This window comes from Vitis vinifera, chromosome 15 (assembly GCF_030704535.1).
Source record: "Vitis vinifera cultivar Pinot Noir 40024 chromosome 15, ASM3070453v1".
Taxonomy (NCBI): domain Eukaryota; kingdom Viridiplantae; phylum Streptophyta; class Magnoliopsida; order Vitales; family Vitaceae; genus Vitis; species Vitis vinifera.
This window is the reverse complement of record NC_081819.1, coordinates 21706093-21961529: the sequence shown is the minus strand read 5'-3', so window position 1 is coordinate 21961529 and position 255437 is coordinate 21706093. Positions and strand designations below refer to the sequence as shown.

General features: G+C 33.9%; 35 protein-coding genes, 1 long non-coding RNA gene, 5 other non-coding genes and 3 pseudogenes across 75 annotated transcripts; 29 read left to right on the top strand and 15 right to left on the bottom strand.

Moving 5' to 3' along the window:
• The first annotated feature begins 8410 nt into the window (after positions 1–8410).
• Positions 8411–10123, top strand: LOC100244721 (brassinosteroid-responsive RING protein 1). Its single transcript, XM_002278317.5, has one exon. It carries the CDS (start codon positions 8796–8798, stop codon positions 9297–9299), a length of 504 nt encoding a protein of 167 aa, XP_002278353.1. The 5' UTR covers positions 8411–8795; the 3' UTR covers positions 9300–10123.
• A 3328-nt stretch (positions 10124–13451) lies between these two features.
• On the bottom strand, positions 13452–17709 carry LOC100267039 (uncharacterized). The gene is made up of 8 exons (XM_002278347.4): positions 17449–17709; positions 16164–16185; positions 14955–15011; positions 14787–14868; positions 14572–14667; positions 14326–14450; positions 14194–14212; positions 13452–14110 (listed from the first exon to the last, which is right to left on the bottom strand). Exons 1-8 carry the CDS (start codon positions 17546–17548, stop codon positions 13709–13711), a joined length of 903 nt encoding a protein of 300 aa, XP_002278383.1. The 5' UTR covers positions 17549–17709; the 3' UTR covers positions 13452–13708.
• Positions 17710–27319: 9610 nt separating this feature from the next.
• Positions 27320–29111, top strand: LOC100241428 (uncharacterized). The gene is made up of 3 exons (XM_002278410.5): positions 27320–27675; positions 27945–28009; positions 28190–29111. Exons 1-3 carry the CDS (start codon positions 27505–27507, stop codon positions 28827–28829), a joined length of 876 nt encoding a protein of 291 aa, XP_002278446.1. The 5' UTR covers positions 27320–27504; the 3' UTR covers positions 28830–29111.
• A 2308-nt stretch (positions 29112–31419) lies between these two features.
• Positions 31420–35419, bottom strand: LOC100853404 (syntaxin-71). 11 transcript variants are annotated; one of them, XM_059743181.1, is made up of 7 exons: positions 35034–35416; positions 34445–34570; positions 33654–33819; positions 33469–33554; positions 32587–32655; positions 32168–32249; positions 31420–31703 (listed from the first exon to the last, which is right to left on the bottom strand). In XM_059743181.1, the coding sequence occupies exons 1-5, from the start codon at positions 35166–35168 to the stop codon at positions 32650–32652; spliced, it is 519 nt and encodes a 172-aa protein (XP_059599164.1). In that variant the 5' UTR covers positions 35169–35416; the 3' UTR covers positions 31420–31703; positions 32168–32249; positions 32587–32649. The 11 variants fall into 11 exon arrangements, with proteins under 11 accessions (XP_059599164.1, XP_059599166.1, XP_059599165.1 ...); XM_059743183.1 differs by having other exon boundaries at positions 32176–32249; XM_059743182.1 differs by having other exon boundaries at positions 32168–32244.
• Positions 35420–38388: 2969 nt separating this feature from the next.
• On the top strand, positions 38389–46737 carry LOC100258534 (uncharacterized). 2 transcript variants are annotated; one of them, XM_059742977.1, is made up of 14 exons: positions 38389–38817; positions 39900–39958; positions 40240–40348; positions 40790–40915; positions 41166–41224; positions 41764–42369; positions 42919–43457; positions 43656–43720; positions 44482–44561; positions 45064–45168; positions 45520–45659; positions 45737–45865; positions 46002–46154; positions 46305–46737. In XM_059742977.1, exons 1-14 carry the CDS (start codon positions 38643–38645, stop codon positions 46441–46443), a joined length of 2484 nt encoding a protein of 827 aa, XP_059598960.1. In that variant the 5' UTR covers positions 38389–38642; the 3' UTR covers positions 46444–46737. The 2 variants fall into 2 exon arrangements, with proteins under 2 accessions (XP_059598960.1, XP_010661845.1); XM_010663543.3 differs by having other exon boundaries at positions 38390–38817; positions 40790–40899; positions 41156–41224.
• Positions 46717–50409, bottom strand: LOC100261848 (calmodulin-binding receptor-like cytoplasmic kinase 2). Its single transcript, XM_002278485.5, has 6 exons — positions 50062–50409; positions 48564–48814; positions 48286–48454; positions 48109–48198; positions 47708–48009; positions 46717–47492 (listed from the first exon to the last, which is right to left on the bottom strand). The coding sequence occupies exons 1-6, from the start codon at positions 50312–50314 to the stop codon at positions 47229–47231; spliced, it is 1329 nt and encodes a 442-aa protein (XP_002278521.1). The 5' UTR covers positions 50315–50409; the 3' UTR covers positions 46717–47228.
• A 3132-nt stretch (positions 50410–53541) lies between these two features.
• LOC100253398 (pentatricopeptide repeat-containing protein At2g46050, mitochondrial) lies at positions 53542–55563 on the bottom strand. Its single transcript, XM_002276037.3, has one exon. It carries the CDS (start codon positions 55561–55563, stop codon positions 53542–53544), a length of 2022 nt encoding a protein of 673 aa, XP_002276073.1.
• A 1912-nt stretch (positions 55564–57475) lies between these two features.
• Positions 57476–62101, top strand: LOC100256755 (probable E3 ubiquitin-protein ligase RHB1A). 9 transcript variants are annotated; one of them, XM_002278553.5, is made up of 5 exons: positions 57566–57645; positions 58742–58866; positions 60447–60795; positions 60961–61070; positions 61448–62101. In XM_002278553.5, the coding sequence occupies exons 2-5, from the start codon at positions 58804–58806 to the stop codon at positions 61478–61480; spliced, it is 555 nt and encodes a 184-aa protein (XP_002278589.1). In that variant the 5' UTR covers positions 57566–57645; positions 58742–58803; the 3' UTR covers positions 61481–62101. The 9 variants fall into 9 exon arrangements, with proteins under 9 accessions (XP_019081067.1, XP_002278589.1, XP_010661846.1 ...); XM_010663544.3 differs by having other exon boundaries at positions 57590–57645; positions 58739–58866; XM_019225524.2 differs by having other exon boundaries at positions 57624–57730.
• On the top strand, positions 61494–68539 carry LOC100248272 (G-type lectin S-receptor-like serine/threonine-protein kinase SD2-2). Its single transcript, XM_002276059.5, has 3 exons — positions 61494–61580; positions 62229–62287; positions 65321–68539. The coding sequence occupies exon 3, from the start codon at positions 65635–65637 to the stop codon at positions 68047–68049; it is 2415 nt and encodes an 804-aa protein (XP_002276095.2). The 5' UTR covers positions 61494–61580; positions 62229–62287; positions 65321–65634; the 3' UTR covers positions 68050–68539.
• A 675-nt stretch (positions 68540–69214) lies between these two features.
• LOC100243148 (protein DETOXIFICATION 34) lies at positions 69215–73727 on the top strand. The gene is made up of 8 exons (XM_010663547.3): positions 69215–70077; positions 70838–71463; positions 71815–71871; positions 72115–72353; positions 72431–72549; positions 73094–73180; positions 73307–73343; positions 73636–73727. Exons 1-8 carry the CDS (start codon positions 69769–69771, stop codon positions 73725–73727), a joined length of 1566 nt encoding a protein of 521 aa, XP_010661849.2. The 5' UTR covers positions 69215–69768.
• Positions 73728–84135: 10408 nt separating this feature from the next.
• LOC100265458 (AT-rich interactive domain-containing protein 1) lies at positions 84136–90408 on the top strand. Of its 3 annotated transcripts, none has more exons than XM_010663549.3 (3): positions 84136–84259; positions 84637–85662; positions 88922–90408. In XM_010663549.3, exons 2-3 carry the CDS (start codon positions 84655–84657, stop codon positions 89792–89794), a joined length of 1881 nt encoding a protein of 626 aa, XP_010661851.1. In that variant the 5' UTR covers positions 84136–84259; positions 84637–84654; the 3' UTR covers positions 89795–90408. The 3 variants fall into 3 exon arrangements, with proteins under 3 accessions (XP_010661851.1, XP_010661853.1, XP_010661850.1); XM_010663551.3 differs by having other exon boundaries at positions 84604–85662; XM_010663548.3 differs by having other exon boundaries at positions 84245–84492; positions 84662–85662.
• A 3596-nt stretch (positions 90409–94004) lies between these two features.
• LOC100251632 (large ribosomal subunit protein uL5c) lies at positions 94005–98287 on the top strand. Its single transcript, XM_002278784.5, has 3 exons — positions 94005–95750; positions 96615–96815; positions 97806–98287. The coding sequence occupies exons 1-3, from the start codon at positions 95496–95498 to the stop codon at positions 98145–98147; spliced, it is 798 nt and encodes a 265-aa protein (XP_002278820.1). The 5' UTR covers positions 94005–95495; the 3' UTR covers positions 98148–98287.
• A 721-nt stretch (positions 98288–99008) lies between these two features.
• LOC100246487 (sphingoid long-chain bases kinase 2, mitochondrial) lies at positions 99009–104231 on the top strand. The gene is made up of 12 exons (XM_002278818.5): positions 99009–99409; positions 99979–100055; positions 100358–100411; positions 100533–100592; positions 101200–101277; positions 101437–101483; positions 101583–101623; positions 101736–101820; positions 101935–102049; positions 102207–102329; positions 102448–102548; positions 103674–104231. Exons 1-12 carry the CDS (start codon positions 99247–99249, stop codon positions 103801–103803), a joined length of 1074 nt encoding a protein of 357 aa, XP_002278854.1. The 5' UTR covers positions 99009–99246; the 3' UTR covers positions 103804–104231.
• A 473-nt stretch (positions 104232–104704) lies between these two features.
• Positions 104705–108277, top strand: LOC100241363 (reticulon-like protein B1). Of its 2 annotated transcripts, none has more exons than XM_059743234.1 (6): positions 104705–105491; positions 106184–106364; positions 106443–106584; positions 106871–106940; positions 107034–107213; positions 107614–108277. In XM_059743234.1, exons 1-5 carry the CDS (start codon positions 105287–105289, stop codon positions 107201–107203), a joined length of 768 nt encoding a protein of 255 aa, XP_059599217.1. In that variant the 5' UTR covers positions 104705–105286; the 3' UTR covers positions 107204–107213; positions 107614–108277. The 2 variants fall into 2 exon arrangements, with proteins under 2 accessions (XP_059599217.1, XP_003633965.1); XM_003633917.3 differs by having other exon boundaries at positions 105024–105491; positions 108080–108277.
• Positions 108278–108527: 250 nt separating this feature from the next.
• Positions 108528–120403, bottom strand: LOC100263623 (golgin candidate 3). Its single transcript, XM_010663555.3, has 15 exons — positions 120041–120403; positions 118717–118815; positions 118409–118537; positions 115800–115994; positions 115274–115412; positions 115121–115185; positions 114155–114322; positions 113839–113952; positions 113482–113625; positions 112022–112318; positions 111853–111918; positions 110602–110804; positions 109555–109609; positions 109067–109252; positions 108528–108975 (listed from the first exon to the last, which is right to left on the bottom strand). The coding sequence occupies exons 1-15, from the start codon at positions 120227–120229 to the stop codon at positions 108655–108657; spliced, it is 2370 nt and encodes a 789-aa protein (XP_010661857.1). The 5' UTR covers positions 120230–120403; the 3' UTR covers positions 108528–108654.
• Positions 120404–121854: 1451 nt separating this feature from the next.
• On the top strand, positions 121855–122015 carry LOC132255260 (small nucleolar RNA snoR145). The gene has a single exon (XR_009467923.1). It is a non-coding gene; the product is annotated as a small nucleolar RNA snoR145 (small nucleolar RNA).
• A 133-nt stretch (positions 122016–122148) lies between these two features.
• LOC100258473 (U11/U12 small nuclear ribonucleoprotein 59 kDa protein) lies at positions 122149–128730 on the bottom strand. 2 transcript variants are annotated; one of them, XM_002279040.4, is made up of 9 exons: positions 128284–128730; positions 127729–127882; positions 126970–127312; positions 126773–126856; positions 123781–123846; positions 123475–123547; positions 122743–123107; positions 122567–122607; positions 122149–122439 (listed from the first exon to the last, which is right to left on the bottom strand). In XM_002279040.4, the coding sequence occupies exons 2-9, from the start codon at positions 127878–127880 to the stop codon at positions 122361–122363; spliced, it is 1203 nt and encodes a 400-aa protein (XP_002279076.1). In that variant the 5' UTR covers positions 127881–127882; positions 128284–128730; the 3' UTR covers positions 122149–122360. The 2 variants fall into 2 exon arrangements, with proteins under 2 accessions (XP_002279076.1, XP_019081066.1); XM_019225521.2 differs by having other exon boundaries at positions 122256–122439; positions 122567–122639.
• On the top strand, positions 128669–128752 carry TRNAL-CAA (transfer RNA leucine (anticodon CAA)). The gene has a single exon. It is a non-coding gene; the product is annotated as a tRNA-Leu (tRNA).
• Positions 128753–131292: 2540 nt separating this feature from the next.
• Positions 131293–135039, bottom strand: LOC104881922 (probable membrane-associated kinase regulator 6). 2 transcript variants are annotated; one of them, XM_010663556.3, is made up of 4 exons: positions 134921–135039; positions 134316–134377; positions 131694–132349; positions 131293–131603 (listed from the first exon to the last, which is right to left on the bottom strand). In XM_010663556.3, the coding sequence occupies exons 3-4, from the start codon at positions 132334–132336 to the stop codon at positions 131596–131598; spliced, it is 651 nt and encodes a 216-aa protein (XP_010661858.1). In that variant the 5' UTR covers positions 132337–132349; positions 134316–134377; positions 134921–135039; the 3' UTR covers positions 131293–131595. The 2 variants fall into 2 exon arrangements, with proteins under 2 accessions (XP_010661858.1, XP_059599228.1); XM_059743245.1 differs by lacking the exon at positions 134921–135039 and having other exon boundaries at positions 134316–134839.
• Positions 135040–135546: 507 nt separating this feature from the next.
• LOC100255156 (hevamine-A-like) lies at positions 135547–136520 on the top strand (annotated as a pseudogene).
• A 1007-nt stretch (positions 136521–137527) lies between these two features.
• On the top strand, positions 137528–138472 carry LOC109121441 (hevamine-A-like). Its single transcript, XM_019225597.2, has one exon. It carries the CDS (start codon positions 137528–137530, stop codon positions 138422–138424), a length of 897 nt encoding a protein of 298 aa, XP_019081142.1. The 3' UTR covers positions 138425–138472.
• A 978-nt stretch (positions 138473–139450) lies between these two features.
• LOC100248205 (acidic endochitinase) lies at positions 139451–140365 on the top strand. Its single transcript, XM_002279146.4, has one exon. The coding sequence runs from the start codon at positions 139469–139471 to the stop codon at positions 140363–140365; it is 897 nt and encodes a 298-aa protein (XP_002279182.1). The 5' UTR covers positions 139451–139468.
• A 1383-nt stretch (positions 140366–141748) lies between these two features.
• On the top strand, positions 141749–142842 carry LOC100243088 (acidic endochitinase). The gene has a single exon (XM_002279169.4). It carries the CDS (start codon positions 141794–141796, stop codon positions 142688–142690), a length of 897 nt encoding a protein of 298 aa, XP_002279205.1. The 5' UTR covers positions 141749–141793; the 3' UTR covers positions 142691–142842.
• A 6042-nt stretch (positions 142843–148884) lies between these two features.
• On the top strand, positions 148885–150909 carry LOC100265385 (delta(8)-fatty-acid desaturase). Its single transcript, XM_002279191.4, has one exon. It carries the CDS (start codon positions 149271–149273, stop codon positions 150612–150614), a length of 1344 nt encoding a protein of 447 aa, XP_002279227.1. The 5' UTR covers positions 148885–149270; the 3' UTR covers positions 150615–150909.
• Positions 150910–151675: 766 nt separating this feature from the next.
• On the bottom strand, positions 151676–152730 carry LOC132255200 (hevamine-A-like; annotated as a pseudogene).
• A 4068-nt stretch (positions 152731–156798) lies between these two features.
• Positions 156799–159034, top strand: LOC100260179 (uncharacterized). Its single transcript, XM_002279266.4, has 2 exons — positions 156799–157401; positions 158166–159034. Exons 1-2 carry the CDS (start codon positions 157013–157015, stop codon positions 158671–158673), a joined length of 897 nt encoding a protein of 298 aa, XP_002279302.1. The 5' UTR covers positions 156799–157012; the 3' UTR covers positions 158674–159034.
• Positions 159035–159368: 334 nt separating this feature from the next.
• LOC100255085 (uncharacterized) lies at positions 159369–162371 on the top strand. The gene is made up of 2 exons (XR_787810.3): positions 159369–160057; positions 161520–162371. It is a non-coding gene; the product is annotated as an uncharacterized LOC100255085 (long non-coding RNA).
• Positions 162372–164677: 2306 nt separating this feature from the next.
• LOC100249941 (protein ABIL1) lies at positions 164678–170460 on the top strand. Its single transcript, XM_002279383.5, has 9 exons — positions 164678–165015; positions 165790–165872; positions 166320–166470; positions 166556–166655; positions 166776–166868; positions 166970–167054; positions 167167–167219; positions 167357–167460; positions 169957–170460. The coding sequence occupies exons 1-9, from the start codon at positions 164923–164925 to the stop codon at positions 170101–170103; spliced, it is 909 nt and encodes a 302-aa protein (XP_002279419.1). The 5' UTR covers positions 164678–164922; the 3' UTR covers positions 170104–170460.
• Positions 170461–171313: 853 nt separating this feature from the next.
• LOC100244803 (UDP-D-xylose:L-fucose alpha-1,3-D-xylosyltransferase MGP4) lies at positions 171314–175697 on the top strand. Its single transcript, XM_002279433.5, has 4 exons — positions 171314–172211; positions 172821–172982; positions 173786–174001; positions 175138–175697. The coding sequence occupies exons 1-4, from the start codon at positions 171714–171716 to the stop codon at positions 175345–175347; spliced, it is 1086 nt and encodes a 361-aa protein (XP_002279469.1). The 5' UTR covers positions 171314–171713; the 3' UTR covers positions 175348–175697.
• Positions 175698–175938: 241 nt separating this feature from the next.
• On the bottom strand, positions 175939–176010 carry TRNAG-UCC (transfer RNA glycine (anticodon UCC)). Its single transcript has one exon. It is a non-coding gene; the product is annotated as a tRNA-Gly (tRNA).
• Positions 176011–176149: 139 nt separating this feature from the next.
• LOC100262009 (uncharacterized) lies at positions 176150–187453 on the top strand. Of its 2 annotated transcripts, XM_019225708.2 has the most exons (15): positions 176150–176217; positions 177181–177914; positions 178093–178179; positions 180038–180147; positions 180708–180758; positions 182007–182178; positions 182328–182645; positions 182732–182938; positions 183588–184070; positions 184421–184630; positions 184816–185004; positions 185533–185696; positions 185795–185947; positions 186040–186118; positions 186791–187453. In XM_019225708.2, the coding sequence occupies exons 2-15, from the start codon at positions 177492–177494 to the stop codon at positions 187223–187225; spliced, it is 3081 nt and encodes a 1026-aa protein (XP_019081253.1). In that variant the 5' UTR covers positions 176150–176217; positions 177181–177491; the 3' UTR covers positions 187226–187453. The 2 variants fall into 2 exon arrangements, with proteins under 2 accessions (XP_019081253.1, XP_002276292.2); XM_002276256.5 differs by lacking the exon at positions 176150–176217 and having other exon boundaries at positions 177025–177914.
• A 1115-nt stretch (positions 187454–188568) lies between these two features.
• On the bottom strand, positions 188569–189796 carry LOC100267119 (acidic endochitinase-like; annotated as a pseudogene).
• A 1364-nt stretch (positions 189797–191160) lies between these two features.
• On the top strand, positions 191161–191694 carry LOC109124048 (uncharacterized). The gene has a single exon (XM_019225568.1). The coding sequence runs from the start codon at positions 191161–191163 to the stop codon at positions 191692–191694; it is 534 nt and encodes a 177-aa protein (XP_019081113.1).
• A 2988-nt stretch (positions 191695–194682) lies between these two features.
• LOC100261940 (acidic endochitinase) lies at positions 194683–196118 on the bottom strand. Its single transcript, XM_002279522.4, has 2 exons — positions 195633–196118; positions 194683–195499 (listed from the first exon to the last, which is right to left on the bottom strand). The coding sequence occupies exons 1-2, from the start codon at positions 195992–195994 to the stop codon at positions 194923–194925; spliced, it is 939 nt and encodes a 312-aa protein (XP_002279558.1). The 5' UTR covers positions 195995–196118; the 3' UTR covers positions 194683–194922.
• Positions 196119–202296: 6178 nt separating this feature from the next.
• LOC109124100 (uncharacterized) lies at positions 202297–205976 on the bottom strand. The gene is made up of 10 exons (XM_019225779.2): positions 205803–205976; positions 205557–205688; positions 205383–205448; positions 205178–205283; positions 204022–204064; positions 203692–203764; positions 203341–203428; positions 202816–202872; positions 202624–202702; positions 202297–202517 (listed from the first exon to the last, which is right to left on the bottom strand). The coding sequence occupies exons 2-10, from the start codon at positions 205625–205627 to the stop codon at positions 202504–202506; spliced, it is 597 nt and encodes a 198-aa protein (XP_019081324.1). The 5' UTR covers positions 205628–205688; positions 205803–205976; the 3' UTR covers positions 202297–202503.
• Positions 205977–207076: 1100 nt separating this feature from the next.
• Positions 207077–208185, bottom strand: LOC109124075 (basic endochitinase). The gene has a single exon (XM_019225665.2). It carries the CDS (start codon positions 208183–208185, stop codon positions 207235–207237), a length of 951 nt encoding a protein of 316 aa, XP_019081210.1. The 3' UTR covers positions 207077–207234.
• A 93-nt stretch (positions 208186–208278) lies between these two features.
• Positions 208279–209267, bottom strand: LOC104881923 (acidic endochitinase). The gene is made up of 2 exons (XM_010663557.3): positions 208928–209267; positions 208279–208850 (listed from the first exon to the last, which is right to left on the bottom strand). Exons 1-2 carry the CDS (start codon positions 209077–209079, stop codon positions 208304–208306), a joined length of 699 nt encoding a protein of 232 aa, XP_010661859.3. The 5' UTR covers positions 209080–209267; the 3' UTR covers positions 208279–208303.
• An 83-nt stretch (positions 209268–209350) lies between these two features.
• LOC100251711 (acidic endochitinase) lies at positions 209351–210773 on the bottom strand. Its single transcript, XM_002279625.5, has 2 exons — positions 210193–210773; positions 209351–209992 (listed from the first exon to the last, which is right to left on the bottom strand). The coding sequence occupies exons 1-2, from the start codon at positions 210537–210539 to the stop codon at positions 209470–209472; spliced, it is 870 nt and encodes a 289-aa protein (XP_002279661.1). The 5' UTR covers positions 210540–210773; the 3' UTR covers positions 209351–209469.
• Positions 210774–211353: 580 nt separating this feature from the next.
• LOC100256846 (BAG family molecular chaperone regulator 6) lies at positions 211354–216624 on the top strand. 2 transcript variants are annotated; one of them, XM_002279548.4, is made up of 3 exons: positions 211354–211551; positions 212261–214309; positions 214750–216624. In XM_002279548.4, the coding sequence occupies exons 2-3, from the start codon at positions 212336–212338 to the stop codon at positions 216439–216441; spliced, it is 3666 nt and encodes a 1221-aa protein (XP_002279584.1). In that variant the 5' UTR covers positions 211354–211551; positions 212261–212335; the 3' UTR covers positions 216442–216624. The 2 variants fall into 2 exon arrangements, with proteins under 2 accessions (XP_002279584.1, XP_010661861.1); XM_010663559.3 differs by having other exon boundaries at positions 214747–216624.
• A 388-nt stretch (positions 216625–217012) lies between these two features.
• LOC100258448 (uncharacterized) lies at positions 217013–218344 on the top strand. Its single transcript, XM_002276391.4, has one exon. It carries the CDS (start codon positions 217293–217295, stop codon positions 218088–218090), a length of 798 nt encoding a protein of 265 aa, XP_002276427.1. The 5' UTR covers positions 217013–217292; the 3' UTR covers positions 218091–218344.
• Positions 218345–221584: 3240 nt separating this feature from the next.
• On the top strand, positions 221585–224616 carry LOC100253311 (F-box/kelch-repeat protein At3g61590). 7 transcript variants are annotated; one of them, XM_010663562.3, is made up of 3 exons: positions 221586–222024; positions 223006–223067; positions 223178–224616. In XM_010663562.3, the coding sequence occupies exon 3, from the start codon at positions 223199–223201 to the stop codon at positions 224438–224440; it is 1242 nt and encodes a 413-aa protein (XP_010661864.1). In that variant the 5' UTR covers positions 221586–222024; positions 223006–223067; positions 223178–223198; the 3' UTR covers positions 224441–224616. The 7 variants fall into 7 exon arrangements, with proteins under 7 accessions (XP_019081336.1, XP_019081335.1, XP_010661864.1 ...); XM_010663561.3 differs by having other exon boundaries at positions 221586–222028; XM_019225789.2 differs by lacking the exon at positions 221586–222024 and adding an exon at positions 222036–222497.
• A 1626-nt stretch (positions 224617–226242) lies between these two features.
• LOC100248176 (uncharacterized protein At5g41620) lies at positions 226243–233408 on the top strand. Of its 3 annotated transcripts, none has more exons than XM_059743135.1 (4): positions 226243–226389; positions 227262–227813; positions 230845–230970; positions 231629–233408. In XM_059743135.1, the coding sequence occupies exons 3-4, from the start codon at positions 230890–230892 to the stop codon at positions 233177–233179; spliced, it is 1632 nt and encodes a 543-aa protein (XP_059599118.1). In that variant the 5' UTR covers positions 226243–226389; positions 227262–227813; positions 230845–230889; the 3' UTR covers positions 233180–233408. The 3 variants fall into 3 exon arrangements, with proteins under 3 accessions (XP_059599118.1, XP_010661867.1, XP_010661866.1); XM_010663565.3 differs by lacking the exon at positions 226243–226389 and adding an exon at positions 226572–227025; XM_010663564.3 differs by lacking the exons at positions 226243–226389; positions 227262–227813 and adding an exon at positions 228690–229607.
• A 7191-nt stretch (positions 233409–240599) lies between these two features.
• On the top strand, positions 240600–240784 carry MIR159B (microRNA MIR159b). Its single transcript, NR_127741.1, has one exon. It is a non-coding gene; the product is annotated as a microRNA MIR159b (primary transcript).
• Positions 240785–243292: 2508 nt separating this feature from the next.
• Positions 243293–243486, top strand: MIR159A (microRNA MIR159a). The gene has a single exon (NR_127740.1). It is a non-coding gene; the product is annotated as a microRNA MIR159a (primary transcript).
• The last annotated feature ends 11951 nt before the right edge of the window (positions 243487–255437 follow it).

Here is a 255437-nt window from a genome sequence, read left to right as displayed (position 1 = left end):
CACAATTTAGATTAAAAAACAATCAATTCAAAGAACTCAACACAAATCCAATCCAACTTCTCTTTCCTAATTTAGTGTTGAGTTCGGATATGTCCGATTAGTTGGATTAGATTCATATGAATAGGTTGGTGGAGGGTTGTACGGTAATAACCACAAAAATATATAAATTAATATATCTTTCTAAAAAAATAAAATAAATAAAACTATAGCATATAATGCAATTATAAGTTGATTTTTTTATTTCTTAAAAATCTAAAAGGATAACAAATATTGTTACATGAATAATATTCATTACAAAATTTATAAAATTATTAAATGCGATTCAAGCTAAGCTCGAGTGATTTAAAACCAACCCAAATTGAGCTTAAGGTGAAAAAACTCAACCTAAATTCAATTGAATATTGAAACTGGATGTTCAAATTCATCCAAATGTCATATGGGTTCAAAAATATTAACTAGTGTATATGGTAGAACTCAAAAAATTACGGAATTAAATATTTATTTTTGTTGTTAGAACTTAGAACTAATAAATAAATAAACAATCAAAACGGGTATTAACGTTTATCCATTGGATAGCTAGGGGATGATCACAAAACTGTCAAGTTTGGAGGCATAATAATTATGGCAAGAATTTACCATTTTATGTCAATCTCATTCCCTATAACTCCATGAGTCGACGGTTTTTATTCTTTAAAAAAAAAAAAAAAGTTAGATTCATAAGTCAATTCTCATGATTGGCAGATGAATCACAATAACTTTTCACTCCACCATTGATATGGACTAATTCTAATGGTATACTCGTATACCTGCCATACTAGATCATCAACCAATAATCGTTTTAAAGTTCTCATAGAATCAATCCCAATGAGAAAACTTGTAAAGGTAAAACATTTAGAATAAAATGTCTATATTAGAATCAAGGAAATCAAAATATAAAAAATTATTCGATATATGAGTAAATATGTACATGAAAATTGATAATATTTACGTAAGAAAAATATATCTATTTAAAAAATATAAAATTGTGGATTCTTCATTCACCCCTTAATAAGCCTGAATAAAACTTAAATATAAAAACAATTATATCAACTTATTCTCGGTATGGGTAATGAATACTTATTTGCAATATTTTATTCATCAAATATTTTTTATTTTTTCAATTACTACGCAATATTATAAAATAACAATTAAAAACACTTCCAAATTCTTTTTAAAAAATAACTTATTCTCAAAAATTATTATTGTTCAAAGTTCGTCAAATGTATATTTTGAGCTAAAATACTATTTTTTTTATTTTAAATAGAAAAAAGTCCAATTTTGAAAATACTTTTTAAACATGACAGAAATTTTCCACTAACGATCTTCCTTCTTATTTTTTCCAACCTAACTTAACATAGAACCAAATTTTCAAAGTACAAGTTGTGAGGGATCTAACTAGATTACCCATGTCATCATTTTTAAAACTTTAATACTTATATTGACAATCAACCCATTCATAGTACAAAATCAAATATTAATTTAAGCGTTTATCTACAATAAAAAAAATGCATTTTTTTATAATAATAAACAAGACGTCATCATTTTACCTTAATTTCATTTATTTGTATAAAAATCTATGAGACATATTGAATGATTCGAATTTGAAATTTTGTAAAGACCACTAGGTTGCTTGGCATTTTCCTTGATATTAGAAAAAGTTTGACAACAAAGCACCAAGTAAAAATGATGGAAAAACCAATGTCCATGACCAAAACAATGTTAAAATAATGGGAATGACAAGAGATGGAATAGGAAGAGGGCCAAGTCTAATGGATATTCCCTGCAATAGGAGTGATAGAAAAAGCAATGGAAAAAATGAGAACATCCCATATGGGTTGATGACCCACAAAACAGTGGGGTGGGGGGCTAATGTCTAGTGATTATCATCACAGTTTGACATACAAATCTCACCCACTTAGCTTTTCTCAAGTGGGGGTCTGCTCTGCCCAAAAGCACAGACAGCTGCTCTTCCCCCTTGTGCCTCTTTTCCTCCACAAGATTCAAAACCTCCAAATCTTTAAAGGGATATGTTGAATCAACCAATTCTTGGTGGGATTTATTTATTGGCTGAAATTGATGGGCATTTAATATTTTAATATATATTTCTTTTTTTCATGGGAATGGAGCTGATTTTTGTAATGGGGTTTTGTTTTTTTGTTTTTAAATTAAACCATACGTACAAGATGTGAACCATGGGCTGAAAATAGTGGAGAGTACAAGACCATATTATTTATCAAGAATACAATTGAATCAGAAAGTGTTGGATAAAAAAAAATAAAAAATAAAAATCAAAAGTGGGTGAGGAGGTGAAATTATCTTGGTTTGTTTCTTATCAAAATTATTTAAATTTATGTATTTTTAAATTCTTATTTTGGTACACATAAAAAATAAATTTCAGGAATAATCCTATATAAAAAATCAAACATTAAAATTATTTTTTACTATTTTTTCTTTCATTATTCTCTTCCTTCAATTTCCTTTTAAGTTATATTTTATTCATAAAATATTAAGAAAAAAATGTTAAAGAATATTATTTTCTTCTATTTGATTGTATTATAAAAAATCTCAAATATAATTAAAATTAGTTATAAACTTATATATTTTAAAATTATTTAAATTTTATATTTAAAAATTAAAATAAATAAAATAAGTTGAAATAACATGTAAAATGATTTTTTAACTTTAAATCTATTTTTTATTTTTTTTTACTTTTTTTTTTCTTTCTAGTTTTTCTCTTTCTAGTTTTTCTCTTTATTTTCTTTATATTGCATTTTCCCTCAAATTTTCTGAAACCAAACATAACCTTAAAATTTTCAAGATTCAAATGGAAACCAAAACTTTTAGATTTGAAATTAAATATTTTTTTTCTCTTTATTTTCTTTCCATTACATTTTTCTTCAAAATTTTTAAGAATCAAACATAACTTTAAAATTTTCAAAATTGAAATGGAATTCAAAACTCTTAAATTTGAAAGGAAAAAAAAAAAAAAAGAGAGAGATGGAAAATACTTTAACAAAAAAAATAAACATAAAGATGAGATTTTAGTAATTTTTTTTTTCTTGAAAATGAACAAAAGACATATCCACAGTGTCTTTAATTTTTTGGATAAATAGAAATTAAAAAAAAAACCTTCGTTCAAAAATGAGTTACATTAATCTCCAAATCCAATAATGGTTATCAAATTTCAATAAATAAATAAATAAATAATATGGTATTTGAGAAGTAAAAATATTAATAAAATTGAATGGATGGAAAAGAGAAACATGTTACGTCCAAAATCACAAAAAATAACATTAAATTAAAGAAAAAGGAAACATTGATGGAAAGGGGTTGATGAAGACCCCAAAAGCACCCATTACAAAATCCAAACAAGGAGTCAAAGAGCATAAGCCCACATTCTATCCAAGATAAGATTTGTGTTCATCAAGCTCTGTGGGTGTGCATGCATGAGACATTGTGAGGAAGGAGACCAAGATCAAACATGGGTTTATGCCTTGGGACCCTTGTCAACCACATTCAAACAACACTAACAAATTTTCTTTTCTTTTCTTTTCTTTTCTTTAATTTTCCTAATCACCATTTTTTTAATATTTTTTTCCTTTTGATTTCTTTTCATAAAGGGTGTCTATGAATGTGTACTCATCACCAAACTTATCTGATCCCATTGGTGGGTCTAAGTACAAAGTTTTTGTACCCAATCAATAATGGAGTTTAGTCTATGAGTGCCATTGTGTTTTTGAAAGGTAATAATTTGAATGCATGTGAACCACTATATTATCATTGATTCATTATTATTATTATTATATGGGATTCCAATAGATCTATTCCAAAGTGCCTTGTTAGAATATTAAAGTTTAATAATATTAATATTAACCAATTATTCATAGTGTAGATTGATAACTTTTACATCGATCACATCATACTCTTTTTAACTATATTATCGTATTCTTTTTCACATCAGTGACACTACTTATATGTTTATCTAATGATTTAAATTTTATCATATACTTTCAATGACTGAATTTGCATGTTGGTTAGATACTAATTTAGTGTGCTAAAAATTTTCATTACTTTAAACTATTTTTAACTTTAAAAAGTTTTATTAAACTATATTTTAAATATACTTAAATATGAAGTCCATTAGATATATAACAATATGGCTCTTTCGACCGATATCGACTTACAATACGACCCTCAGTATATGTATAAATTCGTAGTATAAACCTCGAAATAAAAAATCAAAGATCAATAAATGATATTAGAATCAAATTATAAATCAATTAGTGATATTAAAGTTGAATTATAAATTCATAATCTTAGCATGTTTATAAATTTTTACTATAAACCTCATAATGATAAATAAAAAAAATAAAAACCCTAAAATCAACCAGTAATATTAGAGTTGGATTAATTATAGATAAACGATTGATATTAAAGTCGAATTATAAATTGAAGTCTTGAAAGCATCTTAGTGAAGGAGGGATTCTCAAGAAAACAATAATATTGCTCTTGGAAAGTAAGAAATTAATAAATTAACATTGGGATGGGAGTTTAATCCTCGACATTATTATTCCTTATTCTAATCCTTGGAATGAAGAGGCTTTATATAATTTCTTTTGATAAGATGGGTAATGTTTGTAGTTAATGAACCAAATCATTAAATTATATGAAGTTGTTCATAGAGTCTACAATCATTGAAAGTAGAATATGCCCCACCATTTTCAAAAATACAGTAAGGGGGGGGGAAGAGGCTAGCAAGCTGCAAGGATGAATGGTGGAGAGTGAGGAAGAGAGAGGAGGGTAGGAGTACAGTGGGAGTACAGTGATGTGGGGTGGGAAGCAGTTGGGGCCAAGGGTGTTGAGAGGTGGGCAGGCAGAAGAAAAGGAAGTGGGCATAGGGTGTTGAGCCCTATGGGCGATGGGTGCACCACTTCCCACCACCTACATGAGCCAAAAGCCCACCACCACTGACCACCCCTCCCCCATTATTCTTTGTTGGTTGGCTGGGGTTCTCACCACCGACTATATATACTATATATCAATATGTGCTTCCCCTCTTCTCCTCTTCAGTAGTCTTCAAATTTCAATCCTCCTCTTCCATGGAGAATCTCTCCTTGTCCTTCACTCACTCTCTCCCTGGTCCCACCCTCCTTTGGGTCCCCCTTTCTATTACATGGTTTTTGGGTGCTACTTTTCAGCCTAACATCATACCTTTTTCTTTATTCCTCTATTTTGAAATTTGTGTCAACTTTTCCTTTGTTTAATGGTATATGGGAGTCTGGGACATGTATGAAATTTAATAATTTAATAATTAAATATTTTTAATATTTTAAATTTACCTTCTTGTACCACATGGGGGAGGAGTTTTATTGTTGGGCTAATTTCAAAATTTTGGTGTAAATACATGTAATTTGATTTGAAATTTTATTGGTTGGTATCCTTATCATTTTATTTCATTTATAAAATTTATTTTTAAAAACTTAGGCTAAAAATATTTTAAATCAACGTGTTTCACAAATTATCTAAAAATTAAATTTTATTCTTTAAAAAATAAATTTTGTACATGAACTACTAATGACTTAATATATTTATACTAAATTCTAAATGTGTGAATGAAATTAATCTTTTATTATTATCAGGTGTAGATCCATTATATACTTAAATCAGACATTATTTAAGTCTAAAAAGAAAACTTTTTTATTGAGTAGCATTAATTTTTATTTTTGATTGATTTCTAAAATTTTAATAAAGAAAGTTATAAGTATACTAATTAAGGATTAAGAATCAAATCGGCTAATGAATTAATTTATATTTTTATCAATTTATTAGAATGAACAAAATGATGGTTTTAAGTGCTAAAGTAATTCTTATTATATATATATAAATATAGTTTTTACCTTTTTTTTCATAGTACATTATTAGAATTAAAATTTTTATTAAAAATTAAATTAATGATGATGTTGATGGTGATCTTAATGAAGATGATGCATGTGATGGAAGCTCAACTCACTTGGATTGACATCAAATGTACAAATGAAATGTGAAGCAAAGTGGGTGATTAGGTGGATGTTAATGTTTTCATACTTTTTAGCTTGAATGACTAAGAATAATTACTAACTACCATGGTTTGAATATAGAATATAGTGACAAGTGACCGACAAAATAAATAATAGCTACAATGTTAGTTATAGTACAAATTATTACTTTCTTTCATTTTCATACCCATCATAGGTTAAACATGAAACTTTATGACCTAATACATTGTATCAAACTATAAAAAGCATATTTCATCGAACAAAAATATCGTCACTATGATTAGTGTTTTTATTTTTTGTTCCATTGATGTTTATCCTTCATCATGATCATCATGAATTAGGACTTCTTTTTTTTTTTTGTTTCTATAAATCCCGGCCCTTTCTAAAATGTAATATGATATAATATAACCATATGATTGATGTTTTTATTTCGTGTTTCATTGATATTTATTCTTCATCATGATCATAATGAGTTAGGGTTTTTTTTTAAATATATATATATATATATATATATATATATATATATATATATTTCTAAAATGACAATGTAAATATTATCATAATAATTAGGGTTTTTATGTTGTCTACAAATATTTATTATTTATCTTGTAATAACTAGAATCACGCCTTAAAATGAATATCTTAATATTTTTTAGATGGATCTGATGTTAAAAGTCTTCAATAATATTATATCAAATTTAAGTTTTTATTTTGAATTTGGAATGACTTAGATTATTCTTTTTTTGTTTAAATCATCAAGAAATAAATCTTCTAAGGTAGACCTCAATTAAGAAATGCTTCGAATATGATGTCATAAATCTTAGTAAAAGAACTTCATAAAATAAGACTATTACAATTACAACTAAAATTTTCATCTATTTTTTAATAATTTTATAATCACCCACTCCAATGATTGTGAGTTAGAACTTATTTAATTGACATTATCTTACAAATGCTTCAAATATCATACATCAAATTAGTTAAACTCTGATGTTTATTTGTCGGTCCAATCATTTTTATCACTCATTCTACATAAAATTCCAAAAGAAAGTCATTTCTCTAACTAAAATTTTCATCTATTTTCCTATTATTTCAACCATTCCTTCTAATCAACAAGTTAGGACTTGTTTGATTGTTATTGTCTTATAAATGCTTCAAATACAACGCAACAAACTTCTTGTACATATGTAACTGTGGAACAAAAAGTATCGAGACTATACATTGAGTTGTATTTGTCGGTTCAATAATTTTTATAGTTCTATTCATTTCACGTCGAGTGAGGACCATGAATAGATCTTCCTAAATGGCTACTTTAAAATCACATACAAAATGCCCATAAAATTCCAAAAGGAAGTCATTTCACATCCATCAATCTAACCCAACCCCATAGACAATCCACACAAGATAGTAAGAAGTATAGTAAGGTCACTTGCACTTGATCAAGTGAGATGGAACATAGCTATCCTGATGTGGTGTGTGCCAACTAATTTTTAGTTTGATTTTTGTTGGAGTAGGGTGGGGGGTGTGTTTGATTTCTCATAAGAGAAGATTGGTGGGACTTGTGAGGTTGAATTTTAGGGCTAAAAACTCAGGAGAAAGGGATGGAGACAAGGCACAAGGGGGAGTGGCACACTCTCTTTGTCTATCTCTCAAATGGGGTGGAACATTGGTACCATGCTGTGTTATCTGCCAACTAATATCAACCCGACAGCCCCTGATGAGCCCCCTTGGCTTTTCAATCAATTCTATTTCATATGTGTGTGAGGGTCTTTTGTGATGGGTTCCTTTCCTATATGAGATGATTGGTGGGACTTTTGATTGCCCTTCTTTCAATGCTTTTGGGACATGATAACCCTAGATTTTAAAGTAAGAAAAAAAAAAAAAAAGTTTTCCTAATTCCAAATTTTAAATTAAAAAAAAAAACCCAATTTTGAATGATTAAAAAAATTATCTGAATTTATAATAAATTATGAGTCATTAGTTAGGATAAATTATTAGGTATTATTATAGTTATGATTGATTGAATATGATAAAAGTGATGGGTATTGATTAAATGTAAAAAGTTTTCAAATATTTAATCATTACTAATTATCTAACAATAAAGTGATAAAAATGGTAGAAATTGTGCTTAAAATGAATTTTTAATTGGTTAAATTGATTCCCCAAAAAAAAAAAGAAAGGATTGAATTGATATTATAATATTAAGAAAAATGGAAGATATGAATGGGGTTGGGAAAAATTATTAATAAAAAATAAAAAATAATATATTTTATTTTAAAAAAAAAAAGTCTAATGTGATAGATGACAAAAAGATGATTAGTGAATAAAGCGGCCACTTGCTCATCCATCTCCATTTAAACCACGTGACACGTGTCTAAATATATTTCCAATTTTCAATTTGTGTAGTAATCTTCTATATAGAAACGAAATTAATAAATTACCTATGCAGTATTTCTCACCCCCAAGTCACCACTTACCAAGTGTCGCCATAATGAAAACTGTCACTTATCTCCGAAACTTTAAGGTCACAGCTGGTGACGGTAGTAGTCACTGCACTTGTACTATATATTAATGGCTTCACGGCTGAAGGAGAAGCTTCCCCTTCTCTCTCTCTCAGAAGCTGTGCGATTCTCTCTCTCTCTCTAAAAATCTTCATCGTCTCTCTTTAGAACTGTTCAATTTTTCTCTCTAGAGCTCTTCACTCTCTCTCTCTAAGTTTCCATGGGGTTTCCTGTGGGATACACAGAGGTTTTCCTCCCAAAGCTTTTCCTCCACACACTCTCCTTTCTGGGTTTCATCAGGAAACTCATTTTCTCGCTCTTTCACTTTCTGGGTCTCTCCGATTTCCTGGAAACCGACGTTTCGTGGTCCGAAACGCAGGCGCAAGTGCCGGAATACCCTCCGGTATCGGCTGTTCTGATCCGTGAAATCCTGCCGGTGATGAAGTTCGGGGAGGCGGTTTGCGGCGGCGACGCGCCGGAGAGTTGCGCCGTATGTCTGTACGACTTCGAGGTCGGAGAAGAGATCAGGCGGTTGACCAATTGTAAACACATTTTCCACCGGAGCTGTCTGGACCGTTGGATGGACCACGATCAGAAGACCTGTCCGCTTTGTAGGACCCCATTTGTGCCTGATGAGATGCAAGATGAGTTCAATCAACGGCTCTGGGCTGCCTCTGGGATCACTGATTTTTACAGTGAATACGGTACCGTTTCGGGCTTGTAGGTCGGAGATTTTTCATGGGTTTTATTTTATTTTTTAAATTTTGGTTTGGTGAGGGTGAGAGGGTTGAACTGTATATACATGAAGAAAAAAAAAAAAAAAATTTCCCACGTACCCATTAAAAAAGGGTAGGTTTTCAATAGTTATTGAACGATGGGCTCCCACAAAATGCGTTCTTCTATATATGAATCCTCTGATTTCCACCCCCCCAAAAAAAAAGGTTCTACTTTTGTGAAAATTCTCAGGTGTGTTTGGATGAAATGGTTCCATATGGGGATTGAGATGGGAAGAACCGCCCTTTTTTTCCCCCTTTTTTTTCCTTTTTCCTTTTCCGTGTTTGAGGAATGGCTAGATGTGAAGACCTTGACTTTGAAGAAGTCAAGAAATGGGTTCATATGAAATCCTTATGGTCCTATTTTTATGAAAATTTTCAGGTGGGTTGGAATAAAATGGTTTGAAATGAAGTGGGTTTCTGCATAATATAGACTTAGAGGCGGTGGTGGGTGGTGGGTGGTGGTGGGTGATGGTGGGAATCAGTGGAGGCAGCCATAAAATTCAGAAGCTGTAGTTAAATTTTTTTTTCTGGGGATTTTTATACTTGAAAAAACAATGCTAAACATTGGACTGTGGAAGTTTGTTAGCTTTGTTTGGTGGGCAGGTAGCCAGCCGATTTGATCGGATCTTGTCACTGAATATTAGATTGGATCTGGTCTAGGTTTTCATCATATTTATTATTTCTTTTTTTGTTTTTTTTTTAACATATTAAAAAGAATAATAGTGCAAATTTATATAATTTGTATAATATTATTTCTTTCTTTTTTTTTTCTTTTTTTAACCTCTCTGATTTTTTCGCGCAGCCATTTCATAAAAAGTAAGAAATCCATAATTTTTTTTTGAATTATTTAAGATTCTTTACATGACAGCTCACATGTCAGTTCAATTTTTTTGTACAGCCCAATCAGGGTCTCTGAAGAACGCAGTGATTTTAAACGAAAAAAATTGAATGTACGTCTCAGTAAAAAGGCATAAATAATTATAATAATAATCTGCAGGGTTTGTCCTCTCAGACTTATCTGCTAAGTGGGTAGAGACAGAGAGATAAAGAAACTTTAATATTAATGGTGGTGCATTGAAATATATATATATATATATATATAGATTCATGGTTTCATGATCTTGAGCTTGGACTTTGTGCTTGATCCATCTCTATCCCAGGAGGCTGTCTGCCATGTGAGCTTGTCAACAAACCCTTATCCAAAATCCCTCTTCCTTCTTTCTTTTTTCATTTTCCATGTTTTAAACAAGAGCCCTAAATTTTGGCCCAAGCAAATTATGATATATGCTTTAATTTTTGAAGAATAAAAACAAAAATAATTTGAGACTAATGAATTAACTCGGAAATATATATGATTTTTCAAAAATAATTTTTGAAGAAAGATTAATACATATATATGTATGTTTCGAGTAAATATATCTAACATCCACAAATTATTAATTGTTTTGAAGAATTACTTAAAAAAATACTTTTTCAAAAACGTTCCTACACCCATAAAGGTCACTCTCGTTGTATAATAGAACATTTTAACTTAAATCATTTTTTTAACCTAATGGAATATCTTTTAGCATCTTACCAAAATATATGTACGGACAGAAAGGAAGAAAAGCAAAAATATAATAATAATAAAATATGTGTGTGTGTTTTTTTAATGCAATTGAGACGGGTGAAATCAAAAGCATTTTCGAACCTTTTCATATGAGTAATGTGGTCTTAACAAAAAGAACACGCAATCATTTTCCTTGAGCATGAAGCTCGTTTTTTCAACGGATAAGACCTCTTTTATATCTTTAAAAACCATAATCATTTTTCTTCAACGAGAAGCTCGTTTTTCTCATGGATAAGCAAATAGTCGTCCTCAGTGGAGGAGCCACTCGAGGGAACAAGTGACCCACTTGAAAATTCTTTTCTAATATTTGGTTTAATTATAAAAAATAAAAAAGATTAAATAAAATAAAATTTGTTGAAAACTTATATATTTCAATTTTATTTAACGATGAAAGGAGTAGAAAAGATGTTAGTCTGAAGAGAACTCAGGGCTTGTGGCAACATCCTATGGTCAGCATGAAAGGTGTCCAAATTTGGTTGCAAATATCAATTTGGAAACATATTTCTTACCCAATCCTACTCAACGAAAACACAAAAACGAGAAAGGAAACATTCAATGTGGAAAAATGGATTTAGAACATACCTTCACTTTCTTTTCATTCAAAACTCTAGGCCTTTGGAAGATAAGTTCCAAGCTGAAAATAAGTGATTTGAAGTTAAAAAGTTTATTACTAACATTTTCTGTTATGTTTGGTTTCCAAAAAATATAAGGGAAAATGCAAAGGAAAAAACATACAAATAAAAAATAAAAAGAAACAAAAAGTGAAAAAAAAATAAAAAAATAGATTAAAAATTGATAAATTATTTTTATTTGTTACTTCAAACTCATTTTATTTATTTTAATTCATTGAGATAAAAATTAAATAATTTAAATATACATAAAATTTTAATTATAATTTATTTTCTTTCATATTTTTCATAATACAATCAAACATAAAAAAAAATTATTTTTCTTTATATTTTTTTTATTTTCTTATTATTTTTCGGAACCAAACACAACTAGGGTAAGACAGGTGGGAAAATAAAGGTAACTTTAGCAGGTAGGGAAAGGCATATAATTCCCTTTAGCCAATTATTATTAAACTACTAGTATTCCCAAAATTGAATCCCAAGTTCTCGCAGAGATAGGCCGGCCTGGTCCATAGAGCCCAAAGACAGTTTGTATCTGCTCTTGGATATGGGCTTAACTGATTTGATGGAAGCATCCTTAACACTATGTTCTAAATTTTTTAATTATATTTGATTTTTTTTTTCTTCAAACTCATTTCACTTTTTTTTCTATATTCTATATAAAAAGTATAATTTAAAATATATAAAAATTTTAATTATACATATATTACTATTTTTCATAGAAAACCAAACATTAAAAAATTATATTCTTTAATTTTTATTTTTATTTTTTTATCTTTACTACTTTCCCAAAACAAAACATAACCTAAAATTTTTTAGGAATTTCGCTTTAGCACTGTTCAAGTACTAAAGGAAATAGAAGTAATGTCAAGGCCATTAAACTACTACCATTAATCTGTAGAATTCGGACTCAATGATATTAAATGAACTCCCTTTCATTCCAAGCATTAAACAACACAAATACTAAAAAAATCGTTAGCAATCACAAACCTTTAATCTTGAGTTGACCCCAGGTTCTTCGGATTTCTCAGTTGCCAAACAACTTTAATTTCTTTTCCATCCTCTTATCCTGCATTTTTTTAGCAACCAACCGAAAAGAGATTAAGAGCAGAGAAAGAAGGGATTCGGCGGATTTGGGTGCCAAAAATGTAAAAGATTTCACACAAGCAGGTGCCAAGAGAGAAGCGAAGCACGGAAGAATGGAGATTAGAGACATGTTGATATTTCATATATTGAATCATTGATACAAACCTGGTGGCATGTCAGGCCACAGCTGCACAACAGCAGTACAGTGATGCTCCCAGTGATGGTTACATAAAGCAGATTTCACTTCTGATCTAGATACAAAAGAAAGAAAAGTTATAGTACAAGTACAAGAGGTACAGGATATAAAGCCGGAAAAGGCTTGGCTTCCCATACTTTTTCTTTGTAGCTTCACTCGTTTGGAGAAGAGCATGGACAAGAAATTCTCAAAACCAAGATGTAGCTTTTCAGAGACCAAAGGGGTTGTTCAACATGGGACAGCTACTTTTGAAGAATACTTCCAGCCAAGTATATTAGCACTTAGAAAAAAAAAAGCCTAAAAAGGATATATCATGCACACAGAGAAAAGGAAGGAGCTGACCTTAATCACCGATTTTTCATAAATCCCCATGGTGAGAAACAAGCCAGCAGCTGTGTTTGGTTCTTGAGAAACCAGTGGAAAGAAAAGGAGAATTGCAAACTAAATCAGATCAAATAGCTTGTATGATTATTTGGATGAACCAGGGTAAATGTAAACATTCAAATCTCGTACCTTTTTCTTCTTTTCTCAGGAGACAATAGAAAGGAATAAAGAATTTAGATTGGTAAAGAGATGGAAGTGTATAATGTAGGACAACTTAAAGAACATAACAAGTTCAACTTATTAACAATTCTTATGATGAATTATGATAGTCACAATGATAAAAGCAGCACAAAAATATGGAATAGTTTTACTTTACAAACTAAAAATATTAATCATTAATACCAAATCCATTCCTGATATTTGTAAGACAGAAACTCCAAGGAGACCGCTGGATTAACAGATCAAGATTTTGGAGCGGTTCTACTCGCACATCATCATGAATCATGGTCCAATTCACCTGTCAGCATGAGGTTGTGCGGGTGGTGGGTAAGCCTGTGGAGGGTAAGCCTGAGGAGGATAAGCCCGTGGAGGGTGAGCCTGAGGAGGATAAGCCTGTGGAGGGTGAGCCTGAGGAGGATAAGCCTGTGGAGGGTAAGCCTGTGGAGGGTAAGCCTGAGGAGGGTAAGCATGTGGAGGGTAAGCCTGTGGAGGAGGATAACCAGCAGCAGGATAATCTTGAACTTGACCAGGAGGGGGGTAGCCATGCGGTTGCCCATATGAAGGTTCAGAAGGATGGCCAACTAGTGGAGGAATTGGCTGATCTACACGTGACATCTGTTGAGTGGGAGGCACTGCCATTGCTGGTTGAGACCCAAATTTACCATCTCTTTTATCCATTTCAATCTTGTGTTGTGTCTGCATTACTCAACAGTACAATTCATTGGTAAAAATGAAAAACAAGATATAAATGCACTATGTTTTATCTATCTATTGCATACCTGCATACAAGCACAAACCCTGCAAAGCAACAAAAGGTGCAGAATCAATATGCAATTTCAAAATCATTGGAAACAACATATGACATACAATCAATATGAAAATAGGCAATCTCTTGGCTCAAAAGGCCTTACGAGCAATAAACAATGTCAGAAAGACATGACAATATCCGTGAGGCCTCTTCAATTTCATTACTTCCAACTATCATAGCAACTATAGAGAATATGCATGCCACTTGCTGGAGGCAGAACATAAATCCCTACAAAATGAGGCCAATGTGTCTAAGTGAGGTGTGTAGAAAAATAGAGAGAATCAATTATGCTCACAAATATACAAAGATATGATGCGTCAGTGTGTTTTTGAGAGAAAAAGAGAAGTACAATAATGCAGTTATCGCATTTTGTTGTCTGAATATTGAACTCATCTTGCAACATAAAACGTGTGCTGGCAACTGAATTTGCAAAGCAAAGGAAAACCTGAACAGAATTACTAGAGTGTGAAGAGATTAAAAAAAAAACTCCAATGATATAATTAATAGAAGTGAATGGAAATTCAGAGATGAAGCATCAAGGGCAAAATTGAATCCACAGCTGACCTCAGTGCAGAGACAAAATTCAGGGCACCTACTTTCTCCACATCTACCACTGCATGGCATATATCCACCACAGCACACATACCTATAACAAAGAAGACCATAAGAATACTTTTGATTCTTCTCAGATCAGAATTCTCTGGAAAAACACAACTATCCCACAACAGTTACCTTGACATGTCATTGTAAAGAGCTCGTCTCCGCAACATGTATGATGCACAGGGAGCACTATAACAAACCAGACATAAATTAGATATGTTATAAGATCCAATTTAGAACATTGTCTTCCACAAGATAATTCCCAAATTAAATGTGCTAAATCCAGAACGATCAACAGTGTAACCTTTCACTTCAACAGAAATAAAAGAAAATATCAAATGCTAAAAAGAGCAGAATATAATATGGTGTATGAGATGATAAAAGACGGAAAAACTACTGCATCATCTTAGTACATTTTGGAAGAAATTTAACTTAGCACTCCCAAACCTTGTGCATTTTCCTATCACACCCATATTTGTTTATAGCATTATAGGAAAGAAGCATCAATAAGAAAGTCCTTGACGTCTAAAGGTTTTTGGACAGCTATCTCTGTATCATCTCAATTCTTAGTAAAACTTTCTTCAGTGCCTTCACCCATGGCATAGGCTTTCAGCAGAACATGGTAAACAAAAACAGAAGGAGAAAAGGAAAGAAAACAGGAAACAATTTTTTTTTTTTCCTTTTGAAAAATTGAAATCAATCATGATATTGCCCACTACTCCTAACTTTATTCACTTTTTTAAATATAGAATGCAATGTTACAGGGTATCTAATTTTTTAATGCTTTTCATTACATTTTATTCCATTTTCATTTTCTGAAGCAACCAAATGAGAGAAATTGAGAATCCTTATATTTAATTAAAAAATTTTAATTAGAAAGAAAACTAGAACCTAAAATCTTTTGCCATGTCATTTAGGAAACCTAACATCTGAATCTTTAAAAGTGACTCATCCAACTACATTTGCTAATTAGCACAACACAGAAAAGGAACAGTCAGTTCAGTTCAAATTAAACCAAGCCAGCTGCCTTGATTTTGCACAATTGAACCACGAAATAGAAAAAAAGTGGATTCCTACCAAACCATGAAAATCAATATATTTCTTCACCACATTCACTAATTAGCCTATTACAGAGAAGTAAAAGACAGTCTGGTCCAAATCAAATCCAAGTAAGCTGCCCCAATTTTACACAGTTGAACCAAAAAACAAGCCATATGGATCAAAACAACCCAAAACCAAAAAATAATACTGAATTAATTCATACATGGAAACAAAACCAAAACATCTGATCTTACCAAGCAAAGAAAATAAATGATGCTTTAATGGACCAAAAAAACTTACCAGAACGTTGCAAAGCAACAATCTGCACAGAAAACCAAACATAAGAAGGTTCAATCAGTTAATTGCTTTTATTTTAGATTATTGATAAGCAAAATTGCTTTTATTTTAGATTATTGATAAGCAAACAATTGTATTAACTTCAAACTACAGTTTTAAGATTCAGAATTTTTGGCTGTGTTTGGAGGTGTTTTTTAAAACAGTCCAAAAAATAATTTTTGAGAAGAGTTTAAAATAGTTATCCTACTATGTTTTGTAAACAAAAGCTTATTTGAGAATCTCAAATGTTCTTTAACCTGCTCTATGTTTTTAAATATTTTAAAAATAATTTTTATCCATAGTACTTTATTTCTAATCCTTTTTCGTATTTATATAATTATTTTTAAAAACAATGGTAGAAACTAAGGAAACAACTAGAAGATATTCTTTGAAAATAATGGCTGTTTTCTGGATTTGGAGAGCAGAAAAATGTTTTAAAAAATAGTTATCAATCAGGGACTTAATTTCTTTTTTTGCTGCGTTTCCAAAGGAACCCAGCAGTTTATATATAGTTTTTGAGAACAGTGAAAAGAGGTGGAATAAAATAAAATAAAACCAAAAAGGAAAACTCAAATATATAAAGAGATTCCATGAGTTCATAGAAAAAACTAAATAAAATAAAAGCTAACCCTGTTTAGCATCCCAGAAAAAGGAAAAGAAGCCAAAAAACAATCTGAATAGTGTGTTAAGTGCATCATTGCAGGCTCAAAAAATAATAATTATCCGATTTTCCTTCCATTTCCCAATGTCGTTATTAGGCAAAAGATTGTATTAGGTTCAGTCAACTACAGCTTTGAAATTCAAAATTCCATTCTTCTGTCCTTTCCTACATTTTTCTAGGGAACCAAACGTACGAACAAAAGGAAATTTGACAGCCATAAATTTAAGTTGATTATAGCAAAAACAGACCAAGAAGAAAAAACGAAACGGAAAAGAGAAATCGAAGACATTCTGAGATCAGACAATATTCTAAAAGCAAAAACAACAAAAAATTTTATAAAAAAAAAACAAAACAAAACAAAAAGTGGTTCTGCTTGGAAGAAAAAAAGGAAAAGACAAAATTATGAACTCATTTTCCATCCTTAACACACCCCGTTTAAGACTTCAAAACCTCACATTTCCTTCTGTTCCTTTCATCCTCTGGGAAACCAAACAAAAGCATAAGGTAAAAGCAAAATACATAGATTTCCTTTCATTTTATCTGTAACCAAACACAAAAACACCAAAAATTGAGAGCAGTTGTTCTTACAGGGACAATCAGCCGAGATGGCATGCATGAGATCTGTGTGCCAGAGATTACGGTAGTACTGCCGTGCCGACATCTTCTCCAATTGCTGCTTCGTCGCCATTGCCGTCACCGATCTCAGATCACACTATTCACTGAATCCAAACAAACAAACCCTAACCAAAGATAGCGTAGAGAATAGAATTATAGAAGCGAAAGCAAAACGAAAACGCGTTTGTGAGTTCTGCGCCTTTTGGCGATCCCATAGCGGAATTTATAAGCTTCCACCGGAAGGCGTGAACTGTTAAAATAATCAGGTGGGCCATATGCCACAGCAGTTTATAGTGCGGACGAAGCAATTTTTAAGAATTTTACATTATTTTAAAATTGTTATCCTTTTAAGGAAAGTACCTTATTATTATTTTATATATATCAGGTACAATACTACGTCAAAAAAATTAAATTTTTTAAATAAAATTATACTTCGTTGTATCGACTCACGTCCAAAGGCTCCGATGAGATCAAATCCGATACCATCTGTAATGGTTCACATCTAACTATGTTTCGAGTTTAAAGAAACATTCACGATGTTAAAACACGTATATAAGATCAAAAAGAGTTCACACATATATAATATCAAAAACTTTTTTTCTTACCAGATAAACGATATCACATCCATCTTTCCTATGTTTAATGACCATTTCTTATTTTTAATATTCATTAATATAATCTTTTATTTTTTAGAAATTATATGTTTTCCAAAATAAGTTTTGTGAATATTTCCACCTTGAATTCTTATATTTTCTTTATAAAGGCCTTCTAATATTACATAATTTTTTAAATAATTTAATTTTAATAATGGATGACAAAATTCTGTTAATACAATAATAAAATATAAATGAAAACTATATTTTTTAAAATTATTTAAATTTTTAAAGGACCGTATTGTATAAGATATGTTTGATGTGACTGCGTGGCACTTATTTATAGTATCAAATGTGTTTTTTTAGATATGTGCTTAAATGTCATGTATATATCTTCTACTTATTTATGCTTTCATTTAATGAAGTAGCATAAATTCAACTAAATATTGAGTGTTTATTTATTAATTGTTAATAAATAAGTTTGAATATTGTGATTTTATGTAGTGTGAATTTGATTTTTTATATTTATAAGTTATAACAAAAACTACAATTTTAACTTTTTATATGCAGATAAAATATTTAAAAATATTTAAAAGTTAAAATCCAATAATACTTTACAAAATTTAAGATCTTAGAATTGCCTGGAGGTATAAATATGTAAGTCTCTTTAATTTAACCAAATGTTTATTAAATTTTATTTTTATGAATTTTTTTACTAGGATAAAAATTTATTAATTGAGCCAAAAATAAACAAAAACACAAATGATTTATATGAAAAATCACTTGCAAAAACCAGCCAAATACCATAATAAGTATGAAGAATAAGTATATAGATTTATATTATGACCTCATAATGCATACCTAATCTCATATCCATGGCTCATGGAATGGTGTCATGGTTTATGCTAAAACACGTGACTCATGTCATCGTCCGTGTCATGACGTGTGCCACCGTCCATGCTATGACGCGTGCCACGATCTTGCCATGACGTGTGCCACCGTCTACTCATATCATCGTCCGTGCCATAACACATATCACTGCTCTATCATGGTGTCATGACCCGTGCCAAGACATGTGATGTGTATCACTACTCGTGTCATGACGTATGTCACTGCCCTTGACATGATATCACAACCCGTGTCAAGACAAGTGATGCATGTCACCGCCCGTGCAACATCATTTATGTAATGATCTCATAATGCATACTTAATCTCATATTCACGATGCAACATTATTGTGTTTTTAAGTGGACTTCTCAACAAATTAGAGGAGTGCAAATTTATTTCACAAATCAATTTTGAAAGTTTTAGGTGAAATGCAACAAATAATAAATGAAAACTTAAGCAAATGACTTTTTAAAATAAAAAATAAAAATAATTTAGGAAACCTAGAGAATTTTGGAAATATTTGAAAAAAAATGGATATTTTTGAAGTTAGAAAATATTTGAAAACATTTTCCATTTAAAATTAATTTTATTTTTAACCTACATGTAAATCCACTTTGTACCTTTTAGAGTTATTATTCTTGATTAACTCACCTAGATCTACGAGTGTAGCTTTGAGTTGATTCTACACCAACCCTAACCCTTCATAAATAGTGTAAATCACGCAAGTCCCAAACCATGAAAATAACAAAATATTTATATCTTCAAATATAACCATTTTAGGATGTAAAATATATCACTTCTCAAAACCTCCTATTGTATGACAAAAATGTATATATCTTGATTAAGGTTGTATTATAGGGCTACAATCAGACCATATCTATTTTTATCATTACCTTAAAAATTGATTTTACGGTATATACACTTATAACCTCTCCCCTTCATACTTTATCGTAATTAGAGGTAATAAAGTTTGATACAAATCGTTAATACAACTTAAACTTAACACGTTTTGTTTTATTTTATTTTATTTTTTTATTTTTGGTTAATTTGCATCATTCAAATTTAATCCAAATCAACTCATTTAATAATCATATTCATTAATCTTGTTATTGTCATAACTTATTCAACCTACATTTAACTTATTTAAAATTTGATTTTGAATAAATCTGAAGTCACAAATATGTTAAGTTGGAAGATTAATCTTATTAACAACACGACTTAATTGTTTGTTGGGTTATATCACCTATTGTTGGATGGTGAAATTTGAATCAATTTTGTTACGTTTCGCTTGAGATGTCAAAGATGGAACTACCCAATTAGCTAGTAGGATTCAAGGGTGCACACCCCTTAATTTTTTTTTTATGAGATGATTGACAAATTTACCCCTATTATATATTTAACCTTTTATGTTTAGGATTTTTTTTTTTTTTTTTCCTTTTATAAGTAGGGTCGCAATTGAGAGAGTTTTTTGAGAGTTTTATCATTATAACTCTTTTACTTCATTTTGATTAATGGATCGTTGAATGTTGGTACGTTTTATGTCCATAGAATTCACATTAATCGTTGAATCACGTATATTTTTTGTCTTTTTACTATGTTTTATGAATGTGTGTCACTTAATACGTAACATGTAATGATTAGGTAGTGTGATTGATATTTGAGTGAATATATATATAATTTTAAAAAATAATAAAAAGAAAATCAACAAAATGTGTCATCCATGGTCCACTAATTTATACCTTTTTTTTTACAATGAGTGTTACTTTTGGAATTTACCACCCTTGGGAAAGGTGAAACATACCCTTAATTTCAAGTGGAAGCACAAATACCAATAAATATAAAATATTTATGTGAATATTTATTCCTCTTAATTATATAACAATTAGTAAAGTTTATACATTATAGAGGCACTCATGACATGAAATAATTTATTATGTTCCACAGAGAAAAGTCACATCATTACAGGCATTTTCAATAATGGCTGTGTTGAAAAATAATATTTGAAAAGATGGTTGCCCAAAAAAAATATATATATATATATTAAAGAAAATTTGGTTCCCAATCCAATACACACTTTTTCACACCCCCAAGTTTCAACATGAATAATGACGATGAAAAAGCTTCATTGGAGAGAAAAATAACCATAAAATGCAGCTAATTTTCAATAATATTAATGAAAATTTAAGTTTATAACATGCTACAGTCACTTATGGCAATTGGACCATCAAAGGAAATTATGGGAAATAATCCTTGATTGCTTAGATTTCCTTTTACACCAATAAAATATGTTGTGCAAAAATAAATAAATAAATAAATAAATAATAAATAAAAAGAAAGAGAGAGAATTGTAAAACTTGCAGAAAAAAATTGAATTTATTTTTAATATATTTAAATATATTATAAAAGTAAATGTATATTTAATGTTTATTTTTAAATAATTTTATATATTCGTATAATTATTTTAAAACAAATTTTATAAAATAAGTGAAAATGATTGAAATTAAGATGTTATCTAAACCATCTTGACTATGTTTTTAAAAATAAAAAATAAAAAATAGCTTTTTAGTTGTCAAATATGTTTTTTTATTTAAAAAAATGTAAAAATATTTTAAAAAAAATTATCAAACAAACTCTTAATATCTTATTTGAAAACTATTTTTAAAAATAAATTTATAATTTAGAAAACATCATCCAATAAACCTTTTCCAGAAAAGTTAAGGACCAATGTCTTTCTTTATAACATAAAATATGTTTGACAAATTTTGGACAAAAAATGATTTTTTTTATAATTTATTTTGAAAACATATTATTTTTTAGAATAAAACATTAAGTGTTTTCAATCATTTTAATAATGTATTCTAAGTAATAATTGAAAATATAAGAAATATTTTAAAAAGTTTTATATCATATGCAACTACTCGGTATGCTCTTGAAAAATAAATTAAAAACAGTTTTCAATTAGAATTTTATTCATAAAAATAATTAAAAATTATTTCTAAAAAGTGTTTTTTCACAATTATTTTCGAAAATATTTCTAAAACATTGTGGGGCAACTTTTAAAAAACAACTCTTAATTATTTGCATGAATAAAACTGTATATAAAAAATAAAATATGAAAATCAGTTTTTTTTTTCTCTTTACTTATTATTCATATAGAAATAATAATTCGACTAATACATGTTAAACTAATTGTTTGCTTGTGTTTTTTTTTTATTATTATTAATCAAGCTAATGGTTTTAACATGGTCTTTCCGTAGGAAGTACTCAAATTATGAATTTGGATAAAAGGTTAAAAGTTCGTTTGGTAGTGGTTTTAGAAAGTGTTTTAATATTTATAATACCTGAAATTTTTTATCATTCAAATGTTAAAAATGCTAAAAAAATACCTTATAACATCACTTTTAAACACACTTTAAAAGCTCATTTAATAATGATTTTATGAAATATTTTTAATATTTTTAATACTTAAAAATTTTTATCATTCAAATGTTAAAAATACTAAAAATGCTTTCTTAAATCACTCACAAATGCACTCTAAGACTATGTTTAGGAAGTGTTTTTAAAAATTGTTTTAAAAAACTATTTTTGAAAATTGCTCACTATTATTTATTAAAACAAAAATTTATTTAGGAATTTAAAAGGTTTCAAACTTATTTTTTATGTTTTAAAAATAATTTTTATATATAGCGATTTATTTTTAATAATTTCTTATATTTTAATTATTTTTTAAAATAATTTAAAGTCAAGTTAAAATAATTAAATGATATTTTCTAAAAATATTTTATTTTTCATTTTTAAAAGAAAATAATTATTTTATGTTTTCTAGTTAACAAACAATTTTTTTTCTATTTATTTATAATGGAAAATTGTTTTAAGAAACAATGATATAGTAATTTGAATTTGATGAAAAAGACATTTAATTGGAACAAATTTAGTCAAAATATGTGATACAATTATTTTACTAATTGATAAATAAGGTTACGTTTGGTTTAAAACATTTAGAAACACTTTTATAATATTTTAAAACAAAAAACTAATCTAAAAATTAGCTTTTGTTTAATAATTGTTTTTCAGAATAGTTTTTTATTTTCAAAAAAAAAAAAAAACATATTTGATGATAAAAGAAAAATGTTTTATATTTTTAACATAAAATAAGATATTTTTAAATAATAGTTTTTAGTAGTTTTTAATTGTTTTTTTTTTTTACAAATGTTTTGAAATTAATTACACAAACAAAAAAAAATGATTAAAAATAAAGAAAATTAGATATAAAAATATTTTTAAAATATTAAAATAAGTTATAAATATTTGAAAATTTTAAACAAATTTCTGTTTTTATACAAGATTTGTTTTTTTAGAATGGTTTTTAAAAGTAATTACCAATCATGACCTTAAAATTTCTTTAATTTATTTTATGTGTTTTCAAATATTTTTTAAAACTACCTTCTATTACAAATAATTTTTATCTAATATATATAAAGAAAAAAAATATCAAACACGAAAAACAGCTTTCCGTTAAAAACAGTTTTCCGTTAGAAAACGGTCTTTGGTTTAAAAAACGGTTTTAGAAAATAAACGGTTAATTGCAAAAACAGAAAAGTTAGAAAACAGTTTCCAACGGCACTGCTAAGCCGCTGAACGACAAAATTGATACATCCACGGCAATTGAAAACAGTTCTTTTCCCATTCACCATTGAGCTGTCACTATTGCCAAGGTTAACCAGCCCGAACTAAACCTAGGAACATATGTTAAATTTGATAAATGAAAAATAATTGATTCTGGCCCCAACAATCTTCATGGTTCGAGACATGTACAATTTATTTATATATTATTAATATCCGTATAAAGCTTTCACTTTTTTTTATAAAAAAAATTGAAATACCCACTAAGTACACGTCGGCTCTGTACTTTCATCCATCTGATATAATCTTTGAGAGGGTAAAGACGTAAATTAACCCAAACCTAAGGCGGAAAGGCTCATTGATCTTACTTAAAGAGTCAAGCCCATAGTTCTATTTGGGTTACGTATGTTTGGTCGTGGGAAAGTACATCAATAAAAATTACTTAAAATTTATGTGTTTGTATATAAAAGAAGAAAATGAAATAAAATAAGTTGGAAAAATAATTTATTAAATTTAGATTTTTTTTTTTATTTTTTATTTCTTCTTTCTGTTGTTTTTTCTTTATTTTTTATTTATATTTTTCTTTAATTTTTTAAGAATCAAAGGTAGAGTTAATTTTTATATATATATTATTTTTGAATATTATGAAAAAATTAAGGAAAAAATACTAAAAAAAATGACGAAAAATGTTAAAGAATTTTACTCTTCATTTTCCTTAGAAAGATGTGAGAAAAGCATGGGGAAAACACATTTCTTGGTATAAATTTTTGTTTTTTATTTTTAGAAATAGAAACCAACACTAACTTTCATATAAATTATAAAAACTAGATTTAAAGTCTATTTAGCCGTATGATTTAAAAGCGGATTTCTGTTTTGAAAAATAGAAAATCATTTTAAAAAATTTATAACACTGTTTAATTATTGTTATTTGAAAATAATTTTTTAAAAATAAAGTGAAATAGAAAACAATTTTTAGAGAACAAGTATAAGTTGTTTTCACTGGTTTTTTAAAATAAAAATAAAAATAAAAATGAACCTGTTTAGCCATATTTGATAAAACTTACTTTTAAAAATTATTTTTAAGTTAAATAATAAAATATAATGTTTAAAAATAAGTTTTAAAAAATATATGGTCAAATGGCCCTTATCTTAAAAAGATAGTGATTTAATAAATAAAAAATTGAAATATTAAAATTGTTTTATCACCTCGAATTTTAAAAATTATAGCGATTTTATTTAATATATATATATATATATATATTAAAAAATACTACCTCAAATTAAAGTAAATCTATACCATTTATAAAAGTTAAACTAGTATCATTAAAAAAAAATTTGAAAATACACCATGTATCCAACCATTAATCACTTAATAAATTAATTTCCTTTCTCTTTAATTTTCCATAAACAACCAAATAACAAGAATTATTTCAAAGACAATACAAATCTTATAAATCTTTCTCACATTCTCTCAAAATTCCCGGGACCAAACACAAAAATATATCTTGATCTACTTTAATAGTAAACTTTAAATACATACCCAGTAACCTCTGAAAGGATTAAGTAGTTTAAACTATGTAGAAACTTAAGATTACTTAATCTGACTGATTGCTAGGAAAGAAGATATTTTTCATAGTAGGATAAATTACCAGTAATTAATTTAAGAGAAAATATTCAATTAATTATTTTTCCTACCTTGTAACTTAATATCATTATATGCATGTCCATAGATGTATGTATAAGTTTCTAGGGCCTTGATTAAGGACAAAGTTGACATATCCACTTACCTAGAAAAATGGTTGGCCACTGAAGTATGTGACCTCTGAGAGGGTCAACTAACCCAAACCAGACCTGTTTATGAACAAACTGTACTGTGGTCTGTGGGATCAGCTAACTTATCAAACCCATACCCATTCTTCTAATTTCAAAAAAAAAAAAAAAGGGAAGATATCAGTCTGTCAATATTGATCACCTACAAAAAAAAATTGGAAAATTCTTAGATATGCAGCTGACTGAACTGGGTTTTTTTTTTTTTTTTTTGCTTCTTCTTGTTGTGAGTCCCAGCTTTCTCTCCCACCAAACACTCCCTTTATCTTCCCAAAATGGCCTCCTTATGTTGTTCAGGGTCTCTGCAGCATTCTTGTGATGAAATGTTTCCCATTAATCAGCCAAACACCATGGTTTCTTTATGCATTTAAGTCTCTGGGGCTTAGGGTTTTACGCTTGTGGTTGTATTTATTGTGCGTATAAACCCTAAAACTATGCTCTTCTGATCATTCCCTTAAATCCTTACCTATCAAATTCAAAAGGGTCTCTCTTAAAATCTCTCTGGGTGTTTGGTGTAAACTGATGTTTGGAGGAAGCCAGAAAAATGGAAGAAGTGCCGGGAACTGCAGTGTATATATATTCATGAAAATTTTAGGGTTTTGGATGGAGAAGCAGGTGGGGGATTTCAAACAGGAATCGACGTTTGGCTGCCCAGAAAAGAAAACCACACGTAGGAAATCAAACAAATTTCGATAAAAGAGACTCGGGTGAAAAGAATAGTTAACAAGCCGCTAAATTCTCATGCAGTTTCCCGGAAAAGTATACTGAATGCCAAAACCAAGAAAAGTAGAATGCGAGGAAGATGATTGGGGGATCGACTTTGATCTAAAGTAGAATTCAGCAAAAATTATTCGTGGGTCAGCTGCAGTTTCTCTGTAGTTTCGATCCGATCGAAATCTATGGCCTTTTTCATTCTCCTGCAGAGCAGTTCGATCAGTCGCTCGATATACAGTGGCCAATGAGGCTCGTCTCCAGACTCTATTTTCTAGGATTTAATAACCTTGGGTTTGATCGTATATATAGTGTACATTGCGGTGTCTTCCTGCTGTTTTCTCATCCATTTTTCTTGGGAAAATGTGGCAGAAGGATTTTCCTTCATGGAAAGGCGATAACGCGAAAGCATTTACAAGGTTGTACCAAGAATCTGAATCAAGATAAAAGATGGATTGGACTCCAGAATCTGGAAATGGACCATCTCACAAAACTTTACCCACACCAATGAAAATGAAAAGATGGCTGTGCTGCTTTTGAGTTACTGCAACACAGAAATATTCTCCCGGAAACTGATTTTCTGCCCATACAAACAGAGCCCTTCACTTCACATCAGAAAAATAAAAAGAATTGCCACCTTATATTGACGTCTCCTCTCGTTTACACAGACCCAATGTCTCCGGTAATGACAAATGTGGATTTTATTATTATAAACATAATATATACAAATATTTTTAAAATCATTTATTTTTTTTCTAATATTTGGAAAATAATCGGGCTGTTGGCTTCGGGTTCAACATCAAGACTGAGACACGTACACAAAACTCACAGTGCAGACCATCAAGAACTCATCTTTGGAGTGGGCCATGACGTGTTGGCCACTTCGGCGCGTAGGGAGGAGAGCGCGTGGGGCAGGGCCTAAGTCTATGTTTCATCTCTTCTCATTGTTCTAGGAAGACAGGGGAAAACACTGTAACTTTCATGTATTTAATAATTTATTATTTATAAAAGAAAAAAATATGAAAATGGCGAAAAAACAGATGTAAAGTGGAATTACGAAAAGACCCCGCACCAAAGCCGAAACCTAAATTAAAAAAAAAAAAAGAGTATTGCTTTTGGACAAGCTTGATGACGTGTGACAGCAACAGCTTTCTTCAACAGAGCGATATTTGTGTAAATAAAGGGAGAAGTGGAGGCGAAAAGTGTCCAGAAAAAGATAAATGGAAATATATGAAGGGCCGAGAAAGCTACAGAAAGTTAAGAAAAACCCTCTCTTTCTCTCTCTCTGATTATCGAGGAGTGTGTGAGATCTGCAAAAACAATAAGAGTGGAAGGGAGGAGAGAAAGGAAAAGAAAGCGCGAGAAACTGAGAGAAAATCAGTTGAGGATGAGGATCCGGGGGAATGCGAGGATCGCAGATATCATGGACCTGGACGGTATAGCTCCTGCATACCCACCTGAGATGCTCCAGACACACGTGTGCCAGCTGAACCAGTCGCCGTGGGATGTGGTGACCTTCCCAGCCGATTCCACCTTCACATTTCCGCCGGAAAATCGGGTGAGTTTCGGCTTTCTCAAACCCTACTCTTTATATTTCTGCAGATCTATGAAAACCCTCTTACGAAACAACCTCTTTTTACCTGCATTTTTCGCTTCCCTTTGGACTAGGGTTTTTTCTCATTTTCGGCCATTAGGGTTTCGGGAAAAAAAACCCTAAAATCCCACCTGTCTCGGTCGTGTTTTGCGTCGATTAGGTTTATGGGTCTCCTTCCTTTCTCTCTATTATCGTGTTTTTTTCTTTTCCCTTGTTTTCGATGGTTTATGCAGTTCGATGGAGATGATAGCTTTACTGCGAATGGGAGCATTGGCGATTCTATTGGAGCTGTTGAGAGGTAACAGCACTGAAACTATTGTTCGATTCTGTTTGTTTCTCCAATTTCTTCCCTCCTTTTCTCTTCTCCATCTATTAGGGTTTTTCCTCCAAACCCCAATATATCGTTCTAATTATTCACAATTTCTACTTCGGATCCCTTCGTCTTTGTCCACTGCCTTTCCTGCTGTGAATCCCACAGTCGCAGCCTCGTTCCAGTGGTCGAAGATGACGACGCAACCAACCCCAACGACCGTAATCCGCTGTCACCCGATACGAGAGTCGTCGAAGAAGACAAGCCAGCTGCGAAGACGAAACCAGACGAAATTGCTTCCACCAAAAACAAAACCATACTATTCTGCAACAAAAGCGACGGAAAAGGTTGGCAATGCCGAAAAGCCGCCAAAGAAGGCCACGCTTTATGCGAGCACCACCTCGCTCAGCTGAGGTCATACAATAGCTCCAATCAATCCTCCTCCCGAAAGCTCGACAAGCCCGCCGACAGACCCTCCGTCCGCCGCCGTGGCCGCGGCCTCAAGAAGCCGCCCTCCAACCCCAACGAATACTACTACTACTCCGGCTTCGGCCCGCTCTGGGGGAAGAAGCGAGGCGGCAGCAAGCCCGAATCCAATCGAAACGAGCTCAAAACCGAATCCCCGCCATCCTACTCCTCCCAAATCGACTCTCCCGACGACCCAGATCAAAAAATTGAAGAAGAACACCACCATGATGACGACGATGAAGACGACGACGATATGGTCGATGAAGAAGAAAACGGCGAGAGCGCCAAGAAGAGGAACCGCAAGCCCGTCAAAGCTCGATCATTGAAGTCTCTAATGTGAGAAAGAATCGAAAAATCTTAGGATCGATGTGAAGAGTTTGTTCGTAATGTCGAATGTGTGCTTTGTGTTTTTTGTTGTGATTATCGTATGGAGAATGTGTTACTGGTTTAGGGTTAATTTTATAGTTTGGTTTCACAGTTAGGTGGGTTTTACCGTGGGTGATGTTAGTTTTCCTGGGACAGGTAGAGAGAGAGAGAGAGTCGGGTGTAAATCAACTAGAGCAAAGAACTATGCGTTAGTCAATGTCAGTCTTTGCAATGAAAGGGTGATTTCGTAATTTAACTTTTTGACGTTTCTCCAATGGATTGCGTCCTCATTTTCATGTGATGTGGTGCGGCGTAGAGGATTTTGTTGGGTGGGTTGTCTTTCTTGCCCTAAAGAGGTATTATTAATTTAGTGAGGGCGTGTTATTATTTTTAAACGTTGATAAATGATCCCACATTGTTCATTAATATGTGACATAATTTGTACATCACTTTCAAAGTATACGTATGTTTTTCTTTATGCCCGCAATTAAAACAAACCTAAACATGCACCATTTTAATATCAAGCGAACTCAAATTCAAACTCAAAATTTTTTCAATGCTTTAATTTTGAAAAAACTTAAACCCGAGATCTAAACATTTACTTAATGCATTCTTTAAAAGACATTAATGATCATACAGACACGACACATAAAATCTCAAAAAAAAAAAATCTAAACACTTTCATAATTTAATTGATATTATAATATTTGCAATATATAATCAATTTAAAAATAAATCTATCTTTAATAAATGACCCAACATTGTTGATTAGTATGTGACCTAATTTGAGTAGGCCCAAGATTATAGAGGCTTCTTTTACTCTCTCTCCTTCTTTGAAACTATTGAATTTTTTTGGAAGAAAGAAATTGACAAAATTGTGGATTCCTCTTTTACATTTATGTGAGTAATTTCTACTTATTATATTTTGGGTGAATTAAGAAAGAAGTTAGCAATCATTTGGTGGATGATGTCACATTGGCTTATAAAATTTCCTTTATATGCTCTCTCGTTAACATGCACGTTACTTAACATGCACACTTTGTTGTATCTTTTCTAATCTATCTTTGTGAAGGGTTTTTTTCTCTCTCTTTATTTACTCCCATTAATTTCAAAATTAAAATTACTCGTATTAATTTGGCACTTTTGAATCCTTCTTATCATTAATGGGCTTTGCATGCTAATAAATTAGTAGAATTTTGATTTTTTATTTATTTATTTATTTTATCTTAGTGAGTTTAGCTAATTATATTTCAAGTAAATTCTCTTCTTCTTAACTTCAAAAAAGCAAAATAAAGTAATATATATTTTTGTAAAATTAAAAATATTTAAATATATAAAGAGCAAATAAAATTTATGTAGTGACAAAATTTCTTTATCATTATCAATAGTGAAAATTGTATAGAGTCATATGACATTATTTATATATTCTTTAAAAAATATAAAAATTTATGTTTTTTTTTATATTTAAAAAAAATTGTATTTAATTAAAAGTTTTAAAATATTACATTTATTTTAAAACATAATATTTATCAATAATATATTAATAATAATGAGTTAATTAGATAAACACGTTTTAGAATCAATAATAAGGTGTCATAATATAATTGATAATACTAACACGAAAGGAGATAAAATGTTATAAATGATATTAAATTCGATTTTTTGTGAAATTTTTTACAAATACTCTAAGTATGATCTCTTAGAATTACGAGACATAATGATCACATAAAGTTTATTATAATTATGCTAAAAAAAATTAAAGTAACGAGAATCATTGAATCAAGAGGTAATGGAATTTACATGACAATATAATGACATAAAATACGCGACACAAAGGTAACATCCGAAGTACAAGGTAAAGAAACCTCAGGGTAGAAGTGGCATCGGATAATTGGTGGTGGGTTTTAATCCCAAATTTTATCCAAAGAAGACACTCAAAATTTACTAAGTTCCGAAGAATTTATACAACTTTGACTGCTCATAAGTTATACCATCGAATTCGACAATTCCGTATGATGCCAGAAGTCAACTCACGTCACGCGCGATACGATATTACTATCTTCTTTTAAGTTGCTTAAACTGCCCTTTTCAATTTTGCATACTTAGCCCACGTGGCGTGTGCTACGAGTACAAAGTTAAATAAATAGAAAAGGTTCCCGATGGTACACGCATTTTGTTAGTACAATTCACACTCCTTTAAAAGCATATATATAATTCCTTTTTTTAAAGAAAATATTTAATCCTAAGAAATCTAACATCAAAATTTTCCCCTCAGCCTTCTCTCTCTATTTTTGCCCTTGAATATTATTTGATTAAAAATCATAAAAACCCCACATTGGTCTTTTTTAAACTATTATTTAAATAACCCATTTTATTTATTTTAAAATACAATTTTTTTCTTTTTTTTTATAAAAATTAAAAATCATAATTTCAAAATATGAATTTTGAAATATACACTAAAACCATAATTTCAATATACAGCTTCTAAATTTGTATCAACTTACAAAATTTATTTGCAATAATTAATTCATTGTGTTTTTTTTTTTTTCATTAGAGATAGAAAATACGAGAATTACTTTGGCTTTTCATAATATATGATTTCAAAATTTCAACCGGAGTAAGATATTTTGATACACAAAGTTTGGACTTTCCACTGCTCCATTTGCTAGCCAAAGAGAAACACAGCAGAAAAGAGAAAATAAAACCAGCTGCAGAACTTTGAGTATCAGAACTGCAGAAAGAAGGTGCAATCACATGCACAAAGTGATTCCTCAACCTGCAGAAACTATACCAGAAGTGTTGGCAAATCTGATGTTGTAGCTTGAAACTGATCTCACTACTTCATACACTGCAAAAGAGAAGCTCTGAATATGTTAGAAATTCATCTCCATTTTTGTTTACTTAGCAGGTGGTGTGTACACAAGAGGGCAGGCCTAAAGGGGATAACAAGAACAGGAAAAACACGACTTTGATTTGTAATTTCGAAAATATGTCAAAATTTTCAGAATCAAGAAATAACGTTGTTGTGATTTTTGATGGTTCCCAAGACTCTGTTCTAAAGGATGATTGAACCTTCCTATGATGTGGAAAACGAATGGAATAATTCTCGTCTAAGAAAACAGGATCAAATCAAGGGAAATTGATCTCAAGGAAGAACATTGTCTGGGAACATGCTCATGCTAAACAAGAAGTCTTTCGATTTTTTATGTTCCCAGCGAGAAAGACCATCAAATTCTTTTCAAACAAATTTGCATTGGTATGGAGTAAGCAATAGGAGTTGTTGACGAAAAGTTAATATGGTTAGAAAAGGACCTTACTACCATACATAGGAAGCGACTCCGAGAATCATACATCATGGGATGATATCAATGAAGAAGTTGCGACTGGACCTATGCTGCAGAGCAAATCCAATACATCCATGCAAAATACATTTAGTTGAAGGCAAAAATATTGTGGTGCGTGTGTGGGTGGCGGGTTTGGTGAGGTAGGAAATACTATTAAGCTCTCCTGAAAAATCAACTTTACTTCGGTTACAATGTTCTCATGTCTCACTTTGGCATTTTTGAAGGTTAGAATTCACTCCATAATTTTAATTTCTTTTATTTAATTTTTTTTATTGGAAAGGCAACTTAATAACAAACTAATGCCAGCATCCCAGCTGGTAAAGCAGCAGCAGCATGATTTTGTTACATTTGATATCACAGAAGATCAGAGGACAGAATTGAGCATACCTCATTCACATCAAGAGCCATGTTTTTCGATGTGTCCAAATCTCCTGCTATCACATCCAAACCTTAATCCTGCAGAATATTAAATCAAATCATTGTCAGAATTTTTAGGTCAGTCACAACCCATGCATTATGAACATTCAGAGATGACAGAGAATATTGAACATTACTACTTCTTCCACACCACTAAACCTATACATGCATCAAAATTGAGGTACTGTTAAAAAATGTTAAGTTCTATATACAGCTTGAGTACAAACCTTTATCACTATTGTATCTAAAGATTTTCGCCCACATGCAGTTTACCAAATAAAAGCCAATTTTTTCAGTTAATAATTCAATTGCAATGTGCTAAACAATAAGAACCGATACAACACAATAGTAAAGCCCTAAACTTTTGACACTGAATAAAATAAATTAATTTTACTAATTAAAAAGAAGCATTCTCTTGTTGAAATGCCACTTGGATTTACTTGGATTGGCAATCAGCATAACTCAAAAGGCCATTTAAAATGACTTTTACCTCTAAGCTTATGCAGGAAGGGGAACCTTTTTTGTCTCTTCCCTGTAGGAAACTTCACATGGTAGAATAAACAAATTAAAAACCACCCCCAAACACAAACTTCTGTAAATGGTTTCTGTTGTCCTTAAGGCATTGCTAGTTCTGAAAATAGTTCTCAATGCCCACTTAACTTGAACAGAGAAGTGCTTTTCATTTCAATTAATTGAGCAGCTAGTCAGCTTATTAAAGGCTAGCTAATATAAAAGAAAGCATGAAAGGAAACACAGTGGCAGCAAAAGCTTCCCCACACAATATGTTCTAACGTCTTGAAGATAAAATGACATACGCACAAAAAACAAGATCAAAAGAAAGAATACGCTTGCCTGTTTCATTTTCTGCATTTCATTTCCCTGCCTAAATCGGATAGACTCTTCAGTTTGCTGACAGTAATTACTGCCAAATCTCTTATCTGTTATAATTTGAGAACACAATTGTACAGTCACCAAATCTTTTTTCTATAAGAACTTTGAGTGACTATGCATGGATTGGTAGACTCGTGATTGATCACCTGAAGTTGAGCCAATTTTAATTCCTTCATGCGATGCTGAAGTTGCCCAACCACCAGTTTGTTTAGCCCCCCTTGCAATCCCATCTGAAATTGCTTCAATCCTCTCTTTTAGCATAGATATTAAATCATTTTGAGCCACAAACTCTTCTTTTGAAAGCACATTGACCTACAAATGATGGTCAACATCAGCAAAATCATTACCAATCAATAGAAGTCAGCTAAAATTAGTATGCATCTCACATGCATCAGTAAGCAAAAAGTGAAAAACAAAAGATTATGATAAGAATCTTCCAATTGCAAGAATTCCTGTAGATACTTCAGAATAGACTTACTATAACTAGTAATTTTTTTTAATAAAAAAAGGTCTAGTAAAAATGGACATGATGCACAGAAGATTCTATAAACTAAACATAAAAGCTCAATGAACCTTATATTCCTATGCTGAGAAAATGGTTTAAAGGAAAACTCACTCTATTGTTTTGAGAAAACGAAAAGCTTGGCCCATCTAAGCATTTGATTCAGCCCATTGCAGTGAATCTTTGCTTCCCAAATTCCTAAGCATAAAGTTCTATGGCATGTTTGATTAACTGACGGAAATGGAATATCCCTTTGCAATCTGAATATAATCTAGTAAATTATCCATCATCATGAATTGAGTAGTTACATTAAAATAGGAGTCTTGATGACAACAAAATTTGAAATCACAAACTCCCATACTTCAATTTTCCATCATGGTCCCATTCAAGATCACGAATTTGTAGCATTAAATGTTGGGCAAACACAAAATTCACCCTTTCAAGAGTAAGTTTCTGCAATTCGGAAACCTCCTCCAGCAAATAGGCCTTAGTTTGTTGAACGTCGGCCTTCATTGCGACATCAAAAGCCCTGTCTTCCTCTGTTGTTGCAGCCTCCAATTTCTGCGGAATTCCGAAACTAAAAACAAATATTAGAAAGGAAAATGCAGGGTTTGCTACCTGAGAAAATACAGGCAAACAACGCAACCAAAAAAAAGTGAAAGTTTTTTAATCATACGTTATTCATTATTTAAACAGCGAGCTTCATGCAACTGAACCCTAATACAAGTATTCCCCTTTAATTGGTTGATTTAGAAGGAAAATGTTCCGGCTGTTTGCGTAGAAAATGCATGAAAATTAATCGTGAATGCTTTTGATTTTTCAATCATGCATTAATTAAACAACAACCTCCATCGAACTGAAGCCTAATAGAACTATTTCGTGTAATTGGGTGATGTTCCTTTCTTTTCTTTTCCTTTTTCTCGACAACCAAACAGAGGGAATTCGATACCTCAAAAAAAAACACACACACACACAACTGGCCATTCAACACAGAACTCTTCGACATACAAATACGGAGAGAGACCTGGAGAGAGGCTTCAATGCCGGCCTCGACGACGTCGTATTGAGATCCCAGAGCTTCATTGTGGTTGTCGAGATCGTACTTCTCGTATCTTCTGCAGATCGCATCGACGCGCTCGATCAAATCGATCACACTCATCTCTCTCTAAACACTCTCCTCTGGCTTTCTCTCTCTAAAACTGGACCCTGTTGAAAGGGTGAAGTTTAGGCGCATTGAAGTGTACGTTTGACTTTGCATTCTGATCGTTGTTCGCCGATGAGATCATCATGATCGCATGATAAAATTCCAAGGCGCTGTTTGGTTCAGAGGAAAAATTTGTTGAGGGCGACTTTCTTCCCTAACAATTTTCAATTTCAATGTTTTCTTTCCCCCTTTTCCCCTATTTCTTCTTACTACCAAACACGTCCTAAGCTGTCCATGGATTTTAGATGTGAAATTAAATTTATATATATTATAAAAAAATATTTGAAATGTTTATATATTTTCATATTGTTTATATTTTATTTTTTAATAAATTAAAATTAAATAACAAATATTTGAAATCATTTTCACATCCATCCAAGTAAAATGAAAAATAAATAAATAAAATATTTCAAATTTTAATAATAGTAATAAAACATATAATAATAATAATGTTTTTTAAACCTTATTTAACAATTTTATGATTCCTTTTCTTTGTTTAAAATACTGAATTATTTGTATATTTTATTTGTATTTAGAGATAATCTTTTCATTAATTTAGCATTTAAAAGGGATTATTAATTTCAAATTTTAATTATTTGAACGCTTTTTTGTTTTACAAATTTCAAATTTTTTTCTTGTTATATCAATACGGTCAATTAACAAGTAAATATTAGATGCTTAATTGTAAATAATCGATTTCCTTTTTAGTTTTATTTTTTTTTCTTTAATCGTCATACTTGATTTATTTATTTTTCTTCATAAATGAACATCCTTAGGAATATTGAATAGCAATAAAATAATAAAATTTAAAAAAATTACAATACAATTAATGAAAATATTAATAATCACAAATACATTTGTCATTATGTTTTATAAAAATATTAGGAAATATCAATGGATATTAAGAAAAAAAAAAATCAAACTCATAAATATACTTGAGAAAAAAATCTAAGAAATGATAAAAAAAATAATAGAAAATTTGAAATTATTTTGTTGAAAAAAATTTATATATATATATATATATATTGATTTGTCATATTTAATAATAATAATATTGTGTGTTAATAATAAATATGAATTTTATAAGTATATATTTACTACTAAGTTACATTAAATATCATTCAATAACAATATTGTGAATTTTAAAATGTATTTAATATTGAAATTTTGAGCTATTTAATATATTAAATTATATGAAATAAATGATGATATATATTGTTTTTTAATATTTATATTTTTTATATTTATTTATCATATAAAATGATAATAAAAAAATGTCACTTAAAAAAAAAAAGGTGATATTTCCCAAATACACTATTTTCCCAAAAAGGAAAGGTCATTTTCCCTAAAAATAACTGGTATTTCCCAAAAAAAAAATCAAGGATATTTTTCAGTGGAGACTTTCATTTTGGGCATCATTGAAATATCATAATATTTCCCGAAATTTCAAACATGAGTTAAAACTAAAATACTTAAAAATTAAATATAATTAAAAAAAAAACTTGAAATTTTCTAAAAAAATATCAACTTTCATTGTATTTCTAATTATTTATCAATATCTATATTTTCAACTACCATACTTTACAAATAAAGTGAAAGTCAATATTTTATTTTTATATTTTTAGCTTTTAAGTTTTTAAAATTTTAAATTTTTTTAATTTCTTATCTTATTATTGATGTCAACTAACAAAACTTTTATTCAAAATAATAAGAAGATGAGAGGATTTATATAATATAAAATATAAAATCATTATTAATTAGAGGATTATAAATGATTTATTTACCATTTAAGGATGTGAGATAATTTTTCCACAATGATGAGAGAATTATCTAAACACATTATTTACAAAATACGAATAAATAGAGAATCTAAAAAAGTTATTTTTGTTGTAAAATAAAGTGAGAAGAAGAAAGCAATAAAGATAAATTAGAATATGAGAAGATGATATAATAGATTTTCATTAGAGGTATTTCCCTTTTATAGGGAGTTACAAAGAGATATACATCAATATGGATGATCATCCATAAGTTTTCATAATCTGATAAATTCTCATATTTTCTAATAAATTTCACAGGAAGTCAATTTTTTGGTAAAATAATTCACATATCATGCATTAAAATATTATTTATCTCACATTACCCGAAAACATCCTTACGTATGTTGAGTTGTCATGCATACCAACATAATTCACATGAAAATGGTACATCATTGAATCAACAAGTGTATCTTAAGTCCAAAATAGTGTTACATTCCGATAAAAATAGTGTTACTTTAAGACCAAAATACATATAAAGGTATTTTCGGGTAATGTGAGATAGACACTATTCTGGAACATGAAATGTGAATTATTTTTCAAAAAACACACTCTCCATGAAAATAACTTTTTCAAATTATCTTTTCATTCACATTTTGCAAGGTTATATTTGATTCCCATAAAATTGAAGGGAAAATACAAAGAAAATAAAATACAAATGAAAAATAAAAGAAAATAAAATTAATGAAAAATAAAAAAATAAATTAAAAATCAATAAATTATTTTTATTTGTTACTTTAAATTCATTTTACTTATTTTTAACTCATCAATAAATAAATTAAAAATATATAATTTTATAAATAATTTTATTTATATTTGATTTTATTCTATATTTTTTCTATAAGACAATCAAACATGAAAATAATTTTTCTTTACATTTATTTATTTTTTAAAATATTTATTGGAACAAAATATAACCTAAATATTGCATGTTTACATAATTTCCCCTATAAAATTTGACATTTTTTTTCCATATATTTTCAAATTAACTAGTCAAATCCCACTTTTCTCATTTTTTTTTTTCTTAATTTTTCTATAGCTATTGTAATTATTTTTTTACTCTAATTTTTTAAAACTATTTTTCCTAAATTAAATGCAACTTTATAAAAATATAAATGGGCAATTGTTACATCAAATAACCAATTTCACAAATATTAGCCTCTCATCCAAAACTAAATCCCAATTATGGATTAAACAACTAAATAACTACCCATTTCCCAACGCCCCTCCACACCCCCCAAAAAGAAAAAAGAAAAAAAAAAGAAAAAAAACAAAGATTCATCATAGTATAATAAATATTAGTAGTAGTTAATTTCTAAAGTTGAACCAAACACACCGAAGTCTTGAATGTTGTTCACTCATCAAGCAAGTGGCGACACGCTCCAATCTCTCCTTTCTCAATAACTGAGCCGTGAAGCCTACGCTCGCGCACTCCTTCCCTCTTCGTTTCTCTCGGCGTCAAGCTTGAGGAGCAGGAGTCAACATTTAGATTTTTCTCAATTTGTTTAATTTTATATATGGAAATATATAAGCAATGTGGGATGATGTTTTTTAATCCCTTTTAACAAAAAAAAAAAAACCCATGTTTATTCTGTGCTGAGAATCATCCTCAATCATGTTCAGGAATTCGATTCTGTGTAGTTGTTATATGAATCTTTTTCTTTTCATTACATGTTTTCTTTGCTTCTGTTTTTCGTACGAAGAGTACGGTTCCTACAATTCGTTCTCTGTTTCCAGCATCAGTTACTCTAAAACCAAGCTTAAACCCTACGAATGGCGCTATATCAGAGGTGGGTTAGTTTATTAGCAGCAGCCCTTTTGAGAATTTGCTTGATCAATTAATTTTATTTGATGGGTGTTGGTCAGGGTATATACTTTCTTGGAGGAATTAATTCTTGGAATTCGTACTAGTGATTGGGTAATTAATGAGTTGATTTTTTTTAATTATTTGTTTTTATTTTTGGAAGGGATTTGGGTTGTTGTGTTTGCTAGGTCATGGGAAAATTCGAACTCGTTGAAGGAATTTATGTAATTTATCGAAGTGATCGAGTGTTTCTTTATTAATTTTATTTATTTATTTTTTTGTGTGGTTTTTGAAGGATGTTGGGGTCTTATGATCAATGGATTTATTTGAAGGAATTTATGGAATTAGTTTAATTCCTGATTGAGTGATGCTACTGAATTTCATTTTTCGGGTTGTTTATGTATTGCTTGAAGTATTCATCCATGATGTATAGGTTGTTTTTAGTGTTTAAAATTCATAATGATTATATAAGAGGAGTAAAAAAATGTTCATGGAAACATACTTTGTTTCTGGAGTTGACTTAAGGATTTGAGGTGTTCTGGTTATTGGGTCCTGGTTGAATCCATCTCTTTCTCAACAAAAATTTTGGATTTATCATGTGATCGGAAGTGATATTAACTTCTGTTTTCATTTTGTTTTACTTTGTTGTTATGGTCAAACTTGATTAGTACTGTTGATTGATTAAGAACCAGTTGTACATATGCCTTTTTACGACTAATTTCATCTTGATTAGTGCTGTAGACTGATTGAGAGTGAGTTGTATCACATACCTTTTTGTGAGAAAAATACATGAATGGTATGTTTAAATTTCCTTTGGATCCATCTTCATGTAAAAGAACTAGACTAGTATCCCGTAGTAATGGAAATGAAGTTGTGCTATCTTCATTCCTTTTGATGCTTTAAATACAATATTTCAAATGTGGGAGTTTTAGTGACCATGTTGCAGTTTTGTGATGAACTTCATTGTATCTCATCTATCTAGCTTTGGTAGTTCTCTGCGTTGTGGAAATCTTAAGGAGTCATTGTGTTTGATCATACATTATCTTACTTTTCTTTGCCTTGTTGCAGTTGAGTTGCCGCTGTGGTTCTCTTCAATGTCAATTGCATTAGAGTCAGATGTGGACATTGTAAGTATGCTTATTGAACTCTTTGAAATGTGTGGTATTTAAGAATGTCATGCTCTTTGTTGGTGCCGGTTAAAGGGTTCTTTTATAAATGGAATTTAAGATTTGATGTTGATGAATTGGAAGTTCTTTGCATTACCTTTATTTTTGAAAACCTGATAATAAGCTCACGTCAGGCACTGTGGTTTGCCTCTAAAATGGGAATTGCATCTCCTTTTACTGCCGTTGATTGATCTTGATTTTTTTTGCTTCCCCTTTCTTCTCATGGTTCAATTTGTCTGCAGGGTACTGAAAGCACAGGAAAGATTCCTAAAAGCACATTGCCAATGATATGCTTCCGAAATGGTAGCCCCCCACTGCCGGATGTCTCAAACACTACAGTAAAAGATTTAGGTAGAAATTGCCAGATAACCTCAACTTAACTCAGCTTTGTCCAAATTATTTCAGGCATTACTGGAATTGTGTTTTGCAATTCTGCTACATATAGGGTTATGTTTTCTGAAAATCATACTTGTAATCATTGCTTGCTCAGAAAAGAATTTGGTAAGTGATGGGCTTGATAACATCCCAACTTCTTAAAATTGATTTTCTTTTCTCATAAAAAGTGCATCAAAACCCTCAACAAATTCTTCTTATTGTGTTGAAATTTTCATAAACTTACTTGTGCTTTGATCAATCTTAAACATGCTCTGGTTACAATGTTCCATAATGCCTGCTTCTGCTTTTGGTTTTGCATTTGTTTCAAATTTTGGTTCAATTGTTATCCTTATTCTTGTTCCAGTGCAATGAAATTATGATTGCAAGCAGTTCACAAAGGTTCTTCTGCTGTTCTAGTGTTAGGTACTCTCTCTAATGGATCTTTTGGAGTGACGGGAGGTCTTCAAAATACAGAGCAGTGCTATCCTATGCAGAAAAATATAACGACAAGATTGACAAATGAGCAGGTTTTTGAGAATTACTGTAAATGCGTCTCTAATTTTACGCAAATGTCATTCTTCATCTTCCCTTTTTCTTTCTTATGCAAGTGTTTCAGAATATCAGTATTTCTTTCTTGACATAATCTGTTGCCACGACTGTTATCAAAGTCTTTTACATTTTGGCTCATAGGATATTTCATTACCGTTTTCCTTATCTTTATTTCTATCTTAGTTGTCTGGTTGATAACAGTTATTAGAGTCCAACTTACAAAAAATTATTCAGATTTCTCCAGGGGTCTGGTATTTTGGGGTTTTCAATGGCATTGGACCTATGAGGACACAATCAAAGATGGTATGCACCGTTACCTCTAGTACTTGAATTTTTTTTGTAATTTGGGAATATATTTCCTTGCTTTCAATGGAATTGGATCCGTGTGTTTAAAACAGAAGGCTGACATTTTATTAGGATTAAACTCTATTGTTGTCTAAAATGGAGGATGTCTTGATTGCTTGTCGTTATTTTAGAAATCAGCAAGGCATGCACTACTAGCTAATCTTGATTTTTTTGCCATTTCATTGAACAGCAGGATATCATTCTAACCATCATAACAGCACACATTTTGGTTAACAAAAATGGTGTAAATTTCTTTCCCGATTTTTTCCCACTCATCAACAGTATTTCTTCACTTTTGCTAACATTTTTTTCTGCCAAAAGTCACTGTACCTATTATACTGAAAATCTAAATCTCTAAATCAGCCCTTCTCTGGATGGCTCTTTGCATTTTATTTTATTTTTTCTCCTTTTCAATTAGTGTCCTTGGTGTTTGGATTTGAGACACATGAGTTTTACCTTCTGAACATTTTAGATCCATTTCTGATCTGGCATTGCAGATTAGTCGAGGATCATCGTACACCTTCAGCGCCAATGTAAGTGTGGAAGGATGTACAACTTCAACAATGTCAGGCCAATACTGCAACCAAACAGTTAATCCACTTTCATGTGTTCTATCTGACAGCTCCAATTTTACAGAAAGTCTTTCAATTGACAACCAAACCACAGAAAATTTCATTTCGTGCAGAAGTTCTTTTGAGAATTCTTGCCATGTGGATGGTGAACCCAAAATCTACTTCTTGGATGTAATGGGACTACCAGAACAGTTATCTGTTACAGTGATGAATGTCAGGTTCAATGGAACATCCTCAAATTTCACTGGGAATGTCAGTGAAATTAATGTAATGTGTCTTGCTCGGCATGGAACAATTCCTCTGCCGAATTTGCATGATTATTCCACTAATATAAATAAGGCTCCTTTGGTCATCCGCTCACCAAAGGTTGGTCGCTGGTATTTTACTATTTTACCTGTTAATCTGTCAAAAGAGATTGGAGGGATCCAGGATCCAACAATAAAAGTTTGCTATTCCATGGAATGGAAAGTACTCGAATGTCCGTTGGGAAAAGCTGGGCTAAACTGTACACAGGAAAGATACATGCTTCAGGTGGGATGTTGTCTTATGTGTTTATTACTACAGTTTTTCATGTTTGAACCACTGTCTATTGATTAACTGCTGTTTTTATCAAACAAATCTGCAGCAATGTGGAATCCATTGATTGATTGGTTTGTATTCATCATGTTTATTAATTATGAAGATATGAGCTCTTGGATGAAGGGAATATTATTTAACTTAAACTCTTGTGTTCATGGGGAACAAAGTAAGTAAAAATCTTAGAATGAAAAGGTGGACATTTAACACACACGGGTGAATTTTGGGTGTGTGACATAGGCAGCTCTCGAGTCCTATCTTGAGCTCTTGCTAGAAGAGCAAGAAGGTGCACTTTTTAGAGTTTTGGTTTAAGTTACAAGATTCCTAAAGCAGAAGCAAATAAATTTTTTTATTGCAGATTCCACTGTTTTTTGGTCATTTGTTATCTGTACATGAAGTTAATCATTGCCCTGTTTTTTACTGGTAACTTTTCTTTCTGTTGATGCTTCAAGAAAATTATTCGCAGGAATTATTTATTGATAAGCTGAGAATGGTTCTCTGCAGACAGTTCTCAGGAGAAATCCAACTGCCTTTTTTGAATCTTATTATTTGCCAGTCAGTGAAAAAGTTTCTCCAGATTCTGCCAATTTTCCTCTGGAACCTCTTTTAAGCAACTACTCAAATGGGGGAGAGCTTGGTGATGCTTGGACTTATTTTCTTATGGACGTTCCTCATGGTGCAGCTGCGGGAAATATCCACATCCGACTAACATCAGATGTGAAAATAAATTATGAAATATATGCCAGATTTGGTGCATTGCCAACCCATGATACTTGGGATTACTTCTATGCAAATAAAACAAGCAGCAGTGATGGCTCGATGTTTTTCATGCTGTATAATTCAAGTGAAGAATCTGTTAATTTTTATATCTTGTATGTTAGAGAAGGATCATGGAATTTTGGATTGAGGTATCTAAATTCTTCAAGCAGCACTTCCACAGCTCAAACTACTATGTCTATTTCACTGGAAAGATGCCCAAAAAGATGCTCATCTCATGGGCAGTGCCAATCTGCTGTTGATGCAAGTGGATTAACATTTTACAGGTTTTGTTATCACCCCACCACTTTTTAAACTTCATCATTTGCACATCTTTCATGCTTTATAGTTTCTTTACTTGCTAGGCTAAATATATCACACTGTTCTTATTCTGGTCAACATTATTCAGATGTCTCTGCATAGAAATTCCAAATAATTTTTTTAACTTTCTCGACTTTTTCTTTTTCCGTGTTTTCTTCCTGTAGTTACTGTGCATGTGATCGGAACCATGGGGGCTTTGATTGTAGTGTCGAAATCGTATCACATCAAGGTAAAATTTCAATTTTGAAATGTATGCCAAAGTCCTCCAATTGGTCTCTGGTGAACTTTACTACCAATAATTTCAACTTCACTGTCATGTTTTGGTTTACTTTTTCTATCTCTTTCTTGTTTATATAAGCTGAAAATTTTCTCTATCAGTTGTTCACACGTGTAATTGCTTTTAGAGAGGAAGTTCAGGGGATGCTTTGGAAACTGCAAAATTGAAGCTGAATGGTTACAAAACAGCATATTTTCAATCCGTCCAACTTGTGGGTCACTAAACTGTCTTGATTTCTCTATAAAAATATATTTTAAGAAAAATTTCAATCTCCACTTGTTTTCCCACATGTACTATTCCCAGCAAGGTTGTGATCAATGCCTCAATTTTGTAGTTTCCTAGACAGTCTACTTTAGTAGTAAGGATAGGCTACTTTGGTAGAAGGATCGGAGAGATTCTAATCCATGATAAGAGCTGCAAACCCTGAATTAAAAGGGAAGCAAACACAAAACCTGAAGCCAAATGGAACCCAAGGATAATCCTTGAACAGAAAGGGTCCAGCTATTTCAAGGGTCCATAGCTCTTATCACACTCTTGAATATGTGGGTTCAAAGCATTTGCAGAAGGCATGTGGTTTTGGGATTTGCTTTGTGGCAGTTCATCTTCTTTTTTGGGCTATTGTTTCATTCAATCAAATTTGAAGCCTGGTATGAGGACCTTGTGCAATGCTTTTCAATGTACGTTACCTAATCCACTTGTTGCACACTATGTAGGGCACATATGGCAATCAATTTCTCTTATTGCATCAAATGCTGCAGCTGTACTTCCTGCTTATTGGGCTCTTCGCCAGAAGGTAATATTCATAATCCACTTGGATTGGACTGAGAATCATTTGCAACCATTCACTGCAAATGATGATAAATAACGAGAATATGATGAGTTTTGGAAGTTTGACATCTCCTGATTTTATTTTTGTCAGCATCAATTCCCTATCCTCTAAGAAAAAGTGGGCCAATAAAGTGCCACTCAAAGACCTTTTTGGCCCCGGTTTGGATATACTCTTATTTTAAAATGTGAAATGGATAATGAGCATAAACCAGTGATATTATTTTTTTATTTGTGGTAGTGAAGCTGACAGGAGATGTCAATGATATTACAGAAACTTTATGGGAGATCAATAAAATTGTTGGTAACCTGAGAGATGACTAGGAAATTTCTCATAGTTACAAATTTAGTTGTGAACAGATTAACAAATATACAGTAATGGACTTGAGCTACCCCAGTGGGTCAACTTGAATCTAGTGGTCCATTATTTTGTCTCTAATGTCAACAAGGCATTTATTTGATTTGTGCAGGCATTTGCTGAGTGGGTTCTCTTCACGTCAAGTGGGATTTCTAGTGGACTATATCATGCATGTGATGTGGGCACCTGGTGTGCATTATCCTTTCATGTCTTACAGGTATGAGTTGTTGTTCATGGTTTTTAATGTGAGACTATTTGTTCTCAGTGGCATTACAGATGAAAAAAGCCCGTGAAATGTTTATTACCATTGTTGTGAACTTGAGCAAAATTTTGAGAAATTGAGTTTGGCATTGGATAATTGGACTTATGCATTTTAATGTGATATCCTGGAAGCCATTTGAAGCTCGAGAGGAGCATCAATGGGATTGGTTGTCTTATCAGAAAATGTGATAAAATCTTTATAAACATTAGCATTTGTTGCTCTATGTTGAACAAATACACATCCTCTTATGTGCTTTTCTTTAAGATATTATTCATTACTCATTAGTTAAATGGGGGATGTTTTCAGTTCATGGACTTCTGGCTCTCATTTATGGCTGTGGTGAGCACGTTTGTGTACCTAGCTGCTATTGATGAAGGTTCGAAGAGGACGATTCACACAGCTGTTTCAATTCTTACAGCCCTCATGGCTGCAACTGAGGCAACCAGGTACAAAGAACTGACACCTATGGTTTGAGTATGCTCGGATATTGTGATGGCCTTTTAAACATTGCCAAAATCTGCAGGTCTGCTAATATCATTCTTGTAATAGCAATTGGGGCTCTGGGTCTCCTTGTTGGATGGCTGATAGAATTCTCAACCAAATTTAGGTCATTTTCATTTACAACAGGATTCCACGTAAATGTGCTTCACAGGTAAGTTTATTCTTTTAGTTTTTTTTTTGGGTATCAAAATCTTGAATCTTGTTTGGTCATGATCCTTAACTCATGATAGAAGATATTGGTTCCCCAATTCTTGTCTAAGATATCCGAGTGTGTGTGTCAACTGCAGATGGCAAACTATTAGAGACTCGCTACGAAGTCTTATCAAGACACTTTTAAAACGTTTCCGATGGGGTTTTGTGCTTGCTGGCTTCGTTGCACTAGCCATGGCTGCCATAAGCTGGAAACTGGAAACCAGTGAAAGCTACTGGATTTGGCATAGGTATGATGAAATTGGAAGTCTGGGTTTTCTCATGTTTGATGCATAAAATGGTTGCAGCATATGACATGTCAAATAAATTTCTTTTGTTCCTTCGTCTGTTTTGTTGGTATCCCTCACATGTTTTCATGTTTGTTGCATTTAATGGTGCAGCATGTGGCATGTCAGCATATACACGTCTTCTTTCCTTTTCCTGTGCTCAAAAGCAGACTACATAAATAACGAGGATGAAGGACCCCCAGATGGAAATTATGAGTTAACTCGCCAGGATTCATTCCCAAGAGGGCCATAGGGGGAGATGGAGGAATGTTTACAAACTCTGACCCCCCAAGTTCGTTGTAAATTCATGTGTATGTTATAAGTTATTTATCTATTAGGACAAAAGGAATCAAGCCAGGGCGGAAATGCTACTGAGAGTTATATATAGGGAGAATAGAATGTAGAACATCAGGATGAAGATTAGAGTTTTGATCATGTAAATTTGTAGTGCATCTCATCAACGTTTATGCTCAAACAGATTGTTGATTTGCTGCACAGATTGTTGATTGGTCAATAAACCCGAAAAAGGACAGTAGATGATGGTCCATATGTTTTTTTTTTTTCTTCATGTGTAAACAATAAGATATTTTCACTGAGACACAGTGAAAAATGGTAGAAAGAATACATTATCCCAATGTTTCGAATAGATAAAAATAAAATCTTCTGAAAAAATATCTAAAGCTCACACAAGAGGGAAAAATGAAAAGGAAAAACTCACACAAGGATCTAGAGGAAGCAAAGCAATAAACCATTTCAAAACTGAATTTCCTATACATAAAAAAGCTAACTCCATGTAGAGACTCTAATTTTTATAGCAAAAAAAAGCTTCTTGGAGTGAAATTTTAGGCTGTTTACCAAGATCATTGGCATGCTTCTTCCATGGCTCCTTTCAAATACTGGAACTGTTTTGATCCATGGCAATCCATGTGGGATATCTATGGTAATCCATGCGGGATTCCTCTCTGTATGTTGTGATCTCTGATACAAATTCAACTTCAGCGATATGGCAACTCTTGCTGACACCGTTCACCTACCTGCTTATCCTTCTCTGAGTTGAATACTCTTCTGGGAATGAGACGAGAGTGACCGAGTGTCTGAGGCTGATAGCTCCCTGTGGTCCTTCCGGATACTCCAAAGGATCTCTGCACACCTCCTCATGCTTGGTCGGTTCTGTTTCTGTGGAGCCAAACATTGTAATGCTAGTTCAAGAATCTTTTCCAGTGCTAGGTTATTTGCAGCATTCCTTTCCAGTCTAGGATCCAAGGTAAAAATTGCATCTCCGTCGGTGAATTTCTTCATGGCCTGCATGTATTACAATCCAAGTCTTAATTGAGAGAAAAGAAGATTTCTTTCCCCAATTAAGAGAAAAGAACATTTCTTTCCCCGGAAGATAAAGGTAGCTATATTTGGGTACCAAATGGTTGGTGATAAGAAATGGAAGCAAAATAACTTCGTTTCATCATATGGAGACGCATCTAGATTTAATTGGAAAAGAAGATAGGGAACAGAAAGCATACCCATTTGGCAGTTATTCGCTCCGGGAGTTCCCGTTTAGCTTCAATGGGGCACCTACCTGTGACTAGTTCCACAAGTAATACACCAAATGAGTAGACATCACTCTTCTCAGTGAGTTGATAGGTTCTCAGATATTCTGGGTCTAGGTAGCCAGCCGTTCCTTTCACTTGGGTGGATACATGGGTGGCACCTGATTCGGTATCAGCTGCCAATCTAGCAAAACCAAAGTCGGCAACCTTGGCTCGAAGATTTTCGGTGAGAAGAATATTGGAAGACTTAATGTCTCTATGGATGATAGGGTGATCTGCAATATCATTCAGTTAGATATATCAGAGGAACAAATAGCAAGTTAGGATTACCCATTCTAATGAAACTAATACTTGGGTCACCAGCAAAGGCTCACCTGTGTACATGTGAAGATAGGTGATGGCATGGGCCACATCAATTGCAACATCCAGCCGTGCAGCAAAATCAAGAATGTTGCCTTGTACACCTGCATTAGTCTTCAAACCATATAACTATTGAAGTTCACAAGCCTTATCTAGACAATAAGACCAAGAGTAAGGTACCGAGAACTCACAATCCAAGTGTTCTCTGAGGGTTCCATTGGGGACATACTCCACAACAACAATTCTTTCATCTCCATGCTCCAAATACCCATAAAACCTCACCAAATTCAAATGCTCGACCTGTGCCAGTGTCTGGATCTCACTCTGAAATTCCACACCTAAATGTTTATCATACAGACTCTGCAAAGAGAAGTAAAAGTCATGGTTAATCCTCATTTGATTTATTTCTATTTCCGAGCTCTGCAACAAAGCCAGAAAATAAACAGCTGGAAATAGTACTCATCAAAACCTTCTTAGCGCGTTTGACAGCAACAAGGGTTCCATCTTCAAGTCTGCCCTTGTAGACTGTCCCAAAACCACCTTGTCCAATCTTCCAAGAAGGGGAGAAGTTCCTTGTTGCCTTGTAGATCTCCTCCAAAGTGAATTTCACACTCCCAGGTTCTCTCCCATGTGTTGAATTGTATGAATTGGCATAGATACCATGACTTGAGCCTGAGACACGTCTTCTCACACTTCCAGCTCGCGAAACATCGGATGCAACTAAGATTTATACAAAAAAATAGTTTATTCCCACTGCATACCTATTTCATAAAAACAAATGCTCCATTTTGTTGCCAAGAGACCTTAGTTTCCATCATTTGGGTTCTTAAAAATGAGGGAAAGATAGCCTTGCTTAGCTCAAGTACACTTTGTACAATTACTTGGCATAGTTAAGCTCTTTAATTCTTAGGATCCAGGCAACCAGAAAGGTGGAACTTTCATTTCTGTTTTTATTCCCTTAGTTTTCTCAGAAATGAACAAACTTAAGAGAATTTTGGTTTAACATTGTCCCCAAGCATGCAACTCTGATTTTCAATGGAAATGCAATATAAAAATGAGAAAAGAACACAAAAGAGCAGATTTGTCCTCCTCTAAAATAAAGTAATCATCCTGCAAAAATGCAGTGAATCACCAAAGCATGCTTCAGAGCCCAGAAAACTGAACATAATCTGGACATGATCTTAAGAAACTTCTTACCAGTTCCTTTTTTTTCACCTTCAATTTAAACTTTTGGTTCCAGTCATGATAATCTTATTTTTCATGAATAAATTTGACCCACAAAAAAATATAAAAAATATAAAAAATTACAAACATTTCTTTTGTCACCTATACTAACATATTTGCATTTCAGGAATCATTTGAAATTCAGGACTCCAGAGAAAGAGTTAGGTAAATGCTAGGAAATATTAATAGAGTTTCCAAGGATTAAATTAAGGGCGAGATGCCAAGGATTTCTTGGCCTTGTAGGATTTTGAGAATAATTCAGGAATTTCACTCTTAACGTAAGATCCGCCCATAATATCAAGGGCATTAAAGAATAGCCATTGAAGCAGTGGGAGCGTTTGATCTTACAAATTTAATTAAAAAATTTGAGGTTAGTTTGAGAACTTCGTTGTATCAAAGTTCATGTTTGGTTCCAAAGAAAATGTGGGCAGACAAAAGGAAAATTCTCTATATAGTTTTCATGTTCAATTGCAACAATTCACCTTCGTTGACTGACTTCCTTTTTTATTCTTGAAACATTTAAAACAGCATGAAAAGTTAAAATTAAAAATTTCCGCTCTTACTTACTTTCTAGCTCCCAAACGGAAAATTAAAAAGGAAACAGCCAGATCATGAGATCCAAGCCTCAAAACCAAGTCAAAATACAACTCCACACAAAGTTCTCATCTGATCAACCAGACGCCTCCGAATTTCCACTTCCTTCCGATTTTCACCACAGTTCTACCAAAAAATTAAATACTTACCCGAAGGAGCTCTAAATTCGTCAGAATCTCCAAAGTTCTTCGAACTCGTTGTTTCCGGCGGAGTGAAGCACGAAACAAAAACTCCAGCCACTGACTTGACCGCCATCATCATCGGATTCCGGCCGCTACGCGACTTCTGGATGGAGGATGCGTCGTAGTCGACGGTACTAGGCGAGTACGTTAGCCGGTCCGGCGTTCTTCGTGCTCCGGAGCCATGGTTCCGGTTCCCGTACATCAAATTTGGGTTCTTCATTGTCTCTGCGAGAGAGAGACCCTGTGGCGTAGAAAAATGGCGGGTGGTTGGTTCTTGGTGCTGAGCTAAAAGATGACTTTTCAATTTTTCAAAGGCGTGTGAGTCTAACGTGTACCGATAGTGTGTAACCTCAAGGCCGATTACGTTACAGCAAGTTGATGAAGTCTTCGCTGACTCTCAACTCTGATTGGTCCGTGAGAGCAGAATTCAACATCCTTTAGATTTTTTCACTCAAGAACTGTCCTTTTTTTGGCGGGTGGCCCCGGGTCGTTTTCCCAAAAATAGATAGTACCATCCGGGCTTTTGCTAGCTGAGAAAATAAATAAAGAGTAAACAGAAATCCAATCCAACATCAATTTTGTTCAGAAATCTTTTGGGATTTTATTAAAAATAATCATTTTTATTAAAAATAAATAAAAAAATAAAAATTCAAGACACTATGTTCTTCTATAAATCATTTAAGAATTTTTTTTAATATTTACCGAATATTAAAAATATATATAATCAAATATAAATAAATTAGACTTATACAAATACACGATACAAAAAAATGAAACGAAGCAAAATAATTGATTTTGCTTTTCAATTTTGATTCGGACCGAATCCATTTTTGGTAATTTCTTAATTCTTGACATAGTTTAATGTAATCAATACCTCGTATTTTGACCATCAAACATTAAATATCAATCTTAGTCACAAAATTATAAATCAAAATTGATTAAAACATTAAAAAATAAAAAAAATAAAAATTATATTCTCTGTATATTTAATTGAGAGGTGTCCGCTGATGACTCTACAAAGCTTGAACTTACACATAGAATCATGATGTCCATGACATATAGTAAAGTGCCCTCTGGATGGCCCTGCCCCAGGAGTGAAACCTGAAAGAAGAAACATATGAAGAGTCAAAGTCAAGCATCGCTTGGTAAGTCTCCCCCAAAAAGGACAGTCAAAAGAGATCTGAATCCATTGTCTTTATGCAGCAAAGCACAGATTCTTGGATCATATAAGTCCGACAAAAGGGTTGACGTTATAGTAGAGTAATTTACATGCCAACCAATGGAACCTATGATTTGTTGAGCTTTGCATCAAAAGAATATTATTTAAAAAAAATAAATTAGTAGTTCAATAGTTTAATATGGTATTAAAACTTGGCTTAGTGATAAGTCAAAGGTTCAAATGACTTATTCGTAATTTGTATATTTGTTTTCTCATTTGACTATCTTTCGTGTTTGTTTTTACATTTCGTATATTTCCTCCCTTTGCAATTCTTTAAAATCTCTCAACATGCGGGTATGAGGTATGAGACTGTACTTAAGGAGGGGGTGATAAGGAGCATTACTATACATATAGTGAATTCAAATGCTGTAAGTTTAAATTTTTAGGAAAACTGGTAATTTAATAATAGATTGAATTCTAAAATAACTCATAATCTAAATATTATAACTCACATGAACACGATATCATTTATAGGATAATTTATTGTCTTAAAAGTACGTTATTTGATCTTGTTACATTATATTTGCAATCTAATACAAAAATCTATCGATTCCATCTGACTAACTGTATATTATGTTTTACTAATGATTTTCATAAAAGGTGATAAGATGATACCTTGAACACATACGTATCCAAGATCACTAATTCAAATAAGCATGTCGTAAGTTTCATACATATTACTTCTTAATCTAATTTCATTTAAATTCATTAAAATTTCATGTACTTTTTTTTGAATACCTGGTATTATAGAACATTCATCGGGTATTTTCTCTAATTTTACTTTTTTTTTTTTGTTTCGGGGTTATGAACCTAACGAACCGGTAAGAGGGGTAACTGCAAATCAGAGTTAGGTTTGGTGGGATTCTTGGAAACTACTTCAAGACAAAGAAGCAAAGGATCTGGTTGTGGTGGGGACGTAATGTAATGTAGATAATACTCTCAAGGGTAAGAAATCATGGAATAGAAATATAAGCTGGTTGAAGGTCAATGATGATATAGGTCGGTGGTACATTTAATCCTGCCTTTGCATGGGCCAACAAGGTTTTGTAAACTCAAGAATGTTCTAGAAGATAGCATACAATAATGACAAATAAAAGCGATTAGATGTATGTAAATGGTAAGATTTTGTAGACAAGAGGTCCACATGAGGTTTTTGGATTATTTTACACTACTGTTTTTGGAAGGAAAGAACCACAAAAAGCCATGGTTGTTGGACTTTTTGTAACCACTGGATTTTTTTATTTTTTTATTTTTATATATATTATATCATTTTAAAAAAAATTATTAATACAAATATGAAATATGAAATATGAAATATGATAATTCAATATTTTATTTATTTATTTATTTATTTTTCTTGTAAAAAGCCCCAACTTTCCTCGACCTGACTGAAACTTGACGTTAGGGCGCACTCCTTCCATAAAAGGAGAAGCTGAGGTCCTTGACAAACAGCGTATCAAATACAGTGAACAGCGTCATGAATGTAACCCCTAATCTTATAACTGGCCATATATTTAATTTCTAGCTGGCTTAACAGATTTTTGATGGTCCCTCAAGGTCTATACGTATAAGGGGTGGCAGCATGTGTGATATGGTCTACCGTCTATGACACTAAATGACAGTCACCCAAAGCCATTGTTGCTCTCCTAACCCAAGTGGGAAGTAAAGTGTTTTCAAAGTTTGTCTAAGTCACGAAGGCGACGAGTCTTCTATCCCCACTCACAAGCCAACTTTATTCCTAACATTATCAATAGATATTATCTGTTCTATATTCAATAAGCTATCACAATACGTTTTTAAAATGTATTTATATAATTAAAAAAAATTATTATCTAATTTTTTAAATTTTGTTAAACACCTTATTTAAAAAAAAATTAAAATTAAAAACGTTTTTTAAAATCACTGTCAAACAAACTCATAATATATTTAACTTACACAAAATATGACAACCCAAAATATATGAAATTTATTGATATGAGATATTAAAAAATAGACAATATTTACATAAGAAATAATGGATCATTACAAATGGACCGATGCTATAAGGGAATATTTGTCTGTTTGACCTATATATATGTTGTAAGTTCTTCTTAATCATATAAACGAGTTTTAAAATTGTGCGGATTTAATAGTGAAGAATCACTATAAAACAATAAAAAAATGGGGTGAAATCTTAAAACCAAAAGCTCCAAATTAGCTTGATGAACTCAACCGCAATGGGCATATTCTTAAATCCCAAAACTTTCAACTAAAACCTCCATATCAGAAACATCATCTTCCTCCATGAGCCTAACCAACAAATCTAACATACCGTAAACCTGTACAGCTCGCGGGTGGGTCTTATCCCTTGACACAAATGTATGAACCTCACCAGCAATCTCCATCCAGCTACAACCTGGTACTTTAAAATCACACCTCTCCCTCATCAGTTTCCGAACCCTGGCAACATCAAACCAATGCCCAACGGAAGCGTACATGTTAGACATAAGGCTATAATTCGCAGGTTCATTTGGCTCCATTACAAAAAGCTTTTCTGATGCCCATCTTGCTAACCCCACATTTCTGTGTACTTTACATGCCCCAAGGAATGCTCCCAAGGTGTCCGATCTGGGCTCAACTGGCATTGAGGTCAAAAGATTGATAGCTTCATCCAAAAAACCAGCACGCCCAAGAAGATCAATAATGCAAGTGTAATGCTCTGAATCAGGCATAATTTGATATACATTGATCATTAGATTGAAGTAATGAAGCCCCTCAAGAACAAAGCCCCCATGGGCACAGGCAGAAAGGACTCCAAGAAAGGCAACTTTATCTGGCCTCACATTACTAAATAACATCTTCTCAAAAACTTCTACACCTTCTTTTGAAAGACCATGGAAGGCATAAGCACCCATCAATGAAGTCCATGAAATGATATCAGGCTCTGCAACTGAGCTAAAGGATTGGAACGCGCTGCCAATGCTGCCACACTTGGAATATGCACTTACTAGAGCATTTGCAATGGATAAAAAAGCTTCAAACCCATTTTCTACAACATAAGCATGAACTTGAACAACTTCACTAGTTGCTGATAAGTTTCCACATGAGCTAAGGATACTAGCCAAGGCTAACTCATCAGGGTAAGTATATACTCGAATCATTTCTTGAAGAAGCCTCATAGCCTCCTTCCCATCTCCATGCTGTCCATACCCCACGATCATGGTGGTCCATGACACAATGTTTTTAACGATCATCCCATCAAAGGCTTTTCGGGCATCTTCTATATTTTCATTCTTTGAGTACATATCAACAAGAGCACTAGCTACCAATACATCTAAATCAAAAGATAGTCTAATAATAAGGCCATGAACCTGCTTCCCCAATCCACAAGATCCCAAAACACCACATGAATTGATCATACTAGTGAAGGTGAAATTATCCCCCTTGACACCCTCCAACCGCATCAATTTGAAGACCCCAAAAGCCTTTCCTTGCACACCATTCAGAGCATAACAAGACACCATCACATTCCACAAAACCAAATCTCTACTCGAAACTTCATCAAAAGCAGACTGAGCTTCATCAACTAGACCAAATTTTGCATATGAATCAACAAGAGCACTACCCACAAAACAATTTGAATCAAACCCTGATTTCAATATAAAACAATGCAACTGTCTGCATATCCCAACATCATTCAGCTCAATAGAAGCACGTAGTAGACCATTAAGGGTTATGCAATTTGGAGCCATCATTTCCAAGACCATCTGCCTAAAATAATGAAACCCTAAACGAACCAATGCAAATTTACAGTTACCCTCGACTACCCCACAAATCAGCGTGTTCCAGGATACCACATTCTTCAGAGGCATTTCATCGAACATTTTGCATACATCATTGAATTCCTTACATTTTACATAAACATGCAAAACTTGATTTTGCAATGACAGCAAGTTACAGTTTCCTAACTTTATTACGTGTGCGTGAAGTTGTTTTCCTCCATGAAGAAACCCCAATTTGGCGGAGATTTTGAGGGCGTGGGATGAGAAAGAATGGGTTGAGCAAGAATCGACCAAGTTGGTAAACCCCGTTTCCGGCAATGAAGCTCTGAGGCCACCCAGGTAGGGAAATGAGTGAGATTGACGATGTGGGTCGTGGCTTGGAGCATTTTTGGTGGCTCCAGTGAGAGTTGGAGATGGGGTTGGTGAAGCTGATGAGTGAGATTTGAAATTCGCAATGAAAGTGGAGAGAAAACGGCATTTGGAGATCATAGAATGATGGAAAAACACATAAGATATTCAAAAATAAAAAAACTGTCTTTTAATCTTCACAACGTAAATGATTGCTTTAAAAAATAATTATAAAAATATTTAAAAAAATAAAAACGGATTACATTTTTTTTCAAATTTTCAAAAAAAATATTTTATAAAACATCATATACCAGTTTTTAAAAACTGTTTTTAGAAAATTATTTTTAAAAAACAATTACTGAATGGGCCAGCATTTTCCGTAAATATAAAAAAAATAAAAATGTCAAAAATCAACTGAAGATCGAGCTGGTGGTTCTGGTATAGCTTTCTTTTTCATCTCTTTGAGTGACGTGTTAGCGCTGGAAGGATTAGTATTGATTACCTCTTTTGACAATTTTCCATTGATTTCCGATTGGGATGCAGGAGCGGAGTCCGAGATGCTCGCGTGTGTATGATTTGTGGATTGAATGGGATGTAGCACTCATGATCATAATCAAGGTCTATCCACTTTAAATAAATGTCAAAATTTTCATTATATTTAATTTATTTAAAAATTACATTAAAATAATTAAGTTTAAATTATTATTTAGCTTCACTTTAGACCAGCTAAAATTCGTTTATTTGAAGCTTAGAAATGATTTTTAGGATTATTTTTAGCTAATTTTATAAAATAAAAAAAAGATAATAATGATAACAAAAACAATATTGATTTTTATATAAACTTTAAAAATAAAAATTTCATTAAGGTTATGTTTGGTTGATGAGATATGATATTCTTGAATCTGCCTTTCTATGGGAAAATGAAGACTCTGTTTTATGAACTTTTTTAAAAAATAATTTTTGTTTTATAAAACAAAAAATATGTTTGATAATCAAATATTGTTTTCTATTTTATGTTTTTAAGAATAAAAAACAACGTGTTTTCAAATATCGTTTTTTAGTTGTTTTCGTTTATTTTATTACCACAATTGTTTTAAGAAATAATTATACAAATATGTAAAATGATTAAAAACAAAACACTATTAATAAAAATTAATTTTAAAACATATTTAAAAATATTAAAAACATGTTAAAAATATTTTAGATTTTTAAATAGACTTTTATTCTAAAAAATCATAAAACTCTATTTTAAAATTATTTTTGAAAACAATTATAAAACCTGCCAAAAATGTAATATATAATACTATTTTAATATTTGATATTTGTTTAAAATAAAAATTATATTACATTCCACTTAATTACAAAAATATGAAATTTGTTTTATAATTTGTTTTATGTTTAACCATATTAATGCTTAGAATATTTAAAATCTATAAGTGATTTTTTTCCATATTATATTATTCCACATATATATATATAAAATAATTCATATATTAATATTATTTTACAATATATTTAATAAATATTTTTTCCCTTTTTAACTACAAAATTGATTTTTTTAATTAATATTTTGTTTTATAAAATAATTAATATAAAAAGTAAAATAATAAAAATGAATAAATTTATAATACATGAATTATATATATTTTATATATTAATTTAGAATTAACATACTTTATACAAAATATATATATATTGAATAATATATTTTACTATTTATTTCATGTTAAATAAAGTACTACTAGATAACTTATTTTATCTTATTTTATACTTTATCTAATATATATAATAATAAAAAAGAAAAGATATTTTAAAATATCTAAAAATATTTAATTTTTTTTAATTTAAAAAAAATTCCCAAAAAATCATTATCACTTAAAAAATCTATCAAAAATACTTTTTAAAACAAAAAAAAAATATTTAAATCAAGGGGCACCCTTATTTTTTAACTTAATTAAACAAATGGTACAATAAAGTTGTTCATCGGTTTGTCTCTTTGTAATAATTTATAAAGTTTTGCGGGGCTTAGATCATCCAAGTTGGACTTTGTTAGTAATAAATTTTTTTACAATGTTGCCCTCGGATTGTTCCTTATTTACAAACTTTCCCTTTCAAAAAAGTAATAAAATAATAAAAAAAAACCCTTCCACGTATCTTCTAGCTCATATTAGAAGAAATTTTGGACAACCGCTCTTCAGTTTTCTCAAAACCAAATCCAAATTCGTAAGAATCTCTTCCTCTCAATTACGCTCTGTTTGGTTGCTGAGAAACAAGAGGAAAAAGACGGAAAGAATCCGATACCGAGAAAGTTAATTATTTTATTCTGTTTCATTTTGAATAATTATTTGGTGAACTTGAGGTTTTCGTGTGGTTTTTCTCCTCAGTTCTCTCGGTAACCAAACAGGGGTTAGGGTTTATGTTTTGGCTGTGGAATGTTTCTTGTTTGAAACTGAATATTGATGGACTATGTGTTCTTGTTCAGTAGGTTGTTATTGCGATTTTTTGATGTTACTCTTCTATGTTTCTTTGTTCTGGAAGTGGTACCAGCCTTGTTTTGTTGAAATTGAATCGAGATATTTTGTTCTGTTTTTAGTGCTAGTTGAAGAAAAATTTAATTGAATCTTTGTTTGGTTGGTGAGGAAAACGAGGTAACGGGGAGAAAATAGATTACGAACAGTGTGCTTTATGGTATTTTAGTTTTTAGAAATGGAGAACTCACGTCAATTGCCAAGGAGTTGTTTTAGGCCCAACTGAGTGCGAGATTGTTGTTTTCTGTAATTGCAAATGGAAAATCTGATTTTGGATGTTAGAATTTTTCTTCTTGCACTTTTTTTCTCATTAAACAAAGGAACTGAGCAGCAAGTGATTTATTTGTTAAAATATGTTGGACCACATGTAGAAGATTGGAGTTAGCATTTTCTTGCTTTGATCTTGTTTGGATCTCAGAAGGTATCAAGGGAAGGAAGTCAACTAGGAAGGAATGTTAGATTCTCTTGTTTGGTTTGCCATGGAAAATATGAAGAAAAATGAAATATAATGAAACTCTTTAAGACTTATACATGTTCAAATTGTTCATTCTCTATAAGAAACTATTTAAAAACTTATGTATGTTCAACTCTTTTATTCTCTCTATAAAAGGGGAATAAAATTGGAGAATAGTTGGGGAAAATAAAAATTATTGAGCTCAAAGCCTCAAACTTATTTTCATTTTTCATTTCTTTTTGTTTCTTACCCTTACCCTCACAATAGTTCTCGGTATAAATCATGGGCTCTTTGTTTGAATGTAGTTAACATATTGTTCATCTTAACTCCATAGCAGGGACAACGAGAAATGCACAAATCACCAGTAATTTTGGGTGGATAATAAAACAACTGCAGGTGATGGGGGGTTGCTGTTGTTCTTCCAGGAAAACTCAATTGCGTGGAACACCTGTATATTATTATGTAATATGTGCAATCTCAGAATCTTAAATCTCCATTTCAGTTTTATTATCTGCTCCTATTTGCTCAAGACAGAGCATTTCCCTATTTAACATGAATATTATTCAATAATTCTCTTGTGCACTGATGAAAGTTTTTTGTTGTGGATTTTAGTTGCTCATGTAAGTCCTGTTTCTAGATAGTATCCTTTGTTTTGTTTGTTCCTTTTCATTTCTTATTTTGTATACATGCTAGGCTTTTTTGGGTCCTGGATGTTAGTAGGTCAAATAAGAGAAATATGTGAGGGTGGATGAGACATTATGATTTAGGGAGTGACAGAAACCCCAAAGAGGAGATGAGGAAAGTTGTGTGGCCTAAATTTTTTGGGACAGAAGATTCTTTTTGATGAGGACCGAGTTATATTACTGTTTTATATAATTGGACAGTTGCCTTATAGCTTTACAAACAATCTAAGTACCATTGTAATTGATCTGTAAGTGTCGATTGGTAGAGACTATTGATGCCTCAGCCACTGCCATGTAGAGACAATGGAAAGCTTAAACTCTTATTTTTCACATATAGACTGAATTGATGTATGCCACCTTCATTCTGATAGCATGCTTGTTTGCCTCAGCAACACTCTATTCCAGCTACTAAATCAAGCTTCTAGAATCATCAAACAGTATGGCAGCAGTTTTACCATGACTCCATGAGCCTTCCACCAAGAAGTACCAAGCTGGATGATGGTTTAAACACCATGAAGAATTCAAAGTGTTATCATTTAGGAGATTTCCAATCAGCTTGCCTGATGTTGGCAGCTAAAAATGCCATGTGATGCTACAGTTAGTGGCACTCTTCCAAGGGTGGTAAGTCACCCTGTTGAGCTAGAATAGTTCATGAGTTCTCTATGAGTGGTGATCAAGTGATAAATAGAAACATGTCAGATAGGACTAGTGTCTTGCTGCCTATTAAAACTTGGCCAACTACACTAGGGACTTAAGAAAGACAGCTGGGAAGAAAGCTTATTTTGATATGAATTGGCAAACTTCAAGCTTAGCTGAATACTGGGCAAGACAGAATAAAGGATGATGTGGATGAGCTGGCAAAACTTGCCAGATTGTGCATGGACTTGTCTCATCTAATTTCTCATAACATTTCACCATCTATTTCTTGTTATTCTGCACTTTTATTATTTGAGTTCTTCATTCATTTCTTGCACGATCATTTATTGTTGAATTTGCTTACCAGTTAATCAGAATCTGAATTCTCAGAAATGTATTGTGTTGCTGACAACAAAGCAACAAGATAAATCTTTATTAGCTCTTGAATATCTTGAAATTTTGGGAGATCAATTCTCAAGATTCTGAAATTTTTGAGATTCAATACTCATGTTGAAAGAACAAAGTTTTGAAGATTTGCATTGATAATGTTAGTAAACATTTGATAATGCTGGCAAATGTAGGGTTTCTTCATAGTCATCTCAGCATAGAAATTTCTTTTAGGTGGAAATTTTCTTGCTGATCTTCTGTCATAAAAATGGTTGATGAGGTTTCCTTGTGTATTAAACTATCATTTTTAAAATTTCCAACTTTTTTTTTTGGCAGTGTCCACCAACCCTACAAGAGCACGAGTTCTTGACATCTCATAATGGTGCAGCCTCTGCATTTGCTGCAGAACTCTTGGTTGATTTGAATCTGCAAACATCAATTCCTGACACTTACCGGCCCCCGCCTGCACCTATTCCATATGATGTGGTTCTCGGACATCCAAGATCAACTGACTGTGACCCTGTCGGAGAAACAATTAATGGTAGTAAAGGTCTCAGAGTGTCAGACTGCAAAACTCAAGCTAGTTCTTTGCCTACTTCACCAAGGAAGTTTGAACTTCCAATATCAAATGAACCTAATTTTTTACCATTGGAAGAAGATGATGCTTGTCCCATTTGTCTTGAAGGTGCAGCCCTATCAGAGTCTCAGGATGCTAACATTTTATTCATTTTACCATTTTTAACTTTCTTTGTTTGTTTGTGGAATTAAATCAGCTGTCTTCATGCGTCAAGAATTATGTAAGCAGCTGAGCTCCTCATAACTAATTATTCAACTTTGTGACTGTTTGCAGAGTATGATTTGGAGAACCCAAAAACAATCACAAAATGCAACCATCATTTTCATCTTTCGTGCATTCTTGAGTGGATGGAAAGAAGTGAAACCTGCCCTGTGTGTGATCAGGTTTGCCTCTCAGTAATTTATCATGCAGTGCTTAGATAAGAATTTCATCCATATACTTAACTAGATGATGACTGGGGCTCTTGATCTGCTCTATGAGTATCTCTCTTATCCCTTGGGTTAAGAGCTATGCAGATTAGATCATGATAAAGGGATCCCACAATAGCTGCTTCCTCCCCCAACCAGTAAGAAGCAATAAAAAGAAAAAGAGAAGTTTTCCAATAAAATTAAATAGACATTTTTTTAGTGATTGTTAACTGGATGAATCTGAGGTGCTAACCATTGAGAAATGGCTCTATGACAAGGTTCTTGTCTTAATTGTTACACATTTGTCATGTTTTCATGCTAAATCGACATGCTCTACCTCTCTAATGTTGCAGGAAATGATACTTGAAGATACCATGATTATGTAGCTCGGTCGTACCGTTTCAAGATGGAAGTCCTTTTGTGTAAAATTGAAGCTTCCCAACTCAAAAGGCTGCAGATGCCTGGCAATTCTTTGCTATGTAACTGGTCAGTGGCTTATGGCCCACATATTCATCTTTAGTTTGATTATAGCGATTTGAAGATTTGCAGTGTGCGTTTGAACATCATTCTTTTAGTGGGTCAGTCAGTTCCTCTGGTTATATTGGAAGTAGAGGAGTGAAGTTTCTACACTACATGAAAACAGGTTGCTGCTATCCATGTCTTTTCTCCAATTAAATCTTGATTGACAACTATCAGATGCATCAGCAAATAAAAGGGAGAACAATGCTTTAAGTACCAAGGGAGGTAAAGCTAGTCAGGCTCTTTCACCCAAAAGAAATTAATGGGTCAGTCCTGCCTTCCATGGGTTTTCCTGATATATTCTTCTGTCTTGTATATACCCTCTCAGCTTTCTCATTTTCGTGCATGCTGCCTGCATTTGTTATTTGTTTTGGCTTTGTAAATCAATAATCTGTTTACTTCTGGATGGATTTCTTGCCTGGGATTTGAATTTGGTGTATGAAAAGTTTATAATGATTAATTAAAGGGTATACTCTGTCTTAAGTGGATCGAGATTTTCACATTATTAGATTTTGAAAATTGCATAGATCTGCATAACACTTTGTTTTATGCCTTATGTGAGTCTATATGGTGATATTTTCCAAGCTTCATGGGAGGATACTTAATGTATTTCAGGGTGTTTAGAGCTACATCAACAGATGAACAGCTCAGTGTCATTCCATAATCAAGGAAAGGTAAGTGATAGTTTTCAAAATCCAATGATAGTATTATGAAATTTACTGTGAAATGTGAATACCATTTCTAGATTTTTATAAAACTGCTAGCTGCCAGAGTTGCCTTTTCACACAGGGGATGCGAAATTTTGAACAGTTAGTACCAAAGGCCACCCTAACCTTAGCAACAAATATACTCAGAAGCCAGAGAAAATCCAAATCTACTCCTTTAATACTCTCTAAATAACGGAACTTACTAGAAAAACGGAATGTAATACATTGCTTAGATTTTATACATATATGAAAAAAAATCTATGATATTGATTTGATATCATATATATGGTATCATATCGAATATTGAATTTAGATATTTAAATGAATTTAGAAATCTGAATAAAAAAATTAATAAAAAAAACACTAAAACAAGGGGATAAAAGAGCAAAAAAAATGACAATAACAAGAACATGGTAAGGGATCGGGGATCCGATGCATATGTGGTAATCCTTAATTAATGGTACCTTTTGGATATGAGATTATCAAAAAGGTTCTCGATAGCATAGGGAGTGAGGTTAAGGTGGTGTTTGTTTTTTTACTTAATTCTAAATAAAATCTTAATGCTTAATAGTGTTAAATATTAAGCTGTTTGTTTTTATAGTATTTTATTTCTATTAAGTATTAAAAAGTAAAAAAAAATCAATATATTATTTTTTTTATTTATAAAAAGTTATATGTTTTGGTTTTTTTCATTTAGTAAAAAAATTATAATAAGTAATAAAAAAATAAAAAAACAAATAATTTAAATTTTAAAAATAATTTCAGGCAAAAACCAAAAGACCAAATATCTATGAAACCAAAAGGAGTACTATTTACAGATTGAGGGGTGCATATGGTAGATCTGTACACCGAAAAGTGTTATTGTTAATTTATTTATTATTTGTTATTTTTTATTTTATTTTATTTTTTTAACATTCATCTTGAGCCTAGCATCTGCTTAGGAACGCTTTCTCAAATAGAGACGGAGTTCCTCACTGTAGGAAGTTGCCAAAAATTTTGTCGCACTTTTTAAAATCCATCATAACGAATGACGCTTTGGTCAAGACCACCCACCTGATTTGAATAAAGTTGAAATCATTTAGAAATCTTGAAAGCTTGGTCTCACCAGAACTCTCAAGAGTCCCAGAACCTTTTACAAATTAAATACGACGTTGGACCAATAACAGAAATAGCATTCTCTTCCACTACCAGTTGGATTCCAATAACGGTGTGAACTCCTCCACGTTTGAACTTTTGAATTTCAAAAGCGACTTGCAGGCTCCTCGGTTGTACAGTCCAACGGGGAAGGTGGTTCTCCACTCACTCTAATGAATCCAATACTTCTCTCAATTCTCAAACACGATCACCCGCGGGTCGGTGGTCCAATGTGAACCAACGTTTTTCAACGGCTGTCATAATGTAAAGTGCCAAACTGTTTTCACAACAATAATTATTAAGCACATTAAGACTTTGTTTGGAAGTAACGATAGTTAACGTGCTTTTATGGTTTTAAGAAAAATAAATTTTATAAATAATCTCATTCCATCACTTTGAAATTTCTTTTATTAATTTTATATGACAAATTAATAGTATTATTATTATTATTAATTTAGGGTAAAAAAAATATTAAAACTTTGTTTTAGAAATGTTTTTAAAAATAGTTCTAAAATATAATTTTTAAAAATTATTATTTTTGGAAACTTAAATATTCTTAATCTATTTTTTATATTTTTAAAAAGGTTTTAATATGGTGTTTTATTTTTAAAATATGTTTAAAATTTTATATATATATATATATTTTTTAAATATATATATATAAAAAGGAAAGATATTTTAAAAAATATTATATTTAAAAAAAAACATAAAAGTGTTTTATGTTTTCTTATTGTTGAAGGTGTTTTTTTATAAATAAAAAAATAGCAAATTGTTTTAAAAATTCGCTATCAAAATGGGTTTTTAAAAAAATAAGAAAATATTATTGATTAATAATAATTAAAAAAAAAAAAGAGTATAAAGAGGCCAAATAAGGTAAAACTTTACTAGACCAACCCCACGAACAAATCTTATTAGCATATCATTTCCTAAAGAAGAGCCTACACCATCATTACCATTATACGTATGAAAACAACAGTTTAGAAAATTTCAACCATTACCAAATTCAAAATTTGTGAGCCCAAACCAATAATTACACCATGGTTGTCTCGAGGATAACTCAATCCAACATAGCAATTTTTGTGGACATTGGACAGGACACATCAGCAACCACAGAGGTCAAATAAGAAAACGACCTTTTTGACTTATGGCCCCTTTCCCGATCATTTTTCGACACGTTCTTCAATCTCCTTGACTCATACCTTTTTCTTATCGCCACTCCTAGCAGCCATTTTTCTATTTTTGGCCCTCTCTTCTTTATACTTAATTTTTATTTTTTAAAATATTGTGGTCAATTTATTTGTAGTTAAATGTCATTTTCTTTCTTTAATAATTTATAATTTACAATTTATCTCATTGTAAAAATAATTTATGGAAGTGAATCAATATCATGTAATTTTTCTTGATATATTATTAATATTTTTATATTTAATAATAAAAATAGAAGTAAATGTAATTATTATTAAAATAAAAATTAATTATGATGTTTTAATATATTTTTTAAAATATGAATAAAAGACTTATAATTGAAAAGCTTCGTTCGAAAATATTTTTATTCAAAGTATTTTATATAAAAATGATTTTTAAAATCTTGTTAAATATTTTATTTTTTTAAAATATGTTTTTTTATATTGGAAGTGCTTTTAAAAATATTTTCAAACCGATTCATAATTTTTATTTGAATACTCTTAAAAATTACATCTAATTTTTGAAAACTGGAAAAGTTTAAAACTTATATATATGACGTCATAAAATATAATAAATTATGAAAAAGAGAATGAAATTACAAAAATTTTGATATGATTCTTCAAAATAGTATAATTTTTCTCTTTTGTTTTTTTCTTTTGATACTTTTTATTCCTTTGTTAGACCGTTGAAGGGAGGGAGGTGAGGAGACTACAGGGCTATGTGTCTCTGCCCACCAAATCGCTGTCCATACACATGCAAATTCACGCTTTTCCCCTTGGAAGTATCTACGTATGCTCGCATAGAAATCCTCTTCCGAAGGGTATTATTGTAACAGTGTCTCTGCCATGCCCGTGAATAGCAGCTTTTTCAGATTTCTCAAATCTATATAAAAGTCCTCACTTCCACCTGCTCTTTCTAAGCTACCTCAACTCCAAGTAAGATTTTCTTGAAAACCCATGTGTCTGGTGGGTCGAATTGGGTGAGACGTGAGAGAGATGTCACTAATTTTCTGTTTCTTAGTTGTTTTTCCTCTAATTTTGGCGGTGGAAGGTCAGGCCGGTGAGGTTTTGATCACTGGCAACAAGACGATTCTGAGTGAGAATGGGACCTTCAAGATGGGGTTCTTCAGCGCCAATGGCGGACCCAACTGGTACTTGGGCATCTGGTACGCTTCTCTTCCTACCCCGACCTACGTGTGGGTGGCGAACCGCGAGACGCCGGTGAAAAGTGTGGAGTCGGCGACAGTGGAGTTGGGTGGAGATGGGAGGTTGAAGATAATGGAGGTCGGTGGCTCCGTGGTGTGGCAAACGACGAATGTGGAGAAGTCGACGGCAGTGAAGCTATTGGAGAGTGGGAACTTGGTGTTGTTATCGCGTAAAGAAAAGGTGGTGTGGCAGAGCTTCGATTTTCCGGCGGATACGTGGCTGCCGGGGATGAATATGACGGCGCATCGATCGATAACGTGTTGGAAGAGCTCCGTGGATCCCTCACCGGGATCCTACTCTCTCCGGCTGAAACCGCCGGACTACGGTGAGTTCGAGCTCGTGTTTAATGGAACTATGATGTATTGGTCCACCGGAAACTGGACCGGAGATAGGTTCGCCGGAGTGCCGGAGATGACGATTCCGTACATCTACAAGTTCCGCTTCTTGCACCCGTTTACTCCTGCTGCGGCGTTCTGGTACACGGCGACGGCGCTGGAGAACAGCGGCGGAGGAGGGCGGCCGCCGCTAAACCGCTTCCACGTGGACTCCTCTGGTCTCCTCCGGCAGTACACGTGGTTTCCTCAGACCGACACGTGGAACATGTTCTGGTCACAGCCGGAGAACCGCTGCCGGGTGTACGGACTCTGTGGGAATTTAGGCCTCTGCAACACTGTAACGTTGAAGCCCTGTGAATGTCTCGCCGGTTTTCAACCATCCGACGAACTAAGCTGGAGCTCCGGTGACTTCTCCGGCGGATGCCTCCGTGAGGACAACAATGTGTGTAGCGAGACCGATGGCGGGTTCGAAGGAATTGGCAGTGTTAGCTTCAATGGAGCTGCTCTGGTTCCGATTCCGGGAAATTCGAAATCTTGTGAAGCTTCGTGTTTGATGAATTGCTCCTGTATCGGTTTGTATCGAAATGCGAGGTCCAATTTGTGCTACAATGTATATGGGCCTGTCTTGAATCTGAAGAACTTGTCTTCAGATAGCACAGAAGAAGGCGAATTACACGTTAGAGTACACAGACGAGGAAACGGGAAGAAGAACAAATGGAAATGGCCTGTTTTGATAGCCTGCGTTGCTGGGTTTTCAATCATTCTGGGGTTATCAATGGCGGTTTTGCTGGTTTTCCGAAAGAGAAGACAGAGGAAGAAGAAGGTAGAGGAAGAGGATGTGTTCTCAGTAACCAATTTGAGGGTCTTCTCCTACAAAGAGCTCAACGCAGCTACTCAGGGTTTCTCCGAGAAGCTCGGGCATGGAGGTTTCGGCACTGTATTTAAAGGAGAATTGTCGGATTCTTCGCAGGTGGCGGTGAAACGGCTGGAGAGGCCGGGTGGGGGAGAGAAGGAGTTCAGGGCAGAGGTCTGCACAATTGGGAATATCCAGCATGTTAATCTAGTGAGGCTCAGGGGCTTTTGCTCGGAAAATTCGCATCGGCTTCTGGTTTATGATTGTATGCAGAATGGTCCTCTGAGTGTGTATCTGAGGCGAGACGGTGAGAATTTGAGCTGGGATGTTCGGTTCAGGGTGGCCATTGGGACGGCCAGAGGCATTGCATACCTGCACGAAGAATGCAGAGATTGTATCATACATTGTGATATTAAGCCTGAAAACATTCTTTTAGACTCTGATTTCATTCCAAAGGTGTCGGATTTCGGGTTGGCGAAGCTGATGGGGAGGGACTTCAGTAGGGTTTTAGCCACAATGAGGGGGACATGGGGCTATGTCGCCCCTGAATGGATATCAGGTGTGGCGATTACTGCAAAAGCCGATGTGTACAGCTATGGAATGACACTGTTGGAGCTAATTGGGGGCCGGAGGAATGTGGAAACCCCGCCATCCGCGGGAGGTGGTGGTGCTGCTGCTACAGGGGATGAGTGGTTCTTCCCTCCCTGGGCTGCCCGACAGATAATTGAGGGCAATGTGGCGGCAGTGGTGGACGAAAGACTCAGGGATTCATACAACACTGCAGAGGCCGAGCGGGTAGGGCTAGTGGCAGTGTGGTGCATACAGGATGAGGAGGCTGCCCGGCCTACAATGGGGATGGTGGTGAAGATGTTGGAAGGAATTGTGGAAGTGGCAGTTCCCCCACCACCAAAGTTGCTCCAGGCACTGGTCTCTGGCGAGTCTTTTCATGGGGTTTTGGCTGAATCCGGTGGGACATCCACCGGGGATGCCAATTCACATTCCTCTCATAGATGGTGAATGTGAATGTGAAAGTTGTTAAAGAACAAGAAACAAGTTTTACCTTATGAGGTAAGTAAAAAACTCAATCTGACTACATTACAAGTCAGATTTTTAGGCTATTTTAGAGAAAGAAATCTCTTCTTTAAATCTCAATTTAGATGCAATAACCATTTACCACTATGTTCTAGGTTTTGCCCCAAGTAAACTTTATGTTTTTGGCTGAATTTTTCCTAGAAAAGAGTAGAGTTTGTTCATGATACAAGTAAGTTGGTTGTGAAAAGTTATGGCTCAATGTGATGGGGTGGTTTATGAAAATTTATGGCCTAATGGTTGAGCTTGTCTATCTGTTTATCACTGTGGGGTTGGAGGGTCACAGCTCATGAAAGATGATCAGAGTTTGGTATTCCATAACTAGGTTTGAATTTGGCACCGAATCCCTCGGTGCTTAACTGAATGCTCTTGTCCAATGTCACTCCAATCTCATTGGATGTATAAAAAGAAAAGTTTCACAGAGTCGTATAAGCTATTCCAAAAAGTTTTGATACCATGGAATGACCCATCAACAGCATAAATATTAGAAAATTGGAAGGAATATTTTCTCCATGCCCACAATTCTACCAAAAAGAAAGATCAACTTGGTGCCCCTGCCTTTTCTTGAGAGAGATGCATAAAAGCTTGATGTCCACACCCTTTTGTACCATGTTGTGGTGTGTTGCTATTGCAAGGATCTTCCTTCTTTTCTCTGTTCCTACTTTTTCGCAGAAAGATAAGAGATACGCATGATCTTTGTTGTAAAAGATCTTTATTTGAAATGGATATTCTTCTCCTTTGGGGGGCATGCCAGGCCGGGTGTGTAGGGTAGCAAATGGGCACATGGGTTCTACTAGGATTGGAACTTCTGTACCGATTTCATTCTCAAATTCAAACTAGTACTCAAAATTGACCCAAATAATTGCTCTCTTTTGACTCGGCCATTGCTACTATTATCTTTTCGGGTCCATTTATAGTACCCAATTACACTTTTTTCGGTAGTATCGAAATGCACCATCAATCAGATCGTATCATATATAAATTTTCAAGTCTTATAGTTTATATTTTTATACCCTAATCTTATTGGTTATTCTCGATCTATAGTACCTTATCATTTTTCTTTCTAGTTAGATGTTTCAACTCTCATTAATTTAAAGCACCTAATAAGAAATGTAAAAGAAAAAAAAATTAAAAAAAAAAAAAGAAAATGGGAAAAAATTAAAATCAAAATAAAATTTCCATTTTATAAAGCCAATTGAATAGGTTCATAGACTATTTAGTGACCATCAAGAATTGGAATGAAGAATATATGTTGGTTTTACCCAATAAATGGGCCAAGTACTGAAATCTTTCTGTTGGCAAAGACTCGGTCACCTCCAATTCTAATGTTAGAAAGACAAAAGACCTGGCAGTTATGACAGTTGCCACACATGGCAGCTCTTGCTATTCCATAGCAAAATATCAAAGACTGTTTCCAAAACATATAAAACACTCTCAGAAAACAAAGGAAAACAAGAAGAAGAAACGTTGAAATTTCTGTACATTGGACCAGTCTAACAGAAATAACAATAAAGCATCAACACAAGGGCTTCATCCAAGGTTGTAAAGATTGCAGGCCATAAAGAGAATGGGCAACAAAAAGCAGAGGAGCCCACTACTCCTTCCTCTGCAGAGTCGACACCTCGGCGTCGGCAGGTGCAGGTTCAGATGGATTCACCATTGTTTGATGAAGATTCTAAGCTTGAAACTGTGGACCTCCACCATGCTCCTACCACAAGACTTGGTTCAGATGAGGGGGACTATATGCCTGTGAATAATTTCTATGAGGCCAAGGCTGTATGCTGTAAGGAGTCTGCAAAGTTGTGGGCAATTGCAGGTCCAATTGCTTTCAATATTCTGTGCAATTATGGGACTAACTCCTTTACTAATATCTTTGTTGGGCATATTGGAGATGTGGAGCTCTCTGCTGTTGCTATTTCTCTCTCTGTTATTGCAAACTTCTCTTTTGGGTTCTTGGTTAGTTTTTCTCAATGTCTTTTGCTGTTCCATTCTTGCCTGTGTATTTTCCTTGTTGTTTGGTAGCTTGGAAAATGGGGGGGAAAAGAAGACGACTGTACCCAACCAAGCCTAGTAGTTAATGACACTGTTCTTTTCCCCATTTTTCACAAACCAAAAGGGTCATTCTCTCAACTTGATTATTTTGGATTTTAACTTGTTTTCAGAAATTCTTTTGTTTCACTATGATTGAGAAGTGAGAACCTTCTGTTTGTTCAGCATTTAATTCCAAATGGAAGAATGTAATATCCAACATCGATCAAAGAAGCAGTTCTTAATATTATATATATAATGAATTTCTCTTAATCGTGTAAACACGTTTTAAAGCTATGATAACCAGTATAGGACGGGACTCCCATGGGTATGTTGCTCATTAAAAATACTGTATATAACATAGTTACCATATACTAGAGGGAGTCATTTATTGTAAAATAGTATCAAAGTCGATCCCTAATCTTGATGACCGGTGTGGGATTCATATGATGAATGTTGATATCCCACATTGGTCCGGGGAAGAATTTCCTAATGATGTAATGATGTAAAAGCACTTCAAAGCCACAAGGGTTTATTCAACAAGAATCCTCCTGACAAACCTTTTTCCACCTAGAATCAATGGGAAAAAGAAAAGAAAAATTGGAAAGCAGTTTCATCTCTTTTGTAAGGTTTCTTATGGAGCATGAAGCAAAGTCGCCATTAGTTAACACATGGTATGAAATTGCAGCTTGGCATGGGAAGTGCACTAGAGACGTTATGTGGACAGGCATTTGGGGCTGGGCAAGTGTATTTGCTTGGGGTTTACATGCAAAGATCATGGATAATCCTGTTTGTGGCATGCTTCTTCATATTGCCCCTTTACATATTTGCCACTCCAGTCCTCAAGCTCCTCGGCCAAGAAGAAGAAATTGCAGAACTAGCCGGAGAATTCACCATTCAAGTCATCCCTCAAATGTTTTCCCTCGCCATAAATTTCCCCACCCAGAAGTTCTTGCAGGCCCAAAGCAAGGTTGGAGTTCTGGCATGGATCGGCCTTGTGGCTCTTATCATACACATTGGGGTGCTCTTTCTCCTCATCAATGTCTTCAGGTGGGGCACAGCTGGTGCCGCAGCAGCCTATGACATCTCGGCCTGGGGGGTGGCTCTTGCCCAGGTTGCTTATGTTGTTGGCTGGTGTAAGGACGGGTGGAAGGGCTTGTCCTGGCTAGCCTTCAGGGATATCTGGAGCTTTGTGAGGCTCTCAGTTGCTTCAGCTGTGATGCTGTGCTTGGAGATTTGGTATTTTATGACCATCATCATTCTCACCGGCCACCTGGACGACCCAGTCGTGGCCGTAGGCTCTCTTTCCATCTGGTGAGACCTGTAATAGCCCCTTCAAGTGTAAGGATCTCCTCCCTCGGGTGTAAATATTGTTCACTTTGAGCTCAAATGGTCATTAAGGGTTTAAAACGTATCTATATAGTTAAAAAAAGTTTGTACATATATAATGTTAGAACAAGGACGTTTGTTTGCATAGGAAAAAAGTTTTCAATGCTATATATGTACGAGTTTTTTTAACTATGTAGATACATTTTAAAGCCGTGAAGACCCTTTCCGTACAAAACAGACAATATTTATATGATTGGGAGTGAGTCATTGTATAAAATCCTCTCAATCCTATGTTTATTTTCTACTTTTTGGTGTCAATTAATCTTCCTATTTCAGCATGAACTTGAATGGGTGGGAAGGCATGTTGTTCATTGGAGTCAATGCTGCTATAAGGTAAATGATTACAAGATAATCAGTACCATTTGTTAAGGAAAAGAATAAAAGACTGACACAAAATGCCATGACAAAGAATGAAAATAATAAAACAAGACAGAGAATGGAAAATATTAACTGGAGTCGCTTGACTATGGATTGTCCTTCTGTGTCCCGCTATCATGTGTTCTCTTTTATTCTTTCCCTTGGTATCATTAATGAACTGATGTCGATGTCGACTCTTGCTCCTTTTTATCTTTTCAGTGTTAGGATCTCAAACGAGCTAGGATCAGGGCATCCCAGAGCTGCCAAATACTCAGTGATTGTCACAGTGGTTGAGTCCCTGCTCATAGGCATATTTTTCATGGCAGTCGTGATGGCAACTAAGAACCATTTTGCTGTGATCTTCACAGACACAAAGGAAATGCAGCAAGCTGTGGGCAAACTAGCATACCTTCTAGGTATAACCATGGTGCTAAACAGCGTCCAGCCGGTGATATCAGGTACTAATAAGACGACTCAGAAACAAACTTGAAGTTGAAGAGTTGGGAAGAATGCAATGGGCATAACATTTTTGCAGGTGTGGCTGTTGGAGGAGGCTGGCAGGCATTGGTAGCTTACATCAACTTGTTCTGCTACTACATTGTTGGGCTCCCTCTTGGATTCCTTCTGGGCTACAAGGCAAAGATTGGAGTTGAGGTAAATCATCATCCTCCATTCAGTTGGGAATATTCATCTTCTCGTTCTGCTACATTGTGTACCATCGAAAATGAAGATGTGTTCGGATCTTATATGAAAACATTTTGAAAATAGCCAGTAAAAAGTAGTTTTTTGAAATAGTTTTCAATTATTTTGAGGAATAAAATTATATTTTGAAATTTAAATATAAAAAATAATTTTAAAATTTATTCTAAATGACGATATTTTACACTCATATACAATGTAAAAATTCATAGAAATCATATTTTCAATTTTTTTTTTTCAAAATAATATATAAAATTTAAAAATTAAAAATGCCTCAACATTGCTTCAGAATAAATGAATTATTTTTTAAAAAAAAATTATAACTTAAAACATTAAAATAAAAAATTGTTTTGAAAAACAGTCCCAACTAACCAGGCTTCAAGTCACTCCACTATGTTTTGATGCCAAAAGCCCAAAAGGGCCCAAACAAGGCTTTATGCCACATGTTTAGGTTTTCCCCTCCCTTTTTTTTTTTTTTAAATGGGCATTGTGGTTGCAGGGAATTTGGATTGGTATGATATGTGGGACTTTTCTGCAGACCCTCATTCTCTTGTTTGTGGTTTGGAGAACCAACTGGAACAAAGAGGCAAGAAAATTTTAGCTTACTCACAATAATATCCCAAAAATAAATAAAATATGCTAAATATATATATATATATATTTATAAATTATTTTTGTTAATCATTTTCAACATTTTGAATTTGAATTTCAGGTGGAAGGGGCATTGGAGAGGATGAAGAAGTGGAGTGAAGAAGATGAAAAGTCCATCATGATGACTTAAAAAATGGGTCTTCTTATATTTTCAAGGTTTGGGTTAGGTATCATCTTCTATTTTTCATTTTTGTGATTATTTAATTTTTTTAATGTAAAAATTAAATATAGTTTTGATTTATCAATATTTTATTTTTTCAATTATTTTGTCGTTTATCAAAGTATTTTCTATTAAATCCAGCTCATCTATGAATAAATATCTAATTTCATAATGAAAATTAATATTTTTTTATTTTGGTGTGATAATAATATTAGAATAAATGGAGGAAAGTCAAAATTATAAAATAAAAAAAAATAAAAAATTGAAAGTTACTCTTTTCAATAATGGAGGTGGGCGGTGGCATGGTTGGAGTCCACTTTGAGCCAATCACATGGGCCAATAAATTTCAATATTTTAATTTTAAATAATTTTTTTTAGATAATTATGAAAGCGTTATTTTAACTTTAAATAATATTTTTTAGATAATTAGGAAAGCATTGGTGATTATATATTGAATTTGACCATGTGGAGGGTTTTTCTTTTCTATTGGATTTGAATATTCGTTTTTTCTTGTTTGAACCACTCTTATCTTATATTAAAGAAGACCATAAAATTATGTGTTTTTTTTTTCTTTTTATTTTTTTAAAGTTTGAGTTGCAAGATTTACGTTATGTTTAGTTACGAAAAATTTGAGGAAATTTTTTTTTTTTTAAATGGAAGAAAAGAAAATTTTAAGGAAAATAAAAAATAGAATTTCACTTATTTTTTTAATTATATAAATATTAAATAATTTTAAAATATATAAATATTTAATTAATTTTAATTATATTTGATTTTTCTTATATTTTTTTATAGTGAAACCAAATATAGAAAAATTATTTTTTAAATATATTTTTATTTCCTTAATACTTTTCGAGAACCAAATATAATCTTAGCAATGAAAAATTAGTATTTTATTTTCGAATATAAGATTATTGTCTTAGGAATCAAAATCACAATGAAAATTTTAATTGACATCCACTCAAAATTTATAAACTTTTTATTTGAATCTATGTTATGTTTTCTTGTTTAAAGGAAATTAAATAAATGGTTTTCATTTTTTTATTTATAAATAAATATTATTTGAAATTGAAAAAATGTTACATAAATTTATATTAACTTGACAGATATTTCAAATCTTTAACTTTAAGCAAACATCAAAATGGGAATTTCCTATTCATTATGTTAAGTGATTCATCTTTAGGACATATAATTTTCTTTAGGAGTTTAGATTAAGCATTAACATCTTTATAAATTATATATATATATATATATATATATATAACAAAAAGGAGGATATCAAATCAAATCAAATCAAGAGACCACACTCATGAAAAAGAAAAGGAAGCAACAATGGGGAATATACTAAAAAGAAAATATTATCCTCTGAATTATTCTACTCTTTATTTATAAATTTAAAATATTGAAAGAAACAGAACGAGAGAGAGAGAGAATATAAAACAAAAAAAAAACAAAAAAAATCAAGAGAGCACACTAAAGTTTATACACCTGCAACAATGGGGAATATACTAAAAATATATATTATTTTTTGAAATATTGATAGACCACCGAAAGTGATAAACCCTATTCCAGAATCCAGGTCATCAACACATTTTATGAAGCTTTACTTTTGACTAACTAGGGTTCTTTGGATGGGACTTTTTTTCCTCACATTTTATGAACCTTTGCTTTTGACCAACTAGGGCTCTCTCTCTCTCTCTCTCTCTCTCTCTCTCTCTCTCTCTCTCTCTCTCTCTCTCTCTCTCTCTCTCTCTCTCTCTCTCTCTCTCTCTCTCTCTCTCTCTCTCTCTCTCTCTCTCTCTCTCTCTCCAACATCATCCTCAATAAAATTCATATTCTCTTTACAATCATTCAATTTCTTACACAATGAGAATTACAAATTATGATTGTGAAAAGGTCATATCTCTCTCTCTCCCTCCCTCCATCCAACATCATCCTCGATAAAATTCATATTCTCTTTACAATCAATTTCTTACACAATGAATCATCCTCAATAAAATTCATATTCTCTTTACAATCATTCAATTTCTTACACAATGAGAATTACAAATTATGATTGTGAAAAGGTCATATCTCTCTCTCTCCCTCCCTCCATCCAACATCATCCTCGATAAAATTCATATTCTCTTTACAATCAATTTCTTACACAATGAGAATTACAAATTATGATTGTGAAAAGGTTATCGAGAAATTATTTTTTAGGCAAATACAAATTCAGGTAGATGTTATGGGTATGACTACATACAAATAAGATATGAGTATGACTAAACACGTATAAAATTCGTTCAAATTTGATTACTTTTCATGCTTTTATTATAACGTTTCTTCAAGCATATACCAATGGTGGTTGTAGATTTTTTCCAATGGATTTATCGTCTAATGTATGATTGTTCTACAACATGATACTTGATTTACTACAAAATTTAAGGAAAATGGAAGAAAAAAGATTGAAACATCAAACAATAGTTTAGAGACTTGAACTATACCTAATTTTGTGTCTTGCTAGCATTAAGTTTATTTATTTATTATTTTGTTTCGAAAATAGGCTCATTTACTCTATATAGTGTCTGACCTGGTTTATGAACCAAAACAGCAACCATAATATTTTCATTTAAGAAAAACATGGATCTCCCTATTTTATTTTAAAAAACACTATCGATAAATCAAGTTAGAAAGTATGAAATTTATTTATAAAAATTTTATCTAAATATTCTTAAATTTTATGTTCAATCTCTAAAGGCTTGTTTAAGAAGTTCCCTTAATGTTTTTGCCAACAAAGTCTACAAATCTTCAAATTTTAATTAAAAACATATTTAAATATTTTTAGAAATTATATTTGAACTTCATATGCTTGTTTAAGCTCTCTTAAATGCTCTTCCAACTAAAGTCTCTATGTGCTTGACTAATTTTAATAAAATAATTTATTATTTAAAATAAATTTTCTATGGAAGTCTAAAAAAATATTATTTTGTCTGTAATTTTCATGTGAGATAAAACTTTTACAATATCAATTCAACCGATAATAGAAAGGACATCAAAGATATGATAAAAGTCTTCTGTTTTTTCATTTTTTTCTTTCGAGTTTCAACTGCAATTGATTTAAATCCGAATGTTTTGAATCCAACAACCCAACTTTGACTTTTCACTTTCTTTGGATCTTGAGACAAAATTACACAAAAAAAAAAAAAAAATTATATCTTTTTACTAATTATTTTGGTTGTGGTTTGCCAAGAAAGTTTAGATCAAATATTAAAATATTTATAAAATTTAAAACACTAAAAAAAAAGGGAAAATGACATGTGCGAAAGGAATTAGGGATTACCAAAGTAATTCAAAGAAATGATAAAGATCCATTAAAAAATATTTTCTTTTAAATCGTCTTATTCTTTATGGAGTATAACAAGCAAGTTTATTAGCATGACTAGTTAAATAAGACACATTTAATATTTGAATGGTCATTTTTTTTTTTCAAATAACTTTCTTTTCAAGTTTCCATCACAATTAGTTTAATCTTCAATATCTTGAATCTAAAGTCTAAACTTTAAAAAAAAAAAAAAAAAAATCAAACTAATTGTACACCAACTTTGACTTTTTTACTTCATTTAATTTTGAGGCCATCATAGAAAAAGTTGTATTTTAGGTATGGAATAAGTCATGGGAAGTCATCCACCCATGACCTATATACCTTAGACCACATAATTTTGTATAAATTAAAGCCATAATTTTAAAGGAAAACATTTCTATCATAATTTTTTTAATTAAAAATTAAATAAATTTATTTTTTATTTTAAGTAAGATTTAAAATCAAAGCCAAATTCATACTTTTTTTACCTTTTTTTTTTCATAAATTTCAATTAGATATAAAATAATTTTTTTTATAAAATAAAATGTCCTTGACTTCTCAAAAACAATTTAAATGAGATTTGATGTGGATTGAATACATAAATTTTTTCAAAATGTGGGATTTGTAATATCTCATCCCATGTCCACCTTTTATATATATATATTTATAATAGAGTATTATTAAATTTTTTTTAATCATTTTGATGTTATCAAGTGATTTGAACTATGAACATTTATATTATATATTTAAAATAAATAATTCATTTTTTAATATTTGTTATTTTAGTATTTATTTAATTAAATGGTTAGATTCGGCTTCTCTTTTAGAAATGATTCTATTATAGGTTTTTTTATCCCCATATATGATTGTTGTATGTGATAAGTTTGTTATCACTTGTCATTGTAGCAAAGTGCAATAAATTGTCATCACCAAGATTTTACTCTTTAAATAATAATAGGGGGTTGCTATTCGCAACATTCCTTTTGTTAAATATAACACTTTTTTTTCATTTTTTTTTCCACATATACCATTTCTAATAAAAAAAAACTCTCTTTAACCTTCTCTCAACATATTGAACCTAAATTCTAGTTGATTAAGGTTGTGAATCACATACGAAATACTATGAATGATGAAATTCAATCATTTGATGATAATTTTCAAGTAAAATTTATAACTTTCATTTTTTTTATATTTTTTTATATATATTTATAAATAAATAAATAAAAACTGACAACCTGGGTAGGGCTCCGATGTCCTGGGAGGCAACAACAGCGACGGTTAGGGTTTGGAGCAGGAGTGGAAGTCGGCTACCACTGGCAAAGAAAAAAAAAAACAAAGTTTACGTGGGGTAGGAGGTTAGGGGGTAGAGATGAAAATGAAGATAAAAATAAAAGAAAAAGAATATTAAAATGTGGGGTGGGGATTGGGAAAAATAGAAAAGAAAAAAAAATAAAAAAAGGGTGCAATTGGGACGTGAGGTTGGGGAGGAGAGAGAGGGGGGAAGGAATAAGGTAGGGTAGGTTAGGAATGTAAAATTCTACATTAGTAAAAATGGTATTGCTACAAAACAAGGTTTAAAAGTAATGATTATATTTCAAGTGTGATTAGGCAAGACGACTTCCAAAGTGGCAATCCAAAGACAAATCAAGCCAAGGAGAAATCATGAAGAAGAAGACCACCTTAAAGAAAAGAGTTTTTCAAGACCAAAGTTTCTTAAGATCTCTTTGTAAGGTTGTTGGTGCACTAGGACTTTCATGCATTTCATTCTTTATTTATGCACCAAAATCATCCAAGAGTAATATTGTTTTAAATATCTTAAAAATTGGATGATTTCATGTTTTCAACTAAAACCTTGTATTAACTGATTTTCAAACTTGTGTTAAAAGGTTTTAAGTTGAAAAAGGTTGAGTGTTGAGCCAAAAGAATGGCTCAACCGGTTCAACCGGTCAACCTGTTGTGCTCGTCCGGTCGAGGACCGGTTGAGGGAGGCCAAAAAGTTTATCTCTCTCCCAGTGACCTTCTCTTCCTAGTCAAGGTTGAACCTCAACCGGTTGAGGTCCGGTCGAGGACCGGTCGAGGACCGGTTGAGGTTCGATTGAGGCCCAACGGTCACTTTTCCTAACGGCTAGTCAACTGATCGACCCCTAGCTCGACCGGTTGAACCCCCAACGGCTAGTATGATTTTTTTCTTCTATAAAAAGGCTCCAAACTTCATTGTTTCATAAGCTAAACCTTCCCAAATCTTTCTTGATTATATTTGAGCCTTGGAAGAGTATTTTTTAGTGCATCATTATTCCAAAACTTGCATATCTTTAGTGCACCATTCAATCCTAATTTTTCTTGTATCTTTGAACCTAAAGTTCTATTATTAGGATTTTGAGAGATCATTATTTGTATATCTTTGAGAGGAATTTTCTCAAGTGAGGGGTATCACTTGAGAGGTTATTCAAAAGTGGGATAACTCTTGAGAAGTGTAAAGGGTGTTTGGAGTTAAAAGTTCAAGAGGGTGAATTGGAACCATAATCCAATTATAAAGAGATTGGAAGCTTGGTTGAAGCTTCAAAATAGTGGAACCCTCACTCAGTTAGGAGGTTGAGGAGAGTGGACGTAGGCAAGGAAATATTGAACCACTATAAACTCTCGTGTTTGCACTCTCTCTTCCCTAACTCTTTTAAATTATATGCAATTGTGTTTATTTTGTTTATTATATATTTGCATATAATTGTCTCTTATTTTTGCATAGTTTAAATTTGTGAAAGAGAGACCATCACCCTATTTACTCCCCCTCTCTAAGGTGATTAACATAGTTTGAATTAGCCTCAAATTCCTAACACTTGTCATTGTAGCAAAGTGCAATAAATTGTCATCACCAAGATTTTACTCTTTAAATAATAATAGGGGGTTGCTATTCGCAACATTCCTTTTGTTAAACATAACACTTTTTTGTCATATTTTTTTTTTCATATATACCCTTTTTAATAAAGAACTCTCTTTAACCTCCTCTCAACATATTGAACCTAAATTCTAGTTGATTAAGGTTGTGAATCACATACGAAATACTATGAATGATGAAATTCAATCATTTGTTGACAATTTTTAGGTAAGATTTATAACTTTCATTTTTTTTATATTTCTTTATATATATTTATAAATAAAAAAAAAACTGACAACTTGGGTAGGGCTCCGATGTCCTGGGAGGCGACAGCAGCGACGGTTAGGGTTTGGAGCAGGGGTGGAAGTCGGCTACCACCAGCAAAGAAAAAAAAAACAAAGTTTACGTGGGGTAGGAGGTTAGGGGGTAGAGATGAAAAGGAAGATAAAAATAAAAAAAAAAAGAATATTAAAATGTGGGGTGGGGTTGGGAAAAATAGGAAAGAAAAAAAAAAAAAAAAGGTGCAATTGGGACGTGAGGTTGGGAAGGAGAGAGAGGGGGGAAGGAATAAGGTAAGGTACGTTAGGAATGTAAAATTCTACATTAGTAAAAATGGTATTGCTGCAATTGGGTAATAATATTCAAATAAATGGAAATACATATTTTAAACGAATAATTTTGATTTATGGATATTGTAAATAAGATTTTGTTGGAGTTGGGTTTAAATGTCCAAACGAGCAATTAAAACCTACCATAAAAATAAAAGTGACAAACGACTATCTTTCTATGAAAACCTAAAAACTATAAAAAAAAACATGATGTTTCAAAAATAAAAGTCCTCACTTTTGAAGGTTTTTATTTTTATTTTTTCTCTATGAAAACGAAGGTCGAAACACTTGTATTGTGAAAATAAAGTGATTCTTGTATTTGTAATTTCATTTACGACTTAAAATAAGAAAATTGGAAAGTGAAACAACTAATGGAGATTCTTGGGCATCTCAAAAAATAATCTGAAAGCCTTATTTTTTGTCAACGGTATCACAATCAAGGATTATGGATTTGAGTCACAGGAGTGTTATGTCGGGGAAGGGATTGTTATGATGTAACAATGTCATTTTTAAGTTCGATAATGGATCACCCAAATAAATGATACTCTTATAATATACTCGTAGGTGTGATATCAACTGATATAAAATGTTTGGTCTATCCTCACTGAACACTAATTCAATTTTAGATAAGATGATCAAAGCTCGGTTCAACAAATTTGCTTTCCATAAGCCAAAATTTAAAACTTAAATTGATGGTATAATTTCAAAATATTAATAATAATATTATGAAAATTTTATTAAATATGGAATAACTTATCAGATAAGCTCATTAAAAAAAACACATAGACAACTTCTACTAAAAGCATACGTTAAAGCTTCTCTTAAGAACTTTTATTAAAATTAGTTTATAGTCAATTCAAAATAACGCATACAAGAAGTTAAATGATCTAAATAAATAGAGAATTATTTTTTTATAAATATAATAGTATCTTGAAATGTTAAGAATATTGAAAATTTGTATTTAATGGACAGGTGGGTTCTTATTTATATTTGGAATTGGAAGCATAAAAATACAACAAATGCTTTTGATTTCTTTGATTCTGATCCAATCACACTGAATTTTTTTGTTGTTTTTTTTTTTTTGGGATCTTGAAATTTTAAGTGAAAAAAAAAAATGGAAGAACGAAAAAATGAGCAAAAAAAAAAGAAAAAGAAATTCAAACTTAATAATTTATTTCTCCCATGACTTTTAAAATCTATTTGTCTCTAGACAAAGAATGAGTAATTTTAACATAAAGATAACTTATAAATAATTTTTATTATATTTAATATTTATTTTTCATCAAGGTAGCTAATATTTTAATATAACAATAAACAATGTATATCACATTTTTTTAACATTTTTTATCATATGTGATTTCAAATCGTCACATCGAGAGATATATAAATATACACAAACTTATTTATAAACAAATAAATTTCCTTTCAAACAAAATTATGATAGCATGTTGGACTACTAATTTTTCTACAAATGTATAAGATTTGAATTTATAATATATCTCATGTTAAAATATATTGAATAGTAACAAATTATACAACTAAGGTATCAACTTCATACACCTACCAAACTCCTCTCTATGGTTGAATGTATCAAAATTTATAGATGGTTAAAATTAAGATACAAGTACTAAGATCAATATATAAAATATAAGATCGAGTACAAACAAATCAAAATAAGATACAAATGAATAAGATTGAGGTACACAATAACAAACATAAAATAATGAAACCTAAATGCATATGTAATTTGATTGATCAAGGTCTCCTATTAGTAGCTATTCAATATTGTAACCAAACATGAAACATAAAACTTTGTTTAGGAAGTGTTTTCGAAAATAGTTTTTTAAAATTGTTTTATGATGTTTTGTAAAATAGTATGTTTGGAAATTTAAAATATTATAAATTTATTTTATATGTTTTTAAGTATTTTTAAAAGTAAATTTTATATATATTTTCAATAATTTTTGTATTTATATAATTATTTTTTAAAGCAAATAGTCTTCTTAGGTTTTTAAAAACAGAAAAGTAGACTATGTTTAGGAACTATTTTTAAAAACAAAATTTGATGAGAACTATTTTTTAAAATTATTTTCTAGTGTTTTGTAAAACAATATCTTGCTTGAGAACTTGAAATACTCTTAACTTATTTTTCATATTTTTAAATATGTTTTTAAAATAACTTTTATCTTTCGTACTTTATTTTTACTTATTCTTCGTGTTTGTATAATTATTTTTCAAAATAATTCTAAAAAAAAAAATTAAGTGGAAACAACTAAAAAACCTAAGATTCTATTTTGGAATTATTTTCAAAAATAGTTTTTGAAAAAAAATAAATTTATTTTCAAATATTTTGTAAAACAAATATTTATTTGAGAACCTAAAATATTTTAAACTTGTTTTCTATGTTTTTAAAATAACTTTTTACATATAGTGTTTTGTTTTTAACCATTCATCTATATTATTATTATTATTATTATTAAAATAACATTAATAAAATAAGTGAAAATAATTAAAAAAAAATGTTATCTAAAAATACCTTATTTTATATTTTTTATCATGAAACATGTTTTTTTGTCTTTTTATTTATTTTTTCCTGAATAGTACAAAACAGTTTTTAAAAACAGTTTTGTAATAAATGTTCTTTGAAAACCCATATTTTTAGGTGTAGAAAACCTTTTTTTTTTTTTTTTAATTGTGTGTGTTCTAATTGTGAAACATGTTTTGGCGTATTTGAAAAATAGAAAATTGTTTTAGAAAACAATTACCCAACACTAGCCTATTTCCTTATAATCAAAATTAGGGTATGTTTGGTTGCTATTTTCGAAAATCATTTTCTGATATTAAAAACAAAAAAAATACTAAAAACATATAACATATTTGAGGAAGGTGGTGCTTTTTGTTTTTTGTGTTCTCAAAAGACTATTTTTTTAAAAATAATAAAAAGATATTTTTATTATTTTTTACTGTTCAAAAAATAGATTGTTTTTTCTTCAAAGTTATTTATTTATTTATTTATTTTTTTTGCGTGTGTGTTTCCCTAGCAGCTTTTGTGTTTGTTGGTTTCTTCTCCAATGAAATCATTTTCAATAGGAAACAAATTTTAGTTCTACCTAATCACTACACCCTCACCCCCAAGCCCTTTCTTCTTCCTTTATTTATTTGTCTTTGACATTTAGTATCTAAGAAAAAATGGCTCCCCAAAAAGTTCACTCTCTCACAGGTTGCTCAACACAAGTCAAAGACGGATTGCTGGATCCCCAAAAAGTTTCAGGCAATTGGTTTTTTTAAGAAAATTATTAAAATTAATGTCGGTACACATAGATACAAAAATCATCATTTGTTTAAAAAAATTATAATTAGTGTAAAAAAATTTAAAATAAAATATTTTTTTAAGTTTAAATGAATTGTGCATATAAAATTTATTTATATATTTATAAAATCAAGTTAATTAAAAAAACACTTTATTAATTGAAAAAAAAAAATTTTAAACATGTTTTTTATTTTACTTGTTCTAAAAACATTTTTTATTAACTCAATTAAACATATTTTTTTTTTTTAAGAATAAAAACTATTTTTTAAAATTCAATTTCTAAACACAATTTGTTTTCTAAAAACACAAAAAGCCGATCTTAAAAACTATTTTCCAACAAGGCCTTATTATCATACCACCACCCACAATGATGAGATGGCATGATATCATTGGACGAGAACGTGGATGGCCCACCACCGACCCAAATGGGCTAATTGCATTTGACTAACATACCCTTTTGGCTTTCCCAAAAAGCCCATGATCCAATCAAAATCAACAAAATAACCACACCACTAACCCAACACAATAGTTAACTAACTATAGTTAGTGAACCCAGCCAACTATAAATTAGGGTTGTGGCTATCCTTGAAAAAACCCTAATATAGTCTCCAAATCCATTTTTTATGATGCCCCAAAACCACCCATTTTATCACACCCCGACTCATAAAAAAATAAAGCCAAACAAGGAAGGGTCAAGAAGGTCACCACCCCCAAAATACTGGTACGTCTCTCCTTTACTCTCTCTCTTGACAAAACTTTGATTTTGAACACAAGGGTCTGTTTCTGTTCAAAACTTGAAAAATAGTCCTCTCCCTCTTTCTCTCTCATCTGCAATTAAGAGAGAGAAAGCGCGGGCTAAAAATTTTCATGGGTTTCAAAAGCTGGGTTCAAAGCCCTAGATCAGTGGGTTCCCGCCAAAACCCAGGATGTGTACAAGACCCAGATGGCTAATCGGTATCTATTATTGTTTTTCATAGTCTAAATCGATTTTTTTATCTGTTTTTTTTGTGAATTAAATTTTGGGTATCCATTTTTTTTTCCCCATTTTGATTTGTGTTTCAAAAGAATTGGGAAATGAGGGATACGATTTGTTTTTAGGGTTTGAATTCGAAATCCATGGCAGGGTGGTCGATGATTGCTGATGGGTCTGCGTTAGATTGCGTGAAAATCCTCAAGCCTCAGGAGAACGGGTTGTGGTTTGTACTGGAGCCCGGCTCAAAAGGGATTGTAGTAGGAGGGGGCGGGATCAGTGAGCTTCGATGCAGTTTCGATCAATTTTTGGGTCCATTTCTGAAGCAGATCCGTGGGCACAACAGTTATAGGCCTCTGCCTCCAATGCTTGGTAATGGGCAATGTGTGGACTTGTTCAAACTTTTCTTGCTTGTGAAGGAAAAAGGTGGATACCGTACTGTTTCTGAGAATGTGTTGTGGAATTTGGTGGCTGAAGAATCCGGGTTGGATTCTGGTGTTGGCTCAGCTCTGAAATTGGTATACATCAAGTACTTAGATCTATTGGATAGATGGTTGGATAGAATTTTTAAAGACAAGAAATCACACGGTAGTTTGAGTGTTTGTGGTGACACTTCGGGAAGGCTTTTAATGGAGTTAGAGACAGAATTTAAAGGGTTCTTACCGGAAATTTTGGATCAAAAGATGAAAGATGAGGAATACCCACATTTTGATTTGGCAAAGAGTGAGTCAAGTTTTTCGGGTGTGGAAAATTTGTATTGCAATGATGAGGTGAAGAGTGATGTGAAGGTGGAGTCAGAGGGAGGTGTGAAATGTGTTGATGATAATGATGAGGTGAAGAGTTCAGTGAAGCTTGAGTTGGATTTAAACAGAAAATGTGTTGATGACGATGAAGATGTTATGATTTTGGATTTAAATGAAGTTAATGAAGAGGTTTTTACTCGGAAGCGGAAGCGAGAATATATGTTGGGGATGCTGAATTGGGTTACCACAATTGCAAAGAATCCATGTGATCCTTCTATAGGAAAGTTGCCGGAAAGGTCAAAGTGGAAGTTGACTGGGCCAGGGGAATTGTGGAAGCAGGTTTTGTTGGTCCGAGAGGCATTGTTTCTCCAAAGGGATGTTGATTTGAGTGCTGAACAATCAATTTGGCAGGTATGAATTATCTTCTAAATTCACATACTTGAATGGGTAAATTAATTGAACTTTTTTTTTTTTTTGATAAGTAAAAAGATATGCATTAATCAAGAGGCAAAAAGCCACAAAGCATATAGGGGGTATACAAGGCGGCTAGGGCCTCAAAAAAACAGAGACAAAAAGAATCACCTCCCCTTAAGTGGATGCTACCCACTCCAGGAAGCCTATAAGAGAGAAAGCCTCCTCACCTAAGTACAATTTGGCCCAACTCCACAAATTACAGAAGATATAGGTTTTGTGGATTGTACATATTTTCTTGTTTATAGCTGTAGAAATATATAATCTCTGAGTCAATTTCGTGTTTTCTTTTTCTAAGGTGCTTTATTATTTATTTCCACTGTGGTTTCTTGTTGTGCTTTGGCCTCCATCAATATATGATGAGATAAGGCTGCAAAACAATCACATTTATATGATTGGCTTTCTACTAATATTAACTTTATAACTAAGTCATTTCATCAGTCATCATATCTTTTCAGTTGATAAAGACATGCAAATATTAAAGCATAAAATAAATAATGCTTAGAATATGTTGAGGTTTCCTTTTTAATTCCCTCAATTTAGGTCAGTTTTCCTCTTTGCAGGCCTATTAACTAGCAATAATGCACTCTCTGTTCTTTTTCATTCTTGATTACTTCATGTCTTGCTCAATGCTTGTCTTGTAATACCTTTGGGGGATGACATTTTAAAACATATGTATTTTACTCTCTTTTTTGTGTTTTATAATCTATTTATTAGTTTAACCAAACTCATTCGGCTTTCCTGTTAGCTTCCTATTTCTGATTGTTTTTTCTTATTGGTCCTTTTTTTGACATGATCAATCCATGTCAATCAACTCTTCATTGAGGTTAATACCAATTGAATTTATTTAGTAAAAAATTATAGCATTTGTAATCATATGCATGTACATCCAAAGTTGGGCTGCCCTCTCTCTCTCTCTCTCGTTTCCTTGTGATATAATGAGTCCTTGGTTGGCAACTACTTCATTTTGAAACTCTAGCCTCCTTTTTTTTTTTTTTTTTGGCTGCTTCTTGTTGGTTAGTTGTTTGTAGAAATTTGGCTGAGTTTGTTTTGCGTGTGGAAATCCTATGAGGAACATCTTCATACATTCTTTATTCTTCTTAAAATGATTTAGCAAGTTAATGAAAATGGCCCCTCTAATGCAGCTCTTTTTATTGTTTTCCATTTGTCCATGTTTTGTTCCAACTGAAGTTAAATTTCTTACATTTCAAGAATGGTTTAAGATACTCTGTTGATTGGATGATAGCATGCCCTGATGCAACTCTACATTATTGATATGAATCTGTGGTAGTCTTCTGATATACAGTATGGAAAAGAAAAAAAAAGAAGAAATGAAAATATATACAACAGGATGGGACAAATTGTTCTTTTCATAATGTTTATTTTGGTAACAAAATTTATAATTTGGGGCTCTATGTTTGGTCTACTGCATTACATTTTAATCTTAAATGATTAACACTGTCCTGGAAGCGTTAATTATTAATATTAAAGAGTACACCATAACTTTATCACTTACTATGAGAAGACATATTTGTTAATTACTCATCCACCTGTCTTATGTCATATTTCAATATGGGAGTTGTATTAGTAATTTTTAATGCAATCAAATAGCTCCTGAGGCCTGGTTCAGGTGGCAGGGGGAGTTGGGTGGGGGAGGTTCCAAGTTCAATTCTATCTTCTAACAAGAAATATCTATTAATTTTTTTTTTAAATGTATGGCTGAAATTATTTGTCTCAGCCATCTGTATAGTTGTACTTTTATTGGATAAAAATCCAAGTAATACTACATTGTGTTACTTGGACCAATTCGATGATGATCTTTTGGACCAAGGACTAAAAAGCGGGTTACTTTGTAATTTGATGAATCAGACCAATTTGTATATAGGAGAAGGACCATTGTCCGTATTCGACTTCATTGATTGGTTGGGTTCTTGTTGAGGGAGGGAGTATTTTTGTTTCCTTTTCATTTTTTGGAGCCTTGTGGCAACCGTTGTATACATCCTATGTACTTTGGTGCACCTCTTTGGTGCTTTATTGATATAGTTTGTGCATTTACCTTTCAACAAAGTAATACCACATTGTGTTTTTGTCACACTATGTATCTTTTCTTTCTTTGACCACTATGTGTAAATTTTGGAAATACAGGTACCATCACATGATAGTTAAGAAATGCCAGTTTTTCTTTGTCCTTAATTCAAGCATGGATCTAAATCTTGGTCCATGCATGCCAATGGAGATCAATATTGAGTGTTTTGTCTTGGCACTGACCAATTATTACAACCATGATTCCAAAGGGTCCTTCATTAGCCAACAGTACATTATCATTTCTATTTTGGCTAGCCCTTCAATTTTTTTTTTAATTCATGGATGATTTCCAATAGACAAAAAATTATGAGCTTTCTCTCTCTCAGGGGAGGAGTTGGATTTTTCTCTCTTTCTTCTCTCTCTTCCCCCATCAGATGCGTGCTCTCATGTTTAAATATTATTAATGATTAACCCATATTTGGAGAAATGAATGTGGTGAAATCTTAGAGTTTGCAATGGCATATGACTTTGCTTTATATGTCAGATGAAAATTTAGTGTATTTTTGTTTCAATGGAAAATGAAGTAGAAAAGATTATGAGCCATAGGTGTGATGATGGTAATGTTGGTATGCTATGGTGTTTTCCTTTTGATAGGTGTTGGTATGCTATGGTATTAAGTGTTGTAATTTAAGATAAGATTATGAGCCATAGGTGTTATCATTTAACAGTATAAATTATAATGAGAAGAAATTGGTACCTTATTTTGGGAACAGACCAGAAAACAAGCATGAATTGTTTAGTCCTGAAGTTTATATAATATTAAAATTGGAAAATGTTGATATCTGTGAAGGACACAAATTGAATTAAGTACTTCAAATAAGGCAGTGACTCCCTGAGAGGATTTGCGGACTAAATGTTGGAAAGGTAAGGGTTTTGGCATTGTCAGCTTCCAACCAAATATTGTTCCCTATTAATGCCTTTAATGATTCATGGGTCTGAAGAAGCATGGAAATGCACACTGTTAATGGTAATGTGAGGTTGAGTCACATTCACAATTTCCTGTGTTCCTATGCAAACTCCATTATATAATTAAATTTTAGATAAATTTAAAACATCTCTTCTAAAAACATCTCTTCATGGCTACAATAATTAAAATCTTGTTTAAATTTTGTAGAAGAAACAGAAGATGCATCCATCTATGTATGAGGATCATGCTGGATCTGAAAGATTAAGATACAGCCAGAGGCTTCTTTCTGGGAAAAGGTCTAGGTCGCGTGCTTGTTCAGAGTCATCCTCGTCAGCTACTCAAAGTGACTTGGACAAAAGTCCAAGCCCTTGCATGGAAGATCATCATGACAAACAATTGCTTGGAATTTGTGATCCCTCGATTGGACATTCAGTAGCTGGTTTGTGTGGTGATAGTCATGTACGAAAGCGCCCTGTTGGGCCAGCTTTTCAAGCAACAATACCAGAGTGGACAGGGGTGGTGTCTGAAATTGACTCTAAATGGTTGGGTACCCGGGTTTGGCCACTGGACAAAATAGAGCATAAATTTCTAATTGAACGGGATCCTATTGGAAAGGGAAGGCAAGATTCATGTGGCTGCCAATTCCCAGGTTCCATTGCATGTGTCCAATTTCATGTAGCTGAGAAAAGGATCAGAATAAAGCTTGAATTGGGCTCAGCCTTCCAACACTGGCAATTTGATAAGATGGGTGAGGTAGTTGGACTATCTTGGTCAGAGGAAGAAAAGAAGAGGTTCAAGGAAATAGTGAGATTAAATCCTCCATCCATGGGTGTGCGTTTCTGGGATGAGATATTCAAGTCATTTTCTACCAAAAGCAGAGAAGATTTGGTGAGTTACTACTTCAATGTCTTTCTCCTACAGCGCAGAGCTGACCAGAATAGGCTTACTCCAAACAACATTGACAGTGATGACGATGAATCAGAATTTGGACCATTGAGTAATGGGTTTGGGCATGAAGCAATCAATTTACCAAGTTCCATCTTATATGCCCAGAACAATCCACATATGAATTTCAGGTAGTGCCTGGGCATGGATTGAAATATAATGTTTTCTTCAGAAATGTTGCAGATGGAAGTTTTGTGTGGTTTTACCATTTGTCAATTTTCACTGGAAATGGAACTCTGTCTTGGTTTACCATCTGAAATCCATCACTGCCTTTAAGAAGTGGGACTCTTAAGGTTTAAAGACTGTCTTCTTTGGCAGAGATTGTTGATGGCATCTACAGTGATGGAAGCAGCTAACTATACAGGGCCAAGCAACTTGAGTGCTGGTCAAATGTTTTGGTTCGTGTGCCTTCTTTTTTTCAAGCTACACCTCTCATTCCTGTTTATTCATCATGATTACCAACATCAAACACAGGTACTATTACTTCACACGCTCTTTTATCTCTGTCTTCACTAGGTTTTCAACAGCAAGGAGCCGAGGCTGAGCTAAACCAGAAGCCTTAGGATTATAGAGAAAAAGTGTGGGACATATAAAAGAGGGTTATTCTAGAACTTAAATTGTAGTCTCTCTTCTGAGTGGGGTACATGCTCCTCTTATGGGGGGTCTTCAAATATTGTTTACGAAATTGGTTTTGCATTAGCCATTTACATTTTAATCTCTACATTAACTTGTTATCACCTGTCTAAAAATTCAAGACCACTTACATTTAGAAATGTGCATAGAGAAATTAAATTGCTTGCCTTACCTTTAGAAGAGAAAGTACCATCCATTATAAATCCTATTTAGTTTAATGAAATGAAGGGTAAACAGGGGATGCTCTTTAAATAAATAAAGGGAGTGGGACATGAAAAGTAACAAACATGTTAATTCTACATAAGAACTTAATGCTCTCAGATATGTCACTATTTATTTATTTATTTATTTATTTTTTATTTTAATTTTGTTCTTGTGTATTAATGTGTTACAAAAGCATCAATATTGAATTATAATTCTTGATTATTGTTAATTCAACTCTAGAATTCTAATATATGGTGATCTGAATATGCCATGTTTTGTGACTTTTAGGTAGCTTCTAGGGATATTTTCCAGGATGATTGGTTTACTTATTACCAGTATTGCACTTTTGGGTTATTTTTCTCAACACAAAGAATTGGACCTTTTGATGATATTTCCTCGGTGTGTTGATTGAATTGGAAAACAGAAGCCATACTGGTCTGCTTTTTAACACTTGTAGAGCTTGTGGTTATTTTTCTTGCATTGTGAATAGAATCCAATCCCATCACAATTAAGAGATCTTTAGAAATTTGTTTTATTTTTATTTTTTAAGGGTGTGGATTGAATTGATGCATTGAAGGGATAAAGACCCAGCTGGCAATAAAGCTACCCATGAGACCTTGGTTGAGGCCCTGAGTTTCGTATGATATTTTAGTGTGTAGAATTAGAGCTTGATGAATAAAGTGAATTTTATAACTTAGAGAAATTTTAGAGGTGTGTATATACATATATATTACCCAATAGCCTGGATGATATTGGGGGTTGGTCTAGAATATATCAAAATGACTGATATTAGAATACTTAGGTTATGTGTGGTTCCGGAAAGAAAAAAAATGTTAAGGAAAATGATTTTCTCATATTTGGTTGTCTATGAGAAACACTAAAGACAATATAATATAATTAAAAGTAGTTAGAAACTTATGCACATTCAAATTATTTAATCTTTATATCGATAAATTAAATAAGTGAAATAAGTTTGAAGGAGCAAATAAAAATAATTTGTTGATTTTAAATCTATTTTTTATTTTTTTTCATTTTTTTTCCTTCTTTTCTTCTCTATTTTCTTTTCTTTGTATTTTTCCTCAAATTTTTCGAGAAACAAACATAGCTTTAAAAGAAAAGAAGCAAGGATATGAATTTAAAAAATAAATGCATTAAGTATAGAACTTGAATGTACTGTTAGTTTTAATGACTTCAAATGGAAGGTGGCTTGGGTATAAGGAGAGGGTCAAAAGGATGCGAATTAGGGTGGTGGGGGAGAATAAATAGTACTTCAGACCCGTTAGTGTAGCTCAATTGGTTAGGACGAATACTAGAAAGCGTTGTCTTTCGTATGGTCCGGGGTTCGAATCTTGACATTGATGATGCCTTGAATTTACTTGATGTTGGTTGTTGTGGGGTGGTCAACACTTTAAGGTTTGGATCCCATGGAGAGTCCTCTAAGGGCTTAGTCATGGAAGGTTACTCAGTTTGTGGTAGGGATGGTAATGAATCTAATGATTAGGAATTAAATTTTTGGCTTGGTCAGGTTTTGATCTTTCTTTGTCTTGGTCCAAATAAAGGCTTCTGAACAGACAACTAGTCTTTATATTCCTCCTCCCAAGGAAAGAGGGTCAGTGGGAAGTTTCCAAAAAATTCAAAAAGCATTGTTTTCCAGTGGTGGAACGATCTGCCCATACATTTGGTCACACATCAGATAGGTTATTATTTTCTTCATAGTTAATTGTTTGGTTATTTATTGGAGCAAGGATTGGATTTGGAAAACACATTTAATTTCAGAATGTTTGCTAATTGGAAATAGGATGAGAATGAAGGGGAATTGTAATACCTTGTAGAAGAAAAAAATCAAAATAATACTAGTAAGAGTAGGATTTTATTTGCATAAACAATGAATTTTTTTCTATTTCTTTTTTCATTCTAAAAAACAATCCAATCACATGGATCAATAGGAGATGAAATTGTTTTGGTATTCCCATTAGACCATTTCTCTATTCCAATATTCCAAACATTACCTAGGGATGGGATATATCCCGATCTTATGAATTTGTATATCTTATCTATTTAAGTATCAATTTTTTTAAAATTCTTTTAATTAGGCATGTATAGAAACACGTTTAGTGGAAGTGCATCAAAGTACACATGAAGTATACAAATGGGTAATAAGCAAAAAGAACAAAGAGAGATACAACACCCATCCTCTCCTCGGAATCCAACCCATCAATAAAATCGCATAGATGTCTTCCATATGCAATGCCTTACACATTTCAAAAAATTATACATAAAATAAGTTTTTAGCGATTGTTATGATTGTATGTGATTTATAATACCCTTTTGCTATATCTTGTCAAATTGTTCAAAATAAATACAATAGGGAAAGTGTTGGTATGTGTGAAAGAGATGCACAATTTTAGGTCGAGATCCCTACCATTTAGAATCCCTTTGAAGGTCATGTTGACATTTTATAAGGGTTTGCACATGATGTCATATCAAAAGACTCCGAGCAACCTATCCTTAGGCTACGTTTGATTTCTTACAAATTTGAGAGAAAATGTGAGGGAAATAAATTAGAAAGGAAAGGTGGAAGAAATGAAAATGCATAGGAAAATAAAAAATGGATTTGAAGTTAATAAAATATTCTTAGATGTTGCTTCAAACTCATTTAATTTATTTTAATTTATTAAATAATTAAAAAAATATATAAATTTTTAATTAATTTTTATTCTATTATTTTTCGTAGACAATCAAATATGAGAAAATGATTATACCTCTGGTTTAACACTACTTTTATTCATTAAAACAATGTTAAATTATCTTGAATTTTTAAGAAAGACTGACAAATATTTAAATTTAGCATCTCAAAGAAATTCCTTTGTATGTTCAAAACAAAATTAAATGAAAAATAGAAGGAAATAAAACATTAAAAAAATAATAAGTAGATTTAAAATTATTAAATTATTTTAGATTTTATTTTAAATTTATTTTATTTATTATAATTCTTTTATATAGAGATTAGATAATTTAAACTTTAATTTATCAAATGAAATAATGTAATGCAATTGGTTTTATCTAAATAAAAAAAATAAAGATTAAATGATTTAAAAGTGTACGAGGTTTTTTCTTATTGTTTTCTTGGAACTAGCTATAGGGTGGGTAGTGCATGGTTAGACTTGTTGACTGCAAAGTTTTGAGCGATGGTCTTTGTCGCTCAATGCAAAGTTTTGAATATTTTAATATATGTTTTATTTTTAAAATTAATTTTTTATATAAATTAAAAAAACCCTTGTTAAAAAGTAAAGATTTATTTTATGATTTGAAATTTTTCTAAAATTTATTGTAGTAATTTTTTTAAATTTTTTTTTATACTTTAGTTTTTAAAACTTAAAAAAAAAAAAATCAATTTGTTGGGTTATATTTTTTTAAACTTGTTTTTAAAAATTGATTTTTATTCTTTAATTTAAAAATAGTTTTTAAAAATAAATTTCAGAAAATATGGTCAATTAAGTTCATTTTTTTTTGTTTTTAAAAATTATTCTTTATTTTATTTTGGTTTTAAAAATTGTTTTTCAAGAATAACGATTAAATAGTATTAGAAAATTTTTAAAACAGTTTTTTGTTTTTAAAAATAGAAAGCCATTTTTAAATCATAGGTCAAAAATTTTTGGTATTTTCATTTTTGTTTACCTTAAAGTTCACATTAAATTTTTGGTCGGTGAAGATGAAATTGAACCCAATAAGTTGCGTTTCATTTTTTATTTTTTCCTTAAAGTTAATTATTAATTTTTATTTAAAATATTTTTATTGTCTAATATTTTAAGTTGAATTATTATATTTTTAGATTATATTATATCATCAATTAATATGAAAATGAGTTTTTTTATTGGTTTTATTCAATAATTAAATTTGTTTCAATTCAAGAAGCTCTCTCCAAAGTCAAGTGATTGGCAAATGTTCGAAAGCTGAAATGGGTTTCAATCTAATCAAAATCAATCAATTTTATAAACTAAAATGAATTAATTTGACTTAATTTTATAAAAGTCGTTAAGAATTTATGTAAATTTACACCCGGCCATCTTAAAAATCACATGTATAGTTAATTTTCGAAAATATTTGAGACTTAGCCCAAATTTATAAAACAATCACTTAAATAAATAATAGAAAATAAAAAGGGTGATAGTTTACTAATTTATTATTTTATTTCATTTCCTTAAAATGGGAATGACTTGAAATGTCCGATGTTGAAGGTTATGTTTAGTTATTAGAAAGTGTAAAAAAAAAAAAAATATTAAGAAAAATAATTTTTTCATATTTGGTTATATTATAAAATATTTTAAAGAAAATTAAATATAATTAAAATTAGTTAAAATTTTATGTATTTTAAAATTATTTAATTTTTATATTGATGAATTAAAATAAATAAAATGATTTTAAAATAACAAATAAAAATAATTTATCATCTTTAACTATATTTTTTTTATTTTTCTTCATTTTTTCTTTCATTTTATTTCTCCTTTTTATTTTATTTTTTTCTTTACATCTTTCTTCAAATTTCCCATGAACCAAACATAATCTAAAAGAGTCCATATTCCTTTTATTTGTGGAAACATACACTTTGGTATTTAAGAAATTTGAAGAGTTAATGTGTTAGATTTTAGACCCAAGAGAGTAATGTGCAAAAACCGAGAAGTGTATTAAAACCTCTAGTTATGGGCTCTTGCACGAGTGAATGAAATCCAAACGGTGTCGTTTTATCATTCTTCCGGAGAAACTTAAGGATCTTCATTTGTTTTACCTCTCACGCGCTCGTGTTTACGTGAGTCGTCAGTTCAGTTCCCCTCTTCCTTATCCACTGGAAGTCGTAGAAACATCCCACCCCTAATTTTATCGAAATTACGAAGATGCTAGATGGGCAATCTCGTAAATAAGAATAAATCCGAGACCACTTTATGAATCCTCTCTTACTGAAACCACCGTCCACACCAGAGAGATAACGCAGCAATCTTCCATGGCGTCTCCCGCGCTGTTGCAGTCTAATGCGTCCTCGTTTCACGGTCAGTTCCCACTTGCCTCATCTCCCTTCTCTGTGCGTCTCCCGTACGGAAACCCTAGGAATGGATGCGGGTTTTCAGTGAAGGCTTTGTCTGAGATTGTATTGGTGGAGAAATCTGAAGCGGTGAAGACTAATCGACTCAAAACCACCTACCTTGAGAAGATAGTTCCATTGCTCAAGGAGGAGTTCTCCTATCAGAACATGCATGAGGTCACTCCCTTTCTCTGTTTAAATTTATCTGTAATTCTTATGTTTTGTTTGATTGGTGGGAAAATGAAAGAAATCGAAGGGAGTTCGTGATTCTTTATCCTTTTCTTAATTATTGAGGGAACCCGCAGAATAGAATCTGGACTGTGAACTATTTTCATATCATGACGCTCAAATTGTGTCGTTTTCCTGCTCGATGAATTTTCTCAGCCACCAAAAGGAATGGGGTGGTTAATGTTCCATTTGGTGGTTAGGAAAATGTAGGAAAAGAAAAGAGAAGAAAGTGAAGTTTTGAGTGTTTGAGTTTTCAGTGATTGGAGTTGGAGAAACTAAAGTGATACTCTATTTATTTCTTCGGCATCAGTTGCTTTGAAGGAAAACAGTCTAAAGTTCTGTTTGGTTGTTGAGAAAATGTAGGAGGCGAAATAATTTAACATCTGGAATCAATTGTTCACGAGGGCTTGGGGAAGCTACTACGATGATTTGGCTTGGTTGAGCTGATTTGTTTTAATTCCTCCGGAAATGAAAGCAATGGCAAAATTTGTTTTCTTTGCTTGTGTGTCTTCTCAGCAACCAAACAGTGGATTAGGGGGATCTTTTCCGAGAAAAGATTTTGTCACGGTACAATTAAATATAGGTGCTAAGAGATAATCTTTCCCTGGCTAACTTAAGACACCCATTCCCAAGCTCCAAAGCTTCAGAATAAAAAACGTCTTTCCATAAAAAAAACAACAGAGTCACATTGAGTATAGGCCCCTGCTAATCTTTTCTTCCTGGTGCTCCTTTTTGTTTATTTTCAGCAACATTTTCATAAGCACTTAGTAGCTTCCTTTCCTTTTACAATTTTGCATTGCTGAATGTGGATAGGTTCCAAAGATCGAAAAGATTGTTCTGAACTGTGGTATTGGAGATGCTTCACAGAATGCAAAGGGTTTAGAAGCAGCCATGAACGAGCTGGCTCTTATTGCAGGGCAGAGACCTGTAAAGACACGTGCAAGGGCATCCATTGCCACCTTCAAGCTCAGGGAAGGTCAGCCTGTTGGGATTGCTGTCACACTTAGAGGAAATGTAAGGACGTCTCTCACCCATGCGATGCTTCTTATTTTCATATTCATTTTCTGTTTGTGTCCATGATTGTTTCCAACTTAGAATTTAATGACTTAATTTTTGTTTATTGTTTAAAATGCTGAATGTAGAGTTAAAGATTTGCATACTTTTGTCACACAGTGAAACCCATATAATTAGCTGGGGTTTACTGAAATTGATCGTATTCATAAGTTTGTAAAGGTTGGAACCTTGGAGACCATTGGGTGATTCTTTTTGACACGGGGCCTTAACCTAGAACGAAATGTGAATGACTGTTCTTTCTTCAAAATTCAGAAAAGAGCTGAGTGGTGATGCTCTCTGGCAATGAGCAAGAGGTAGAGGAGTAGGCCTATATTATCCATTTTTGCTTTTTGACTGTTTGGGATGTGGGATAAATGCCTTCCTTTCAGGGTGGATTCCTGGTTTTAAAAAAAATGGACAAAATTGTTTTGAATAATCATAACAATTCAGGATACCCAAAATGTTTCACTAGCTTTGCCACATTATTTGATGTGTTGTGGCTCCATAATCCATCTTTACGATCATTTGAAAAAGAAAAGAAAAGTGACAGAATGATTCACAATTTTAATTCGTCATTCATACTTTTGCATCAACTGTTCGCATTGCATTTAAAGAGCTTCAAGATTCAAAACATCAATCATAACAATCAAAAGCAAGGCTTGGGATTTAGACGGGAGTTATGTATGATTACAAGTAGAATTTGTTTGGTAATAACCATTTTAATCATTCATTCAATTCAATTTGTGAAAACCAGAGACGGTTAATCTGTGGACATCTTGATTATGATGGCTATGATCTTGAAATTGCTGAGTTTGGATGCACGACGCCTTCCTAATCTGCATTTTTTACAGTGTATCATACTGATTTAAGAGCCAAAATTATCTTACTACATTCATATTAAATTCTTAGAATGCCAAATAAATTCCATCTTTTGTTGATGGATTACAACAGATGATGTACTCATTTCTGGATCGGCTCATCAACTTGGGGCTTCCCAGAACTAGGGATTTCCAGGGTGTGAATCCAAACAGCTTTGATGGGCATGGGAACTACAGCATTGGCATGAAGGATCAGAGTGTGTTCCCAGAGATCCGGTTTGATATTCTTGGTAGAGCAAGGGGAATGGATGTCTGTATAACGACCACTGCTAAAACAGATAAAGAAGGGCAGCAGCTACTGGCTCTCATGGGGATGCCTTTCAGAGAAGGCGGCGGCTCCACTGTCGTGCAGAGGAAGAAGAAGCTCAAGGCTCATCATTTTGATTCCAAATCAAAGGGAAGGGCCAGGAGATAAGAACTTATCCTTTCTCTATGGACCAGAGTTTCTTGATGGACCCAGAGTTTCTTGTTCCCTTCTACTTGTTTGTCTTCATGTTTCAAATCCAATTTATTGCCATTTTACATTGATATTATTTCAGAAGTCTCTCTTCCTCATTTTGCAGTTTTGCATCTTCTGAAAGTATAAGTAGTATGTCTAATTGGAAAAGTATTTCAGAGAGTTATTTAAGGGGGGAACAAGTGGGTTTATACTTTATATGATGTCCTCTTGAACAAGTGGGATTAGGGTTTTGGGAGTTAAAAAAGCCCTCAAGGGCATCTCTCACAGTGTTTATAAAAATAATTTTTGGATAGGGTCTTTTAGGAATAAATTTTTATTTAGGGGTTTACAGTTTATTAAAAACATGTGAAAACACATAGGGGCATGTTTGGGAAGAATGGGAAGAGAATATCTTTTAGTTGTTTTATACCGGACGATTATTTTAATAAATGGTTATATAAATATGTATAATGATTAAAAATATGATGTTATATATCAAAATTATTTTAAAATATATTTAAAAAATTAAAAACACATTAAAAATATTTTAAGTTTTTAAATATATTTTTATTTTATAAAAATTAAATAATAATTTTAAAAATTGTTTTTAAACAGTAATAAAACAAACCTTTTGATTCTTTGTTGAATTGTTTTTAATAATGATTTTCAAAAATTATTTTTTGGGAATTATTCTAAAAAAACGTTGCCAAACACACCGTTTGGTTCAACCAAACCAACCCATGGGCAAGTTTTAAGGCATGAACAAGACACTACTCCAACGGGAAAATATTCAGTTCAGAATTATTTTTCTTTTATTGTCCAAATAATCCATCCATTATATTTTCGGTATGCCTCCCACCAAAAGCCATCTAATTTCGTACGCTATCAATTTTTTATAAAACCTACTGAAAACAAAGTCCACAGATCCAACGGCGGTGATGGAGTTGAGCCAGCGAGGGCCCACGCTCCTCTGTTTTACCGCCGTTCAACTATGTGAAACTGAAATAGAAATCACCTCACGGACTCACTCTTTGGAACCAAATCGTTTCATTCATGACTGTGACAGGAATCTGCAATGGTTTATCACATAGCAGTTGCAGTGCCAATATCAATGGCGAAACCCTCGATTTTCAGATCACAGCAATCCATGGCTTCAGATCTTTCTCCTGACAGTACGATCTACCGACCCGATGGCAACAGTCGCCGTCGCGATCTTGTCTTCGTCGTCAACCCAAGAGGTTTTTTCCTGCTTTTCTGGGAACATTTGTACTGGCTTTTCATTATCTTCTTTGTTCTGTTTGGTTGTTGAGAAAATGAGAAGAAGATTAAAAACGAAATTTGAGTCTTGCCACTCTTGCGGTTGTTGTTGCTTTGGTGTTCGAAGTTTTGAAACTTGAGCCGAATGGTTGTGCTGATGCGGAATTTTGTTTTATGGATTATGGGGCTCGAGGTTTTGTGACTTTTGTTCTATATTTTCTTGGGAACCAAACGAAGTGTTAGTGGAAATATGGTTCTAATCTATTGGTTATCGGGAAATTCTCTCCCTCTTAATTTTCTTATTTGCTCTGTTTTGTTGCCGAGAAAAATAATGAAAATGAGAAGATATTGGTGTTTGAAATTTTAAAACTGTGACAAACTAATCTGAATACTTATATGGGATGAGGCTCGAGGCTTTGAGTTTTTTTTTTTTTTTTTTCCCTTTTTTTTTCATGATTCTGGAGAACCAAACAGAATATTAATGGATTCTTGTTATGCGATGAAAAGATTTTTTTGAATTTTTGCTATTTGATACTCTGAATTAGAGCAGGTGCAAATGGCAGAACGGGTAAGGAATGGAAGAAGCTACTGCCTTACCTCAGGTCCCGCCTTGGTGGAGAATGTAATGTGAGTTTCTTTTCTAACGCTTTATTGATATGCATACACTTGGATTTTGTCTAATCGAAGCATTGAATTTTGGAACTAGATCTTTTTCTTGACGGTGCCCCAAGCTGTGATTGCATGTGATAGAACCGTTGATTTTTTCTCTTAAATTCACCTACTAGGCCATTGTTTAAGTTAGCATACTGACAGTGTGAATATGGGGAGACTCGTGGGGGTTTTGTATGGTTTTCATGCGATCCCGCGTTGAAGAGATTATGTCTTTGTTTTTCATTTTTGAATTAATTTATTTTGTATATTGTTTGCAGATATGTGAGTCCCTAACTTCAGGACCATGTCATGCAATTGACATAACAAGGGAGGTAGGGGTTTTGAGCCTTAGTAGTTTGAGTTTGAAATTTGAACTCAATTTTAATTTTTAACACTGTACTTTGAAAGATTGCTTATAATTCCTTATATTCATCTGCCAATCTTATGATGCAGGCCATACGGGAGGGTGCTGATGCCGTGATTGCAGTTGGAGGGGATGGAACTCTTCATGAGGTGCATTTGCTTCTCTTTTAGCATGAAAGCTAGTTTATTTGCGTCTATAACAATTTACAAAATCTTTTCCCCACCTTTTAGGGCAACTATGCTGGTGGAAGTTACACACTTACAACTAACATCTCCTGATTCCTGGGTGTCTTCAGAATTGACATGTCTTGTTATGATAAATTGTCTATGACATGTCGTACTAAAGACAAAAAAATGGTACTATAGTCTCCTTTAAATAATTTAGATTCTTATAAGCTTGCTTATCAAACAACTTGCCAAGCCAATGTAAATAAGTAAATAAAATGAAACAAATTCATCTGTCGATTATGTAAAGGGTGAGACTTCTTGGGTCTTGTTGAATGGGGAGTTAAAATGAATTTATTTGAAGATTGAGATTGTAAATATATGTGATATGCTGTCTTTAAATTTTCTTTAAAAAAAAAAAAAAACTATGTGCTAACATGTTAGGAAAGGATCAAGTATCTCATTTATTCCTAGGTTCTAGGAATGTATGATTGTTATCAAGATCTGCTGTTCTTTTTATATATTCCTATTATCAATATTTGTAGCATAAATTTAGTGGATACAATGTCAATCATCTACTTTGATTTGGCAGGTTGTTAATGGCTTCTTCTGGGCTGGAAAACATGTCATTAATCATGATCAGAAGGCTGCCCCTTCAACTGCACTTGGTGTTAGTAGTTACCCAGTACCTTCTGATGTTCTTACTATAAAATGATTTCTTTTGATTTTATCTTTACTGCAAGGTGGAGTTAGTAGTAGCATGATTTATGATTTTTCTTAGTATGGATTTCTCAACAGAATATATAATTATGTTGTTCATTTTCTACAGATTATCCCCCTAGGGACTGGGTCTGATTTTTTCAGAACTCTTGGCTGGTTAGTGCCACTCTAATTTGGTTCATTTGGCAACACTCTTTTATGATATATTGCTTGCTTTACATTATTGAATGGAAGTATCTTCTGTCATTTTATCAGGAAAAATGATTCTCATGATGCTATTGAACGCATAGCCAAAGGTTATTTCATTTAACGCTTTTTTCTTGGTTTAGCATTATCAATGACTAGCATTACTATTTTTGCACTGAATTGGCCATTTTTTCTCTGCTAATGAAACTGTTGTTTTTGCAGGGCTGAGATCATGGGTAGATGTTGGTGTTATTAGTGGAGAAAGTGGTGGATCTCATTATTTTATTAATGTTGCTGATGTTCATTTGTAAGGTTAATTCATTTGTAAGGTTAACTTCCTCAGAGAATTTCAGAACTGACCTTTGTGGAAGCATATACTGGTCTGACAAATCCCATTGTTATTCTCTCTGGAATTTTTTAGGAGTGCAAAGGCAGGCTATTACGCTTCTAGATACAAAAGATTTGGAAATTTGTGTTATGTCATTGGTGCATTGCAAGCCTTTATTGGACATCAGAACCAGGACCTCAGGATCAAGGTCGGTTCAACTCATGTTTCCAAGGATAATGGATTGATTTCTGTTCTTTTTTTTTTTTTTTACATCCATACTATTATATGATTCTGTGTCCTGTGGTGTATTTTTTCATAGGAGCATTATAGTGTTTAGTTAACTTCTTGAATTGTTGTAAATCTAGATTGATGATGGTGAATGGGAAATATATCCTCAAGTAACAGCCCTTTGCATTGGCAATGCAAAATTCTTTGGTGGTGGCATGAAGATTACCCCAAATGCTGACCCTAGAAGTGGAAGTTTTGAGGTAGAACATTTTTCCTTGGCATTTTGACTTATTCTTCTACCCTCTTTTCATTTAACATAATGAAATAAGAAGCTTTGCTGGTCAATTTGAGTTTTGCTTCTTACTACTATCTCTGCAGGTTGTGATTCTTCAGGACTTCAAATGGTATGACTTTATTTTAAACCTACACAAGCTATACAAGGGGACACATTTGTCAGTAAAAAATGTATCTTCAAGAAGGTATATTCTCTCACTTTAATTGAAAACATGTTTGTCATTTGTTCTTAAGATACTTTCTGTCGCATTCCCCATTTATATGCTTCTCATTCCTGTTTTATAATGAATCATATCAGCCTTGGTAGTCTTGAACTGAAGGTAGTCAGTCTTAAGTAACTTCATATCTTGCAAAATTTTAAGATGAGGCTGTGTTAAAGACAACCCTGTTGTGGATATATCCAACATCCAACATCCTTGTAATCTCTTTGATATTCATGCTAGAATGAAAATCTTCCTCAATGGCTTGCTCAATTTAATCAAGCCTTAACTGCTTTTCCGGTTACTTTAACCACCTAGCTGCCACTGGCCTGTGCACTCCTACACTTGCGCCTTGATGTGCCCCCGTGTTCTGCATTGTTTTGTAGCTTTCTTTTATCAGCAATAACGTATGGTATTTTATTGAGATCTTGTTGATGGAAAAACCATAACGGAAACAAATGAAAATGAATTAATCATTGAAACAAATGCATCATTCGTCCCACAATTTTCATGTAGGTGACATTCAGACCCTTCTGTTGTAAATCCCTTCAAACCCATCCAAATTTATTTGTGGATACCTTATTGTGGAAGATATGCTTTGTTTGCTCCTTTTTGGACATGATTTAGTGAGTTTTGCGTGATTTTAGCGTAAGTGTTGTTAAGAGAATAACTTATTACAAGTGCGTTTGATACTGATTTTAAAAAAAAATGTTTTTAGACTTTTTTAACATTCAAAGGATAAAAATTTTCAAATATTAGAATGGTTAAAAATGTGTCTCACGTCACTGTGAAACAGACTCTGAATGTGAATGTTTCTCTAGAAAGTATTCATAGCGATTTTTTATTATTTTCAAATTGTTTTATATATTTTGTCAAACAATTAATTTTCTTCCAAAAAAAAAAAAATGCTTTCCGTGCTAAAAAGAGCTTTCTAAAAGCAATGGGAACCGACTTTCCAGTTTTCACAAAGAATCTTTTCATGGGCCTTTTTGACTTTGGTATGATCTGATGTCACGCTTTTTTTTTTTTTTTTTTTTTCATTCCCTTAAATTTTATCTTTCTCACGCGTTCATCATGATGTTCAAGTGTTGCTCTTTCCTCTTCCTACAGTGTGCGTTGTATTGAAGTGGAGGAGATTGCGGGCAGCGGCAGTATTCATGTTCAGTCCGACGGAGAACATCTGGGCTTCCTTCCCCGGAAATTCTGTATTCTTCCTGCTGCCATTGAAATGATAAGCTAACATGATTGCCAGAGGACAAAACTCTCATTAACCCATTTGGTCCATCTCTGCGCATCTCACTGAGCTTCTTTCCAACTTTCCCAACTGAGAGCAGACAGGGGAAAACAAACACGCCCCCAAGGAAATGGAGCAAAACTCTGTGGTTAGGGGAAGTAGTTGGTATGATTTATTGGAATTTGGACTCACGACAATCAAAAGAGTTGCAGTAGGTAGCCCCATCAGCTCATTGAAGTGATGTCGAGTTTAAATATAATGAATTGTTAAAATTTTTTGAGTCGGTCCAGGTCCCATCTGAGCTTCTTTAGCAATTTAGGAGTTTAATGTAATGATTTATTAGGCGTTTGGTGTCCCATCCCCCTTCAAGATTGTCGAATACACTCCAGGCCTGTCGCATCTCTCTTTTTCAATACCTGGCAGCTGAACATCAATTGCGCTCTTCATTCTTCTTTTTCATACGTTATTTTAAATTATTAAATATAAAGATTGAATAATTTAAATATATATATAAGTTTATAATTAATTTTAATTATATTTTAATTGGTATATATATATTTTTTTGTCGGAAAATTTGGATGAATTTTCCTTTTTCTCCTTGCAAGCCTCTCGTTACTGGTGTCCAATCCATTATCGTCAGATCAGAATAATTCGTTCCATGCGCTTCCACGTGTCCCAGCCGTCAATACTATTGACCGCCGCATAATTTATCAGTCCACCCTTGTGCCAACGCGTGTCGCCAACCCAACGTGTCGGCATTTTTTTTCAATCGTAGGTAGGCTTCAATCTCTCTCCACGTATAAAGGCAAGTGGGCCAACTCGCAACCTCCAACTGACGGCGTCAGGTTTAACGTCGTTATCCTCGAGAAGCCAAACCACACTCTGCACCCCCACTGCTATCTGCTTCCGAAAATTTTGATTTTCGAATTTCTCCTAACCGGCTGGCTCGGTTACCAAAGCTTAGCCTAAAGTAGTGCCGTACTTTTCTTTGCAAAATATACTTCAATTCTTTTATTTAAATAATTATTTGATTTGAAAATACCTCCGAATTATAATTTATAAATCAAAATATTTTTTTTATAAAATAAAATTTCTTATCTTTTATATTAAGGTTTTTTAAAGTCACAAATTATAAAATTAGTCAAATAATTATAGAAATTTTTATTGAATTTTTTAAAAATAAAATTGTCTCTAAATAATTAAAAAAATCAAAAAGAAAAAGAACAGGGCATAGTGCGATGGAGATGTCAAAAGCTAAAAAAAATCTTCTCAGAGTCTGGTTCGGGATCCGAACCTGAGGCTCGGACTAATCTCTTTGGACGGCTAAGATATGTCGACGGATTATTTAGCCCACTAAGAATCTCCAATACTGAGAGCTCTCAACTCCATTTTCATTTACTAGAATCTCGTTTCTGTCCCCGAAATATTGACTCCCTCTCTCGTTTCGCAGACGCGGTAGGGTTGCGTTTCGGATCCAAGTCCGATAAAAATGGCTGAACACGCCGAAGGTTCGGGTGCCGCATCTGAATCCTTGCTGGAAAAGATTACCGACAAGTTGCAAGGCCACGATTCGTCATCGTCCGGCTCCGATTCCGATTCTGATAAACCAGCGTCGCCGTCCCCCATCAAAGCCAAGGTTTTTCGCCTCTTTGGACGGGAGAAGCCGGTCCACACAGTTCTCGGCGGAGGAAAACGTAAGGACCTTCCAATCTCTCTTTCTCTCTAGGATCTAGCGTTTTTGGTTGATTAGGGTTTTGGAGGTATTTGAGGTGGGTGTAGATTTGTAGAGATTGTTTATGGATTTGTTAATTTATGTTTTGATGGAGTTGTTTTCATTGATTTAGTTGATGTTTCTGAAAATTCTATGGGAGTTCTTTTTCTTTTTTGTAATCTTATGTCTTAAGGCTTTCTTAACCATATGCTCCGTTTGGTTTCTGAGAAAATCGGGGGAAATGAAAGGAATTTGAACTTTAAGGTTCCTCTACAAAGCATAAATCTTAGTTGGGGTGGCTTTTTTTTCATCATTTTTGGGAATCTAAACAACCTAAAGCTAAAGCATAAGATTCGAATTGATCCTTCTATTTCTTTCCCGTTTGTTTTGTTGTTACCCGTAACCGAACGGATGGTAAGGCACAAGTATCTGAGAAATTAAAAGCTCCACCGAGATGGGCTTGTATGTATAAACAGGAGATGTGAGATTCAATATTTTGTTTCTATCCATTTTCCTATCTTCTCTGGAAACCAATGATAGGATGGAAGTATGGTGCTAGGTTTTAAGTTTTTTTTTTTTTTTTTTAATATATTTGAGGGATTTGTTTGTTCCGGGTCTCTCATGCCCTAACTTTATCCTCTTCGTGGGGTTTGTTGCTGTGTTCATTTAATGCAGACGCTGATGTATTTTTGTGGAGGAACAAGAAGATCTCTGCCGGAGTACTTGGCGGAGCCACTGCCATGTGGGTGCTTTTCGAATTGCTTGAATACCATCTCCTCACCCTTGTTTGCCACATTTTGATACTCTCTCTTGCAATCCTGTTCCTTTGGTCCAACGCCACCACCTTCATCAACAAGTAAGCTTCTGCATTATAGTGACCCTTCTTTGATGTGTAGTTTAGTTAAATTGTTATGTAATTGTTTTTAATGTATAGGTCTCCACCTCGCATCCCGGAAGTTCATATTCCAGAAGATCCATTCCTGCAGGCTGTCAATGCATTGAGGATTGAGATTAACTGTGGTTTTGCTGTGTTGCGGGACATCGCATCTGGAAGAGACTTAAAGAAATTCCTTATTGTATGTATTTGTGTTTCCAGTGTTTTCCTTTTAGGCTGAATTTTTGGGACATTGTTTTCAATTGGGCTGATGAGTTCAATCCTCTCTGAACTTGGTGGTATTATCTAGATTGATAAACTAGTACATAACTCACATCCTAAATGATGTGGCAGCTATAGTTTTTGAATGGGGTCTTGTAGGGCCAAATTCTACATTGAAATTGACCTTATTGCTATTTAATCATTTATTGTTGAAATGATCCCAGTTTATTTACTCACTTGTAAGAACATCTGTCTTTGTAAAACAGATTATTGCTGGCCTGTGGGTACTGTCGATCCTGGGGAGTTGCTGCAATTTCTTGACCTTGTTTTACATAAGTATGACTGCTGGTTTTATTTTTAAACATTTATAATATGAACTATATGTTGATCTGCCATGTTAATTTTTGTTATTATGATTTTGGAAAACAGCTTTTGTTTTGCTGCACACTGTACCAGTTATTTATGAGAAGTATGAAGATCGCATTGACCCATTTGCGGAGAAGGCAACAATTGAGATCAAGAAGCAGTATGCAGTATTTGATGCCAAGGTTCTGAGCAAGATCCCTAAAGTACCCTTGAAATACAAGAAGATGGCTTAGAGAGTTTGAGGTATTCTAGCAGACATTTGGTTAGATGTGGGTTTTGAAGATGTGATTTTGGCATAGTGCTCGGTATCCATGTTTGCTGGAACACTTGTTTATTTATCTTCTGCTGGTTTTTACTATTTGGGTTATTAGTTTTGTCAGTGTTTTATGTTGGTTTAGTTCCAAGTGGTAGGGCAATCATTTTAGCAGTGCCTCAGGTCCTTAACTATAGGTGGGCTTTTGTGACAACAATTATTATATCAACGTCTATCCGTACCTTGTACATTGTTTGTCACTTAATTTGGAACTGTTGATAGCTTGTATTTATGTTGATCCTCTGCTTGTTTGATTTACTTGATGCTTCCTTGTCCACTAATATGTTTTAGCATTTCCAATGCTGGAAATGCATTGTTCCTTCTGCCCAGATGGTCTCACATGGAAACAACAGGCTGAATATCATGGGACTGGAAATGTTAATCACCATGTAAAAATGGGAGGCTGCCTGAGGCCAAAAAAAAAAAAAGAAAGGGAAAAAAAAATAGAATTGTAGTGCACTCTGCAATAGTTTTTTTGGCATGTGGCACAATCATCAAATTTTCTGATCAATATTTCTTAAGACGGTTGTGGAGTAGAAAGTTATGGATTTAGATCTTTTTGGGTCATCTTGGCCAAACATGTTAAATTCTCATCTTGGGCGGCAAAATTCTCATCTGTTTGGTCAATTTATTCGAGGGGAAAATTCCCTTCTTTTTTGGTTCTACTTGACAGCAAAAATCTTATCCTTTTGGGACATCTTGACAGCAAATTCTTTTATGGGTCATCTTCGATAACGAATCATGTTGCACAATTTTGTCCTCATCTTTTTAACCTTTTACTTTTCTTTGTTGTTAGGAGGAAGTGAAGAACCTTGTTTGAGATGGTTGATGCATAGCTCTGAGGTGGTACAGGATCAATAATTTTGAGTAGTACTAAATAATGTATGTTACTGTGGGATTATACCTAGTGAGGATCCTTTTGTTTCAGATGGATCTTTGTTGTGTTTTAAACAGGTTTTCTCTGGTTTTTTATCAGACGGATCTTTCCTTGTGATGCCCATCGCCTCAATGATTTCAGTTTTTTCTCAAGCTTCCTATATTATATATATATATATATATATGTATGTATATATATATATGTATGTATGATCCAAGATGAATTTAGATTCCACCACCTGGTGTGGTTTGGAAATTGATACCCATCTTGCTGCCTCAATTTTCAAATTTCATGTCATATTTTTACATTCTCCTGTGTGTGGGTGGGGGTGGGCACAACCAAATAAACCGAAATAGCAGCTGGCCTATGCAAGAAACTTTTCTCATTTGAATAAATGTATGAAAGAATTGATCAAACAAGACTGCATGACTACAACATCAACAAAGAATCTATATTTTGATACTTTGATTTACTTACACAAAACCAACATATTTTCAGTATTTTGGTAGCAGTCTTGAGAGCCTAGAACTACTCTCTGCTGATGTGAGAGGCACGTTTGAGAACTCAGAATCAGAAGCTTCTGACTGCAGTACGCTTCCATGGGAGAACATGGAGCTTGGGTTTGGGTTCACTGCTGGATTTAATCTTGAGAAACCAGAAGCAGCACCAACCCGGTCGGGCATTGGAGAAGATCCTGGAAAATTTGGACTTCTGTGTGGATCCCCCTTGGGCGCACCTGTGACATCCACGGCTTCCCTTCTCTCTCTTTCTTCAGTTTCTTTAAGAAGAAAATCAACCCACAGATCTGCAAAGGACTGAAAAATAAGCTGTGCTTGTTAGTCAATTAGGGAGACTCCACGGGCCCAAAGAGAATTACATGTAAACAATTAGATAAGAAATGGGTACCTGGTTTTCAGATGCAACATTTGCTTGTGCTTCGCCTGAGCTTCCTCCCAAAATGCCACCAACTAGGCGCCCTGGTAAACCCAGTACTCCTCTAACAACACCTTTACCAGTACCTTGCTGGGCAACACCTATCCTCTGCTTGTCTTCATCGGAGAATCCGAGCATCCGAACCATAAGATCCAGAACCTGGTGCTCTCCATGTGCAAGGTTAAATAAGAAAATTGAAAGAAGATTGCAGCTCATAATTATAGGATGCTGTTATGAACACTTAGATGCTAATCAGCTGAGGTAGAAATAAAAAATAAAAAACTAAATAGAGGCCCCCACCACCTCATTATCAGAAATACAACCTCTAATCAGATTTCCAATTTTTTTTCCACAGCTTTGCATCTTGAGGCGTGGTCTCTGATTCACTAAAATGATCTAGTTTCTTTTCTTTTCTTTTTTATTTTTATTTTTGTTTTAATTTTTTAGAGAAATGACCATACCTCTTTACTGTGGTTTCTCTGGAAGTACGTTACCAATAATTTTACGACAATGCGCCTGCAAACAGCAGAATTTATCTGTCATTACAACTTTTCATTTTCCATTTTCATGAAAGGAAATGGCAAGATAATAAAAGCTAACAAGAAGTATAAGCAACAATTTAATGAAGCTTCATATCCAATATAATTCAGCAATGATCACATGTGGAAAGCAGAACCTTAAATTTAACTGACAGCACAATGTGGGTGTCATGGCACCTGTGCCAAAAAGCATGCTCATGATATGTGTAACAGTGTGGTTGTGGCTGTGACACTGCCATGGTGGCAATGGTGGTCATGTGGGCAAGCAGCAGATACTGGGGGCCGGTTAAGCGTGCAGTGGTTGTCACTTGTGGTAGAATCAACTGGGTTTCATGAAATACATACTATAGCAAGTATTGCTGCAGACGCTGTTTCAAACCCAATACTTGCTTTCATTTAATAATAGAGAAGGAAGATCTGTAACTCTAGGGCCAAGGATTCTGAACAAGTTCATAATTAATTGAGGAAAAAGTATACACCAAACATGCTATTATTAAACAAACTTGATAGAAAATGAAAAAGGAAAAAAAAAAAAAGGTAATAGAAAATTCGTACATAAAAATTCTTTCACTGAAGATCAAAAACTAGCATTCTAGTTAGTGTCTTGCCAATTTGTTCATGTTCTTAATTATTTCACTTATTGACACTCATGATATAATTGCTTCCTAATTTATAAAATAAAAATAAAAAATTGATTTTTTTTTTTTTGTTTCATCTACTATATTAAATTTGACTATAACATGTGATAATCACACCCTAAAGAGCAACAATTACTGGATGCAGGAAACCTAGAAGTTGAGTCCTACCTTACTCATTAAGGTAAACAGAAAGAGGTAACTAGATACTCACAACAGCAAGGAACACAATGCACAACTACATGCTACCTCTATTTGTATTAGCAAAACATGGATAATAAACCCAGTATCAGAATAAAAAAATAAACTTTACTTCAGAATTAAGGCAGCTGACCTATCAACGAAATAATCTGAATCCATTGACATCCTATTAAGTCTAATCATGCTCTGCTCAAGGGCACGGCGTAGCTTCATATTGTCTTCTTCAAGCTTATTCACTCTGCTTTTTCCTTCTCCTAGCATAGTTTCAGCTTGTGAAAGCTTGGCCAAAATTTCTTCCTTTTCCCTCTTTGATAGCTCTGCCTGTTGACTTGCATCCTGACAAAAGAACAAACAAATTTAATCTCCAAAAAACTACAGGGAGAAACCAGCTTTGCATTAACCAAACAAATTGCCATGCTTTCAGTCATTAAAGCACGAGTATTGTTAGGTTTTGAATAGATCATTCATTAAACTCAATAGACAGCTCATTCCAGCAATAGATCACTTGTTGGAGATGTAACTCGTTACTAAGCAGAGATTTCATTCCAGCCTTGTGTATTGGAGCCCATAAACATCTGTTAGACTCATTAGTAAGGTTCATGTGCACTAAGTGCATTGTCAAATTAGCCACATCCTTAAAGAGGAATAGGGGCCAGCATACACAATAGCATAAAATGAAAGTTCATGAGGATGCACCAAACATTGTGGTCCAAGGTACCATGTAAAACTCATCCGCCAGGGTAGCCTAGTTGGTCAGGGCAAACACTAGTAAGAGTAGTCCCAGTAAGTGGCACATGGGCCTGGGTTCCCATAAAGAGTCCTAAGGGCTTAGCCATGGAAGGTTCCTCAGTTATTGAAAATAATAATAATAAAAAAGGGTACCATGTAGAACTCAGAAGTTATGAGAAATGTGGTCATTGGAGGAATTACAAGGTCACGAGAACACATATACAACTATGTACCAACCAGCATGAGAAAGTGTACTGCATGTGGACAGCATTTTAAAAGCCAATTGAGGAATAGTCCTGAGAGTCACCTCAAGGTAAGGCATGAGTAGCCTCAAGGCTATAGACTTGGCACAGGAGAACTGAGGCTTAAGCCTCATGTTGTCAAGGAATACAGCCTTGTGGCTGTCAAGGTGTAATCCTCATATACGCAATGTGTTTTAAAGGGTTAGGGCCTATTGGTATGTAAGTCTTGGATCTTGGGATAAAATCCCTTTAACAAAATAAGGTTTAGCTAGCTGCAATATAAGAAAATTGTCACTGGTTGAGAAACCCTTAGGGAGAAAGGCTTGCCTTTAGTTTTTTAAAACATTGTGTTGGTAAATTCTGTGAAAGTAGAGAATAAATTATACTTGACATTAGAAGGAGGAGGCTGTTACCTTCAAAAGCTCAGAAAGTTTAGCTGATTCTTCTCTTGCATGAGCCAAATCCCTTTCCAGTCGTTCCTGTGCAGTCATATGAAAAACTAACAAGAAATCATAACCTGAAGACCACAAGGTCTCAATTTTCTGCTGCTTTATTATAACAAACACAAGGATCAATATTTACCTTTGCCTCCATTTCAGCATAATATTGGCCAAGAGCGGTTTGAAGATTTAGGAGCTCAACATTTTTGGCATCTAAAGTGCACATATAACTTGCAAGCTTTTTATTTAAGTCATCAATGATTTCCTTAGATTTCTGAAGTTCACTGCTGTTCAGCATCTTAATCTCATCCTGCCTTGCAATTGCCTGCTTTAGAGCTTTCTCCAAATTTAATATTTGAGCTCTTTGATATTCATTATTTTGTCGGAGTTCTTCAATGATTTTGCTGTCCTCATCCATTTTTTCTGATTCTTCAGATTCCTAAACAATATTGCAGCAAGAGAAACCATCTTCAATTTTGACTGCAGAAAGTTAGAAAAATGAATTTTACTTCAGAAGTACAGGGTCGTATATGCACCTAGAATCTATCACATACAACATAAAATGGCAGTATCGAGAACAAAAAAAATTAAATATTTAGCTTCTCCACAAAAACAGCATATTATTTGCACTTTGTAGTGTGGCCAATTTGGAACATTATCATGCAAGCAAATAGGGGCAAGTAGCTTCAAAGCAGCAAAATGCAAGTTGTTATAAAGCTCAGGCCTGCAGTGTGAGAATTCAACATTCATAATACAGCAACTCAATTTTAATTAGTGTTAATGAAATGCCTCTCAACTTCTAATAAATCATGACCATTCGATGACAGAGGGTTTGGATCCCTTTATTCCGGAGAAATCACCACCACCATATTCTAAAAGATGTACAAAGCATCTCTTAAACATAAATTGAGCCTCAAAGCATAAGGCGTATATCTAATGTACACCTCATGATTTTAATTTTAACATCCAACATTTGAGCTTCCAAGGCTACATCTTGATCTGCTTCGCTTCACTTTGTCTTTTAAAGATGTATTTGTGGATTCTTAATCAAGCATTTGATATACAATTGTCAGAAGAAGCTATTGATATAGCAATTAGTAATGTGTTTTTGGAGAGCAAAGCTTACATAAGAGAAAGAGATCACAGGGTCCACTTTACTTCCTTTCAGACCAGAAACTTCCTTTTCTGAGTTATCTCAGCATTTCAAATTAAGCATGGCATATGAAAGAAATTGAAGGGAAATTAAGACAAAAGGATCATCATACAAAATGCTTCACAGCCATTGACTAGTCATATTTATCTTTTATTATTTACAAGTAAACATATCTTATGGCTACCAATGTCACATTCAACTAAAACCATAATAACATATATAAACAAAGGTAGAGATCTACAAAAATAATTTGAAGCCAAAGTATACAATAAAAGAAACATTAACTCTTCCTGTCACATGGATAATAAAACAAACAGGTTCTAAAAATGTATCTAACCTGTGCCTACCGATATAATATAGATGACTGAATAACTGAACAGGCCATGCACAGCCACAAAAAAAGATGGGTTAATTCTGGTAAAACTATTAGACAAGTAGAGATACACAACCTTTTCTAACAAATGCTGCTTAAGACGAGTCAGTTCTTGCAAAGCTTTATCCCTTTCTTGGCATGCCTCCTTCAAATCTCTTTCCACTTGTTGCAAAGATATTTGCATTTCTTCTTTTCCTGGAAAACTTCCAGAAGAATTCACCTGCTCCATAGGAATATTAACATGACTCAGCAGCAACAAGTGCAATTCAAAATTACCAACTGAATCGCCACAATGCTACTTAAGATTATTGCAAAAAGGGGATCAAGCATGTATAAACCGATGAATGAAAAATATACAAAATACAAACTTTCCCAACTATTGCCAATCTCAAAAAAAGTTCAGCACATTTTCCTATGAAAAAAAAAAGATCACCTCGTTCAAACTACTAAAATGCTTTTCTGAAGCATCTGACACATCTGGTGAGATTTTGTCTGTTGAAGCCTTCTTGCTCATTCTCAATGCAACCTCCATTTCATCTTTCTCTCTCTGCAACAAAGGAGATGATATAAGATCAGATTCAGAGACCCAAAATTACAAAATAGGAAGAATAATAAATAAAAAATGTGGTTGGTTTGAATTGTATAGAATGTGATAGTCAAAGGAGAAGACACAGAATTTTCTAAAAATCCTTGGATGCAAGATACTTCTTACATGACAAAAAAAATGAAGGAATAACAAAACCATCAACCTTAAGACAAGAATTCTCCTTCTCTAAGTTTGCAATTACTCCTTTTAAACTTTCCACCATATCATTAGCTTCTTCCTCCTCTCTCCTATTCAACTCCATCTGCAACCGTTGTATTACTGATCTCTTCTCATTCAATTCACTGCGTATTTTGTTCATCTCCATGGAAGTCTGCCCATAAGAGAATTGAGGTATAATATAAAAAGAATGTAAAGTTAACAGCGCAATGGCCATGAAGAAAAAAACAGTAAGACGAGGATAAAGGGATAATAATCAACATTAATATGCACGACCTTTTTTTCTCAAATCAGAACATACATGATTTCTTAAGGTACATGAAAAGTGAAAATCACCAATAGGCATCTCATTTCTAGATGCTTACTTCCAAGCATATCCATCTTTATACGCCCAAAAAAAGGTTAATGTTGGCAGAGGGTATTGCAGAACACAGTCACATTGAGTAGGTAATTATTGAGATTAAAGCAGCTCCCTTGGAAGTCAAGCTCACCCAACATCTTAGCAAGGGTAAGGGAGAGTAAGCACGCGCGATTGAGCATTTATAAAATATCACCTTCCTAAGTATGCAAAGAGGCTGGATGAAAGTACAACAAATTCGAATAAGGATTATATACAACTGAAGATTAGAACATAATGCATCTACAAAAGTTCTCTCCAGATGTGGACCCTTTCACCAGTTTTTGTGTGTGCGTGCATGTATGTCAATATGATGTATTTCAAACCAACAGGTTATTCACTTGGAGGCAACATTTAATCCAATGCCTAATCCTTCTCAAGAACCTTCATTCTTCCTAAATATGCCTGCCAACAAAAATTGAGGTACAAATAGGCAGTCTTCCTATCCGACAGAATAAAACCTGAGAATATCATCAGGAACAACTAAACTAAATTTTATCAGTATTCTTAGACAATAACAAAAACAATTCAACAATCAAATTACTTAGAACTCACTTTTTCCTTGTCCATTTTTAATGAGTTGAGATCCTCCAGGAATGAATGATTCAACTTGTTTTCCTCTGAGAGTAAAAGTGCAGGGTCAGACAAGAAATTCATGGTGAGAAAAAGTGCAAAACCAAAGTTATATCTTCAAGGTTCATAAAATACCTTGTAATTTAAGGTTTATATTTTTTAGCTTATCACGTTCTTTATCGAGTTCCATCCTTAATTGTTTTATTTGTAACTCATGAGTAGCCTGAAGTGCTGCCAGGGACCTGTTCTTCTCTTCTAGCAAATCTGCAAGCTCCTAGAAGGCATTCATATATCTTTGTCAAGTTCATTCATTATGGAGAAAAATAGAAAGATAAAAAATAAATAAATAAACTAACTAAATTAAAATTTGGAAAGAATTCTAGCCCTTTTTGGCACCTTTGGTAATTGTTTCCTCAAAGAGGGAATTAAAATTGCGTTATGAGAACAGAGAAATTAGTCTTGAGTGCCACAGACAAAAGAAAGAAGAAAAAAAGCAGCATTCACTCTATAATATCAAAGCATCCAGGTCTGAATTGAAAAATGTAGTATCAAGATTCAGCCTAAGCTACAGAGTATACTATGCATATTAACAACTAAGCATGCATCAACTCCGTCAGAAGATGTATGCTATTCAAAATAGGACAACACAGGGTTCTATTACCTTTTCATTCCCTTTCAAATTTGAGTTCTTTGTTTCCATCTTGCTTTGAGCAGCATCAGGTTGAACAGCATGTGCAATTCCATTGCTTAGCCCATCCTGTTTGACAACACCATTATGCATTTGATTTCCAGTAGACCGGCCTTTTACTTGAGCGGTAAGTTTATGCTGCCTACTGGGAGATTGATCACCACTCCCCTACACATTCCAAACAAAAGAAACCCTAAGAAAAAAGTGACTGCTTGCAAAATATCCAGAACAAATTCCCACGCCACTAAAAGAAAAGGAGAAAAAGCCATATACAGTTCTTCATTTTTTATGAAGCTCACCAACTCAGCATAACAATTAAGTTTCCAATTTTAGAGTTAAAGGAAGGTAGATTGACTCATTAAAAGTAAACTTCCAAGCTTGATGAAACATTTTATGTTGTTGATGGTCATTCAAAAGGCAGTCATAAGCAGATTGGAAAGATTCAGAGAGACTTCTTACAGGAAAATCATGAAGAGGGGAAAAGGCTTCATCTTGTGAGGTGGTCAACACGTTATGGGGTATTGGGAATCACTTTCTAACTTAAATGGGGCCTTGCTGGCAAAGCAGTTGTGGACATTTGCAAACAAGACCGATATCTTGTGGAGAAAGGTCAGTAGGGGCAAGTGAGAGAGGCTTTTGGAGAGGGTTTGTGGAAAACCATTAGAAGGGGATGACCAGAGCTTAAGATGAGAAGTTCAATCTAGGTGGGAATGGGTTCAGGACCAGGTTTTGGCTGTATAGGTGGATGCATGAGGGCTCTCTAAAGGAAGTTTTTCCATCTCTTAGTAGTCTTATGGTAGCAAAGAATACAATAGTGGCAGGTGTGTGGATGGTGGAAGGCGGTAAAGGTCACTGGAACCTGTGTTCATAAGCCCTTTCAAGATTGGGAGCTAAAGAAGGTGGTTCATTTTTATAAAGTGTATTCATTCCATGAGAGAGCTAGGATTGGGGTGGTGCACAGGGGGATTTGGTGGAGAGTGAAGGAGGGGGTGGCTTTTTGGTTAATTGTCTTATTACAAGGTCAACCTCTGTCCTGCAAAGAAGGTAAGCTGCTCCTGTGCACCTTTGAGAGCCTTTTTCTTTCCTTTTTGGGAAGGCTACTTGGGAGAAGATTCTTGGTTACCAATTCATGCAGCAAGGCCGGTCAGCTGCTAAATAGGCAGTTTATGCAGATGTCTGAGGAGTCAACAAACTACATTCTTATTTACAGTGACAAAGCTCGGTTGTTTTGAGATCTGCTATTCTTGGGTTTCAATGGGTTCTTCCTAGGATAGTTAAGGAACTCCTTCTGAGTTAGCATGAAAAGGGCTTTGTGAAAAGAAAGAAAAAGGTCTGGAGATTGGCTCCAATTTGCCTGTTCTCATGCTTTTGGAAAGAGAGGAATGGGAGAGTGTTTAAATATGAGTATCTATCAGATCAGAGATTGAAAGAGTTCTTTGTCAAGTTGTTGCTACAGTGTTCTAGAGCTCTTATATATATATAATCGAAGGATGTCACTATCTATCAAAAAAATAATTGAAGGATGTCACTAGTGAACCTATCAATTTGTTTGTTTTTGTTTTTGTTTTTTTTTTTTCTTTCTCAATCTTGGCTATTTACATTATTGTCACCTTCATTTATTCAAATTGATCTTGGCTATTTATGTTCACAAAATAAAGCTTGTCAAAGAACTCAAAACTGCTTCCAATTCCCACTCATCACCATACTCCAATCATGCTTCCCTAATTAATGCAATACTGAACAAGTCCAAATATTCCCCCACATACAACATTTGGTTAATTTATAAAACCATATAGATTTCCAAATTACTCATTTTAAACGGATAAAAGCAAGAAACTAGTTTGGCAATATTTATGGTTTTATGTTTCCTAATAATAAGTTTAATTGTGAAGGGAGAACCAAGCTATACAAGTTTCTTCCTTTTGTATTCTGTCGCATAAAATAAAGTTCCAGATCTTGTAGCTGGTAGACAGACCATGTTTCTGATAACATGACTAGGGGCACCCTAACTTGGATTACAAACAGCATTTGTAGTTGTGAAAATATAGTGATATCAAATATCACTTCTTCCAACCTATCAAAAAAAAAATATCACTTCTTCCAACCTATCCCAAAAAAAATAAAAAATTATCACTTCTTCCAATGCTTTGCAGATCCAGCCAATTCAGTTTGAAGGGTGAAAAGATAAGCAGCCTTCAAAGCAACTTGCTCTGTCAATCAGTTTGATTTGTTAAAATGATGGCTTCTGCATATGGCCAAAGAACAAATACTGTAGCAAGGATAAAGTAAAGGCCATGATACATATAGCTCCACATAGTGTAACTATTACAGTAAGCTAATATCATCTAAGTAATATGTTGTCCAGCATAAATCCAGCTTGAAGTCCACCACAAATGAGATACTCAATACATGAATCAAAATATTATCACCAAGCATATCCAACTTAAAATCTGAAATTGAAGCAGTTTGGGAATGCAATGTCAACCCAAGAAGGGCAGAACTTACAACAAAGTTCAACAATTACACAAAATTTAAATTGATGGCTCTTTCAAAATAAGATATGGTTCAAAATCCAAAACTACCTTGAGTGCATGTAGGCTATTAGTCGATGTTCTGGAATTTTCGCTTCTGGATGCACTAAGAACAGCATTTGTCGAATCCAGATTGTGTTTCAACGAACCATTTTCTTTGCTCAATTTGGAAATCTGATCCTGTCAAATGAGAGGGGGAAAATGTTGTTGGCACTAATCATATGCCAAAGGGTCTTTTAATTACCTAAAAGAACACTGCTCAAAGAACCATTTAAGTAGCACTTTCTCTTTTAACAACATGCAATGACACATATAAGGATAACAAATTTCAAAAAAAGAGCAAAGAGACACTAAATTACCTCTTTGTCCTTCAATAAAGCTGCATAATTAATTGACAATGCCTTAATTTCTGCCTCGGATTCTTGAAGCCTTTTAATCTCCGCTTTATATTGTTCAATCTACAAGAAGCATAAATTACAGAAAATGTCATGTATCATATACCCAAATAAAATGACTGAACTAGCTGCTGAATGGCGTAAAGAAATTGCACAGCAACAAAGTTATTGCAAGTGCATTGATGCACGGACATTAAAACTATCTTTTAAGATTTAGAACTATTTATCTTCCAGAGTGGTGAAATATCCCTAGGCATGTTAATGAATATCCCTAGGCAAGGAATAATTAATGTACATCTATGCTCTCAAAAAAACATCATAGATTTAGACGGAAATCATCATAACATTTTAGCATGTCCTTGTGGGCAACAATACAGATCATACCTATCACACACCTCATCAATAAAGTGGAATTTGGATATGTTAGAATCATCAAGCCTATAATGTTAAATGAAATAAGCATTAGGCAAAAGCATAAGCCATCAATACTTACTACTATGATCTTGCTTTCAACAATAAGTTATCAAACCTCTTCAAACACAAAACTAGTCCTTAATGGTCATTTATTCAATCAAATGAACTCAAAATTCAATCAGCATGTGAATGCACAAATTGTTACAGGTAATAAACCAATAAAAATCATAATTCTTGTTTTAGGAAATACTACTGTTATGTGTTCATTCATTATAAAATTATAAAGTCATTTTCCTTTGCATCCAACAAGAACGATTCATCCCACAAAAGAGGCATTTCATATTCATTCTTCTGACACTCATCTCCACTGTATTATAACCAACTAAGAACATAAACTCACTGGGGTTTCAGAACCTCACCTTCTTCACGGGGATTTTAGCAACATTCCCAACCATGTGACTAGTAAACCCTAGGCACTCACTATTCACATATCCCCAATACAAGCTCATTTCAAAGCTCTTTCTCACGGGAGATTTTTCTAATCACCAATTAACAGAAAAAACACAACTCATCCACTTCGCCCCAACAGCTCCAATGCAACCCAAACTCAACGCTTGGATTTGATTCATATTTCCAATTTCAAATAACCCAAAATTCAAATCCAAATCCCAAAGATTGAAACCCTACTGAAAGCTTCCAACTCCATTTCCACTCAGCAACCCAAGTCCTTCCAGCAAAACACAACACTTGGACCTGATTCCGAATTCTATTTCCACAAAACCCAAAATTAAAGTCCAAACCCCAAAAACAAAAACCCGACCGGAACCTTCCAATTCCATTTCCCTACAGAGGAAGCAAAATTCAAACAAATTACCTCAGAATTATAAGCCGAATCGATCCCATTGGAATGCGCGTACTTGTGGGAAAACCTCCGATCAGAGACAGAGGGATCCTCGGCGGCGACGACCGGAGCATGGATCTGAAGCTCCTCATCGTCGTCGTCATGGACATCGAGTGCGATTTTGTTGAGATTCTCTTTTAAATTGGCAATTGTGCTCCACATCGCTCACCGAAACTTCTCTACTGGAATCGATTGATATTTTCCTATAGGAAAATTAGGGTTTGAGAGATCTGAATCTGAGATTTGGCGTTTTGAGATTATTTTTCTCCTCTTTTTTTTTCTCACGCTCATATGTCAATTTGATCTTCTGGGTTTGTAATTTTGTACACTAGGCAAAACTTGTCGGGTACGACTTCAACATTATTTATTTATTTTTATTTTTATTTTTGAAATATTTTTCACAAAAATTCAAACTACAAAATAAATAAATTAAATGAAAAAAGTAATTATGGTATAAATAATATAATCAGATTACGAATAGTCATTCTTCCTTAAAACCCTTCTTGTTTTAATTTAAAACATTCTCGAATGTTTTTATTAAAAGTATTTGAGATAATCATGTATCAAATACTTATTCAAAAAATATTATAAGATTTTTTTAAAACCTTTTACGAGTGTTTTCTAAATTTTAGCGGTGATTTTCGAAATTATTTTAAATTTTTTTAATATTTAAAAAATTTTCTATTTTAAATATTAGAAAAATTAAAAACACTTATTAAAATTGACTCTTTAAAAGAATGTGTTTGAAAGTAATTTTAGAAAACATTTTTATCATTTTTAATATTTAAATGATAACAAAATTAAAAATGTTTTTAAAAATTATTATCAAACGGATTCTAAATATAAAACAACTTTTAATATAACTTAAAAAATAAATTTAAAATAACATTTAGAAAAACTCGCTCGTTTTTAAGAAATCGACCCAAACACGATTAGATTTCATGAAGTCTCAATCTAAGACGACGACTAAATGACATATCATTAAGTCAATTTTCGATTAACAATGACACATCTACTACCGTAATGACATCTTAGTATCGATTATATGGCTTTCAATATAATTATAAATCGGTTAAAATTACAAACATTTAAGATACATTTAATATGTTAGGAATAAAGTAATAACCCTAAAGAGTCCAAAGAGGCTTAGAGCATGGCCTAATTGAGAATGAATTGAATTATTAATTGTGGCGTAAAGACCCTATCCTCGTAGCCCAATCTTTCACTTTGGAGGAATATATGCTTTTGAAAGTGTTTTCATAGCGGGTTTAATTTGAAACTGGTTCGATACATATGACTGGGGTTATCAATCCGACGGTCCAGATTGAACCGACTCCAGTATATGTATGACCCAGTCACTGCGAAAACCGAAAACACTGATGCGTTACAGGGTTCTAGGGTTTTTTTCACCTTTCGCCGCTCCTCTGTCTTCTTCTCCTCCATTTCTCTTTGCGTGTAGTCTTAAGCGATGCGATGATGAGAGCAAGAGAAAGTCATCGATTGCGTGATGTCTTCGTAGGCATCTCGCAAGATGAATCTCTCCTCAATGGTTCGTATTCACTGAGCATCACCACAAACACGTCTATAGATTTATGCATAGGTAAACTAACGAAGGACCTATGGAGGAAGTGCTATTCTAAGAGAATGATGCGCTTTCGGCCAAGTTTGCCTTCGGAGATGGAGATGAACTTGGATCGATGAACCGTACAGTGTGATATCGATTGCGGTTCGTGAGGATCTGTTTGTTCATATACATGATAAATGGCTTTTTGTGTTTTTGTTAGTTGGGGCGAAGGTCCCAGCAGAGAGGTGCGGTCTCAGAGATGAGAATGGAAGTGCCTTTCTAACACTTAGATAATTGCCTTCGCAGATTAATGATAGGCCGAATGAAGGATGCTCCATAATTTTGTCTCATTTTGGAGCGTCTGGAACCCTCGGCTACAATTTCATGCCCAGAAAATCAATTAAATTTCATTTTTTGTTTTTTAATAAAAATCACTCGAGAAAATTTTCTGTCTTCGAAATAATTTGATGAAACACATGGGAAAAACAGTGAAAAGCACTTGAAAAAGAAAACGAAATTCAAAATTTGAATAGGATTTGATTTTCAGTTACTTCATTGGATGATACGATTAAGCATGACATTGAATGGCAAAAACTGACGACTCTTGCAATAACATTCAGAGTCTGTCATCAAAGCCTCTAATGTCCTTTCTAAGGATTCAAAACATTGATCATATCAATTTACACATGAGAACGTCTGTGTGTGACAAAAATAATGGACGTCCAGGCTTCATTTAGGGTGGACCAGGTAAGATGCCCATATCTCATCTGCCGGAGGTGGTGGTTGAACCCAGTGGCCTGGCATCCGACTGAATTCAAACAACATGGAATAAGAAAACTGGTTAAAACAGATCATAATGATATCAATGGAGCAGCAGAGGTTAACAACTATCATGGGAAAGTAGGCATCTTCCAGCAAGAAATTATGTATCTTACCTTCCGCCGGGTCTTATATATGCATCCCATGCTCTTCTAACCTGCAACTCAGGATGGACACAAGATTACAGAACTGAAAAAATAATGTGGATGAAATGAGATGCGTTTAGAGAAACAACCTTAACGAAATATACTGCAAGAAATGTAGAAATTGAAAGGGAACTAATTAAAATCACCTCAATAAGGGTGCCCATATCAGTATTGCTACCATGATAATAGTGATAGAATTCGATTGGTAAACTTGCTACAGAATCATAGGCTCCACCATGACTCCGTCCTTCTGATCTGTGGTTTTCCTTTTCAGTGAGTACGGTCTCAGTTATCTTATCCTGGCTCTCATTGTTTTCAACATTTTTTGTGCTGTTTGCATCTTCTAAATCGTGTTCACAGCCAGTGAGGTTTCTCCTAAATTCCTCAGCAGTTGCGATTGCGTCCTTGGCAGCATCTGTATCAGCAGCAGCCATTGCTTGTCGCTCCTCTTCCTCAACTGCAGCACGGACTTTCTCAAGGAACTTGTCATCCTCCTCGGGGAGAAAATGACCTGCATGATTATGAACCCATGATTCGTTAAACATAGAATGGAATATGTTTAAATTGGAGCACTCCTATTCAAGCCTTATGATCTTGGAAACCACATAAATACTACATAAAAGATCAATAAAACCGAGAATTTTAAGTTTATTACAGGTGCTGAGGTAATAGAACAGCGAGTATGTAGTCCGTTGATTTTAATTATCACTGAATGATCACATCAAATTCTAATATATGCATAAACAGCAGAAGGGGTGGAATTGTATTAGAAAAGTTTTCTTGTTATTGTATGATGAAAGAAGGGAGAACCAAATCAACTGAACAGAAAATGTGGCAGATATATTTAACCAATGACCAAAGATCTCAAAAAGGCTCACCTTGTTTTTTCAATTTTTGGATTCTGATGGAGCGTAACTCTTGCAGCTTATCCACAATTAAAACCATCTCAAGCTGAATTTCAAAACCTTGTATAAGATTGGATGGCCAAGAAAAAAGAACAGTAGCAACAATGATACAAAAAGGATTTTTTTTGCATCTAAGTTGTTTTCAAGTACATCAGATCGGAAGTATTCACCAAGGTTCATATGGATTAGTAACCATTGAATCTATGGTGGGAGAGTTAAAAAAGCAGATAAGCTGTCAATGTTAGGAATGTACATGTAGTAAGCCCTTAGAATTCTCACCTCAGATTCTAATGCCTTTCTCTCCTCTTTTGCTTTTAGCTTTGCAATTTCCTTCATCTTTTCAACCTGTCCACCAACAACCTTCGGTTAATAATTTGAAAATAGATAACTCTGCAACTATGTGCAAGCTGAAAACTCAGCTAGTGGATCAACATGATGGACAGAGGGGCAAACAAAACTAATAATCCTAATGTTACAAGAGTTTTACACCAGTCATCATAAACAACAAAAAAGAACTGAAACCCCCCCGCCCCACCCCCACCCCCACCCCCCCCCCCCCCCCCAAAGAAAAAAAAAAAAAAAGAAAGAAAGAAAAAGAAAAAACAGCGGGAAAATACATAAAGCAAAGCCGCTTAGTAAGAGCACCCAAATTTTGAAATTTTGGACCTTTTCCCTTTAATAAGCAATCCCCCTAAGTTGAGATTATCCTGTTGTACTGACCAAAAAATGCACATGAGCAAGCAGACACATGACACAACAAAGCATTAGGCACATAAGATGGTGGTGCTTTAATCCTCATCCTCCATATCCAAACACATTCACTTACAACAACAATCTACGCTCTACAAGCTTCACATGTTGATGCCTCCTTTAGGCACCAAAAGCTTATTTGTGTTGTATCCATTTTCATTAAAGATGAAAATATTGGTTTTCACGGATATATCAATAATTGAATTTTATGGATATATCAGGAAATATCGACAAAAAACTTTTACAAAAAATATCGGTAGTCAAAAATAGATCAAAACTTGTAAAAATGTTGAGGAAAATTCCAAGAAATGATAAAATAAGAAATAATATATACATTTAAATTGTTTTTAAAAATAATGTATATTGTGACATTTGTCATAACATGCAGGATTTGAAAACACATTAATATTAAATATTATAATATATTTAGTTTGAATATGTTAAAGGATATAAAAGAATGATGACACATGTATTAAGTATTTTTTTATTTTAAAATATTGATAATTTTATTTATAAATTTATATTTATCTTGTATTTAGTTATTATACAAAAGATATATTAAGATAATTAAAATTGAATGATTTACACTAATTTTATTTTAATTAATTTATAATATACGCATAAAAGATGTATGACGATATATATTGTTGTATGTGTACTAAATAATGTGTAGCAGATGTGGCCCGGTGATAAAGAGGCTCACTTCTCACCCCAGAAAACCAAGTTCGATCCTGTCGTATGTTGGGGTTGTGCTTTCCCAACCCAAAAGGAAAAATTCAAAAGGAAAAGCTAGACGCAGAGCTAACATGGCGCCAATAAAATCAGTGAAAATGCTGAGAATTTTGTAAATTTGAGGGAATCAAGATATCTCCACCTCTTATCCTGTCAACACCCTCCAACACACGAAATTTCGGTGAAATATTGCCGATATTTCCCGGCATTTTAATCCTTGATTTTCATTAGCAAGCAAGTTATCAATTCACCTCCTTTCTCTAAATATTACAATTTAATATCAGGATCTGTTCCATACTGATTTACCAACAACAGTATATTGCTTTCCCCTTAAAACAAATCCCTCTATCCCTTCTAAATTAATTAACCTTTAGATTTTTCTCTTCTAGAGAAATTGTTGACCTCATACAAAAAATCCTCTCCAGAGCAAAGATTTCTTGGGCAATCTTGCTCCCTTCCCCCCTCCCTTTCTCTCTCTTTCTCTTACATGCACACTCACACACATGTCCACTGACTCAATCACATGCACAAATTTGTTTCCAATGATGATTCCCAGCCCTATATATGAAACATACACACTGTGTAAAACCTTCCTTTCTCTAAATGTTGCAATTTAATATCAGAATCTGTTCCATACTGATTTACCACCAACAGTATATCACATTCCCCTTAAACAAAACCCTCTATCCTTTCTAAATTAATTAACCTTTAGATTTTTTCTCTTCTAGAGCAACTGTTGACCTCATACAAAAAATCCTCTCCAGAGCAAAGATTTCTTGGGCAATCTTGCTCCCTTCCACCCTCCCTTTCTCTCTCTTTCTCTTACACGCACACTCACACTCACACACATGTCCACTGACTCAATCACATGCACAAATTCGTTTCCAATGATGATTCCCAGCCCCATATATGAAGCATACAACCATGTAAAACCCTCCTTTCTCTAAATGTTGCAATTTAATATCAGAATCTGTTCCATACTGATTTACCAACAATAGTACATCGCTTTCCCCTTAAAACAAAACCCTCTATCCTTTCTAAATTAATTAACCTTTAGATTTTTTCTCTTTGAGAGCAATTGTTGACCTCATACAAAAAATCCTCTCCAGAGCAAAGATTTCTTGGGCAATCTTGCTCCCTTCCCCCCTCCCTTTCTCTCTCTTTCTCTTACACGCACACTCACACTCACACACATGTCCACTGACTCAATCACATGCACAAATTTGTTTCCAATGATGATTCCCAGCCCCATATATGAAGCATACAACCATGTAAAACCCTCCTTTCTCTAAATGTTGCAATTTAATATCAGAATCTGTTCCATACTGATTTACCAACAATAGTATATCGCTTTCCCCTTAAAACAAAACTCTCTATCCTTTCTAAATTAATTAACCTTTAGATTTTTTCTCTTCGAGAGCAATTGTTGACCTCATACAAAAAATCCTCTCCAGAGCAAAGATTTCTTGGGCAATCTTGCTCCCTTCCCTCCTCCCCTTTTCTCTCTTTCTCTTACACACAGTCACACTCACACACAAGTCCACTGACTCAATCACATGCACAAATTTGTCTCCAATGCTGACTCCCAGCCTTATATATGAAGTATATACACTATGTAAGAAAATTCATTTACCTAGCTTGACTTTGCACTAAGACGATTTAGCATAGTTATTGAAATGGCCACTAGCCAAACTCAGCAATAAAATATAATAAGTTAAACAGGGCAAACCAGAAAACGCATAATACAAAATACAAAATTTACACTGAAAATACATTATAATTGTGATACCTTTCGTTTGGCAATATCCTTGGCAATCTCACGAACCCTCCACTCATCAGCTTCTTGATCAGCTTGGTCAAATCGCTCACGCTCCTAAAACTCATTATAAGAAAAGTAAGCAAACAAAAGAAACTTTTGCAAATCAAAGTTGAGAATAAGCGGGGGATGGGGCCACAGCACATTAAAACAAATCTAGCTATAACCACCTTTGCAAGCATTTCAGCTATGTGTTTCCTCTTTTTCTTCCTCCAACGTTTATTTCGCTTGGATTTGTGTATTTTATTAGCTAATCTAACTGCTGCAGATTTTTCCTCCCAAGGGCTTGTTTCATCTGCGATAACTCTAAATGGTTCAAGCTGAAATCTTAATTTTGACATCAGTGCATTTGCAGCTTCCACTGAACACAATTCTTGAGATTCAAAACTAATCGTCCTATCTTCTAGCAATTTTGAAAACCCACAAACTGAAGTGTCGACAGACCCACCATCTGCATCCTGCTTTGACCCTTTACCATCCTTTATCATAATCAACATCTCTAGCTCTTTATGCCTGTCAAAAAAGGTAACTTTATTATAGCAAATGTTGTAAACAGCATAACCTTCATCACAAATAGAAAAAAAAACACGACATTATGTTCGATCCATGCAAGTACAAAGATCCAAATGAAAACAAGAACAAAGAAAAAAAGAGACCACAAACAAAATTACAATATGAACAAGAGAAACAGAAAACACAACCACCATGAAAGGAGCCAAGGTTTGTTAGGGGAGGTAGAGGCTAGAGCAAAGGATGGAAGGGGCGGTTCCCATTGTTGTATGCAGGTTCATATGGGATATATCTATATATTATTTTTATTTTTTTTATAAGTAGGAAAAGATATATTAAAGCGCTTGAAAAATATGGGAAAAATAATTCATAACTTCATATTCAGATCATGATTCAATTTGAAACAAAGAACTACTTACATTGCTTTTGCAATGCTGATAGTATCTTGCAAATCTCGCATTCGGTCTTGCACATTTGTGGTCTCCCAGAAAGCACTAGACGGTGGTAGGTTGGGTGGTAACATGGGAATCCAGGAAGGAGGATTCCCTAACGGGAAAGGCACTGGATTCATCGCTAAGACAAAGATTCAGCCGAAAACATAAGTTGAAAGTATCAATAAGACTATGATCTAAAGTTCCAATACCGTGCATTGCTGAAATAAATATTTAAAGCCTTAATTGGTTGTCTAGAAATGGAATTGGACTTGGAACTAGAGTGCCCAGTTCCAAATCTTTGGCTTTTGAATTGAAGTTCTGCGAACCCTAGAGTCCCCATCTCTCCAAGTCCGGAGTTTGATTGCTTTCTAGTACAAATACCACTGGCTTTAGAATTGAATGAAAAATCTCAAAAACCAAAATCTACGGTAAAGCAAGATCTCTCAATTCCACAGAATTGGAGTCCCAAATTAAACCCAATTCGTACAAGTGCAGCCAAAGAAATATCATGTTTAGGGCTGTGATAATTCATTTCAATACCTCGAAAAAGCTTCGTCCGCGAATCAGCAGATCAGAAAATGAATCCAAAACTCATACGTCCGTAATTACCCTCTAATCCTCTGTTTGGTTAGTAAGAAAATTTACACAAAAACAAAAAGAATTAGAATCTCTGACTTGAATTTTTCGTCGTTCAGCCCAACCGAACTACATTGAAGTACTTCTCACAGTCGAATGACTTTTTCCATCTCCCAAAAATCAACACAACGATCACTATAGGTCAATTTCTTTCGGTTTTCTTTGTTTTATCAGCGACCTAACGGTGGTGGGAAAGTTGATTTGAACGAAGGAAAGGATTATTTAAACCCTAGCTTACGCTGAAAATAAACTAAAATGGACATGGAATAACTGAACAATAACATGTCAAGTCAGGATGGCCGAGTGGTCTAAGGCGCCAGACTCAAGTTCTGGTCTTCGAGAGAAGGCGTGGGTTCAAATCCCACTTCTGACATTTTGAAAAAAAAATTAATTTTCATATTCTACATTCTTTTAAAAATTCTAAATTAAAATTTTGATTACAAAATCCCACTTTGACATTTTTTAAAATTAATTTCATTAACTTTCTCATTCTAGATTTTTTGAAAAATTTAAATCTTCTTAATCAATTTCTATTTAATTTCAATAACTTGGTTATTCTACATTTTTTTTGGGAATTTAAATTTTCTTAATCAATTTCTATTACACATTTTTTTTTTTGGAAAACAATAATATATGTTCTAAATATATTAATTTCATTTTAAATTCATTAATTTCCCTATTTTACATATTTTTATTTGGGAATTTAAATTTACTTGGATCCATCAATATATGTTCTAAAAATTCTAAATTAAAATTTTTAATAAATTAAATGATATTTAAAATATAAAAAAATTACATTATTTGACGTGATTGATCGTACAAATGTAGTCTACCCTAAAAAGGAAATTAAGCTACTATGACCAATCAAATCAGGTGCTTTATGATGAAAACCAGTCTAAATAGTAAAGTGATCGATCATATTTAAATTAAATGGTATTTAAATTTTGAGTTAAAAGTTGATGAGATTCAAAATAGATGCTCCAATATTAGTATTCTTTCCTTCCCAAATTAGAAAAAAAACAATTATAAATAAATGAGTATAAAAAAAATTAAATATAGAAAAAAAAAACTCTAGAAATTATAACTATTGATAAAATATCAAAAAAAAAAAAAAAGAATAGATCATTTTCCCACTTTGATTGGATGCCAGCTTTGGGCATTGGTATCCAAATTAAGGTCACTTTCTGTAAGAAATATCCCAATCATAAAGTTTTGGATTATTGTTGTAGATGGACTCATAACTTTGAAAGGTCCTATGCCCATAACAAAATAGAAAGAAAGCAAGGCTTAATGCCTTCATAATTCTTCTCTTTTTCCAAGTTGGGCAAATTCAACACCCCCACAAATCTATACTTCCTAATCTAAGCACCAACACTCAACACACATTTTGCATTGTCTCTTCACTTATAACAAAATTTCATATCCAAAAATCTCATCCAAAATCAAGCAAAAGGTGCTTTGATGAACATACCCTCAAGTGCCCCTCCATTAGGGTATTTTTCAGCCTTGTGGGCAACAAGGACTCCTGCACTATCTCATTTGCCCTATTCAGTTGTTGTAAAGAGACCATGGGAAACCCCATTTTTGCCTTGTTGGTCCCCCCACATATCGGGTCCTTAGAGGAATCTTATTGGCCATTTTATGCAGTTAGTCCCCTTGAATGATCCATCACAAGGTGCCCATCCTCAAACCCTAGCAACATCTGGTGCAGCTTTTATCTAATGCAATGATCTGAAGTCTGAATTTGTCTCAAATATGAATAGAAATCGATACAAAATGTCAGTTCGATACTTCATATTTGAGATAGAAGTTAAAATGTTTTTATTTTTTGTATTGAAAATCTATTAAGACTTCAGACAAAGAAAAAAATTCCAACATGCTATTGTGAACACAAAGAGAAGGTAGCAGCTATGGTCAACCCTTTCAATGGAGGCAACAATGACCTATGACCGACATTTCCGACACGCAACGTGAAGGGAGACCTTCTGGGTCCCGGCAGCCTGGTGGTTAAGCTCAATCTTTTTCAACCATTAGGCCTAAAGATGAGTAATCAAGTCTAAAAAGTCAAGTCCCACAAGCCTTAATCAGAATGCAGAAATGGGAATGTGTATTCCTATATTGGGATTGAGAGCTCTCTCTACCTTGAGCCTTGATGTTATTTTGGTCGCGACTTGGGACAATGACTGAATCAGGACGCGTAGCGGGGACAAGAGAGGTGGAGAAAGGGGTTGGTCTCCTCAACCTAATCCAAAGCCTCTAGCAACAAGAGAGAACAAATGAGTGGTGATGAGAGTCGTAGGTGGAGGGTGTTTCATGAGAGGTGAAGTTTGAAGAAAGAAAACAAAAAGGGAAATGAATAGAGACAGAAGGTGATGGAATCAGCTGTGGCTCTTCTCCTAGCATATTTCGTCCATGTCCCCCCATGGTCACCTCTCTCCATCCTCTTTCACACACAACAACAAACACAAACCTCTATTTGGATCTCAGCTTTACTCTATTGTTTAATGCAGGATTCACAATAAGAACAGTGTGCATATGATATAATTTGATAAACAAATCATGACATTATAATCTTAATATTTCATCATACAAAGCTATATATATCAAAATGTTGAAGTGATGCATGCCCTAATAACTCTATGCACAAAGTCCATCCCAGGAGCGTAAAACAAGTCAAGACTAGAGGGAATAATAGCGGTGGAGACAGGGACAGATTTCATCAACAAGGACACATTAAGGAAGAAGAGCGCAAAAAGAGGAAATGAGACCATTTGAGGGCCCTTCAAGTTTGAGTTCCACTGCACACATAAAAACTTTGCTTTTTCCTCTTTCATTGTTGTGGACAAAATTCATCTTTTATTCCCTAGGTCGGCAATTCCACAGGAACATGGAATGGGAATTCCTTCCAGGGGATATGATAGAAACACAAAAAATATTAAAAACCCTGAAATCAAATTATACTTAATGAGAGGTTTGAAATTTCTTCTCCTTACAAGAGCAAGAAGAAAAATGATATATAGTATTTGGTTTGTTTAACATGAGAATTTCCATGGTTAAGACTTAAGAGTATCATAGGCAAAAAGTTACATAAACAGCCGTGAAGCAAGAGGGCAGAAAAGGGACAAACAACAATTACTGGTGCTTAATATCTTGCCATGCATTTCTAGAAGCTCTTCTTCCTTCAATCTTTTTCACCCATTTTGCATAAAGCAAGTCTCATTTTTCTGCAATTAATAATGGAAAAAGATCAGAAACATGATAAAGTTATAACTAATTAATATATGATTAAGAAAATAGAGAGAGCAACAAGATACCAATTGATCTTTTGCAGTAGAGAACTGCCTCATGGATTGAGCTCTCCATGTGACACCAATCACCTACAGAGGAAGATGCACTTTGCTGCAGAGATGGTTGTGGTGAACCCCTCCAAGACTTAGCTTCCCACAGTCTCCTATCAATATCATCTACTCTAATACTTTTTCTTGAGCCACCTATTTTTCCGCGCAAAGGCCTAAAAAATCCAAAACATTTATACAAGGCACTCTTTGATGATTTTTGCCATTTTCTGAAGAAACTACAATGAATTCCCACTGCTGGAATACCAGGTTTTGAGGGAAGCGAAGAAACAGGCACAGAGGAAAGGGAGTGTGAGGTGTCCAACACCTCTTTCTTTGATGGATCGATGAACATAGGCACGATGAATCCGTTGGAGAAAACCTCATCAGCATGAATGAGAGCAACAGAAGACTGAGAGGTGGGAACATCAAAGTTAAAATTCTGGGCTTCATCCATCAATCTCTGAGACTTTAAAACATTGTAGTCCTTTCCCTTGGATGTGGCTTCATCGGAGATGTCAAGAGATGTTCTGAGGGGACTCCCAAGACCATCAAGAGATGATTTTACATTTATGAGCCAACTATATGAAAAGCTTTCAACAGCTAGAGGTGAGGTTTCCATGGTCAATCAGCAACTGTTTGGAGTATGAGGGAAATAAAAAAGATTGGAAGCTTATATATAATCATGTGAGGGAAAGGGCCTCACATGATTTATATCTCAGAATAGCCACAGAATCATGGTGACCACAAGTGCATGGATTCTCTATTCAACAATAATCAAGTGAAGACACATGTAACAGAAAAAGAGGACACCTAATGGACATTGGTTTTCATTTTCTTCTTCTTAATTCCCCTAATTATTGGTTGAATGTGTCATTACTTGACTCAGGACATAAAATTCTAGTCACCTTCAATGTTGAAGCACATCAAACAAGTTCCATTCTTAGAAAAATTCTGTTTCTTTCTTCTTGAAAATTTCTTCAGATTTCAACATAGGAAAAGCAATTCAGAAGAAAATTACAGAAAATGAATAGAAAAAAGAAAAAGAAGTTGAACTTTATCAAAGACTGGACCTGAAGTTTGTAGCAGTTAACCAGTTCCTTTGATCTATTCAAGGAAATTCTTAAAAAACAAAGAATAAAAATAAATAAATAGCTGTTAAATATATATTATTTTTATGATTTTTTTATCGTCTTCTAGAAGCATTTTCACAAATTAGTAAGCCAGAGAGTTGATAATAACTTCAAGAAGATATCCTATATCTAAGATATTGATTTACAATATCCTTCACTACATCAAAGAAACGGTCTAATCTTGAAAATCCAAATGTCCTGATAACAATGAGTGTTAATAAACTAAGCCATAGGCCTCTAGAAATTGTCACTTAATTATGTTCTAATAGTGATGCTTGATGCCTGCAGCATTGCAGCCTTGTCTTCTTGCAGGGGATGTAGCTCTTAAAACAAACAAGAAAAACAGAGACACTTATTTGACAGGTGATTAAAACTAAAGTGTTAACATGGGTCTCCCACAAAACCTGAAGTTGGGGCAGAATGTTTGTGCAATAAGGGGAAACAAAGACCAGTCAAAAGACCGAAACAGTACAGAAATTGAATTGGTAGAGGAGTGTTGGGAAAAATCAGCCAAAGTTTGAGAAGATGAATACTGAATTCTGTCATCACCAGACATATATGTATGTACATAGGCATATATCGAATATGGTATGATGTGCCTTGAATATATTCAAAAACAAAAATGAAACACACATACCTAGTGGTTTCTGGAGTGAAGAAAGTTGGATTTGAAAGAGACAAGAAAACGAGTTTTATGGTAAAAGAGAAAATTCAAGCTTTCACATCCAGCAACAGTGGTGAGTGAATGTGATTGTAGGTTCAAATCTTCACAGGCTCTAAGTTCTAAGGCTGGAGAGGGGGTCTTGTTCTTTTCACTTAAAAGTGCCAGTAAACTTCTTATCAGAATGCTTCAAAGCAAAAGAACAAAAGCAATAGACAACTGCCACAATATTCTGAAGACAAACACCTGGTGATCAGAAATGGGGAATTGACATAAAACCAGAGGAGGTTCCCTCTTTTTTCAAAATGGAGATGCCTGCCAAAGGCAACCCATGCGTGTGTATGTGTACACTGTTTGTCAAAAGAGTCCCAACCAGAGACATTCTTTAAGCCAAGATGACTGAATTAAGCGTTGAGAATTCAATATGCCATACATGATCATTGAGAAGGGTGGAGAGGGAGTCATTTTCACTGAAAAGTGGAAAGCACTTTTTTTTTTTTTTCTGAAAGAAAACCGCATGAGGATTCCTCGGTTCCAGGAAGAAGCTTGCTTTCTATGATATGGGAAATGGAAATCATGAGAGTGGTATCAGTTGCTGAATGCTATAAGCCTACAACAGATTCTATGATTCAATTCCTCATTGACAAATCGAGAAGGCAATAATTCAGAGATGGGCAGGAAAAATTTAATCTAAAGATCCAATATGAAAGCTGGGGATTTCATATCTTGTGGAATATGGTGTGTTACATTAACCTCAAGAACAGGAAACAATTCCAGAGAATATGTAAGCAAATTGGTATGGATTACCTCTCCGTGGAGGACGACTGGTAACATCCTCAGCAGCTTGGAAGATGATAAAGAAAAAGCCACTGAAATTATAAACAAGATAGGAAAAATTTTCAATGATGAGCAGTAAATCCAAGTAATCCTAACGTTGAAAAGACAAAATATCACAGAAGTTTGAAGAGCATTAATATTGCAATGATACCATCTGTTTGGTTGCTGAGAAAATGCAGGAAAACAGAATGAGCTGAAATTTTGAATGCTATGTTTATAGTAAAAGCCAAAAGGCTTACCTCAATAAAGGACGATAGCATTTGAAGGACAAAGTAAGCATAATTTCAATTTCTTTTCTTTTCCAAATTTTCTCAGCAACCAAACAGTGATATTGTGCACTGTTACTATTAAGAAATATTTGATTACTATTAATCAGACTTCGCCACTACAGTGGCATTTTCTAATAGTTTCCAAATAATGACGATCTTGAGACTGAGAAATTCCTTTCTTGAGGCTGAGAATTTTTATTTTTTTTAATAAATTTTCCCACTTTTTTCGCTGCAACCGAATGGAGATATTAATACAATAAGACTAAGAAAATTTATTTTATTTTCTCGGTAACCAAACGCTAGTACCAAGGTTGATTCTGGATCACTCCGAAACTCCAGCCCTTGAAACAGACTTGCTAAAGATGGTCCAAAACGCATCGTTTCGTCGAAAAGTTTCAAGCAACCATCGCCTCTCCGCTTAGCTCCTCTCACTTTAAAGTTAAAACGCAGCGTTTAGTCTTAAAAAGGATAGAAATTTTCTCCATTTTTTCAAATTTTCATTAAAAGGCAGCGTTTTGACTGCCAAAAAACGTAGAAACTTTTCTCCGTTTTGCTCTTGTTAAAATTGCTACACCAAAGAAACTGACTCACATGCTCCATGGTGCCTGAGGAGACAATGAAAGAAAAATAATTTCTAGATTAACTACAAATCCTTCGAAAAATCCAAATCCACTGCAAATGGGTTCGAGTTTCAATCAAAAACACAAATTTTTTCAGTAGGAATGGACGAATTAAGGGCATACAGAGGACATGGCGAATTTCGTAAGAATTTTCTTACCTTCTAGCCTGCCGTCTGCGTGAATCCAACACTATTCATTGATATTTCAAGAGAAAAAGGCAGGAGACAGAGTGGCTGATAAGGAAAGTTCCTTAGCATAAGCCCAGAAAAATGATTTTCACGGTATACAAACATCATTCCCCTGTAAAAACCAGGGTGAGTGAAGGCCTTGCAGGCTGAAAATACAGCACAGAATGGAATTCCAGTTGGGAATCTCACTGCCAATCCTCTCTTTGGTAATTCTGACACTGGCACAAGGCTCTGAAGCTAGTGGAATCGCCATCTATTGGGGCCAGAATGGAAATGAAGGCACATTGGCAGAGACTTGTGCCACAGGGAACTATGATTTTGTGAACTTAGCTTTTCTTTCAACATTTGGAAATGGTCGGACTCCCATGATCAACCTTGCAGGTCACTGTGATCCATACAGTAATGGCTGTACTGATTTGAGCACTGAGATAAAATCATGTCAAGCAAGAGGTATTAAGGTGATGCTTTCTCTTGGAGGAGGGGTGGTCAGCTACAGCCTTGCCTAAAAGGAAGACGCTAGGCAAGTCGCGACTTACATCTGGAACAACTTCTTGGGGGGTCATTCGTCTTCTCGTCCAGTTGGTCCAGCGGTTTTGGATGGAATCGACTTTGATATCGAAGGAGGAACGAGCGACCACTGGGACGATCTCGCCAGGTACCTTTCTGGATACAGCAAGAAAGGCAAGAAGGTGTACTTAACTGCAGCTCCCCAATGCCCATTCCCTGATGCTTGGGTTGGAGGTGCCCTGAAGACAGGCCTTTTCGATTATGTTTGGGTTCAATTCTACAACAACCCGCCTTGTCAGTACACTTCTGGGAATGTTGGCAACCTTGAAGATGCATGGAAGCAGTGGAATTCAGATATCTCAGCCACGAAGATCTTCCTAGGCCTGCCTGCAGCTCCTGAGGCAGCAGGGAGTGGCTTCATTCCAGTAGCTGATCTCACATCTACTGTGCTTCCAGCCATAAAGGGTTCTGCCAAGTGTGGAGGTGTTATGCTGTGGTCCAAGTACTATGATGATCAAACTGGATACAGTTCGTCTATCAAGAGCCATGTTTAGAACCAAGCATTTATCTCTTTTTCTGTATCTTCCCTGTTAATTCCTCTACTTGTGTTACTACTATTTCTAAAATATATGCAAATTTGTTCTTTTCCATTTATTTTCCCTCTATTGGAACATTTTTCTTTCCCACGTATCTCTAAGCTTTAATTGTCTCATTGCAAGCTCAACATAGAAAATACCACTTCAACTCCTCTTCAGCATTGTGATGCATTTTAAACTTTGAATTAAATTCATGCCTTAACAACATCTAAGAACCGGAAGGAGGTTGTTAATCACAGATAATATGAGCAGAACATGGACCGTCTTCTGGCCCTTTACAGGAAAATCCCAATGGTTCTATTAGTAAAAGATGGCTTCTTATATGGATTTCAGCGTTTGATGATTAATTCAGCTCAAGCTGTGAATGCCTCAGAAGTATAAATCGCCTAATGCCCATGTCAAAGAGGAAAGAAAAGAAAATTTTCCATGTTAATTTGCATGTAAAAACCAATTTTCCACATTCAATATGTCAACTACACTCATTTTATCTGTGGCCAAAGATATCATGAAGAGACATTTTAGTAGCGATTTGTGAAAAGCTAACCACATACGAACCCCTGGTGACGAATTCATACACTAAGCATAACTAGCAAAGAAATTGAACTCTAATCCTCTGTATGGTCTATGAGAAGACAAGACAAGGAAAGGGAAACAAGCTTGGAATATTTTAAGACTCCTTACCAGTAAACTGCAGGAATAGCAAAATGGACAAATCAGGAGCAGCTAGAAGACAAGGACTAAGAGACGAGGCTAATTTCATGTGTTACTCTGCTTACCTTCTAACTCGCCGTCTGCGTGAAGCTAACAATATTTATTCAAGCTTTAAGAGATAATAACAGGAGACAAAGTGGCTGTTAAGGCACGATTTCATGGACATAACTACAGAAATTAGTATCGGAGTATATGGACATCCTTTGCTTATAAAAGCCATGCTCTTCTAACATAGTTCAGCACAACTTTTCTAGTGACTCAAGGCCTAGCAGACTGAAAATCTAGCATACAATGGCATTGCAATCGATAATCTCATTGTCAGTGCTCTCTCTGGTAATGCTGATCCTGGCAAGAGGTTCTGATGCTGGTGGAATTGCTATCTACTGGGGTCAGAATGGAAATGAAGGCACTTTAGCAGAGACTTGTGGGACAGGGAACTATGACTTTGTGAACATAGCTTTTCTTTCAACATTTGGAAATGGCCAGACTCCCATGATCAACCTTGCTGGTCACTGTGATCCATACAGTAATGGCTGCACCAGCTTAAGCTCAGACATAAACTCATGTCAAGCAAAAGGCATCAAGGTGATTCTCTCCATTGGAGGAGGAGCTGGGAGCTACTACCTTACCTCCAAGGAAGATGCTGGACAAGTCGCAACTTACCTCTGGAACAACTTCTTGGGGGGGCAGTCGTCTTCTCGTCCACTTGGTCCAGCTGTTTTGGATGGAATTGACTTTGACATTGAAGGAGGAACGAACCAACATTGGGACGATCTCACCACGTTCCTTTCTGGATACAGCAAGAAAGGCAAGAAGGTGTACTTAACTGCAGCTCCGCAATGCCCATTCCCTGATGCTTGGGTTGGAGGTGCCCTTAAGACTGGCCTTTTCGATTATGTTTGGGTTCAATTCTACAACAACCCACCTTGCCAGTACACTTCTGGGAATGTTGGCAGCCTTGAAGATGCATGGAAGCAGTGGACTTCAGATATCCCAGCCACGAAGATCTTCCTAGGCCTGCCTGCAGCTCCTGAGGCAGCAGGGAGTGGCTTCATTCCAGTAGCTGATCTCACATCTACTGTGCTTCCAGCCATAAAGGGTTCTGCCAAGTATGGAGGTGTTATGCTGTGGTCCAAGTACTATGATGATCAAACTGGATACAGTTCGTCTATCAAGAGCCATGTTTAGAACCAAGCATTTATCTCTTTTTCTGTATCTTCCCTGTTAATTCCTCTACTTGTGTTACTACTATTTCTAAAATATATGCAGATTTGTTCTTTTCCATTTATTTTCTCTCTGTTGGAACATTTTTCTTTCCCACATATCTCTAAGCTTTTATTGTCTCATTGCAAGCTCAACATAGAAAATACCACTTCAACTCATCTTCAGCATTGTGATGCATTTTAAACTTTGAATTAAATTCATGCCTTAACAACATCTAAGAGCCGGAAGGAGCTTGTTAATCACAGATAATATGAGCAGAACATGGACCGTCTTCTGACCCTTTACAGGAAAATCCCAATGGTTCTGTTAGTAAAAGATGGCTCCTTATATGGATTTCAGCGTTTGATGATTAATTCAGCTCAAGCTGTGAATGCCCCAGAAGAATAAATCGCCTAATGCCCATGTCAAAGAGGAAAGAAAAGAAAATTTTCCATGTTAATTTACATGTGAAAACCAATTTTCCACATTCAATATGTCAACTACACTCATTTTATCTGTGGCCAAAGATATCATGAAGACACATTTTAGTAGTGATTAGTGAAAAGCTAACCACATATGAACCCCTGGTGACGAATTCATACACTAAGCATAACTGGCAAAGAAATTGAACTCTAATCCTCTGTGTGGTCTATGAGAAGACAAGACAAGGAAAGGGAAACAAGCTTAGAATATTTTAAGACTCCTTACCAGTTAACTGCAGGAATAGCAAAATGGACAAATCAGGAGCAGCTAGAAGACAAGGACTAAGAGACGAGGCTAATTTCATGTGTGACTCTGCTTACCTTCTAACTCACCGTCTGCGTGAAGCTAACAATATTTATTCAAGCTTTAAGAGATAATAACAGGAGACAAAGTGGCTGTTAAGGCACGATTTCATGGACATAACTACAGAAATTAGAATCGGAGAATATGGACATCCTTCGCTTATAAAAGCCATGCTCTTCTAACATAGTTCAGCACAACTTTTCTAGTGACTCAAGGCCTAGCAGACTGAAAATCTAGCATACAATGGCATTGCAGTTGATAATCTCATTGTCAGTGCTCTCTCTGTTAATGCTGATCCTGGTAAGAGGTTCTGATGCTGGTGGAATTGCTATCTACTGGGGTCAGAATGGAAATGAAGGCACTTTAGCAGAGACTTGTGGGACAGGGAACTATGACTTTGTGAACATAGCTTTTCTTTCAACATTTGGAAATGGCCAGACTCCCATGATCAACCTTGCTGGTCACTGTGATCCATACAGTAATGGCTGCACTGGCTTAAGCTCAGACATAAACTCATGTCAAGCAAAAGGCATCAAGGTGATTCTCTCCATTGGAGGAGGAGCTGGGAGCTACTACCTTACCTCCAAGGAAGATGCTGGACAAGTCGCAACTTACCTCTGGAACAACTTCTTGGGGGGGCAGTCGTCTTCTCGTCCACTTGGTCCAGCTGTTTTGGATGGAATTGACTTTGACATTGAAGGAGGAACGAACGAACATTGGGATGATCTCGCCACGTTCCTTTCTGGATTCAGCAAGAAAGGCAAGAAGGTGTACTTAACTGCAGCTCCGCAATGCCCATTCCCTGATGCTTGGGTTGGAGGTGCCCTTAAGACTGGCCTTTTCGATTATGTTTGGGTTCAATTCTACAACAACCCACCTTGCCAGTACACTTCTGGGAATGTTGGCAGCCTTGAAGATGCATGGAAGCAGTGGACTTCAGATATCCCAGCCACGAAGATCTTCCTAGGCCTGCCTGCAGCTCCTGATGCAGCAGGAAGTGGCTTCATTCCGGTAGGTGATCTCAAATCAACTGTGCTTCCAGCCATTAAGGATTCTGCCAAGTATGGAGGTGTTATGCTGTGGTCCAAGTACTATGATGACCAAACTGGATACAGTTCTTCTATCAAAAGTGAAGTTTAAAGCTAAGAAATAATCTCTAGTAGCTGAATGTGAACAAGTTACAGAGCTTCTGTGTCTTCTATATGTGATTTCCCTTTGCTTGTATCATTGTCATGTATTAAATATAAGCGGATATATTTTTCTACTTATATTTTCCCTTTGTGACCATGTTCCTAAACTCACCAAAAATCCGCATACTCAAATTGGAAACTGCCCCAGTACCATTGACTACTAGACTAACTGAGATTCTAACTGTACCTTATAAAACTATATTCGACTAATAATTATTTGAGATACAATATTCTGGACCTCAACTAGGAGGGATTGCCCTGTCTAGCAGAAATCGTCTTCCTCAGCTCAAAACTTGACTGGTCAGATCCCTTAGGAGTTTTCACTAAGTCAACTTGATTGGAAAATCATAAGACGACATATTCAACCATTTAAACTCAGTTCACATGGTATTTTAAGCTCTTGGTTGGGCATTCCAAGAAATTCCACAAGTAATTCCAAGCCAAGTTATGATAAAAATTTCAATGGAGTTTTCCCAGGAAAAAGACCATGCTGATTCTCATCAACCAAACGGCTGTCTTTGTCTGATTCAATTAGTTAAATATCAGTTTTCACCATTTAGCAAGTGTAGACAGCATCCCCTTTTGACAGAAACTTCCATAAATATTAACCATCAACTTCTGTGGAAAAGTGACTTCAGTAACACTGCAAAGACAAAATCAACGAGCAGGAAAACAAACATTAGAGCAGAAGGTGCTGAGGGCTAAGGAGATAAGAATTTTCTATCCCTGTACATTGCATACTCAAAAACCGAAAATTGGCCTAATAGGATTGAATACTTTCTTAACTATGATAGGTTGTCCTGCTGCAGCAATTCAAAATGAAGTTAAAAAAACTTGTTAGAATTCCCCTGAGGGTTCGTCTTTCTCAAAAGGAACTTTGTTGTTTTAGGACATGATCCAGAATAGCATCAACTTCCTTCACTCAGTACTTGACTGAATCAATTCCTTTGGAGTTTTCACTCTAACATATAGCTCCAAATCATTGCAGCTCAGTCCCAAAAATTTTTTAGCTCTCAGTTGGGCATCTCAAGATATAACAAGTCACTCCACAAGTGATTCCAAACTAGATTATAATAGAAATTGCAAAGGTGTTTTTTCCCAAGACTCTTCTTTTTTTTTCCTTATCTTTTCTTAGTTGTACTTGTACCACTCCATTAGGACACTGAAAATATAGCGGAGAAGACAAAAATGTACTCATTCTAATTCATAGATCATCGAAAGCATGTCTGGAATCATTGAATATATACAAAAATACCATGTCACTGTCTAAATCAAAGGACAAAGTTGAAACTCTGGTAGAATGGACCATAAAGGCAATGGTTCACTAGCATTATTGGCGAAAAGAAGCAACACAGCCTGCTAGAATTCAGTACAGACAATGGCATCTCCATCTCCATTTTCAATTACTTTTCTATCTTTTATAATTCTATTACTGGTTATTGGTTCAGATGCTGGAGGAATTGCTATCTACTGGGGTCAGAATGGAAATGAAGGCACTTTAGCAGAGACTTGTGGGACAGGGAACTATGACTTTGTGAACATAGCTTTTCTTTCAACATTTGGAAATGGCCAGACTCCCATGATCAACCTTGCTGGTCACTGTGATCCATACAGTAATGGCTGCACTAGCTTAAGCTCAGACATAAACTCATGTCAAGCAAAAGGCATCAAGGTGATGCTTTCTCTTGGAGGGGCAGCAGGCAGCTACTACCTTGCATCCTCAGAGGATGCTAGGCAAGTAGCAGCTTATCTATGGGACAATTTCCTGGGAGGAAAGTCATCTTCTCGTCCTCTTGGAGAGGCGGTTTTGGATGGAATCGACTTTGATATTGAAGGAGGGACAAACCAACATTGGGATGAACTTGCCCAGTACCTTTCTGGATATAGCAAGAAGGGCAAGAAAGTGTACTTAACTGCAGCTCCCCAGTGTCCATTCCCTGATGCTTGGGTGGGAGGTGCCCTTATGACCAGCCTTTTTGACTATGTTTGGGTTCAATTCTACAACAACCCCCCTTGCCAGTACTCTTCAGGCAACATTGACAACCTCAAAGATGCATGGAAACAGTGGAATTCTGATATCCCAGCCACGAAGATCTTCCTAGGCCTGCCTGCAGCTCCTGAGGCAGCAGGAAGTGGCTTCATTCCAGTAGATGATCTCAAATCAACTGTGCTTCCAGCCATCAAGGGTTCTTCCAAGTATGGAGGAGTTATGCTGTGGTCCAAGTACTATGATGACCAAACTGGATATAGCTCTTCCATCAAAAGCCATGTCTAAAACTAATCAGTAAGAAGAGTCCCGTACGCTACATGTGAATAAGTTTCTTAATGAAGGGTCTCTGTATGACTATCTTCTATAAGTAATCTATCTGTATGTGTAATATGTGTTGCTATCGTGTATAAAATACATGCAGATTTGTGTATTCTCCATGAACGTTCCCTTTCTTTCTCTTCTTGTCTATGACTTGGTAAACAAACTAATACCACCCACCCCCTTTCATCCGAAAATTCTATGACTATTAGCTATCAGTTTCTGCCAAAAGTGACTTCAATGACACTGCAAAGACTAAACAAATAAGCCAAAAACCACACATGACGACACAATTTGTTAAGGGCTAAAGAGAGAATTTTCTGAACCATGTTTGTTTACTATTCCTGCAACTTGGAAACAAGGAAACAACTCAATAACTTGTCAGAATTCAAATGCAAATTTATTTGGAATCTTCGATAGTTATTGGGATATCCCGCATGGGTGAGGGAAAATTTTTAACACTTGTATTTATGTGTTCCTCTTAAATATAGATGCATTTTAAAACGTGGGAATCCTTTAGGGGCAGAGCAAACAGTATTTATATGATGGGACATGGGTTATTACATATAGTATCAGAATAATCTCGAACCTAATGTGTGAGTTTGTTTGCCCCTTCAAGTATCCTACAGGATTGTAAGGTAAGGAACAAGTTTCCGATACTATATATGTATGAACTTCTCCTAACTAATTATGTAGATATGTTTTAAAGTCGTAAAGGTCCAAAACCAACAATATCTACATGGTGGGTAACGGATCACTACAATTACAGAATTGCCTCAAATTTCGATATTTACATCCATTCTTATGAAACTACTTCAACTCAGTCCTCAAAATTATTTAAATTCAGAGGCAATCCAAGAAATAACAAGGAGTTCCAAGTAAAGGACAGAAAATTGGAGTGGAGGTTGCTTTCTTGCCTATCTTCCTTATTCAAGAATCCATGTTTTTAGAAAGCAGACCATTTCCCAAACCATAATTTGCTTAGAAGAAATGATGACACTGAATCCCCATTACTCAAAAGCTCATCTCCTATCTGCCTCTAATTCTCATGACCTTATCAAACAGGCTGTGCCAGGAGCTACCACAGTCCTGATAAGAAGCAAAAGAATTAAATATTGAGGATTGTAACGAATTAAAAGCCATTCAATCAACTTGGGCAAGGCCAACTTGGCCAATCATCCACTTCACCCTGTCCCTTGTGGTGGCATGATGGTGCAACTTCATAGCTGGCAAGGGTGGGTGCAAGTTAATGAGAAAGTAACTAAGTGGACAGAAAGCTCTGCTCTGGGCGCCCCAAGATATCTGTCCCTGTGTCCCATATCAATTGAGGCACCTACTCAAATGTACAACTACTTTGAAGGCAACAACCACAGAAGAAACCAATGTAATATCACTGAAAAATGACACAAAATTAGCGGGTTTGGATCGAGATTAATTGATTTCCATGTTGTACTTATGTGGACCCCCTCGATCCATTTTGAGAGGTGACAAATTTGAGTCAACTCATATTCTTAAATCAAGTTTTGATCATTTCAGCGAAAATAAGTCAAACTTTTTATGACATTTGATGCTACATTACATAAGCATTTTCTAAAAACCATTATTTAAGTGACTAATCTAGTCTTAGAAGTAATATTATTGTAACCTGACAATCACCCATTTAATTATATATATATGTATGATTTTATTTGGAAAAATCGAGTCAAAATTGCATTTGGACGATAATTAGGTGAGCCGACTATTCCAAATAATTTAATATGATCCAACCCAAACCAATTCAATACATTATAATGTTAGGTGATATAAAATTAATGACTTTTTATCTCAACACGATACAAACCCGACAGGAGCCAGCCCAATTGACACCCAATCTAGAATATCCAACCGAAGTCACCCAAAACTCTTGGCTGAGATTGAAGATCAAGTCCATGGGACATGAGAGGTATAAACAAAAAATACCCATGTCTCCATCATTGAGAATTCAGCCAAACCCCACCATGAGGGGACAAAAAACAGAAGGGCATTCCAATGGCGGTATTAAACCACCATGTGTATGTCATTTTCAGCTATATTATGTACCGACACTTGAGGAGGGGGGGTGGGCTAAAAGACACAGATTTATTATATCAAACATCTTAGGATGCCAAGAAATTGTTGTGTCCACTTTCCATTGCTCAAGAGGCCGTATATGTTAAGGAAAAACCATTGATTTAAGGCACAGAAAAGGTGGGTATGAGTGACCTTTAAGCCACTCAGTCTTGTGAATAATCACAAAGCATCATTACCATAGTGTAGGGCCATTGTTTTCTGACATTGTTGGGCACAAATACGCTCAAGATTCTGCACAACGTTTTTCACCCAAGAGCTTTAATACAGTGTCTTTTTACCCTGCTTTTGATTGCAAAGGTGTCTCTGGAAAAGCTTGTGAAAAGCACTTGTAGAGAGGGTTGGGAGTCTTCTTGAAATGGGTTAGAAGGGCAAGTCTTATTTGTTATTTATTTTACAAAAATTGGGTTGATGTTTGGAAATTATTTTAAAAAACTGTTTTTAAAAGAAAAAATCTTTAAAATGTAAAATGTGATGTTTTTTGAAAACATATTTTAGAGCCCGTTTGATAATGATTTTAGAAAATGCTTCTAATATTTTTAACACTTCAAAATATTTAACATTCAAGTATAAGTGAATAAAAAAAATTAGAAATATTTTTTTTAGAATCACTATCAAACACATTTTTAATTATTTTGAATTATTTTTATTTGGTTTTTTATGGTTATTTTAAAAATCACTATAAATAAAAGCTATTTTTAAAATATATTTTAAAATATTTTAAAAACAGTTTTGAAGAAAATAATTATCAAAAATTATTTTTCCAAACAGTTTTTAAAAACACTCCTAAGGTGTTTGATAAATTTTGGAAAATTACTTTTAAAAATACAAAGAATCACTTTAAGTGAATTTGAACAATCACTTCATATTTGGTATTATATGAAAATTATTTAAAAATTTAAAATTTAATAAGATAAGATAAAATATATATATTCTAAAATATCATTTTAATAAGATATGATATCCTTATATATTATATCAAATGGACATGATATCTTAAAGTAATATATGTAATGAGATATTATAAAAATAATTTTTATTTATTAAATATTAGATATATTAGTATTATTTTATAAATTCTTTTTTAGCTACAAATTTAATTTTTAAATCAAATTTTTTTATTTTACAAAAGAAGCAATTAAAAAATAAAATATAAAATCAATAAAAAATAAATTATGATATATGAAATATTTATATTTTATATTTTAGTTAATGATTAAAATATGTTCTCATAAAACATTTTATTTTTTAACAAATGCTCAAAAACTATTTTTTGTTAAAAAAAATTATCAAATACATTTTTAAATCTAAAAAATAATTCTAAATAAAAATAAAAATATTTTTGGGGTTGATTATTGACTAACTCAAATAATATGTCTTGGCTTCATAAACACTATACTTCTTTGCCAATTTAAAGGCATTATTCATATATTTTCTAATTTAATCATTTTTAGAATCATGGTTTTGTTTTGTTTTGTTTCCTTAAAAGCCATCGTGAATATTGAGAAAATTAAGTCCACAAATAATAATATAATATTTTTTTCCATTCATAAAAGGAATTTATTACACTCATCCATATATTTTTCCCAATCTAATCATTTTAGCATTATAGAATTTCTTTCTTTGTCTTTCTTTTATCAAAAATCTATAATTTTTATTAGGAAAAAATTGATACACATAAATTATAACAAAGTTGAAAAAATTATTTGAATTTTGGTCTTCCACACGTGTATATGGAGGGGAGACTCTGATGAAATTTCTAGAAGATGAAAACTTAAGAGATTTGAAGGAGAAGAAAAACTTGCTAGAAGACAAGCAATTCTACTCATGAGGAGATTATCTTGTGAGTATTTTTTTGATCCCTTTTTGTTGAGTATTTATAGTCATTTTTCATTCATTTACGGATTCTTAAGATTATTTGATTATTAGGTGTGTATATTGGAAGTCACACGTTAAGTTGTTGATTATTTTATTCATATTCCAAAAAATAGAATTAATTATTAAGTTTAAAAAATGATTTTTGAATAAAACCAAAGCCCGAGTTAATTTAAAATTAAAATTACATTTTAAGAATAAAAACGAGACAGAATATGAAAATTTTGAAAAAACCGATTTAATTCACAAACTAGGACAAAACATTTTAATCGAAACAAAAATTATTTGATATATTTAAAAAATTTAACGCATAAACAAAAATATTTTAAGATTAATTTTAATAAATTATAAATAAATAATTTCATTTTGACCTTTATTAATAAAAATATCACATAAAAATAATTTAATATTTCACTATTTTCAAAGTCTAATGCCTCGAATGGGAGCCTATGGGCATCCTATGTGTTCTAGATCCACGGAATGTCCCTCATGTCTCCCTGCCCTCTCTAATAATTTAATACAATCCTTACACATGTTTCTCCATTATATAATTTTTTTTAAAAAGACATTTTCCCTACTTTTTTTTTTTTTCTATTCAATTAAAAACCCACAAAAAATCATAAATTTAAATAAATGTCGATGATTAAATATTTTGATTTAAGAAAAGCTTAAAAAAAAGCATGTGTTTAAATCTAGATCATTGAATAAATATATGAATAATAAGATCTATTATTAAATAATCAGACTTAAATATATATATATATATATATATATATATGTATGTTTTTCGATAATTGGTCCGACCTTCATGATATAATTTCAAATAAATTAAATTTAGATCTAAGTAGGTGAGAATATTTTATGTACGATGCCTAGCAGGTTGGCAAAAAATTATTATTAAAGTCATGTTTGGATCTGACTTTTTTGTTTAACCCACTAAAGCATTCTTTTAAGGCAAACCCCACAAAATTATTGAAACTTTTAGATTTTAAATTTAGCATATTCCCAAAAAAACGTAGGGTGAATATTCCCTTGAAGAGCTGTGATTTTTTCTAATATAAAGTAAAAAAATAAAACCACTCATTTCCATTAGAAAATGTCAAAATTAATTTGGATGGTAGTTGTTTGGACTACTAATTTCGAGCTTTATTTAGTGGGTTGCCCTAAATTTATAGGGGTACCCTAAATTAATGGCCATTATATGGGCCAAATGAATAAGACCGTTTTAAGAAAAAGTTAGAAAATAGTTATTAATTAAAATTTAATTATGGCAATTCCACTAATGAAAGAATCCGATTATAGAAAATAATAATTTCTGATTTTCATAATTATTTCCTTTTATTTATTTGATAGATTCTCATATAAATATGGCAAGATTTTAATCAATTTTAATTAATATAAAAAAAATAAAGAATTAATTACCATCCATATTTTTAAATATTTTTTTTTTCAACTAAATGGCCCGGTGCCACACCTTTACAACCATGCACTCGCCACATAGGATTCTTTCTCCCGGAGTGCCAGAGCCACAAACTGTCACCTCCTTACGCGTCCGGACAAAGCGCATTCCCAAAAATATCTCCCATATTCCAATCTGGGCCATTCTCCCCTGCGAACGCGTCCACGGTTCCACCATAGTCCTCCACGTCCCCGCCGCCAATCTTTACGTTTTCTCTTGGGCGACCACAGGCTGTACGGTCAATGACGTCAATTGGGACCAAATTGAAGGGTACATCAGTAATTCAATCCGCTTTGATGATGTCTCACGCGTTATTCTTATTGACTTGGATGCCACCGCCTCAGCGCATAAAAAATATCTGACACAGTCATTATAACGTGACAGAAAATTAAGTTTATCTCTTATTTAAATTTATTATTAATGACTTTAAATTTTGGCCGTAAATATCTTCTTGGCATTTCATTGTCCACATCATCAGATTTTAAGCCTAATTTGAATTAATTTCTAAAAAATATATATATCTTATCATCTACAAATTATAGAAAATTGGAATATATTATTTTTATTTTAATAATAATTTTATGATATAAATATTTTGATTTAATAATTAAGATTTTTGACTTTTATTTGGATTTTAAGGGTAAAATAAAAAATAAAAAAATTGCTAATTTGAATTTAGGTTTCAAAATTCCGTAAACTTGGCCATTTTCTTCGTGGACCTGGATGCGACGCAGACATTTCTGTCATTTATATATAGGGCTCTTATTCCCAATCAGAATAAGAAAAAACAAAACCAGATTATCGTAAACCCAGGAAGAGAGAGGATTGGCATAATCCCAGACGAGAGAGAAAAAAAAAAAAGGGGAGAGAAGGGGAAAAAAAAATCAAATCAAATCAAAAAATTCCCTGCGTATGGGTTGTTCTTGAGAAAACCCGGAAAAGGGGCATTCTTTGGTTTGGTTTGATTTGAGGATTTTCGTTTTTTTTTTTTCATATATGTTTTTTTATTTTTAGAATTGTGAATTCAGATCTATCTGCTAATTCCAATCCGGGATATTGTTATTCCCGCTTTGGATTTTTCCTGTCCTTGATTTTCTTCAAGATTCAATGGCGGGTGAAAGGAAGTACATTTCAGCTGAAGAACTCAAACAGCATGACAAGCCAGGGGATCTGTGGATCTCTATACAGGGTAAGGTTTACAATGTCACGGATTGGGCTAAGGTCCATCCGGGTGGGGATATCCCTCTTCTGAATTTGGCTGGCCAAGATGTTACAGACGCCTTCATTGCATACCATCCAGGTACTGCTTGGCAATATCTTGATAAATTCTTTACTGGGTATTATCTCAAAGACTTCAAAGTCTCGGAGGTGTCCAAAGACTTCAGGAAACTCGCTAATGAATTTTCAAAACTTGGGTTGTTTGAGAAGAAAGGCCATGGAATCCTGTACACCTGTTCCATCATTGGATTCTTGTTCATGGTGTGTATTTATGGTGTTTTGTGTGTTGATAGTTTCTGGGTTCATCTGGGTTGTGCTGCATTACTGGGGTTTCTATGGATTCAGAGTTCTTATCTGGGTCATGATTCTGGGCATTATCAGATAATGTCCAGTCCTGGGTTTAATAAGCTTGCTCAAATGCTTATTGGGAATTGCATAACCGGGATAAGCATTGCGTGGTGGAAGTGGACTCATAATGCCCATCATATAGCTTGTAATAGTCTTGATTATGATCCTGATCTTCAGCATATTCCAGTGTTTGCAGTTTCTTCCAGCTTGTTCGATTCCATAAACTCTGTCTTTTATGGGAGAATATTGAAATTTGATTCTGTTGCTAGGTTTTTTGTGAGTTACCAGCACTGGACCTATTATCCGGTTATGTGTGTGGCAAGGATTAATTTGTTTCTGCAAACATTATTGTTGTTGTTTTCTGGGAGGAATATTCCGGATAGAGCTTTGAATATTATGGGGATTTGTGTGTTTTGGACATGGTACCCTCTTCTTGTTTCATGTTTGCCCAATTGGGGTGAGAGGGTGATGTTTGTGATTGTGAGCATGGCTGTGACTTCGATTCAACATATTCAATTCACTTTGAACCATTTTTCAGCTAATGTGTATGTTGGGCCGCCTTGTGGGAACGATTGGTTTGAGAAGCAGACTAGTGGGACAATTGATATTTCATGCTCAGCTTGGATGGACTGGTTTCATGGTGGTCTGCAGTTTCAGCTTGAGCACCATTTGTTTCCTCGGTTGCCAAGGTGCCATTTGAGGAGCATTTCCCCTGTGGTGAAGGACCTATGCAAGAAGCATAATTTGCCTTATAGGAGTTTATCGTTTTGGGAGGCCAACGTATCGACAATTAGGACGCTAAGAACTGCTGCTCTGCAGGCTCGTGACCTTACCAACCCTGTCCCAAAGAATTTGGTTTGGGAAGCTGCTAATATTCATGGATGAGGTCTCTTGAGGCTTGCCAAGATTTTGCTGTTGCTGTTCTTTAACCCCGACAGGTTTTCCCTTTCATGGATGACTTTTTTGATTTTCTTGTCTTGGGCCCTTCAGACTTAAGATTGTTTTTCTTATAAGTGACTTCTTGGTCTCATTATGCTGTTATATTTGACCTTTTTGGTTCATTCCTGATTGGAATATTGTTCCTTATTATATTTTCTTCCATTTGGCAGAACAGAGTGTTTGACATGGATTCATATATGATCTTGTTGGATTTTAATATAGTCATCATTTCAATTACAAATATTTTCTCTATTCATCAATTGCAGTGCAGAATTTTTTATCTCAGTTATTTTAGTGTAGATGAAAAGAACAAGTTTCTCTTCTTACTCTGAAAGTAGGAGTACCGACAATTACCCATCAGTCCATGTGAAATGTGGGAGTGAAAAAAATAAAGGAAGACGAAAACAAAAGCAACCCTTGAACATGATATAAATACATTTACTCAAATGCTTGTATGCATAGTTCTATAAAGCTATTTACTAAATTTTTATTTTATTAGAATGCATAGATAGTGTAGAGACTGTCTAAAGATTTATTTGCAAGATCAATGTCAATAGGCAGACAAAATCATTGGGATGGATGCCCAAAACCATTTGCAACATTGAATTTGCTTCCACACAGTTTCGAGACTTTGTAGACCACTTGTTGATGTTTGTTCTTTTCGGTTAAAAGTATCTTGTAGCTTGGCATGTGAATTCTTTTCTTTTGTGTCTGCTACATCAAGTAATTTTTGTAGTCAAAGACCCAAAAGCATAACACAGCCAAGACAAATGGGACAAAGGTATAAACATGCCATGTGGTTATTTCGGCTTCAAATCGATTTTTAACTAGTTGGGAAATAAGTGGCCAAATGAGCGTTCAAACAATGAAACCTAGGTACGACTCTGTTAGTCTCATCTTGAAACTTAATACAAATGCCCCCTTATATAAAGGCTTTTACTTTTATAATTTGTGGCCATACCCTTCTCCAAATTCTTACCATTTTTCTATTAAGATGGTTCAAACAGTTGAAAATAGGTGAACATGATATTAATAGTAATTAATGTGCTATGGAGAATACATTATGAAGATATGGAAACTCAGCAAATATGGAATTGACATCGAGATGCTAGAGTGTCCCAGGTTTTAGACATGGCTCTTGATGGCAGAACTATAACCAGTTTGCTCATCGTAGTACTTGGACCACAGTATAACACCGCCATACTTGGCAGAATCATTGATGGCTGGAAGCACAGTCGATATGAGATCACCTACTGGAATGAAGCCACTTCCTGCTGCATCAGGAGCTCCAGGCAGGCCAAGGAAAATCTTGGTGGGTCCATGCATCTTCAAGGTTGCCAGCATTCCCAGGAGTGTACTGACAAGGAGGATTGTTGTAGAATTGAACCCAAACATAATCGAAAAAGCCTGTCTTTAGGGCACCTCCTACCCAAGCATCAGGAAATAGACATTGGGGAGCTGCAGTTAAATACACCTTGTTGCTATAAATGGCAGATGTGTTCCCACTTGATGTCGTGCTGCATGAACTTAATGCAATCCCATACTTCTTACCATATTCTGTGTCAAAACCCGATTGAATTATTCTACAGACTTGACAAGTGAAATCCTTGCAAAGCTCAATCACCCTGTTTAGCTTTTGGCTGCAACAGTTCATCTGTGTGCCATAGAATTGTAACAGCTCATTGCCATCCACACTTGTTGCCTCGCTTGCTGTATCCAGAAAGGTACTTAGCAAGATCATCCCAATGTTGGTTTGTTCCTCCTTCAATGTCAAAGTTAATTCCAACCAAAACAGCTGGACCAAGTGAACGAGAAGCCGAATGCACCCATTACTGTATGGATCACAATGACCAGCAAGGTTGATCACTGGAGTCTGTCCATTGCCAAAAGTTGGTAGAAAGGCCCTGTTCACAAAATCATAGTTTTCACGGGCACAAGCCTCTGCCAGGGTTCCCTCATTTCCATTCTGACCCCAGTAGATGGCAATTCCTCCCACTTCGGTACCCACCACTAGTACTACAATGGAGAGAAAAGCTAGCAGAACCAACGCCTTGAACGCCATTCTAACTGGTTCTGCTTTCCTTTGATTCTCTCCCTAGTATACTACTGTTCTAGTTATGTTTCTGCTCTGCACTGTTAACAAACCATCCCTTTTATAAGTAGACGATGATCCATCAACAATAGCTAGTGTTTTATACTTACCCGATTGAATGAACGCGTGGTTGAATCGTTACTTCCATCTTGATGATCTTAACTTCGAACTATTCAGCTGTAATGCTGATGCTTCATCTTATGAGATTGCTGTGTCTTTTAGCTTTTGTCCAGTTCGTGCTGAGCCAACAATTATCTTGTTCCCTGTCTTGAACTCTCTAAATGTTTGTGTATAGTTGCTATCAAATGTGACTCATTACCTGGAGAAGATAAATCCTTTTTGAGCCCTAGACTTTGACATGAACTGATTCTTCTTTTGTCTGCTCTGTCTTGCTCTTCCTCTGTTTTGTGAATGAATTCAATGAGTCTGGTAACAAATAATTCGACCCAGTCCCTCCTGAAACAAGAACCAATGATTTCATTTATCTGCTCATTCTGGGCTGTCTGTCATTCATCAATTTAGCTATATTTGTCATTTTTTCAAGCTTTGGTTTAGGCTTATGATCCGGGTTGCCTTGTATTTTTCCATAAACAGAGCAACTTCCAACTCAATTTCAAGGGCATTGGAATGCAGAAATTAATAAATCACAGTCCCGCCCATTTAAAATAGTCCGGCCCAATGCATGATTGGCCGGCCCTGTACTTTGCTTTGAGTCCAAGCCCAGTTGGGTTAGCCTGCACTGGAGATTCTCCTCCTGGAATAGGCCCAAGATAAGGCACGCTGTACCACATAAGAACTAGCCCAACTTAGACACTCAATATCATGGTTGTTTGATTTGAGTTCAAAAGTGAGTTTTTCATGTTCGAGAAGTCAATCCAAACAAGGCCTAAATAACGATTATTTGTTACCATCACTTCAAAAATGATTTATATTCTTAACACCAAATTTATCCTAAAAATTCTAAACATGTAATTTGAAATAAACAAGATGGATTGAAGTCCTGCGTGCCCAAAATAAGCTAGTCCTATCTTTAAGGGGCCCAAATTGCTTGAAGTAAACGGGTTTGGATGGAAGCTTTATGGGCCCTATCCGGCCCAATCGTAAGAGTTATTCATGGGTGGGTTTATTCTTTAATTGCAATATTCATCATAATTTTAAAGTCCTTATAGTTTGCATAATTGCTATGAAGGGTAGAACAAGTTTCTAAATTGCTCACTTATGTAAGCACAATTTAGGAGCCAAAAATACCCAAAATATCCTTATAAAGGATTTTTAAAAAAATACACATGGAGATGGTTGATATGGAAATTATTTAACGGCTCCGATGTAATTTTAAAATTCAAAATCTCTAAATCCTTGAAATATTCGTTGTCACCTTAAAAGTTAAAATTTAAAATAAAGTTTACTTTTGCTACCATACATTTTAAAATTTTTAAATACTAAGGTCTCTTTTAAATATATTTATTGTTTTTTATTTTTAAAAAAATAGAAAGTATTAATCATTTTTATGATTTAAAAAAAAAAAATCTTATATGAAGAATATTGGCTTGTGTTATATCCTTAAAAATTACTTTCAAAAAATTTTAAAATGTGAAATAGTAAAAATATTTTAATGCCTCATTTAAAAAAAAAAATTTAGATCATTACCTTTTTTTACGCAAGCCTATAATAGATACTATTATTCTTAATTTTCAAATTTTATCTTAAAATAAAATTAAAACAATTTATTTTTATATTTATCAAATGGGACAACGAATATATATATAATTTTTTTTTTCCTTCCACTGAAGAGAAAAGTTGCAGAATAAATTAAAGGTGGACAAAAATGAGAGCTTTATGAGTTCTTTGTTGGTAATGTAACACAAATCCAAAGATCACTAAGAGACAACTATCAGCCCCTTATCCTCTTGACCCAATGTTAGAGGAAAGGGCCTCATGGGTAGGCCTTGCACCAATGGGAGCCTAGACGAAAAGCAAGGATGGCCTGGAGATTTGGGGGTTCAAACCCTGGGAGTTAAAATGAGGAGGCCATGTGCAAGCCAGACACGCAATGCGCACGCACCATGGGTGAGCCAGACATGCACCGCGTGCGCATCAGACAAGCACCGCAAGCTCACCAGGCATGCACCGCACGCGCACCAGGCATGCACCTCGCACCAGGCATGCACCGCGCGCACACCAGACATAGGTGGGCTATGGAGTTAGTGCATATGGAAGGTGAGGTTTATTTTAGAATTTAATTTATAATTATTTAAATATTTCATTATGTCTCCTCAAGCATGAATGATATCTCCTCCAGACATCTTGAGAATAACTCGTATTGCTCTTTAAGAGGGGATAAGTGACTCAAGGGAGTACCAAGAGAAGACCTTGACCGCACCAAGGAGGCACCATGGCATGGCCTTGGGCGTGCCTAGGACACACAGACGACACTCAAGCACGCACATATGAGCTCCACGACATATGTGATGTGCACCCCGTGACCACAACGACACGGGGCCTGGTGTGACCCATCTCCTCTTCGTGCTGGTACGAGGGTGCCTAAGCTTTGTGCAATGAGACAATTGGAGAAGCCATGGGCACAACACCATGGTTCGATGGGGCACTAGGATGTGCGGCTTACTCGAACCCATGATGCCTACGCATGGCACAGGGGCGCAATGCCCTGTGTACCAGGAGGGAACAGCCATGGGTGCAATGCCATGACTCATTGATGTGGAGCTTGACTTGATAGTGGGAGCTAGCAACATGCCCAGACCCTGGGCACCTCAACATGGCATGGGCTCACACATCAGTGTGGGAAAGGCACATTGATGCACCAGATACCTGGTCAGCGGGTTGGTGCATGCTACTGGTTCAGAAGGCCTTGATCAGAGACATGTTGGTGGGCACCCGTTCACAAGAGGCATCTTATGGGGAGGAGGCAGCTTGTTAGGAGAACTCATCAGCGGCTTGATGAGAAAGGCTTGAGGGGATGGCAGCTAGCTAGTGATCAGGACAACATTCAGCTACAAGGGACTGGCAGATGGTTGTGGTGCTGATGGCTGGTGCGAAGAGACACCTTGGACTGAATGAGTGTCTTCAGCTGGGTGGTTATGCAAGCAATTATGGGAGGTTGTAGCAGTTGCATAACCACTAGACAAGCTCCTTGGTTTTGAAATTCAAATTGTAAATTGTAGGTTGGGTCTTTTAAAATGGTCTCCTACATCTCTGAGACAGAGTATGAGAGCATAGAGAATGTCTTTGAATGCTTAAGGGTTCTAAGCATTGTACTTTGACTCAAGCTAGGTGTTAAGACACTTTGGGAAGACAATTTTGTATCTTATAGAGTTGAATAATACAAGCTAGGAAGGGTGTTCCCGTACTCGTGTGGTTGCATGTTACTTTGCTTTTCTAAGGGTTGTGAAGAAAGATTGGTCCTTAGCACCGCACATTCAGTGAAAAAAAAAATGGGTTGATATTTAAGGGTGTGACAACTACCAAGTGGGTTAAAATGATCTATAACAATTAAAAGGTATGACAATTGTAGTCAAGCTTACAAGGTTTGAGATGATGAATGCAAGGATTTCAAAAGGATTAAGATGAGAAAGGGGAATGGGTTGACTAGGTAGCTGATACGGCACTTGATAAGGATATTTTAGTAATTATGTAAAATATGTGGCCTTTAATATGATTATTGGGCTCATCTATCCTTTTATCGTAATTGTCACTTAAATTTGTTATTAATATTTAAAAATTAAATAATTTTAAGTTTAATATTATATATAGAAGTACTTAAAAATATTTTTAAATTTTAAGAATATATAAATTATATATTTCATCATGCTTGAATAATGGAATTAAGATTGGAAATATACTGTTTTGGGGAAAAGAAAGGTTGGGTGGAAAATGTTCTCTCTTGCATATACCGTTCGATCGACAGAACATTCTTTCAAAAGACAAAAATGAGACGGCTCGGATCAATGGGCTCGACGCGTAAACATACACTTTTAGGAAGATACGTGCGCTGTCCAACAGCCAATCACATTTTTTTCTCTATTAATCACCCGATAATTTGAATTCTCATGAATTATCCAAACACAACTTATCCAGACGTATCTTCCAATTTCCCTTCCATATTTTCCCGTTGGGGCCATAAAATCTCTGCAGATTTTTCCTGACAAGTTTCTCGCCAAAAATGTCCTTTTCCGGATCAACTTCTCCCTGATCCGCGGCTTCTTCTTCCCTAAACCTCACCGGAATCTGACTTCCGATGGCCGTTCTCATCCATTCTCCGGAAGTTTCATCTATTTCCGGCCGCCTCCGCGGCGAGACTTCGGCGGGGAGGATTGTCACCAATCCTAACCACAGAGCTCTCAAAAGCGTCGCAAATTTGAAGCGCTATGAGAAAGGCGGTGGTAGGGGTAGGGTTAGAATTGGGGTTCGTTCGAGCATCAAGGAGTCGGAGGTTAGGGTTTCCGATTTGGAGCAGAGCGCGCTGTACGGACAGTTCTCAGCTCCAGTGAAGCCAGGATCATCGAAGCAGAGCAAAGAGGATGAAGAGAAGCAGAATTACTACGTGAATACCGGGTATGCGATTCGGACTCTAAGAGAGGAATTTCCGGAGCTATTCTATAGGGAGCTCAGTTTCGATATCTACAGGTTTGAACGCAATTTCTTAATTTTATTATTGTGGACTTTGGGTTTATGATCCGTTTGGTTTCCTTAGAAGGTTAGAAAAGCAAAGAAAATTTTGAATCCTTATATGTTATGTTTTGATTTCTGTTCTAGGTTTACTTGCGAAAGTATTTACATTTAAATTTTAGCATCTTTGCTTTCCTACATTTTCTCAGCAACCAACCAGATGATTAACCTTGAATTCATTTAATTCAGTATAGAGAACTTCTGTTCATGATTATTTCCAATTCTTTTAATTCACCATGTTTTTTTCTCCTGATTAATTCTAATAGATACTAAATCCTGTGCCTTTTCTCACTGTTTTCATGATCTTTATGCAACTTCTATGTCCAGAAAAAAAAGGGTAGAGACTCAAACAATTCCCATCTCTTGTTCTTCATGATTGTTTCCTACATCATTTGGTTAAAGATCACTTTCATTGTAAGAGCAAAAATCAATCTGCTGAATGCTAAAGCTAAGTCCAAAGTAGGAGTGCCATTGTGAAATTCTCAGTGGGTAGCATAAGATTCTTTTGAGTTCGTTAAGCTTCTTCTGATACACAAAGGATAATGAATTCAGGCGTCTTGTGCTCATTGTGTCACTTAGTCTAGTTGGGAATCAAATTCATTTTTCTATTGGCAGATATGTCTCTTTATTTGTTTCCCTATGACACTGCATGATTATATAGAATGATGCCCTTTTCATTCCATGGCATTGGATGCTAATCTGGTATGTTGTATTATTCTTAGGGATGACATTGTTTTCAAGGATCCCCTCAACACTTTTGTGGGTGTCGATAATTATAAGTCAATCTTCTGGGGGCTTCGATTCCATGGAAGGATATTCTTCAAGGCATTATGGGTCGACCTTATCAGTGTTTCACAGCCTGTGGAGAATGTCATAATGGTTCGCTGGACTGTCCATGGCATCCCACGAGTCCTATGGGAGAGTCACAGCAGATTTGATGGCACATCTGAATACAAACTCGATAAGAATGGAAAAATCTTTGAGCACAGAGTTGACAACATCGCCCTCAACTCACACCCCAAGTTTCGTGTCCTGGCCGTGGAGGAACTAATCCAAGCTCTCGGCTGCCTATCAACTCCCAAACCAACCTACTTTGAGATTTTGCCCTCTTCCATCATAGACTTCACGCCACCACCACCGGAACTCACTAGGATGACATTCTGCATGGCTTCAACCCTTGCAGTTTCTGGCGGATATGAAGAAGAAGCAGAAACTCCAAATGAACCATAACTTTTGCTGCTCTTCTTTCCAAATTTTGGTACATATTGTGGTCTGTTGCAGCAAATAATGAGCTTCCAGCACCCAAGTTAGATCCAGATGGTAGGCCTTCTGGCCCGGTCCTAATGGTGAATACCCAAAATCTAATACAAGGTTGGAGTCCTTTTTCCCACAACCCAGTTGACTATAATGCTTGGCTCTCATCTTCAACCTCCCACTTATACTGTATAAGGATAAAGATTGTATACTATGCATACCAGGAGTGAAGTATATAGCTTTGGTGTGTTGTTAGAGAGCAATGTTGTGTACTCTGTACTTTGTCAAATATTGTATAGCAGTAGCTGCATGTGTAGAGAGCATATTCCTTGGGCGATTTCTCTTTGTGCAGAAGAATTGCACCTTTGAATCATTTTTAGTTATTTAATTTTTATTTCTATGAAAAAAAAAAAAAAGGTGAAAGGGATTTTAAGTCTTTGGGAACTTCTTAAAGAGGAAAGTAGATTTAATTTTTATTAATTTTTAATAAAAGTATTTTTTAAATATTATATTTTAAAAAAATCGATGCAACAAATAGTAAAAATTAAAGGCCGTTTCAAACAAACTTGAGTGAAAAATAGAAGAAGTTATTTATAATCATAATTATTTAAAATTTATATATTTAAGATTTTTAATTTATGTATTAAAATACTTTTCCTTAGACTTTCGAATTTAAAAGTTTTTGTTTCTATTCTAGACCATAGAACTACCTAGCATGAAATTTTACCAAAAGTTAATATCTTAAATTATTTGCAAAGATCACCTAAATTTCCAACTATTGAATGAAGAAAAATTTACTAACTTTGTGATGCAACTATCTTACAAATTTTATACGACTAACATCTACAAGTTTTCGTTATAAGTCCTTAAGCATTAATGTGACATCCCACATCGGATAGAAGGGAAAACTTCCGACGATATATAAGTATAAACTCTTCATAATCCTGTAAACACATTTTTAAGTCCTGATGATTCATTTTTGTCCAAAACAGATAATATCTACACAGTTGGGAGGTTACAATTAAAGCCTAAACCCCACCCATATGAATAGGATTTGAACCCTTCTAAAGTCATGTTTGAGAAGATTTTTTTTTTTTTCAATAATAACTTTTGTGCTTGTTTGAAATTGCTTGGGCTTAGGGCCGTATCTCGACTGAGAAATAAATTTTTTTCGTCTGGGATAAAAGGCTTTCTGGGCCGAGCTAAGGCAGCCCGATCCGCGTGAGCCCAAGATAAGAGGGCTCGACTCTCGGGTCCTGGTCTGGCCCCTTTTTATATTAAGTTACTAATGACCTTTGCTTTGTCTGAATGGCCCACACACGCCCATCTTATCTTCTGGAGTCAGACTCTCTCCCTGGAGGTAAAGGTCTCACTCTCCTCCTCCTTACAATGCCATTTTTTTATGAGTTTGATTTTGCTTTAATGATGTCACTTTTCAGCAATTTTTTTACAAGTGGGGTTGGTTGAGAATCCTGATATTGGAGCTCCATCCATGAATTTTATTGCATAAAAAAGATGGATTCGTAGCACTTTGAAAAGTGGTAACAGCATGGCCAAAACCACCCAAAAAAAAAAGCTTATGAATCTCCCACTGGGTCATCTCAACTTTGTTCTTAACGCAATATTTCATGTGTTAAAAATATTAAGAATTTCACTTTCCCTAAGGTTCATATCAGCAGTGTTTTACCGATTCAATTCTTCTTCTGTTGCTAAAAACATAAGCAGGCTGCAGGATACAGTTTTAGCAGCTTTTACAACTTCTATTCTCTTTCATATTCCTATGTTACTTGGTGGGATTAATGACTTGACCTTAATCTCATGGAGTTGATAGAAGTTTTGTGTTGAGGGCCATTTTTGAGGTTTTTTACTTCTGAATATCTTCTTCTTTAAAGTGGTTTTCTGTTTGAGTTGATTGAGATTGTTGGTGAAACAAATAAGTGGCTCACGCCTATTTTGAATTTTGTTGGTTTTGTGGGTGTTGCTCAGGCGGCTCCATGGTTGACCTATTTACAGCCTTATCTTTTTTGCTTGGCTCCTAAGAAACTGCAAAAATTACCCTTTGAAAAAAAAAAACCTTCACTCCTTTGCAGCATATTGACCAAGATGAAGGAAATTTTTGGACTTCCATTTTTGTGGACTTGTTGTGTGGGCCACTTTTTCTAGTTGTGTTAGAAATGAAAATATTAGGGTTTTGTGCATAGAGTGGGAAGAAAATGCAAATTTTGTTCAGACATTGGTTTTGTGGTAGCCTTTGTGTTTGGATTTTTCAGAAACATTGTTCTGTTTTTTCCTTCACTATTTCAGAGATTTGGGCAGGGCTGATCATGCTAGTTTCAATTCCCTCTTTTGCTGACTAAATGACCCATAACTGTGTGTGTGAATTAGTACAAAGGGAAATAAATTCATAGACTTCTACAATATAAACCTCTTCCACTGGATCACCTGAATCACATTCCAATGAATATACTATCTACCTCATGACAATCCTGCAGTGGCTCGGGATTAAGGAAAGTGATTTAAGAGTGGTTGAATTAACGGTTGACAGGAAGTGGTCGGTACTGGGGATGACAATGAACTCTTTTCCAGACACCTCTCCTTAAAACTATCCGGGTGCCTATTGCTCTTTCCTGATATGCAGGCCTCAAATAGTTTAAGCTATCTCCTATTCAGCTTATGTGAAAAACTTTCTATTATTGTTTATGATTGGACTCGAATTTGAAGTTCAATGGTATGCCCACTCTTAATCTTTTCATGCCCCTGTCTTTTGCCTTAATTTGTCAAGTAATGGTGATTATGCATATGTTTTTTGTCCCCTGTTGCAGTTTAATCCAAGGAAGGGGGAAAGGTTGAGCAGGCAAAGCCATGGAACCAAGCCGCGATCATATTAAACAGAAGATAGAAAAGATGAGGACAATAAACTATAAGCAAGAAAAACGCATAAATTACTTTGAAAAAAGTGCTTACCGCATTACAAGTTTCTACTTCATCTTTCAAGGAATGATCTTCATTTCCATCTCCAAACGTTCATCATCCCTCCCTTGTTACCACTGGTGGATCCCTTTCACTCTGTCCCTCCTCTCCTCTACCATCTATGGTCTCACATTCTTCTCCACCCTCACCAATTGCATCCAAACCTTATATCACCTCGACTTGAACAGGCTGGAACTTGAGTTGATGATACAACAACTGCACATGGGGGAGCAGCAAGGTAATCAGATGACCCAAGATCAGTTGAAGCCTGATAAAGTTCAGTGGTTGCGACGCTATGCGCTTGTTTACCTAGTAGTTCTAGTCATGCTTGCCTTTGCAGGCATAATGCTATATGCATGTCACTCCTTTCTCTGCAACACGTAATGGCAATTCCCAGCAGTAATATTCAGCTTTGATGAATAAAGAAGAATCCAGTTTGTTGTTTGGTTGTTTTAAGTATAGAGTTTGTGTAAATCATCTGCACCTGGGCTCTGATACATTGCCTTATTGTTAATATTGGTAGATCCTTGTGAGTTCTACTAGTGAATGTGAGCATGTACTATGAATACAGTGAGTCTCATGTTGTGATTTTGTGGTTTCCCGTTGGTTTGTAGTTTTGGGAAGGTATTTGTTTTGTGGTAGTCACTTGCTTTCATGGTGGGGACTTTTGATGCTTCAATGATAAATTATTGTTTGGTTCTAAAGTTTTAAGTCATTAGAGAATGTATCTATTAGGGTTTTCGGTAAGATGGTCAAAGACCAATCCAAGAATTGGTACTGGAGTCGAAGTCACGGGTCTGAGCCACAAGAGCCTCATGTCAAGGGTCACCCACATTAAACTTTGATTGATTTTTGGATGAGATGATTCAAAACTTAAGAGGAATGTATCGATTTTGATTCAATTCTTAGAAAATGGGCCAAAGTAAAGTGGTTGAAATCTAAAACAAACAATCAAGTTAGTTAGATGTGCCATTAAACAATAATTTTATCACATGTTTCACTCATATTTGTGGTCTTGGTGTATGAAAGGCCATGTGATAATCCTACCTATTGTTGCAAAGTGTTCCAAATTTTTAATTAGTATAAATTCCTTTTTATAAAAAAATATTTTACAAAATATATATTATTGTAATATTAAATTTTCTTATAGAATAAGAAAAGTTATTAAAAATATTTTTATAAATATTTTAGATTATGAGAGAAAAAATTTCAGAGATGGAGATAAACTCATAAAGACTATCCAAAACGAATAGAGATGTGAACAAGAATATGACACACCCAATAAAACGAGAGGTTTGTTTAGGATGGGGAGATATGAAATGTTTCAAAAACCTAATGATTGTATATGGTTTTGTTTTTTATAATATTCTTTACGATATAATGAAATTATAATGAAATGATCCTCTCTCATTCATAAATCTAAAGCATGATATAATGAAATGATATTCTCTCATTCGTAAATATGAGTATAATTGATCGAATCATGTTAAAAACTTAAAACCCCGTGTAACTTTATATGTATTAAAACTTTGGTTGGTACAACTAACTATTTGCATCAAAACTTCTACATGCTCAACACCCATATTTATTTCTTGGTATTAACACCCATTCTATAATTTATTTATTTTTAAACTTTGCACCCCACGAAAAGAAAGCTTTGATGGTACATTGCCTTTACACATTTATAAAAAAATAAAAAATAAAAAATATTTGGGATATTATTGAACATTTGTATCATTACAACATGATTTGTCCTCTAAGTAAAGTTTCAATCAAAATTCACCATCAATTATTATTTAAATTGGAGTTTCAATTAAAAACAACCATCATTCGTACTTTAAATCCACCATCATTACTAGTATCTATAAAAGATTTTGAGAGAGAGATTAATCTTTGGGTTATGATTGATCATGTGTATCATCGTGACATGATTTGCCCTCTAAGTGAAGTTTCAATCAAAATTCACCATCATTTATGATCTAAAATGGAGTTTCAATTAAAAATAACCATCATTGATTCTTTATATTTACCATCATTACTAATGGATATAAAAGATTTTGTGAGAGAATTTTTTGTATAAATTATGCGACTAAAATTTCAATTTAAAGCAAGTCATGTTTTTTGAAACCTATTTTTAAATTAAAAATAAAATGTAATTTTAAAAAATATTTAAAAACAAGTTTCATAAAATATGATCAAATGGGTTCATGTGTTTTTTTTTTTTGTTTTCAAAAATTGGTAAAAATAATTTCTATTTTTATCTAAAAATTATTATCTATTTTACTTTATTTTTTAAAATTATTTTAAAAAAATAACCGTCATATCATGTTAAGAATTTTTTAAAACAGGTTTTTATATTTAAAATAGAAAATTGTTTTTAAATCATACGACTAAACAAACTCTTAGAACTCATTGATTATGTTTTTTAAAATTTATTTTTAAAAATTGTTTTGTATTCTTTAACTTAAAAACAAATTTAAAAACAAGTTTTAGAAAACATGATTAAATAGACTTATATTTTTCTTTTGTTTTTAAAAATTATTTTCAAAAGAACAACTATCAAATTGTATTAAAAAATTTTAAAATAATCTTTTATATTTAAAAATAAAAACCATTTTTAAATTATACGGTCCAACGAAACTTTTATTTATCTTTTTTGAAGTACTTCTAAACCAAATTCATAATGATTATGAATTTATCAATATTAATAAGGAAAATTTCTAAATTTAAAATATCCTAAAAGTAATTTTATTTTATTTTATTTTTATAAAGAGGGACATTTATTAACTTATAGCATACTATATTCCAATAATTTTTCATTTTCCAACATGTAATAAAAATTTTGTGAGATGTAATTTTAGTGTAAAAAATAAATATTAATGGAAAATGCTTTATAGGAAATTAAAAAAATTAAAATAATTTAGTTTTAAAAATTATTTTGATTTTCCAATTAAAGAAGAAAATAATTTTTTTTCCTATTTTAGAAAATGACATGACGAAATTTAACTTTAATTTCAAACCACTGTCTCTGTGAAGTCAGTGATGTGTCAACCAACAACTCCTTACCGCTATCAATAAATATTTTCTCTCTTTCCAAACACCCACTTTCCCGGGATTGCTTCTACTTCACTCTCTCTCTAGATTCCTGCTTATCTCTCCCACCGAAACCTAACCCCCATCAGAATTATTCATTTATTATTGATTCCTCATTATATTAATGCAATTAAGTTTTGAGTTTTCTCTGCCTTTATAGTGATGGAATTGCAGGAATCGCGGGCTGAGCATCCTGCAATGACCTTCGATGAGGTGTCCATGGAGCGCAGCAAGAGCTTCGTCAAAGCCCTTCAGGTTCCGTTATTTTCTCGTATTTGTATGCGTGGGTTTCAGATCTGGTGATTTGGGTTTTGGTCATTTGATTTGTTTTGGTGCTCGGTCGATTTTTGGAGTTGGATTTGGATTGTTTTGTGGCGTTGCATGTGTGTGGGTTGATAATTTCCTTCATGGATTTGCCTATGAATGCATTTGTTCTGTTTTTTATTTCGTTTGTTGATGAAAAGTGTTTAATTTTCTTGCTTCTGTATGTTGGTTCTTGAGCTATAATTCATTGATAAACGGGTTTTATCTGTTGATTGTGTCCCTCTGCTGTTCAGATGTTAGGCATTGTCTCTAGTCACAAGGTGATTCTGCAAACAGGGTTGATTGGGTTTGAAGTAATTTGCATGTTCACGGGTTTTGTAATGGATTCCTGATTGCATCATACTTGTAATTTTTTCCGAATTTTCCGTAGGAGTAAATGGGCGGAGGTTGAATGAGTTCAAAATAAGTCCTTAATGAACTTGGTTGGTTTTGTTCGTTTTGCAGTTTTCTCCGTAGTTCTGAGTATAAACGCTTAATGAACATATATACTGACTGAGCATAAACCCTTTGATCAGAAAGTTGTTTGCTGTAATTTGTGTTGCTAGATGTACTCATTCTTAACAGATATTTGTGTTTGTGCCTGTTAACTATTTTTTCAAGGTATTTTCTTCCAAGTAGTTTCTCCATGCCACAGTGTGTATTCAGTATGGGACATACAAATTGCTGTTTGAGATCCATTTTAAATCCTTGTGTTGTCTGTTTCAGGAGCTGAAGAACTTGAGGCCTCAACTTTATTCTGCTGCAGAATATTGTGAAAAGTCTTATCTTCATAGTGAGCAGAAACAGATGTGAGACCACTTGCACTACCTACAAATTGCAGAATCAAATCTGCTGCATTATTAGTTTTTCAAAAGTTTTTTTTTTTTTTTTTTCAAAAACTGTAGCATCCCTATTATTGTTTTTCAAAAGTTTTTTCTCTATACCTGCACAATCCCCAATTGGAAATTTCTCCAGGCAAAAGCTTTTAACAAGGTGCTGACCTCAATTTGGAGAATTGATGAATTGTTTGATTTCATTGATCTCGTGATACTATTTATGGATAGTGGAACTTAAACACTTAAAGAAAGAAGTAGATCTTAGTACTCATTCCTCTTTATGGCTCAGAATCATGTATTTACCCAATTGTATTCACATACAATAAGTTTTGTTTGGATCTTAGGCATTCTTTTTCTTTCTCTCTCTCTCTCTCTTTTTTGTGGGTTGTACTGGAAAAATAATTTGCAATTATGCATTAGGGTACTTGACAACCTGAAAGATTATGCCGTACGAGCCCTTGTCAATGCTGTTGACCACCTTGGCACTGTTGCTTATAAATTAACTGACCTCCTTGATCAACAAACCTTGGATGTGTCAACCATGGAGCTAAAAGTTTCATGTGTAAATCAGGTAAGATTCTTTGCACTTGCTAGTTTGAGTATATTGTTGCTTAAAAATGTATGAATAGATACTAAATTTGGTTTGTCTATGTTAGAAACTTCTTACATGCCAAACATACATGGATAAAGAAGGTATCAGGCAGCAGCAGCTGTTGGCTTTCATCCCAAGACATCATAAGCACTATATTTTACCTAGTAAGATTAATTACTATTAGCTTCTTTTTAAGTGTTAATCAGTATGACATAACTTATGATTTTTGTTTTTCATTTGCTTTTCTTTTCCTGCTTCTCTTTCCCTGATATACTCCATGTTAGATTCTGTCAACAAAAAGGTGCATTTTAGTCTACAAGTACAGAGAGATGCTAGCCAGAATCATATTCAAGCAAGACCTCGTATTTATCCTACAGGTAATTGGTTCTTTTGAGTGTGGGCACATCAATTTTGTCACTATTATGTTGGTTTTAACATTTTCCATATGCTTTTACTTATCCAAAGACATTCCATTCAGGTAATGCTACATCAAAAACTCTTTCCTGGCATTTAGCCTCAGAAACTAAATCTACCTTGAAAGGGAGTGCAAATGCCTTTTTGAGGTTAGTTTGTTAACTCTCAATATAAGTTTTCACAGACGTTTCTGTTTGTATATTACTGCTGCTAACTTTTTCCAGAAAGCTTGACATTTTCTAAAATTTGCCTATTGTGCAGCACTAATGAGCCAGAAACTTCTGGCAAAACTTCCAGAGTCTTCCATTTATTGGGTATGTATGGTTGAAGCTATTCCTTACACTATTTTTTAGTTTCACTTGCAATTGTGCTGAAGATGGCTGGTGCATTTTCTTTTTCTTTTTTACAGAGAAATGATAACATCTTGTCTTACAAGTTTTTATGCATGCAGATTCTGAAGAGACTATTCGGACAAGTGGAGGTCCTGCTGGTGGAGGTCCTTCAAGTGGTCCTGCTTCTAGTGCAGTTACACAATCACTTGGTGTCGTGTGGAGGGTAATGTCAAAATCAACAAGAAAATCGACATGCCCAACATTCTTCTAAGTGCATGCTTGATATTCCACAAGATTAGATGAATATATACGTGGCGTGTTTTTTTGCTTGAGTTTTTTTTTTTTCTGCAAACTCATTGTTCTTTATTTTTCCATGGAAGCGTTATAAATCATGAAGATGTATCGGCATCATATAGTGTACAAAATGGCTATCTCTGGCCAGATTTTCACTAACCCTCTTCTTTCCTTCTTTGAATAAATCTTCTATGAAATGTGTTGATGATTGAGGGTTTCAATTGTGGACACATCTGGCTGAGCGAAAGGTGCTAAACTAAACAGCATTCCCAGTTGTTACTGGGTTCTAGAAATAAATGTCTGTTCTACATATAGGCATGAATATTAGGTGTGAATCTTGTTTTGTACATAATCAGGTCAAGGGTGAATAGATATATCGAGAGAATTAATTCGTTTGAGAGTGAATTGTGAGGGCAATTTCAGGTGATGGGATAGTAAGTGTAGGAAGTATAATAAGGTGCCACCAAACCAATTATTTGCTGCAAGAGAGTTGCAGGTTGTGCATGAGCAGTACTGGAAAGTATAGGTTATGGTTATTTTGTACCTCCTTGCACTGCTTCATTTTCCTCTAATATCAGAGGGTAGTGCTGGGGTACCTTGTTGTCAAAATGAGGTTTTATGTTAACCATATATGGTACTTGCAGTGCCTTATTTAAAAGTTTAGGAAAAAAGATTGTGATTTTGAATATCTTTGATTGAAATTTGGTGGTTTGGAGGAAAGCTGTCTATTTTGATAGGTTGTAGGTGTTTAGATAGCCATCTATATGAAGAACCAACCATTCAAGAAGTTAAATTTGGTGATCTGTATAGATCTTTCAGCTTGTGGAAGGGGAATGATTTGAGTTTTACCGGGAAAATGATCTGGACCAAGTTGTCCCGGTTTTGATAAAAGCAACAGTTATGGTAGCTTTTAAAGTAACTGCTCTAAACTTCCACCCTCTTATTTGTGATGGGTCCAATCAATCATCCCAAATTGAAATTTTCTTCATAACTTCTCAATTTTAGGTTTAATCTTTCTTAGTATTATGACAGTGTTTGCTGATAATTCTTCAGGAGTTAAAAGCCAGTGAGAAAACAATAACCAAAGCAAATTTTGTCCCATGTGATTTCCTTAAAATATAAAATGTAACTGGAATTTAAAGATTAGAACATGATACTATATATATAAGATTATTATTGTACTCTTCACTAGAGTTTTTAGATGCTTGTGGATTGCTAGAGTTTGATGCACTTGATGTTAAAGGTGCAAATACTGTTTTAACCTAATGAACTTCAGTCATACTGTTGAGAGTTACAGTGCATCAGACAAAAAATCTCATGGTTGGGTTTTTTGGTACAATAATCAATATTGTGTCTGTTTATGAAACAAAAGACAAACTAATTGTTGTACTACAAAGGAAAACTTGGGTCATTTGAGGTCCAGTGTCTGAGATGTTGTACAACCATTTTTTTAAATGCTTACTTGGTACAGTTTTTACTTGGGTAGAGAAACCTCGAAATGGACTATAATGTCTTGGTTGCCATTTTTTCTAGCAGAGACTATAGTTTATGAATGGAATGCTGATTTGGTGATTGATACAATAGTAAAGAGTGGAGTCTGTGCACAAGTATTCCCATGCATAAGGTTGCTATATTTGTTTTTTGTTATAGCCAAGTTTTGGATGTTCTCTCAAGACTGGATTAGTTTATTGATTGCCCCATGACTATAAGATTACAATTATTATTATTATTATTATTTTCTTTTACATTTGTGGATAGGAGTTCTCTAGGTAGTGCTTTTAGAAAATCTTGAAGGGATATGGGATGTATTACTCCTGTGGATTAAATCAATATTGATTCGTGGCTGGTTATTTAACTGTGATGTACTGTGATCAGAGATCTGAGGGTAAAGCAGTTTGCCTGAATTCCCAGTGGAGTTGGTGTCTTGAGAAGGTTTGATATGAGATAGATAGGTGCTGAGCTTGCTTTGTCAAATGACCAATGACGGAATGGTGTAAAATTCATTAGTTAGCCAAGCCTTTTTTGATCATGTGTGAGTTAAAAGATTCAGGGATGCTGAAGTTTGTTTACTTCAATTTAGGCTTTTGGATCAGCCTACGTCTGAGGAGATAGTGAAGGAGTCACCGACTTAGCTGTAAATTGGAATCATGCCTTGGCTATATCAAAAGCTCAAGGAACATACATATAAGTTTTTGGATACTATTGATATTTTATGTGGCAATATTTAATGGTTTCTGATCCATTGTACAAGATACTTGTGGACTATCATCAAATAGTAGCTATTATTGGGTTGTGAACATTATTTTACAGTTTTTATAGATATTGCTTGTTGGATATTGAACTATTGTTTGTCCTCAAATGCTTTATCCCTGGCTAGATTAATGAACGGAACTATCAAACTTACAAAAGAAGTGTGCTTTTGCAGGATTCATCAGAAGGCACCAAGCCAGTGATGCCATTCAGGTCATTTGACAACCGAAACCGACGTCCAATGGCCCTTGCCCATCCAGCTGCTCGGAGTAAAAGTGTGCTATCAGCTTTCTTTGCCAAACAGAAAACACCAAGGATATAGACCAGCACTGCCTCATAACCATAACTGAAGCAAGTCACAGTTTACCCTCCTCATAATCTGAGGGTATTCACCCTAACCTGTCCCCAACAGTTGATGCTCGAAATTGATTTGTCTACTCTCCCCTCCTTTCATGGCTGCCTAATAAGAAGCAAATAATGCTTAACAGTCTGGTAATGAAGGCAATCACATTTGTATACCCATGAATGAATTGCTGTGATTAATGACTGCATAAACTGTTCTTGTGCAGATTTCACAAGTTGTAGCCAAATTCTATCTTATGACTGATCAGCATGTACATTTAACTATGTGGTATTACTCTAAAAATGGTTTATCTACCAACAGGGCTTGATGCTTGAACTTTGTGTGTATATGAGGTCCAATTTTTCATTTCATGTAATAAAATAATTTCTCTATCTGCCCAGATCTCCCAAAGAAAAGTGCCAAAAAGAGCAGAAATGTTATTGCTGAAGAAAATTTTAACAGGGTTTGAGTCTTGGCAGTTCTTTTGAATTTAGTTTTATGTACCTTTTTGTATCTCCAATGAAGGATATGGCATGTTTGGCACTGTAACATGAGACCAGTTTTATTCTTCTGGAAACAGAAAGGGAAAAGAGAAAATTTAGAAAACCTCTCAAACCTATATGCTTCCTGAACTGCTTTTGAAAAACTATTTTCAGAAAACACGTAGGAAAACATGTTATGTATGTAGAGTTTGGATGATGTTTTGGGAGGTCACAAGTTCCTTCTTCCGTTTCTTTTCAAGTTCCTTCGAAGGCAAATGGTTATGAATAAGAAAAAGGCAATGTTTTTATTTTTTATTTTTATTTTTTTAGTATGTTTAATGAAAATTTTATAGTATGAGTCATAGAATTTAAAGCTATTTGCTCCCCTCCATTTTCTTTCAGACATGAAATTATGGTAGTAATAGGCTCAAAAGGTAATAAGGGTGTGTTTGTTTTTTTTGAAAATTTTGATGAAAAGAGAATAGGAAAAAAAATAGAAGAAAAAAAGATAAAAAAAATAAAATTGAAATCTATAAATTATTTTTATGTAATTTTTAAAACTCAGTTAACTTTTTATGTAAAGATTAAATGATATGAATTTTTAATTAATTTTATTTATATTTGATTTTTTATTTTTATTTTTAATAAAAAAATCAAACATGAAAAGTATCTTTTTAATATTTGTTTTTTCTTTTTCATAATACTTCAACCAAACATAGCCCAAATTTCATTGGTTTCTCCTTTCTTGATTACTCTCTCCGTTGGCTAAAGGTGAGGGGTGGTTTTTCACCAAAATTTTCCCTAAATCATGAAACGGTGCCGTTTCGTTGTCCGTTTGTATGCCTACGTGCAATTGAAATCTGCCGTAGATCCGACTCAACAGTGAACACCGACACCTCCTGATCTCTTTCTCCACCGTCGGATCTGCTGACTCAAACCCCACAAATTTCATGCAGACAGATCACCATCTTCACGATGACAGATCCAACTGTAACCTAGAAACCCTAGAAATCCCACTCAAATCCTCACATCTTACACTCAATTTACACATACTGTAGCTGTTGTCGCTTCATCTTCGTCCTTGTTTCAGCAATTTCCATTGCCCAAATGTCAACATCAATACACCAAAGACAACAACAGCAACCCCACCATCACCACCACCTTCTTTCTAACCCAAACCCGATTTCCCCTCGAAATCCGCTCGATTGGCGACGACCCATCTCGATTTTCGGCCGAACGGGGCTGTTGATTCTTCTAACACTGATGGTCGTTGTCGGGGTTTTGCTGCCGACCATGAAGATGAGAATGCCGGATGGGCTTTTATCCCGAGCTTCGGTTTCGAAATGGAGAGACTACACTCTAGCTCAAGCGGCGGAGTTCGTGGCCAAGAACGGGACTGTGATTGTGTGTGCAGTGAGTCAGCCTTATTTGCCGTTTTTGAACAATTGGTTGATTAGTATTGCAAGGCAAAAGCATCAGGACAAGGTTCTTGTGATTGCAGAGGACTATGCCACCCTTTATACCGTCAATCAGAAATGGCCTGGCCATGCTGTTCTGGTTCCGCCAGCCCCTGACGCCCAAACTGCCCATAAGTTTGGTTCTATGGTATATAACATTGTCATTTGCTTTTGATTTTTCTTGTGATATATAGTTCAAGGGTTCGTTGTTTATGGCATTCTTGTTCATGGGCTAAGACTAGGTGTTGCAATATGCTATTTCAGTGCATCTAGGATCTTGGGAGTGAAGTTAGTAACTAATGAAATGATTTTACTTGTGGGATTCAATTCTGTGGGGGCATTGGAAATTTGAACCAGAAAACATAGCCAAAAATGTAGGAGGGTCGGTTTCATTTGTGTACTAGTGAAGATTTCGAGCATTCATCCATATATGATTCCCGGGTTATGCTTTGTTATTTTGTTGGTAACGGGTACTTGTAGCAACCTGAACATCTTGCCCTTTCATTAATGGGTGGTTTTTCATTTCACATATTGTTTTGAGTTTGGTTCTAGTGAAAATTTGAAAGCAATCAGATGTTCTCCATGCTTTTAGGGTATATTTGCTTGGTAAATTGATTTGTGCTTAAAGTTCAACAGTGGAAGAGTTGGAATATTCTACTTTGCATTTCCTATTTCTTCTTTGTCGATAGTGATGAATATTTTATAGAGTTTTTGTATTGGATTATTTAAAATGTTTTTGATTGATTTCATTGTACAGGGGTTCTTCAATTTTACTTCCCGAAGGCCTCGCCATCTGCTGAATATTTTGGAGCTTGGATATAATGTTATGTACAATGATGTTGATATGGTGTGGTTGGCGGATCCATTTCCCTATTTGCAAGGGAAGCATGATGTCTACTTCACTGATGATATGGCTGCAGTATGTATACCGACTTTGCTTTTAGCTTTCAGTGTGTTCCGGTGTGAACTGTAAATTATTCATGTCATGGTATGAGTAATGGAATTGATAGTACAATAGATATTCTGAAAACACACTTTCCAAAAATTATATCCAATATCATCTCTAGAAAAATGAGTTAGAACATGCTGGAAACATCTGCTTTTCCTTTTGATATTAGAGGAATTTTATGCCTGTACAATTGTTCAAAGGCCTGGTGTTTTGGACACCAAGGCCACACACTTCAATTTCTTAGAATACGAATTGAATTCAATGTGATTCAAGTCAACTTCCTTTAGTTTTTTTGTACAACATCAAAAGATAGCATCACTAACATACCTAATTTTCAACCCATCCCACCTGTTCACTGCCTTGAATTCCTGAACTGTTGCTCTTTAGGTCTCCTTGGCGCCTTCCAGTTCCATGTATTGAGTGACAACCCCATTGATATTCAAAGTTAACCTCAATTTCCAATAAGGCAAGGACCATATATAATTGAAGGGTTCATAGAATCACCATATGATGGATTTGAGTTGAGTCAGCATCATTGGGGGAGATGCCAGTGTATATATCATAATACATTTTTCAGTTGCCACATGTACTCTCATTAAACTGTTCTCTTGAATTTTATTAGCTCACAAGTATAAAATTGAGTTAGATTTTATCTCCTATGGCACTTCTTGAATGTATTGCTTGCCTTGAAGTTGTACTTCTACCCAGCATACACTTCTACCGTTTTGGTTGTCACATTAAGTTATATACATATTTTCTCTTTGGGTGACCAGGTGAAACCTCTGAACCACTCTCATGATTTACCACCTCCAGGGAAAAAAGGGCGCACTTACATTTGCAGCTGCATGATTTTCATGCGCCCCACCAATGGAGCAAAGCTGGTCATGAAGAAGTGGATTGAGGAACTTCAAGCTCAGCCATGGTCCAGAGCAAAGAAGTCAAATGATCAGCCTGCTTTTAACTGGGCATTAAACAGGACTGCAGGAGAGGTTTGTTATGCTTGCCTTCTTGCTATTGCCTTTCCAGTATCTTCTATAACTCAGTATGCAGTTATGTACCAGGAAACTTAGGCATGTTCTTTTTATTATGGAAATAAAACGGTTGAGAAGGCATGTAAGGCTATATTACCATAAAAGATGTGCTGAAAGGCGTCTGAGACCTTAATTTCACAGTTCACCTTCCTCTTGTTGGAGCATCAGAGGAAATGCCTTGGGCTTCAACACCAAGGGTCATGCTTCAAATGTGTTCGTCTCATGCGTTAGCCTGACTCGTATATGGCATGTGCCTCCTGCATTAATCAGAAATAGGTTATAGCCAGAGAGCAAGTACCTAACAAAATAGTTTGTTTTTTCAGTTGTTAGTCCTTTCAAAACTGCATCTTAAGTCATATTTATTAATTATTTTTGTTCAAAAACTCTTTTAACTTTTTACATATGGTATTTCCATAGTAGATGTTAAATTTGGTATTCCTTTGCAATTTCTTTCTTCTTTAAAGAATCCATGTCCACCATTCATTGCAATACTCTCATCCTGTCTCTTCGATGTTTCAGTGATGGCAAAGTTGCATGTAGACTATATATGTCGCTAAAATTATGCTTACTTTTAACTAAATTACTACTTTACTTAAATAATGAGCAATCATGAGACTTAACCTCAGCCCTCAAGCCATACACCTCAAAACATTAGAAGGTTCCATTTCCTTGTTATCCTTAAAAATACCATATAGATGCACTCTGTTGAACAGGGCCTGGTTGTTTAGATAAACTATTATGGTTAGTTTTTTTTTCCAACCCTGATATCCTACGATATGTATATCCTATTCTATCCTATTTTATCATGCTAATCAAACGTAGCAATAGGGTTTTACCTGAATGTTTGGAGAACCGGGCAAAACAGAGGTTTCTCAGGAATGCCACAATATTTGAGAAATACTGAATATTCTTGTTAGGTTGGTTATCATAGAGAGAACATGTTCTACGAGGCATTCACAAAAAATGCTCCACAGTTAGATATTCGGATCAAAGTTATGCTGTATTGTAAAAAATTAACTGAAAACTGCAAAGTAATATTGGTTGTTTATTTCCATTCATTTAATACTGAAATTTGGCATTCGATGATTTTACAGGTGGATCTCTACCTGCTGCCCCAGGCAGCATTCCCCACAGGAGGATTATACTTCAAGAACAAAACATGGGTGCAGGAAACCAAGGGAATGAATGTTATCATCCATAACAATTATATCACGGGTTTTGAGAAGAAGATAAAGCGCTTCCAGGACTATGGACTCTGGTTGGTAGATGATCATGCACAAGAATCCCCACTTGGCAAACTATAAAAAAAACCGAAACCCCATCATCTCTTTCAGCAGAACCAAGCAGAGTCATGGTTCAACCCCGCATGAAATGCAACCTACCAATTAGTTCATGATTTCTGCATGTAACCTTCAGCCATGGAATCAAACTGGAGGGTTCACCATTGACAACTACTCAAATCTTCCACGCTTTGTTGTCTCCCATACGTGAATTGCACCAAACATCAAACTGCAGAATGGTCCAGATTGATTGTTGTTTTTCTCCTGTCTGTTAGGGAAGGTGAACTGTTTAGACTGATTCATCTCTGTATTCTTTACAATGCACACAGCATTTGTTATCAATCTATAACTGCTCAAATTCATGCTTTTCAATACATGTAGTATTTGTTACCAATCACCCCAACTGCTCAAACCCTAATTCAGAATTCAGGTCATTTTTTACTAGGTCTATTTGAGAATCATTTTTTAAAACAGTTTTTTTTTATATTTAGAAATGAGCATTTTGATAAGCAATTGGTTCTTAAAACCAGATATTTGTTCAAGAATATAAAGAAAACCGGATGAATATTCTGAGAAACTGTTTTCCAAAAACAGATTTCTGTTTTGATTTGCAGCTGCGTTTGCCGGGAGTCGAACCCGGGTCTATTGCTTGGAAGGCAATTATCCTAACCGTTGGACTACAAACGCTTGGTGGTAGGTCACTTTCCAAATACTGTATATCATTTTGTTATCAAAAAAATGAGTGTCGGCAAACATCAAGATGAACAGACTGAGAGCTAAAATAATAATAACAATAGGAAATGGCCCCATCTCAATTGTTTTTTTCTCGGGAAAGTTCTGATAGAAAAATATTTTCCCTCACAACAAGCAGCATGGTCACAAGATTTTCCTAAGGTAAAAATGACTCAAACACCCACTGTGAACATTAGTTAAGCATGAAATGAAATTGGAATTATTATTTGATAGGATGGGTTTCATTTATTTACTCCTCTTATCTGTTTCCAACTTTATTATTCCAAACATCTCCAGTCTGTCCACTGTCCAATCCTTATTTTTAATCATCTCCTCTTTTTGTATTTTTCCTACAATCAATTTCTCAATAAAATATGAACAACCCATCTTAATTTTATGCAATTTTAATAAAATAGTAATTAGAGTTGGATGTTTTTTAAAATAAAATTTTAACTTCATATGAATTGGTATTTTAAGATATAATTTCTATATTTTTTTTATTATTATTTTTATTTCAAAATAAAATAGAGGTACCAGAAAATCTTATCGATTCACATTATGATTTTGTTTTTCCAATGCATAAGGCATAATTTCATTTTCATTTTTGACTTTTATTTTAATATTTAATTTTAAAAAATAGTTTTTAGATAACAAAACATCTTTTAAAACAACGGGCTCTTAAATGGTTGCTTTTATTTATTTATCAAAATACAATATTTTTTTATTTTTTTATTAATGAATTAAATTTTATATTAAAATTCAATGACAAATGTTGAGGTTTGAAAATTTTAATTATTTAAGATATATTTGAAATAAATTTAGAAGAAGGAAATTGTCTCATATTTTAAAATTGCAAAATTAAATAAATATTTTAATGAATGCTTCAATTCAATTCAATCCTTAGGTTTTAACCAAAAGGTAACAACAACTATATGATCAATGCAAAATGTACGTCACAGATTAATCCTTTCATAAAACAATAACAGACTCATTCACATGTAGCTAGATTTCATTTCTAGATTCTCCACCCCGCAAAATCTCCTACAATTTCTCTAGCAATCTTCACTCTTTTTCTCCCTTATCTAAAACTTTTTTATTTTTTGTATTTTTTTTTTCAATTTTCAGTTGACAAATTTGTTGAAATTCCATCCAAGTCCCAATCGTTGACAATCCACGACCACCGCATCCACGTCAGAGCTCTGTGCTTTTTGGTGTTCTTCTTCTCTCTCTAGCTGTGCTTTTGCACTATTCACAAGCATCTTGATTTTTGGCGTTGATTTCACATCTGGGTTCCAGTCGTAGTGGTGGAGTGCGGGACTGGAAAAAGGGTATTTTGAGTGTTGGGGAAGTCTCCTATTGTTGATCTTGATTTGTCGGTTGGTGTTTTTTTTTTTTTTAGCGAAGCTTTTTCTGTGTTTTACTTTATGGGTCTGTAAATGGGTTCTCTGGAAAATGGGGTTCCGGTGAAGAGAGACCCTCTTCTTCGCTCTTCGTCGAACAAAGGCTCGGCTTTTCAGAGACCCATTGTGAGATTTTCAAGGTTTTTGTTCTTCGGGAAGCTAGATTACCTCCAATGGGTGTGCACAGTGGCGGTGTTCTGCTTCTTTGTGGTTCTATTCCAGATGTTTTTGCCGGGTTTGATAATGGAAAAATCAGGGGAGTCATTGAAAAATATGGAGAATGGTTATGGGGATTTGAGTTTTATCAAGAATATTGGTGGGTTAGATTTTGGGGAAGGTATTAGATTTGAGCCATCAAAGCTCCTTCAGAAGTTTCAGAAGGAGGCTGATGAGGTAAATCTCTCTTCTGCTTCAAGGCTACGACACCGTTTTGGATATAGAAAGCCCCAGCTTGCTCTGGTCAGTATTCCTACTTTTCTTTTTCTGTGTTTTTTCTAATTTTTCTAATTACATTTTGTTTGGCATTTGATATGTAGAATTGGACCAATTGGTTGCTTGCTTCATGTTTCTTGTTTGTGCTTGGTTTATGGTTTTTGTTCTAGTTTATAATTTGTTTGATTTTGATGTCTTTGTGAAGGTTTTCCCGGATCTGTTGGTTGATCCACAGCAATTACTGATGGTGACTGTGGCATCCGCATTGCTGGAAATGGGGTACACTATTCAGGTAATGCCAATGATTCCTGGATTTATTTTAACTTTGAAGTTTGAATTTAGGGTTTTGAGGTGAGAAAATATTTGTTGTTTGAACTTCTAAGTGAAGTTTGTAGGTATTATTTTCTCCTTATTATGGTACTGGTTACTTTTTGAAGTGTCTTTGCATAATGCATTAACCAATCAAGTGCTTGTTTAACAAATTGAGCATGGTGTGTACTTGAAGCAATGTAAGAGATTGACAGTGTTGGAAGGATGGGAGTTTTGGTAGGATTCCTAGGCAGATTTGTAGTAGAAGAAACTGTTTCATCTGGAAATGATTTTTCAAAAGTCAACTCCTAATTAACATGTGGATGAGGTAGATTTTGTATTGGAGGGTGTTGTAAGGGTCTCTTGTAACATTTTTATGCAAGGGAGGTGGTCTTTGTTTTCTATCTGAAGTTTGAATAGGTGTGAATTTGACTGAACTCTGAATAAAAATCGATACAAAGGTTTTAGACAAAATATCTGAGAATAAAACTTTACTTATAAAACAAATCATGCTAGAATATCTGAAGTCTATCAAAGCTTTAGACAAAAAAAAAACAGGGCCGATGACTTATGGAGGGAAGTGGAAAAGCATGGGAAATTTTTTGGGTATGAAGCTCTTATTTATGAAACTACTTAGAAGTTAAGGCATGTGAATGAGATTTGATGTTTCTTTTGGATAGCAAGGGAATCCAGATCAATTTCTTCTTTAAATAACAATCCTCTGATCAGGCATAACAACCATGTCAGTGAAGTTCTAGTTTTGAGGCATCATTCTCTAATTTTCCATCTAAATTGAATGTTCCATGGTCACACTCATCTGCTGTGTCCAAGTAGCATTTGTTGGACTGTCTACATCCCTTTACTAGCCTTATGTTTGTCTGATCCACAAATTTATTGCTGCAGCTATGTATTGTTCTTGTAAGGCCTGGATCCTCCCAAGACACTCTTCTTTCCTGCTGCTACATAGTTTTTCTAATTTTTTTATGCCCTTTTGCCCTTGGAATTAGGCACTACCTTATCTAGTGTCAATATATGTTGCATGGATTCAGGTATGAGTGTTGGATGTGGGTATGTGTCTAGATGTCTAATCTTTCATAACTCAAATTTTAGGATATGGGGACTCGGCTAAAAGAATCCAAAAAACAAGCACTTCAACTGGGATACAACATAACAAAAGAAAAGTCAATTCGAAATAAATTGGAAATGAAGATATCATTTTTAAAAGCTCCTATCTTTTCTCTCTAATCCCTTTTTATTTCTCTTATCCCTAAATATTCTTACAAAAACTCACTTTTTAGTTTGCGCTTCTTTTTCTCTAATGTAATTATTACTAAGAAAGTTGAAAGAATAAAAGGATATCAACGAAAAAAATCAAACAGCTATACCCAAAGTGAAATAGGAGTGTCAAACAAGGATCCCATACCACAAGCCCATGTCATGTTGTGTCAACATGGGTACATTCGGTACAATTGAAAGATCCGGGTATCATAGGTGTCTACAGTTGCCTTCTTATCTTAGTACCATATTGTAGTGGTAACTACTAGCATGGTGTAAACTCTATGATTTGGAAGACAAGATATGATATGTTATGAATTATAGTGAGCTTTGTGCTAACCATTTTGGCCTGTGCTAGATTTGCCTTTTTGGATTAGCATATACGTATTTTCCTTTTTTAATCAGATTTTGTACGGAGGATAGTTCACTGTTGGAAGGATTTATTATCCTTCTTGCAATTTATTATTTCAATGCAATGAAATGATTGTTTCTGATTTTTTTATTAGCACTATATGTGATTTGTTTCCTTATTTTTCTTCATGTATTTGTTTTTTTTTTTTTTTCAGGTGTATTCACTTGAAGATGGTCCTGTAAATGCCATTTGGAGAAATGTAGGATTTCCAGTCACAATTATCAGAAGCAATGCCAAGTCAGCGGCTGTTGTAGACTGGCTAAAGTACTCTTTTGATCATAATTATTCTTTATCATGAACTTCTGCACCATTAATCCTCTCATTCTAGCTACCACAAACAATGGCTTTGTTCAGTTTCTCTATTTACATTTGATGTCTTTGTGGTTCTGGTGTCTGTTGCAGGGTCTGCCTTAACTCATGTCCGTTTGGGGTGAAAATATTATGGTGGTCCAGATTAAGTTCCCATATTTTTTTATAAAAATTATAATTTTAAATTTAAGTCTGTTTTAAGCGATTCCAAAATCTTATCCAATTGTTACCATGTTTTCTCCTCTTTAAATTGCCTATGTAGTGTCACTATTTGAAACATATTCTTTTGCTGAATGGATAATCCTGACTACTCCAGTCATTATTTAGATGATGTAATGGCTTTATCATTCTGTATAGTTTGTTTCTAGAATTGACTTAAATGCATTTACTTATTTGAGTAGTGTGGTCATGCAACATCCATTCTTGATTTGTTGCTAAAACTGGACACTTGGTTTGATTGATTGGAATCAGTTGATTGTGGTCATATCTAATCAAGATATATACTTTCTTTGCAGTTATGATGGCATAATTGTGAATTCTCTTGAAGCCAGGGGTGTTGTTTCTTGGTAAGTTTTGTTATATGTATTTTTAAAAGGATGAACTTCCAAATATTTATACTATGACTGGAATTCTTTGCATATCCCAATCCAAAGACTTTCTGAGCTAAAGATTTGGTTCTATTATACTACAGTTGACATCTAGTTAAACTGAATGGTCAATCAAAAGATGGTATATGGTTTTTCTTTTTGAGATTTATGTGATTGGCTCTTGCATGCATCTAATACTTGGTAACCTTTTTGAGTTGAAGATACATTGGGGAAACTTCAGATACTTTAGAAACTTGTCTGAGATGTTAACCTGTTACTTAATTTTTTATTTATTTTTTTATCTCAGATTATTTATCAAATTGTAGTTATTGGTAGTGGGAGGTATCAAGTCAATACTTCATGTAAAGAGGTTGAGTGAATATTGAATGAATAAAATACAGAAGTATCTGTGGGAATGTGAGTTGGAGTTTTCTGTTTTTATTCGCCTAAGAGATTTTCTTCTTTTCTATAATGTGGACATATTAGAAAGGCAGACTGTATTGGATGAGATTGTTTGTTCATGTTCTGAAAAGACCAGTAATCACATCAGGTGAATGAGTGTATCGCCTCATCTTGAAGGGGCTACTGGGACAAGGACAGGAAAAAAGGGGATGTACATTGAGATAGAGAAAAATAAATTATTGGCTTATGGCAATACTTAACAGGAAATATGGCCCTCAATAAATTATATTGGAGAAGTAAGGTTCCCATAGCTAGCCTCAAATAATCAAGAATAAAGCCATAGTTGCACTTATAGGTTGAGAAAATTGGTAAACCTGGTTGTTTGCTTAGTGTTCTTTTGGCTTGTTTGATGCCAAGCACCTTGTCATTAGGCTTTGGACTCACTAATATGTATAGATATGGATCTGAGGCACATGCACATAATCTCTATTTATGAGTACTAGTGCTTCTCATTATGATGTTTCTGAAATTTGTTTGGGAACTTTCTGCATGTCTCGTTTGCTTATGTGAAAACTCTTGGATCCTTTTGCCAGTGAATGTGTTCACTCTATTTATGATCCGCATAGATGCTTTCAATTGGCTTCTTTTTTATTTGCTTTATTTTCACTTTTATATTCCTTTTTAAATATCTGAAATCTAAAAGTTTGTCCTTGTGAGGAGCTCAGTTTGTTTGTTATGCTTGTTCGTGATATTTGTTGGTATTTCAAAGCTATTTCTTCCAGCAATGTCCTTATTCAATTGAAATGAATGATTTTACTGTTACAGTTTTGTGCAGGAACCTTTCAAGTCTTTACCACTTATATGGACCATCCCTGAAGGGACACTTGCTACACGTTTGAGACAATACAATTTGACTGGCAAGATTGAGCTTGTAAATGATTGGAAAAAAGTCTTCAATCGTGCTACTGCTGTTGTCTTTCCAAATTATGTCCTGCCGGTAACAAGCTTTTGGTCTTGTAGGAATTAGTTGTGTTCCCTGGTATCCTGTTCATAATGCTGCATGTCTGTACAGAACTCATGCTTTGAAGTTTGGTGCTGAGATTGGTCTTTTTCTAGCGTTTTGATTGGTTGTTCTACCTTCTGCAGATGATTTACTCCACATTTGATTCTGGAAATTATTTTGTTATTCCGGGTTCTCCTGCTCAAGCATGGGAAGTGGATAACTTCATGGCATCACATAGAGATAGCCCACGTGTCAAGATGGGTTATGGACCTGATGACTTTGTTATTGCACTTGTCAGAAGTCAATTTTTGTACAAAGGTTTGTGGTTGGAGCATGCCCTCATTTTACAGGCTTTATTGCCACTTGTTGCGGAGTTTCCAGTTGACAATAATTCCAACTCTCATCTCAAAATCCTTATCACAAGTGGAAATTCAGCTAATAACTACAGTGTGGCTGTGGAGGTATAGCTTTGCATACCTGTAGAATTTTGGACTTAATTTCATTTTTGTCTAATTATTTTAACATCTTAATGTTCATATTTCCATAGGCCATTGCTCTTAAGTTACGATATCCAAAGGGTGTTGTGAAGCACATAGCCATTGATGTGGGGGAAGCAGACAATGTTCTAGCTGCTGCTGATATAGTGATATATGGATCCTTCCTAGAAGAGCAATCGTTTCCAGACATTTTGATAAAAGCCATGAGCTTTGGGAAACTGATCATAGCTCCAGATCTCTCCATTATCAAGAAATACGTATGCTTCTAAATGCTGCTTTCTCCTCGAGACATTTATTAATTAGTGAAAAATATCTATCAAAGATAAAAAGTTTGATGGTGTGAAAACCCTTTAAAACACTCCAGACTAACAAATCCTTATCCAATACTTGGGTTTGGATGCAGAAATTATTCATATTTAGAACTTGACGTAGTTGCATATCTTCCATTAGATAATGGTCCACTGTGTTTTTCTCATGTCCTTGAATCACAGTGCTCGTCTGTATGGCACCTTCATCTGTATAACTTTCGTTATGTGATTTTTTTAACTTAATTTGTTAGGAAACGTGAGGGTGTAGTTATGAGCTCAGGGCAGGAACTGATTAAAATATTGGCTGGGATCTTATGGGGAGGAACCAACCAAACTATTGGCTGGGATCTCCGTGGGAGGAGCTAACCAAAATATTGGCTTCAATCTTATGGGAAGGAAATAATTAATATATGAATGGATTTAATCTTGAGTGCATGTTGCCTATGCATGGATATGATTTTAAGACATCTTTAAAGCATCCTGATAGTGAATTCTCTTTATTGTACTATTTTTAATCATCCATTTATTGCATACTTTTACTTAATTAATTAGTTTTTTATTTTAGAAAACTACTGACTGCATTAACGATAACCATTAGGTTGATGACAGGGTAAACGGCTATCTTTTCCCAAAGGAGAAAATTAGTGTTCTGACACAGGTCATATTGCAAATGATCTCTGAAGGGAAATTATCACCGTTAGTTCATAATATTGCATCACTTGGAAAAAGCACTGCAAAGAACCTGATGGTTATGGAAACTGTTGAAGGGTATGCTTCACTGCTTGAAAATCTCCTTAAGTTCCCATCTGAAGTTGCATCTCCCAAGGCTGTGACAGAAATCCCTCCCAAATTGAAAGAGGAATGGCAATGGAATCTATTTGCAGCAAGTGGACATTCAACATATACAAATAGAACTTCAAGAAGTCACAGATTCTTAGACAAGTTTGAGGAGCAGTGGAGCCAATCTCAAACAGGGGGTTCTGGTTCTGTGACTACAGATGAATCATTCCCATATAGTATCTGGGAGGAGGAGAAATTAATTGGAATTGCTAATGCTAAAAAGAGAAGAGAGGAGGATGAGGTAAGAGATGGTGAGGGCAGTATTAAATGTTTTCTTAATTAGGGTTGAACAGCATCCAGTGTTGTCCATTGTTTATGTTGATACTTTTGTTAGGAATTGACATTCTTTACAACCCTGCATGTTTGACTGCCCATTCTGATTGATGAGGCGGTGGTTATTTTATTTTTTATTTTTAGGAAATGATGATGAGTTTTGGTTTTAAAATAGGGGGGCATTGTCTTCCATGTGGTTCAGGATGTGGATTTAGACAAGTGCTTTTTGAGAGTTTCACTGTGATAGATATAGAATGCTGCTTTGTATTTTGTAGCATCACACCCTGAATTTTTTTTTTTCTTGGGTATTTGATCTAGTTGAAGGATAGAACCGATCAACCTCGTGGATCATGGGAGGACGTATATCGAAGTGCCAAAAGGGCTGATCGGGCAAAGAATGATTTGCATGAAAGAGATGACGGGGAGCTTGAAAGGACAGGTCAACCGTTGTGCATTTATGAGCCTTACTTTGGGGAAGGAACTTGGCCTTTTTTGCATGCTACTTCACTTTATCGAGGAATTGGGCTGGTGAGTTACAAATGATGTTAATGTTTTTATGGATACCTTCTTTTATATCAAATGATGCAGTAGATGGGATCAGTGGTGGCCTTGTATGCTAGACTAGTTGTTTTTCTTACAGTTGATGGAATCTATATAAAAGATGAAATTTTTTTCTCCGATCTGATCTGGATCCATGGAATTGATGATTGTAGTCCACCAAAGGTCGTAGACGCGAAGCTGATGATATTGATGCACCTTCTCGCCTTCCACTTCTTAACAACCCTTACTACCGAGATGCCCTTGGAGAGTATGGGGCCTTTTTTGCAATAGCTAACAGAGTTGACCGTATACACAGAAATGCTTGGATAGGTTTTCAATCTTGGAGGGCAACAGCAAGGAATGTATGTGATCTCTTCTGGTTCTGAGTTCCTTTGTTAATTCCATGTATAGGAATGTTTCAATCCTTCATTTTAGCATCTTTCAGGTTGGTCTTGTCAGCGATATAGGTTGGCCCTTTGTCCATGTTGGCAGACCCTGTGACCATTGAGACAATAGCTCTCACATGGCCCAACTATGTGGACCAATTGTGATACTCATCTCAATAAATCCTGATGGTGGTTGAGTTGGGTTCATTTGTTCATAATCATTCAGATGATCAACTTTATCTTATCATCTTGAAAATTCTTTATATTCTGCTGTTTAATGGAGATCTTTTGAATTGAGAAATAGGAAAAAGTAGAAACTGTACAAATTTTCCTTTGAGAAAAAACACCTTTGAAGAGCTTCTTGGTATGATGCAATAGGTTGTAAAGGAAGACCTACATACCTGACATACTGACCCTTTGGTTAAGTATCTTGTGGTTAGGAGCAGCAGCATAATTATTTGTGCCTACTCTGTTGCTACATATCTGATTTTGGAAGTTAAACAGGCATCATTGTCTAAGATAGCTGAAACTGCACTGTTAAATGCTATCCAAGCACGAAAGCATGGGGACACACTCTACTTCTGGGTTCGCATGGACATGGATCCTCGAAACCCTTCACAACTGGATTTTTGGTCATTTTGTGATGCTATAAATGCTGGAAATTGCAAGTAAGACATATTGCATCCATTACATTATTTTTTCCCATACCTATTCTGACCAAATAACAAACTATTATTAACATATGGATCTCCCATGATGTTTATAGGTTTGCTTTCTCAGAGGCTCTTAAGAAGATGTATGGCATAAAGCGAGATTGGGATTCCTTACCACCTATGCCTGTAGATGGAGATGCATGGTCTGTCATGCAGAGCTGGGCTTTGCCAACCCGATCCTTCCTAGAGTTTGTAATGTTCTCAAGGTACTGGATATAGCAATTGAGGGGTGTATACAGGCAAGTTTAGCCCATTTTTCATCTTTCAAATCTTAATTTGAATATTGTACCATCTGCAGGATGTTTGTGGATGCATTGGATGCACAGATATACAATGACCACCATCAAAGAGGGCACTGCTATCTGAGTTTGTCCAAGGTAACTTCTAGTACTCATTGTGATGATTTTTTCTTTCAGTACAGAACTTCTGTCTTGCCTTTTCTTTCTTGTACTTCTGTTATGAGAATTTTCTTTCTGACTCGTAGCAAATTCAATGCCTCACACACAACTAGGGCTTATATACTGAAGATTCATCTTAAAACGGTTGGCATGCTTGCTTTCTTGACCACAGTATCCCTCTATGATTGATTATTTTTCTTAGGGAAGAGCAATGATTGATTGTTTTTCTTGTGGCTTTAGGGAACCAGCATTTCCATGGCTGAAGAATTTGAGAACTAAAGTTTGTCTTGTTTAGTCAGTATTGACTACATCAACATGAATGGGAAAATGTCCTTATTCTAAGCTTTATGATAAGTTAACACTATGTGTATTGAAAAAAGATAAGGAAATAAATAAATAAATAAATGTTGAAACAAAAGAAGGAAGAAGAGGGTCTTATTCTGAGTGATGTAAAAAAAATGGTAGAATCTTTTGAAATGCTTTGAGAAACAAAATGCAATCCTATGATAATCTGATTAGCAATGTCCTCATGCATTTGCTTTAGTCAACTGATTATTCAGGGCTTTGGTTTCTTTTTCTTAAAATAAAAAATTAATGGGGCTGTCATTAAATTGTATTATGGAAATCACATAATGGTATTCCCTCCTGCAGGACAAGCATTGCTACTCTCGGGTGCTTGAGTTACTCGTAAACGTTTGGGCATATCACGGTGCAAAGCGAATGGTGTACGTGAATCCTCAGACAGGCGAGATGCATGAACACCATAAATTGAAGAATCGTAGAGGTCATATGTGGGTAAAATGGTTCTCATACGCCACCCTAAAGAGCATGGATGAGGAGTTGGCTGAGGAGTCAGATGATGACCACCCCATGAGACGGTGGTTGTGGCCCTCAACAGGTGAGGTCTTCTGGCAGGGTATATACTTGAGAGAGAGGAATCAGAGACTACAGCAAAAAGAGAAGAGAAGGCAACAAAGCAAGGACAAACTCTTGAGGATGAGAAGACGATCCCACCAAAAAGTAATAGGCAAGTATGTGAAGCCTCCACCTGAAGACGTGGAAAATTCAAACTCAACAACGGTATAGAAATTGGTGTTATGGGGTTTGTTGACCCTTGAAAGCTAGAGTCTAGTTTGATCATTCTTTTCTTCTTCATATTTAACCTTCTTTTATTCCTTGATTTTTGTCAAAAAGGATGCATAGATTCGTATTCCATTCTGTATGTGAGGGCTTTGTATGTAACAACTGCATCCTTCTGGTCACGAGGGCTTTGAATGCTTCAAATATGCAAAATGTATACTAGTGTTTTTCCCATTCTGTGCCAATTTCTTCTGAATTCACTGGTTCAAAGACAATCATTTCTCACTATGTGCATAAAGGATTTGTATATACTACTGGCTTCAAAATCAGTGTTTGATGAATGGTTGCATTTATGATTGGGCTGGGTGAGGAATTATTACTTTTGCATGTTCATGATTAGTTTAAGGCCTTCTTTGTTGCATATATGGCTTGTGATAAAGGTTCTCAATAAGGGTTTTTTAGAAGGGCTGTAAAAAATTAGGATGAGTCATAGGGGCCATCCCTTCGTGTATGATAATTAGTTTTTTGAAATTACATTGACACTCCTTGGCTGACTTTGTTGGCCAATGTGGTCCCAACACAATCTTTGCAAGCTGATGGAAGATTACATGTGCCAATAATTAGCCTAATCAAGGTAGATTTGAAAATAGGGTTGGGCCTTCTATGAAACCCATTAGGCAGGTCTGTTAGTGGTGGAGGCCCAAAAACCATGGGTGGGACTGACTTGGGAGGTGACATGGCCACCTTCCAATTCATCAAACACCACAAACATGTTTTTAAATCCACATGTGTGATTGCTTGCTCCATGTTAAGATATCATGTGTTTTTCTCTTTGCTTTTTTCCTTTATATATTAATAATATGGTAGGTTATTCTTGATATATATATTGCCCAACATAGTTGACTTGTTCTTCCATTTCGTTCAAGGAACTTCTACTTGTCCTCTAAAAACTAGTCATGGAATAGATAAAATAAATCAAAAAATAAATTTTTATTCAAAAATAAAATCTTATTAGAACTATTTATTTTCTATACTTTCATTTTGCTTTAAAAAATAGTGAAAACAATTTTAAATATAATTATATGTATTTATTTTAAATATAATTAAAATTTTTAAAAAATAAAAGGTCAAACGAGATGGGTAAACTGCAAGATCAGCGAGGGAATTGCCAAGTAAAGTTGGGAGTACATGGTTGAGGCAAATGGGCTGCTTGGTAAGCAGAGGCTTTTAGAGAGTCTTTGAAAGATATTTGTGCCATCTATATATATATATATATATATATATATATATATATTATTTGTATTAATCATCACAGCAGAAAATTTATATTTCATTCAAGTTACAGAAAGTATCAAAACTCATTTATTTGACCATATTAGAAGTAGACATATATAGGAAGACAAGACTTCAAACACTGGACAGAATATTAATGGCTGCACTATAGTTAGTATCATAATATCTAGACCAAAGCATGACACCTCCATACTTGGGGGAAGTCTTGATGGACGGCAGGACCTGGGAGACGAGCACGTCCTGTTCGATGTAGCCAGACCCAGCTGCTGCTGGGGCTGCCGGCAATCCCAAAAATACTTGACCAGCTTCAATCGTGGTCCATTGGTTCCAGGAGTTGATTAAGTTGTCGGCGTTGCCGGAGTATTGACAGGGGGGATTGTTGTAGAATTGGACCCAAACATAGTCGAATAGGCCTGTGGCAATGGCAGTGCCCATCCATGCATCCGGAAATGGGCACTGTGGAGCTGCTGATAGGTACACCTTCCTCTGCCCGCTGAACTCCGACAAGGTCTTGGCTAGTTCATCCCAGTGCTGGGTTGTGCCTCCCTGAATGTCAAAATCAATCCCATCTAAAACAGCATCTCCTAATGGTCGTGAGCTTGATTGGCCCCCAAGAAAATTGTTCCATAGGTAATTTGCAACTTGCCTGCATCACAACAACAAAATCAGCATTGATCCCACAAGGATTAGACGCTATGGCTATGGCTATGATTGGGTCCCCGAAAGTTTGAGGGAAAATGAGAGGGAGAGAAAATAAAGAGAAAAAATAGAAAGAAAGAAAAATGGGTGGAAATCGAATATCATTTTATTTAGTATTTTTTTCTTAGGAACCAAACATAGTCTACGTATTTGAGAAGAATAATCACCTGGCATCCTCTACAGAGGTCAAGGTATAGCTTCCCGAGGCACCTCGCAACACCTTGATGCCTTGATCCTGGCATGCTTTAATGCCAGTACTCAACCATGATCAACCACCAGAGTTCGGGTCTCAATGGCCAGCTAGATTCATCTGCGGAGTCTGGTTATTGCCAAAAACAACCAAGAAAGCAATATTGACAATTCCATAATAGCCCGAGGAGCAGGTATCAGCCAAGCTGCCCTCGTTCCCATTTTGGCCCCAGTAGACTGTTATTGTACCTGCATTAGTGTTGGAGATCAAGGCAAGAAAGAAAAAGCTGAGGAGGGCCAATGAAAGGAGAGAGCGGTGTGCCATTGAGCTTTGTTGCTTGGATGAAAAATTGAGAGGAAGGTATGGAAATTTATAGGTACATATGTTGGACTATATGTATCAAAATGTTTGTCAAATCTACACGTTTGTGGAAGAAGATTGCAAGAAACTTGTTATAGACTTTCGGGTATGAATTTAATGTCAAGAAACCACTTGATTTGCATAAGGGATGCCTCATTTAACACGTTCATGCATGCATCTTTTGATAATAATTGGTACGTGTTATATGCACCAACACTTTTATTATTATTGAGGATCGTACGATACTTTGGAGAGGGAACGTCTCCTTTAATACGATTCTGCATGAATCTTTTCTCTTTTGCCATGTTCACATTAATATTTCTGTTTATAAAACTTATTGAGTAAATAAATAATTTAAATTTTTATAAATATAATATCTAGCAATAATAAAGGAATAAATACAATAATAAATAAATATAGAAAATTAAGCAAATAAAAGTTTAGTGCAAATAGAAAAATAAGAATGTAGCAAAAACAAGCCCTAACCCTTCCATTTGTTTCTTGGAAGAAATAACTCTAGAAATAATGCCCTAGGTAGGAATCAATTAATTATACTGATTAATAGATTTCAAATTTGAACAAAAAGAAAATAAAAATATTCTACCGTGATTAACTATGAGATATAGAATTTATGCCTTTTTTTAATTTAATTAGAATAATAATAATAATAATAATAATAATAATAATAATAATAATAATAATAAAATTATTTAATAGATGAATAATTTAGTCAATAAATAATTCAAGTTTTTTTTTATAAAAAATAACATATATTTAAAAAATATGGACGATAGATTTTGAAAATAGAAAATCAAGTTAAAATATATATATATATATATATATATATATATATATATATAATATACATGAAAGAATAAAGAAATACCGAAAGCATGTTTACTAAGTAAATTTTTTTTTTTTTTATAAAAAGAAATAGTATATATTAAAGAAATATGAAAATAGAAGGTTTAAAAGTTCAAGTAATGAATAAGACATGAACAATATATGGAAACAAAAGAATAAAAATATGGAAAAAAAATAAAAAGATTATTTTATAATGCATGATGAGCTATTTAAGAAAATTTTATAATGCGATTTAAGAAAATAAAAAGAAAATTTTAATATTTAAATTATTTAAAAAAAAATAAGTCTACTTAATTTATAGATATAGATATAAATTAAATTAACTAAAATATTTTATAATGCGATTAAATTTTATTATTAAATTCTATAAATCTATAGAGTTATATTTGGATTGAAATTAGGTTTCCAAATTTGTACTCAGTCCTATATATATACATGCACCCACCCTTTATTTTTTTTTATATACGTTAAACCCTAATCTGTTAAACCCTAATTTTTCATCATCTTCTTCCTCTTCTCGATCACAATCAGAAGAATGGCTTTGCCCTCAAGTTCAGATTGGGCATCACTCTGTATAAATCTTCTCGGTTCGATCTTAGATTACTTAGTGCCCATGGAGGACTACTTCACATTCGGTGAGGTTTGCATTCAATGGCAGTATGCAGTTCGCGAAAAACTTCAACATTTACGCTCTAACCATAAACGCCATTGTCGTCTGCACCAACAAGTCCCATTGTTAATGGCTCCCACCGCAGATAATTCCAGAGAAAGGTGCTGTTTATATGACGTCATGAACGGAAAAAGCCTTTGGGAGGTTCAGTTGAGGCAGGGGCGATGGAGGTGTGGAGGGTCTTCTCATGGCTGGTTGATTCTGGTAAATAATGATTCTTATAAGGTAACCCTCCACAACCCATTCTCTGGAAAACTCATTCATCTTCCTCCCCTCGAAAAATCATCATTCCGTGAACTTTCAGGCAGTGTGTACAGAACTATCTTCCCTTATAACCCGAGGAGGGGTGTATTGTCTATTGATCCTGATGTGAATGGGGACGAGTTTGTACTCATATGACGTGTGGTAGTTTGGTAGTAAGATTAGCATTCATTAAATCAGGAGAAGAAGACTGGACTTATATTGAAGGGTTGCGGGATGTGAAAGACATTGTTTACAGCAATGGGTTATTCTATGTATTAGACGGACGGGGTGTGCTCTTCTCTTGTGATGTGAGTAATGATTTTAAAGTGAGAAGGATTACTTCACCCGATATTCATTGTGCTCTTGACTCATATTTGGTGGAATCTCCTGAAGGAGATCTCTTGCGGGTTATAAAGCATGAAAGGGGATTTGTGATTTATAAGTTACAATGGTTTTCAAAGAATCCAGTGGAATCTCCTGAAGGAGATCTCTTGCAGGTTACAAAGCATGAAGGGGGCCGGATTTGTGATTTATAAGTTACAATGATTTTCAAAGAATCCAAGATGGGAAGAGGTTATGAGTTTGGGCGATGTTGCCTTGTTTTTGGGAGACAATCATTCAATTTCTGTCATAGCTTCTGATTTTGCGGGATGCCGGCCAAATTCTATATACTTCTGCCAACGTTGTAGTTTTTTTTCAAATGCTGATGGAAGTATGTATGTTTTCAGTCTAAGTGATAGGACTGTTACACTGCTTTTCCCACATTCCCCACAACCTCTACTTTGGATTTCTCCAAAATTTGCGTGAAGCTATTATTCTTTTTTATTTGTTTATATCTCTTTCTCCTCCTCCTCCTTTGTAATTTCTCTTTCTCCTCCTCCTCCTTTGTAATTTTTGCAAACATTATGTTATGGTGTGTTTATGGGTTCTTTCATAGAGAAGAACATAGAATCTTTCTTAATAGTATATATAATATCTTCAATGAGAATGAGTTCGTATATTTCCATTTTTATATATTATTTTATTTTAAAAAATAATTAATAAATTCAAAAACACAAGATATACCTCTTCAATGTAAAGTTCTATAGAATAATTTGGAAACTTTGCCAATTAAATCTTTACAAATAACTCTTTTTCAAAAGCATAAATAATTATTTTTTGAATTTCAAACTTATAGACATTGGAGATTCTCAAAATTCAAATGAAAAAAAGAATTCTATTTTTAATAAATTTATTTGATATAAAACGTATTTTTCACAAAAAAAATAATAAGGAGGTTTGAACTTTAAGGAAAGTTCAAGTTAAGATTTGGTGATTATGTGGTTCAATTTTTATAAAGAATTCATATGTCAAATTCAAATATAAACACATATCATTTGCTAAATCTATTTAACAGAAAATAAAAATAGAAATAAAAATAATTACTATTTGGGATTGTATTTTAAAAAGATTTCTATTAAAATTGAGTTGACATTATTATTTTTTAAATTCAATACAACCTACTTTGAAATTTATATCTTGATATTTGATTTTGAAATACATTTTTTAATATTTAAAAAACTTTTCTAAATATTTCACCTCTAAAACATTGAGACATCTATACATTTTTTTTAAAATCATAATTTAATAAAATTAAAAAAAAAAAAAGGGGGGGTGTGATCCTACCTTTCAATCATCATTATGGTGGCATGCATATATAATTAATTGTGATATTGTGCGTGGGTTGAGGATGATGGTTAGCTTCGCCCAATTGAGGTGGCAACTTGGGTATGTCATCCCATATTTAATTTTTTTTAAATAAAAAATAAAAATGAACTATTATTTTTATTTAATTATACATATAAATGATAAAGACATAGAGCTGGGATGAGGTAATACTATAACCAATATCTTCTTAAACCCGTTTCTAACCGGTTTAGGATTTTTCTAAATCTGTTTTGTTCTATTAGGATAAATTGGGTTGAGTACTTAAAGAAAAATATGTTTCATTATTATCTTTGAAGTTGAGGAAGAGATGTAAAAGCACAAGTGAGAGTTGTTTTGGTATTATTAAATATAAAATAATTTTTTTTAAATATAAATAATTTATATTAGATTATCTAATTTAATTCTATAGTAAGGCGATGTTTTTTTTTTTCTTAATTTTAAATAGAATTTAAAATTGAATAATATTAATAGTGTTAAGTGTTAAATTCTTCATTTTTTTAAATATTTTATTTGTATTATGTATTAAAAAATAAAGAAAAAAAATCAATAATTTACTTTTAACATTTCCAAGAAGTAAAATATTTTAAATTTTTATGATATGTTGTTACTTAACAATATTTACCTTTTTTTATTTTTATTTTATTTGAATGACTTAATCAATTTGGAATTATTTTATTTTATGTTATAAAAAATAATCATTTATTAAAATATGAAATAAAAAAGATTTTAAGAAATATCAAAACTTGAAATTAAGTAAATAAAAAGTTAGTTAATTTTTTTTTTCTAAAACAAGAATAATATATATCAAAAAATAAATATAAAAAATATTGAGTAATTAAATAATTTAAATTTTTATAAATATAACATCTAGCAATAATAGAGAAATAAATAAAATAATAAATAAATATAGAAAATTACGTAAATAAAGGTTTAGTATAAATAGAAAAATATTGTATGTAGCAAAAACAAACCCTAACGCCTCCATTTGTTTCTTCCAAAAAAATAACCCTAGAAATAAAGCCCTGAGTAACCACTATTAACTATGAGAGTTAGGATTTATGCCTTTTATAATTGAAGAAATATAATAATAATAATAATTTAATAGATGAATAATTTAGTGAATAAATAATTCAAGTTTCTTTATAAAAAAGAATATATATTAAAAAAAAAAAAGGACGAAAAGGTTTTGAAATTAGAAGATCAAGTAAATAAATAATTTTTTTTTTTGGTAAAAAAGAACAATATAATAAAAGAATAAAGAAATACCGGAAGCATGTATACTAAGTAATTTTTTTATTTATAAAAAAGAAATAATATATATTAAAGAAATATGAAAATAGAAGAGTAAGTAAATAAATAAATTATATAAGTAATAATGTAGATCAAGTGTCATTTGCATTTGTAAATGGAAGATACCAACAGGCAGGCTAAAGGTAATTTTATCACACAAACCACACAACTTCATTAACAGGGATACATCAGACTAGGTACAAGCTTGTTTTGGCTTCATACCTATATATTTACCCCCCAGATCACATGTGTCTCTGTGAGGAAATATGCATGAGAGGCCAAATTTATTGAATGAAAAGCAAACAGCAGGCGTTACAATACTATTTCAAAGTACGTACTTAAGCTTACTGATCATGGGATGATCAGCCGCCATTCATACAGATCTGCTTATTCAACTTCAACTCCTGAAGGAGCAGTTTGAATTGTAGGATTCAAAGCTTTGATCCTTGCGCTGTAACCGGACTGATGGTCAGTGTAGAGATACCACACCATCAGACCTCCAAACTTTGGGGACTGCTCAGCATCTGGTAGGAACTCAGAGGCCAGATCATCTGCATCAACGTAACCTTGATCAGATTCAGATGCAGTCACTCCCGCAAATATTTTATCCACATTAGCCTCAGCTGTCCATTCATCCCACGCACTCTTCATGCCGTCGAAGCTGCCATTATACTGGCAGCCATCTTCATCATAGAATCGCACCTGAGCATAATCAAAGAGCCCGGTTTGAATTGCAGCGCCGAGGTATTCGTCTGGGTATTTGCATTTGGGAGTGGCACTTAATTCCATCTGGGTTCCATTATTGCTGAGGTTTCTAAGGGCCTCAGCAAGCACATCCCAATACAGGGTACTGCCTGCCTGAATGAAGAAGTCAACTCCATCCAGAATTGCATCCTCAAACGGACGATCAACAGTCGATTGGTTGCCACCAAGATAGGCGTTCCACAAGTAGTTTGCGAGCTCCCTACAAATTAAAATGAAGTGAAAATCAATCAATAAGGCACCTAATTAGCTTAGCCCTGTTTGGCAACTGTTTTTTAAAACGATTTTATTTTCTGTTAAATCATCATCATCATCAGTTTTAGCAACTAACTTACGTAGCATCATCTGAAGAGGCGAGGTTGTAGTCTCCACCCGGGCCTCCAATAGAGATGAGCACTTTAACCCCCCTTTCTTGGCAAACTTTTATTTCAGTGCCCAGGTACTTGCACCCCTGTACTGATGCGTTACAGTGGTGGATGTTGAGTCTTGGAGGCCAGTCATATCCAAATCTGTCTACGAAACCGATGTTGAAGATACTATACAAGGAGGCGTTACAGTCATCTTCCACGCTACCTTCTCTTGCATCAGTGCCCCAGTAAGTAGAGATATTGACTGATGAGGCCTCGACTGCAGGAGGAGCCAGCAGGCAAGAGACTAGCGTTACTACTACTACTGCTGCAAAGCTATGGAGAGCCATTGATTATTGTTTGGTTGGTGGTTTAATGAATCTGTTGGATGTAGGAATATGCCCTATTTATAGCCCATATTTCACATTTTTGCAGAGGGCCGGGATGCCTCATTTAACACGTTCATGGATCATGCATGCATCTTTTCACCTTTTCCATGTCCACATTTTGATTTCTTATCTTAAAAGTGGAGTGCAGGAGATAAGGATGGTTTGAAGGGTAGTGTTTTGGTTAGAATCTTCTTTCAAATGCTTCTCTAATAAGTTTTAGAAGTGATTTTTAAACTTTATAAAAGCTTTTCCTAAATTTTTCAAAATATCTTATTTTTCTTAAATTTTTTTTTATTAAAAGTGCTTTTTAAAATTACAAAAAAATAGACTATATAAAATTTGAATTATTAATACTTTCATAATAAAAAAATAAATAAATAAAAAAACTTATCAATTTTCTTAAAAATTTAAACTTATAGAATTTGAACTCAATTAGCATATTAAGTCATAATCTCTTCTAAAAACTATTTGAAGAGGGTCGGATGCCTCCCTCAATTAAAACGTTCATGCATGTATCTTTTCTCTTTTTCCATGTTGGCATTTTGATTTCTTATTTTAAATACAAAAAGTCCTTTATACTTATCTTAAAAAGAAGAAAAAAAAACATAATGGCTTTTGAAAAATGTTCTAAAAAAAATTGAAATACTAAAATATTTTTATTTTTACAAATTTTAAAAATATAAATTTTTTTTAATTCTATAAATAAAAGTTATTATATACATGATATATACAACTTACCACTATTTTTCATTTTTAAAAATAAAAAACATAATCTATTTTCAAACAAACAACAAAGTTGTTTGGTAAAACTTAATATTCATTACTTAATAACTTAAGTTGATTTTAAGTTAAATTATATTTAAATTGTTAACTTAAAATTTATTATTTAATTCTTACTTTAAGTATTAAGATTGTTTGATAAAATTAACTTAAAATTTATTCTAAATCATCAAATTGATATATTTATTCTCATAAATTATAATTAGGACAAAATATATCAAGTAATAATGGACGTCGTGGAACAGTAAAAAAAGATCATAGGAGTAATAGGACAAATATGAGTAAAAAGGTAAAAATGAAAATATGAACTTAAAATAAGTTAATTGTTTTTACTTATTACTTAAAGTTGTTGTTAACTTTAATTCATATCATTAAGTTATTTTACCAAACAAATTAAATTTGGATGACTACAAAATTAAGTCGGACAAAATAAAATCAAAGTCAAGGAGAATTAGAAATAAATATTTTCCTAAACAAAGGAGACTAATTTTTTAATTGAAGTAAGAAGAGAATTAAAAATAAATATTTTCTTTAGAAATTTCCTAAAGAAAGAAAACAAGTTGCTAAAATTAAAGAACGAAATTCTCTAATTAAGCAATTAAATCTTGAATATTCCAAATTTAATTGGCTAATTTTGCCTATAAATAATGGTAAATTCTTTCAATGATGGAGATTGACAAAATGACTCCACACAGAAGAAAATGTTTCACAAAATCTTCCGACAAATTTGAGAAATCACAAAAAAAAACTACATGTGTTTTTTATTTAGTTATTTGAGAATAGACCATTCTAAATCATTTGTTGACTTTAAAATAAAGAAAATACTTTCATTATTTTTTATTGGACTATAATCAAAGTGAAAGGAATAAAAAAGATATTTTTTTAATATTAAATAGTTTTTAAAATTATTACTTTTTCAATGAAAACTCATAAGAGTCATTATATTTTATACAAAAAATAAATAAATGTTTTAAAATTATTTTAAATTTTTTATTAAATACTTTAATTTTTATAATAAACAACTTTCTATGTTAAAAGAGTATTTTATTCCCTCAAAATCGTTCGTCAAAGAAATTTTAGAATGTATTTGATAGTGATTTTTGAAAGCAATTTTAGTATTTTTAACATTTTAAATTTTTTATCTTTTAAGTATTAAAATATTAAAAACACTTTCTAAAATCACTATAATTTCTGTAATGTAAAATTATTTCACCTTCACTTGAAAGCAATAATACAAACTTACTGCATTGATGTAATATAATTTTAAAAAAAAAAACGTGTCAACAAGGCATTTTCCTACGTCAAACGGGGCATGTGGCTTATGTTGAAAATAAATTTGGAAATGGACATCTGCCTAATTGGGTTGACACATCGTACATCCAATTACACTATTGATAATACAATTATTAAATAGAATCAAATAAAACGTGGCAAACTATTTACTATATCAATATTGACTTTATTAAAAATGGTTTGGAAATAGACAAAAGTAGTTCTGTCTAAATGGATTGGCATTCATGAACCATGACTCATCAATGAGGCTTTTCTTATAGAAAGTCATTATCAAATTGTAAATATCCGTATAAATATTTCGATCTAATTATTTTTTACTTAAGTTTCATTCATTTGTATCATTATATTTTAGTCATATTTATTTGGATTTCCATTAAGTATTTAAATTTTATCACATATTTCAATAGATTAGATGGAGGGTTGGATAGATATATTTTAAATTATGTAATTTAATCAACTTGAACTTAATCCAATTGACTTAAGTTTAACTCTATAAATCTGAGTCTAACATGAATAATCTGAACTCAACTCGAGTTTAGAGGAATAAAGTTGAGTTGGAATTGAGTTGAGTACCTTGGATTAGAGGTTAGGTTTTGTTAAGCTCAATTGATCGTTTTTAAAATAATGATTATTTTAATTTAAGTTTTTAAAGGAGTTTATAGGTAGATAGAGTATATCATAATGACTAATAATACAATATGATATTTTAGAATATTTGTATGAAACATCTTTCGAAGCATCTTAGAATTTTTATTCATCTATGTGATATGGACAAGGATTTGAAAATTGTTCTAATTTAAAAAGTTATTCTTATTGAGAAGGATTTGAAAACATGTTTCTAGTATTCATTTAACGTTTTTGAATAGTTTTTAGTTTTATTTTTCTTTCACATGAAGATGGATATGTCATACAAGTTTAAGTTTGTCTTGTTCTTTGTTTTTTGGGATAATTCTTCAAAATTATTAACTCGGGTTTGGTATTTGTTTTTAAAAACAATTTTTTGTTCTCTAAGATAAAAAATAAAAATAAAAAACATATTTAGTAATTAGAAAATAGAAAATAGAAAATAGTTTTCTTTCTTAAAATTGAAAAAAAAAAAAAGAAATTTTGGAAAACATGCATCTTTTATTTATTTCATTTATTTTCATCTATTTTATGAAGACTGTTTAAAAAAATAATAATATAAATATAGAGAATGATAAAAAAAAATAAAGCATCACATTTAAAAATTATTTTTAAAATATATTAAAAAAGGTTAAAAAAAACATGTTAAAAAATATTAGAGAACAATTTTCAAAAACTATTTTTGAAAACACATCTTAAACAAAGCCTTAAGGTCTATTCAACAATTGTTTTTTAGAACAATTTTTCGTTCTCCAAAACAAAAAAAGGCTAGAAAACATGTTTGACAATAAAAAATTATTTTCTATTTATGTTCTTAAGAACAAAAAAATTGTATTTTTGAAGAATATTTTTTAGTTGTTTTTTACTGTTTTCATTTGTTTTATAAGAGTTATTTTAAAAAATAATTATACAAATATATAAAATGATTAAAAATAAAATACTAAATATAAAAATTATTTTTAAAACTATTAAAAACATTTTGGGTTTCCAAAAAATCTGTTTTTCAAAAGCAGTTGCCAAACATATCCTTAATAATCCAGCTATTTTCTTATGCCAAACTTTGCTTCTGTTAAAAATAATATGGAAATGGAAACATCTGCCTAACTGGATTGGCACCCTAGAAATCCAATTACCCGAAATGGAAAGCTATGGAGAGCCATTGATTATTGTTTGGTTGGTGGTTTAATGAATCTGTTGGATGTAGGAATATGCCCATTTCATAGCCCATATTTCACTATTTTCTTATGCCAAACTTTGCTTCTGTTAAAAATGATCTGGAAATGGAAACATCTGCCTAACTTGATTGGCACCCTGGACATCCAACTACCCGAAATGGAAAGCTATGGAAAGCTAACTGGATTGGCATTCATGAGCCGTGACTCATTAATGTGGCCTTTCTCCTATGCCTATGATTTTTGTATTGACCATATATTTCAATAGGGTTCTACGATAATATTTTCATTTAAAAAAATTTAAATGTGATGAGATTGATAAACTGCAAGATCAGCAAGGGAATTGCAAAGTAGAGTTGGGAGTACATGGTTGAGGCAAATGGGCTGCTTGGTAAGCAGAGGCTTTTAGAGAGAGCCTTTGAAAGATATTGTGCCATCTATATATATATTTGTATTAATCATCACAGCAGAAAATTTATATTTCATTCAAGTTTCAGAAAGTATCAAAGCTCATTTATGTGACCATATTAGAAGTAGACATATATAGGAAGACAAGACTTCAAACACTGGACAGAATGGCTGCACTATAGCCATTATCATAATATCTAGACCAAAGCATCACACCTCCATACTTGGGGGAAGTCTTGATGGACGGCAGGACCTGGGAGACGAGCACGTCCGGTTCGATGTAGCCAGATCCGGCTGCTGCTGAGGCTGCAGGCAACCCCAAAAATACTTGACCAGCTTCAATCGTGGTCCATTGGTTCCAGGAGTTGATAAGGTTGTCAGCGTTGCCGGAGTATTGGCAGGGGGGATTGTTGTAGAATTGGACCCAAACATAGTCGAATAGACCTGTGGCAATGGCAGTGCCCAACCATGCATCCGGAAATGGGCACTGTGGAGCTGCTGATAGGTACACCTTCCTCTGCCCGCTGAACTCCGACAAGGCCTTGGCTAGTTCATCCCAGTGCTGGGTTGTGCCTCCCTCAATGTCAAAATCAATCCCATCTAGAACAGCATCTCCTAACGGTCGTGAGCTTGATTGGCCCCCGAAAAAATTGTTCCATAGGTAATTTGCAACTTCCCTGCATCACAACAATAGAATCAGCACTGATCTTTTCTTCAGTATTTTTTTCTTAGGAACCAAACATAGTCTATATATTTTTGAAGAATAATCACCTGGCATCCTCTGCAGAGATCAAAGTATAGCTTCCCGAGGCACCTCCGATGGAAAGCAACACCTTGATGCCTTGATCCTGGCATGCTTTAATGTCATCACTCAACCATGTGCAACCACTAGAAGTCGGGTCACAATGGCCAGCTAGATTCAGCTGCGGAGTCTGGTTATTGCCAAAAACAACCAAGAAAGCAATATTGACAATTCCATAATAGCCTGAGGAGCAGGTATCAGCCAAGCTGCCCTCGTTCCCATTTTGGCCCCAGTAGACTGTTATTGTACCTGCATTAGTGTTGGAGATGGAGGCAAGAAAGAAAAAGCTGAGGAGGGCTAATGAAAGGAGAGAGTGGTGTGCCATTGAGCTTTGTTGCTTGGATGAAAAATTGAGAGGAAGGTATGGAAATTTATAGGCACATATGTTGGACCACATGTATCAAATTGTTTGTCAAATCTACAGGTTTGTGGAAGAAGATTGCAAGAAACTTGTGATAGACTTTCGGGTATGAATTCAATGTGAAGAAACAACTTAAATTTGCTAAGGTATATATGCCTCATCTGACATTTTGATTTTTGTTTTTAGAAACAAAAAAACAATACTATTTTTTCTATAAAATCACTAATTTCTATTTTTGAAAACAATTTTTCATTTTTTATTTTGAATCAAATTAGTTTCATAGCATAGCATGGTAGAAGAGTTTTGATTTAGGTGAGGGAATATACATACAGACATATATACAAATTAAGAAAATTACTTTTGAAATCCTTGCCCATATTTGATGTTGTGTGTGATAAACTCTTATTGACCTATAAAGTCATTTCAAAAAATTAAATTGAAAAAATCAATTTTTTTTTTTTATTACAAAAGTTCAAAGTTACTATACACAAACTTCCTTTATCTCTCACCAACACGTGAATAAAAAAAAAAGAGGTAATGTGCCATCCAACAAGAACAACAAATTCCATTGCATTGCCCACTGTTTGGTTCCTAAGAAAGATTAGAATTACTAGAAGCATCTGTGAGCTGATTAAAGATTCAAGATTTGATTGGAGTTGAAAAGTGATCTCCAAAATGGCATTGACTGTTATTTTTATTGAAATGAACGCTTCATGCTTACTAATATACTTTGCTTTTTCCATTGTTTTGATATATTTTCTCCCATTGATGGAATGATTCTAAGAGAAGGAGAAGCACTGTTAAAGAAAAACAATCAGAACTCTTAAGTTGAATGAGCAAGAAGCACCCCATTTGATAGAAATTACAATGTAGAATCTGTGGTCTCTAAAAAAGGAGAAACAGTTCAACAAAAAATCATAATTCCACCTGAATCTAGAGATGGTTTTAGTTACAACAAGTAAACAAAATTGATAATTAGCAAAAACAGAATCACCTGTCTTCCTCAGACCTGTAAGCTACCAATCACAGTTTAAATTCTTGGAGCTGCATCAATGGAAACAGATATCTCAGAACAGGGAAGGGAAGGGAAGGCAAAAGAAAAAAAGGGGTATTTGCATCTATATATATAAATAAACAGTTTCAAGCCTACCTCCACCAATTGTCGCTTCGGGCAACCGCTCAATTGAATACTGGTGTTTTGTAATGTACATTATTGGCACACCAGGGACCTGCACATTGAAAAGAAATTTCATATATTAGAACTTGATGCACCTATCAAAAATATATTGGAACTTGATGCAAAGTAATTATCAAGTCATGAGCATCATCAATTCATTTTTACCTTGCGAATCCTTCGCTTCAAGTCTCGATCGCATGTAGCAACAATGTAGCATTTATGCTGTTTTAAACAAAGTATAGTACACACATTACTCATGCGAAGAGGATAGTAGAAGATAACAGAGCAATTTGGACAGTTATAATGACATTCAGCTGCATAGCCCATTAGATGATCGATTTGGTATGGTCCTGTATCCAGAACAACAAGGTTGGGGTAAGAGTGGAAGCTCGGGATGGAGTTTTATCGTCATTACACATGATTTGAACATTAAGGCTGGTTTATGAAAAATATTCAATCAACTTGAAATTTAGACCACTGGATGATGTAACCCACATTTTTATAAGATAATTTGGTAACTACTCATATTCTGTACTCCATGCAATGTATTTACACAAGATGTATAGCCCCACAGTACAAAGCAGATTGGACGACGGAAATTTTTACATAAAATGAATATAGCTTGGGATCAATGTATATAGAAGCCCGAGATAATACACATGTAAACATGGTGCAGAATCCAAATCATACCTGAGTAACTCTATCAACAATACAGTCATCGGCATAAGTTCCCTTATGAGTACAGAGTAATCTTTCAAACCGAGGATCCTTTGCAATCCTGCCAAGAAAGTAGATCAAGAGACATCTTATCTTTCTATTTTATGGTAAAACTGGATATCAATGTCTCAATTTCTTCAATTGGGAATAAATATTCATCTCCCTTTTTTGCAGCTCTTATTTCACATGCACACATAATTGTATAGTTTTGACTCCAATATAGCTTAATAGGGTGAGAATCATCAAAAATATTTTCTCAGTGAATAGTATGGAAAAAACTACTGAGAATCACAATTTCATTGAGTAAAACAAATGGAAATTTACCTCAGAGCCACGCGGTATTTCTGACCTAACTTCTCAAGCTCTGCCATCACACAATCCGTGATACAAGGAGTGCCTTTAAAATTAAAAGATAGAAGGAAGCAACAAAGACAAAACAAAATAATATAAGAATCCCATCACATAAAAATACTTTCAGATTGATAAGATACAAAATTTAGTCAATTTTGTGCCCAAAATGTTTTGAAGCGGACAATTTCAACATAGTGAATATACAAACCACCATGGTAACATCATAATTTCTTAGACAAAGACTAACAGCATTTAGGAATGAGCTTAAATAAATGCCAAAATCACTAACTTCATTGAACTCACATTTTGCATATAAGCAGTCCATCATCCCTTTCTCCAGATCAAGCTGCAGAAGAATTCAGAGAAAACTCATTAGTCATCGTTGAGAAATGCTTAGGATAGTCATTTGCAACGTCTTAAAAAACAGTTGTCAAAAAACCATTTTTGAGGACAATTTTTAGGAATAGTTTTCAATTGTTTACAGGAATAAAAATCTGTTTGGAAATTCAAACATGAAAAACAATTTTCTCAACTATTCTCAATGAAAGTAGTGTACTCTTATATATGATGTAAAAACATTCAAACTATTATTTATATTTTCAATTGTTCTTTAGAACACACTACAAAAACACATGAAAAAAATCTCAAATTTGTTCCCAAAAAACACCTGTTTTTAGAAGAATTTTGAAAAAACTGTTTACAGAAAATTGTCAAACATGTGTTTATGCTAGAAAACAATTTCCAGGCCCTAAAATTCCATACCCAAATGCCATAACTCACCTTCAGCAGAAGCTAACAAACATGCGGTTGGGCTTTTTTTTTTTTTTTGGATAAATGTAAATGTATTAGATTAAAAAAGAAGTATACGTGATGTATACAAAAGCAACCAAAAAACCAAAAAGAAGCGCGGGAACACAAAAACCAGCAGTCATGCCCTACGAAGAGCCTATCCAGTCCACAAACTCTAACAACGATAGAGATCTGTCCCCAATATACAATCTTACCCACTCCTAAAAGGGATTCAAGAAACAACTCTTAATTGTTTGATCCAAACTTTCACCATTATTTAAAGCTCTCCTACTTCTCTCCCACCATATGGACTTAACATCGATTGAGCATATTCACCAATGGGCATCTAAGGACTTACAATGCATCATATGCTAGCACCTTGGAAGTAGTTTTCCTGCTTTTTGAAGCAAAAATCACATCTGCTATAACTCTTAAAAACCAAGAAAGACACTTCCAGAATTCCAAAATCACATAACAATTACTAGCTTTCACAAAAATCTAAAAGAAAATTCTCAAAAAAAAAAAAAAAAAAAAAAAAAAAAAAAAGAAGAAGAAGAAGAAAGAAGAAAAAGAAAAGAAAACTTGAGATATATTCATAGAAAACAAACATTGAATAGAACCTAAACAAGATCATGTTCCCTACGTTAACAAAACAACAGTAAACACTCACTTTATTCTGAATAGAAAAATTGATGAAATTGGTATCGACCAAAACCCGATAAGGCGGCCCCAAAGCAGTGTTGTACTTGAAGAAAAGAGCGGACGGAACATATGGCCTGCATCCTCAGAAAATTAAATAATAATTTAACAATGATTAAACACAGCAAATTCTGAAATTAATGCAGCGGAAAAATTGTTTATTAAGAAAAACTTACACATTTCTGGAGGTTTTCTCTTTGTTTTCGTCCTTCTTGGTAGGGTTCAAAACCTCTTCTTTGTGTCTAAATAAAACCAAAAACAAATTCAAGATATATTCAATTGAAGAAAATTAGAGGAACATAAATCTATTACAGAGAGGGAAAAAAATCTGTATAAAAGAAAAATCTTACTTTTTAAGTGCTTTGGAGGTGACCATCTTCTTCATGACAGCAAATTTTTGGGCTTTCTTTGCTTTTCCCATGTTTTGATGGATTGACAGCCAATAGAAGATTACAAAATTGAAACGTTGTAGAGTTTTTTTTCTGCGCCAATTCAAAGAAATTGCTCACATTAATTTAGGGATTTTTCTCTAGGGTTTAGGGCAATTTTCGGTAAATTTATAGCATTTAGGGTTTTTTTTGGGAGCAAGGACTCACCTAATGTTTTCGAAAACGACTCCGAAGCTTCTGAGGGCTTTCTGGAGAGTGGTCACCGGTAGAGGGCTTGTCGGAGAGTTGCTGCCGCTCAAGACGCAGAGAGCCGCAAACCGTATTCAGTTGAAATCGGAACCGAGAAAAACAGAGCTTTCTAGAGGTAGGGTTTAAAAGAGGAAAAATAAATAAATCAAAATTTTTTATTATTTTATTTTATTTTATTTTTATAAAAAAATTTAAATGAGTTCCTCCCAACCCTCCACTCATGTATTATGTTTACCTTAACAATAAATTTATTTGAAATTTACATATTTTTCTAAAAATTATATTTATTATTTATTTCCCTTTATATATTAGAACTTTAGAAGCTAATATTAATATTTTTATCTGCCCATTTACACCAAATAGTTATACTAATTCTCCCAAAAAAAAAATCAATTTAATTTTATTTGTATTAGAAAAAAAAAAAAAAAAAGGAATTTGCACAATTTTTATTTGATTTATAATTTATAATGAAAAATATTTTTTTTTAAATTGACATAAGTTTACTCCGATATTTATATCTTTTTAAAGCCTTTTTCACCAATTAGATGAAAGACAAAATTATTTTTCCTATGTATCTATTTCTTCCTTTTATTTATTTATAATTTATTTTAAAATTTGAGTTTTAAATGATAATGATTTTTTAAAAAAAATTCTAAACGTGGGAATTATTTAGTAATGTTTTTAAAAATAAGCTTAAAAATGGAATAGTTTGATATATTTTTTGTTTTTTATTTTTTAAAAAATATTTTTAATATTTTAAAATTTTAAAACAATTTTAGAATTACTTTCAAATTACTATATCTATTGCTATGACATTTTTAAAATTATTTTATTTTATTTTTATAATTAATTTAAATAAAAAATTAGAAAAGCAAAAATAAGTTAATAACTACTATTTTATATTAAATTGAATAAAGATTTAAAAATAGTATTTCTTTCAATATTCGGATTTTATGTTAAAAATTGATTTAATTAATTAAAAAAATAAAATAATAATAATAATTTACTTTTCAAAGCTTTTTTTCTTCCTACTATGAAACAAAAGGTGTAAATTTTAAAATAAAGAATATATAATTTTTCAAATTTAGAAAAAAGAAAAGAAATAAAAGTGCGGTTGAATTGTAAGAAGTATTTCTAATATTTATTAAAAATACTTGACAGCTGAAGGCAGTATATTCATCCACTTATTCAACCTAAAAATAAGGAGATTTTATATTGGTAGAACTCAAGGCTTTTCAGCTAATGTTGTGAAGGTGGATTTGCTTCATCCTTCCCATTTCAATTTCCTCTCCTTTTCTTCCATGGTACAAATATGGAGAATCCCATACAAGATTAGCAAACAGGAGCTGGCTTTTATTTAGATTAGTAAGGTCATTAGGCCATGAAGAACTCAGACACTCCCTTTGATGGCAGAACTGTAGCCACTTTGAACATCGTTATACCTATCCCACAGCATCACTCCTCCATACCCTTGAAACCCTTTGATGAAAGGCAACACCTCGGATCTCAGCGTCTCCGGTGAGATATAGCCGCTGCCAGCGGCCGCGCGGGAAGCCGGCAGCCCCAGGAAGAACTTCCGTGCCTGGATGGACGATGTCCACTTCCTCCAGGCCATCCTGAAGCCTCCACGACTTCTAGAGCTAAACTCGCAAGAAGGGTTGTTATAGAACTGAATCCAGACATAGTCGAACAGCCCTGTTCTAAGAGCATCATTCAGCCAATGGTCCGGGAATGGACACTGTGGAGCTGCGGTTAAGTACACCCTCTTTCCCCCTCGGTTGTTATACTGGGACAGCCTTCTAGCAAGCGCGGCGTAGTGCGAGTCCCCTTGCTCTATATCAAAGTCTATGCCATCAAGCACAGCGTCCCCTAGCGGCCTAGAACTAGACCACCCGCCGAGGAAGTTGTTCCATATGTAGTCAGCGACTGTCCTGGCGTCGTCGTCTGATGTTAGAGTGTAGCTGCCATCGCCCCCGCCTATCGATAGCATCACCTTGATGCCTTGACCCTGGCAGTTTTTGATGCCATTGCTGACCCTCCGGCACCCCTTGGCTGAGTTGGGGTCACAGTGACCGGCCAAGTTGATTTTAGGGGTTTGGCCATTGCCAAATGCTGATAAGAAAGCTATATTAACATAAGCATATTTTCTGGTATTGCAGGTCTTCGTCAACGTGCCCTCTTGCTCGTCTTGGCCCCAGTAGACGGCAATTTCTCCGCGAGCATCGGATTTGGGTACAAAAGAGAACAAGATGAGCAAGAGAATTGCAAAGTAAAGTTTGGTGTCCATGGTAGAGGCAAATGGGCTGCTAGGCGAGCAGAGGCTTTTAGAGCCTTTGAACATGATCCAGTTGAGTCCATATTAAAAGATATTGTACTACTTGCATTAATCATAACAGCAGAAAATTTATATTTCATTCAGCTTTATCTGGGAAGCTTCAGAAAATAGATGCTCATTTATTTTACCATATATGAAGTGAACACATAGAGTCAGACTTAATAGCTGCACTATAGCCATTGTCAAAAAATTTAGACCAAAGCATGACACCTCCATACTTGGGGGAAGTCTTGATGTACGGCAGAACCTGGGAAACAAGCACGTCCGGTGGGATGTAGCCAGAAGCAGCGGCTTCTGGGGCTGCCGGCAACCCCAAAAATACTTGACCAGCTTGAATTGTGGTCCATTGGTTCCAGGCGCTAATAAGTTGGCTGCTATTGCCGGAGTATTGGCAAGGGGGATTCTTGTAGAATTGGACCCAAACATAGTCGAATAGACCTGTGGCAATCGCTGTGCCCATCCATGCATCCGGAAATGGGCACTGTGGAGCTGCCGACAGGTACACCTTCCTCTGATGGCGGAACTCCGACAAGGCGTTGGCTCGCTCATCCCAGTGCTGGTCCGTGCCTCCCACTATGTCAAAATCAATCCCATCTAGAACAGCATCTCCTAATGGTCGTGAGCTTGATTGGCCACCAAGAAAATTGTTCCATAGGTAATTTGCAACTTGCCTGCATCACAACGATAAAATCACCGGTTATTTGAAAATCAATCCGAATATCAAATGATATTTATGAAAATAAATCACCTGGCATCCTTCGCAGAGGTCAAAGAATAGCTTCCTGAGCCACCTCCGATGGAAAGCAAGACCTTGATGCCTCGCCCCTGGCATGCTCTAATGTCATTGCTCAACGCCGTGCAACCATTAGAGCTCGGGTCGCAATGGCAGGCCAGATTCATTTGCGGAGTTTGGTTATCTCCAAAAACAACCAGGAAACCAATATTGACAATTCCGTAATTGCCTGACTAGCAGGTATCAGACAAGCTGCCCTCATTTCGGCCCTGGCCCCAATAGACAGATATTGTCTGCATTAGTGTTCAAGACCTAGGCACAATTTGAAGAGATGGAGAAGCAAGAGAATTGCAAGTAAAGTTTGGCGTCCATGGTTGAGGCATATGGGCAGTCAGGTGTCCAGTTGAGTCGATATTGAAAAATATTGTACGATATGTATTAATCATGAAAGCAGAAAATTCATATTTCATTCAGCTTTATCTGGGAAGCTTCAGAAAGTATCAAATGCTCATTTATTTTACCATATTAGAAGTAAACATATATAAGAAGACAAGACTTCAAACACTGGACTTAATGGCTGCACTATAGCCATTATCATAATATTTAGACCAAAGCATGACACCTCCATACTTGGGGGAAGTCTTGATGGACGGCAGGACCTGGGAAACAAGCACGTCCGGTGCGATGTAGCCAGATCCGGCTGCTTCTGGGGCTGCAGGCAACCCCAAAAATACTTGACCGGCTTGAATTGTGGTCCATTGGTTCCAGGCGCTGATAAGTTTGTCGGCGTTGCCGGAGAATTGGCAGTCATTGTTGTAGAATTGGACCCAAACATAGTCGAATAGGCCTGTGGCAATCGCTGTGCCCATCCATGCATCCGGAAATGGGCACTGTGGAGCTGCCGACAGGTACACCGTCCTCTGCTGCTTGTACTCCGACAAGGCTTTGGCTAGCTCATCCCAGTGCTGGTTCGTGCCTCCCTCTATGTCAAAATCAATCCCATCTAGAACAGCATCTCCTAATGGCCGTGAGCTTGATTGGCCACCAAGAAAATTGTTCCATAGGTATTCTGCAACTTGCCTGCATCACAACATTAAAATCAGCGTTGATCTCACAAGGATTAGACGCTATGGCTAGGGCTATATTTTTTTTTTATATATTTGACTTTTTTTCCGTAATTTTTACAATAAAACTAAACTTGAGAATATCATTTTTCTTAATTTTTTTTTTAGTATTTTTCAAAAACCAAAATAATTTGTACACTTGAGAAAAATAATCACCTGGCATCCTCCGCAGAGGTCAGAAAAGGGCTTCCTCCGGCACCTCCGAGGGAAAGCAACACCTTGATGCCTTGATTCTGGCATGCTCTAATGTCGTTGCTCAACCCCGTACAATCATTAGAGCAATGGCCAGCCAGATTCAGCTGCGGGGTTTGGTTATTGCCAAAAACAATCAAGAAACCAATATTGACAATTCCATAATTGCCCGATGAGCAGGTATCAGCCAAGCTGCCCTCATTCCCATTCTGGCCCCAATAGACCGTTATTGTGCCTGCACGAGTGTTCGAGATCGAGGCCACTAGGATAAGACAGAGGAGGGCCAATGAAGGGAGAGATCGGTGTGCCATTGAGCTTTGTTGCTTGAATGAAAAATTGTGAGGAAGGTATGGGAATTTATAGGCACATTTCTTGGACAATACTTAATCAAATTGTTTGTCCAATCTGCACGTCTGTAGAAGAAATTTACAGGAAACATGAGATAGACTTCTGGGTATGAATTTAATGTCTACTTGCTAAGCTAATATGAAAGGGTGACTTTTGGTTTTCATTTCTATACTTACACGGCGGAGTGGAAGAAGACCAAGAAAACAGAACGCGGTCTATGACTTTAGAGAACATGAAAATAGTCATCCTACAACATATTTTTTAAATTTATTAAAAAGTATAATATTTTTTTAAAACATATTTCAACATATTTAGTCAAGATTCATATTTTTCAAATATAAAAATTTAGTATCTTCTTGGAATTTATGACTTTATCAAAAAAATTTCAAATTTTATTAAAGAAAGTTTATAAAAAAAAATTCAAAGGAATTTATTTTATTTATATAAATAAATAAATCACACGAAAAAAATATTCAATAATTTTAGTAATTTTTTTAACAACAAAATGTGAAGAATACAATAATTCATGGGTGCAGATTACTTCAAGTAAAAAATCCTCCATGGTTAATAATAATTTTGCATGGATCGTTACATCATCAGCATAATCCAGAGTCTCGAAAGTTCCAGTTTACTGGTCAAGCTTCATCAAGAATTCCAACTAGTGAGAAACTGCCACATCACCGACACGGACCAACGGCAACATCACACGTGGAAAATCCAGACGGTTCGCCACTGGTACACACTGGAAACGTCTGGAGAACCCGAGAGAAATGTCTAAGATTTCGTATATAAAAACTCGAAATCTGATATTTGGATTATCGGAAAAATCAAAGAGAGCTCTGAATTGTGATCGCGAAAGAGAAGAGAGGCAAAGATCAGAATCACTGTTTGGGTTGGTGGACGGATTTGAACCGAGAACTAAGTCATTGGGATTGCGGAAGCGTTTCGGGGGATTTTAGTATTTTACACAAGCTTGTAAGTGTTTTCTTTCGTTTGTTTTTCTTTTTCTGATTGCTTTTGCGGGAATTAGGTTTTATGTTTGGTTGCTGGGAAAATGCGGGGGAAAAAGAAACAGACCAGGTTGTTTGAAAATTAGTTAGGGACCCGGGAAGCAAGCAGTATCCTTTTAGTTTAGTTATTATTGGTGTTAAAGGCAAATTCGAGATTGATTTTTCTTCCATTTCCTTGCATGGGTAGGCGTATGGTTTTCTGTTTGGTTACTGGAAAAATGGGGGAAAATAAAACCAATCAATGCTTACGTCAACTCACCTGTTAGTTTGTGGGGAACCCCGGAAACAAAACCACCTGTTAGTTTACGTCAACTCATGGCACGCTTAGTCGTAAGATTTTTTGTTTGGCTGCTGGGAAATGCAGTAAACAAAAGTCCTTTAGCATTTCCTGGGATGGTCTCAACGAAGCCTCCAGCTGTTGACACTTGAAATTTTGTTGTTTTTCTACTTTCTCCGTCTCCTCACAACCCATAGGGGTTCTAACGTTTTAAAATTCATTTACTTCTTTTTTATGTGATTTAATCTCATTTGCTTGTTCTCAATTCTACTCTGCTATCAGTACCCCAAAGTGTTGATACTTTAGGTCTAGCTTTGATTTGTCTCTGAATTCGGATTCATCCAAGACAACAGTTTAAATTTCATCCGCCTCTGACCGGTCAAATTGTTCATTGCAGATAATATTTGCGTTTGGGTTTTCGTCTGCATCACCAAGGGATCGAAACTCTTGGTTAGACTAGAGTTATTGGAAGATGTTGCCTGTATACAGGTACATGGACTCACATCCCCACCAGGGAAACCAAATGCCTTTCCCTCAAAACCATTGTCCAACCTGTGCAGCCGCACCTCCTCAAATAGGTTATGAATGGAGGCCTTATAGTGGAAATTTTGGGCACCCAATGCCGGTTGAGTGTCATGCCTGCTACAACCATAGTTGCTTCCCTGGTTACTATAGTTTCCTACCTTACCATCAGCTGGCACCACCAATGCCATTTCATTGGCATGGGTGCCGTCCCATGTACCCGGAGCCATACCCTGTTCATCATGCCCCTGCTCCTTATTGTTCCATGGAGCAGCCTAGACCTGAATATGAGAAGAATGATTCAGGAAATCATCATTGTTGCGGGCTCCCTAATCATGGGTTTAATCGGAAGGGAGGTAACAATGTTAAGATTGAAGAACACGAGGCAGATGATGGAAAGAAGGAGAGGGAATCCTTGGTTCCAGCTGGGTTGAAAGATTGCCCATATCCAATTGTGTGGATTCCACCTGTGTACATGAAGAATGGGGAGAATAGAGCACCAGTCGATCCAGATACGAAGGAGCAGAGTGAGAATCGCCAGGAAGCACATGATGCAACGTCACCAAAGAGTTTCAACAAATCTATTGAGTGGGAACCTGGCGTTTGGAACAGGTGGTTTCCACCTGATTCAAACGGCTTCAGATCTTTGAAGCAGGGTGGAGAAGGGACGAGAAATCAGCAAAGTGAAGACAAGAATGCTCGTTTCCCATTTCCTATAATTTGGATGCCTCCTTTTGAAAAAACAGAGGAAGGTGAGGGGAAGGAGCACAAGCCGAACAACTCTGCTTCTAAGCCTGCGGAAGAGCCAAGTTTGAATTTCAAGATTATTCCTGTGAAGCTCCCAGAAGTTGGTGATGGTGGAAACAAACCTAGAGCAACTGAAGAAGATTCTGGAGGCCAGGGTGGCTTGAAGATCATGGAGAAAAATGGTAATCAAAACAATATTCCTGTGAAGGAAAGAGAAGCACATGGGGAAGAGAATACCTCAGAAAACTTTGTGGGGAAGTGGGAAGGCAATGCCACTAAACATGGAGAAGATGGTGGAAAGAAGAAACCTTCAGACAGTGCTAAAAGGCAGTCTCCGTCCTCCCCAAGGATGGCCAAGTTACCTCCTGTTTGTCTGAGAGTAGATCCCTTGCCTAAGAAGAAGAATGGGAATGGCAGTTCGAGGTCCCCTAGTCCTCCTGGTCAGAGAGGGAAATCACAAGAGACATCAAATGACACTATAAAGGCTTCTTCTCCTTCAGAAGGATTGAAAGGCTCTCAAGAGACTACCATTAACAAGAGCCACGGACTGGAGCCAAACAAAAAGGAGCTAAAAGTTGTTAAGGTAGTAGATCAGACAGCTGAACAAAAAGTTGACGACATTTCTAACTGTGGGTCTCAGAATCAGATTCCGACTCCGACTCATTCACAGTCTCCTGTGAACTTGCCAATTGATCCTCGCACAGAGGTGTCTGATGACTTAACTGCAGAAAAACCTGGGGTTGCTGGTGGTGAGTATCAAGCTAAAAAGGATGGGGAAAGAAATGCTCAAAGTAAGATATCTGAGGAGGCAATTGAAGAGCAGAAGGCAATGGATAAAATCCAATCAGATGGTTGTAAATGCAAGATAGGAGAAGATAAAGCGGGGAGTGAGGTGGAAGAGAAGAAATCTGATAAAGCACCCAAAGCAGAGAAAAATAACTTGTCTGATTCAAAAGCTGCAGTGATCATCCAGTCTGCCTATCGTGGATTTGAAGTGAGGAAATGGGAGCCATTGAAGAAATTGAAGCAACTGGCTAAAGTTCGTGAGGAAGCAGATGAGATCAGGAATCGCATTCAGGCCCTGGAATCTCTCTCTGATCTTCAGAGAGACAATAGACAAAGAGTGATAATTGGAGAAACCATAATGAGCCTCCTGCTAAAATTGGATGCCATTCAGGTATGTGTATTGCTTACACTTTTAGCTTCTTTCCTTTTGTCATGTATTTTATGCTTGTTCCCATTGGTTGAAAATGGATAGAAGGCCTAATTAGGCTTCTTAGACATGAACTTAGATTTCAACTACATCAACCAATATGTTCTACAGATCCCATATGCACGAATAAAACTTATAAAGGTCCACGTCTTAATATCAAAAACAGGGGATCTTGAAATCAGTCCCCTAAGCAGCCCATGCACACAGACACACATGCTTATATGTAAAGAAACCTGAAGTAATTGGTCTTGAAGTATATATGGGGTTTTAAAATGCATTAGTCCTTTTGTTAATGCAGTTTGGGAGTTCTGCCCTTCTCAGTATTCGTGCTTACTAAGATTCTAAGTTCCCTATATTTCAGCTTTTTCTTATACAGTTTCTTAACTGGTTGTTGTGTTTAGCAGGGCTTGCACCCAAATCTCAGGAATTTCAGAAAATCATTGGCAAGGGAGCTTGTAAGCCTGCAAGAGAAGCTTGATTCTCTAATGAACCAGAAGCCTGAAGTGTCTGTTGTTGAGGAGTCAACTGCTAAGTCTGTGGAGAACTTAACAAATGATGTATGCATGGCAGGTGGAAAAGATGAGGAGAAAGACAAGGAGGCAACAGAAAGTCTTCAGGATAACTCTTCAGAAGACAACTCTGATAAAACTTCCAATTTGACAGAGCCATCTCAGAGTCCACCGGAGGCAGATGCATCAGTTGAATCCCAAGGTGAGGACACTTCAGAACCCATGTCTTTTGAGGAGGAACTCCAAGTTAAATCAGAAAATGACACCATTGGAGTACAAGAGAAAAGTGTAGAGCCTCATGCAGCAGACATGGGGCCTGTGTTGGAAGAATCAAAAGATGAGCAAGGCAATGGAGACCTGGATGTTAGCCAGGTGGCCACGAGTGAGCCTAATTCTGGTTCTGGCCTAGAGGGAACTGTTGAGCTTCCATTGGTCACTGAGAAGAGTAACCATGAAACGGGATTTGTTGAATGCCCTTTGGGAGACGCAATTTATGACTCAAATGCAGCAAACAAAATTGAGGTGGCTAAAGTTGGCAACACAACACCACCCATCAATGAAGGTCATCTGGAAATGAATGAGGGTGCAGAACTGCCACAAGGGGTAATTGAAGAGGAGACTGCCACGAATACTGTTCCTCAGTCGGAGAAGGATGGAAATATTGAAGCAGAAGAGGATACGGTCCAAGAGGGTGACCAAGTTGGCTGTGTCATGACAACTGATGTCACCATGGCAGACTATGAAGCTCCAGACATGAATGAACCAGAACAACATCTGATTGATGAAAATCCAGAAACTCATGAGCTTGAAGCACTACTTCAACATGGAACAGAAGGGGAGCCTGCCATACGTGCTGTTTCTGAGTCCGAGAATGATGAAAAGACGGAATCTGAGGAAGCTAAAATTTCAGAGGGTAGTCAAGCTGAATGTGATGAGGCAATCGACATCACCTCACGAGATGATGAAGCTCCGAATATGAACCAATTAGAAGAGCACTCAATGGAAGCAGAAACCAAAGATTTAGCCACGGCTGAATTGCAGAAAGAGGAAGTTTCAGAGACCGAGGAGTCCCAACCAATGGTCTCCTTTGTGGAGAAAGAACCTTGCCACGAAGAAGACAAGGAAGACCAGGGAGCCATTAACGTTGATGAGACGAACTCTCCTGGTGCTGACTCTGCAGTGGTTGATTCCCATAAGAAGGAAGTGCCCATTGAAGAAACCAAAGAAGAGTCCCTGGAGGGGAAGTTTGAACCCCAGGAGGTGGAATCTGTCATTAGCGACAATCCTAAAGGATCCGAAACTGCCAGAGAAGAGGCTCCTGGAACACAGAGTGATGAAGTGGCCACCGGCAATCAGGTTGTGATCCAAGACACAGGGAAGACTCCCGATGAAAAGCTAATAGAAGAAAACAAGAAACTGAGGGAGATGATGGAGCAGCTGATCAATGCGGGGAAGGAGCAATTAACAGTCATATCAAACTTAACCGGGAGAGTGAATGATTTGGAAAGAAAGTTGTCGAGGAAGAAGAAACTGAGAACCAGAAGGCATAGAGCAGCAGCACCTAGTCCAATCTCAGTCAAACCATGAAAATACTCTACAATTTTAAGTGTGTGACTGTAGCAATGCAACTCTTTTTGGGCTAAAATTGCATCTCTATTTCCTTTTTCTCCTATAGGAGGGTTGTAGATTGCTTAATGTATGGGGTTGACCGTAGAGTTCTACTGTGTTTGAAACTCTCTTTGGTGATAATAAATTGTTATTAAAGTTAAACTTGATTTTAGTGGTTTCAAAATCATTGATTCAGATTTTAGAAAATCGATCAAAATATGAAATGATCGACTTACTTTTTAAATTTATCATTAGAAAAGGTTGTGTGATAAACTAACAGTTAATAACGGTGGATGGAAGATAATTATTTATTTTTATTTTTTTCAATTATTTATCTCTCTAATTGTTCTCCTACTGTCCCTTTAATCCTTTAGTTTTTTTTTTGGTTTTGTGGTGTGGTTTCTTGAAATGGGCTACATGGGCTTTGTCAGTTGGAGTCTTATGTTTTCCTTGTTTGGCCCGCCGCCCACTAACAGCCAATTCCGGCCCATGTGCGCCCGTCCAAGCTCCAATAGAAAATAAATGTGGAAAAGGTTATTTCTGTAATTTCACCAATCTTAGTTTTCACACCTTCTCAAGAAGGTTCTTCTTTTAGGCTCTGAATCATCTCAAAATCTCTCCGCCGTGCCCGGAGGCCGGTCGCCGGAATCGTTATATTGTGATCCCACAATTCTAGATGGATGCGGATTCTTATCTTTGAATCTAATTCGAATCAGAGCCGTGGTCCACTTATCTCACTGGAGTTGTTCTTGGATTCAGAGGTGTTCATGTCATAGACCGGAGAAGGAAGGGAGACAGAAAGAAAGCGAGAGAGAAAGAAAGAGAAGCGCATGGAAACTCAACTTTTGGAGATCATCTTGATCTCTGCGCAGGGCCTCAAGCCTCCCTCCGGCAACTTACGGCGCATGCAAACCTATGCGATCGCCTGGATAGACTCAGCCAACAAGCTCCGCACACAAGTCGATCGAGTGGGCGCGGAAAACCCGACCTGGAACGATAAGTTCATCTTTCGAGTCAGTTCTGATTTCCTCGCCTGTGACACCTCCGCCGTAGCCGTCGAGATCTACGCCGTTGGGGTCATCCGCGACCATCTGATCGGCACCGTCCGTATCCTAATCAGCAACTGCCTTCCGGCCGCCGACCTTCGATCCAGAAACTTCGCCGCAAGATCTCCCTCCCTCACCGCCGTCCAGATCCGGCGCCCCTCCGGGAGATTTCATGGCGTTCTCAACGTAGCTGCGGCAGTGGTCAACGCCTCAGACTTCGCTTCCTTGACCGGAATGTTGGCGATCGACCACCGCGATCTAATGGGACAGAGTCTCCGGCGCCGGCGCGGCCACCGGCGACGAACAGCGAAGAGCGAGCAACTCTCGGGCGGGGAATCTTGTGACCACTCGTGTGCAGACTCCGCCGACTACTCGGACGGCGCAGATTCGACGACTTCCTCTTCGTCAACAGCATCAACGGTTCTCAAGGATTGTAATATATTGAGAGAGATGGCGGGAACAAAGGCATTCAAATCGGACGACGGAGGAGTGCTGTGCGGGTTGGGGTTTCAAAGGAAGATTCATCTGAGTCCGTCAGATCAGAATTTCCAGGTCTTCCCATCCAATTGCAAGAAGATGTGATGAACGGTCAAGATCGCTTCAACTCCTTTTTTCAGCTAACGGACAGTTTACAGTTAGGTTGGGCATTGGCAATCATGTAAATTCCACCGTTTACAAAGAGCCACTGACAAGTAGGTGAGGAATGTAAGTGACCCAGCCACTGAAATCTTGCCACGCCACGTTGCAGGTGAAATCAACATTTTTTAGTTTTTTTTTTTTTTTTTACTTTAAAACAGACGAATCACAGTTAATCCTATTACTCGTTTACTGTTCAATTGTAATTTTTACCCCACTACTTTTTCTTGCACGGTAACCGCACAGATTTCGAACCCGATTGATTGATATCACCGACCCCGATTCCATCGGAATGTGCATTCCTGACCTTAATTTTTATTACTATTAAATAAATTTTTTTTAACCCCAACTTTAATTTGAAAGCAAAATTAAATTTTTTTTATCTTTATCATATTATGCTATAATATGGGAAAATAAATTAAAACCAATTTTGAAATCTATTGTATCTCCGGATTTTGCGCCGGTACGCCTCTGGCGCACGTTAGGTACCAGCCACTGTCACCGAGACTCGACATTCCACGCACCCACTCACCCACTCACCATTACCACCACCGCCGGTAGAGCCACCAAACTCGTGTTCTCTCAGACACGTGTCTAATTATCATTTGCCTTGACTTTTTCCTGTTGTCACTTCAGAATCTGAAAATAAGTGAAAACGCTGAAAAAAAATTTAGAAAGAAAAGAAAAACGTAAACAGAGTTAGTGAGAGTGATAGCCGGCTGTGAGGTATGTGAGATGACAGCGCATTTTCCCACGCACGATTGATGTGATATTAAATGTGTGGGTTGTGGGTCCAATCTGATATGACTGCTCACCTTCGGTTGCTTAAGCCACGCTGCCATTATCCTGTCTTTTTTTCTTCGGTCCAATAAGAGCACTTCAATGGTGCTTAATTTTATTTTCATTTTATTTCTTAATTCTGATTTTGGTTCATTCCATTCTCTTTTCTTCGACATTTTGAATCATCTCATTCTTTCCTTCCATGTAGTCAGGAAATAAGCCCTAACCTGCTTGGACAGGTAGAAAATGAAATCAATGGTTTGGTGCATTTAAGAAAGACCCCACGAAAGATTGATGCATTTCACTTGAATGCAACATTATTAAAAAAAATTAGGCAAAAAGACTGAGAAATTCTTTTTGGACCCAATCAATGGTTTGGTGCATTTAAAAAAGACCCCACAAAAGCTTAGGCATCAATTTCAAATGGCCTTAAAAGCATAGGACACATTTTCAATGTTGCAGCACCAACTTGCCTTTCCTTCCCATCCACAATTTGCACAAGCCTCTAAGCATTTATGTCTATTTTGTTTTGATTTTTTTTTTTCCCTACCGACTTCATTTATTGGCTTCACTCCTATTCACATCACCATGAATTTGCAATAATTTTCTGCTAACTATGCAACCATGTGTTGTCTCTTTGTCTCTTTTTCCTCCCTCTACCTCCACTACTTCAATTTTCCTCTCACTTTCCATGATCATATTTTCAATGTAAAAATGATTAAGATATTGAATGGTTAACTAATTCACTAACTAAATCCATTGAAATGATCATATGTTTTGTAATTTTATTTAAATATTCATATATTCAATATAATTGCCAGACATAAATAATATAATATCACCTTTTTTAAATAAAAAAATTCATTAAAATTAAAAATATCTCAAGTTTCACTTAAAAAAAATAAAATAAAATCATATTAAAAAAAAAACATCAGAAGTAAACATTTGAAACTTAAAGTCAAGAAACACTTTTACTAATGTCAAGTCCTGAATTATGTTATGTTTTGTCAAATTTTAATTTTCAAAATAAAAAAGCATTTTAAATACTAGTTCTAAATCTTTAACCCTAAAATAAATAAACTAATTCTAAACTTTAAACCCTAATATTTTAAAGCAAACATAACCGTACTCGTTTTTTTTTTTTGGCAAAAGTCAAGCTTTGAAACATCATTTTCAATATTTTGGTTAACATCTCTCTCCATGTCTCCAAATTGGAAATGTATTAGGTGGATTTTCCCTATCAACAATTAAATATATATATATATATATCACCTACATATAGCAAGACGATCACGTGCATTTTTGAAATTGTTTGTGGGAATGTCCCAAATATTAAACTATTGGGAGTGAGACATGACTTAAGGTGCACAAGGAGTGGCTTGGCTGGAAAGAGGTACAAAGTGGTGTTGCCACTACCCACACCCACATCCCCTTTAATGCTTTCTCCCATGGTTGCCCAATGAGTCATTCTTGGTGTGAGGGCTCTCCACATTTTTAACAAAAAACTTTATTTAGGAAGTGTTTTTGTTTTTTTTTGTTAAAAATAGTTTTGATCATTTAAAATGTTTTTAATTTATTTTTCATATTTTGAAAATAATTTTTATATATTATTTTTGAAAACAACACTTACAAAATAAGTTAAATTTCTTATTTTTTATTTTTTATTTTTAAATATATATTTTTATATGTTCTTGTTACTAAGAATAAAAAACAATTTTCAAATATACAATAATGTTCATGTTCCATTTTGTTTGGACTTCTTTTCCTCTTTTGGGCATCTTGTAATCATGTAGGGCATCCATTGGATCGCATGTCATATTCCATATCTTCTATTCCCCTTTTGTTTTACTCTTTGGACACTTCTTTCCACCTCGATAAAGATTAATAAAAAAAAAGGTAGAGAAATAAAAAACAGATTTGGTCATGTAAATATCGCCCTAATACCTATTAAAATGTCTCATTTAACTTTTAAAATAATGAGTACAACACACGATCGTATTAAACAATGGTTTTCTATTTAAAAACTTAGTGCATGGTATCCTTGTGATTGTAAAAATCATTGTTGGGTAATTTAGAATTAGATATCGATTTCAATTTTGTCGCATTATTTTATATCGGGAATTAAGTTAGTAAGCCCTAAATTCGATAAATTTAGTTAAAAATGCAATTTCTTTTTGACTTCTACTCAAGATTATAGTCTTGATTCTTGAGTAGATTATTTAGCATCAACATTTTGTTGTGTTACAAACTATAAACCATGTTCAAATCTTAGGAACTTTGGGTGGGTGAGGAAGGCCCATAAGCCCATAGTGAATCAAACCAGCAAGGCCCAAGCCCATAAAGAGAGAACAAAAGGTACCCCATGTGGTAAGCAACTTGGGCCAATCTTGTAAGGGGTGGTAAGTAAGGTATATGCCCATTGCCAAAAGTATGAAAAAGCAAAGAAAGTGGAAGGAGGAAAAACACATAAAGGCAAAAATAAAACAAATTGTTTTAGGATTTTAAGGAAAACAGAGTAAAAAATGGGGGTTGATGAGTAAGAGAGCATTATCATTTTCCCCTTTACCTTGTGCTCAGGGGGAAAAAAAAAATGAAAAAGGGAAAATAAGACCCACTTATTTTCTAGATTAAAATGAATTGGATTTTGCTCCAATGACACCTCAATTCAGGCATTCACTTGGTCACACGCTCCTTCACGCGCCTAACTTTCTCTCTCCCCAAACACCCCCTTATTAAAAAACCGCCTTCGCACTTCATTCTCTGCCTGTCGTTTTGGGTTTATATCAAAGCTAAACATCGCAAAAAAAGAAGGAAAAAACACAACCTCTCACCGTCTCTCTCTGCATTTGTGGCTTGTGTGGTGGGTTTTCTGCTAAATCTAGAGCGACCCATTTCAGTTTTCTTCCCGTTTAAGAGAATAAATCTATAGAGAAGGCTATTAATAGTTGTTTCTGGAAATGGGTCTATCTTGGATTTGAGGTTTATATCTTCCATTTTTTCCTCGTTTTTGCCATTTTACTCACTAAATCCAGAGGTTTCAGCCAAATATAGCAACACCCATCTAGTGAAGCACAGTGGGGAGTGGAGAGAGGTTTCAAAAGTAGGTATGCTCCTGATGGGTTTTTCATTTTTCGAAGTGTTTTTTGAAATTGTTTTCTATGTTTTGTTTTCCCATTGATCTGTCTGTGTTTTAATTTTGTGGTGTCGTTTCAGTTATTACTGTTGTTGTTTTTAGTTTTGTGGGGTTTTGATGTTTGATTGATAGGTCCCCATGTTCTAATCCATCTCTCTAGTCTCGACCTAGCATTATTGTATCATTTTATGTCATAAATCCATTTTAGGGTTTGATGTAAAGTGGTTATCTCATAAGGGAAAAAATAAAAAGAAAAAGAGAGTGAAAGCAAAACAAACCCATTGTAGTAAAATCTTCTTATCCTTATCCTATTTTTTGTGTTTCTTCTTTTTGCAGTGATAGACCAGTGATTTGTTTTTTTTATGCTTTTGTTCTTGAGGCACTTGAATGTGATCTGGATTTAGAGTAAAGCTTTCAAATCCACTAATAGTATTGCCTTTGTATGATTGCTCAGTTTCCTTCAATTTTGATATACTACTTCCTCCTAGATATGGATATGATCTTTGTCACAAGAAAAAACAGAGGTTGTGTTTATCATGTTGAGATCCTCTTTCATTTAATCATTTTGTGGAGTTGCTTTGGATCTTTGTTCCAAAGTTGTGTCATGTGGAATCCATCCACATAACATTGAAATGTTTTTAATTCATCTTATTTTTAGAGGGACATGTTTGGGTTTTATATTGTCTATCTGGAATAGATGGAGGATGGGATTTGGTTACAAGTCCTTAAACTTGATTGTTGGTTTGTATTATCTTTGATTTATTGTTAATTTTTATGTTGTTTGCCTCTGTATTATGTAGTAAACAAAGTTTTTGATCTATTTTCCCTGTATACTTTAGTTTATTTTCTTATTTTTTGTGCTTATATTATTCTGTTATTCACATTATCTGATATCTGATATTGATTTTCCATACATCTTCGATTTCCTCATATTTGATATGTTGGCAGATGTTTTGATTTATATCGGTCCAGCGGGGTTTAAGTCTTCCTTTGATTTGAAGTGTTCTAAGGTGATTCCAATATCATGAGAGGATTTTTTTCCGCCTTTCACATTTAAGTAGTTGGAGCCTTATCCATTCCTTCGGTTTATATTAATTGCTCTTTTCATTTGTTTGGTTAGGCTTTCTAGTGTTTCTTAATCATGGAGGGAGAAGCATCATGGATCAACCATTGCCTTGATGACAGAAGGAGGGATATTGGGGATTTTGGTTCATTCTCGGAGATCAGGGAAGAAGTCAATAAAGAAGTTGCAACGGTTTCAGTAGATTTAATCCTGCCTAATGACTTGTTGGAGCGGATCCTGGCCTATCTTCCCATTGCAAGCATTCTAAGAGCGGGTTCAGTATGTAAAAGATGGCATGAAATTGTCAGTTCAAAGCGGTTTTTATGGAATAAATCTCATATCTTATCACAAAAGCCTTGGTATTTCATGTTTACCAGCTCTGATGAACCAGTGGGTTATGCCTATGATCCCATTTTTCGGAAGTGGTACAGCATTGAACTCCCCTGTATAAATACATCCAATTGGTTCATAACTTCATCATCTGGATTGGTATGCTTCATGGACAGTGATAGTAGAAGTGAGCTATATATATGTAACCCAGTCACCAAGAGGTGCAAAAGGCTTGAGGAACCTCCAGGCTTGAAATTCTCTGATTACAGTGCGCTTGCAATCTCGGTGAACAGGATATCCCACCATTATACTATCTCAATTGTGAAATCTAAGCAAGTCCCTGGAAACTTTTTCCAGTGGGATCTCTCAATTCATATTTATGATTCAGAAACAATGATATGGGTGACTGCCTTGACAGAGGTTGTGACTGGGTGGAGAGCTGGTGATGAGAGTGTGATCTGTGATGGGGTTTTGTACTTCTTGATTTACTCAACTGGGGGTGGTGCACCTGAGAATCGCCATGGCCTCATAATGTATAATCTCTTGAGTCGATCTTCCCATGGTTTGTTGATCAGGAGTTTTATCCCAGTGCCCTGCCCTCTTACATGTGGCCGGCTGATGAACCTCAAGGGGAAGCTGGTAATGGTGGGAGGGATCGGGAAACATGATCGGCCTGACATAATCAAGGGTATTGGCATCTGGGTTCTTAATGGGAAGGAGTGGCAGGAGGTTGCCCGAATGCCGCATAAGTTCTTTCAAGGGTTTGGGGAGTTTGATGATGTTTTTGCCAGCAGTGGAACAGATGATCTCATTTACATCCAAAGCTATGGGGCTCCACATCTTCTTGGTTTTGATATAAACCTGAAACAATGGAAATGGTCACAGAAATGCCCTGTAGTAAAGAGGTTCCCACTTCAGCTCTTCACTGGTTTTTGCTTTGAACCAAGACTTGAAATTGCTCCATTTGGTGGTATTGACAAATTTGACTGAAAATTTGCCCTTTTTACTTTGTTTTTTTTTTTTTGCTCTTATTTTCAGCCATTATGAAATCTCTGTTCCACAAAGTTCATAGAAAATGTAACAGCAGAAAAAGGCTGCTTGTTCATGAAAAATGGGAATATTATTCTTTGCATTCAGAAATACAGCAGTAGTAGATACAAGCTCAAGACTGTTTTACATTATGGGCTTCTTTCAGTCATCATGAAATCTCTGTTCCCCAAAATATATGGTGTTATCACTCAGACCTTTACCTAAACCTTTCATTCGTGCTCTTTAGATATCATTTTCAGATCCTATTTCACATGGTTGCCTCTTGTGGGTACTTAAAGATTTTTTCCCAGAGGCGGAGGATCTTTTTCGGTCTCCAAGGCAAACTTACGGATGGTATTTCTTCTGTTCCTTTTTTCTAGATTTGGCATATCCTTCCATCCCCAAATCAAATCTGCAGATGGGTACCATTTAATTTTTTTCACTTAGACAGTGACTTCTCTTACAAAACCCCCAAAGTCAATATTTGGATATGGGCTCCCATGCCAGTGATTCCATTAGTTTGCTTCTTTTATATCACCACCACCTCTGTTTTTTCCCCACTCCCATGATGAGAGTGGATAGGTTAATAGCCTGGGACCACAGCTACAGCCAAGCTGAGGATATCCTTTTGGTGTCACACCCCCCACAGTAGTTGTAAGGTAGAGAGTAGTCTCCATATCAGCAAACCATATGGCACATGCCAATGTTCTAAGGATTCCCATTTACCATTGTTGCTTATTTTGAGTTGTGTATGTGTTGCTCTAAATTCATCATTTTGTAGAAATGCTTCCATTGTCATTTGGTTGTTATGGAAGACATGACTTTAGGTTTGACCTAAATTTGTAAAATTACCTGGTATATCTTTGTGGTATTGGTTTGTCCGGATAGCCCTAAGAACATATCCCCTTTTCTTATTGTGTTTGGTATGATGCAGATTCTGTGTTGTGAGGAATGTGAGAAGGGAAGGTGAGAGAAAACCCCACCTCACTTTCTGAAAGGGTTATATAATACTCATATTCCTCCTGTTTTGAAGGCATGAATGAGTCAAAACTTTGAATGATTCAAAGTTAAACTAACAGCTCACAGAGAGGCTCCACACTATGTGAAGATTTGTTTTCTTCACTAAACAGAAAGCCAAATTTCCTGCAAAATTTGTTTTCTTTCTCACTGAACCCAAACAAATTCTTGAAATGACTTGCATTACACAAACAGAGCTCCAACATCTCTCTCTACTTTTTCATTTTTGTTTTTCCCAAAGGTGTAAAAAAGGTAGGACCATCAATTGATATGTTAGACTATCTTCATTGGAATTGTTATAGAAAAATGATTGCCTTCCTCTATATTTTTTTAAGAGTCCATTGGAGCATGATGAGAAGGAACAAGGCTTTGTTTGGAAAAAAGTATGGTTAAAATTAGAACATTATATGTTCTGAACTCCTTTTATTTTTACAAATAAAGGGTACAAAAAATGAATCTTCCAATGTTTCACCAAATTGCTTATCAAGAGCTTATTTTTATACCATGAAAACCATAGAACATGTGAAAAAGGCAAAATTGTCTAAATAAATTTACACGTCATAATTCACATGCCCATATATATATAAATTATGAGTTATTGAAATAGAATTCTCTTTAGTAATTCATGTTTAAAAATCAATCCAAAAATAGAATTGCCTTAATGCCCCTTTTCCAAAAACGAAATGTTTGTTAAGAAAACCTTCCTAAAACCCACCAACTACACAAGGCGCGAAAGGTTCAGTGTCAGCGGCAACGGCCAATTGAAAGTCAGACCCATCAGCTCTTACACACAAAAATGAAAAGAGAAAGTGAAAATGAAAAGACCCTTTTGTTTATTTCTCCTTTTGGTGCCTAAAATTCTCGAAATTCTAACACAAAACCTACTCTGACAGGTTATTTTCAATATATATATATATTTTCTTCTTTTGATGGTGTTTTTATTATTTATTTATATATTTTTCCTATTTTTTGATACTTTTTCAGAGATTTAAAGTTGCTTTAAATTTGAAGGTTTTTTATTCTATCTTCAATTTAAAGCCCTATTTTTTTTTTTTTTTTTTTAAGCTGTCAAGTGGGTTTGGGTTCCTGAATTTTCTGATACCAAATTGGATTTTGTTCATTATTGCTGGATTTTGTTGCAACCCATCTCTCTCTAGAATCTAGCTTGGCTGTGAAATATATGTTGTAGTTAATAATGCCAGATCCAGAGATATCCCACTCGAAATAAAACTAGGGTTTTCTTTTAAAAAAATTTGTTCTATGATTATTTGCCTTAAGATTTCTATATTCCCACTTGATTAATTTGTTTGTAGATTTTTCTAAATTTCTATCTGATGTAGAAACCTAGATGGAGCAATGTGTTGATTCATTATTCACATGAGAAAAAAAGTCTAACAATGCACATGAACTGTTTGACAAAATGGTTATCAAAAGAAGACGGTAGCTATACCTTTCTTATTGAACAATGGCAATGCCCTGTGGCTAGTATCTTAGTTTGCTGGGCGATGTTTTGACTGTTAAAATGGTTGGTAAGTTTGAAATGCTAAATTAGGGTATTTATATTGTATTTTGAACATATATTTCTATGATTCTAGCCTGAAAATTTAGCATTAGTCTTTAAATAGTTTTTAAAACATTTCACTTGTTTTTCGGTAAATCCGATTAGAGAATGCATGGTTGGAAGAGGGGCATTTCTTCCTGAAGTTAGTAAGTTAATGAAGTCATGATCCCAAAGTATAATCTGCTCTTTTTTTTTTTTTTCCAGGATTTTTCTCTGCACAGTGTTCCAAGCTGAAGACTCAGATTCCTAAGCTTCTAAAGGGACCATTCCCTGTAAGTTTATGTATCTCTAGCTCAATTTTTTGGATCCCAGGAAACTATTGCTGAGCCTCATGGAAGTGGTCAAGCCCAAGCCCGAATGTTCAGCCCTAGACGGGTATCGTTGAGGCCCAAGCCCAAGCCCAAGCCTAGTCAAGCCAAAGTCCAAGCCCAAGTCCTATATGTTTTGTTGGCATTGTAGGTCAACAATACTAGTATTTCCTTTTGCTGCACAACCCTGTTGCGTGTGTCTCAGGGCATTGGACAGCAATGAAGGGCCTCAATCAAAGGGCCACACCCCATTATAACTATGAAAGCAACCATCTCATTCAGCTTGTTCCACCTCTATTGAAATCAAATGCATTTGTGACTGGGATGTGGATAGATATGGGGCAATTGGATGGTGATGCAGTGGTGGAACTAGAGGCACTGATATGCCCTGTGGCTGAGCCATGTTGACAACTGTGATTAATGATTATCACTCAGCTGGGATATTACGGTATGGGAAATTATGATCATCTCATTATAAATCTATGATTTACATGCATTTTCTTCATTTGTAATAATCATCAACTTGTTGATAATCTTCAAGGTGATGGTAATAGAATATGATAATAGGATAATCAATGATATCTTCATGTGACCTTATTTTAAGTGTTGAGGACTTTGGACCTAAGTTTAGAAAAAAATATTCCTCAAGGAAGGCAATTGTGGGTTGCCCTTGGTCTCAAATTACTCAAACAGGCTGTGCCCACACCCACCCCACTTGTCCCATTTGAGTTGAGAGTGTGTTCCGGTACTTTCAAAAATCAGGATGGAAGTTCAGCATATGGCATCCAAAGTCTTCCTTTGAAGGAATGTCCCTCTAGACTCGGCATTGAACCAATGACCATTTTTGATATCGATCAGTCTGTGTCTCTAGAAAAACCAAACCACCCGAAAAAATGAGTGAGGTAGACTGGTGACTGGTGAGGCTGAGACATCAAGATTATGATCATGAATATGGACCACACCCAATATGCTTAAACGATTCATCATTTGCTATGTTAGGTACAATTATACGACGAGTCGAATATTATTTTACCAAAGTGCAGCAATGGACCACATTTGATTGAAGATTCAACCATTAACTGGACCATCCACCCTAATGGCTTTACTCAATTCCAAAATATCAATTATAAAAAGGATAACATACCCTTTAGGATTCATTAGTAAAAAGGCTTTTATCTGGTAGTATGATTAAGTTGCAGAATCAATTTACTTTCATTCCAATAGACACAATAACATAAATATAATTTTTGAAAAATCATGGTATGTTTATTGAAAAGCTAACTTTTTTTTTTTGATAAATAATTTATTGAAAAGTTAATGGGAGAATCTATTCATGTGATCTTGCATTACTTTGAAATGAGAAGTTTAATTTAGTTATTGTAGACACAACTTGTTACATGGATCATAGTTCAATCATTCAGCCCATGTTTCTCTCTCTTTTAGCTGTTTCTTTCTTTCAATGCCCTCATTTCTGTTGTACTGTACTGTAGATTGTATTTAAAGGCAGCAAGTAATGAAATCTAAGGACCACAAGTTTTGGTCTATTTTTCTGACAAACCTTATAGGACCATCTTCACTGTCTTTGCCCTTTATAACTGGGCTTCGACCCCTAGCCAAAATGTAGAAACCGGCAGGTGTGGTGGTCTTTTCTTGACTCCATTGGTAGAGCTGCGTATTGCATCCTTCTATGGGGCGCATGGCCCTTGGTTTTAAGGACCAATTTTTTTTTTTTATCTTCCCAAAATAAACAAACATAGCCATCATTACAACATCTCCACTTTTCTAATAGTTTCCAGCTTGCTTTTTGGCTGAACCATGCATGAGTGAAGCACTCGGAGTTTGAAATTTTAGGAGTGAGAAAGTCTAGAGAGAGAGAGAGAGCGGGGAGATGGAGGGTGGAGAAAAAGGAAGAGTGAGAGAGAGACAAAAGCAGGAATTCATGGGGAAAAAGTTGAAACGCGGTGTCTTGGTGGGGAAAAGAGGGGGGCCTTGTACTCCATCACCCACATGGAGACTTGGGTTTTCTCTGAATGATGCTACCAGTTCCATTGATAAAGATCTCGACTGCTCCACCTCTGTCTCTGCTAGAAAACTAGGTGCCAACCTCTGGGAGATTCAGTCACACCTCCCAGTTGCTAATATGAACAGGGGAGGTGGTAGACTTCGCCATCACCACCACAAGGACAAGGGTTTTGAGCTTCCCACCCACTTGGTTGACCCTCCTCACAGCCCTCCTGATCAGGTAACCATAGTCCACTCCTCCATTGCTTGGTTTTGGGTTTTCTAGGTTTTTTATGATATGGTGTTTTATTTATTTATATAATTGTTTGTTTGTTTCTTTCCTGTGATTTGTTAGGGCTTTGGGTTGATGGGTTTGATCAATTAGGTTTTCTCATTTGGAAGATCTTGGCCCTTTTTTGTTTTTTGTTTTTGAATATTTGTATGATGTTGGTTTGTGTTTTTACTTGCTTGTCTTGGGTCCTTGTTGGTCTGTGTTGGTTTAGATTTTCGTTTTCTTTTCTTGAGATTTTTTGTGATGGGATCAATCGGTTATGTTCTCTCAACATAAGGTTTTTTTGCCTTTTTCTTGGATTATACTTACTTGATTGTTTATTGCCTGTCCTGTGTCTTTGTCGGTGACGTTGATGATTTTCACATATATGGTTTGGCAAAGAGAAATGCAGGTGTTTGATTTATATTTTTTTCTTTTCAATTATCTCATTCCTATTGCAATTCTGATTCTGGCACTCCATTGATTTCTGTGATGTACCAGTATCTCTTCTATTTTGGGAGTTTCAGTTTCAATTGAAAACTTTCTTCCTTGGTCATCATCATGTGGTCTACATTTCATCAAATCATGTTTGAGATGTCCTTTGGGTTGCTAGCTCTCAGCCTTATCATTTTATTTGTTAGCATGTTTATGTTGTTTTTCTTGGGATATTTGAAAAGGAAAAAAAATGTCTCTCTTTTCCCTTATTGGGTTTTAGTCTTCATTTAGATTTCTACCATCTTGTTCAACTGAATTCATTTTCTTTCCTCCTGAAATTCAACTGTTTGCCACATCTTTATACTTTGTTTCTTTTTATATTTCCTTGTTCTTTGATTTTGGCGATAGTGATCAGTGAGTTCCTGGTTTGATAAGAATAAATGAAGGGAAGAATCTTACCATGAACTGGTCTTGCTTTGTATTACCATGAATTTCTGAGTTGAAATCTGGATACCCTTTTGCCCTGAAAGAAGAAATTTCTTATTTCTTTTTTTACATTGAAAAAGTGGCAATTGCTCTACAAATAATGAGTTTTAATTTGAAAAGATTATATGCTTGGTACCCCTATTTCAGAGTAGATTTTAGTATTGATTTAATATGAGAGTTATGAATCTATGGTTTAACCATTTTACAGCTCTGGAAATTTTTAGCTGATCATGTAGATTTCTTCTTTTCTCTTTATTAACTGATCTTCCCCTGTTTCTCATTCCAGCCAGAGAGTGCAAGTAGCTTGAGGCGGCATGTTGCTGCATCACTGATGCAACACCATCGATCAGTTGAAAGAAATGGCCGTGCTCTGCAGCCTGTATCTCCTGCAAGTTATAGTAGTTCAATGGAGGTAAACAATGATTCTCTTCCCTTCCTCTCCATTTTCCTGCCGATATTTCTTTAAAACCCATTTTGCTTTTCTCAGACTAAAAAAGGGGAAGGGGATGTATCCTTTGAATTGAATATGGCAAGTTTTCACAAAGTCCTCTCTATGTAGCTCGCTCATAGATTCACTGCTGTTGGAGCACAAGTAGGCTATTCCATTAGAAATTGTGTTCGTGATGCTCTCATTTTGTATTTTAATTAACATGAAAATGACTGTCAAACACAGCATATTGTCCAGTAAGATTTAGGTTCTAGAGACGTACAAGCAGGATTCTGAAAATATAATGAGGAAGGTCTGTCACAGAAGAGGTTCACAACAAAAGTGCCTCGAAAAGGGCAGTTCAACTGTTTTGAAGAACGGTTGAAGAAAATTTAATATTTCAAGAAATGCTGTTTTTAGGTTTCTAGTTCCATCAGAAAAGTGAGAGCTAGAAAAACTCATGATGCGATTATGGTTACAGCTGCAAGGACACTGCTTATCTTAATCTTTACCATGGATTCCTTAACATACTGCCGTCTTTCATATTTATAATGCTTTCTGTCAAATGGCTCATTCTTCTAAAGGTTATTTCGCTATGATTATGCTAGTTAAATTGATCCAGATGTTCTTTTGTTCTTCACAGGTGGCACATTACAATCCTGCAGTCACTCCAACTAGTTCTTTAGACTTTAAGGGTAGGATTGGTGAATCAAGTTATAACCTTAAAACTTCCACTGAATTACTCAAAGTACTCAATCGGATATGGAGTCTTGAAGAACAGCATGCATCTACCATATCATTGGTGAAAGCCCTGAAAATGGAACTGGATCATTCTCGGGCAAGAATCAAAGAGTTATTACAAGAGAAGCAAACAGAACGGCAGGAGATGGATGACTTGATGAAGCAAGTTGCAGAAGACAAACTAATTAGAAAGACCAAGGAGCAAGATCGAATCAAAGCTGCAGTTCAGTCTGTGAGAGATGAGCTAGAAGATGAGAGGAAGTTAAGAAAACGTTCAGAAACCCTGCATCGAAAGCTAGCTCGAGAGCTTTCTGAGGTGAAATCTTCTTTTTCTAATGCTTTGAGAGAACTTGAAAGGGAGAAAAAGGCACGGATTCTATTGGAAGACCTATGTGATGAGTTTGCTAAGGGAATAAGGGAGTATGAACAAGAGGTGCGGTCCCTCAAACACAAGCCTGAAAAGGACAGGGTTGCTAGGGAAAACTCTGATCGGTTAGTTCTTCATATTTCTGAAGCATGGCTTGATGAGCGGATGCAAATGAAGCTGGCTGAAGCTCGGTGCGATGTTGCAGAAAAGAACACAATTGTGGACAAGTTGAGCTTTGAAATAGAAACCTTCCTTCGAGCTAAACAATCTGTCACTTCTAGAAGAGATGATTACTCATCCCCAAGTGAGCAGAAGGAAAGTCGCTTACGTCGGCATTCTTTAGAGTCCTTCCACTTGAATGAGGCTGTAAGTGCCCCTCAAAATGCAGAGGATGAAGAAGATTCTTCAGATAGTGATTCACACTGTTTTGAGCTAAACAAGGGTTCAGGTGCAAAGCAAAGCAATGGCAGCTGTAAAAAACACATTGGCAACTCCGCAGAAGGTCATGCTGAAGACACAGTGAAATCGTATCCTACAAAGAAAAAGTCTGGATCACAAGAAATCACCAAGGGACGCAAACCTTCCGGCTTGCGGACGCAGTTTGAAGAATACATGGCCCGAACCATGTCTTGTAATGGAAACAAGACCCAGCTTGTGGACAGTGAGCAGGGGGAAATGGGAGGGGATGACTCAGTTGAAATAAACAATTCCCAGAAGTTTGAACCAAACGAGGCTACACAGGAGAGTATGCCAGAAAAAAAGAATAAACGGGCAGGAGCCCGTGGAGTGAACTTGAATCATGTGCTTGATAACCTAATCAGAAATCACTCCTCCCCATTGGAAGGTGAGAAAGTACATCCTGAGAATAACTGCAGGGAAGATGCTGGCAATCAATCTGTACTTATGGGCCATGCTAGTCCCATACAACAATGGATGTCAAAATTGACATCCCCAGATCTTGAAATCTCCGAATCTTCTTCAAAATGGCCTCGAGGCTCAAGGGAGAATAGCTTGAAAGCAAAACTACTTGAAGCAAGGTTAGAAGGTCAGCATTTCAGGGCCAAAGCTTCCAAAGGTTCCTTTTAGGTTCATGAAGCTTGTACACTTGCCTGCCTGAGGTAACACACTCACAATCTACAACTACTGGCTTGTGAATAAGTTCCAAGATCCTTGTCTTCAAGTTCAAAAATGATGGGTATATCTATATTTTCTTCTGTAGTTTCTGGATCACATCTGTACATGAAAATGTATTGTTGCTTACATGGTTACAAAAATCACAACTAGAGTTGAAGTCCATCTTGAAGATTTTGATGAACTCTACCTCGGCTTCATTGTGTTTTTCTTTCTTCTTACACTATCATTTTCATGTCAGTTTACAGTTGAATTTCTCTGTTTGAAGATATTGTTATAAACAGAACCGACAATAATTTTTAGAGCGATGGATGATGCCCTTCAAGGTGATTGTTGGAGAGAACCGATGCCGCTCTCCACGCTAGGGATGGGTGGCCTGATGTCCTCTACACATAGGATACTAGAAAACCATGATCAAGGAAAGACAAAGAGAAGGAGCATATTCGCTAGTGATTGTGAGGCCCCACTTCTCAACTGGTGGGGGGACACTAAAGGCCTCTGCCTTCCTCAATAGAGAGGGAGGGCCGGAGGGGTCGAGCTTTCGGTTTTTCTTTTCATGATTGTCAATCATGGGTGCCATGACAGCTCGATGGCGTGATGTCATGAGTTTGACACTTCTAACTAAACACCAATTACTTTAAGTGGGAAAATGTTGAGGTATCGAAGAGGTATAGTGCCAATCAAACTTTGAATTGATGTGTATAGCTAAATTCAAACCATGGAATAAAGTAGGATTGCAATGTGGGTGGATCCCACTTCTAAGCCTAAGTTTTGATTGGTATAGATGAAGTTCAATTGGATTAACATTCCCTCCTTAGGATTGAAAACTTGAAATTTAAAAAATATATATATATATAATTTTATTTAAAATATAAGGAATAAATTTTAACATTTTTTTTTTAAATTATGATAGAATTGATCACTTTTATAATATGATTTATATGACATGGATTTTAAAATAATTATTTTGTTTAATAATTCAAGAGAATCATGGGAATTGAGTTGGTATGGTCTCTATCTCAAGTTAAATTTGATATGAGTTGGACATATTGATAGATAGTTTTATCGTGAATTAACTTTTTTTCAAGGTTAAAAAGGGAAAATATAAAGAAATATAGGTGAAAGTAAATGGGATTTTATCACAAATAAAAGGGGAGTAGGTGAAGGAATAAGTAAATGAGACGATTTTTTAGGTAAGACCATTTTTTTAATTGGCAATCATTTTCCCATATGGTTTGGAAAAGCTACTTTTTTGGCCACCATATAATGACCCTTTAGGTGAGATGGCCAACTTGTGACTGACATGAGAGTGGAAAACAACACAAACGTGATACTGAATTTACTTTGTTGATGCCAAAATCAACTTTTTATTCTGTCTTTTATTTATTTATTTATTTATTTATTTATTATTATTATTATTTTGACTTATTAGGCATTTGGACCAGGGTTTTTATTTTTGAAATAATAGATTAAAAGGGATGAAAACATCTCGTATTTGTAAATATAATATTTCCCTTTTTTTTTTGTCTAAAAAAGTATATATATATAAATGTCCTTCAATATATTGATTATTTATACGTGCGTTTTAAAAGAAAATATTATTTTTACAAGAAAAAGAAAAAGATGACATTTTTATCCAAAATGAATATTTTTTAGGGTTAAAGAAAAAAAAAGAAGAATTAGATCAACAAAATGGGGATGATTTCACCCCTTTTAATCACATAGCCCTTTATTTTTCTCTCAATGACTAAGCTCAAAGGATTTGATGGTATAACTTTAAATTGGCTTAAAATTGGGCCTCCATTTTGTTTGGACATTGGGCCTTTCCATATAATTCATGTGGTCATATTGAAAGCCTAACATGATGGTGAGATGTGATGATTCGGCCCAACTCATGTCATCTCTGTGAAAAAGAGAATATTAAAAGTATTATTTTAGCCCTCTGATTAACTTCTAGAAGTGAAAGTTATTTCTTAAATTCAATAAAATTTTTCATATTTGTTTGAATAATTTTGTTCAAAAAGCTTATAACTTAAAAAATAGCCTTAATATTAATTATAGAAATTTATTTTAACTTATACAAAAAGTTCTTTCTTATTTGATAAAACTTTTACATCCTAATATTATATCTTAAAAATTATGACTTTAGCTTTGGTCTCATATTCTAACTTAAGCTAAAAATAGGAAACTATCTCAAACCAACTCTTAGGTTTACATTTAGCAACTGTTTTTTAAATGGTTTTTTATTTATTTTCTAGAACAAAACAAAAGGAAAAACATATTTAACAATTAGAAACCACAAAATTATTTTTTTTTAAAAATGGTATTTTCAAAAAATATTTTTTTAGTTGTTTTTTGTTATTTTCACCTATTTTCTAAGTGTTGTATTAAAAAAAAATAATTATATAAATATGAAAAACGATTAAAAATAAAATATTACATATAAAAGTTATTTCTAAAACATATTTAAAAATATAAAAAACATGTTAAGAATATTTTAGGTTTCCAAAACTGACTTGTATTCTACAAAACATCATCAAATAATTTTTAAAAACTATTTTTGAAAATGCTTTTTACACGTAAGCTTAATCTCGTCTAAATTTGAGCTAATCATGTTTTGACATGTTTGTAAGTGCATCTTACAACATCCAACTTGTGACATCCCACATCGGATAGGGGGGAAAGTTATTGACGCTATATAAGTATAGACTCCTCATAACCCTGTAGACACGTTTTAAAGCCGTAAGGGTCTCTTTGGGTCCAAAGCGAGTAATATCTACATGGTTGGGTAAGGGGTGTTCGTCTGTTTGGTCCCATAAGGGTGTTTGTCTATTTGGCTTCACAATCCTGTAAGACACAACGCAGACATTATGTCTGCATGGAGGGGAGGGTGTTTGTAACATCTCACATCGGATGACAATATCTACACGGTTGGGAGCAAGTCGTTAAAACGTGTCTACAAGTTACGAAAAGTTCATACTTATATAGTATATATTGTGCCAGACAAACACCCTTACGGGGCCAAACAAACCCCACCTACACCAAGGTCGGGGATCGTCTCTGACACCATTTGTAACGATCCACTCCCGATCATGTAGATATTGTCTGCTTTGGACCTAAAGGGACCCTCACGACTTTAAAACGCGTCTACAAGATTACAAGGAGTCCATATCGGTGTGGGATGTCACACAACTCCTTTCACCTTTTCACACCCTTTACTTGTGTTATGTCTGTAGAAACTATAATGCAAATGCTATTAATTTAAAAACATAAAGATAAAACAATCAACATAAAAGAGTATCATGGTTCAACTAATTATGTCCGTATTCACTATAGGGTTTTGTGGAGCCTAGTCTTGTTTGATCCGGTTTGACGACCCGACTCGAATAATATTGCATGGTTTTTTAATGGGAGATTTACTGAGGCTTAGTCCATGGAGCGAAGGCTTGGGCCTATACTCTGTATTCTTCCATGATAATAGTGATATCCCTGCAACTCCGTGGATGTAGCCAAATTACCGAACCACGTAAATACTGTCTTGTGCGTGTGATTGTTTTTCTTTGACGTGTGTTTTCTCTATTTTTTTGTTTCTCATAGGTTGAGAATTCGGCTTAATTTCCTTCATTCACAAATGAGAAAGAATCATTCTACTATACTATAAAAAAATATTACAAAAGACAAAATTAGATATAATTATTGAGTTATCGAAATATTTCATATTTCTTACTCTTTGTATACATACTTTGAACTATAAACTCTTCGTTCCATTGGGTGTCCCCCATTATTCCTCAAATATCTATCCATGTCAGATAGTCAACTCATCTCTATCTCATAACTTTTTTCATTTAATTGACCAAAACACACTATTTTGTTTCCCCTTCAAAATGCACTAATATTTTCATTTTTTTTCTTTATATAATTTGTGTGTGTTTTCATTCAATAAGGAACCCCTTTGGACACTTTAAAACTTTAAGGGGAAAGGATAAATTGGAAAAAAAAATTAATTAATATTAAAATATTAAATTCTAAACTATCTTTTGGAAAACTATTTTACAAAAATGATCTTCACCTTTTAAAACATGTAAGTGGCCCTTTGGCAGTTCTTTTTTTTTTTTTTTTAAATACATTTCTAGCTTAAAAAATATTTTTTAAAAAAAAATTTAAGTTTTTGACAAAATTTAAAAGATATTTTTAAAAAATTTTAAAAATCATTTACAGTGCTTTTTTGAGAAACACTTGATATGTTTTTTTTTTTTTTTTTTCAAAAACACTTTTAGAAAACATTTCTATCAAAAGTATTTCAAATAAAAATACAATCAAACACATTCAAAATAAGTTTTCTAAGAATCAAAAACTGATTTAGACAATAAAAAATACGAGTAAATTAGATTCAATTTTATTCTACATTTAAGGGTGTCTCAACCCATTTTGATTCTTGATTCCAATTAAGATTTGATAAAGCAAAGATAAAGAAAAAAAAATCAAAATAGAAAACTTGAACCCTAATCACCTTTTGATGACTTGGGGGATGATAAAAAATTAAATAAAAGACTTTGGTGACACCATCATGAAAGCCAAAGCCGTAAGGCATTGAGTCATAAAACAATCTATGACCCGTGATGGACCATACCCTAATTATCGATAAGTGCAACACATATTGGTGTGTTCCAATAACTTTTGACTATATTATAAAATTATATGATCCACCAAATGCAGATTTATTTAATGTATATAAAAGTACAAAAGCAGACCAAAATTCAAACTTGGTACATAGATTGATGCTGTCCAAGTCCATAGAATAACTAACACTGCATAGTGAACGTGTCCCACCACCCACCACCCACAAATGAATTTGAAAAATAGTGTTTTGTACCTATGGATTCTCATATTTGTGCCCATGCATTTGCTACTTTCTTCATTTAGGTTTTGAAAAAGAATTTCATTAAAAAATGTACTCAATTTCCCAATTTTCCAATTTTTTTCCCATTAAATTTTGTATAAATGTTATCACTATTTGAATTCTTTTGATTTTTTTTACCCAACAAATTAGATGAGGCCATGTATGTGTTGATAGTGGAAGACCCTATTTGGATTGATATCTCACGCCATCTTGAAAAGAAGTTTCTACTACTTTTAAATGGTAATGTATTGGGTACATAGGGACCCATCTTAAAGCCATGACTAGAAATGGATTTGAAATGGATAAAATCCACCTCATCATGATATTTAATTTCTAAGGATTTAATATTCTATTGAATAAATGGGTTTATTATTATTATTTTGTGACATAAAAGGGAATGGGAAGGGAAATGGAAAATTGTAATATTTATGGTAATATTAAGAAATTATCTTTAAGCAATTCATTTGAAAAGTTTGAATTTTTATCATTTACTAATAGCTCATATTTTCTTTTGTATTTTCCTTAAACTTTTGAATGAATTATTTGAATAAAAACTATAAAATTATGATGTAAATATTCTTAACTTTACAAATAATTGCAAGATATGCTGGCAACCATGCCTATAAAAAAACCCACAAAAAAATAATTGGTCAAGGCCACCAAATGGAATCATGAAATGGACCCACAAACTCTATATTCATAGTGTAAAAAATATTCACATATACCCACTTTGGCTATACATATATGGTTACAAAAAATTATTATATGCTTCAACCAATAATCCCTAAATGTAAAGCAAAGATGCTCATAAGCACTATAATCTCTATCCAATATTTCAATCTTTAATTTTCTTCGGTTTTTGGCAAAAATAAAAAAAAATAAAAAAATCCCATTATGAGATGCTCCCAATAGGAAGTATTTTCAAATCCAATGGTGCATATGGAATCTCTAGGCCTATATAAAGGACCCATTCGCCTTCATCTTTGCTCACAACCATTTGAGCTACTCTTCTTGAGTATATAATCTATGTTATAGTTTCTCCCTAGGGTTTTGGTGGGGTTCAATGGAGCTCTCTTTGCTCCTAGCTAGAAGGAGATGAGGGTATGCCACAGCTGCCAGTTCATGAATGCCCATGGATGCTCAAGTTCTAGCATATGGTGAGAGCAAGCTATGGGTGAGCATGACTTGGGAGATGAGGGTACTTTGATCTTTCTGGTATTGGAGTGAAGGGAGCTCTATGGTTCTTACTTCTAACATCCTTCAGAAAATGTTTTGATTCATTTCTTGATTTTTATTTTATGAACTATGGGTTTTTTTCTTCAAAAAAAGAAAGTAAATTTTTTCTATACGTTTATTGAAAGAAATAACATTCATGTTCATATCTTTCGTCTTTCTCTTTGTGTCTATTCTTCACACTCAATATGTATTCTAAGTTTTTAGTGTATTGGTATTTGGATTTTCCTTCTAAAATCAAATGATAGAATAGAAGGGTTTTTATTATTATTATTATTGTTATTATTATTATTTTTATTTGTGTGTATAAATGGCTCATGCAGGTTACTTTTACGGTGAATCCAGAAACCAGAAAAGGATAGCCATTGACGAATCATTTGTAGAGATTTTGAAGGCTTGCACCACTCAAACAGTGAATGAGTATATATATATATATATATATATATGGAAAATTATAGGTTATCAATATTAGCACAAGTTGGTATTATGTACAACATCCAAATTTATGGAAAATTCATAGAATCTTCAGCTACTTGATTTATACATTTTGAATAACCCATTATAATTGTATTATGTTATTATTTTTAATTTTCTTAATTTATATTTTTACATTAATCTCAATTGGAAAATCAATTTCCTACACGTTTCTAATATTTCTTAATACTTAAAAAATTTATCTTTCAAAATATTTTCTAAAATCATTGTTAAACGCACTTTAATATATTTTATATTACAAGAGAAGAAGATGAATACAACACAATATATATTTTAATATCTAAAATCAACAATATCTAAGACAAATTCAACTTTCAATTTTTATTTTTTTTTTGAGAAGAAAAATGTGAAGAAATGTACTTTTTGAAAGCCTCCCAGTCAGATTTCCATGTAATCACATATACAAATCTCTATTCAAATCAAGTCAGAATCCGAAAGGATTTTCCATTCAAGAGGCCATGATCTAGAAAGATGTGTTAGCCTTTTTGCCCACTTGTGCTTAGCCATTTTTAGCTATAACCAAATCCTCCATAAATGCAAAGTCTCTAGAAAAAGATGCAACATATCCTCAATATGAAGCAAGAAAATCTGACCCAGATTAACAATACAAAAGGTCTTCCATATCCACCATGTCTAACCCTATAGAGGAACACCTCTTGATCATTTTGTTATCACAGCCATTTCTCCACAAAAATTTATCTTTTTGGTCACATTGCAGATATCATTTTCCTAAATAGGGTTTTTGAGGGGCTTGTGGGAGCTTCTTTACACTCCAGAACTGAAAGGAGATACTACTGCTGGTTCATGAAAACCTATGGCTGCATTCTCTATACTGAAATTTTGTATACAAACTATGGGTTTGCATGAACTTGGAGAAGTGTTTGCTTTTATCTTTTCTGGCCTTGGAGTGAAGGGAGCTCTCATAACCGATCTAATCTTTTTGCTTTTTTATATTTTATTTTTTTCCTTTTAAATAAAAATAATAATAATTCGAATATGTTAAGATGAGTGTTGGAATGGCAACAATGCCGCTTTTGTAAACTAAACACCAATTTATTTTTTAGATGAGATGACCCAAACCCAATAACAAATTATCGTAGAATTGTTTCTTAAAAGAAAGATTTTCATTGAAAAGAAGGCATTTTGTGAATTATTTCAGAACTTTGAAAAGGAATATGGTATTATGATTTATGATTAATTGATATCCAAATTCATTTGGTCTTATTATATGATCATGTCCCTTTGTGCTCTTTTTGCAAGGTTGATGGGGTATGCAACATGGGGATGATGCCTTAGAGGAGCTGCATGATTGAAGATCATAAAACTAAGACTCTAATCTCATCTGAATTGATGAGAATGAGGAAGACTACATTTTGTATAGTACATTTTCTTTGGAAAAAATATAAATAAAAAGTCTTTTTATTTATTTATTTATTTTATCATGGGTTCATGCTCTATGCAATGAGTACTTGAAATACTCTAAAAATTGATATTGGCATGGCAATTAACTTCAAATTCACCTTGGAGAGAATCTTACTCAAGATATTTAATTTATGGAAACAAAGGTATGTTTGGTTATCTGAAAACACAAAGAAAATAAAATAAAATAATTAAAAAAATGGTTTTCTTATATTTAATTTCACCACAAAAATATAAAAGAAAATTAAATATAATAAAAATTAAATAGAAGTTTATATATTTTAAAATTATTAACTTTAATTTTTTTTTCTTTAATTTTTTTCTCTCTATTTTCTTTTCTTTACATTTTTCCTTCAAATTTTTGGGAACAAAAAAAAAAAATCATCAAGATTTGTGAAAGAAAAATCATGAAAAATGAAAACTCAATCAAATAGTCACTTGACATGCTTGTTTTTAGCAACATGCTTTTGAAATTTGGAAAATACATAAGAAGAAACATACACCTACTGTGTTTTTCTTACAAGAACACTTAAAAACTAGGGTTTTATTTGAGGTTAGAAAATAGCTAAAATAAAAACAATGGCATTTCCATAATGATTTCAAGAGATAATTTTTTTACTGGTTGAGGATATCTAAGAGATATCAATACTCTCTACCCACCCATGGAAAATAAAAGAGTATAATATAAGTAAAAACAGAAAGAAAACAAATGAAAATGTGTCTCATAAAAACCAAATTGAAGACACCAACCCAACCCCAAAGAAAAAAAAATTCCTACAAGCGCATTTCACCACCCACACCACAAAATTTAAGAATCAAAGCATCACAACAATGAAATTGTTTTTCTTCATTGGTAGATACACAACTACCTAGAAACAGCCATTTTAGAGAAAGGGAACGAGAGAATAAAACTAAATGAAGTCAAAACAAAAAATGAAAATCTAGGAAGAAAGATATTGTCTCCAATGTGCGGTTTGAGGTGGAAAGCAAAACAATTTACGAACCCTTTTTTCAAAAATATTTGATAGACTTATAAAATGCAACTCATATTAAACTATAACAACATTTTTTTTCATGAGATTGTCGCCCACATATCGCAAAGGATCATGAGATTGTCGTAGAGTTTTTTCAAGCAAATGTATAACTAAACTCTGTAAGATGGGATGCAAATCACTCATGACGTGTTGGATCTTTGCATTATTCTCTTGGTGTGGAAAACCTTTGATCAACCCAAAACTTTAATGGCTTGGGTTAGCATTCAAGTTTTGGAAACTAGCCAATCCAATCAACATATCATGTATTTTATTATAACAAATAATAAAATGATTAAGTATAATAATTAAGGTAATAGTCATTGACAGTTGAAATTTATATTTTAGACTTAGATTTTCACGACATATATATACTCTAACTTTTATTTGAATCAAGACAAGTATTTAATTAAGAAAAAAAATCTAAAATCTTCTTTAACTAATGTGCAATTAAAAACATGAAGAAATGTTAAATATTTAATGAAAATTAATTAAAATTTTATATATTTTCAAATTACCCACTTTAAAAAGCTCATGAGAAATATTTTATTTAGCTTAAATTTATTTATTTATTTTCATTTTCTTTCAACTTTTCTTTGGAAGAACACCCAAGTAGGAGCAATTAATATTGCAAGTCTACCTTTCCAAACAAAGCACATGATGTACAAATCCTCAATCCAAGGCAGAATCCAAAAGGGTTTTCCATTCAAGAGTCATCTTCTAAGAAATGCGTAATCACTTTGTCTACTTGTAATTAGCCATATTTAGCCAGAAGCAAATCCTCCATAAATGCAAAGCCTCTAGAAAAGATGCAACATATCTTCAAAATGAAGCAAGAAAATCCCACCCGGATTTTGAAATAATACAAAAGGTCTTCCAAACCAACCATGTCTAACCTTATAAAAGGACCCCTCTTCACCTTGATTCACTACCATCTCTCTTGGCTTCATCTTTTCCACCACACATTTGATCCTTTTTAAGGTTTTGGGGGGGTTTATGGGAGCTCCTTTACGCTCCAGTTCTGAAAGGAGATGATGGTATCCACAGCTGCTGGTTCATGAGTACCTATGGCTGCACAATATATATAGCAATGTTGTGTGCAAACTATGGGTGTGCATGACCTCGGAGAAGTGGTTGCCTTGATCTTTCTGGCCTTGGAGTGAAGGGAGCTCTCATAACCCTTCTAATGTTCTTGATTTTTTTTTTTTTTGTTAGTTTCCTTCAATGATTTGAACATGGTTGGATGGGTGTTTGGATGATAATAATGTTGCTTATCCTAATAATATGGTCTCTAGAAACATGTTCATGTAATGTTGTAGTGTCCGGAAAAAGATTTAGCTTTCTGCACTGATTAATATCAATTAGTTTTTAAATAAGATGATCAAAACCGAAACAAAGAAATATTGTGAGGATGAAGAATAATGGGTTTGATTAGATAAAGTAGTGCAGGCCACGCAACTACAGTTTGAGTCATGGTAGATAAAGCACTACAGGCCACAATTACCATTTTCAATCAAAGAAAATATTATTATCATTTATGATTTTTCGCCAAATTATTTTTCTCCTTACATAATGGTCATTTTCCTTTCCTGCCTTTTTCTAGGTCGATGTGGTTTTCTAGCCAGCCAAACAGAGACTAGGCCATGCACAAGGGCGTTGCAGTACACAGTCCTGATGATGCTGCGCGCAGAGGAGAAAAAATTCTAGCCTTTTATTGTAAGGTCTGTGGACTGTATACACCAGGGACCCAAGATTGTAATTCATCTAAATTAATTAAAATGATAAGGTTTAAATTTTGTATAGTTCATTTTCTTGGCATAAATGTAAATGTTTTTATCATAAATTCATGATCTTCAATATACATGCACCAAGTAATTAAAATGCTCTAACAATTATTATTTCACATAAATCCTAAAACAGTGACCTAATTAATTAATTGATACTTGTAGTTAATTTTATCAATAACAAATTATATTTTCTACTTTTGAATACTAAAATATTGCAATAATCCTACGAAATTATAATCCATCATATTCAACCAATGAAAATGTTATGAAAAATAAAACAATATGACTTAAAATCAAATTATTCATGTGTACTACTTCTAACTTATTTCACTTATTTTAATTATTTGATATGAAGATTAAATAATTGAAAATATATAAGTTTATAAATAATTTTAATTTATTTTATTTTCTTTTATATTTTTTTTACTTGACCTTTCAAAAGCCAAACATAACCTTAATTAATTTAACTTGTTTTTCGATAAGTCCAAATACATCTATCTATCTATATATATATATATATATATATATATATATATATATATATATGGAGAGAGAGACATTTCTAAAATTTTACAAATTTAATTTGTTAAAATATTGATAAAGAAAAAAAATATAAAATTAAGTTCAAGGTTACAAGGAATCCCCAACCCTACACAAACCAACATATTCAAACCCTGTGATAGAAGGGATGTATTTATTTGATAAGTTTAAAAAATATGCATTTAATTTGATTTTGGATTATTCTTTCAAAAAAAATGAAAAGAAGAAAGAAAAGAGATCTCTTCTTTTTTTTTTTAAATCTCCTTAGATATTTGCAATTGCTTAATTAATGAAAAATAAAATAAAATAAAAAAGTGATCTTTGATGTGCCTTTTGAAATGTTCCGAGTGTAGCAAAGGATGAAAAACATGCTAAGCTAAGGAGGTAACAAGGAAAAAACTTGTAATAGTCAACTTTAACAGGAGTTGTATATTATGGGAATACTTCTTGGTCAAAGAGGAAGAAAACTTGGTGACATCTACTAGTCACCAAGAAAATGTCAAAGATAATGAACATATCAAGTCAATGTAAGAGCTAACTCAAAAAGGATGCTCATAGCTATAGAATACAATTATAAGAAAGATTTTAGTAGAGCTTGATTTACAGCAATATCCATAATTGAAGCCATCAACTACATCGATGATGATTGGGTAATTAATTTCGATTTTTCTAATCATATGACAAATGATAAAGAAAAATAATTTAACGTATCAAACTATGAAGGGAATCAAATAATGGTGATCATTAACGACTCTAAGTCAAGACAATGATTATTTCTTGCCTTGGTCCTCATAAAATAGAGTTCCAAAATGTTTTCCATATTCTAGAAATTAAAAAAAAAATTATCGTTTGTATCGTAAGTCATAACTAATAGTCTCATGCAATTATGCCTCATTTGGACTAGAAGATGTCAAAGTATATTCTAGGTATAGGAAAAATGTTGGTATCTATCTACATGATCGATGTTAGCAAAGTCATCATATATAGATAAGATGTTGAAAAGCGAGACTACAAATTTGTGTCATGCACAACTAGGAAATGTTATCCATCACAAGCTAAAGATAATGATGAATAATTTGATACTCAATAGCCTATGAAAACTATTGAAAAAGAAAATAAAAAATTGAAAAATCAAGCTCCATGAGTTTCAAAAGTTTCTAGCCCCAAACAAACCAGCATATCTGACCACTGTATTAGCACACAGTTTTCCATAAATGCATAAAAAAATATATATATATTTCATTGAATTTTGAATTGTTCTTGTAAGAAAAGGAAAAGAAAAGGGATGATGTCCCACCACTGTCCCTTTGTGATTATTACACCAACCTTTATGGATTTCATATATTTGCCTCCCTCTTCTCCATTCTCTGCTGAAAATATCACCCCCAGATTTTCTTTGATTACCTCATTAATGGCCTATATTAATTACCATTCTTTCTTATCTCTATATAAACCCTAGTTTGCCTAGCCTTCTTCACATATTACCAACAGTGCAGCAAGATCTCTCCATAAGTTGATGGCTCTATAGTTTGTGAGGTTTATGGGGGATTGAACAAGCTGCCTTCATCCCAAAATCAAAAGAGTAGAAGGTGTTACATCTGCTGGTTCATGGATACCTTTGTAGTGTACAGATTAATATATCTAATGTCCACTTTAAGGGTTTGCATGAATGGGGAGATGAGGTTGCCTTCTTCACTTATAATTTGGTTTGAAGGGAGCTCTGATAGCCCTTCTCATTCTCATTTTTTTTATATATATTAACTACCTTATTAATGCCTCTAGAAATTAATTATATTTTTCTGAGCTGACATTGATGTTTTTTTGTTATGAAGTAGTGAATTTTGAAGATGGGTTTGCCATTGGGATAGAAGAATTGAAGGAGGACCGCAATTCGTTTTAACAAATAGAGGATAGGGAGGAAGAAATGATGAAACTTAGCAGCCTACTTTTGAAGAAGGAAGAAGAAAATAATATAAGTTGAAAGCAAAAGTACTAATTGTTGTATCAAATTGAGAAAATAAATGTAAATCGAGTGATCCAAAGATATGAAATGACATTGTGAATGATTATTTGTTACATGTTACGCATGTGTCTGTTTGTGTTGCCCATTATCAAAGAATTTAAATTTTAATAACTTCTCACTAACAATTATTTTCCTTGATATTGGAGGGGACATGCCGGAGGAGAAGATAACCATTCATCGAACTCTCTTTATCTTCTTTGATGGGAAGAAGATATTAGGGTGAAAAATGATACAAAAAAACTTAAAAATGATAAAGGGTCTCTAGTTTATAAGAGAGTCTTTAGCTTTATCCATTTCAACACGAATATTAGATTTTGAATGGACTAGTAAAAATTGTCCTAGATAATATAAATTGCATTTTGTGGGTTATTTTCTATCAAAGGTTTTCATTGAATCTAATTGCTATGATGGAAGGTATGATCCAAGGTTTTGGTTTTATACATTTGTGTTTATGAAAAACTACTAACACTATAACTAATGCAAAGAAAATATCACTTTACTAAGTGGAGAAAGCTAAAATATAACATAAAGAAACCACAAAAAGAAAAAAAAAAAGAAAATATAAAACCTTAAATAAAAGAGCTGCAAAGTAAGAAAAAATAACGATCATGGCTTTTTGGATAAGGATGAATGAAATCATTGATCAATTGTTATCTCCTAGAAAATGAAAAAGGAAAACAAAAAATGATGTTTTTGAAATTCTTACAATAGGACACCATTAATTAGATTATTCAAAACAATATTTTTTTTTTCACATCAATTTAAAGCAATCAATTGTTGGAGCCCTAATTTCCTCCTCAATGGAAAAGTCTAATTGAAATAAAAAGTTTTTTTTTAATTGAAATAGCTACAACTAGTCTAGCTTCATCAAGGTTCAACTTTTCCATTGATGGGAGTAGTATTATTTTAAAATAAGAAATTATTTTTAATTTTATGATTATCCATTATAAGTTTGAAAATAAATTGACGATCCCTCTATTTTATTGATTTGGAATTTAAGAAAACAAATATTGACAACAATTTTTTTTTATGAAATTAATTCAATATGATTACATAATTTGTCTTTGATAGTTTATTGAAACCCTAATTTTTATATTAGTAGAAAAGTTTGATTTGTCCATCAAAATTGTGAACTAATATTTCTTTCTTCAATATATATGAAAAAGATAAACCCTCTAATTAACTTGTAGTTAGTTTTATTATAATTTGTCATATTGTTGACTTTTAAAATTATGATACATTGAATTAATACTACAAAATATCATTTTTATACTACCAATTTATTGTTTTAGTTGTGACAGTTGTATACGGCTAAAAGAATAAAGTAACAATAATGGCGGTTCTATAACGATAAATAGTCTTGACGTTATTATGGTATCTTCTATCCTTATAACGATATTATGACAGTTAGTATAACGGTTCATATGATGACAATAATGACAATTAAAATAAAGGTTATTAACAAAATTTTACTTTTTGTCGAATAATTAAAATAACTTTTGATTTTTATCACACGCTTTTAAACAAAGGCTCAATAAAACTATATATAAATAACCATTAAAGAATTAAAAACCATAACACTAAGAGGGTTTAATGCATATTTTAAAAGTAACATGATCTTGGAGGCAAAACTATCTGCCTCCTTCATTCCCTATTTGGTCTAAAAGGTGCTGTAAAAGCCTTCTTCCTCTTTCCCTTTATCTCCATGAATTTGTATTTGTATATTTTTTGGTGTTTTGCATCATTTTTTTTTTGATAAGTAATAAAATACCAATTGGTAGTTTAAATCATTAATGTCAAAGAAGATTTACCATCAATGTCAAAATATTCGAATTTTAATAATACATATGCATACACATATATTTCATTTATCAAAAAGTATCTCGGGAAATAACTATTTTTTTTAAATATTTTCAATATTAAAACAAAAGGATAGGAATCTTGGATTGAGGCATAAAAAAACCTCAAGTACATGTTTTTTTTATTAGCACGTAACTGATTGATGGCTCGGATGTGCAAAATCCAGATAATTTCTTTCATATAAATAAGTGCAATTATGTCCCACAAGATTTGCATGTTTAGATTTGGCATGCATCACTAAACACTCCTAATTAATTGTATAATTCAAAATTTTTAGAATAAATTAATAAGAGAAAAAATAAATTGTCAATGTCATTTAGTTAATCTAATAACAATTAATATTCCTTGTGTATAATAAAATGTAACCAAATAAATTGTCTTTAATCTATAATAGAAACCCTAGTTAAGTAAATTAACAAAAAAAAATTGAAACTATTTTTTGTTAAAAACTATTGAAAATACAAATATTAAAAAAATCAAACTCCATGAGTTTCAAAAGTTCCTAGCCCTAAGCAAGCCAACAAATTTAACCATTGTAATAGCACATGGTTTCCCTAAATGCATAAAAATAAATAAATATATATTTCATTGAATTTTGGATTGTTCTTGCAAGAAAAGGAAAAGAGAAGGTATGATATCCCACCATTGTTGCTTTGTTATTAATACATAAACCTTTATAGATTCATAAATTGACTTCTCTCTTCTCCATGCTCTCTCAAAATATCACCCCCAGATTTTTTTCGATTACCTCATTAATGGCCTGTGTTAATCACCATTCTCACCTATCTCTATATAAACCCTAGTTTAGCTAGTCTTCTTCACATATCACCAAGAGTGCAGCAAGATCTCTCCATAAGCTGATGGCTCCATAGTTTGTGAGGTTTATGGGGGATTGAACGAGCTGCCTTCATTCCAAATTCAAAAGAGTAGAGGGTGTTACATCTGCTGGTTCATGGATACCTTTGTAGTGTACATATTAATATATCTAATGTCAACTTTAAGGGTTTGCATGAATGGGGAGATGAGGTTGCCTTCTTCACTTGTAATTTGGTTTGAAGGGTGCTCTGATAGCCCTTCTGATCCTCTTTTTTTTTTTAATTATTTTTTATATTAATTACTTCATTAATGCCTCTAGAAATTAATTACATTTTTCATAGCTGGTTTTGATGTTTTTTGTTATGAAACAGTGAATTTTGAAGATGGGTGCAAGATTAAGAGTACAAAAGGAAGGAAGCATGTTTTAACAAATGGAGGGAGGAAGAAACTCAACAGCTAGCCTACTTTTAAAGAAGGAAGAAGAAGATCACATAGGTTGAAAGCAAAAGTAAATGTTGTATCACAATGAGAAAATTAAATGCACATTGAGTGTTCTAAAGATGTGAAATGACATTGTGAATGATTATATATACTTCGTATCGGTATGTCTATGTAAGTGTGGTCCATAATCAAAGAATTTAAATTTTAATAACTTTCCACTAATGGTTTTTTCCCTATATTGTGGGTATATATTAGAGGAGAAGATAACCATCTATTCAACTCTTTTTATCTTCTTTGATGGGAAGAAGATATTAATTAGAATGAAAAAAATATGTGAAAACCAAAAGGATAAAGAGTCTTTTGGACAAGGATATAATTTTTATATCAGTAGAAAAAGTTTGGTTTTGTGAACAAATATTTTTTTTCTTCAATATATATATAATTAACTTATAATTATAGTTAATTTTATTAGAACAAATCCCATTGTTGACTTTTAAAATTATAATATATTAAATGAATCTTAAAAAATATCATCTCTATATGGCCAATTTATTGTTTTAGTTAATGACCGTTGTAATACCGTTAAAAGAATAAAATATATTAGAACAATATCAACGATCGTTCGATAACGATACATAATAGTACGTCATGACATTATTACGGTATTTCTTATCCTTATAACGATATTATAAGACGATAATAATAATTATTAATGATTACTTATAAAGTTCTATTTTCTTGTTTTATATATAATTAAAATAACTTTTGAGTTTTGTCATGTCTTTTCTCCCGCATATGTGTGTATATATATTATATAAAATTATTGAAAAAGGAAAAACAAATATTAAAAAATTAAGCTCCATGAGTTTCAAAATTTCCCAACCCCAAATAAACCACAGCATATCTGACCATTGCACATGGTTTTCCTTAAATTTATTAATATATATATTATTGAATTTTTGACATTTCTTGCAAGAAAAGGAAAAGAAAAGGGATGATATCCCACCACTATCGCTTTGTGATTATTACACCAACCTTTATAGATTTCATACATTTACCTCTCTCTTCTCTATGCTCTCCCAAAATATCACCCTCAGATTTTCATGGATTACCTCATTAATGGTCTGTATTAATTACCATCCTCACCTATCTCTATATAAACCCAAGTGTACCTATCCTTCTTCGTATATCTCCAGGAGTGCAGCAAGATCTCTCCATAAGCTCATAGCTCCATAGTTTGTGAGGTTTAGTGGGGGTTGAACAAGCTGCCCTCATTCCAAATTCAAAAGAGTAGAAGGTGTTACATCTGCTGGTTCATGGATACCTTTGTAGTGTACAGATTAATATATCCAATGTCCCCTTTAAGGGTTTGCATGAATGGGGAGATGAGGTTTCCTTCTTGACTTGTAATTTGGTTTGAAGGGAGCTCTGATGACCCTTCTACCTCATCTATTTTATTTTATTTTATTTTTAATTTTTGATATTAATTATCTGGTAAATACAATCAAATTTATTGTTTTCGTTAATGACAATTGTAATATCCTTAAAACAATAATTAAAAATATTTTTATATTATTAGTGACTATTACATAACAATACATAAATTCATGACATTATTATGGTGTCTTTTATCATTATAACGATATTATAACAACTAATGTAGCGGTTTATATGACAATAATAACGATAATTAATTAATATAACGATCACTAACAAAATTCTATTTTTTGTTCATAATTAAAATAAATTATGGGTTTTATCACATTTCTTCGCAATGAAGCCTTAAGTGGAATATACATCAATAGGGTTTAATGCTTGTAACAATATTTTTCTTAAACTAAATCAATAGTGAGATCTAAATGAAGTGTCTTCAATCAGTTATGTAAAACATAACTTATAGATTAATAAGAAGGAAAAATGATAAAAAGATATCATCTCACCCATTATTGCCTGTCACTACAAGGTCAACTTCACAACCTCATCAATTGTCAATTTGTCACAGACTACACCCCTCCTTTCACTCTCAGATTTTTTCAGATTCTCTTAATTAATGCCTCTACTAATCACTTCTCTCTCCAATCTCTATATTAAACCCACTTCACCCACCTTCATCTCATGAATGGTCTCAAGAGTAGCTCTAGGGTTTATGAGATTTGTGGGGGTCAAGCTACCTTGATCCAAGATGAGAGAGGGAGAACATATATATATATAGATTGAAAGAAATTGAGATGGTTTAGATGGTATAGAAAATTAAGCTTTTTCTATATATAGAAAAAATATAGAACTAGTTAAGTCATGATTAGATTAAGGTGGTGTTTGTTTTTTTACTTAATTCTAAATAGAACTTTAATACTTAATAGTGTTAAATATTAGGTTGTTATTTTTGTAGTATTTTATTTCTATTAAGTATTAAAAAGTATAAAAAATCAATATATTATTTTTTCTATTTAGAAAAAGTTACATATTTTGATTTTTTCTATTTAACAAAAATTTTATAATAAGTCATGAAAAAAATAGAAAAACAAACAACCTAAATTTTAAAACTAAATTACTTTCAACAAAAAACCAAAAAAACAAACACTACCTTAGTTAAGACCGGAATATAATAAATTTATAAAATATTTTATAATTTTATTTTGTTGAAGAAATATCAAAAAGAGAAAAAGGTAAATATTGAAAAAATTAAGCTCTATGAGTTCAATAGATTGATGAAACCAGCAAACTCGATTATTAGCACTTTTTTTTTTTAATATGGACAAAAAAAATTATGTATCGAATTCAATCTTAGGATTTTCTTAAAAAAAAAAAAAAAAGATGGAAAGAAATCATATCCCGCTATTATCGCTTTATCGAATTTCATATATTTTATACATTTTTATAGAAAAAAAATGAAACTAGAGCATATTCAACTATTATCGATGTATCATTGTTACACCCGTAGTTATCAAATATCATACACTTTCTTCTCTCTTTTGTCTCTCTCTCAAAATCTTACCCCAAATTTTATTTGATTATCACATTAGTATCATTACCATTCCCATTCCCATCTATTTCAACATGGAGCCTTGTATGGCCAGCCTTCACATCTCACGATTGGTATTTGATGAAAGTGGCTTAAATTCTCAAACTAATAATATCATACCATTTGAAAATCATCGGTAATAATTATTACAAGTTGACTATGGTTTGTGAGGTTTCCTCCCAAAGTTGAAATGGAAAAAGGTGTTACTAGTTCATGGATACATAGTGCATAAACCAGCCTATTTGAGATGCATTTTATACAAATGAAATGTTGCTCCTATAGAAACTAGATGAAGAAAAAAGAAATGGTGCTTTTAATAGGCATGCAAATGAACATTATTAATTGAAGAATTCATAACAACAAATATTTTTTTGCTACATCAATTTTAACAATCACAATATTACTTTTTTCAATTCTATTAACCTTAGTTCTATTCGGGAAGTGTTTTTAAAAATAATTTTTAAAATGTTTTTTTGAAAACTATTTTATAATATTTAACATAACAAAAATCTAATTTAGGACGAAAAATGTTTTTACTTTTTTTGTATTTAAAAATAACTTTCATATATGATACTTTATTTTCAATCATTTCCATATTTATATAATTATTTTAAACGACTTTTATAAAAACAACAAAATATGTTCTAGGAGATATCATATTTTATATTTTTAAGAAAAAAAAATTGTTTTTGAAAATAACAATCAATGGCAATGTTTTATTTTTTTTAAATAAATGATTAAGATAATGATTATTTTTATCACATATATATTTTTAATAAACAATTAATAAAAAATTCCAATGTCTAATTAGTTGTTCATCAATTAGTTGAGCTACCATTGATTGAATAAGGATAGCAATATTATAAATCTATTAAAAAAATATTAAATATACAATTAATAATTTATTTTCTTAAAAGAATTTTGTAAAGAAATCCTCCATCATATCTTTTTCTTACCATCTTATTTATGTCTCTACTATTAACTTCATCTTTTATAAAGCCCAATGGTAGCTTGAATTATTAGTAAGTGATGAACAACTCTCTATGATTTATGAGGTTAGTAGAGGTTGAATACGCCACCTGAGATGATTGGATAAGGTTTTTAAAAGAAGGGCTATCCACCCCATGTTTTTTTCCCCTTGAATTTTCTCTTTTAATATTCTCACCAAACAATCAACAAGCACATGCAAGAAGTTATAACACTCTGGCAACTATTATAATAATGAATTTCGATCGCAAAAGAGTGTTGTTTGAATGGATTTAATCCATTGCAAATGTTTGTCGTTAAAAAAGTAATTATTTATAAATAAATAAAAGTAAGGGATTTTTTGTTAGTGATTATATCACTATAAATTAATAATTAAACATATTTTATTTATAAATAGTTTATAATTTTATTCTAATAGTCTTTTTTTAGAGAGAATGTGATGATAGATCATTAATATATTATTAAAAAAGATTATTATTATTTAAAAGTTTGTTTGACAATTATTTTTTAGAAAAGATTGTTATTCTCCAAAATAAAAACCCAAGAAAACATGTTTGGCAATTAAAAACTATTTTTTATTCTTAAGAATAGAAAACAAGATGTTTTCAGATAACATATTTTGATTTTTTTCTATTATTTTTACTTGTTTTATAATAATTATTTTAAAAAATAACTATATAAACATGTAGAATGATTAAGAAACAAAACATTAGAAATAAAAATTATTTTAAAAACATTAAAAATAGGTTAAAAATATTTTATGTTTTAAAACAAACTTTTGTTTTACAAAACATTAGAGAACAATTTTCAAAAACCGTTCTCTAAAATTATTTTCGAAAATAGTAACCAAATGGAACTTAAACTTTTTTCTTAATTCTTTATTATAATATAAACATAAATATTAATTGAATTTATATTTCACTCTCGTCAAATGTATGCATTGTTGTTGTATGTGAATCTAAACTTTGATGATGAGTGCAGGATTATAAAGTGAAAGCATGAAGAATGAATAGGGCCATGTTGAGGAAGCTTACAATTCACATCAATTTCTATCCTTTCTTGATGGTTCCTCACTTGCAAATTAATCAAATTGAGCATCATCAATGTGTAGGGAAATTTGGAATTATAACGCTACCCTCTTTTCCATTTTGTAATGGGGCATGGTGCCATTGATTACTAGCTCACTTAAAGTCAAAAATCATATCTAAAGTAAACAATCAAAGAGATATGGAACTTGACCAAGAAGAAAGAAATCCCACATTGATTTGGCACTCTTCTTTAAAGCAAGTCACCAACTGGTTAAATCATTGACAATGAACTCCTAAATGGTTTTTCTATAGTTATAGAAGGTTCCAACTTTTTGGTTAAGTTTGGTTATCTGAAATTATCGAAAAAAGGAAAAAAAATTATTTAGAAAGATGATTTTCTATGTTGGATTATATTATGAAAAATATGGAAAAAGATTAAGTATAATTAAAATTAGTGTTAAACTCGTACATTTATAAATGATTAAAGTCCATTTGACAGTATTTTTTAAAAACACTATTAGTCTTAAAAGTGTTCTTAACAAAAAATAAGATAAAATTTAGGAAGTGCTTTTAAAAAATTTGAAAATTAATGTATAGTGTTAAAAATCACCAATAATTTAAAAAAAACACT

Excerpts from the sequence above, each read along its gene's own strand:
- LOC100244721 (XM_002278317.5), top strand. The coding sequence starts at position 8,796 with ATGGGGTTTCCTGTGGGATACACAGAGGTTTTCCTCCCAAAGCTTTTC.
- LOC100267039 (XM_002278347.4), bottom strand. The coding sequence starts at position 17,548 with ATGGCGACGAAGCAGCAATTGGAGAAGATGTCGGCACGGCAGTACTAC. Across the intron at positions 15,012-16,163 it reads TGTTGCTTTGCAACGTTCTG|TGCTCCCTGTGCATCATACA; the intron begins GTAAGTTTTTTT and ends GGTTTGTTATAG. Across the intron at positions 14,668-14,786 it reads AATTTTGTCTCTGCACTGAG|GTTTTCCTTTGCTTTGCAAA; the intron begins GTCAGCTGTGGA and ends AATTCTGTTCAG.
- LOC100241428 (XM_002278410.5), top strand. The coding sequence starts at position 27,505 with ATGAGGATCCGGGGGAATGCGAGGATCGCAGATATCATGGACCTGGAC. Across the intron at positions 27,676-27,944 it reads CATTTCCGCCGGAAAATCGG|TTCGATGGAGATGATAGCTT; the intron begins GTGAGTTTCGGC and ends TGGTTTATGCAG. Across the intron at positions 28,010-28,189 it reads TCTATTGGAGCTGTTGAGAG|TCGCAGCCTCGTTCCAGTGG; the intron begins GTAACAGCACTG and ends TGAATCCCACAG.
- LOC100853404 (XM_010663538.3), bottom strand. The coding sequence starts at position 35,168 with ATGAGTGTGATCGATTTGATCGAGCGCGTCGATGCGATCTGCAGAAGA. Across the intron at positions 33,820-34,444 it reads AGAAACTTACTCTTGAAAGG|GTCAATGTGCTTTCAAAAGA; the intron begins GTGAATTTTGTG and ends CATCATTTGTAG. Across the intron at positions 33,555-33,653 it reads TAAAATTGGCTCAACTTCAG|ATAAGAGATTTGGCAGTAAT; the intron begins GTGATCAATCAC and ends AAATTATAACAG.
- LOC100258534 (XM_059742977.1), top strand. The coding sequence starts at position 38,643 with ATGTTCAGGAATTCGATTCTGTGTAGTTGTTATATGAATCTTTTTCTT. Across the intron at positions 45,660-45,736 it reads GCTGCAACTGAGGCAACCAG|GTCTGCTAATATCATTCTTG; the intron begins GTACAAAGAACT and ends CAAAATCTGCAG. Across the intron at positions 45,866-46,001 it reads CACGTAAATGTGCTTCACAG|ATGGCAAACTATTAGAGACT; the intron begins GTAAGTTTATTC and ends TGTCAACTGCAG.
- LOC100261848 (XM_002278485.5), bottom strand. The coding sequence starts at position 50,314 with ATGAAGAACCCAAATTTGATGTACGGGAACCGGAACCATGGCTCCGGA. Across the intron at positions 48,815-50,061 it reads CGAATTTAGAGCTCCTTCGG|TTGCATCCGATGTTTCGCGA; the intron begins GTAAGTATTTAA and ends TATAAATCTTAG. Across the intron at positions 48,199-48,285 it reads CCTCAGAGAACACTTGGATT|GTGTACAAGGCAACATTCTT; the intron begins GTGAGTTCTCGG and ends AGACTAATGCAG.
- LOC100253398 (XM_002276037.3), bottom strand. The coding sequence starts at position 55,563 with ATGATCTCCAAATGCCGTTTTCTCTCCACTTTCATTGCGAATTTCAAA.
- LOC100256755 (XM_019225522.2), top strand. The coding sequence starts at position 57,493 with ATGTTGCCCTCGGATTGTTCCTTATTTACAAACTTTCCCTTTCAAAAA. Across the intron at positions 57,646-60,446 it reads TCAAAACCAAATCCAAATTC|TGTCCACCAACCCTACAAGA; the intron begins GTAAGAATCTCT and ends TTTTTTTGGCAG. Across the intron at positions 60,796-60,960 it reads TTGTCCCATTTGTCTTGAAG|AGTATGATTTGGAGAACCCA; the intron begins GTGCAGCCCTAT and ends GACTGTTTGCAG.
- LOC100248272 (XM_002276059.5), top strand. The coding sequence starts at position 65,635 with ATGTCACTAATTTTCTGTTTCTTAGTTGTTTTTCCTCTAATTTTGGCG.
- LOC100243148 (XM_010663547.3), top strand. The coding sequence starts at position 69,769 with ATGGATTCACCATTGTTTGATGAAGATTCTAAGCTTGAAACTGTGGAC. Across the intron at positions 71,872-72,114 it reads GGAGTCAATGCTGCTATAAG|TGTTAGGATCTCAAACGAGC; the intron begins GTAAATGATTAC and ends TTATCTTTTCAG. Across the intron at positions 72,550-73,093 it reads AGGCAAAGATTGGAGTTGAG|GGAATTTGGATTGGTATGAT; the intron begins GTAAATCATCAT and ends TTGTGGTTGCAG.
- LOC100265458 (XM_010663548.3), top strand. The coding sequence starts at position 84,465 with ATGTGTACAAGACCCAGATGGCTAATCG. Across the intron at positions 84,493-84,661 it reads AAGACCCAGATGGCTAATCG|GGTGGTCGATGATTGCTGAT; the intron begins GTATCTATTATT and ends AATCCATGGCAG. Across the intron at positions 85,663-88,921 it reads CTGAACAATCAATTTGGCAG|AAGAAACAGAAGATGCATCC; the intron begins GTATGAATTATC and ends TAAATTTTGTAG.
- LOC100251632 (XM_002278784.5), top strand. The coding sequence starts at position 95,496 with ATGGCGTCTCCCGCGCTGTTGCAGTCTAATGCGTCCTCGTTTCACGGT. Across the intron at positions 95,751-96,614 it reads CCTATCAGAACATGCATGAG|GTTCCAAAGATCGAAAAGAT; the intron begins GTCACTCCCTTT and ends GAATGTGGATAG. Across the intron at positions 96,816-97,805 it reads CTGTCACACTTAGAGGAAAT|ATGATGTACTCATTTCTGGA; the intron begins GTAAGGACGTCT and ends GGATTACAACAG.
- LOC100246487 (XM_002278818.5), top strand. The coding sequence starts at position 99,247 with ATGGTTTATCACATAGCAGTTGCAGTGCCAATATCAATGGCGAAACCC. Across the intron at positions 102,330-102,447 it reads CTAGAAGTGGAAGTTTTGAG|GTTGTGATTCTTCAGGACTT; the intron begins GTAGAACATTTT and ends CTATCTCTGCAG. Across the intron at positions 102,549-103,673 it reads AAAAATGTATCTTCAAGAAG|TGTGCGTTGTATTGAAGTGG; the intron begins GTATATTCTCTC and ends CTCTTCCTACAG.
- LOC100241363 (XM_059743234.1), top strand. The coding sequence starts at position 105,287 with ATGGCTGAACACGCCGAAGGTTCGGGTGCCGCATCTGAATCCTTGCTG. Across the intron at positions 106,365-106,442 it reads GCCACCACCTTCATCAACAA|GTCTCCACCTCGCATCCCGG; the intron begins GTAAGCTTCTGC and ends TTTAATGTATAG. Across the intron at positions 106,941-107,033 it reads CTTGACCTTGTTTTACATAA|CTTTTGTTTTGCTGCACACT; the intron begins GTATGACTGCTG and ends TTTGGAAAACAG.
- LOC100263623 (XM_010663555.3), bottom strand. The coding sequence starts at position 120,229 with ATGTGGAGCACAATTGCCAATTTAAAAGAGAATCTCAACAAAATCGCA. Across the intron at positions 112,319-113,481 it reads AGCAGCATTTGTTAGAAAAG|GAATCTGAAGAATCAGAAAA; the intron begins GTTGTGTATCTC and ends AATATTGTTTAG. Across the intron at positions 109,610-110,601 it reads TCAGATTATTTCGTTGATAG|GCGCATTGTCGTAAAATTAT; the intron begins GTCAGCTGCCTT and ends TGCTGTTTGCAG.
- LOC100258473 (XM_002279040.4), bottom strand. The coding sequence starts at position 127,880 with ATGAATCCAGTGCCTTTCCCGTTAGGGAATCCTCCTTCCTGGATTCCC. Across the intron at positions 123,548-123,780 it reads GAAAGGCATTAGAATCTGAG|CTTGAGATGGTTTTAATTGT; the intron begins GTGAGAATTCTA and ends TTTGAAATTCAG. Across the intron at positions 122,608-122,742 it reads ATATGGGCACCCTTATTGAG|GTTAGAAGAGCATGGGATGC; the intron begins GTGATTTTAATT and ends CCTGAGTTGCAG.
- LOC104881922 (XM_010663556.3), bottom strand. The coding sequence starts at position 132,336 with ATGGAAACCTCACCTCTAGCTGTTGAAAGCTTTTCATATAGTTGGCTC.
- LOC109121441 (XM_019225597.2), top strand. The coding sequence starts at position 137,528 with ATGGCATTGCAATCGATAATCTCATTGTCAGTGCTCTCTCTGGTAATG.
- LOC100248205 (XM_002279146.4), top strand. The coding sequence starts at position 139,469 with ATGGCATTGCAGTTGATAATCTCATTGTCAGTGCTCTCTCTGTTAATG.
- LOC100243088 (XM_002279169.4), top strand. The coding sequence starts at position 141,794 with ATGGCATCTCCATCTCCATTTTCAATTACTTTTCTATCTTTTATAATT.
- LOC100265385 (XM_002279191.4), top strand. The coding sequence starts at position 149,271 with ATGGCGGGTGAAAGGAAGTACATTTCAGCTGAAGAACTCAAACAGCAT.
- LOC100260179 (XM_002279266.4), top strand. The coding sequence starts at position 157,013 with ATGGCCGTTCTCATCCATTCTCCGGAAGTTTCATCTATTTCCGGCCGC. Across the intron at positions 157,402-158,165 it reads CTCAGTTTCGATATCTACAG|GGATGACATTGTTTTCAAGG; the intron begins GTTTGAACGCAA and ends TATTATTCTTAG.
- LOC100249941 (XM_002279383.5), top strand. The coding sequence starts at position 164,923 with ATGGAATTGCAGGAATCGCGGGCTGAGCATCCTGCAATGACCTTCGAT. Across the intron at positions 165,873-166,319 it reads CATAGTGAGCAGAAACAGAT|GGTACTTGACAACCTGAAAG; the intron begins GTGAGACCACTT and ends ATTATGCATTAG. Across the intron at positions 166,656-166,775 it reads TAAGCACTATATTTTACCTA|ATTCTGTCAACAAAAAGGTG; the intron begins GTAAGATTAATT and ends ACTCCATGTTAG.
- LOC100244803 (XM_002279433.5), top strand. The coding sequence starts at position 171,714 with ATGTCAACATCAATACACCAAAGACAACAACAGCAACCCCACCATCAC. Across the intron at positions 172,983-173,785 it reads TCACTGATGATATGGCTGCA|GTGAAACCTCTGAACCACTC; the intron begins GTATGTATACCG and ends TTGGGTGACCAG. Across the intron at positions 174,002-175,137 it reads TAAACAGGACTGCAGGAGAG|GTGGATCTCTACCTGCTGCC; the intron begins GTTTGTTATGCT and ends ATGATTTTACAG.
- LOC100262009 (XM_019225708.2), top strand. The coding sequence starts at position 177,492 with ATGGGTTCTCTGGAAAATGGGGTTCCGGTGAAGAGAGACCCTCTTCTT. Across the intron at positions 177,915-178,092 it reads GAAAGCCCCAGCTTGCTCTG|GTTTTCCCGGATCTGTTGGT; the intron begins GTCAGTATTCCT and ends GTCTTTGTGAAG. Across the intron at positions 182,179-182,327 it reads TTCCAAATTATGTCCTGCCG|ATGATTTACTCCACATTTGA; the intron begins GTAACAAGCTTT and ends TACCTTCTGCAG.
- LOC109124048 (XM_019225568.1), top strand. The coding sequence starts at position 191,161 with ATGGCTTTGCCCTCAAGTTCAGATTGGGCATCACTCTGTATAAATCTT.
- LOC100261940 (XM_002279522.4), bottom strand. The coding sequence starts at position 195,994 with ATGGCTCTCCATAGCTTTGCAGCAGTAGTAGTAGTAACGCTAGTCTCT. Across the intron at positions 195,500-195,632 it reads GCCTCTTCAGATGATGCTAC|GGAGCTCGCAAACTACTTGT; the intron begins GTAAGTTAGTTG and ends TTTAATTTGTAG.
- LOC109124100 (XM_019225779.2), bottom strand. The coding sequence starts at position 205,627 with ATGGGAAAAGCAAAGAAAGCCCAAAAATTTGCTGTCATGAAGAAGATG. Across the intron at positions 203,765-204,021 it reads GGACTGCTTATATGCAAAAT|GCACTCCTTGTATCACGGAT; the intron begins GTGAGTTCAATG and ends TTAATTTTAAAG. Across the intron at positions 203,429-203,691 it reads AAATACCGCGTGGCTCTGAG|GATTGCAAAGGATCCTCGGT; the intron begins GTAAATTTCCAT and ends CTTTCTTGGCAG.
- LOC109124075 (XM_019225665.2), bottom strand. The coding sequence starts at position 208,185 with ATGTTCAAAGGCTCTAAAAGCCTCTGCTCGCCTAGCAGCCCATTTGCC.
- LOC104881923 (XM_010663557.3), bottom strand. The coding sequence starts at position 209,079 with ATGAATCTGGCCTGCCATTGCGACCCGAGCTCTAATGGTTGCACGGCG. Across the intron at positions 208,851-208,927 it reads ACCTCTGCGAAGGATGCCAG|GCAAGTTGCAAATTACCTAT; the intron begins GTGATTTATTTT and ends GTTGTGATGCAG.
- LOC100251711 (XM_002279625.5), bottom strand. The coding sequence starts at position 210,539 with ATGGCACACCGATCTCTCCCTTCATTGGCCCTCCTCTGTCTTATCCTA. Across the intron at positions 209,993-210,192 it reads ACCTCTGCGGAGGATGCCAG|GCAAGTTGCAGAATACCTAT; the intron begins GTGATTATTTTT and ends GTTGTGATGCAG.
- LOC100256846 (XM_010663559.3), top strand. The coding sequence starts at position 212,336 with ATGTTGCCTGTATACAGGTACATGGACTCACATCCCCACCAGGGAAAC. Across the intron at positions 214,310-214,746 it reads TAAAATTGGATGCCATTCAG|CAGGGCTTGCACCCAAATCT; the intron begins GTATGTGTATTG and ends TGTTGTGTTTAG.
- LOC100258448 (XM_002276391.4), top strand. The coding sequence starts at position 217,293 with ATGGAAACTCAACTTTTGGAGATCATCTTGATCTCTGCGCAGGGCCTC.
- LOC100253311 (XM_019225791.2), top strand. The coding sequence starts at position 223,199 with ATGGAGGGAGAAGCATCATGGATCAACCATTGCCTTGATGACAGAAGG.
- LOC100248176 (XM_010663564.3), top strand. The coding sequence starts at position 229,254 with ATGGAGGGTGGAGAAAAAGGAAGAGTGAGAGAGAGACAAAAGCAGGAA. Across the intron at positions 229,608-230,844 it reads CTCACAGCCCTCCTGATCAG|CCAGAGAGTGCAAGTAGCTT; the intron begins GTAACCATAGTC and ends TTCTCATTCCAG. Across the intron at positions 230,971-231,628 it reads GTTATAGTAGTTCAATGGAG|GTGGCACATTACAATCCTGC; the intron begins GTAAACAATGAT and ends TGTTCTTCACAG.